The 223949-nt window shown below is 36.1% G+C and overlaps 10 protein-coding genes across 17 annotated transcripts; 6 read left to right on the forward strand and 4 right to left on the reverse strand.

Moving 5' to 3' along the window:
• The first annotated feature begins 2616 nt into the window (after positions 1-2616).
• Positions 2617-18701, forward strand: LOC137922914 (uncharacterized). Of its 2 annotated transcripts, XM_068766023.1 has the most exons (6): positions 2617-2682; positions 10740-10969; positions 11170-12249; positions 16683-16895; positions 17716-18015; positions 18128-18701. In XM_068766023.1, exons 1-6 carry the CDS (start codon positions 2676-2678, stop codon positions 18608-18610), a joined length of 2313 nt encoding a protein of 770 aa, XP_068622124.1. In that variant the 5' UTR covers positions 2617-2675; the 3' UTR covers positions 18611-18701. The 2 variants fall into 2 exon arrangements, with proteins under 2 accessions (XP_068622124.1, XP_068622125.1); XM_068766024.1 differs by lacking the exon at positions 17716-18015.
• A 2850-nt stretch (positions 18702-21551) lies between these two features.
• On the reverse strand, positions 21552-41239 carry LOC137922916 (cysteine dioxygenase type 1). Its single transcript, XM_068766027.1, has 7 exons — positions 41045-41239; positions 31470-31564; positions 29974-30123; positions 28135-28281; positions 26606-26862; positions 25132-25301; positions 21552-23130 (listed from the first exon to the last, which is right to left on the reverse strand). The coding sequence occupies exons 2-7, from the start codon at positions 31559-31561 to the stop codon at positions 23092-23094; spliced, it is 855 nt and encodes a 284-aa protein (XP_068622128.1). The 5' UTR covers positions 31562-31564; positions 41045-41239; the 3' UTR covers positions 21552-23091.
• Positions 41240-49479: 8240 nt separating this feature from the next.
• On the forward strand, positions 49480-55206 carry mdlc (RING finger protein mdlc). Its single transcript, XM_068766175.1, has 7 exons — positions 49480-49573; positions 50214-50365; positions 51218-51373; positions 52099-52226; positions 52839-52900; positions 54077-54272; positions 55035-55206. Exons 1-7 carry the CDS (start codon positions 49480-49482, stop codon positions 55204-55206), a joined length of 960 nt encoding a protein of 319 aa, XP_068622276.1.
• Positions 55207-57289: 2083 nt separating this feature from the next.
• On the forward strand, positions 57290-65464 carry LOC137923054 (mucin-2-like). Its single transcript, XM_068766176.1, has 4 exons — positions 57290-57351; positions 58398-58573; positions 60162-64268; positions 65414-65464. Exons 1-4 carry the CDS (start codon positions 57348-57350, stop codon positions 65462-65464), a joined length of 4338 nt encoding a protein of 1445 aa, XP_068622277.1. The 5' UTR covers positions 57290-57347.
• A 6496-nt stretch (positions 65465-71960) lies between these two features.
• Positions 71961-73616, forward strand: LOC137923055 (myb-like protein V). The gene is made up of 2 exons (XM_068766177.1): positions 71961-72053; positions 72123-73616. The coding sequence occupies exons 1-2, from the start codon at positions 72033-72035 to the stop codon at positions 73614-73616; spliced, it is 1515 nt and encodes a 504-aa protein (XP_068622278.1). The 5' UTR covers positions 71961-72032.
• Positions 73617-74394: 778 nt separating this feature from the next.
• On the reverse strand, positions 74395-118890 carry LOC137923056 (serine-rich adhesin for platelets-like). The gene is made up of 32 exons (XM_068766178.1): positions 118850-118890; positions 107468-107664; positions 106100-106417; positions 100931-105904; positions 99471-99647; positions 99325-99367; positions 98222-99231; positions 98097-98139; positions 96318-97327; positions 96193-96235; positions 94972-95981; positions 94847-94889; positions 92055-93064; positions 91930-91972; positions 90129-91366; positions 90004-90046; positions 87207-88222; positions 87066-87108; positions 85796-86853; positions 85671-85713; positions 84031-85004; positions 83906-83948; positions 82733-83694; positions 82613-82655; positions 81663-82405; positions 81075-81117; positions 80220-80917; positions 79754-79796; positions 79181-79677; positions 77872-77914; positions 76177-76403; positions 74395-74649 (listed from the first exon to the last, which is right to left on the reverse strand). The coding sequence occupies exons 2-32, from the start codon at positions 107660-107662 to the stop codon at positions 74602-74604; spliced, it is 17724 nt and encodes a 5907-aa protein (XP_068622279.1). The 5' UTR covers positions 107663-107664; positions 118850-118890; the 3' UTR covers positions 74395-74601.
• A 12873-nt stretch (positions 118891-131763) lies between these two features.
• Positions 131764-185511, reverse strand: LOC137922647 (adenosylhomocysteinase-like 1). 6 transcript variants are annotated; one of them, XM_068765655.1, is made up of 11 exons: positions 161097-161112; positions 152221-152365; positions 149980-150182; positions 148742-148880; positions 147950-148120; positions 147167-147299; positions 142278-142404; positions 141213-141290; positions 139908-140087; positions 132912-133079; positions 131764-132075 (listed from the first exon to the last, which is right to left on the reverse strand). In XM_068765655.1, exons 2-11 carry the CDS (start codon positions 152312-152314, stop codon positions 131917-131919), a joined length of 1452 nt encoding a protein of 483 aa, XP_068621756.1. In that variant the 5' UTR covers positions 152315-152365; positions 161097-161112; the 3' UTR covers positions 131764-131916. The 6 variants fall into 6 exon arrangements, with proteins under 6 accessions (XP_068621756.1, XP_068621757.1, XP_068621759.1 ...); XM_068765656.1 differs by having other exon boundaries at positions 152221-152374; positions 161097-161110; XM_068765658.1 differs by having other exon boundaries at positions 152221-152317; positions 161097-161108.
• Positions 185512-186655: 1144 nt separating this feature from the next.
• On the forward strand, positions 186656-197333 carry LOC137922721 (uncharacterized). Of its 2 annotated transcripts, none has more exons than XM_068765765.1 (8): positions 186656-186740; positions 189352-189502; positions 189684-189862; positions 190333-190436; positions 191507-191658; positions 192882-192956; positions 193722-193837; positions 194769-197333. In XM_068765765.1, the coding sequence occupies exons 2-8, from the start codon at positions 189361-189363 to the stop codon at positions 195885-195887; spliced, it is 1887 nt and encodes a 628-aa protein (XP_068621866.1). In that variant the 5' UTR covers positions 186656-186740; positions 189352-189360; the 3' UTR covers positions 195888-197333. The 2 variants fall into 2 exon arrangements, with proteins under 2 accessions (XP_068621866.1, XP_068621867.1); XM_068765766.1 differs by having other exon boundaries at positions 189352-189493.
• Positions 197334-202325: 4992 nt separating this feature from the next.
• LOC137923075 (uncharacterized) lies at positions 202326-211732 on the reverse strand. The gene is made up of 6 exons (XM_068766207.1): positions 211676-211732; positions 210428-210560; positions 210020-210146; positions 208475-208646; positions 202632-202757; positions 202326-202521 (listed from the first exon to the last, which is right to left on the reverse strand). Exons 1-6 carry the CDS (start codon positions 211730-211732, stop codon positions 202327-202329), a joined length of 810 nt encoding a protein of 269 aa, XP_068622308.1. The 3' UTR covers position 202326.
• On the forward strand, positions 203026-204866 carry LOC137922773 (differentially expressed in FDCP 8 homolog). Its single transcript, XM_068765835.1, has one exon. It carries the CDS (start codon positions 203247-203249, stop codon positions 204576-204578), a length of 1332 nt encoding a protein of 443 aa, XP_068621936.1. The 5' UTR covers positions 203026-203246; the 3' UTR covers positions 204579-204866.
• Positions 211733-223949: the final 12217 nt, after the last annotated feature.

Below are 223949 nucleotides of genomic sequence, written 5' to 3' on the forward strand. Positions count from 1 at the left end.
CTTATATTCAAGTGGCGAAACTATAATTGAACTAAACGCGTGAATCATATGATACAATAGATTATAACATATAGTACGACCTACCTTACATTTCTGTAGATGGTTAAATACTTGCGTAGTTTAACCCTTAAATGCATGACTTTTATTTAGACTTAAAAAAAATATTTATCTTGCAGATAAGTACACTAAAATGCAGGGAAAAATAGAAAAAAAATGTATATAAAATTTTTATAGATATTTTATAAAAAAAACCTTATGTTACAGATATACAACACTATGCATTTACTTTTAAGTGTACTACTCATTTTACGTTTAAATGGTACGTTGTAGTTTTACATCATTATGCATTTAAGGGTTAAATAGGTGAACATTTTTTCTTTTTAGTTGATAGATGCCCACAGCAAGGCTTTCCTCAAAGATTGCCACGAGCTTTTGCCCTGCCCGCATACAGAGACCTCCTACGATCTTATTTTGTTGCTCCACCTAGTGGGAAGTTTGCCCACGCCGCGTCTACCAACTTAAAATTAAATGTATTCAGAAATGCATAAGTTAAGTTTAATTTAATTTAATAAGTTTAATTTAGTTTAAAGTTAAATTAAATGTATTAAGAAAAGCATAAGAAATAATAAACAACGTAATTATAATGTAGTAAGAAAAATCGTTTTCAAAATTATTATTACTACATATTAAAATTAATTATTTTTAAACGGTTTTATTTATTTCGACTCGTACGGAATTTGTTTATTTGGGTCAAAATTAGATATTGAAATTTAAGCATCTTCCCGTTGTCAGATTGATCTGGAATTTGGTACACACATTTAATTTAAATGACAATACAATATAATAAAATCAATAACATTATAAATCTAAGATGGCCGCCGATACAAAATGGCGGATTACATATTAAACGGGTATCAAATGAAAAGGCCACACTAGTAAAACACGATGATTATGTCAAAATTTAAAATTCAAGATGGACGCCGTTCCAATATTGCGGACTAGGTACATATTTTTCCCACAACCACCACAATATGGGTATCAAAAAACCCTTTAACTTAAAAGTTTTTTAAATGTATTTATTTACTATCTTTCCCTGTAGATTTACTGTCAGAAAATATTGGTCTATCGCATTTTCTCTAACGGTATTATATCGGGCAATGTCACCGATATTAATTCTATATTTATCTTACAGAAAATAGTTGTACATGATATTTATAACTTTAAAACTAGAGGTTCACTGAAAGATGTTTTTAAAGAAATTTTTATTCTAACGAATGCTTCGCAATTCATTTTAAATAATGTATTATTAAATAGTTTACAACCTTATATGAAAAATAGTTACAGATTTAATAAATACAAGAAATAAAAATGCACTCGAAAAGTCTAAACTTCAAGTTTAAAAAGTTTACAAATACTACATACGTCTGAGTGTATACATATATAATAAAGTTCCACAAGATATCTCATACTTTCAAATCAATTTAAAATCTAAAATTAAAGGTATATTATTAAATAAATTTTATTATATCATTCAAGAGTTTATAGTTTGGTGACATATGTGAAACTTAGATGACTCATTTGAATGCATTGTTAAATTTCATTTCAAAAGAGCAACTGCTGAGTTTCTGGCTTGCTCTTCTCAACTCTGCTTATAAAGTTAAAATAATCGACAATTCAAAAGCACATGCAAATGCCTACTTTATTTTGAATTTCATTTTTATAAAAAAAAAGATTAATCCATGTAATATCTATAAAAGGTTAATGCTATACATTCAACCTTCTCTAGCTTTTTATCAGTCATGTGAATTCATTCATTTTCTGTTTTATTTTACTTTATAATTGTTTATTTATATATTAGCTATACATTCACACCTTTAAAGCTTTTATACAAATAACCAATCACCCTGTATACAAATGAAACAAAGAAAACCCACGTTAACATACGATTTAACACTATATGTAAATTACAAAAATATTAGTAATTTTATTAAACCTGTATATATTTGTATAGTTACATGATACAGACATGTAAAACCACGTAAGAAATATTTTTTCATGTACACTTGAATATGGCTCACTTAAAAAAAATAACACATAAAGGAAACATAAAATTTGTAAGTTTGTTGTAGATTCTTATCAGATAAAGATGTGAAACTCTTCTAGCATAAAATAGGATGCCATATATGGGGAGAGAAGAAAAATAAATAAAACGGCGGAAAAAGGCGGATTACATATTTTTCCTTAACCCCCTCAATATGGGTGTCAAATGAAAGGGCTACACTAGTGAAACACGATGATTATGTCAAAATTTAAAATTCAAGATGGACGCCGTTCCAATATGGCGGACTACGTACATATTTTTCCACAACCACCACAATATGGGTATCAAAAACCGTTTAACTTACAAGTTTTTTAAATGTATTTATTTAGCCTGAAACTGTGTTTGTCAAGTTGTAAGTAAGAAAACGTACTGAATCTGTAATTCTTCGCAATTAATGATACGTCATGTCCTTATCTAATTATCTACAAGCAATACGAACTTATCGTACCTATCAGTGGCGAGGGTGGATTGAATACGTATTTAAATACGGGACCAAATCTGCGCAGTGTCATTACGAAGTCTTGTAAAATAATAAGTGGTGGTATTTATAACGCTATTCGCATCGGGTGGTGCTATGTTTGGTATGTTGATTTTTTTTAATTTACTTCAAAAATTATATTTGTAAATAGGACGAATTTAGATTTTAAAAATGATATTATTAACTACGAATCCAATGCCAAATTTGTTTTTTTCTAAATATGAAATTATACAAAAATACAACTCACAATGCAGTTTTAGTATATCGATAACATAGCCAGGTAAAACGATGAAAAATAGAAAAAAAAAATTACATCACCGGAAAAATAAATGAACAGCGACCATGAGGTCGCAGGGTCATGCGCTTATCCTACCTAGCTTGATACCACATTAGCCGAAGCAATACACACCGCCGAAGACCGACACAGAGAGTAGCAACAAGACAAACTTTCTAAAAACTCTTACAATCAGTAGTGAGGAATACAACACAAAGAAGTAAGCAGATTAACAAGAAGAAAAACAAAATAAATCTGCACGTCAACATGCAAGATATTCAAATTTAATTCTCGATCCGTATTACAAGCCCAACCTTTTCGACTTTTTTTTCACCTATACACTTATTTGTAAACCTTCACAGGTTCCGTCATATATGACGTCATATATTGTAATATTAATATTATATAATTTAAATACAAATACTTCCAAGGAAAATTAAATGAATTTGTTCGAAATAAAAGGAAAAAGGAAAAAGAAATGAAAGGAAGCCATGTAACAATTAAATATAGATAGATAGGAGAAAATGTTTTAAAAAATGCATTGGAATATCGAGATTAAAAAACGAAGTCGATGCAACTGATTCGGGAACAAAGATATAAAACTTAGTAAAAATTAAGTTAATAAGGTTGAGTTTCCCATGAAGTTATATGAAAGATTCAACTTCCGACTTATAGAAGAAAGAATAATTGAGTATGCACAGTTAAGATACCGGCAGTTATCAAAACAAAACAATCAAATAAATACTGGAAAATAGAATGTTAGAATTCTTAATTCAAAAATGGTGAAATTTCCAAATTAAACGAACAAAGGAAAGTTTTGTTTTACAAATAATAAACGTGAAATGAAATTAGATTGATCATGTAACTAACATAGAAGATTGAACGAAATACGTTGGTGAAAATAGGTAAAAAAACCCGAAAGCACGAGATAAACGGATATTTAGAAAATAGTGGTGAAGATAAACGAAGAAGATATATGAGTAGAAGATGATGGAAGATTATCATTATATACTAAGACGTAAAAAGAACAGATAGAGATTGACTGTTCGATGATATAGAGCATTGTTTCCCATTGCGAGAACTACTCTCCACACACGACACGAGTTTAACTCTTTCGCTTTAATATAAAATTGTGTTAAATATGGGGACGTTACAATTTTATAAAGGTTTAGGTGGAAAATGGCATAAAAATGTTGGAAAATACTGATAAAATATTATCTTAAATACAACAGCGCAATAGAAATATTTAACACAGAACCTTGTACAAGAAGTGGAACTTTTTGTCATTCTTTAAACTAACGAAAAATTAAATATCAAAATGAAAGTGACATTGTGTATTCGAAAAATTAAAAATGTATTTATTGAATTCATTTGTTATATTACCAGAATGAACGAACTCTGTGTGTATTGTGTTTATTGCTTGGACGGGACTCAAGAAGAATACGGCAACTGTTGCACAGATACTGGCACACAACATGAGGATAGCAATATGGAGTAGAAACGAGGAAGTCGCATGAAACGTAATTTTAAAAACTGGACATTGTTAGGGTGTCGTTAGAATACATTAAGAGGCTTAGTAAACATTGTCATATGCATAACGTGATCAAAAATAAATACATTTAAAAAACTTTTAAGTTAAACGGTTTTTTGATACCCATATTGTGGTGGTTGTGGAAAAATATGTACCTAGTCCGCCATATTGGAACGGCGTCCATCTTGAATTTTTAAATTTTGACATAATCATCGTACGGGAACGGGGAGGTGCTTAAATTTCAATTTTTAATTTTGACCCAAATAAACAAATTCCGTACGGGTCGAACTAAATAAAACCGTTTAAAAATACAGAAATATTAAATGTAATTGTAAAAACAAAGGTACGGATGTTTTTTTGGACAGACGACTTTGTCAATGTCATTGGGAGACATTGTCTTATAACGTCCTATTTGAAATCTAGTGTATCTTATTTTCAACATTAAACTTTTAATAATAATTTGTAACTTAAAATATTATCAGTGAAAATAGTATGAATTGTAAGATTGGTATATTAAAACGCCATTCATATAAGCGTCATATGAAATAATTTAATAAAAACCTTCGAACCTCATATCTACAATTTCAAGACTCGCTTATACAATATCAACTAACTTATCTTAAATGTAATTATGTTTACATTTTTGGAAAATATAATTTAACCATTAAATAATATCTGTTTAAGAGCATTTGCAATTGAATTTATTATTTGGCTTGATAGAGAAATAGAAGATGACAGCGATAATATTCAAAATAAAAAAGATAAAATACATATCTTCAACATTGGAACTATTAACAGAACTCTAATTGATCGTCAATTTTTTATCTATTTAGTTTGGTAATCTATATTATTTTTAACTCTTACTCCCAAAGTATCATAGTTTTGTAGAAGAAGCTTTTAATAATGTTTAACACAGATTGATATATTTGAACATTATCAGATATAGCCTAAATGAAATCAAAATAATCAGGCGACATCATTACCAAGGATTCTTGACATTTAAATATTCGTTCATTAAATAATAAGCCTTTTCTATCAAATTACTTTTAATTTGCGTTTTTATTTTTGTTAATGGTAGTCCAATAATATTTTGCAGCATTTTATTTAAGAAAATCCGAGTTTGTTTATTACAAATAATTTAGAGACTTTTTGAAGGCGTAACTTTGAACAATATCGAGATAGAACTTTTCAATGACTAACCTTTTATATGTTATAGGGGCAATGAAAGCCTTTATTTTATTAAATTTAATTATTATTCACATAAATAACCTAATTAGATTGAGATGTTAAAGAATAAAATCGACCTCCTATATTACGCCTTGCGTTTAAAATAAACAGCTATAGTCCCTATCGTGCTTGATTTAAAAAGACCTCAAGTGTAGTCGAGTTTTATTTGGTTTTCGCTTCCAAAAATGTTAGAAGACTGATAAAAGAGAAAAATATAATTCAGACAAGAATAAAAAATTAAAATACGTAAACAATCAGGAAGTAAAAAAAAAGAAAAGGTCATCTGAAATAAAAACAAAGATTAGTTAAATAACAAATGTACCGTATCTGTGATAACAAAAGAATGGTGAAGAGAAATAAGAAGCGTTGTACGTAAGAAGTGTTAAGAATGAAAGAAATTGTACAGGAAGATGGAAGAAAAAGACTGGAATAGAATGTGAAGCATAAACGAAGTAAACTAGAAGACTTACTTGCCCACACTTACAGGAATTGAACGAGAGGCCACACAAATGGGACAAAAAGTTAGAGAAATTAATTCCTGAGTGTCACTATATATAACATAAGTCTTTTACATTGTAAAAAGACTTTTTAACAAGTTGTTTAAAGCATTTTTAAATTAATTACATATTACATGGGAGTATAGTGTAGAAACATATTAACTTGGAAATTAGAGGAATGTATTCAAATGCAAAATATATTTATTCAAGTAGATATTTACATACGCTTTTTAATCGACGATTATTTTAACATTAAAATTCACATCAAGCTGCCGACGGCTAGCTCTGGTCTGTTGGAAAGAGCCAGCTGCTCTTTTATACAAGTTTAAGTTTCATATAAGAAACTTATCTTTATTTTTCTAATATTTATAAAACAACTTCAAAACATATTGGAAAGGACATTAAAAATCTTTACTTCCAAAATTCTGCAATGTTAGAAGACGAAGGTGTTTGACCAATGTGTGTTGTCGGTGATGGGTGATAAGACGTGGTCGCTTACGCGTGTTATGAAAAGATTCAAAGTCACCTAGAGAGCAATGGAGAGGGTATGATCAGAATTTCCCTGCGAGATGGAATCAGAAATGTACCTCTAAGACCTCTAGCTCTGGGTGAGGTATATGTGGGTCCCCCACTGTGTCTATAAAGAAAATAAGAAAATTTGACAAATTCCCGCAATCACACCATATTCCGCCATTTTTTTTTTCAAAAACAATATATTCTAACGTCAAGCAATATTTTTCATAATGTAATTTATGATGTAATAAACTACATCGGAGATTAAATCGCTGTTTCCAAAGTATTAGAGGAACTGAAAAGTAATGTCGCTTTCTTAAACTAAATTCACACGATTGCGTTGTTAACAAGTTTTTATTTCTAATCAACAATATATTCACCTTCGTTATCAACAACCTTTTGCCATCTAGTATACAAATTTTCAATGCTTTTTCTGTAAAATATGTAGACAGAAACGACATTACTTTCCGGTCGCGTTAATACATATAAATTTTTAAATAACTTAATGTCTTCACATGTAAATAACTTGTTTGAATAATCTAAATATTATTTATGTATAAAATATATTATGCAACATCCAATAATTATATCGCAAACACTTGAAAATTATAGAGGACAAGTATACATATATATATATATATAAGTTAACATTATTACACAATTCTAAATTATTCTTCAATATAATCATAAGTACTCGAAAGTCAACTGACTGATTATTAAATCACTTCCGCATTCTTTTGTAATCAAGTATTAATAAATAATAATGCCATTAAACCTTTTTTATAATATTAAATCAACTGCATTTTGAAGACATACGAGAAATTGTATAAAATTCCTGAGGATGTGGCGGTGTTGTCTTCCAAACCATATTCATATATATAGACATATTCCGATTTTCAATATTAAAATGTATATACACAAAGACCACGCAAATATGGTGAACAAGTCGACTTTGGTGAAGAAGACTTTAAGAAAATTTATCTGTACATGAACAGACATAACTTTGGTAACTTCGTTAAAATATTCAAGATGATCACTCCCAATCGATTTTATTAAAAATCTCAATAAGAGGAATATCCTGTAGTAAAAGGACTATAGCTGAAATGATCAGGAAAAGTACTTTAAATATGATTATGCTGTATCAAAAGTAGCTTATCTTTCGTACAAAAAGGATCGTCTACCTGAAAAAAAGTTTATAAGTCAAATTCAAAGACAAAATTGCGTTATTACATAACAGGCGTGGCCAAACATGCATCTCGATCGATTATTTTTGGCTCCGATTGATTGTCGAATTATTTCAAAATCATTTATATTACCTATGTCAGGTCATGGGAAATTTAAACAAATTACTGGTGTGAATAATTATTATTATTATTCGACCATAGCGAAATCCAAACACCGATCATAATTAACCTGCATTTTAAGTATTATTAGGAGTGTTGTCATATGCGTGTTCCATTATATGTAACTTCAATACAAAAATTTAGTACTTTTCTTATATAATTTCAACAGATATAATTTTTGTAATATCCTTATTTGATGTTTGTTGATTTGACGTTTCCATGTTTGAATGCGCATAAAATCGCTTGGGAAAATTTTCAAATTTCGAACGTTGGCTCGAACTATCAAAGAGCTCGGCCAGCCCTGATATATAAGATCATTTTAGTCCATAGATACCCACTGCAAGGTATAGTCGTCCCCGAATGATATCTATAGATGGTTATGCCATAATCACCACGCTTCACCACATCACCACACAGTGTGGTATTATGGTGCGCAGAGGACGTTGCTGCTCATCCTCTGGAAACTTGTTTTTGAGCAGTTGCAATCCTATATAAGGAATTAACAAATTTTGAATTATATTTCGGGAATCGTACCCAAGACCTAGGATCTCAAGTCTCAGTCCTTATGTTTGGGCTACCACTGCTCAGTAAGATATTATAAGGTCATTAAAGTCAACGTTAAAATTAAATTTATATTAGTTCGTACAGCGCCATCTAGCGACAAAAAATAAAATCAAACTCTGAAAGGTTTGTAATTTTTTTTTTGCTTGAAATTAGGCCTTTGTTAGAACATGCCTTTTGTTAGAACAAAAGCTTAAAAAAACTTAATTTAGTATGATATAAATTTACCCGACGCTTTATAATTTGTTATACAATAAAATACGAATAAGACATTTTTTGGACCCGAAAAGAAGGTACAGCAAGTTTATTTTTATTTATTTACAGAAATCACTACGTCTTAAATTTACTAGTGTACCTATATACATGTATTATGCTATCATATCGAATGAATTTCAATACGTTACGGCTCTGATATGGTGGATAAATAATCTAAACAGTTATCAAGTTGTAATGGAGAGCTATTTTACGACTAGCTCTACTTCAGGCTTGGCATACTTAACGGGGATTTTTTAATTGTTACATTGTATTCTTACATCATATGCATCACATGGTATTTTTCATTTCCTCCCATCTCTAGTGTTGCTATAATAAAAAAATGTATATATTTTTTATTCAACCGCAAAACCTGGACAAAACAATGACTGTTTATTTATACAAGTCAATGTCCACTTTGGTTCATTTATAATGACCAATTATGTAATCGAACGATGATAGCCCAGTGGTTGAGGACTGCGACTTGCGATCCTGGGTCACTGGTTCGATTCCTGAGATACAATCTTACATAACTCACACCTCCGCTTACCACAATACCACACTGCCATCGCCAACCCATTCAAAGATATCCTTAGGGTAAAACTGCTTTTCAGTCTAGAACGAAATCTATGACGTCTTATGTAACTATACGAATGCCGGGGAATCCCAATTTGATAAGAACATGAGATCCCATATTACGACAACCTTCAATTTAAAACTACGGGGATTCCCAACGCGTCTCGTTGAGCGTATCTCTTTATCTTGTGACTTACAATGTTCTTTATATAGGAGCTTTACACCACTTAAAAATCTTACACTTTGTTATAGGATTTTTGTGTAAATTTTTATTGAATGAACTTCTTAAATATATTACAAGATAGTTTTTAGACATTACATAGAAGTGTATACAATACCGTTTACAGTTGTACACAGATATACTAATTTTACGAAACGTAGATAAAAACATAACAAAATTATCTTTATTTATGTTAATCCTTGTCGAAGTGAATTATTTTCTTGATAGAGCTCATTTTTGTTTACCGTCAAATATTCTAAAGGTATTTTCTCTTACCTTCTTTCACTTCCGCCAAGAGTACGTCAAACATTAAACACTAGTGCTGCCTCGCTTGCACACTACCACACACAGACTTTTGCGTGTTCAATCACCCACGAGTTGTACTACGCAAATTGTAAAGAAATAGCGGCAAAATAAAAAAACCAGGTAACAAGAGAAGCATAGAAGAAGAAGAATAGGATCATGCTAAAATATAATCAAGAAGCAAATCATTTAGCAACAATCAACTAGCAATAGGGAATACACTCTTTTCATACAATTATACAAAAGTTTTTTTTACACGATATAAAGGCATGAGATTGTACATACACTTTTCAATTTTATTAAACTTCAAATTTTGTACTATCGTATCGATCAGAGAGAAAACATTTTCATCTACAGAATTGCCAAAAAAAGAAAATATGTCAATTAAAATTATATTTAGCTCAACAACAAAACAGATTCAGAGATATGTTTTATAATTAATTTGTGTTTGTTTAATTTGAATTTTGTAATAACATTTTGGTAGTAATAAATAAATAGAATGGTTATAGAATGTAAGAGGAAGAAAGAAAGATCTTAAGAAGAGTGACATAGAAGAGTGTAAAAATAAAAAGAATGACAAAAAATCGATAAAAGATAACAAGCGCCCCAGTCCCAAAAATCAGACAGGTGTACCAAAGGTCGCCAATAACTGAGCCTTTTATGTAGTTCATAAAAACATATGTGTATTCATATATTCAATGAAATGAATATATGAATACATAATAATGAATAAATTAAAAAAAATATATTTACGAGTATAAACAGTAATATAAAATCACTTGGTCATAGATTACATATTATTCGTACCCATAATTTACCGTGAAAAAATAAGTTCTATAAGAAAATATCTTAATTTGTTCCAGGGAAATTTCTTTTCCTGGCCGCCCTGGTGCTAGTTCAGGGTAGGCCGCAGGGAGAGGAGCTGTATGGAAAAAATAATCTCGTACCTTACGAAGCCTGTCCAAGCGATCAGCGACATTTCCTGCTGCCCCATGAATACGACTGCGCGAAGTTCTACTACTGCGAGTATGGCATGAAATGGACGACTCCAAGGAACTGCGCGCCCGGCACTCAGTTCTCTTTTGAACTGCAGGTAAGGTTTTGTGAAAGCAATTCTATCACAAACCTAATTGTCTGTTTCTATCTATATTCATCCAGGCTAAAGCTACCGAATTTTGAAAAAATTATATTAATAATCAATTACTAAATAAATGAAAGTACTTTGACCAAATAATATAATAAATGTGTAAAAATGCTCACTCTCCCTATTATAGTAATGTGTTCTGTTCAAAGGTGTGCGTACATCCTGCCATGGCAAACTGCAACCTGCCTGGAAGTTCGACCACTACTACACCGGCACCTACAACGACTACAACTATTACTACACCTGTGCCTACAACGACCACACCGGCGCCTACAACGACCACGACTACTACAACACCAGCGCCCACAACAACCACAACTACTACTACACCGGCGCCTACTACGACCACAACTACTACAACACCAGCGCCCACAACAACCACAACCACTACAACTCAAGCACCGACAACCACGACGACAACTCCCGAGCCAACCACAACGACAACAACTACACCGGTGCCTACAACAACTACAACCACTACTACTCAAGCACCCACAACCACAACAACAACTCCCGAGCCAACCACAACGACAACAACTACACCGGTGCCTACAACAACTACAACCACTACTACTCAAGCACCCACAACCACAACAACAACTCCCGAGCCAACTACAACGACAACAACTACACCGGCGCCCACAACAACTACAACCACTACTACTCAAGCACCGACAACCACAACGACAACTCCCGAGCCAACCACAACGACAACAACTACACCGGCGCCCACAACAACTACAACCACTACTACTCAAGCACCGACAACCACAACGACAACTCCCGAGCCAACCACAACGACAACAACTACACCGGCGCCCACAACAACTACAACCACTACTACTCAAGCACCCACAACCACAACAACAACTCCCGAGCCAACAACGACGACAACAACTACACCGGCGCCCACAACAACTACAACCACTACTACTCAAGCACCCACAACCACAACAACAACTCCCGAGCCAACCACAACGACAACAACTACACCGGCGCCCACAACAACTACAACCACTACTACTCAAGCACCGACAACCACAACGACAACTCCCGCGCCAACAACTAAACCAGAAGACGGTTTGCTAGATAATGGATGTCCCGCAGACTTCAACATCCACAAGTTGCTGCCACACGAAACTGACTGCGCCAAGTTCTATTACTGCGTCCACGGGAAGAAAGTGGAGCGCTCCTGTGCTCCAGGGACTCACTTCAATCCTGTAATACAAGTAAGTTATTAACTTACTCTATATAACTAAAACCACAAGCAACAACGTAGTATGGCCCACGTGGTAGACAAACCACTTTATTAAGATCCTCGTAGAACTCTGGAAGCAGGCTCCTTCCAACCGATCCTGCAAGAACTTTATAGATCTACTAGCTGATCCCGTAAACGTTGTTTTGCAAAAAAAAAAAAAAGATTTTAATTAACAAATGTAAGATAAGGGTTGATCGTAGAGGGGTGAAAATTTAGGTTTGTATGTATTTTTGTATGCTGTATCATAATAAAATAAAAACCCAAAAAATTGTCTAAAAAATTAAAAATAAAATTTAGGGGTGGACCACCCTTATCACTTAGGGGTATGGGAAATAGATAGGAGCCGATTCTCAGACATACTGAATGCGTATGTAAAATTTGGTAAAAATCGGTCAAGCCATTTCGGAGGAGTTCAAGTTCGAACACCGTGACACGAGAAGTTTATATATTAGATATCCAGTAGTGCATGGTGATTATAATGAAGAAAATAGGAGTAGATTTTGACCCCAAACATTCCTCATGAGACACGCTTAATCACCGCCTTGATTTGTCGAAATTAACAATTTCATATGTTATTATTGGAAAAATGAAAGGAGTACTATTCAATTTTTTAAAAAAGAATAGATAAGTTTTGAGCGATGAAAGAGAGAGAAAACTACATTTCCTGGGTTTTTACACAAATCTGATTTAGCTGGTTTATAGTCCATATTGCCGTCGATAGTTAGTTTCAGTGATATGTTACTATCAGAGGGATTGGAGATATCTAAATGTTTTAACGGGAAATGGGGGCTTAAAATATTCATTGAATGAATTATAATCGTATCTTTTCTTAAAACACTAATCTAAAATAAAGATTTTAGTATATTGAATGAAAGAAATTATCATAATAACAATATAATTATCGCACACAATACGAATAACAGAAACGAAAAAAAATAAAACGTCAAAGTGAAAGACTATGCTATTTTTAATCTGTGATTTTGTTTTATCATCATTTCAATCGTATGACGTCATGCCCAACATTTACCATAGATTTCCAATGAGACATTGCAAGGTATAGGCCTCCCACCAAAGATATCTATGTGAAGTCCAGTGGAAAGATCCACACTCTTGACAGGGGGCTTACTGATCGTAGTGTCATGGTATGCAGAGGACGCTGCTGTCCATCCTCTGGAAACTTGTTTATGAGTAGTGGCAATCCTATAATTAGACTCACAAAGTATAAATTATACATCATACTTAAACTTGGGAATCGAAACCGCGACCTACGATCGCAAGTTTTAGTCCTCTATCGCTAGGTTACCATTGCTCAGAAATAAGGATAGGAGGACGTAATTCATTCATGTAAATTGTCATTGGTATTGGGAAAGATTTTGACTTCAAGAATGACTACATTATACCAGAGGATAGTCACAATGACTGGTCGTACACTGTTAGCGACTTCCTGCAGCCATACCGTCATTTCACCTTGTGAGGGGTGTACTCACGTCTCGTCTACCAACTCGAGGTCTTGTCTTTATCAAAGACACATAATTGAAATATTATAAAATACTTCTAATTTCCATCCATCGACTTCATCATCTTAACTATGTTGTCGATCCTCTTAATAGGGAACTTTTTTTTAGGTATCAGGTGGACATTTTCTTAATGTAAATACCGATGGATTGTCAAGGTCTAGGGTAAACACTAGAGAGGATAGCGTAAGACTTGTCAACGTGGTGAAATTTTCATGAGACTTTTTTATTGGGGAAAAATCTTCTGGGTGGACATAATGTACATTGCCCTTGTGGAAAGGGTATATGATATATACCCACTAAAATCCCCTCAACGGTAGTCTTCGGTACCTTTGAAGGGGTCGACGGATCTCCTATGGAACTCTCATTTGCTCTTCAGTACTATTCCAAAATATCCCCGGAGGAACTATACCTCCACCGATATCCTTGCTTTTGTTTTCTTTCTCGGGTTTGTATTGAACGAAACTCAATGCAGTTGCCTTTTACGACAGACAAGGGATACCTTAGTTCTTTTCTTAGCGGGGACCTAACCATTCCGTGTCAACCAGCTTTTTGTCGCCATTAACAACTATTTATACAAGAGACTCATAAAGTTGCTTTACATGATGAAATACTTTGAAATGTATATTTAAAATATGGTCAGATAGATATATTCTGGGAAATATTTTCAATAGTAAATCATCAGATTAACAATAGAGAGATAAGGATTATCTATAATCCGCGAATGTGTAAAATTAATTGATTCCGAGCGTTATGACTGATTAAGAAGGAAACGATAAAGCAATGGCTTCTGTTGGAACTGATAACCCTGAAATGAGATTGCCTTAAATTGTAACGATTTACGAGTTTTATTAGTTATTATTTATCATAATTTATCTAAAATCGTTTTCAGGTTTACCATAATCGAAATATGTAATGTTTTGGTTCCATAATTAAAATATCTTATATAATTTTTGGGTACAAATCCTTTTGTTGACATATTTAATATACATACTTTGAAGGAGGGTCATGATGACACGTCTTAATTTGAATTTTCGACTCTTATTAGTTAACCTAATAATTTTCCTATGAATATCAGCTTGTTCCTTTTCTACAAGTATTATTCCGGGATCTCAATACGAACTATCATACAGATATATCAGTATCATTGCTTTGAAATATCTCAACAAATCAACGTATTATTTTCCATGTTATTTTAATTGAAAAAACCTGTTTTTTAACACTAAATATAGTCCTAATGTATGACGTATTTATACTGTTTACAGTGTGTATAGATCTTTTAACAGTAAATCAGGGATACATTTGCACTATTAAAGCCTCTTCTTCCTATTTACAATCACTTTTTATAAAGTAATCACTCTCAAATATGATATATTGATTACATTTTAATACGACATGCCGATAATTTCTGGCAGTACAAAATAATATTTTTAATAACATATGTTGTAATTCGAATTTTAAAAACGCCTATTTACACTTATTTCTGAAACAATTGATTTTTGGATAGGGTGTACCATATATTGCTTGACAGCAAATGAACATTCACCTTTTTCAACCTTTTACTACTACTACTACTACTCCGCTGGCTCAGTGACCCAAAGTGGGTGTTGGCCTCCGAAGCGAGAGACTTCCACTTTCCTCTATCTTGCGCCATCGTCTGCCATTGGTTGACATTCAATTCGCGCAAGTCTGCCTCAACGCGATCGATCCAGCGATACCTGGGTCTACCCACTGGTCTTCGACCCTTCGGTTTTTCCAGGTACGCTACCTTCACGCTCCGATCCGATCCCATTCGCTCCAAGTGACCAAGCCAGCGGATTCGTTGAGCTTTATATTCGCCAATGATATTTGGCTGTGTGTGATCCGTCTTGATTTCTCGCTGGTCCCAAGATCTTCCGCATGATTTTGCGTTCCGTCACTAGCAACCAACCTTTTACACCTATTTTAAATCGATATGTGTACCTGTGTAATGTTCCTATATATCAATGTATCTGAATTTAATAAAGATTTAAGTATCTTTGACTAAAGCAATTTTTCAAAAATTGTAACTGAACACAAACATTTGATTGTTAAAAATAAAATTATTTGTTTGTTTACAGTAAGCATTTAGTTTGTGTTGTTAATTTGCAAAATGTTTTTAGCATCTCCTTCGTTTTGTTAAAATTACAGTATTTTAAAATAACCTATATATTCTGTATATGTGCATCCTTACGGTCATTTGGGCCAAAAGATACTAAGTGGCGTGCATGTGGTCAGGCCCACCGCTGGGTGTATCGACGACATAATTAATGGAATCCGCGGGAAGTCACTTGAAGCGGGCATCACAAGATTGATCATCACTACGATTTTTGGGAAAGTCCCAAGCCTTACCTGAAGTTAAATATAAACTAGCTGATCCCGCAAAACTTTTTTTTCCAAAAAATTAAAGTTTTTTATAAACAAATAAAAAGCAAGGGTTGATCGTTGAGTAGTGAAAAATATAAACAAAATTTTTTTCAAAAAAATTAGGTTTGGACCACCCTTAACATTTAGGGGGGTGAAAAATAGTTGTTGTCCGATTCTCCACCTTGGCCGTTATGCACGCTAAGATTCACGAAAATCGGTCAAGCCGTTTCGTTTCAATCACGCACACCGGGACACGAGAATTTTATATATTAGATGTACTTCTTTTTTTAGCCGATGAACGTCGGCAATTCTTCTAGTGTTGTCGATGGTCTAGTTTCTTCTATGGATTTAGATTCTCCTCATTTCTGAGACAATTTCGCAGCGAAACTCCTACACGAAGCTAGGATTTCCAGATTCATAAATACATAAATACATTAACAACATTTATTTAAGCAGTACAATGTGACAGTATTTTTTTTAAATTACGAATTTGCTAAATTTGCAGGTATGCGATTGGCCGGAAAATGTTCAATGCGCCGGCTCTGATGGCGGCAGCAACAGACCTCCCGATATACTAGACAACGGCTGCCCCTCAGACTTCGACATCCACAAGTTACTGCCGCATGAGAACAACTGCTCGAAGTTCTACTACTGCGTTTTCGGTGAAAAAGTTGAAAGAGATTGTCCTGAGAACACACATTTCAACCCTAATCTTCAGGTATGTATCTAATCACCTACTATCGTTAATTACGATAATCCGAAGATAAGTTAATTTCGGATTAGCCCAGCGTTTCACCAGGCAAATGGAATTTCTGGCGCATTACAATTGATTCATTAATTTATTTTAGTATCAATAATCATATAACGAAATTTTCTTCCAAACTATGATTACCACGAAACTGAATGTTTTGTTCTAGATCAGAGTTCCCTAAACTTTTTTGTGTCGTAGACCCCTTGCCATGTTTTTCCGTGTTGGGTAGACCCCCTACTTACCTGATATTGATTTCCTGTAAATTTCTAACTGTAGTGAAGTTTAGTGTATGTTCAAAATGTATTGCGACCACAAAGCGAATACCAACATCCTACAACTTACACAATTTTATAAACATATATAATAATGTAATATAATGTAAATGTTTTGATATTATAATATCAGTGTATGTGTTGAGATCCACTATCGTAGACCCCCATTTTCATTTTATGGACCCCCAAATTTTTTTTCGCTGACGTAGACCCCTTACAGTTTGTCTTAGACCCCTAGGGTCGATATAGACCACTTTGGGAAACACTGTTCTAGACGTAAAAGAAGAATTTACATGTAGTCATCTATTTTATATCATTTACTTATGTTTTATACGTATATTCATGTATTTCATTCGCTAACAATTTCGCCTGCTTCGAACAGCTGGACATAGCGACGAATATATCACTAAATAATATTCAAATATTATATTGTTTCAATTTTTTTATGATTTACTCGCACTTAAAATGTATTACTATTGATTACAGTTAAATAATCTAAACGTATTTAATTATAGGTTTGTGATTGGCCTGAGAATGCTGGTTGTGCAGCTAATGGAGGTGAAGGCGGAGACGGTGGATCTGGAGGTGGGGATGGAGACGGTGGATCTGGTGGAGAAGGAAGTGGAGATGGAGGATCTGGTGGTGGAGGAGGAGGCGACGGCAGTGGCTTACTGCCGAACGGTTGTCCCGCAAACTTCAGCATCCACCACCTGCTTCCTCACGAACAGAACTGCAGCAAGTTCTACTACTGTGTGAACGGTGACAAAGTAGAGCGTGACTGTCCGCGTGGAACACATTTTAACCCCAAACTACAGGTGAGTTTATATTTCTTGCGGTTGTTGGTTTCGAAAAATTTCTGATAAATTTCTTTAACCATCTAAACGAGATTAGTTTCTTTATTAGTTTTAACATTTAATTTCATTACAGGTTTGCGATTGGCCCGAGAATGCTGGTTGTGCAGCTGATGGAGGAGGAGGCGGAGACGGTGGATCTGGAGGCGAGGGTGGAGACGGTGGATCTGGTGGTGGAGGAGGAGGCGGTGGATGCGGTGGAGGAGGTGGATCTGGTGAAGGAGGTAACGGCGGTGAAGACGGAGGAACAATTTCTCCTAACCCACCGAATGTGAACGAATGCGAGACCAGTTGCAATGTGCTCCCCTGGCCACACGAAACCGAATGCGACAAGTTCTGGAGATGCGAAGGATCTAAGCTCACTCTCGTCGCTTGCTCCGATGGACTTCACTTCAACCCGCGCACGCGCACCTGTGACTTTATGTGCAACGTGTCCTGCCAGCGCCAGGTCCTTCAGTCCACGCTTCAGGCGGACGGATTGAAAATCTTCTTGCCTTGGAACAGGCTCAACCCTGAATTCGCGAAAAGTTATTTTAAAAAAAAATACGAATTGAAATAGAACGAAGCGACACTTGCATGTAATACGAATGCAATAAATTTTATACAATTTTTATATTTATTTCACTAACGCCGATCGTCGATATGCAGTATTAAATAGTTTGTACTTTTATTACATAAAATAAATTTTACTTACGATTTATACGAAATTGTACTACTTGTAACTGTCATTTACTGTTTTCATACCCTCAAAGTTTCTATTATATCCAGAATAATTAGTAAGTTCACGGTTCAACAGCGATCCATGGCTCTGCTCGATATTTCTCCTAATCCTAAATCCCTAGACGAGTCAAAGTAACATAATAGGTTGTCAAATATCTCCCTTCCGCCTTTTTGTCTTTTGAATTTCGCGGCTATGTACAAAGCGCTACAGAGCTCGTATCTGGCAATACTATACATAATTTGAAAGGTCTTGACATAACCTACAAAACGACGCTATGCATGATTAGTTTGGATATTGCGTTCAACAGTTATAGACGTGTAAACATGGAGTTCACTAACGCCGAAATTCGCGCTATTTTAAAGTTTTCCTTCGTTAAAGGTAAATCCGCTAGAGAAACGTTCCGTGAGATTAATGGTGTTTTGGGGGATGGTACTCTATCACTTCGAACCGCGGAGGAATGGTTTCGACGATTCAGAGCCGGCGAAAACGACACCATGGATAAGCCAGCCGGTGGAAGACCTGTGACGACAAATACCGATCAAATCATGGACTACATCGAGTTAGACCGGCATGTGGCATCTCGTTACATCGCCCAGGAGATGGGAGTTAGTCACCAAACCATTTTATTTGGGGCTTCTACGAGGGAGGTATTATGAAGTTGCCGTCTAGATGGAAACAGATTATCGAACAAAACGGCGCATATTTGAACTAAATCCGATCACTGTAACACTTTTTATAAAGCATTGAATAAAGAGCAAAAAAGCGGAAGGGAGATATTTGACAACCTGTTATATAGCCCTGCAAATATACATGTTGAAGTGATATCGGGCATGTCATATAACTCTCTGATTGAAAACCGGTTAGTTCTGAAGTTCTAGGAAGTTTTTAGAGTTTTTCAGAGTGCGGGTTCCGTAAAGTTTGCTTCGACGCCCCATGAAAGCAATCAGATAAAGGATGGGTTATGATCTACTATCTCACAGATGTGCAGTTCTTATAATAGAGTATTTGTTTGCCATCGATATCTTTCACGGCTCTTATGGAGTCTTCAGAAACCATTTTAATAATTCACTGTGTACATAATATAAGTAAGAAAAGGACCAATATTTCGCAACTTCCGCACAACCACACACACAGAGACTGTGTTTGGCACTAATCGGTGTAACATAACTCCTGAAGATGCCCCGTGGAGGGGTAAAACATGTGTTGAGTAATTTGGCGGTGGCGGTTGTGTGATTCGCATCGTTTGCCGCATACGCATTTATTGGCGGGCTGGCGGGCGGTGCACTTTGTTGCACCACTACCACTGCATTTGCGGAAGTGGCTAAATATTGGTCCTTTTCTTACTTAGGATGGACTTCCGCAAGGTAACGCTTAATTCAATTAAATATACATAATATACTATTAATTATATTTATGTATTTTAAGGCAGACAGCCTTGAAGGTAAATCGCGTGCCGAAGGAAACATTTTCAAATTAGGAGATCTTTCTGTATCTAAAGTTGCAAGTTGTTAGTTAGTTGCTTACACTTTTCTATTATTAATTTTATTTGATGTGATCTGATCTTTCTACAATGTTATATAAAGTAAAATAGTTTTTAATGACGTGTCATCTATAAAGGAACACATAACAGAGCCTTAAAATAACTTATTAATACTGTTGGTGTACCTAAGTAAATAAAATAAGACTGAACAGCCAAGCATAGATCAATAACTTACAAGATAGACATGGTATAGAAGGAAAAATCACAAGACTACTTCCGACTATTTAATGGAATCAGGCGTTACCTTGCGGAAGTCCATCCTATGTAAGAAAAGGACCAATATTTAGCCACTTCCGCACAATGCGTATGCAGCAAACAATGCGAATCACACAACCGCCACCGCCAAATTACTCAACACGTGTTTCACCCCTCCACGGGGCATCTTCAGGAGATATATTACACCGATTAGTGCCAAACACAGAGTCTGTGTCACAGAGTCGCATTTATCAGCGGGCTGGCGGTCGGTGCACTTTGTTGCACGAGTACCACTGCATGTGCGGAAGTGGCTAAATATTAGTCCTTTTCTTACTTCCGACTAGTAAAATTAGAAAAATCATTTAACATAAACATACATAAAGGTATTGCATTTAACTGGAACAATGGGCCAATTTATATATCTTATACTTACTGTAATGATGTAATAAATAAAATTAAACATTTATATATATTTTTAAAACAATTTATTATAAAAACTAATTTTAAAAATAATAAGATATTTAAGAATTAATACGCATTTTAAAATTAATAATCTATATTCATTATAAATATGTTTATGGTCACAATTGAAAGAACCAGCGCCCAGGACACATCTTACATCTGAAATAGCGTTGATATGATAATGAATACAGAAGTATATACAGTCTATAGGACACTATCTTTTGCTTTGTTGTAAAGAAAACCGTTTAGCTATTTTCTACTTGTATAAAGTTATACATATTACATAAATCAACAATAAAATTAAAAATTCGCCAAAGTCGATTGTAGTTAAACAAAAAGGTTTATAGCATCACATTTATTCCAAATAGTAATATATAAAGAAAGGTTATAAAAAGTGTATTGACAGAATGCATGATATTTTACGTAATACACCAATACCACACTTTGCGTCGTGGTTACGTTCCAAAAAAACACGACTAAAATGATAACGCCGCAAAGTGAATTAAGATTTTCTTTAACAAACCATGTAAAGATCGGATATAGATTCTTATTTATATTAGGAAAATACTATTTTTCAAAAAGAAAATTGAACGCAGTAAACATTTAAAAAACAAAAATAATATAACTCTGCCAATAGATAAATTGGAAAAATATTTACTTTTTTTGTAACCAGATACAACACGTAAAAATCTACATAATAATCTATATAATAATTCTGTTTAAAAAAAAAAGCGCAACACACTACGTAATTGAAATTGAACTCTTAAAATTAGCAAAACAAGTGAAAATGAAACCGTATTAAAATTGGTTTGATTTTTAGTTAGAAAAGGAATCCCCGAGTTTTGATGGTATGGCGCGATTAGAAACAAAAGTGCTGCCATCTTTTAGAAAAAAAAATAAAAACTACTCGTACCCAAAACAACGTAACCTCGAAAATCTAACGACGCACAGTGAAAATTAGTACTAATTAAGCAGCGACGCAACTACGAAAAAAACACAACACGAAAAGACGTAAAGCGAGGTATTGATGTATATACATAAAACAAATCAAAGAAATATTTATTATTTAAAGCTGGTTTCGCTTAGCAAGACACATTGATATTAAGCACAATTAAATATATATTTAAACATACGATTGGTCCCTATTTTCTTTTTACATTGCTGTCAGAATAGAAACATATATTCAATGAAGATGACAAAAAAGTAAATAGTAATCTCATTAAAACCATTTTATCGTAATATATCTTTCATTTCTGACGTGGACATTAGCAATTTGTAATATTTATATATTTTTCTGTTTTATAATCCATAAAAAAAATTAATATGTTTTAATGATCTTAATAACAGATGGCGCAAAAGTAATGTCATAACTTGAACCTAGGGTCATTTTGTTATAAATTAAAAAAAAGATTTTTTTTGTTGAAAAAAATTTAATTTAAAAGTTTAGATTTAAATATAATATTATTTTCAATAAATTATATCACACAGCTACCCATTTTCCAAGATGATACATAGTTACTAGAAAAACTTCTAGCGCCAAATTGGCGATATCTTTTACAATGTTAGCTTTCAAGACTTGTAAAGTACGTGGCTTGTTTTGGTATGAAGCCAGTTCGCACAAGGCGCTCGGGCAAAAGATTGATTTTACGAGCACATGGAACACGACGACAAAAATCACACTGCGTTAAAACAATAGACTAAATATTTTTCAAAAACAGTGTATATTACTCTTTTTCTTATTGACAACTAATTATTTATATATCTACATCATAATTGCACAAAGCACAATGACATTTGGTGCCATTTATAAAAATTAAGGCACTTTTACATTATAACATTACTTTTGCGCCATCTGTTATAACCTTAGAATTTTTTAGCGGATAAATTTGAAATTGCTTCAGGGAATTTATTATGCATCGAGATGATGCCACGGTTATAAAAACTTATCAATATAACCCAAAATTTGCGCATCTTTGTCGTCGTTTATTAAAATGAAATTGTCTTCATAAAATACACTAAATAAATGTATTATATTTTTACCGTATTATGTATGTTTACTAAAATCTCTACCGACCATAATCGTCCTTCATTTCACTCACAACACAGTGATATTCGGTTGATATTACTCTTGACTTTCGATGATGTCGTTTGCCTCTATCACCTGTAACAGATTTTTATTAATTTGTTATTATTAAAGATATCGTTACAAAACACGAGTTACAGAACATTCTAAACAATAAACACGGAACCCTAGGATCAAGAAGTGCCGTAAACACACGTGACCTTGAAGTTATTTAGAAATTTTTGTGTACGGTACTCGGAAATTCTAACCGAGTACCATCTCGAACTTACTAGTGTTGAAATTATATACAAACAATCATTAATTAATATACATATACCGCCATCTATTGGAACATAGATTGTATAGTGTTCCTACCGTCATTGTTATAAAGTGAAATGTAGGTATGTGTCTGAACGTAAATAAAAGTTAGTTCTGTTCGAATCTCACAACCGAGCGTTTTATTATAACTAGAACCTTCTCCGTAGTATAAATAGGTGTACTCCCCGTGTCGACAGTTCATTGTTGTTTTTCGAGTTATAAGATTGAGATCTCCGTGCAGTGATACAAAGTGACCATTTGGTAAGTTATTTGGATAGTGATTTCTTGAGCGATTTGAAGATCAGTTTGCTCTAAGCGAAAGTATACTTTGTGTTAAAGTAGGGTGACCATCTGATTTGTGAATAAAGGACTCCTTGTAAACCATTTGTGTTTTATTCCGAGTCAGAAACCGCATTACTTAACAATATTTAATATTAAAGTTACCAAGAGTACAATGTAGGTGGCTATGATGAGAATTTCTCTGAGAGATCGAATCAGAAATGAAATTCACAGAAAAATCAGTCACCCAATAATCATGAGCATGAGCTGAGCATGATGAGCATGATGCATGAGCAGCACCAGCCGGTAGACGCAGCGTGTGTGCCTCCCCCACTAGGTGGGCTGGCGACATAATCAAGGTCGCGAGCAGTGGGAAGAATTTCGGGGAAACATATATAGTTTACAGTTGCCATCTACAGTTGTGACAGTACTTTCTAATAGTTAAGTACAGGGTGTATATTCAGTCACAGGCTTTAATTCAGGCAAGCTAAACAATTTTCACCATATTATAAAACATCAACAATGCGTATAAGGGGTAAAAGATCATCAAAAAACTCGCGCCTTCTGCGGACATGCTAAACAGCGCCATCTATCGGCGTTCCCTGAAACTACTTCGTCACAATTGTCATTCTGTATCAAATGTCAGATATGTCAAATTTACAACGCATTTATATACATGCTGATAAGTTATAGGAAGTGAAAACCTCAAAGAGTTGAATGAATTGCATCATCAAAAATCATTAAGGTTTTATATCTATTTTCATGATTATTCTTAAATATGTTACATTAATATGTAATTCTATAGAAATGCGACAGATCTGTAATTTCTGGCAATACAAAGACTGATTAAATAGGTTGTAAATAATAATATTGAATCTTAATATGTAAAAATCCGAATTTTTACACTTTATATATATATATATATATATTAAAATATTTTAAAAAAGGCTTCACATCTTTTACTATTAAGACGCAATAAATCCGCCATTTTGGAAAAAATATGAATTCATTTTAATATCGAATATACATACTGATTGGATATATATATATATATATATATATATATATATATATATATATATATATATATATATAATCAACTAAGATGAATCTGTAATCGGGCTATGAGTACTCACTTCAACAGAGAATAAGTAAGTAACATACATCCAATCACTTTGTATATTCTATATTAAAAAGAAATCATATTTATTTTTCAAAATGGCGGATTTATTGCATCTAAATAGTAAAAGATGAATGCCCTTTTAAAAATATTCTTATACTAAATATATACATTCAAAGCTGATGTGAAATTTTTGAACAAATTGTCCTCAAATGAGGTATAAATTGACCCGTTTAAATCTTTTACAAATTTAAACAATCACGATCTTTAAAATTGTTAACATTTGCTAGTGTAAAGGTTGGCGTATTGTCTTGTTCAAATGTAGGTGGATGCTATACTATAAAGAATCTTAAATTTCAATTAAATACAAAATGATTACTAACTCGTTTTATCTTCTTGCCGTACATAGACCAGAAGGTGACTTTGATATCTGTTGGTTTACCGGTGCGCGCGTCGAAAGTGCGGCAGCTGTCGAACGGTGGACAGTAGAGATGCATTGACACTGCACCATCAACGTGAGAAGGGTTCTCCATCCGATGCAAGCCTAGAGCATCTGTACATAAAACAAAAAGAAATATTATATTTCTCCTCTGTTGTTATAAATCTTACATTTTATATGTATACAAATATATAAAATTTGAGTGACTGTTTGTAATATTAAAAGTAGATTTTTATTTTATGCATATATATATACGATATATATGATTAAATTTTGCCTGTCTGACTGTCTGCTGGTTACGACTAATGTTTGAAATGGCTGAATCAATTTTGACGGGACTACTGGAAGGTAGCTAATTTAATAACATATATACATACATATATGTATCCGTTTTTTGTATTTAAATTTAAAATGACATTTACTATATGTTACTTATATGAATATATACGGTACATGTAGCAAAATTATTATTTTTTTAGCCGGTCTGCTTGTTTCGGCTAATCTTTGAAATGGCTGGACCGATTTTGGCGGAACTTATTCTAAAAAGTTGCTAATTTAATAACATACATACATACATATACGTATCTGTTTTTAGTATTTAAATTTAAAACGATATTTGCTACATGCTACATATATGAATATATATACGGTACATGTAGCAAACAAATTATTATTTTTTTATTTTTTGTTAGTCGGTCTGCTTGTTTCGACTAATCTTTGAAATGGCTGGACCGATTTTGACGGGAATTATACTGGCAGGTAGAAGATTTAAAAAGGAGCAATTTAGGCTCCTTTCATTCTGGAAAAATTCTTAAACTAAACTAAAAAACGTAAAAAAAAAGGTAAATATATATTTTTTTGTTAAATTCCACGCGGACGAAGTCGCGGGCACAGCTAGTAATGCATAAAAATCTTATATAGACTTATTAAACTATGCTGAAATCTGTAATCAAATTTATTATGATAAAAGTTTTTAAGTGTAAGAAAAAAAAACAAAAACAACATGTATCAATGCCCTTCACGAAATTGTCTGATAATTCGGTCATTGTTCATACCCTTATTGTAAAAACAAACACCGTTCATTGACCCGCCCAAGATATGCTCTCTTATCTATTTATTTAATAGTTCTTCTAAAAATAATAGATAAAACGACACGGTAAGCGAGAATATATATAATACGTAATCTTAAAAAGCCTTCACAAATATTATCGAGGCAATAAGCTTGCTTATTTCGAACTTAAATACGTTGATTAACTTAGTGGTCGCTTACTTACGCCTCTACCGGTTCTTCTAAGTCTTCAATAGTATCATTAACCAACAAAATAAAAAGTAAATAAAATTAAACGTTGTTAACTACTGTTAAAAAAAAAACACTTTATTCAATAATATTTAAAGTTAATAACAGATTAAAATCATACCGTTAATATAACAGACGTCGTTTACTTCCAATGAGGTTCTTCCCGATTCTTCCATTTCACTAGCGTCGTATTCTTCACTTCCGTCATGGCGGCACAACTCCGGCGCGTCGGTTTTACCGCGAAAATTTTGACAGCTGTCATTTTGACATTGGCCGCTGTCAGATAGAGTAGACGTTGGGCTGCCGTTAGCGGAACAACACGATCTAGTGTTGAACTTCTTCATCACTTCCGGCTGAACGTTTTCTGGCCAGCGGTATCTGAATATTAAATAAAAATAATAAATAAGGCATTTCATTTTTTTTATTTTTTTAAGAGATGGCATGTGATACTGTTCATAGATGACAATCAGGTCCAAGTTATTGTTAGTACCGATTATTTTTTATGGGTAAATGCTTATGTAGATAAGAAAATGATGGCGCTTGTTTTCATCAAACTTGTAGCCTAATTAAGTTTTAATGCTTATTATTTATAATAAGTATATACTCTATATAAAACTTATTGAAGCTTTCTTAAAATTTAAATCAAATAAAATATTGATAAACTTCAAAAACGGGTAGGTTTATTAAGACAGATGAAGACTGCAACTCATCATCAGCATTATCACCATTTTAGCAGTAGTGTGTTGAACTATGACACCACCATAGCCAATGACGTTGACAAAATCGTTTGACGATTTAATCGGCAAGGCCGGTAGACAAAAATAATTCACAGCGTGTTTAAAGCGATCGGATTATAAGTTAATAGGCTATATTTAAAAAAAAACACCAGTCTACCTAGCTTCGTGATTAAAAAAGTCATTTCTGATCAGCCATATTTGATTCGTAACAATTTAAATGTTTAGGTTGGCAAAAATTATGATTTACTTCAATCTTAACGCAAACGAACTGTAAACTGGCAAGCTACGTTGAAAAAATTCCGGCTCGCTTTTTTATTTACAGGTTTACCTTTATTTGGTCTGATGTTAAACGATCAACAAGGTCTATAATGCTATATGCTTGCCTAGAAGAAACAACATTCATGTCTTGAATACTCCCAAGTTGTAGTTGGAAACAATGCCGCTTGTAGGGTTTTCCACATCTTGGCTGTTCGTATAAAAGTATTAGCAAAACGTCAAGTGCGGGTGGAACGAATTTCAACCGCGTACGGATGTCGTGGATCCGTGCTCTTTCAATTTGAATTGGCAAAATTAAGATTATTAAAATGTGAGCGTGTTCAGTAAGCTACCACCAGCTCGGAATGCTGATGAGCTAAGAAGAGCCGGCAAGAAACTTAACAGTTGCTCTTTGAAATAGAATTTAACAATGTCTGCTTTATACATTATAATATCAAATCTGCAAATGAGTCAACAAAACGGGTTCCACACATTTCGATCGACTAAAAACTCTTTAATTCTATAGGATTTATATAAGAGAAGAAATATATAAGATATATTGTGGAACTTTACTATACTATATACGTACACTTTGACCCATAAAGGCTTATTAAGAACCCAGAAGAAATTATAAGACCAGATTATGAACTGAACTCACCTGACCTCCTCCAGTCTACCGCTCAGGACTTTCATGAAGCAATGAGAATCAGCGTGATCGTGGATTGCGGACGCATGTCCTGGTCCCCAGCACAATATCATGATATTGAAGGCCCCGTTTCCAGCATCCACTAGATTCCTAGTATACCTGGAAAGAAATAAATTTAATTAATGAATTAACCTAGAAAGTTATGAAGATAGATATGCACGCCTATACTGCGTGATGTAATCAAAAATGAAGAAGACTGTAGAAGAGCCAAAGGCACTGATGTAGCTCGAAGAATTGCTTGTAAACAGGACACATCGCTCGTGCGAAGGTCATTGTGACATTATCATCCCACTAGCCACCTAACTGTTCAAGGTTGATGAGAAGTCGCTGAATATGATCAACCCAAGACCTTGCAGTAGACTTCCATCAGCTCTCATATTGATGGTGATGAATGAACATACATTCAAATAACATAAATGTGGAGCAACAAACTATATACACCATTTCCTTTCTTTATTCGGACAACAAGAGACACGGATTCGCGACATCCGTACACAGTTGAAATTCTTTTCAACAGCACTAGGCGTTTTGCTAACACTTTTATAATGCTCACAGCCAACGAGTAGAACAATCTACCGGAGTCATTCCAGATAAATATAACTTGGAAGTCTTAAAGACGAAAGTTAAAAGGTATCTAGGCAAGGCAAGCATGTTGTATTGACATCGTCATTGCTTAACATCAGGCGAGACAGAGGTCAAATGCTTCGACTGTAAGGATAAAAGAGTTCTTAATAGAAAGTGTAATAGAATGACATATAGATCATGAAATCCACTTAATTACTTTGATATTGACATAATGAAGTTATAATTTAATTTGAAATTAGGCGCTAAAGATGCATGATCCAGACCTGTATAAACTAAACTCAAGGGAATGCCCAAGTACTTTTTTACCTAATAGATGTCCAATGCAAGCTTCAGATCTCCTATAAAGATTGCAATGATGATCAGCCTTGCTCTGCTGGCTTCTAACTATATACAACCAATGGTCCACCTGTTTTAGGTTCCCCACGCTACCTCCACCAGCTTGTGGTGACCACGTGCCCGTCGCACGTGCCTTTTGTCCCGCCCGCAGCTAATTCAGACGAATTCTTCGAGCTACAATCAATGCTGTGACGTACGAATGCAATCAAAACCAGTAAAGGGGTTATATCTCGTTTGTTTATCAGAATGTTAAAATAGATAACATTACAAGAAAGATCGTATATACAAATATTCAGAGAGAATTGCATCATTTGTATCCAAGAGCGTCGTATATACGTACGCTTATCGTGTTTTCACAGATAGTTTTGTATAACTGTAAGTCACTATTCAAGCTAAATCTTGCAAACTTTATTATTTATCTCAACGTCTATCGGATGATTTATTAAACGATTTTATTTAGTTCGACCCGTACGGAATTTGTTTATTTATTTGGGTCAAAATTAGAAATTGAAATTTAAGCACCTTCCCGTTGTCAGATTGATCTGAAATTTGGTACACATTTAATTTAGACAATACAATATAATAAAATCAATAACATTATAAATCTAAGATGGCCGCCGATACAAAATGGCGAATTACATATTTTTCCTTAATCCCCTCGATATGGGTATCAAACGAAAGGGCTACACTAGTAAAACACGATGATTATGTCAAAATTAAAATTCAAGATGGACGCCGTTCCAATATGGCGGACTAGGTACATATTTTTCCACAACCACCACAATATTGGTATCAAAAAACCGTTTAACTTAAAAGTTTTTTAAATGTATTTATTTGTCTATATATCCAAGGAGAAAATGAGACACTCACCGGAATCTATCGAACTTCGCATATCTCCTCCAGTCTTTCGGCTGTGACTCGTAAGCCGTCATTAGTTTCTGCACGTCCTGTATGTTCACATGATCTCGCGAAAACACCCTGTGTAGCTCCAGTATCAATGACTCTAAGCCGTTTATCTCCCTGCAATATAGAGCAACATTAATAATAAATTAAATAAATCATAGACTTTTTACAATGACCATGTTGTAAAAAGTGCATGATTGTGTTGTAGGATATTCGCAGGGTATTTAGCTCAGGGAGGAGTCAATAGCCACCCTAATAAGCGAATAAGATACCAAAGACGATTTCCTCTCACACTGCAAAGATATAATTATAAAAGTAATTAACAAAAATAAAAGTTAAAGAAAATTAATACAAATGTAAATAGAAAATAAGAAATGTTAATGAGATATGTGATATAATGTGATATTAATGTGAAGCGAAAAAACAATGTAAATAAACAGAAATAAAATTACAAAATGTTAATGTGTAACGAGAGAGGAATGAAAGGTCACAGAACGAAAGAGAATGAAAGAAGAAATGTGGAAGAAAACCGAATGAAAGATCTTAAGATGTATAAATGAAGAGTAAGAAAATAAAAAAGATTGTGAAAAACGAAATAAATTAAAACAAAAAGTCCCTGTCCCATACCAGATAGGGGGTACGAGAGGCTCTCAATAGCGGGAGCCATAAAAAAAGGTATTTAGCTAGGGACGTTATATTATATATTCCATTAAATCAGGAATTTATCTAGGTCCGATGAGGTTGGACAGGCGCACTCAATTAGGCTATATATGATAAAGTGTATAAGTGTGTGTTGTTAGGCTATTAAAAGATTTGTTGTTGTGGAGTTTCTTTCTGCTTCTTCTCCACAACTGTAACACTCTGTGAAGCAGAGTAGAGTCAAATATAAAATTGATTAAAAAATAAATTGACAAGGTTTCCTTCCCTCGTAAAATGAAACTTCTATCATATCTAATAATCTCACATAGCTAATATTTATTATAAAAAATGTATAGTTTTCATTTTGTTTTTAATTCACATATACAAAGGACAATTGAAAATTATAACAATATTCAACACGTATTGAATGTTTGAAAACATGTTCCGTGTTATCTTTTTAATTATCGTATTTGTTTAACATGTCGTCGCCTCAACCTTATAAAATGACAATCGCCATTTTTGTCGTTAATTGTTTTTTTTTTTAATATTTACAATCTACGTGTTCCAATATGCCATGTCAATTTTTTTTTTCGTAAATTTCTGGCTAAAAATGGCGGAGATAGACAAAGTTATCCTTATTTTTACCTAAATAAACAAGATTTAAAAAATTATATGAGTTAAGAATAGAATTTCTTCTATTTGGCATTATAAGAATCAAAGGCGACTTTAGCTCGTGTAGCGCCCGTGTGCAATGAAATTATAAGCCTATTTCGAGCAGTAGACTTCTTGTAGCTGAAATGAAGTAGAAGGTACTATATACTCACAAATCGATCTTCAGCGGCCGCTCCACTGAAAGCAGTTCCAAGTCCTCGCACTGGGAGACTCGATACTTGCAGTTGGCGCTCTCTACCTCCATATTCTGTATAACAGATAAAATATTTATTTTTATTTACATAATAACTAACATGAACCGTTCTTCCAGTCACTAGATAAACAAGGCCAAAGACACCTAAGGTTTCAAATATAGACAAAATATTCTAAAAATACTAATAAATAACTTTAAAAATATACTAAGTTACAAATACTATTTCAAAAGTGTGTATTTAAGATTTGAAAATAATTCATAGCCTTTATGGCTATGCTATTGGGAGCCTCTCGTACCCTTTTTTTGTTTGGGACAGGGACTTTATTTACAAATAATTTTTTCAGGGTTTTATCTTTATTCTACACTCACTTTCATTCTTCTCAATTTCTTTTATTCTTTCCTTTTATCCTTCACAATATCTTGCAATTTTTTTTTGTTCTCTCATTTCTTCTTGCTTTCATCGCCAGCCTTTATACATTTATTCAATTTAGTTAAATTAAATTTTTTATAACACAAAATCACCAATAAAAAAAAACAATTAAATCTATATATAATTAATAAATATATACCCATTGATTGTTGCCGGAATCAAATAAAAAGTAAGACAATAAAATAAATTATTATATATATTAATTATACTCTCTCAAGCAATGGCAGTCTTTTAGTAGATAGTCATTTAGGTTAGTTAAATTGCAATAATCAACCTTGTTCCAGAAAGATCATGTCGACTCAATACTCGGTCGATATCTCGTGTATAGATATGTGTGAGTTTATATCTACATGTGTGAGTATCAGTGATACGAGGAAACATATATATATTTGGTATTTATTGACGCGACGTGGACAGTCCTTCCAATAGGTGGACGACAACATAATTAAGGTCACAGCGCAGGAAGTCACTGGACCCTGCACCGGTCATCGTGGCGAAGAATAAGAATGTCGTCGGAAGATTCCTGCTGCAGACCGCTTTCAACCGGTCGTATTGGAAATTTATTACGGTGGCGACCTTCGCTGAGCTTTTTGGTCATCGGTATCTCATCCAAAACATTAAAGTTCCAGTTGCCAACCCTTAAAAGCTCCTAAGTTACCATCGTTCATCTCCGAACATCCTCATTCCCGATATCACACACGGTGAAGTTATAAACAGAGCCTTTTCGTAACGAATTCGGAGCACAAATGTTTTTTTTATGACCCCCGCTATTGGGGGCCTCTCGTACCCCTATCTTGTGGTGGGACAGGGTCTTTTTTGGGCAATTTTTTTTTTCACTTAGTTTTTTTTATTTCCGTTCTCTGCTTCCATTCTTCACATGATCTTTCATTCCATTCTTTTATACCACACATTTCTTCTTTCTTACCCATTTGCTCTGTTCGTCTATCATTCTTCCTTTTTTCTTTTTACATTTTTTGATTTATATTTTTATTTTACATTTTTTTTTACACATTATTACTTATTCTATAATTATTTCTATTACAGTTTTGTTTCTATTTACGTTTTTAATCTATTTATCTTTTTATACTCTCTTTGTTTTATTTCTTTCTATCGCCCTTTTGGCGATCTCTTTACAAAGGGATATGAACGCCTGTTTGTCATCGCCGCCTATTAGGGAGGCTATTGTCCCGTCCCTGATTTCAACGCCAGAAGGAGCCCAAATGTTAGACTATATGATATCACGTGTGCATTGTCATTCGAATTTGATTTGACCAGTGTATCATATATCCAATGCGTACATTTAGATATATAAAACGTGAGATATGCGGCACAGTAACAGACCCTCCTTCCGCTATTATTCAATATCGTCTCATCTCCCCTCAGCAGAATCTTAGAGCTTCCTCGTACATGCATTTTAAATTATTTTGCATTGTTCCTACATTCTAATTCAACTAAAAGTCTACTAGACTGTTTAGTTATAGATATAAAAGCTTAAACAAGTCAATATGGCTCATTTGTTGTCAATTGATATATTGTACAACCTATCCACAGATCAATGGTTTCAGAAATAATAAAAGTAAGAAAAAGTGCTGTCAAAAATTCGGTTTAATGAGTGTTAAAATTAATTATTATTTACTACCTGTTCTTGTAGGCTTTATACTGCCAGAAGTTATTGGATTGTTCGCATTACAATAGAAAAAAATACTAATGTAACACACACATATATATATATATATATATATATATTTCTTCTTATGACTGGTCTCTACATCCTCATGTTTGTTAAAGAATAGACACATTTGATATAAGTGTTATTGTCATTAATGATGTGTATGTATATATATATATATATATATATATATATATATATATATATGTATATATATATATATTTAAATGTGTATATATATAAATAAAATTTTATACTTCTTTCTCCCCTAGCATGGTGAAAGAACTATTTATAAAATTATTTTTTTTAGTCAATATTATTTTAGTCACTCTCCACTTTTATCCTTCTTGAAATCTTCGATTCATTTCTCCCTTCTTATCTCTCCTTTCGTACATCGCCTCACTCCCTTCGTTTTCTCTGCAGGATCCTATATTTACATTTTCTTTTATTTTCATTTGTTTATTTGTGTTTTTTACATTTATTTGCTTTAATTTAATATTAATATATAAATATTAATATTAATATCACAGATTATTTCCAGTCTACTTTTAAAATTATCACAGCTTATTATCATTCTTTTCTTTCATTTTTAATATTTTTAAATTATTTCAATTATATTCTTTATTTATTATATTTCATCTTAGATCCTGTGACCTTCATACAGAAGTGTATGATGGTCGGCCATCTTTTTTTATTGCTCACTAGTGAAGCGATGGTTCGTCACTTGAACCTTACTTGCAACCGAAACAATATACAATATAACCTATTTCAAAGTGATCACTTTATACAGGTTGATTGTTAATAAGTGTGGACTAATAGGTGAACAGATAACTTTGTTAAAGTCGTCGAAATACGCAACATACAGGGTGCTTTCAAACTGTCCTATTGGTAATCTGCACTTCTTTCCGATAAATATATAGTGATTTATATATATTAAAAATCTCACACGAATTCTAACTTCACATATAAGATATATTATAAATAGAAATTGTAAACATAAAAGTATACGGCTCCATTACAAGGGCATGTATATTAATGCAACATCAAAACCAGTTTGCAAGAGGCATTGACCGCTTAATGCCTTATTTTCGCTGATTTCAAATAACTTTTTCATTTATTTCTAAAATAAGCGTTACATAAAAAAATTTACTTTTTCCGTTTATTTATTTAATAAACATTTACTGATTTAAATAAGTTCAATATAGTCGAAAAGCGTTCGGGAAACTTCTTCATTTCTCCCCCAAAAATCGCCAATATGACCGGCTGGCCATATTCAGCGACCTTAATTAAGAAAAGGACCAATATTTAGCCACTTCCGCACATGCAGTGGTAGTCGTGCAACAAAGTGCACCGCTCACCAGCCCGCTGATAAATGCGTATGCGGCAAGCAATGCGAATTACACAACTGCCACCGTTAAATCACTCAACACGTGTTTCACCCCTCCACGGGGTATCTTCAGGAGTTATGTTACACCGATTAGTGCCAAACACAGAATTAATTATATAGTCGGTCTACCTAGTGGGGGGGTTACCTTCTACCAGCTCGTGATTGCACCTTTTCGGCTACAACAGCTATAGGTAACACTAGCGATGTGCATCACTCACTGCAACTTCAGATGAACAATTGCTAGAGCTACGTCGGTGATCTTGGTTCTTACGGATCTCCTGATTTCTGATTTGATTTCGCAGCGAAAATCCGAACATAGCCCTTGTCCATTGTTCTTTAGGTGACTTTGAACTGTATGAGGTGTAGTATCCAACAGTGTCTTAAAACGAAAGTCTATGACCAATGTGTGATGCCAATAATAGCTTGCTTGGCAAGTTTGCAGTCAAAGAATTGAGATTGAACCACAAATGGATAAATCTGTGTAAGTGTGTGACTCTGTGTTTGGCACTAATCGGTGTAACATAACTCCCGAAGATGCCCCGTGGAGGGGTAAAACACGTGTTGAGTAATTTGGCGGTGGCGGTTGGGTGATTCGCATTGTTTGCGGCATACGCATTTATCAGCGGGCAGGCGGGCGGTGCACTTTGTTGTACGACTACCACTGCATGTGCGGAAGTGGCTAAATATTGGTCCTTTTCTTACTTAGAATGGACTTCCGCGAGGTAACGCCTGATTCCATTAAATGGATAGATCTGTGGACGGACGAATGTAACAGACATAGCATGCGGCGAGTGAAATGGCAGTTGGCAATATTTCGCATAGAAAATATGACTGTACTTCGGGTCCTGGAGTGAAGATCACGAGGTAGATAGATAATGCATGGATGCAGGTATGTTCCTTCTATTTCAAATCTATGTGGACAGCTTAGATCAGTGTACGTCTTACGTTCGTAATGTTGATGATTAAACAAAATGATGATGATATTCATGTAAATAACTTAAGAATATATTCTTGATAAATATCACACTTTTTATCAAATTATTATGAAGCAGTCGCATAAATAACTATTAAATAAAGTGATATAAAAGAAAAAGAACTTGTTACTCTATTTGTTTCTATATACCATGAACGAGTTTTTTGATTGCAATATGGTGTAGTAGATAAATTGACAGTTCTTGGTGAAGTCCTTGAAGTACACCTCGAGCTTTTACTATAAAGAAATCTAAACTAAACGCTTATAGAGATCTGTCATCTCAAACTCGGTGAAGCTGTTATCATCACAACGTCAGCTAAAAGACGCCACTGAAAGGCCCAGGCATCACCTAAAGGTAGCCAGGATTATCGATCTTGCTCTGCCTGTAACCAATGACTTTCCTCGACTCTTAACACGTTCACTGCGGGCCCAATTTTGAAGAACTTTCAGCTGGTGCGGCTGAGGTCGAATCAGCCTCAAGCTGAACTTCCTAGTAGTGCGGTTGAGGCCTTTTCTGCCTCATGTTTCGGTTGAGTGTAAACAGCCGCCGCAATAGAGAGAAAACACGAGTTTTACGCGCCGCACCAGTGCAAAGTCTACCATGAGGCTGAATCGGCCTCAAGCCGCAGTGAACTTGTTAAATATGTTGTCGGTTCACTTAGTGGTCAACCAGCACACTCTGCGTCTGCCATTTGATTGTCGCCACTCAAGAACCTTTCGGCCATTAGTTATAGTGATGTTACAACGCCATTTCAGACAAGCAATTTTGCAAGATGTTTCGGTTACATTGGTTCATATGCTCATACGTTTTGTAATTCGATTTTGCGGCGAAAATCCGACCATAGCCATCTCTATAACTCTCACAAGCTATAAATGTTTAAAAATAAAATGCTTTACAATAAAAAACAGCATTTTACCATCGATTCTTATTTGTCATTTAACAAAATGTCAACTTATTATCGTAAATGCATTTCAATATAAGAATAACATTACATATAGATCGTCTGATCTTTGTCAGATTGAATAAGGTGACCACGCTGGGATCAGCAACGGGACAGCTGTCTGAGCCTGTTTGTTCCAACGTCGGAGTTTGATACAGAACGTTTTATTCAAAGGCCAGAGGTTGAAAAACATTGATAAGTGGGGAACAACCGGTGTTGACGTCATACCAATGTTTTGTCAATAACCAAACGAAGATTAAGGAGAGTCAGTCTTCTCTGTTTTAAAGCTACTCTTATTTACTTTATTTATTAATTGATATTCTACCTTTTGGTGTGCTCTACACGAAAAGGTTGAGTTAGTTAGAAAAAATTGTACAATTCAGCGATATAACCTTTCAACATACAGATGCATCCGCTTATTAAAGATTTGTGCTGTAATCTAATAAAGTATATAATAAAAATGTCACTATAATATGTTACAACTTTACCGTTATAAGATTTAAATTAGCTTTAATTTACATCAGCTATAGTACAACACGTTTAGTATATATACACATATATAATTGTTGACCCGGCTTACATTGTTTTCTCACATAAATTGTTTCTAGGTTATATATAATAATGAGTAAGTTATTGTAAGCGTTTTAAGGTGTGGTATATGAGTCATAGAGGCATGGACTAATTATAGAAATAAGAAAAGACTAAATATTTTTTGTATGTAATCAACTATCAATCGACAAGAGAAATTATTGAAGTACTAATTTTATTTTTAAAAATAGGCGTTGATAGTAGAAGGGTGAAAATTTATGGTTGTATGTATTTTCTAATACCAAATATAATGAAAATAAAAAAATTATAGAAAAATATTTTTTTTTATGATGGTTGATCTATATTACAAAGGGGATTGAAATATAATTTACAATTGAATCGTATATCTACTAAATATAAGTATATACATGAAAAGTTTCAGAGGAATATTGCAAAAAACACTATATATATGTGTGTGTGTATACGTATCAAGAATCTCGTTTTTAAAACTTATTTGTAAAAGCGTAACATCCGTCTCTCTCTATATACGAGTATCTATCTAAAATATAAAATTCTCGTGTCACGGTGTTCGAACTTGAACTGCTCCGAAACGGCTTGACCGATTTTTACCAAATTTTACATGCGTATTTAGTATGTCTTAGAATCGGCTACTATCTATTTTCCATACCCCTAAGTGATAAGGGTGGTCCACCCCTAAATTTTATTTTTAATTTTTTAGACAAGTTTTTTGGTTTTTATTTTATTATGATACAGCATACAAAAATACATACAAACCTAAATTTTCACCCCTCTACGATCAACCCTTATCTTACATTTGTTAATTAAAAACTTTAATTTTTTTGCAAAACAACGTTTGCGGGATCAGCTAGAGTGTGTATCAGTGTGTGTGTAGTAAGCTAAAGATTTTAATGTCATTAGTAGATAATGATGTTTGACGATGATGAACATATCATTAATAAATACCAAGAACAACTCAGATCATTAATGCAAAATGACAAATATCATTAAATTACTTTGAATATATATTCTATTGCAATATCTTATCTGTCAATTACGGTACTATATAATTCTAAAGATATCGAAAAAAATCTGATGGCTTGTACATAATCCGTGAACATAGAAGATTCGTTTCTTAGACAAGCGTGCCAAAAAAATCATGTGAAAATACTTTTACAACTTTAAAAAATTTTGATAAATAAAATACCTTCAAAATTTCCTAAAAAATTTTGCGCTATGTAAGCCATATAACATAAGTATTTATAAAACGAAAACAGTTCATTTTTATGACAAACTAAACAATTCGAATCACCGTGAACTGTCGCAAAATTTTCATAACAACTTGGAAACCTTCGTCGACTCATGCGAAACAACTTTGCTAAAGATCATCACATGATCAAATTCATAGTTTATGATTCTATAAAGAACATACGGACAATCTTTCACTTGCAGGCGTCTAAGAGCTGACACAACATATCTTTTAGGTAGTGACATGATTTTTGGAGATCTTTCAAGAAAGAGAACGTCAAGACGCTAAACTGTCACTGCCTAAAGAATTCTGGAGAGAACGAAGGAGGTGGAGTTCTGAAGATGCAAATTCAGAACCATATAGCAGAAGTATTATCACCCCCTACTCAACCACTCATTATTTTTGCTGAACCTTGCTTGATTAGTCAATATAGTCCAGCTTTGGAGAATTATTGTTATAGTCCACATTTTACTAAAAAAATTATTGTCAACCTACTAAGTATACGCTTTAGGAAATGTAGTTTTTTATGTTTTAAAGTTATGATCTCACTTGCGGCTAAATGTTTGTGCCTTATAAAGGGCATTCTTGCATCTAGGAAGTGTGTTTACACTACATTTACTGTTTACGTTCTGCAATAACCCATATAGTTGTTAATGTTTTACAAGGTTTATTGATTGACGGAACTATATCTATTACGTTCTATATGTAACACTAAAGACTACCTAAGAGAACGGTGAAGAAAATATTGTGACCACTAAAATATCTGACACGAAGGAGACTGCAACAAAGGATGAATTTCACGAACGAGCTCGTCGGGGCTGACGGCGCGCACCAAAAATACGGGCTCTTTCATTGTAGCTGGCAGGCGTTAAGATGGAATAAATTACGGACTTCAATAAAGGCTTTTCCTTCAGTTAGCTTCATTGTTTTGTTACCTCACCTCCCAACCTGCCTGTGGTACACAAGGATCAGTCTCGAGGAAAACCGGGAGTTGATCTGACTTCTCATCCGGGTCATTGACCGTATCTGTAGTTAACTCAGCTCTGTGAATTTCCCCGATTTCATTTATATATATATATATATATATATATATATATATATATATATATATAGAGAGAGAGAGAGAGAGAGAGAGAGAGAGACGGATTTTGCGCTTTTACAAATAGGTTTTAAAATCGAGATTCTAGGCAACATAGTATTATAACTGAATACTTTAAAATGGATGTGAAATGGAAAGGTCTAATCTTGCTGCAGTGCCCTTTTTAAAAAATTATCTCCTTAATGGCCCGCACCTTTACATTATACTTTAAAAACGTAATAAATTGGAATATTAATGTTGACTGTAAAACGATTCGGTCTTGTTTGTCTTGTGTTCCAAAAAAAAAAAAACAATTCTTTATTTAAATTCAATAAAAACGACACGTAATTGACTCTGTGTTGCAACACATAAAAAAAACTTTAAAAATATATTCGCCTTGCATATTAAAATAATATTGAGATTTTTAAATAAATTTATTTTAGTGTTTATATAATCTGTGCAGTTTTAATGCCAGTGCCTTGTGTAAAAAAAATACTTAATGATTGCGTTTATTGGCATCTAATAGCAATGTATCTTATAATTATCAAGTAAACGCAATCTGCTATGACGTATCTCTGCAATTATTGTATAAAGTTAAATATAGTACGTTTTTACAATGTAGCCTTGTGGTAGGTCCAATTTTTTTGTTTTAAAGCAACTTTTTATTAATATTTTATTTTGTTTACCATTTAATCGACACAATTAAACTTTGTTCAAATTATGATTACCTGAGAGTCTGCTTCGTTGAGCTGCAATTATTTTTAAAGGCAATTTATACGCAATTGGATTCCAGATAATATATAGAAATCTTCCATTGTTTGATTTAACGAATATATTAAAAATCATTTGTGTGTTGATGCTCTTTCAATGTTTAATAAATATATGATTTTAAATTATTTATTAAATATAAAATACCTATGAATTTCTTTAACATGTTCTTCTCAGGTCTGTGGTATTTAATCTAAACAAATATGGCATATTCAAATCGATTGATAAAGAAGTTTTGACTTTGAAGTCAGGCAACCAGTTGTGAAAAGAAATATACGTAGCTTCTAAGCATTTTTATGATTTCTTATACAAATAGGTTCAGCTAGCATCCGGTTATGGATCCACGTACCAGATTAAGAAAGACCTTTTTGCATTAGCATTAGCTATCAAGCAATTTAGAATTTCATTTTAAAATATGTCGATAAAATTTGTTGTTACAAAAAAAAACCTATCTGCGTATATTACTGGAACGTAAACATGTATAAACACTTACCGATTCAAGTTATCTCAATTCTCGATAAATTTATACAAAACACTCGGTTAGCAACAACAAGCACTCGAAATGTTCAGATAAAATCCAGATTCTTTCACAGAGTAAACAAATGGCTGTACAATCGCATGCCTTTGATAAAACTTAATTAAAAAAAAAACGAACAAGCGTCCCTCTGCGGTGGCGTTACTCAAGTGACAGCCGTTTTCCCGCGCATTTACTTTTATTCGACAGCTTCTCGAAAGTATTTTATCTGGTCTTGCACATGTAGGCTCTCCATGATTTTAAATCATTTCCGGATTTCAATAAATTAATTTAATTTTAAAACCTATAGACAAGATCATTTGCCATGGTAAACCTTTAAAATCTTTACATCTGTTTCCAATGTATAAAATGATCATTCAGAAACTCTACAGGAAGTACAATCTACGGGAACAGATAGTAATAAATATTATTTTTTTGTATATCGTAAATCAAATTTTTAAAACGTTTTTTTCTTCCCATATTATAATTACGATATTTATTAATATCATACATTAAATACGGCAAATATACAATACAACAATACTTACACCCTTTTAAACTTTAGCAGCCAAGACCAATTACCCTGTACATAACGATAAATCAATGTTTCTATTGATCACCTTATATCTTGATAACGACTTTACCGATATAATTCATCTTATTAATAAGTTTCCTATTACTTTGAAGATTGTTTTTAAAAATGGAATATAAGGCAAAAATTTTAAAAAATATCCGTTGAAACTTTGCGTATGCTACAAATTTATATTATCATTTAACTAAAAGTAAAACTGATCATTATAAAATGAAAAAATGTTATGTTACAATACCCGGCGATTCAATATTACACATCGACCTTTGCAAAGAGACAATCGACTAATTTCGTTTCCTTAGACAAAATGTCATATAGGTAGCTAGAGATAACGCTCTACGAAGCCGAAATTAGCCGATTGTCTCTTTCTAAAGATCGATGTGCAATATTTATCGCCAGGTACTGTACATTGCTTTATCTTTTTTATTGGAACACGACAAGCTTTTTACTTCTGGAAGTACAAAATCTGTTGGTACAGCTGAAACGAAATAAAATTTTATAGACAGTTATAACTTAATTAAATATAGTGTATATTTAATTAAGTTATGGTAAACACTTCGTTCCTCGAACAGTCGCTTACTTAGATGCCCCCCCCCCTCTCCTATAATACCGACTTCACTTACCCCTTCGCAATACAACCTATTCTTCTCTGTAACGCGCTCCCCCTCGATATTAGGATGATCAGGAATGGTTGCGCATTCAAAGCGAAGGTTCCAAAACTCTCGCTTGACAAGCTGAATCATCACGACAATTGGATTTTAATATTTATTGTATTTATTTACATAAATAGTATATGTAGATATTTAAATATAAATAATATGATATACTTATATGTAATCAAAGTAAGTAGTAGCCGTTAATATATCTATATAAGGTGTTTTTATCTTAGTGAATATATTCAATGTCAATGATATTACTTTTTTATTTTTGTCTTTTATGATATTGACTTGTTTCACCTACTTTTATTATATTATCTCTATACTGCGCAAATGGTACACAGGCAGGAAACACCTTCGCCAGTAATTACGCCCTTATAGGTAAATTGTATTAAAAGTATATTGTATAAATAAATGTCTGGTAGCTTAAAGTTCTGAAAAAAATACTACCTTTTTGTACGTCAATATACGCTGGAGGTGGACAGCTGTCAAGCGATCCTTTTGGAAATCGGTGAAGTAGACCATAGTTCTAGTTCCAGCTGTGGACGTCTTACGGCAGAAATATGTCCTTCTAATTTTAAATCCCCAGTGGTCATCAGTTCTGCATGCTGCCACTTTATCTTACCAGTTCTATGAGCTTTGTTAGTCACTTTCATTCGTCCAAGAAACCCTTTATTTCTGTTTTGATCTCGTAGAAAAGATCCTAGGCCCTGTCTGTAAGCTTCAATGAGGTCTAGATTGACCACGGCATATCACCAATGATGATTTACGGCGCTGTATAAATTATTAGCTATAAATACTGTATGAATTAAAAATAATAAATATATAAATTTGATAATTAGGAACGTCCAACTTCGTCCGAAAACATGGTCACCGTACAATGCAAGCTTGTTTTGTATGAGCTAGGACGCGTCGTCGTACTTACTGGAATGTACTCTGCAAACGGTTTTACGGTCATGATTTGAGACCCAAGCTGGTTAAATTATCAGTTAATAACAAACTTTACTGTATATATATATCCTATATGTTTATTTCGATATACCAAGAGATATTTGAAAATTTTGAATAATATAAGTAAAAAAAAAATATCTTCTTTTTAATCGGTAGACGTTCACTGCAAAACATGGACCTCCAAAGACGGGGTTTACCCACGCCTCGTCTGCCGGCTCTTGGTCGCCGCTTGGACCCTAGAGTCTTTACAATCCAAAGGACATCAGTTGCTTGACTGACTAGAATCGCTTATTGTCACTTCTAACGAGCATTTCTTCGAGCTACTTCGGTGATTTTCGTTCTTCTACGGATCTCCTCATTTCTAAATCGATCTCGCAGCGAAGTTCTGCGTATAGCTTTCTCTGTTGCTCTTTTAAATGACCTTGAGGCGTTTTATAAGGCCCACCTTATAGCTCCATGCTATGTTTAAATTGTCAATCTTTTTTTAAATATTAATATCTATAATAGTGGAATATACCACAGACATTAGCGTCCGTGCTTTTATTTTTACAATTACGTTTAATGTTTTCCATTTTTTTTTCACGTTGTTGCATGTTACAATGTTTTGATATTGACAGTTTCCAGTTACATATTACAACTTTTAGATCTAAATAACAGGTTGGTAGGATATTTTATATGAAAATTCGAGATATTTTGTAAATGTTTATTTACAATAAACTATAGTATATATATGCCATTTTGTCCGTTGTATTTCTATCATCTTGTAACATTATTTTATTGTAGAAATTTCAGAACGTCTGATCAATAAAACGCGACAAAAACAAATGAAGAGGCTTCATCTGGAAACCTAAAGATGCATGTTCGAAGCTATATAGCGGATGCAGTAAATTAACCTTGCGATTTTTTTTTTAAGATGAATGCTACATAACAACTGTCACTGCTATTTATTTATCGCCATTATAAAGGTAAGAATTACTAAAAATTGTAATTTATTTATTTATAAAACCAACAGCATATATAATTAATAAAAAATGCTTAAAACAAATTTAACTCAAACATAGGCCAATTACCTTCCCCTAATTTAATACGTGCGACGCGTGTTCTATATACATTTTTGTTCAGTTTGGACAGAAGTTTGTATAATGTTTGTATAATAATAGTTCAGAAATTTGGATGTACTAAGTTTTGCCCGGGTACATACAATTATTATGGTATGTGTGTTTTGTTCGTACATATGTGTGTTTGTGTGTGTTATGTATTTTATAAAAGTAACAAAAATAAATACCTATTTTAGTTTCGATTTTCTAACGTAAATATCTCATAAGATTTTTTTATCTTTGTTCTTGTAGCTGATTTTACATAGCCAAAATAGGTCAACTTTCTATAAAAACAAAGTATTGGTATACTAATACAATAATTGTAAATTAAATCGTTTCAAACTTATAGCGTTATGAAAAGAAAATACGGTTTCATTTTTATTCACAAATATTGTTTGGAAAAAAAAATAGCACTCTAACGACAAAGTTTTTGTGATTCATTTACAAATGTTTTTTCGATATTATGCTATTGTGATTTTAAATAACATTTCTAACGGCTGAATCTTTATTATTTTACAAGTTATTGATCACTTATGTATCACACGAGAATAAATATGCATCGAAAATTTCTCTAAACTTTATTCCCGCCAAAATAAAATGGTAGCCATTTTGTTTTCTTTCAATACTTACTAGAAAGCTACAATGTTTTCCGAATTGAGATTATGATTGACGCATTCTTTCTTTGAATTGTATAATGTATACATTTTGATAATTATTTATTTATTTATCTTTTTTTTAATTTTGTAAAGGCGAACTTAATGCTTTTAGGCAATCTTTACCAGTCAACCCCCGGTTGTGCATATGTTACAAAAAAAATAATTTGTAAAACAAACAGTATTTATATAAATACAATACTTATAATAATTATATTAATATATACTTATGTATTTACTGTTCAATATATTGGTTATATAATCCAAAATTTTAAAACTAGAATTCTTCTCTGCTATTTATTAAAAATCTTGTTTTTATATTATCTATAAAAACAATTTGTAAAGTCTTAACTCTAATGTATACTGCGTGTCGCTAAAATTTCCAATTGGCCTTCTGATAAGAGATATAATATTAATCTGTAAATCTCTTTTGGCTGTCACTTTCCATAATAAATAAAAGAAATGTTAAATAATTCAATATTTTAATTTAAAAAAAAAAGTAAAATCTGAGGAAATATACGCAATCTGTTTAAAGTTTCATTAAGATGTATAATGAATGATGAATTGATCTTATTTTTAGGTTATGTTGTTGAACATTGACATGACAGCATATGCCTGTGACATATTGATATCCAACTTGTTTACCATCAACTAAATTGTCTATCTCTCTTATGGAAGTAAAAAGAGAAAGAGATAGTGTTTAGAAAATTAAGAAAAAAACTAGAGCTAATATTTGTAAGCTGATATTCGCAGGCGTGCCTTTCCTTATCGGATGACGTCACGTATCTCGTGCAAATATGTTTTCATAACGCCTGATGTAACCTCTCGAGCCGCCTTGTAAAGTTCACAACAACACCGAGACCGGAGAAAACAATTTATTTTTAATCAATTTTGAAAAACAGACATCTATAGGAGTTGGTAACAAAATCTTTAGTTTCCATACATTATTATGTCCCGCTCCGAGGAACTTTTACATTTAAAAAATAGTTTCATTGTTTTTGATGTAATAAAATGTTATTAGTAGAAACATCATGGGTAAGTCCTGGACTAGGTAGACCGACGGCATAGTTTAGATCACAAGGAGTAGGATACGGGCAGCGCAGGACTGGTCATCATGGTGAACTTTGGAGAGGTCTTTCTTTTGCAGTGGGCTTCTAGATATCTGTAGAACCAAGATATCTATGGTGTGATGTACCATAATCGCCACGCTTGGCAGGCGGGTTGGCGATCACGGTGTGGTATTGTGGTACGCAGACGACGCTGCTGCTCATCATCTAGAAACTTGTTTGTGAGCAGTGGATACCTTATATAATTAATGCACAAAGTGTGAATTATTTAAATTGTGTTTCTGGACCCGAACCCAGATATATGGGGATTTTTGATGCCCTTGGATGCGACAGTTCGAAACGAGCTGACCTATGATGCTGCCGTGGTTTCTGGTCTTGGCGCAGATGTTGACTGGGTTAGCTGGTCTCCAATGAAGCCAAAGGCTTTCCTGCTGAGAATGTGAAAATGGTACGAATGAATGAATTCGCGTCCAAGTTGGACACCAAAGCGGTGGCGTCTCATTGTGAATAAATTAAATGCTATACTTACGTCTCTTTATTTAAGATTTAAAATATTCCAAGACGAATCAACAAAGGCTATGAATCTAAACCCACAATGTTGATTGATACCACTTTAGAATTATTCTGTAGAATTTTTTCTTTTTTTTGTTTTGAATTGATTAAATATTTATACGAAATAAAAGCAACAAATAAAAGAAATCCGTTATAAAAACCTATAATGCAGTTTCTATGTCGAAAACAATTTTATAATTGAATCCTCGTAAATGAAAGTTTTTTTTTCCGTTACGCTTTCCTAAAATGATTCAATTTGAAAATGACTATTTATTCACAAAGTATTCTATGGATTTATTACGTTTTGAAATTAAAAGAGTCTTTCGTAAAAGTGGTATACCATTTTCGATCGAGAACAAATCCTTTCGCGGATTTAAAAGACGACTTCTTATCTAAATTTATTAAGACATACGACGTTATAGAATGAACGGAAAACGCAGAAAAAGTAGTATACCATTTTTGCCGCGATATTTCCAAAATGGCGTAACTTGGCGGCGACAGCGGCTTGTTAAGACGTTTTAGATTGCGTGCAAAATTAAACGATTCATTTTGCGTGTTGCTATATAGGTTAGCGCCGAAATAACCGCGTGAACGGAATTTTTTAATACTCGCTTCGTTAGGGTTGCCACTCTGCGATATTAAATATTATTTCACACTTATAAACTATTTAATTATTTTAATATATATTTTATGAGTTAATTAAATGTCATGATTAAGTTATTGGTCTTTTTAGACCCTTAGTTCCCAAAATCGTCCAGAACCAGCCCCAGAAGTCCACTTGGGACACTACATCGAACACTTTCATGGAACTTCATTGAAACTTAACAACAGTTTAAATTTCCATAGCAACACATAATGGCATTTTTTCCAAATTTTGAGAACATGTGTGAAATGATCCCGCGAGGGGTTCATTAGAACCAGCTAAATTGGAAGTCGCCGTCTCCCCCAAAGATATCTGTGGGGGGATGTAGCATAATTGCCACGCCAGGCAGACGGGTTGGCGATCGCAGTGTAGTATTATGGTACGCAAAGGACGCTGGTGCCCATCCTCTGAATATTTGTGAGCAATGGCGATCCTATATAATTAATAAAAAAGAGTGAATTGTATAAGATTGTATTCCGGCAATTGAACTCGGGATGTACGTTCGCAAGTCCAATCCTCTACCACTGGGCTACCACAAAATTAAAAGTAGTAGTGAGAAAAATAGTGCATGTGACAAGTTATATGTTATGCTGCCAGCCTTTTGGCTTTGAGCCAGCTTCATAGATATTGCGAAAAAATAGTCTGGGAACCTCTGGTTTAAATAAATGACGTCAAGTTTCCCATTTTTTGGATGCACTAACAGTAATTAATGATTTTTTTTAAATATAATTAATGTCTTTTTACAACCTAATGTTGATTATTGCAATTTCACTAGCTTAAATGACGCCATATATGAGCGAAGAAAGGTGAAACGAAAAAAGAATTAGAACGAAGACTTATTATTGAATTAGAAAAGTTTTATATAGTAAAATACCGGTCATTTTAATTTGATAATATTACCATTAACTAACTGGTTCTTTAAGTGTTTAATATTTTATAACTCTACTCTGCTACATACAGGACTATTTTTTTCCTAATCCAAAGGTAAGCTACAAGAGAAAATAAATTACATCTTTTGAATAAATATTTTTGTGGAAATAAAAAATGCTTATATAAGAAAACAATAATTGGCAGCCCTGATTCAGTGCTAATCAAAGTTGTTCGCAAATTCCACTAAATAGCAAACACGGGATATATATTAAAGAGTTAAAAATTCAAGGTTATTTATATTTACAGAAGTATGATAAAAATTATGTAAAAACCGTGAGACATACGTATTAATAACCTGTAAAAATTTAAATACAATATATCTTGTATCTTCATCATCAATTCAGCAGTAAAACGTCCATTGCAAGACATGGAGCTCTCCCAAAGACATCTATGGAGAATATCATAACCGCCACTTGGTGGGCGGATTAGAGATCGCAGTGCGGTATTATGGTACGCAGAGGAAGCTTCTGTCATCCTCTAGAACCTAATCTGTGAGCAATGGCAATCCCAAATAATTAATGCATAAAGCGTGAATTATATAATATTGTATCCCGAAAATCGAACTTCTTTCCGGACCTTTTCAAAAAACTCAAAAAGCCAATGCGAATACAAAGCGTTTTAACAAGATTGAGGAGATAAAAACCGAACCCAAATAGGTCTTGAAAATTATTCTGGAAAGAGAAAATAATTGGGACAAATTATTATAACATTTCTGTAGACATCCGTAAAATAAGTAAAATTATAATAGCTTTGCTAATAATCTATGTATAGTCAATATTGTTTATATAATGTTATAAAAAGAATAATGTTTACTCTACACATTGTTTTAAATTTTAAAAGAGCCACTTAAAATAAATAAAGACATGAAGTGATATTCAAACAATATCATATCAGTCAGATCGCGATCTTGAAGATTTTATCAATGAAAATCGATTACTGATAGCTTTAATAAAAAAAAATCAGAGGAATTGTGAACGTTTCAGATAAAAGAGTATTTATGTTCAAAGATCTATAAAGCTACAAATAAATATTTAATTTTAATTTTATGTCAATTGCAAAAGTTGTTTTTGATTGGTTTTTGAACGCTACACCGAACGTTAAAATTATAACCTAAAATTCCGGTGACATTTGATTATTGACATATTATATTATAAACAAGTTGTTTGAAAACTTTTAATATAAAACTGATATAAAGTCTGATATTTCTACTTGATCTTCCTTTAAATTAAACGTCCATAACTTATATCTTAACAATATAAGTGTTATATCGTAAAAGATGTCGGACGCAGAAGTTGAAATTCCAACGACGTTTAAAAAAAGAAATTTAAAGAACAGAGGTGGTAGAAAACGCAAAACATCAAGTTCCGAGGGTGAAATATTGTTTACTTTAGTTATATGATTGACTGTGAATAGCTTAAATGTTTCCTGACACACAGGCAGTTAAAACTAGCTAGAGATCTTTTATTCAAACTAATATGTTATATCAAACTAACCCCTACTCAATACAAAGTCAATTTACACCTAAAGCAACTGAACTTATACCTAGTTTCTTGAATGTTATTGTATCACTATTTATAAATAATGTAGTGGAAGAGTAAATTAGTTTCTGGCTTTCTAATAGTTTATGCAGGCCATTACATTGCATTATTGTTATTACAAGGTACATTACAACTATGTTATCAATATATTAAGTTATTTAACCATACATCTAATGTAGTCTTCTTAACCATTTAAGACTAATTAAAAGTTTATTAAGCTTAATGTTCTTTTGTGCTCTTTATCATTATGTCAGCCGATAGAAGCCTACTGAAATATATAGGCCTCCCCTCCAAATATCCCAACAATGACCAGTCTTACGCTGCCTTCATCCAGTGACTCCACAACCTTCATTACATGTGTACATATATTATTTTATTTTGTCTATATGCAAGCATTACTTTTATTTTTGTAAATATATCTCAGCAATTCTGTCTAGATAGTAAAATAAATAAGTTTTTATAACTATTCCAGAAAAAAACAGTTCAGATTCTGATGAACAGACAGTAGTGCTGCCCACAAAAAGGCCCCAGAAACCTAACCCAAATATCCAGTCCACTGGAGGACCGAAAAGGCTAAAACCGGAGATCAATGACAATGATGAAAGTAGTAGTGATGATGAAAAGGTTTGTATCAGTACATTCTATTGCTGGGATTCTAAGAGGAGTTGAGTTAGCTAAAAGTTAACCCTGGTGCCACTTAAAGTGGAGCTTAAATAAATAAAGAGGGTGGTCAGGACAAATCTGTGCCTACCCCAACCAATGAGTAGTCCTTGCTTCACAGCCCTCATAATACTTCATTTACTACACTAGACACCTATATGGGTATAGTTCCTCACCATGGGAGTATCATTTATGCAACTAAAATGTGATCATTCTGGCATTTCAAGTTTATTTGTAGAAGTCTATATTTATACATGTACCAAACCTTAAATCTATGTTAACAAATCTTAAAATTAACTATATTTATTCAACCAATCACAATCTCTACTTTACAACCAATCACATGTGTTGTGGGAGAGTGACAAAAGATGTGTGCGACTGACAAAGGTATATATATATAAATATGAATGCTCATAGTTTTGTTGGTATAATATATTTAAAGTCTCTGATATTATAAAATAAAATCTTATAGTAAACATAGGTTAAATGATATTTTGGTGCATGTATAATGATTTTAAATAAATATGTAAAAATTTAGATACCAAAATTGAATGAACTAACTCTGAAATAAGTAATACTAACTTTCCCATTTGATATTTATTTACCTTATAATATTAAAATTAACATTATTGATGAATACATTTATATTTATTTTTTATAATATAGATATTTCATAAAGCTACATGTCCTTGGATCTGCTACTGTCCCCAAAAAGCGTTCACTAAGGAGTTTCAGCCATTTAAGGAATCTAATCATAATAAGATTTTTAATACAGAAACTGGATTTGAGTGAACAACTGGGTATTTATGGTTTCAGGCTACAAAATCTCGTACAACACTCTCAGTGCAACAGCAAAGAGAGAATGCAACCGCTACATATGAACTGGACACAGAGCGAGATAAGGATGCACAGGCTATATTTGAAAAGGCAAAAAAAATCAATGAAGAGCTTCAAGGACAGGCCGACGATAAGGTATGTATTAGATTTAGAAAAGTACATGTATAGTCTTGCGATAAATATTGTTACAAAGAAAAATAACAATGTTTTATATATGTTTTATATAACACAGCCAGTTAATAATAGCAGCGCATACTCTTTCTATGAGAAAATTCTTCACTACGAAATATCATAGCATTTAGGACAAAGCTTTACTTTCTATAAATTTGCAATTTATTATCCAGTGGATTAAGATCAGGACTAGATGACTGCCAGTCTTCAACTCCAATGAAGTCCGGAATGTTCATTTCCAATCAAAATTTTGTGGATCCAGCTTCATGACCCAGCACCGAGTCTTGCCTAAAACACCATTCTTGATTATTGAACATTGTGTTGTTAAGAGGCAAAACTACCTTCCTAAGAATGGTATCTTGATACACTTGTGGCTATGTTCTGATATTTTTTTCATAATAATATGGCTCAGTTAGTCCTTCATAGCTAATTATTATACCATACCATACCTCTTAAGAAGTTATTTTGATTTCAACGCCCCATTCTTTTTTTTCCTTTTAAAAAATTATCAGTGCATCTCATCATACAGGCTATAAAAAATGACAGATTCCATATTCAAATGTAATATTTCGTTTATGTATATAAAACTTATATATAAAACTATATTTAGTTATATAGTCAGTACCATATAATATATAATTCTTTTATCTTCATATCTTTTAAAAAATTATATATTTTTTATATACAAGGTATATCGAGGCATCAACAACTATGCTCAGTATTACAAGAAACGAGATACGGCAGCTGGAAATGCCAGCTCGGGTCTGGTGAGGAAAGGACCCATCAGGGCTCCTGCAAACTTGAGAGCGACAGTAAGGTATACACAATTTATTTATAAATCTACACATTTATATAGCAAAGTTTCTTCATGACGGTGACTCCCTTTTGGCAAGGGCCTCCCCCATTCTTCCATTATCCTAGTCGATAACCTTCTAGCCATCTTTCGTTGCTTTATTTGACTGCTATACATTCAGAAATTTCTTGAACTTAAACAAGATTTTGTTTATATTTTTGTGAATCAGGAAGCCAGCTCCATATTGACCTGGATTTTATCCCTTGTGGTACAGAAGTCTAAATGTAGGTCATTCAATTAACCAAATTGACCGTTAACGATTATTACATACACCCCTTTCAGTGCTTGCATACCTCTAAAGCAGTATTTCCCAAAGTGTGCCTACGTCCCACAGTGGGGCAATTTAATTTTAAAGCGGGCCAATTCAAAAGTGGACTCGACACATATACATATAAAAATTAGGACATAGGGGGCATAGAAAGTCTGAGATGCGCATGGTTCAAAAAAGTTTGGAATATACAGCTCTAAAGCGTTTGCACCTTTAACCAATCACCCTGTATACACAATAAACATTTTTTTTATATGATAAAGACGATATATTATAATATAAGTACATGATATATTTTGTAATTACAGATGGGATTATCAACCAGATATTTGCAAGGACTACAAGGAAACAGGATTCTGTGGCTTTGGCGGTGAGTAGAGAAATGTTTTATTATAAATAATAAGTTACATTTATTTCCACTGCTGGGCAGTATTTACATATATTATTGTTATAAAGCACGAGTTACGGGACCCTCTAAATAATAAACACAGAACCCTAGTCTCAAGAAGTGAAGTTATTTAAAAATTTTTGTGCACAGTTCTCGGAAATTCTAACAGACTACTATCTCGAACTTACTAGAACCTTATCTGTAGTATAAATAGGTTTACTTGTGTGCATGTCGAAAGTTCAGTGTTGATTTTCGAGTTATAAGATTAAAATATACGATAACTATTTGGTAAATTATTTGAATAGTGATTTCTTGAACGATTTGGAAGCTGAGTTTGGACTAAGTGAAACTATACTTCGTGTTAAAGTAGGGTGACCATCTGATTTGTGAATAAAGAACTCCTTGTGAAGCAGTGGTATTTCTTTACGAGTCAGAACCCACAGTACATAACAATAATATGAAATCTGCAAATGAATCAACAAAACCAGTTTCACACATCATAAATCCCGGCAGAAAAGAGTTTAAAACGGGTTTTTAGTCAACCGAAATGATAAAAAATTATCATAATTAAATACACAGTTGCACGCAAACCATTTAAATGTGTGATGCATGTAAACGCATCTTTATATTTTTACAAATGTCAACGCCCACAACGATCATTTGTCACTTTCGTTTGCTTACAAAAGTGCTGTAGAAAGAGTGAGACATTCCACAAATAGGTTTTAGATATTTTAGTTGATGTAGTATTTCTTCAATGTTCTAATTAAATGTACAGGATGATCGTTTATAGGTGTAATTAAGTGTACAGAGTGATGTATAGCTCATTTACTTTTAATTTATGATACAACCCATTCAAAAATGTTAATATAATGAGAAAAATCGTTTTTTAAATTCTGATTACTGCGTATAGAAAATAGTTTTTGTTTACTATCTCTCCCTGCAGATTTACTGCCAGAAGTTATTGGCACATTACAATAGAAAAAATAAGTTTTTGTACCATATTCCAGAGTGATGATTTTATACAGGATGTTTGGAAATAGATGTAAATGCTTTTATATTTTTTGCTATATATACTCACCCCTTTAAATATTTTACAACTATGATCAATCATCCTGTATATCAATTACCCACATTCTTGCCAATAATGTTTTTTTACAGATTCATGCAAATTTCTCCACGACCGGTCCGACTATAAGCATGGGTGGCAGCTCGAGAGAGAGGAGCTGGAGGGCACTGGTGGCAGAGCTGGTGATGATGCTGGTAGCGGCTCTGACTACGAGATCCACAGCGACGACGAACTGCCCTTCAAGTGTTTCATTTGCAGAGAAAGTTTCACCGATCCTGTTGTCACCAAGTAAATAATATGTATAACCCACCTAGGATCATCGTGAACACTTGTACACGAATGAAAAGAATGTACGAAAAACCCAATTTGAATGAAACAAGAATGAGAAAAAAAATACAGCAATGTTTGAAGATGAAGACTTTGACCAGTGTGTGTTGCTGGTGATGACATAAGGATAAGAGGCATAGTCGCTATGCTTGGAGTTTCGCTGCGAGGTCGAATCAGAGATAAAGGAATCTGCAGAGGAACCGGTCACCGATGAAGACTGAAGAGAGAAGAAACAAAATGACTAATGAAATATTTATTGAAGCCATTACTACAGCAATAATGATAATATATATATCATCATTATCATCATCAATGCAATCTTAGGTCTTGCGCTGGATCCAGCTACTTCCAACAGCCTTAATTATGTGATCGCTCCACATGGGACCTACTCATGCGCCTTCTGGTCTGTGGTCCTCATTTGACAACCTTTCGGACCCAATCAGCTGCATAACCAGTGTGCCGGGCTCACTCTCACTTGAGATAAAAAGTTCTTCGAAGTACTTCGATAACTGGTTCTTCTGCGGATCTTATTTCTAATTGTATCGTAGCGAAGCAGCATGAGCGATGTGCTTCTCAACTGCAGACGAGCAATTCTTCGAGCTACATCCGTGATCTACGGAGCAAGCCTTAACCGTAGTTACAAATAACGCTACTAGATGGCAGCACTAGTAGTGTGTATTAATAATATAGTAATAGAAGAGAAATGTGTATATTTGTTTGTAGGTGCAAACACTACTTCTGCGAGAAATGCGCCCTGGGACACTACAAGAAGTCGACCCGCTGCTACATCTGCAACACGCAGACCAGCGGTGTCTTCAACCCGGCTAAGGAGCTGGAGGCGAAGATTAAGAAAAGAGAAGAAGAAGAGAATAGTGATGACGATGAAGACTCTTGAATTAAAATTTTTTTTAATAACTTGTTTTATTTATTTATTAAATACTCGGGGGAGAAGAGGGGGTAATTTTTTTTTCGTTCGAAAATCGTCATTGACAGGCACATGCCTAAGCAGCTTTCTAATCGTGGTTTACCATGTACCAGCATTTTATTATAACTAAATTTACATCAATACAATGAGAAGGTCGAATAAATAAATTCAATTTTAGAAATGCTACACGGGCCGCAAAAAACATGTTTAACAGGCAGCGTGTTTCACATTTCGGCTCTAGCTTATTGACAATTAGTTTATTCCATTTTTAAACTTATTTAACACGCTATTAAAATAATGAATGCTTTATTAAAGAAGTATTTATGAACAAATCTATTGTAAATAACTTTGTTCTTGTCCTATAATAATAACAAATGTAAAATGCTGGAAAAAAAATTCATAGCAAAATCATCACTATCGTATCAGCCGATAGGCGAACACTGAAAGGAATAATTCTTCTTCAAACATCACCACCATGACCGGATTTGCGCTCCCCGCGTCCTGCGACCTCATTGATTATGTAGTCTGTCAATGGGGGATTACCTACACCACGTCTACCGATGCGTGGTTGCCATTGAAATAAATAAATTTTAATCATGTTAACTCTTAAATATATATTGAAGTGAATTGTAAGCATCTAATTTCGGTATATTTAATTTAAAAAACATGTTGGAAATTGGCGAAAATTTATTGGAAATTGGCAAAAATAGATTGGAAATTGGCCAAAATAGATTGGAAATTGCAACATATCGATTGGAAATTGTCAAAAATATGTAGTAAATTAGCAAAAATATATATTAAGGGCTTAATAAGAGAGGGTAGCTCTCTTTATCTTATCCATAATTTTCTCATACGAACCACGGAGAGGAGCTAAAGATAGATATGAACGTAAGCGATATAGCCCAACGAATTAGTATGAAGTTGGGGTGAGCAGACCACAGCGCAGAACAGACAGCTGCTGACTCCTTAAGTTTTTAGAGAGATCACGGACCAATAAGCGCAATGTTGAGGTCCACCCTCAAGGCAAATAGATGACCTAGTAAGCAAGTCGGATTTTTTTTATGGCACCCGCTTTTGGGGGCCTCTCGTACCCCTATCTTTGGTGGGACAGGGACTATACGGGCAATTTATTTTACACATAGTTATTTATTATTTCCATTCTCTCCTTTCGTTTTTCACATATTCTTTCAATCTATTCTTTCATGCCACATTTCTGCTTTCCCTTTTACTCTGTGACCTTTCATTCCTCCCTCATTACATGTTACTTTTTATCTTTATTTCTTTTCGTTTACATTTTTATCACATTTTGAGTTTCATTTTATCACATTTTTTCTTATTGTCTATTAAAGCACGTCGGATTACACCAGATGCAGGTTGCTTCAAACCGGTTATATTGAAAAGCTATAAAGGAGACTTATATCTAGCAGAGAACATCTTGCGGCTAAAATGACGAAGATGATTTTTTATGTGGCTTATCCATTATTACTTAAAAGATGTGAAGTTTAATCTGTTCCACAGGGAACGTGGTTATAGAATGCTTGTTATTATCAAAGTTATATGGCTATTTATCCAATTTCGAAGATAAAATAGTAAAAGTTTTCCACAGTCACGTGGCGCATACGTTCACTTATTACAGTTCAGCCGTTCCTCTAATTTCGTCAGTCTTTTAACATGGCGATTTTGTCGCATTGGTTAAGCCGATAAAATATGAAAATTGAACTGGCAAATAGCTCGTTGTGGCGACGTTTTTAAAAACGGTATCCTATTGCCCTTTAGAGGTTACTCTAGGTACAACGTAAGTTAACAAGACAATTCTCTTTTTGTTAGAAATTTGTTGTAATTAGGCTATTGTATGGAGTCTTTAAGTGCGACCAAAGTACATGCGTTCGAAAGCCAATTACCTAACTTCACTACCACGTGTAAGCTATACGTTGTTTATTACTCATAAGTTCTCACAAAAGAGTATCGTAGCAAATTAATTATGTATTGTAATAGCGTTTCACGGCAATTAGGTTATTAAATAGGTTAGTTAGTTGTTAGCTTAAATCGGAACTCTATTCCGTCGTGACCGTTTCATAGTTGGGGCGGATTTGCAAGACCCATGCGGAGGGATGGGTGAGTTTAACATTTTTTTTTATTTTAAATTTCGAAGTACTGACTTTAAACAGGCTACCAATTTTAGACGATTAAGATTCTGGCAACACTCTTTGTGAACTAGTGGGTAATTTATGACACAAGCATTGTTTTTTTTTTAACTTTTGATGCAAGAAATATGCCGATTGAGCTTTAAAAGTCAATGTGATACGATAAAAAAATAACGCAACTAGAAACTTTTTGGGTAACATTTATAAAAAAATATTACGATTTGATTTGAAATCGTTCTAAATTTGAAAGTAAGTGACTGATTGTCCAATTGAAGATGCAATTGCTGTGCGCGTACAATTGAGTCCTTCGATTTGATTATTTAGCGTGCATGGCTGGGCCTGTAACATATTATAACACAACGCAGCTATAAACGTTTCATTTGTTAGGTTTAAAAGTAACTTACATTTATTAATGCCATATTGAACTTAAATTCTTTAGTGCGGTATAGCTACTAAAATATATTTTAACCAATACAAAGGTGATCAAGTTTTTCTACAAGAAACTACAATAATTCTTGAAACTATATCCCTTTTGAGACAGAAGAGCATATGACAAAGCAGTTAAGTCTAAGAGAACAAGTAACTTCAAAGTTTATGAATAATTAAATTTAAATTATCTAAAATTTTGGTTTTTTTCTTTAATAATGGATATGGTTATCTTATTCTCCAATCTGCGTAATGGTAGCCCTAGCGGTAGAGGACAGATATGCGTTTGTAGGTCGCGGGTAAAATTACCAGCATGCAATTTTTACAATTCACACTTTTTTCATTAAATATAAAAAATTGCCATTGGTAACAAATAAATTTCCCAATGATAGACAGTAGCGCCCTCAACTATAACACTCTGCTTTCGTTAACCTGTCTGCCAAGCGTAGCGGTTATGATATTGGGGAAGCCTCTTTAATACGATTATTCTAATGTTAATGGTTATTAATCTGAATATAAACTCTGTATCTAATAAATAATGAAATCTAATGTCACGATACAAGTCGCAAAAAATTTGGTTTTTATTTTCAGCGTTAACATTTCTCCTATTGACACTTATCCCCCAAGTCCTGGGGAACCTGTGCACGGGTCTGCAATCTGCGGTGCTCTCGCATCCGGAATCCTGTAAAAAGTTTGTAGTATGCGAGGGGGAAACACCCACTACCTTCACTTGCCCCGGCGATCTGTACTTCGATGTCATTATTCGGGTAAGTTTTCACTTCTTAACATGTTATAATATATACCAGAAAAACCTTATTAAATACAAAACTAGTATTAAATTAAACTCTTCTATTACTTCTGTTATTTATCATATTGTTTATCTTATTAACGGTTTTAAAATGACGGATATACTAAAAGAAAATATGAAAAAATACGAAATGTGTTTGCACGAAACTTAAATAAATATTTAGATGATAATAGGCGACATAAATGACAAATTAACATCGCAAGTTGCCATCCTAAGCAAGATTCGAATGGCGTGGACTTATAAAATCACCAAAATTCTGTATAAAACTTAAAAAAAGGTAATACTACAAGTTTTACAACTTAGAAAGGATACGTAACAAAGTCTCATAAACAAAATTTCTTATCTTAAATTCAACAGCCAAAGAAATCGTCTAAAAATGTTATTTTCAATTTATTCGACCAGTTACTTAAAATTTGCGGAGCACGCAACTAAAATGTCTTTTTCAAAAATTACGATTATGCGTAGGATTCTTCTGTCGTAAAAATGGAATACGTATAATTAAAAAATAAATAAAAAAAACAAACAAGCTAGGGACGTAGACAGAGCCATATATAATCTTAGCTAAATATATGGCATCTGCCAAATCTCCGCACATTGCAAGGGCAGTAGATGGTGACGCCTACATCGATTTTGATCATCACTGTCATGTATGCCACATTTATTTTGAAGACTAGCTGTGCCCGCGACTTTGTGCGAAATTTGACAATTTTTTTCCGTTTTTATGTCAATACATTTTCTAATTTTTTTTTCTTAAAAGTTGCTCCTTATGATATCAGATACCTGTCAGAATGAGTCCTCTCAAAATCGATCCAGCAATTGCAGAGATTAGCCGGAACAGACAAACAGAATGAAAAAAATGTTCTTTGTATAATGTATATGCACGGAGTATAAAAGAGTTACTTTTATATTACAAACAGACACTCCAAATTTATTTTTAGTATGATTAGATAAGCTAGTTGTGCCCGCGACTACGACCGCGTGGAGTTTAACAAAAAAAAATAATAATGAAAGTAGCGAAGTTCTTCTTATTAAATTAGCTATCTGCCAATATAAGTTCCTTCAAAATTGGCCCATCCATTTCAGAAATTTACCGGAATTAACAGACAGAATTTTTTTTATAAATAAAAGAGCTGTGTGCTCGAAGAATTTCTCGTCTTAAGTGGCAGTAAAAAGTAACACTTGTCAAATTTGAGTCGGATTTTCATCAAGACCATTTCGTTAATGCGTCATGAATCTTATTCACTCATGTGATTTGCCTTTTAAATACGTTAGCATTAAATTGGCTAAAATCTATGACATCACCGTAATCGCGATTACCTGGTTCATTTAAATAAACTGCATGAAAATTGACAATAGCATGACGTAGGCTTAATTACAAATGGTTTCTCATAACCACACCGTTTGAATATTATTTATTCCGATTTGTTATAATTACATTTATTTTTATAATCCAGACAATATTTCTTAGTATAATTATTGTAATAAGGAATTATAAGTAGCATTGTAGTCTTTCAAATAATAATACTACATCGACCGTTTTATTACAGAGTTGTATTCTACATTCTTTGGCGCATTGTGGTCCATTGCGGCTTCCGACCACTTCGACAGAGCCTTTTATCTATCGTTCCACCAAATTCAAAAAAATAACTACAGTGGAAACGTTACCACCAATATTTACGACAACGTACCCATCGATTGCTACAGAGGAATCTTTGCCACCGCTGCCTAATTCAGAAATCCCGAATACCACAGAAGATGTTTCATCTCCACAACCAACTGTTTCTTCATCCATACAAACATCTACAGCAAGTGATACTCAAGATTGGATAACATCTGTTAAACCTACATCGCAAAGTGTTTCAACAGTAACGGACTATGTAACTGGGACATCGTCACCTAGTTCCAAAGAATCATCTGCAACAATGAATAGTAAAACTGCTTCAGTTACATATACTACTGCTTCGAGTTCTCAAGAGACAATTGTTACACGCAAAGATACTATTGAACACACGTCAACTTCTACTTCCAATACGGGTACTGAGCATACAAGCAATGACAAGCAGACGGTCACAAGTTCATCAAGTTACATTACAGAGAAGCCAACTGCCGTAACGCAAACCACCCAAGAAGTTTCAATAAGTTCGGACGCTAGATCTCCCACGATTCCTTTTATTAGTACAACTAGTTCAGTTAATACTTCGCCAAGTTCTTTGGAAACAGCAACAGCAAGTACTTCATGCAGTAATATTACTGTCTCTTCAGAAACTCTGGGTCCAATTTCATCAAGCGAAACAACTTCGTTTACAAACCCAGATACTAATCCACCGAGTTCAATTACTCAATATACTTCCACCGAATTCGAGTCAGCATCTACAGCTAATGATATTACTTCATTTACATATACAAGTACTTCATATCAATCAAGCTCTCAAGAAACAACCTCTCATAGTGATACTTCTACAAAACCTGCATCCTCCACGCAATATATCACTTCACCTTCCAGCGAAAATATAAACACACTTAGCACCGATTCTGATACAATTTCAACTAATTCTAAATTCATTACGTTGCCGCCATTAACCCCAACACAAACATCCAATGAAAATTCAGACACATCTCCTACATTGATTAGTTCTACATGGACTACCATTAGCACTGGAGAATCGGATTCCAGTACTTTAATTAGCGAAAGTACTCCGTCGACTTTAACTTTACCTCCTTTCACTACAAGCGAAACTTTACCCAGCTCCGTTTCTTGGACAACACCAAGTGCAGAGACAAGAACGAAAATCTCATCTACTACTACATGGTCCTTAAGTACAAATACAGATTCAACATCGAACGATTCTACTGGTCAAACAAACCATGCCATTTCATCCGAGTCCACATCTGAGATTCCAGAAAAAACTACGTTACATTATTCAACTGATTTAAGTAGTCAGAAAACGTCCGCGACAATGAGTGACGAGACCAGCAGTGAATTGGAATCTACAACACAGTCAATCACTTATCCTAGTACCGAAACTACTTTTTTTACAAGTTGGCCAACGTCTTCTATACGGCCATTAACAGTCTTTACCGAAACTTCAACCGTTGAGACAATCTCTTCAACTAGCAGTTTGGAAACTTTGCCACCTAGTGAATATCCGACAAGTGTTAGCAGTGAAACTGTAATTTCTGAATCCACCTCTACATCCACGGAAGCAAGCAGCGAAATGACCTCGCCAAAATCTAGTACACATCCGCCAACTTTAAATCCTACCAGATCTCCGTCAACAAGTACTTTGCAAACTCCATCGCCGACTCAATACACAGAAATAAATGTTACTGGCGACGAAACTACGAAAGATTCATTTAACTTTAGAAGCAGTTCTAGTAAACCGCATCGATTTACAACAATACGGACATCGACAATACTGCCCTCGACGGGGTCGACTGAAGCATCTCCATCCTCTGAAACGAGTTCTATATCTACAAATAATGTAGAAACCTCAACAGTAAATACATCAACGGTAACCACAATTACTCCTACAAGGGAAGAAACTGATAACATAGAAATCACTACTAAATATAATACTCTCTCGAGTAGCTCTAGCGGATCTAGTTCTTCTACTACTCAATCAATATCAACATCTTCATCTTCAACAATCTTCACTGACACATCTCCATCCGTCGAAACGAGTTCACTTTCCACAAACAGTCAGAATACCTCATCTGTGAAACCATCACCCATTACCACAAATATCCCTACAAGGAAAGAAACTAGTACCACAGAATTCACAACTGAATTTACGACCCTCTCAAGTAGTTCTAGTGAATCTAGCTCTTCTACTAGTAAATCAATATCAACGTCTTCGTCTTCAATAATCTTCACTGACAGATCTCCATCTGCTGAAACGAGTTCTCAACATACAAGCAGTCCGGAAACCTCATCAGTTAATCCAGCATCTATTACGACAAACACTCCTACGAGGAAAGAAACTAGTAGCACAGAATTCACATCTGAATTTACAACCCTCTCAAGTAGCTCTAGTGAATCTAGCTCTTCTACTAGTCAATCAATATCACCGTCTTCGGCTTCAACAATCTTCACTGACAGATCTCCTTCTGCTGAAACGAGTTCTCAACATTCAAGCAGTCCGAAAACCTCATCAGTTAATCCAGCATCTATTACGACAAACACTTCTACGAGGGAAGAAACTAGTAGCACAGAATTAACAACTGAATTTACAACCCTTTCAAGTAACTCTAGTGAATCTAGTTCTTCTACTGAATCTAGTACTTCTACTCAATCAACACCAACGTCACTGTCTCCCACAATCTCAACAAACTTCACCGAGAATCCTCCATCCGTTGAAACGAGTTCTCTTTCTACAAATAGTCCAAAAACCTCATCAGTAAAACCATCACCTACATCCACAAACACTACTACCACAGCAGAAACTAGTACTACAGAATTAACAACTAAATATATGACCATCCCGATTAGCTCCAGTAGACCTAGTTCCGCTACTGCGCAAACCACACCAACGTCACTGTCTTCCGCAAAACTGTCTTCTCCATCTACAAACAGTCTGGAAACCTCTTCATCAAATCCACTATCGGGTACTTCGGAATTTACTACCATTTATACTACCCATCCAAGTAATTGGAGTGAATCTAGTCTTACTACTGGACAATCAATATCGACAATATTTTCTCCGACAACCTTCACAGACACATCTCCATTTATTGAAACAAGTTCAATCTCTACTAACTCATGGGAGTCATCAACATTGACTCCAGTTACTGTTACAGCAAGTACTACTACGAATGGTGAAACTATTAAAACAGGTCCTACAACAGTATCAGTCACTTATCCAAGTAGCTCAAGTAAATCCGGTATTTCTGAATCATCATCGACATTAACGATAGTTCCTTCGACAATTTCAACCGAAACATCGTCTTTAGGATCGAGTTCACTTTCCACGATAAATTCCGAAACACATTCATCAACTGAATCTATTTTATTACCAAGTTCAGGGGTGCCAACTCGTCTTACAGAAACTACTCCTAGTTCCTCTAAAACAACACATTTCATTTCTTCATCTGTCACTGAAATGACGGAATCAAGCACGTTAACAACATTAAATTCATCCATGTCCACTATTCAACCAAATAGAACTACATTGTTATCAACCTCGTTAACTGATACGTCACAAACTGTGACCAATTCTCGTGAGCCAAGTTCTTCGCTACCCACCTCTACCTTAATGCCATCTTCCTTAATTCCTGTCACAACAAGTCAAACTGAAACCACTTCGCAATCCACGAACTCTTCAGAAAATTCTTCAGCCAGTACTATATATGCACCAACAGAAATGTCAGACCTATGGATAGTCACTGACTTACAAGATGGCTCCCCTCTGCCACCGATAACAACATCAGAACGGCTACTGTCACCTTTACCACCGCTCTCTACCATCGGGATATCTACTCTTCCGCCTGAAACTACAACAGATTTACTTCCATCGATAGCTCCAGAAGCATGTAATCCTTATAGATATTACACATTAGCTAACCCGGAAAATACCAGAACATTCTACTACTGTGTTTACGGGACGAAATACCTCTTCTGGTGTCCACACAACTACGAGTTCGATCCAAGTAGACACGTGAGTAAATTTATTTATTTCATTTAGTTATAGACCATCGGTTTCGTAACAGTTGTGTTTTTACGTGGGAGGGTAGTTAACCCTCCGCACAACCCCCAATGTGCTGGAGGACCATATCCTTTTGGCGAATATCAATCTTATCTTATTGGCGAATATAAAGCTCAACGAATCCGCTGGCTTGGTCACTTGGAGCGAACGGGATCGGATCGGAGCGTGAAGGTAGCGTACCTGGAAAAACCGAGGGGTCGAAGACCAGTGGGTAGACCCAGGTATCGCTGGATCGATCGCGTTGAGGCAGACTTGCGCGAATTGAATGTCAACCAATGGCAGACGATGGCGTAAGGTAGAGGAAAGTGGAAGTCTCTCGCTTCGGAGGCCAAGACCCACTTTGGTTCACTGAGCCAGCGAAGTAAATAAGAGTAGTAAGTTATAGACTATCTTAATTGGAATAAATATTTGTCAAACTTCTTCTAGTTAGTCCAAATGGTAGTTCAAACGATTGCTAGCTAAAATTGGTAGTGGGTGGAGCACGTCGCTCATGCAACTGACGGACTTTAAGGTCGGATGATTCTCGCATCCCATCAGAAGTACTTAACCCAGAGTTAAGCTCATAGGAAGTCTTGATGCGCATGACCGGTTACTGTAGCGATCTTTCTGGCCTACGCCATGCAGGGGACGCTTATAATCACAATTAATTAAAGTTCATTTAAGTTTCTACTATTCAATTTAAATAATATATTATAAGTTCGTTGGCAACAATGACAGGTATCAAAAATACCATCATCGCCACGCCTGGTAGACAGGCTAGCGAACTCAGTGGTATTATGGTACGAAGAGAACGCTGCTACGCATCCTTCAGAGGATGTGAACAAATGCGGAGAGTGTGAATTATATAAAATTGTATTCCGGAAATTGAACTTGCGACTTATGATCACAAGATTCAGTCTTCAACCGCTGGACCACCACTGCTCGATTATCAATTATATTTTCATATAAATGTTTCATAAAAACTGTAAAATATATGTTAAAATTTAGTATTTAGTAACTGCTTCTATAGTTAGTCATAAATGTTTCTCGTTTTAATTATTACAAATAGTTGTAAGTATTAGTGATTTAAATTCTTTAATCTTATTTAAATTTTATAGATTTGCACACATCCCGAGGATTGCGACTGCGGGCACCAAGGCGTGAGCTGATTAAGAAGATCTCTAAATTGTATATTATAAGAATGAATGGTATTTTTAAAACATAAACCGAAAACACTTGTAAAACACGACTAAAATTTTTGTAAATAAAAATTGAATGTTTTTTTTGCGTATTTTAATTTTCAATTACGATTACGAACGATATTAAATGAAATTAAGTAAATAAAAATGAAAACAAATGAACATAATTTAATGATAATATTTTCAAAAGTGGCGAAGGCAGTGAAATGATGGGCGAAGAAGTGAAAAACAACCCCTGGTCTCTTCTGAAGATTTCTTCATCACTTCGCCCAGTGCCAACACTTTCCAAAAGGCAATAATGTTAGCCAGACAATGGCAACCAACCAAGTCGAGTTACTAAATTATTTTTTTAAAAAAATTATAAAAATAATAATATCTATTATTATTATTTTATGATAAAATATTATATTATGATAAAAACTGGTAAAGCAGACACTATTACAATTAGTTATTATTTACTGAATATATGATCATTATGTATTTATTATTAAGTAAGAAAAGGACCAATATTTAGCCACTTCCGCACATGCAGTGGTAGTCGTGCAATGAAATGCACCGCCCGCTAGCCCGCTGATAAATGCGTATGCGGCAAACAATGCGAATCACACAACTGCCACTGTTAAATCACTCAACACGGGTTTCACCCCTCCACTGACCCCTCCAATGACTCTATATTTGTCATTGTTTACTGAATATTATTACTGTCATGCTCCTCATATATGTATATAGCTCCATATATATATATATATATATATATATACATAAACATAAACGTATATTTCGTTTATTTAACGTATGAACTTTCAATAGAACTCTTAATAGTCAACTTATTATCTATTTCGTTAAACCTATTTTATTTTGTACTCTGCTTCGCAAGGTGTTACAGTTGTGGAGAAGAAGCAGAAAGAAACTCCACAGCAACACATCTTCTAATTAAGTCTAAGACAGATTTATTCATATACACTTTATCAGGCATAGCCTAAATGAAAACAAAATAATCAGGCGACATTGCTGCCAAGGATTGTTGTCATTTAAATATTCGTTTATTGAATAATAAGCTTTTTCTTTTAATATATGTTTAATGTGTGTGTTGAATTTTGTTCATGGTAGGTGGATAATGTTTTGTACCATTTTATTAAAAAATCTTATTCCGTTTGCTATAAATGAATTAGAAACTTTTTGCAGTCAAATCTTAGGTACAGTCATTTTTTTACACTATGAACGTCTCCTATTTATTTGTGTTTATTGTAAACGTACGCAATACTATCATAAATATATTATGAGGACACTGTAAGAATATTTATCTCTTTAGACTGCTTTCTCGAGAAAATTCGCAGTCCTAACTGTAAATATATATAATGGATATAATAACTTGTTTTTAAACGGTTTTATTTAGTCCGACCCGTACGGACTTTGTTTATTTAGGTCAAAATTAGAAATTGAAATTTAAGCACCTTCCCGTTGTCATATTGATCTGAAATTTGGTACATACATTTAATTTAGATGACAATACAATATAATAAAATCAATAACATTATAAATCTAAGATGGCCGCCGATACAAAATGGCGGATTACGTATTTTTCCTTAACCCTCTTAATATAGGTATCACATGAAAAGGCTACACTAGTAAAACACGACGATTATGTCAAAATTTAAAATTCAAGATGGACGCCGTTCCAATATGGCGGACTAGTTACATATTTTTCCACAACCACCACAATATGGGTATCATAAAACCGTTTAACTTAAAAGTTTTTTAAATGTATTTTTTAATATATTTTTTTAAAAAAAATTGTTAAAAAAAAACAAAATTACATCATTAAAAAAACAAGAAAACAATTTTTGTACGTGGGATATTTAAAAAAATGTTTTTAATTTTGTTTCCGATGAATTTATTAGTTTTTTTTTGTAATAGGATCTTAAATTATGTTTGAATGTACATGAGTATTTACAAATTTAATAATGAATCTGTTTGTTAATTATGAAGAAAAATATTGTTATTAATTTATTACATTTATTTAACATGGATGTATTTGGTAATGGGATATTAAACTATGTATATATGTAAAACGATTTATATAATGCTGAAAAGACATGTTGTATAACCAATATGATAATATGGATTGACGGTTAACAAGATTTTAATTCTAATGCGTCAAAACCAAAAGACATCAGATTGGTCTGATGTTTTCAGATTTAATGAGACATATACATATTCTTATTTTGAGCAGAAAGTTCTTTAAATAGAATGGTCAGTGCTGCACCATGTTATGTCCAGCTTTGGACATCTTCCAGAACTTAAAAATGGGACTGGTCGAAAGCAATGTACATCCAACGAACTTATCAAGGTCCTCTGTTCACCTTGGTGATGATAGCCGGTCTATGGTCTTCACTTCGGAACTTTAGGTTCCCGGAGATCACTTCTTTTGTGTATGACATACAGTCCAACTGTCAATCTGATATACCAATCTTATTTATGATTCTATCTTATAGCTGATGATGGTAATGACCATATAGTTTATCACTATCACACGATAGTTTTATTAAACTCGTTCCATACGGATTTCAACCCGAACATAGAAATTCCTACGGATAAGACATATATTGACCTCACTTTTATACAAAATGATTGTTTATAGGTGGTAGTTGCTTAACAAGCTGGCGGAACTATCGCAATTTTTATTATATATATGTATATATATATATCTTTGAATATAAATTTTCGGTATATTTATACATAATTATAGTAAGTAGTAGCCATTAGTATATTTACATAAGGTGTGATGATTGATTATTTTCCCTTTCAACTTGATTTTCCTTTTTCTTTATTTTATTATATTATCATGTTTCCTCTACCTTCATTAATTTATCTGTACATCACCTAACTGTTAACTGGTAGAGAATGACTTCGGCTTTAATTTCGCCGTTATGTATAAATTGTGTAAAAAGTATTATAAATAAATGTATCTTTAAAGTGTTGAATGCCGTCAAATAACATATTAGATACTTCGTAGAAAAAAAATCGTCTTTAAAATTCAAATTGCTACGTATTAAAGTTAATTATTGTTTACTACCTATCCTTGTAGATACTCCACAATCAAAAATCTAAGGAAAAAATACGTAATGTGGCACGGGGGGGGGGGTGTTGATGTTGCGGGAGGGGGAGCGGTAATGTCAACCGCCATTAACATTCACCAACTATATTTCGAACCCACTGAATAAACGGTTGCAGTTGTACACGTTTTGTAATTGATTATTCTTGTTACTTCATAATATTGAGCTATAAAAAGGAAGAATAAAATATGCATTCAACCACCTGCCCGAGAAGTAGAAGATTTAACCCCATCAACCTGGTTTCCTAATGCCCAGGAGTTTTACAACCAATTGACAAGCAGACAATTTCAACTTACTTTTTTAACCGCAGTATATATACAAATACATATTGTAATATTTGTTATTGTAATATTTGTTATTGTAATATTGTCTTTACTTTTCGAAGGTGATTCGCAAAACATATTCTAAAGAATAAATGTTTGTTTCATTTTTGTTCCTTTCATTTAAATATGATCTGTGGCTCAACCATTCTCTAAACAAGAAATCACACCAAGCTTTCTCTTCGTCTTCTTTTCAGTTGATGGATACCCACTGCAAGGTCTAGGCCATCCTTAAAGATCGATTACAGATCATGCGCCCCCCGTTTTCAGCGACATCTGAAGAACTTTACCATGTCGTCGGTCGGAACTTACCCACGCCGCGTCTACCAGCGCTTTTTCACCTCGAAAACCTCTCGGCTCTAACAGCCATCAGTTGCATGAGCTATATGTCCCAACCAGTTGCCACAAACAATTCTTTGAGCTACATCGGTGATCTGGTTTATTTTGCAGATCTCCTCATTACCGATTCCATCTCGCAGCCAAATTCCAAACACAGCCCTCTCCATTGCTCTCTGGGTGATCTTGAGTCTTATGAGGCCTGTCGTAAGTGACCACGTATCGGATCCGTATATCATCACTGGCAACACACATTGGACAAAGACCTCCGTCTTCAAACGCAGCTTTCTCTATTCTTGATAACTTTCAAAATAAAATTAATCGTCGTCATCTTTTCAGCTGTATGAAGTCCACTGTTGGATATGGGTCTCAACGCGGATTTTCCAATAAGATCGCTTGCAAGCGGCCTGTATCCAGAATTTTCTGGTGACCTTAACAAGATTGTTTGTCCATCTTGTGGGAGGACGCCCTACGCTGGTCTTACTGGTTAATAGTCTCTATTCCAGAACCCTAAAGTGAATTTATTAGAAAAAAGAATCGATCAGCCCATTACCAATTATATTATTCTTAATTTGTTACAATCATAAAGTTCATTGTGGTTAAGGAAATTACAATTTCAAAATAATTCGTAAATGATGAAAGAATGGTGTCGGGGATAAATAGAGTTAGTGGTGTTAAAACTTCTGGTGGTCGCGGAGTTATAGTTGAGTGATCGCGTAGTTACGAATTTGTGCGCGAACATTCCGTATACATCGATGACATTGTTACTTCAGCGTCTATTGAGGTGGTTGTGGAAAAATGTGTACCTAGTCCGCCATATTGGAACGGCGTCCATCTTGAATTTTTAATTTTGACATAACCATCGTGTTTTACTAGTGTAACCCTTTCATTTGATACCCATATTGAGAGGGTTAAGGAGAAATATGTATTCCGCCATTTTGTATCGGCGGCCATCTTAGATTTATAATGTTTTTGATTTTATTATATTGTATTGTCATCTAAATTAAATGTGTCTACCAAATTTCAGATCAATCTGACAACGGGAGGGGCTTAAATTTTAATTTCTAATTTTGATCCAAATAAATAAACAAATTCCGTACGGGTCGAACTAAATAAAACCGTTTAAAAACTCATTTTTTGACTACAATTACGAATTTAATCGGAGCCCTATAGAAACTAGAAACTAATTTTGATATACATATATGAACATAATGTAAATCGAGAAGTTTTCCACCGTTACGTTTCAATGCGAATTTAGACTGTGTTCGGTAACAATGGCCGTGAAATTAAACACAAACGATGATTACATTGTTATAAATGTGCATTATTAATGGACATTACTTACGGAGAGTTGATTTGCAACTGCACTAATAGCAGCAGCAGCCGAGTTGACAGCGTTATTGGAGTGCGTCGTCGAGAGAGATGCAGTGTCGAACGGGTACAGTAATTTTACAAAATCATTTAAATACTCTAGCAATATTATCATTATCATTTCAGCTGATGCCAACTGCATAGCACAGGTCTTACCAAAAGATCGCTTCAATCACTGGTTTTGCACTACCCACATCCGACGACTTTTCTCGATGCCGACTGTCGTCCGTCCATCTAGTGCAGGGCCCACACACGCTATTATCAACTTCAACTAAACTACATTTTGTTATTGATTCTAAAAAAATTCTATGTGATAATATCAATTATACCATTTTGTTATATTTTTGCATGTACCAAAATTATGTGTTCATAGATTTCTTTGCATTCATGATCGTACCTGAAAGCCGGAACATTGTCATCATCTGAGAAGAACCCCTGATAAATGCAAACGTGTTGTTATATGGTCATTTACTTAAAACACCAATATACCAATTCAATTCCAAGCTTTATTCATCACCATTATCATTTGTTATCGTCCATCATCGATTCCAAAATCGGTTGAAAGCAGCCTTCATTCAGCGTCTTCCAACAACCGTTCCAAGCTTTTACATCACATAAAAAATGTTCACTCTACAAAAAAAATTACAATTTTTGGTTTAATAAATTTCTTACATTTTATAGATGATAATTCAGTGACATTATATGGAAATCTTGGAATTATATGGAAGTGCTGACATAATATAACAGGTGGCGCAAAAGTAATGTCATAATATAAATGCACCTTGATTTTTACAAATGTCACTATGCTTTGACATTTATGATATAGATATATAAAGAATTAGTTGTTAATAAGCAAGCAAGCGATAAAAATCTCAAAAACGAACAATTATTGTTTTTGTTTATTTAACAAATTTTTGTCCGTTGTTAGCGTGAATTTTGTCATCGCCTTCTTTCGAAGTCGTGCTCGTTTCGGCTTTTTAAAATCTTCCATTTACCATAACAAGCCTCGCACTTTGCAATCCTTGAGAGTTAACATTAAAAAAGATATCGCTAATTTGGAGCCAAATATTTTTCGAGCAACAATTCTGAATGCTTTAAAACAAGCGCAATTAAACATCTGCACGGCCACTTATGTGATGCCTTTTTTCCTAATTTCATCAATTTTATATTTCAAAATTGGCTTTTTTTCCGACAAATTAGTTCTTTTTTAAAATTTGTAATAATATAGCTGCCAGTTCGAATTATTACATTTCTTTTGCACCACCTCTTATACATTGCTATTTTTAAAAATGCTTTTCACTATTTTATGAATGATGTATCTCCTAAATCAATGTCATTGTTACAGTTATCATTTTGTTGGTATTTATCTACGTTTCTGCAGACGATGTTCAAGATATGCCAAGGAATAATGACAAAGTAAGTCTATATGATGTAAATACTTGACATTTCACGTACCTAGTAGTAATCATACATTAATTGTTTCAGGACAAGGCTGTTCAGCCGTCAAAAATGGTTTCCGATATAAATAGAAAAGGCAGAAGAAGCAACATCGATAGCTCTAATTCAGAACTCGATCAAGAAGATGATTATGAAAATATAAAAGATGACATCATAAATAATGACAAAGGGCAGACAGTTTCAGAAGCTACTAGAAACACTCGCTCCGTACAAGATTACGAAGAGATACTGGAAAATTTTAAACGTAAAAGTGACAAATCCAATAAGAAAAATGATTCTAAGAATTTATTAAATAGACTAAGATCAACTACTTATCCGCCAATATTTTATAATGAAGACGAACAAAGAAGGCAATTCTTTTCAAAAATATTTGCCTTATTCGACGAAGACGGAGTATCAAATGCAAGAAGATTAGACGCACATAACGAAAATTCCAAAGAAAGACGACCGGCTTCAATAGATCAAGTTCTAATTGGAAAAATTTCTTTAGATAAAAGAGAACCAACTCACGATTACCCATTGGAATCGGACATTAAACATTTTTTATCTGATAAAAAGGATTCAAAAAGTCCAGCGCTACCTGAAAATTCAAATGTAGATGAAAGTATATTACAATCAGACCCCAATACTCTTGAATCTAAACATAACAAGAAGATTAAACGCAAACGCTTAGCAAAAGAAAACAGAACGCGCCCTGAACGTGAACTTAGCGGCTTGGAAACCATAGATGACTTTGAAAATGAAGACGAGAAATCCGAAGACATTAGTGATCTCACATTTAAAACAAGACGAAAAAATAAAACCATTCTCACATCAGTTGATGAAGAGTCAATACACGGCGGTGATGAAAACTTTAAAAGCTCAACAGTGAACAGTGTATCTCGCTCGGTGACATCAAATTCAGAACAAAGTAGCACAGAACTTGCTTATATAGCTCGAAAACCCTCTTTTAATGCTTTTGAACCCGACATCGCAACTACGCCGGATAGAAACGAATTTATAACAGATGTTGCTTCACTTGTTTCTCATTCAATTATAAAAGACAGTACATTGGATATTTCCTCAACGAATGAACCTTTAAACCCAGAACAAGACAAGAGCAACGTAGAAGATACTTCAACTACAGAAATCGTTACTAACCCTCAAATAGATGAAAGCGACTTGATAAGTATATCTTGGAGAAAAAATGACGAACCCAATGTAGAAGCGGATGTCGTTGATAATAAATCAGAGTTACTTAGCAAGAATGATGATTCAACAGACAGACCTCTTGAAAGTCGTGATGATTTAGATATATCAGAACAAGGAACAACTGATTTGATAAATGATAATATAGTAGTAAACAAAATAGAAGACAATATGAAAGTACTAGCAACAAATCAATTAGAACAGAAAAGTCCCGCTGTTATTGGTAAAGCAGAACTTGTGAATCCGTTGTCAGCGCGAATAAAGTTGGATCTATTTATACAGATACCGTCACGAAGTAATGACAATAACAGTCCTGTTTCATTGAACATGTAATATTATGTATAAGAAACACAAACAATTTTAATAAAGAATTTAATATGATATTCTAAAGTATTTCTTATTGTTAGTTTAGGCATTTAATAAGCTTTTCCATAACAAGAATGCGTCAATCTTTCTCAAGATTGTATCATTATTCGGAAAGCATTCTTAAAATTTTATAATAATCATTTAGTACAGGGGTGAGCAACCTTTTTGTTTTAATGGGTCAATTTAGATTTCAATTTTTCAGACAAGATGTATATAATATAACAGTAATTAAAAATTCACGATACTTTTTTATTAAACATTAAAATAAGAAATTATAATTATATATACGTGAATACATTTATATATAGCAATATATATGTATGTGTAAGTGATTCTTGTATGTATCTATGTATATTTGTATATATGAATGTATTTGTATGTACCTAAACAGTCCTTTCATTCATATCTCTGCTCTCCATCCAAAGTTTGTCTGGAAGAGATAGTCTCGAGCGACATGACCGCCTCTTGGACCATATGAATTGTTTCTTCTTTTTCCTCTATTTATTGTCTATGATGTAAAAAAATAGTTAATAAATAAAAAAAGGATAAATAAATTTTGATAAAAAATAAAAATTAACAAAATTGGAATGGCAAAACGAATATTCCTGAAATTTTTAATGAGAAATTTGGCAACGTTGGTACAAGCATAATAAGTTTTGATCGACACGACCGATCACGACATATATACACATATACATATATGGACGTGTACACATTCGTCGAACGGGATCACGTGGATAAATTAAAACAAAACATTATAAACATAATCTTTATTTCGTAGCATCTTCAACTGACGAACACATCGGCGCATACTGAACCATCGCTCGGCTTCATCTGGCTTTCGTATAAATGTTAATAAAGGGTGTAAAAGCAGACGGATAATATAAACAAATATAAATAAAACACAGCCATTGTTTCAATACTATCGTTTTCTTATCTCACATCATTTTATTTATTCTCTCTTTGCGGTACAGCCGTCGTCTGATATTATAACGCATTGCTGAAACAAATAAACATATAGTCATTGAAAGTAATCAAATATTAATGCTTTTTAGCTTTGCTACGTGATCTAATAAAATAGCTCGAATTTGCTCGTGCGAATTTTCTTTGAGCGAGGCACATCGATGGTGCAATCGATGCCGTCGGGGCTGATGGTTATGGATTAGGGACCACGTGCAGGTAGACGCGACGTGAGTTTGCCCCATACTAAGTAAACCAAAGACGTAGTCAAGATCTCGGGAAGTCGTTGGATTCAGTCAGCGCAAGACCGGACATCGTGGTGATCTTTGGGAGAGACCTTTACCTTGCGTAGAGCATATATCGAAGATGATGATAATAAATAAAATAAACATAACCATATTTAAAAAACTGGTCACCTACAAAAATTGTGGGAATAAAAAACATAAAAAAATATATAAATCAACAACAACATGGATGACGTAATGAAGCATGTCGCTCTTGCAATTGCGCCGTAATGGCGTACGTCTTTTGTATTCGATTTGTCAAAGAAATTATAATAGCTTTACTGTAAATGTATTTGCTGTAATTAATTACATACGCTATACTTTCCTGCCACGTGCAATTAGTTATTTTAATGAATTTGACTCTAATTTACACGTATAAGTCAAATAGCACGTTACATAGCATGCTATATTATTAAAAAGCATGTTATGCATCTATGTAGCTGTTCTTGATGTTCGGATGTAGGTAAAATGTATGAAAGAATTTTGAATTACCTAAATATTCGTACTTACATTATAATATTTAATTAGTATATAGTAATTTATTTTTATCTGTATTTTCTCAGTGTATATTTCCATAAAATAAATAAATAAAATATTTTGACATAAATACCGTTATCATTGTGTTAGTTTTTTATAATGATATAAAGAAAAAAAAACTATCTAAATCAAGTATGACCCAATTTAAAAAATAACAATATATGCATTACAAAATATTTATAAATGCACTTTTATTCATTTTCTATGGCTAATTTTTCTACACGGATAAAATCATTACTTTTGTTGGATGTACAAACATATTGAATGATTTCACAATCGGAAAGATGTAATGGCAGATTGCAAGAAGGGCCGTTCGACGAGTCTACCCGGAACGTATAATATTTTTTAATTCATATTAGATTATTTAAATTGGAAACATGTGGACGTCATGAGAATACCAAAAGGGACAAATTTGATTGAAATTAGAATCAAATTGAATTTAGAAATAAAGAATCCTTCAATTTAAAATTGCGACGATACAAACTTTGATACTCATGTAACGTTCACGCTCCGTATTGCTGTCCACTAAGACCACAATACTTTTATGTCAAATCATACTCGGGCGTTCGAAATTTGAATTAAAATTTGTTCGTCGATTTTTAATTCTGACGTCATCAGTGATGCGGCCGCTGTCGTTGCGTTAGGTCGTGTTTGTAAATACTCTTTGTACATATGTGTCTATCGTCTCTCATCTCCATCTGCTAATAGTGTAAACTCGTGTAAAGGTATTAAAAAATACTACTCACAGTCGAAACAGGATCAAATTCAAATCCATTGCTGCAATAGAGTTGTATGGCAGTGCCGGCCGTGCACATGTAGAAGGAATTGCATAGTGTTGGGTGTGCAACGTTTCCGACAAATCCAGACGGACATAATGTCGCTTCAGTGGTTGCATTTATTTCCGTTGTTCCTTCTTGTTTTGGTACAGTTGGATTCGTATATATAGATGGATTTTGCACAGTGCTTGTTCTTTCTGTAAGTTTAAAGTTTTAATGAGGTTAATAACTTAATTCCTAATATAACATAATGGTAATATAGATAGTAAACTTATTTTTAAAATTCAGATAACTATTTATAAAAATTAATTATTGTTTTCTATTTGTCCCTGTAGATTTACTGTCAGAAGTTATTGGTCTGTCGCATTCTCTCTAACGGTATTATATCGGGCAATATCACCGATATTAATTATATATTTATTTTACAAAAAAGAGCTTTACAAGATATTTTTAACTATAGCTTCCTGCAGACTCTGTACTACTAGAGGACTTAATCGCCTGACATATTTCAATAGAAAAAATTAATTAATTAATTATTCCGAACTTTCTTTTTTTGTTGACTAAAGAACTACATTTCTTTTCTGTAGTGTTTGACAAGACTGCCATATGTCATTGTATTGATATGTCATAAAATTTTCCTCTTAGATGGTTATAAAACTATAAAATAATAAAAAGGAACATTACTATAAACTTTAAATATCGTATCTTTGTTTTCAGGTGAGATTATTGTATAATTTTGTTTGAAAAAATATAAAACATGCCCATATAACCTAAGTACATGCCAAAATAAAAATCTTTGTTTTCAAATGCAACGCTTTGTTTTATTACAAGATCGTAAAAGGTGTATTATATGCATAATATGTACGAGTATAATTACTAATTAGTTACATAACTCGTGCCAATTTCTCAAACCGAGTCGGTACCTTTAAAAAGTAAATTTCGCTCGTTTCTATTTCAGAACGAAAACGAAGATTATTTTTGAACGAATAATGTCAATTATAGTATAATCGTATCTGTCAAAGTGACGGCATTTTATGTTATGCAGTATTTTTGTGCACTTTTTGTATAAGCAAGAAAAGGACCAATATTTAGCCACTTCCGCACATGCAGTGGTAGTTATGCAACAAAGTACACCCGCCAGCCCGCTGATAAATGAGTATGCGGCAAACAATGCGAATCACACAACTGCCACCGTCAAACCACTCATCACGTGTTTCGCCCCTCCACGGGGCATCTTCAGGAGTTATGTTACACCGATTAGTGCCAAACACAGAGTTGACTCGGGATGGAATTTCGCAAGGTAACGCCTGATTCCATAAAAAAAACTTTTTCTTACTTGTACTTTTTTTTACTTTCAAAATGTTTACGTTTGCTTCCAAATGTGAATGCACAGACATATTATATTTGTATATGTTAACTTATATATTTAAACTATATTTGTATATGGTAACTTATAGAAAATAGAAAAGAATTGTAACAATACATTAACTGAATTAGAAATTAAAATATTCGAAAAAAAAAGCACAATATATTCGTTACTTCTTCTAACTTGAATGTGCTTAATGCATGCATATTCAAGCTAACTATAATTGCATGTATAGTGAACGTTGAATGCTTTTTCTGAATGAAAGCATTAATAAATCGAGTATAAAAAAACATCTTTACCTCTGGAGGCTGTGCAGCCAGTAGCGGAAATAATCACACATTTCTGAAATAAAAATTTGATTTATAAACATATTTTTAAACAATAACAAAACATTGCAGTAAAATATAGAATTAAACTGGATAAGACATTGTAAATTCATTTCTTTTATAAAAATAAAACAAAAAAACTTTTTGTTTTTTGTTAGGGAATAATGTTGTTATAATAATATGGCGTTTGCCTTTTAGCCTTCAGCTTCATTGAGTGTAAATAGAACCACCCAAGGTATCCTCAGGAACATTGGGCCGGGTCATTACTTTGCTCTCAAGCAGTTTCATCTAAAATTTCATTACGTAGGTAATGGTATTAGTGCGGTGACAATGAACGGTCATGTATTACAAGGAGACATTCTTAAACCTGTTACGCGGGTCGTCAGCCCCGAGAACCGTATTTAAACCCTTTCCCTACACGCTGGAACCGGCACTCGTGCGATAAATGCATGGAATGCTGAGAAGTTACGTGTTTCACGAGATTTGGAAGCTGACAAGCTATAACTTTATTGGAAATTATTAAAGACCAATAATATCTGACATAAGTTTTCCCTTTTCTTTTTGGCAGTTTATCTCCTTTACTGAAGGTCGTACCATTCCTAGAAAATCTTTGTCGAGGATTCGACGTGTGGTCACCACAGCTCTTAATGACTTACTTTTTTGAGTGTTTCAGTTTTGGTTATGCCTGTCACCTCTCGCACAAGTCCTCGATCGGATATAAATTAAAGATTTTTAGTATTAATCATTAACATTCAAGATCGTTTACAGCGGTCATTTGTGAACAGCACGAGAATTATGCCAGAAAAACCATATTTGATACAAAAAACTGGTATCAAAATGAACTCCCTTGTAGGAGTGGTCGTAGTACTGTAGCTTCTTGTTCTTCTGTAGCTTCTTGTTAATGTTGACCGCACCTCCGCTAGCACTTATAATGAGCACGGAGACTTTCAACAGCGCGATGCAAACTTTAGTTGCGTCTACTGTAACTGTCAAAACTGTAAATCTGTCATTTATACGTTTCATTGCCGCCGCCGCCGCGATGCGATCGACGGACACGTGGGTAAGAGCTCGTTGCTGAAAACGCGTGTTTGAGATGCGCGCGATATGCACACCACACCCTCATGAAATCATCCTTCAACTTATAACTATGAGGGTACTTATCAAATCCATGGAATGCTGAGATGTAAAATCTCTACTTTCTTTACTCTCTTATTAATGCAAACAAAAATTCAACAGCTATATTATGTTTCAACGACATAAACACACTAAGCATAAAACTTACCTCAGATTCAGGGTCGAACTCAAATCCTTTACTACAAATCAGTGGTATTGGGACCCCGCCGGTGCACAAGTAAAACGCATCACATAAAGTTGGATGAGGAACATTCCCGTAGACACCCGGAGGGCAAATCGCAACTTCTGTTGTGGTTTCTACGTCTTTCATTGTTGATTCTTCGTCGCCTCTTGTCGTTTCTTCTGTTATTTTAACATTATTTACTGTTGTATAGATTTCTGGTGCATGGATATCAGTAGCAGCAGTCGCCTCGTCATTGATTCCGTCATTGGACGTTTTTGTTGTGACATCTGATTGTGAAGCAGTAGATGCTGATGTAGTCTGTGATTCGGTGTCAGAATCATCTGAAGTTCCGTTGTTGTCATTTGGAGTAGTTTCAATCATAACTGTAGTTTTTTCAGTTTGGTCCGAATACCCGTCAGTAGTCCTGTCTGTAGATTTAATGCCAAGTGTTGTAGCTTCATAGTTTCCAGTGGTAGATGTACCTAAACAATACCAAATTGAAAATTATTAATAAAATTAACTTATATATTATATATATTTATATGCTTGACTACTTACTCTTTAAAGCCGTGCATCCATTATCGCTTATCTGGACACAATCCTAAAAAAAATACCAGTTTAAGTAGAAATACACATAAAAGATTTAAAAAAATATATTTTTGGAACAGAATAGGAAAAGAGTGAATCCGTCGATGAACAAAAGTGACCGACTGCTTAGCGGACTAACAAGTTGAAGATGCAGTGAGTAGGTCATGTAGCGCGTAGAATAAATAGCCGCTGGAGCTTTAAGGGTGTGAAGTGGAGATCATCAACAGGCTAGCGTAGCGAATGACTTCTACCAGAAAAGACTACCATATTAAGGTACAAAAACGATAAATTTAAGCTTCCAACGGGTCTTAGTGGAAATCTGTTGAGAAGCCAATGTCAAAGTGTGGATATCCAATAGCTGAAATGATAATGTCGATGATGAGGCATACTCTCTTATTTTTTGAAAAGGCATAAGGAATAGAATAGCTCTACTTACACCTGACTTAGGATCGAACTCAAATCCGTTGCTACAGGGAAATTCTAAAGCAATGCCGCCGATGCACATGATGTACCAATCACATCGGCCAGGGTATGGTATGTTTCCATAAACATCATCTGGACATAAAGGTACAAATGGTGTTGTAGGCGACGGCGTGCTTGTGGTCGAAACATCATCGTTACTGGTCTGCGTAACTTCCGGTTTAGCAGAAGATTGTGATTCTCCGACGACTGTTGGTGGAATCCTAGACGTAGTTTCTTTAGTCTCAGTGATTGTAGTTTTCACCTCACTTGCAGTAGTTTTTGTTACAGTTTCTTCAGTAGAGTGTGTTATGTCATGTGTTGTACTTTGCTGATTGGAGGTTTGTTCTTCAGTTGACACCGTCCACAGTTTAGTAGTCTTATGATCTAATGTAGTTTCATTATCTTGTATTTCTTCTGTTGTCGTTTCGTTTTCTACTTCATCTGTTATAGACTTGAATGTAGTAGAAACCGGAAGTTTTGTGGACTCCTCGTTATTAATTGTTGTCTGCAAACCTTCGGTAGCTGTTGGAGGTTCTTTATCTGTTGTTGTTGAATCTTCTGCTGTAATACTTGATGCGTAAACAGTACTCGTTGGGTCACTAGCGCTGTCGGTACTTCCTTTAAGAGTTGTTGAGGAGTAATCTTCACTTGCACTCACCGTTGTAGATGACCCTGTGAAATTATTTTTATTATTGTTATTAATTTGGTGGAAAAATAATATTATTAATTCATTTTGTTCCAATTAAATTTGTTATTAACATGCATAAGTGAATCATATCAATCATTTTATGAATTCACATTCTATAATAGATTAATAACTTATTTTTACCATTCATAGCCGTACACCCATTGCCGCTTATTAGAACACAGTCCTGAAACAATTCATATTCAATAATACAATATAAAAATACAATAAATACAAAAAACAGGACAATACAAAATAGAATTAGATATCTGGTTCAATTTAGATTCGTGTCGCTGATATTACCGTTTACTTTAGTATTTTATAGATAAAAATTTGTTTGCCATAAAATGCACAGATTACATTATAAAAATCATATATATTGTGTGTGTTGTGATATATGATTTAATAACCTAATAGTTGTGTTAACTAATGTAGAAAACTTAGGTCAACGAATAATAAATTGTATATGGAAGCATTTATTTTTATTGTCAGCGAAAATGAAAATTGAATCAAGGTAAAAAATATCGTCAACGTCTCTATTCTTCAACTACATTTTTTTGATAATTTTTAAATCAAATTTGGCTGGTGTTTAAAATTGTAATTAAAATGAATCTTGTATAGCTATGAATTCGTTAAGCTCCTTTTAGAGCATATGATAACTCGGCTTCTGAAAAATTTCATAAGATCTACTTCACACTAATAAACTTTAACAAAAATTTTAATTGTACTTACCCCAACATGGGGGTCGAACTCGAACCCGTTGCTGCAAGTCAGTTCTATTGCGATCCCTCCGATGCACATGACGTACCAGTCGCAGCGTTCCGGATGAGGGATGTTCCCGCTCATACCACCGGGACACAAAGGCACATCCGGAATTGTGGGCATCAGCTTACTCGTGGTCGAAACAAAGCTCTCTGTGGTAATAGCATCGACAGTTGTTTGAGAGACTTCTGGTTTAGCGGTAGATTGTACTTCTCCAATCGTTGTAGGCTGCTTCACCGAAGTGGTTTCTCCGATCTCGGTGACTGTATTCTCAACTTGGCTAATAGTAGTTTTAGTTACAATTTCTGCAGTAGAAGGTTTAATTCCATCACTGGTGCTTTGCTGAAAATCAGTAGAAGTTGATTCTTCTGTTGTCATAGTCCAATAACCAGTAGTTTTATAATCTGGAGTAGTTTTTGAGGATTGCATTACTTCAGTTGAGGTGGTTTCTTTTATCGATCCATCAGTTGTAGATTTAGATGTTTGTGTAGTTGCAACCGGAACGGTGGTTAACTCCTTGTCGTCAATCGTGGTCTGCACATCGTCGGATGTAGTTGTAATTTCTTCAGTTGTTGTTGTTACTGTTGTTGTATCTTTTGCGGTTGTAGTCTTTACATCAACTTCAGTTCTCGGTGGATCGCTAGCACTGCTGGTACTTCCTGTTACGGCGGTTGATGTGTACTCTTCGCGTGTAGTAGCCGTGGGTGATGATCCTGAAAAGTATTAACAAAATTAACGTACATTCATAATTGAAGTTTATGCCAAAAGTTTATAAGTAATTATATATTTCATATCAGTGTTGCTAACAACATAATTTCACACACATTCAACAACCATTCATTTTAATCTTTATCTTTATTAACCTTACTAATCCATTAACAGACAAGTGTAAACTCTAGTTAACATAATCAATCTCTTACCCTGCATAGCCGTGCACCCACTGTCGCTTATCAGAACACAATCCTGAAAAGGAAAATTTTCAATGAATATTATCATAGTTACTTATCGGTGATAAAGTACCATAACAAATTATTACTCACTCCAACGTCAGGATCGAACTCGAACCCGTTGCTGCAAGTCAGTTCTATTGCGATCCCTCCAATGCACATGATGTACCAGTCACAGCGTTCGGGATGAGGGATGTTCCCGCTCATACCACCCGGACACAAAGGCACATCCGGAGTTGGGGGCATCGGCTTACTCGTGGTCGAGGCAAAGCTATCTGTGGTTATAGCATTGACAGTTGTTTGAGAAACGTCTGGTTTAGCGGTAGATTGTACTTCTCCAATCGTTGTAGGCAGCCTCTCCGACGTGGTTTCTCCGATCTCTGTTGAGGGTTTTACACCATCGGTGGTACTTGGCTGAAAATCATTAGAAGTTAATTCTTGCGTTGTCATTGTCCAATGGCCAGTAGTTTCACGATCTAAAGTAGTTTCTGATGGTTGCACTACTTCAGTTGTAGCGGTTTCTTTTATCGATGCATCAGTTGTAGTATTAGATGTCTGTGTGGTTGGAGCTGGTACTGTGGTAAACTCGTTGTTATCATTCGTTGTCTGCACATCTTGAGCAGTAGTGGTAATTTGTTCAGTTGTTATTATTGTTGTCGTTGTATCTCTTGCGGTTGTACTCGGTACATCAACTTCTGTACTAGATTGACTGCTAGAACTAGTTTCTGCCGTAGATGGTTTTATAACATCAGTTGTACTTTTCTCAGAGTCGGTTGAAGCTAATTCTTGTGTTGTCATAGTCCAATGACCTGTAGTTTCGTAACCAAGAGTAGTTTCTGAGGGAACAGTAGTAGACTCCTTGTCATCAATCGTGGTCTGCACATCTTCAGGAGTAGTTGTAATTTGCTCAGTTGTTGTTGTGGTTGTCGTTATATCTTTTGCACTTGTACTCGGTACATCAATTTCAGTGACCGGTGAGTTGCTAGCACTGCTGGTACTTCCTGGAAGAACTGTTGATGTGTAATCTTCGCGTGTACTATCCGTGGTTGAAGATCCTGTAAAATAATGACAAAATTAATTAACATTTTCAGTTAGATATTGTGGCAAAAGTTTATACCGAATCTTGCATATTCCTTTAAGTTTTGCTTACAATTAAATTTCACGAATCGTTAACAACCTTTCACCTAAATTATTATCTAAATCAATCTTTCTTATCTAATAACAGGAAGTGGAAAGTCTAATTAATATATATAATCAATCTCTTACCTTTCATAGCCGTGCATCCACTGTCGCTTATCAGAACACAATCCTGAAAAGGAATAAATTACCATGAATAGAACATTAGTTACTTATCGTGCATAAAGTATTTATTTAAATACAATTCCACTCACACCAACGTCAGGATCGAACTCAAACCCGTTGCTGCAAGTCAGTTCTATCGCGATCCCTCCGATGCACATGACGTACCAGTCGCAGCGTTCGGGATGAGGGATGTTCCCGCTCATACCACCCGGACACAAAGGCACATCCGGAGTTGGGGGCATCGGCTTACTCGTGGTCGAGGCAAAGCTATCTGTGGTTATAGCATCGACAGTTGTTTGAGAGACGTCTGGTCTAGCGGTAGATTGAACTTCTTCAATCGTTGCAGGCAGCCTCTCCGAAGTGGTTTCTCGGATCTCTGTGACTGTTTCTGCAGTAGAGGGTTTTACACCATCGGTGGTACTTTGCTGAAACTCAGTCGAAGTTGATTCTTGTGTTGTCATAGTCCAATGACCAGTTGTTTCATATCCTAGAGTAGTTTCTGTTGATTGGACTGCTTCAGTTGTGGTGGTTTCTTTTATCGATCCATCAGTTGTAGATTTAGATGTTTGTGTAGTTGCAACCGGAACTGTGGTAAATTCATTGTTATCATTCGTTGTCTGCACATCTTTAGCAGAAGTGGTAATTTGTTCAGTTGTTGTTGTTGTCGTTGTATCTCTTGCGGTTGTACTCGGTACATCAACTTCTGTACTAGATTGACTGCTAGAACTAGTTTCTGCCGTAGATGGTTTTATAACATCAGTTGTACTTTTCTCAGAGTCGGTTGAAGCTGATTCTTGTGTTGTCATAATCCAATGACCTGTAGTTTCGTAACCAAGAGTAGTTTCTGAGGGAACAGTAGTAGACTCCTTGTCATCAATCGTGGTCTGTACATCTTCAGGAGTTGTTGTAATTTGTTCAGTTTGTGTTGTTGTTGTCATTGTATCTCTTGCGGTTGTACTCGGTACATCAACTTCAATAGTCGGTGGGTAGGTAGTACTGCTGGTACTTCCTATAAGGGTTGTTGTTGTGTACTCGTCACTTGTACTGGCGGTAGTTGTTGATCCTGAAAGATAATGACTGAGTAAGTTTACACTTACAATTGGTGTTCCCGGTAAATTAATGTTAGAAATATTACATTTTCATTTATTAACAAAATTACCTACTAAGCATCGTTTCTAGAATCACTTTTATACTTTATAAGAAAAATACTAGAAGAGCCCTATTCCAAAGAAACTAAAAGCTAATTGAGCTCTTTTGTAATGACCTTCACCAACTTAATATAAAGCCACGATGGTTTTTAGCACACTATAGTCAGAGAAGAGGTCACAACAAACTTAGCCGGGTTCTTATTCGTCATCACTCACATAAATTTCCGAAACATAAACATTTGTAGATTTATTAATAATTATCTTCATTTTGATTTAAGTGAACACTTATGTACGACAAGAGGTAAATACCAATTTATGGGACGACAAAAATGGTCACGATTTTTTGTGATCACTTTTACAAAGTTATTTGTTCAGTAGTTTAAGCAATATGTTTCCAACACTTATTACCACAAAAAACATAAAAGTAACAAAAATTTTTATGACTTTTCTTTACTAAATTCTTTTTTATTACATTATAGCTAATTACTATTTCAACTAAATCTTTGTTTTTAATCAAACTTTCCTATTCATTAGTAAAAAAAATATAAAATTCTAATAAACATTTATAACTAGTCTCTTACCTTTCATAGCCGTGCACCCACTGTCGCTTATCAGAACACAATCCTGAAAAGTAATAAATTACCATGAATAGAATATTAGTTACTTATCCTTGATAAAGTATTTATTCAAATACAATTCTACTCACACCAACGACAGGATCGAACTCGAACCCGTTGCTGCAAGTCAGTTCTATCGCGATCCCTCCGATGCACATGACGTACCAGTCGCAGCGCTCCGGGTGAGGGATGTTCCCGCTCATACCACCCGGACACAAAGGCACATCCGGAGTTGTGGGCATCGGCTTACTCGTGGTCGAGACAAAGCTCTCTGTGGTTATAGCATCGACAGTTGTTTTAGAGACGTCTGGTTTAGCGGTAGATTGTACTTCTCCAATCGTTGTAGGCAGCCTCTCCGAAGTGGTTTCTCGGATCTCTGTGACTGTTTCTGCAGTAGAGGGTTTTACACCATCAGTGGTACTTTGATGAAACTCAGTCGAAGTTGATTCTTGTGTTGTCGTAGTCCAATGACCAGTAGTTTCATATCCTAGAGTAGTTTCTGATGGTTGCACTACTTCAGTTGTAGCGGTTTCTTTTATCGATCCATCAATTGTAGAACTAGATGTTTGTGTAGTTGCAGCCGGAACCGTAGTAAATTCATTGTTATCATTCGTTGTCTGCACATCTTTAGCAGTGGTGGTAACTTGTTCAGTTGTTGTTGTTGTTGTCGTTGTATCTCTTGCGGTTGTACTCGGTACATAAACTTCAGAACTAGGTTGACTGCTAGTACTGGTTTCCGCAATGGGTGGTTTTATTTCGTCAGTTGTGCTCGGCTTAGAGTCAGTTGAAGCGGATTCTTCTGTTGACATTGACCACTGCTCTGTAGTTTTTTGATAATCTGTAGTAGTTTCTGAAGGTTGAATTGCTTCAGCTGTTGTAGTTTCCTTTGTGGAAATATCTGTTGTAGACTTGGAAGTTTGTGTAGTTGTAACTTGAACTGTGGTAGATTCCTCGTAATCAATCGTGGTCTGCACATCTTCAGGAGTAGTTATAATTTGCTCAGTTGTTGTTGTGGTTGTCGTTGTATCTTTTGCACTTGTACTCGGTACATCAATTTCAGTGACCGGTGAGTTGCTAGCACTGCTGGTACTTCCTGGAAGAGCTGTTGATGTGTACTCTTCGCGAGTACTATCCGTGGTTGAGGATCCTGCAAAATAATGACGAAATTAATTAACATTCTCAGTTGGATATTGTGGCAAAAGTTTATACCAAATCTTGCATATTCCTTTAAGTTTTGCTTACAATTAAATTCCACAAATCGTTAACAACCATCCACCTTAATTATTATCTAAAACAATCTTTCTTATCTATTAACAGGAAAATGGAAAGTATAATTAATATATATAATCAATCTCTTACCTTTCATAGCTGTGCACCCACTGTCGCTTATCAGAACACAATCCTGAAAAGGAATAAATTACCATAAATGGAACATAAGTACATAGTAAATATTAGTACTTATCGTTGAAAAAGTATTTATTTAAATACAATTCTACTCACACCAACGTCAGGATCGAACTCAAACCCGTTGCTGCAAGTCAGTTCTATCGCGATCCCTCCGATACACATGATGTACCAGTCGCAGCGCTCCGGGTGGGGGATGTTCCCGCTCATACCACCCGGACACAAAGGCACATCCGGAGTTGTGGGCATCGGCTTACTCGTGGTCGAGACAAAGCTCTCTGTGGTTATAGCATTGACAGTTGTTTGAGAGACGTCTGGTCTAGCGGTAGATTGAACTTCTCCAGTCGTTGTAGGCAGCCTCTCCGAAGTGGTTTCTCCGATCTCTGTGACCGTACTTTCCACCTGACTTGTTGTAGTTTTTGTTGCAGTTTCTGCAGTAGAGGGTGTTATTCCATCACTGGTACTTTGTTGAAAATCAGTAGAAGTTGATTCTTGCGTTGTCATAGTCCAATGGCCAGTAGTTTCATATCCTAGAGTAGTTTCTGATGGTTGCACTACTTCAGTTGTGGTGGTTTCTTTTATCAATCCATCAGTTGTAGCATTAGATGTTTGTGTAGTTGTAACCGGAACTGTGGTAAAGTCGTTGTTATCATTCGTTGTCTGCACATCTTTAGAAGTGGTGGTAATTTGTTCAGTTGTTGTTGTTGTTGTTGTCGTTGTATCTCTTGCGGTTGTAGTCGTTACATCAACTTCTGTACTAGATTGACTACTGGAACTAGTTTCTGCCGTAGATGGTTTTATAACATCAGTTGTACTTTTCTCAGAGTCGGTTGAAGCTGATTCTTGCGTTGTCATAGTCCAATGACCTGTAGTTTCGTAACCAAGAGTAGTTTCTGAGGGAACAGTAGTAGACTCCTTGTCATCAATCGTGGTCTGCACATCTTCAGGAGTAGTTGTAATTTGCTCAGTTGTTGTTGTGGTTGTCGTTGTATCTTTTGCACTTGTACTCGGTACATCAATTTCAGTGACCGGTGAGTTGCTAGCACTGCTGGTACTTCCTGGAAGAGCTGTTGATGTGTACTCTTCGCGTGTACTATCCGTGGTTGAGGATCCTGTAAAATAATGACAAAATAATTACACTTAATAACAACCCAAAAATATCTTGTTTGATGATTACACTTTCTAAAGCAGTTTTTCTGTTGATTACAAATCTGAAAACGGTTTTTCTCTATCACGTCAGGTTTTTAAGATATTAACATAAACATACGTTTTTTAATCCCTTATTGGTCAAGCTGAACTGCTAGGTTCAAGTCTGAAAGAGTTTAATTTGCTATCACCAGGTACAAGAACTTCACAATTTCGACACAGACACATAGAACTCGTGCAGTTCTTTGCAATGAGTGACAATATGTACTACCGGACTGACATCCAAGGTCTTATGTCAAGCCTCGGTGTAGAACATAAGACTGAAGCATGGCGTCTATTTATTGATTCCTCCAAGGCAAGTTTGAAGGCTGTATTATTACACTATGGAAACATGTATGCATCAGTACCAGTTGGTTATCCTACTCATCTAAAAGAGACGTACGAAACCATGTCGCTACTTCTTGAAAAAATTTACTATCGCGATTACAATTGGAGTATGTATGGTGATTTAAAAGTGATCACTATTCTCATGGGAATGCAGACAGGGTACACCAAGTACTGCTGCTTTATCTGCAAGTAGGACAGCAAAAATAGGAAGCACCACTATATAAATAAGAATTGGCCCATTAGAGATAAAATGGAGCCAGGTAGTAAAAACGTCCTGCGTGTGCCATTGATTGAGCGTGAAAACAGTTATTATGCCTCCACTTCATATAAAGCTGGGGCTCATGAAAAACTTCGTGAAGGCACTAGACAAAAACTCAGATGCTTTTCGGTACCTATGCAACAAGTTTCCAGAGTTGAGTTATGCGAAAGTGAAAGAAGGTGTATTCATAGGTCAACAAATAAGGAAGATCATAGCAGACAGTCGCTTCGAAGATTTACTCAGCAGAAATGAAAAAAAGCATGGTTGGCATTTAAGTCTGTTGTAGCTAATTTCCTTGGAAATAATAAATCTCCTGACTATGTAAATATTGTGCAGAAGTGCATTAGCGCGTTCAAGTTAATGGGTTGTAACATGTCCCTCAAGATTCATCTCCTCGACTCACATCTCGACTTCTTTCCGGAAAACCTAGGTTCTGTTAGTGATGAACATGGTGAACGTTTTCATCAGGACATCTCGGTGATGGAGTCACGCTATCAAGGCCGATGGAGTGCAGCAATGTTAGCCAACTATTGCTGGATGCTTCAGCGCAACATGCCAAATTGTCAGAACAAACGCAAGTCTACAGCCAAGAAATTCAAACCAAACTAACTTTTAATTTAAGGAACTTTACGTAATACCTATGTATTTTCCAAGTGCATTATATCTTAAACTATGTGTATTTATGTTAAGTATTACTCTATTCAGCGATATGTGCTCTACTATAACTAGCCTGCGAGTTGTTTGCTTTGATACAATATTAAGCATATATAAATGGTCAATGCCAAATATCTCAACAACGGTGGGTGATAGAGACAAACGGTTTCTATATTTGTAATCAGCATGTCTTACTTGTCTTAAAACAAGTGTAGGTTTCCAAGACATTTTTCGAAAGTTTTTTTGTTGATCAGCGTTACCATTCTCAGTAAGATATTGTTGGAAAAGTTTATACCAAATCTTGCATATTCCTTTGAGTTTTGCTTACAATTAAATTCCATAAATCGTCAACAACCACTCACCTAAATTATTATCGAAAACAATCTTTTTTATTTATTAACAAGAAAATGGAAAGTCTAATTATTATATATATAATCAATCTCTTACCTTTCATAGCCGTGCACCCACTGTCGCTTATCAGAACACAATCCTGAAAAGGAATAAATTACAGTGAATAGAACATTAGTTACTTATCGTTGATAAAGTATTTATTTAAATACAATTCCACTCACACCAACGTCAGGATCGAACTCGAACCCGTTGCTGCAAGTCAGTTCTATCGCGATCCCTCCGATGCACATGATGTACCAGTCGCAGCGTTCGGGATGAGGGATGTTCCCGCTCATACCACCGGGACACAAAGGCACATCCGGAGTGGGCATCGGCTTACTCGTGGTCGAGACAAAGCTCTCTGTGGTTATAACATCGACAGTTGTTTGAGAGACGTCTGGTTTAGCGGTAGATTGAACTTCTCCAGTCGTTGTAGGCAGCCTCTCCGAAGTGGTTTCTCCGATCTCTGTGACCGTACTTTCCACCTGACTTGTTGTAGTTTTTGTTGCAGTTTCTGCAGTAGAGGGTGTTATTCCATCACTGGTACTTTGCTGAAAATCAGTAGAAGTTGATTCTTGTGTTGTCATTGTCCAATGGCCAGTAGTTTCATATCCTAGAGTAGTTTCCGATGGGTGCACTACTTCAGTTGTGGCGGTTTCTTTTATCGATCCATCAGTTGTAGATTTAGATGTTTGTGTAGTTGCAACCGGAATTGTGGTAAACTCGTTGTTATCATTCGTTGTCTGCACATCTTTAGCAGTAGTGGTAATTTGTTCAGTTGTTGTTGTATCTCTTGCGGTTGTAGTCATTACATCAGTTTCTGCAGTGGATGGTTTTATAACATCAGTAGTACTTTTCTCAGAGTCAGTTGAAGCTGATTCTTGTGTTGTCATAGTCCAATGACCTGTAGTTTCGTAACCAAGAGTAGTTTCTGAGGGAACAGTAGTAGACTCCTTGTCATCAATCGTGGTCTGCACATCTTCAGGAGTAGTTGTAATTTGCTCAGTTGTTGTTGTGGTTGTCGTTGTATCTATTGCGGTTGTAGTCATTACATCAACTTCTGTACTAGATTGACTGCTGGAACTAGTTTCTGCAGTGGATGGTTTTATAACATCAGTTGTACTTTTCTCAGAGTCGGTTGAAGCTGATTCTTGTGTTGTCATAGTCCAATGACCTGTAGTTTCGTAATCAAGAGTAGTTTCTGAGGGAACAGTAGTAGACTCCTTGTCATCAATCGTGGTCTGCACATCTTCAGGAGTAGTTGTAATTTGCTCAGTTGTTGTTGTGGTTGTCGTTGTATCTTTTGCACTTGTACTCGGTACATCAATTTCAGTGACCGGTGAGTTGCTAGCACTGCTGGTACTTCCTGGAAGAGCTGTTGATGTGTACTCTTCGCGTGTACTATCCGTGGTTGAGGATCCTGTAAAATAATGACAAAATTAATTAACGTCAGTTAGATATTGTGGCAAAAGTTTATACCAAATCATGCATATTCCTTTGAATTTTGCGTACAATTTAATTTGTGGGAGTCGTATATATACTGATGTGATGTCTGAATGAATAATAGGTGTAAGATTTTGTGGGCGAGCGTAGCCGACGGGCGAACTTAGTGTGCCGAATTAGTGCAGCGGGCACATGCACGCACCGGTGACGCGGGCGCAGACCTTTTGTTACTTTTGTTTCTTTTGTTTCTTTTGCGCCTTTGTTCTATTGCCCGCTTTCACTCGGTCGCAAAGCACATTGCGCCCCAGAGTCCTACGACGAATGCACGTCCTTTTTCCTCGCACTCAAGCGCTTATAAAAATTTGTTCGTGTGTTAAATAAATTGATAAAGTGTTACAAACGTCTTTTAATAAGACGCTAACCCTTTAAATTCCACAAATCGTCAACAACCACCCACCTAAATTATTATCGAAAACTATCTTTCTTATCTATTAACAGGAAAATGGAAAGTCTAATTAATATATATAATCAATTTCTTACCTTTCATAGCCGTGCATCCACTGTCGCTTATCAGAACACAATCCTGAAAAGGAGTAAATTACCATTAATAGCATATTAGTTACTTGTCGTTGATAAAGTATTTATTTAAATACAATTCTACTCACACCAACGTCAGGATCGAACTCGAACCCGTTGCTGCAAGTCAGTTCTATCGCGATCCCTCCGATGCACATGATGTACCAATCGCATCGTTCGGGATGAGGGATGTTCCCGCTCATACCACCCGGACACAAAGGCACATCCGGAGTTGTGGGCATCGGCTTACTCGTGGTCGAGACAAAGCTCTCTGTGGTTATAGCATCGACAGTTGTTTGAGAGACGTCTGGTTTAGCGGTAGATTGTACTTCTCCAATCGTTGTAGGCAGCCTCTCCGAAGTGGTTTCTCCGATCTCTGTGACTGTACTTTCCACCTGACTTGTTGTAGTTTTTGTTGCAGTTTCTGCAGTAGAAGGTGTTATTCCATCACTGGTACTTGGCTGAAAATCAGTAGAAGTTGATTCTTGCGTTGTCATAGTCCAATGGCCAGTAGTTTCATATCCTAGAGTAGTTTCTGATGGTTGCACTACTTCAGTTGTGGTGGTTTCTTTTATCGATCCATCAGTTGTGGATTTAGATGTTTGTGTGGTTGGAGCCGGTACTGTGGTAAACTCGTTGTTATCATTCGTTGTCTGCACATCTTCAGCAGTAGTGGTAATTTGTTCAGTTGTTGTTGTTGTCGTTGTATCTCTTGCGGTTGCAGTCGTTACATCTGCTTCTGTACTAGATTGACTACTGGAACTAGTTTCTGCAGTGGATGGTGGTATAGCATCAGTTGTACTTTTCTCAGAGTCAGTTGAAGCTGATTCTTGTGTTGTCATAGTCCAATGACCTGTAGTTTCGTAATCAACAGTAGTTTCTGAGGGAACAGTAGTAGACTCCTTGTCATCAATCGTGGTCTGCACATCTTCAGGAGTAGTTGTAATTTGCTCAGTTGTTGTTATGGTTGTCGTTATATCCTTTGCACTTGTACTCGGTACATCAATTTCAGTGACCGGTGAGTTGCTAGCACTGCTGGTACTTCCTGGAAGAGCTGTTGATGTGTACTCTTCGCGTGTACTATCCGTGGTTGAGGATCCTGTAAAATAATGACAAAATAATTACACTTAATAACAACCCAAAAATATCTTGTTTGATGATTACACTTTCTAAAGCAGTTTTTCTGTTGATTACAAATCTGAAAACGGTTTTTCTCTATCACGTCAGGTTTTTAAGATATTAACATAAACATACGTTTTTTAATCCCTTATTGGTCAAGCTGAACTGCTAGGTTCACGTCTGAAAGAGTTTAATTTGCTATCACCAGGTACAAGAACTTCACAATTTCGACACAGACACATAGAACTCGTGCAGTTCTTTGCAATGAGTGACAATATGTACTACCGGACTGACATCCAAGGTCTTATGTCAAGCCTCGGTGTAGAACATAAGACTGAAGCATGGCGTCTATTTATTGATTCCTCCAAGGCAAGTTTGAAGGCTGTATTATTACACTATGGAAACATGTATGCATCAGTACCAGTTGGTTATCCTACTCATCTAAAAGAGACGTACGAAACCATGTCGCTACTTATTGAAAAAATTTACTATCGCGATTACAATTGGAGTATGTATGGTGATTTAAAAGTGATCACTATTCTCATGGGAATGCAGACAGGGTACACCAAGTACTGCTGCTTTATCTGCAAGTAGGACAGCAAAAATAGGAAGCACCACTATATAAATAAGAATTGGCCCATTAGAGATAAAATGGAGCCAGGTAGTAAAAACGTCCTGCGTGTGCCATTGGTTGAGCGTGAAAACAGTTATTATGCCTCCACTTCATATAAAGCTGGGGCTCATGAAAAACTTCGTGAAGGCACTAGACAAAAACTCAGATGCTTTTCGGTACCTATGCAACAAGTTTCCAGAGTTGAGTTATGCGAAAGTGAAAGAAGGTGTATTCATAGGTCAACAAATAAGGAAGATCATAGCAGACAGTCACTTCGAAGATTTACTCAGCAGAACTGAAAAAAGCATGGTTGGCATTTAAGTCTGTTGTAGCTAATTTCCTTGGAAATAATAAATCTCCTGACTATGTAAATATTGTGCAGAAGTGCATTAGTGCGTACAAGTTAATGGGTTGTAACATGTCCCTCAAGATTCATCTCCTCGACTCACATCTCGACTTCTTTCCGGAAAACCTAGGTTCTGTTAGTGATGAACATGGTGAACGTTTCCATCAGGACATCTCGATGATGGAGTCACGCTATCAAGGCCGATGGAGTGCAGCAATGTTAGCCAACTATTGCTGGATGCTTCAGCGCAATATGCCAAATTGTCAGCACAAACGCAAGTCTACAGCCAAGAAATTCAAACTAAACTAACTTTTAATTTAAGGAACTTCACGTAATACCTATGTATTTTACAAGTGCATTATATCTTAAACTATGTGTATTTATGTTAAGTAGTACTTTATTCAGCGATATGTGCTCTACTGTAACTTGCCTGCGAGTTGTTTGCTTTGATACAATATTAAACATATATAAATGGTCAATGCCAAATATCTCAACAACGGTGGGTGATAGAGACAAACGGTTTCTATATTTATAATTAGCATGTCTTACTTGTCTTAAAACAAGTGTTGGTTTCCAAGATATTTTCCGAAAGTTTTTTTGTTGATCAGTGTTACCATTCTCAGTAAGATATTGTTGGAAAAGTTTATACCAAAACTTGCATATTCCTTTGAATTTTGCTTACAATTAAATTCCACAAATCGTCAACAACCACTCACCTAAATTATTATCGAAAACAATCTTTTTTATTTATTAACAAGAAAATGGAAAGTCTAATTAATATATATATATAATCAATCTCTTACCTTTCATAGCCGTGCACCCACTGTCGCTTATCAGAACACAATCCTGAAAAGGAGTAAATTACCATGAATAGAACATTAGTTACTTATCGTGCATAAAGTATTTATTTAAATACAATTCTACTCACACCAACGTCAGGATCGAATTCGAACCCGTTGCTGCAAGTCAGTTCTATCGCGATCCCTCCGATGCACATGACGTACCAGTCGCAGCGCTCCGGGTGAGGGATGTTCCCGCTCATACCACCCGGACACAAAGGCACATCCGGAGTTGTGGGCATCGGCTTACTCGTGGTCGAGACAAAGCTCTCTGTGGTTATAGCATCGACAGTTGTTTGAGAGACGTCTGGTTTAGCGGTAGATTGTACTTCTCCAGTCGTTGTAGGCAGCCTCTCCGAAGTGGTTTCTCCGATCTCTGTGACTGTACTTTCCACCTGACTTGTTGTAGTTTTTGTTGCAGTTTCTGCAGTAGAAGGTGTTATCCCATCACTGGTACTTGGCTGAAAATCAGTAGAAGTTGATTCTTGTGTTGTCATTGTCCAATGGCCAGTAGTTTCATATCCTAGAGTAGTTTCTGATGGTTGCACTACTTCAGTTGTGGCGGTTTCTTTTATCGATCCATCAGTTGTAGATTTAGATGTTTGTGTAGTTGCAACCGGAACTGTGGTAAACTCGATGTTATCATCCGTTGTCTGCACATCTTTAGCAGTAGTGGTGATTTGTTCAGTTGTTGTTGTTGTTGTTGTATCTCTTGCGGTTGCAGTCGTTACATCAACTTCTGTACTAGTTTGACTGCTAGAACTAGTTTCTGCAGTGGATAGTTTTATATCATCAGTTGTACTTTTCTCAGAGTCAGTTGAAGCTGATTCTTGTGTTGTCATAGTCCAATGACCTGTAGTTTCGTAACCAAGAGTAGTTTCTGAGGGAACAGTAGTAGACTCCTTGTCATCAATCGTGGTCTGCACATCTTCAGGAGTAGTTGTAATTTGCTCAGTTGTCGTTATGGTTGTCGTTGTATCTTTTGCACTTGTACTCGGTACATCAATATCAGTGACCGGTGAGTTGCTACCACTGCTGGTACTTCCTGGAAGAGCTGTTGATGTGTACTCTTCGCGTGTACTATCCGTGGTTGAGGATCCTGTAAAATAATGACATAATTAATTAACATTGTCAGTTAAATATTGTGGCAAAAGTTTATACCAAATCTTGCATATTCCTTTAAGTTTTGTTTGCAATTAAATTCCACAAATCGTTAACAACCTTTCACCTAAATTATTATCTAAATCAATCTTTCTTATCTAATAACAGGAAGTGGAAAGTCTAATTAATATATATAATCAATCTCTTACCTTTCATTGCCGTGCACCCACTGTCGCTTATTAGAACACAATCCTGGAAAGTAATAAATTACCGTGAATAGAACATTAGTTACTTGTCGTTGATAAAGTATTTATTGAAATACAATTCTACTCACACCAACGTCAGGATCGAACTCGAACCCGTTGCTGCAAGTCAGTTCTATCCCGATCCCTCCGATGCACATTATGTACCAGTCGCAGCGCTCCGGGTGAGGGATGTTCCCGCTCATACCACCCGGACACAAAGGCACATCCGGAGTTGTGGGCATCGGCTTACTCGTGGTCGAGACAAAGCTCTCTGTGGTTATAGCATCGACAGTTATTTGAGAGACGTCTGGTTTAGCGGTAGATTGTACTTCTCCAGTCGTTGTAGGCAGCCTCTCCGAAGTGGTTTCTCCGATCTCTGTGACTGTACTTTCCACCTGACTTGTTGTAGTTTTTGTTGCAGTTTCTGCAGTAGAAGGTGTTATCCCATCACTGGTACTTGGCTGAAAATCAGTAGAAGTTGATTCTTGTGTTGTCATTGTCCAATGGCCAGTAGTTTCATATCCTAGAGTAGTTTCTGATGGTTGCACTACTTCAGTTGTGGCGGTTTCTTTTATCGATCCATCAGTTGTAGATTTAGATGTTTGTGTAGTTGCAGCCGGAACTGTGGTAAACTCGATGTTATCATCCGTTGTCTGCACATCTTTAGCAGTAGTGGTGATTTGTTCAGTTGTTGTTGTTGTTGTTGTATCTCTTGCGGTTGCAGTCGTTACATCAACTTCTGTACTAGTTTGACTGCTAGAACTAGTTTCTGCAGTGGATAGTTTTATATCATCAGTTGTACTTTTCTCAGAGTCAGTTGAAGCTGATTCTTGTGTTGTCATAGTCCAATGACCTGTAGTTTCGTAATCAAGAGTAGTTTCTGAGGGAACAGTAGTAGACTCCTTGTCTTTAATCGTGGTCTGCACATCTTCAGGAGTAGTTGTAATTTGCTCAGTTGTTGTTGTGGTTGTCGTTGTATCTTTTGCACTTGTACTCGGTACATCAATTTCAGTAACCGGTGAGTGGCTACCACTGCTGGTACTTCCTGGAAGAGCTGTTGATGTGTACTCTTCCCGTGTACTATCCGTGGTTGAGGTACCTGTAAAATAATGACATAATTAATTAACATTTTCAGGTAGATACTTGGCAAAAGTTTATACCAAATCTTGCATATGTAGTGATCTCACTATCACTAGTCACTTTATTTAAATTGTTTTTTATCAAAATTGTTGTTTGCCAAAATTTATATTTACATTTATTTACAATATCTTGTGTAACCTAGTCATTTGTACAACTTAAACTAATAAATAGATAAATATTATAAAATATGAAAAACATTGTAAACTTACTTAAATTCATTTCAACTATATTTACTTGTAATTGTTTATGTGTATTTAATAAATAAATATTCGAGGTTCAAACTGACAAATCGACTTTGTACGCAACATTTATTTTAGTAGTCTAGCTGCGACATTTGCTTGCCGGCCGGCTATGTAGGTCACGGCCCGCCGTCGCCCGCGCAGCCCCTGCTCACTCTGTGCGGCGGCTGCGCCGGCGCGGGAGCCAGTCTCGGTACTACCATGACGCGGAGCGCATGTCAGTTTGCCCCTCAACTTTCTCGCATAAAAACGTTGTTTTGTTGGTTTTAGTATAAGTTTTCCCATTCTGCCCTCGCACCTTCTATTCTTCTAAAAAGCTTTGCTACGTACCCACGCAGCCATGCTTTACATATTTCTTTGAGTTTTGCTTACAATTAAATTTCACAAATTGTCAACAACCACCCACCTAAATTATTATCGAAAACAATATTTCTTATCTATTAACAGGAAAATGGAAAGTCTAATTAATATATATAATCAATCTCTTACCTTTCATAGCCGTGCACCCACTGTCGCTTATCAGAACACAATCCTGAAAAGGAATAAATTACCATGAATAGCATATTAGTTACTTATCGTTGATAAAGTATTTATTAAAATACAATTCTACTCACTCCAACGTCAGGATCGAACTCGAACCCGTTGCTGCAAGTCAGTTCTATCGCGATCCCTCCGATGCACATGATGTACCAGTCGCAGCGTTCGGGATGAGGGATGTTCCCGCTCATACCACCCGGACACAATGACACGTCTGGAGTTGTGGGCATCGGCTTACTCGTGGTCGAGACAAAGCTCTCTGTGGTTATAGCATCGACAGTTGTTTGAGAGACGTCTGGTTTAGCGGTAGATTGTACTTCTCCAGTCGTTGTAGGCAGCCTCTCCGAAGTGGTTTCTCCGATCTCTGTGACTGTACTTTCCACCTGACTTGTTGTAGTTTTTGTTGCAGTTTCTGCAGTAGAAGGTGTTATCCCATCACTGGTACTTGGCTGATAATCAGTAGAAGTTGATTCTTGTGTTGTCATAGTCCAATGGCCAGTAGTTTCATATCCTAGAGTAGTTTCTGATGGTTGCACTACTTCAGTTGTGGTGGTTTCTTTTATCGATCCATCAGTTGTGGATTTAGATGTTTGTGTGGTTGGAGCCGGTACTGTGGTAAACTCGTTGTTATCATTCGTTGTCTGCACATCTTCAGCAGTAGTGGTAATTTGTTCAGTTGTTGTTGTTGTCGTTGTATCTCTTGCGGTTGCAGTCGTTACATCTGCTTCTGTACTAGATTGACTACTGGAACTAGTTTCTGCAGTGGATGGTGGTATAGCATCAGTTGTACTTTTCTCAGAGTCGGTTGAAGCTGATTCTTGTGTTGTCATAGTCCAATGACCTGTAGTTTGGTAATCAAGAGTAGTTTCTGAGGGAACAGTAGTAGACTCCTTGTCATCAATCGTGGTCTGCACATCTTCAGCAGTAGTGGTAACTTGTTCAGTTGTTGTTGTTGTTGTCGTTGTATCTCTTGCGGTTGTACTCGGTACATCAACTTCGACACTCGGTGGGTCGCTTGCACTGCTGGTACTATCTCTAAGAGTTGTTGGTGTATACTCTTCGCTTGTACTCGATGTAGTTGTTGACCCTATAAAAGATTAGAAATTTACATTAACCAATTTGTTTTAGTTTTATTTCAGTTCTTTCATTTGAAACCTTTAACTAGTTATGGCATATTTACCTTTAGAAGCGGTGCAGCCATGGTCTGATATCAAAACACAGTACTGCGGAGTAAAATAAATTTATTGGTATTGTGTAAACAAACAATTTTTGTGCGTATAAATCTACTTTTTTATTAATTAGGTAAAGGGTTAGTTTTAGACTCACTTGAGTTTCTGGATCATACTCGTATCCTTCACTGCAGAACAGTTGGACAGGCACGCCGCCAACGCACATGTAAAACGAATTACAAAGTTCCGGATGAGGAAAGTTTTCAAAACTTCCCGGGGGACATTGCACGTCTAAAGGCCGGTTTGTGGTCGTATGCACTTGTTCAGTTGTCACCTAAAATGTAAAAGCTCGGGGTGGTACTTGCCACGTATAATTCTAACAAAAGTTTTAAGCGTGGTCTAACTTTTGGCAAAAATTAATTCAAAAGAATAAGCGATATGTTCACTTGCATCTTGGAAGAAATTGGTTTGCGTATTTATTTTAACATTTTATTGATAAGCCTGCTGATTGTTATGGAAAAGACAAGAACATCTGCATTAATGCTATGCTCAATATCTTTATTATACTTGTAAACGCCGTTTTACGACACAGGTAATATACAATAATTGCAATGATTCAAATTCAGCATCAAAGGATTGTAACTAGATGGATAATTTTCTAATGAAGCAATATGAGTTGAAATTTGCAGTCGTTAAAAATACGACGCGCTGTTGTATTAAAATGTAGATCACGCCTGCTGTAAGGCTACATATATTTTAAGCTTTACTCCAACAATATTAATTGTAGTTAAATCGCAGAATAAGAAATGATGCATTGTCAAAGATGGTTACAAATGTTTAGCTGTGTTGTACCGTAATATTCGTTTTCAGAAAAAGGGTTTTCAATTTTCAACCTCGCTGATGTGATTTTGAATTCATGTGACAATAAGAATTGTATTTGTCTATCTTACTTACGTCTGTCATTGTGTAATGGTCTGTTGCAGAAGTTTCGAAATCAGATTCATTGCCGGGATAAATCATGTCTTTCTCGGTCGTGGTGTAGTATTCTGTTGTTGATTGCTCATAGTCACTGCTAGTACTGCTCGTGTTTGGCGTAGACACCACCTGTGCGGGTTCTACTGTATAGCCTGTGGTGTAGATTTCCTCGGAATCAGACGTGTTATCTGTTTCGTCAATGTGTTGAGTTGTTAGATTTTCACCGACAGCAGTCGTGTATATTACAGTATAGTTTGCAGTTGTATTTATATCCATTGTGTTGCTTACAGTAGAAGCGGTGTGTACGTTAGTGGTCTGTATTTCAACCGCCTCTGTTTCTTTCGTTGTAAAATAATTTGTTTCGTCAGAACTGGTATCCGATGTTAAATTATCTGTCGTTGGTTCTGAATTCAGTGCTTCACCTGTAGTACTGCTAGTAGAAATGTTTTCAGGATCATTGGTAAACATTGTGTTTGTTATCACAGAAGAATATGTTGTGTGTTCCTCAGAAGGCGAAACCGATGGTGTAGTAAAGAAATCTGAGCTAGTGCTAGACGGTAATGTCTCTGTCGAATGTTGTTTGAAGGTAGTGTCGGTATCTGCTGTTATAATATTGCTAGTTGTAAAAGTGGCAGTACTTACATCAAACGACACTGTAGTATAACTTTCTGTTGTTGTTGTTTGCTCTGTAATTGTTTCATCTTCCGTAGTACCAACCGAGGTCGTTATTGTAGAATTTGTTGTTGATGTTTCTCCAACATCATTTTCGGTTGTGATTTCAGGCTCTAATGTAGGAGTTAAGGGTGTCAACGTAACTTGATCTTCAGTGGTTGATTTTGTAGTGGTTGTAGTAATTGAGGGCATCGCGTCTGTGGTAGTTTCCCCTTGTGAAGACTCAGTTGACAAGGTTGTTTCATAGCCTTTAGTTGTAACCACAGAAGAATCGGTAGTGAGACCTGGAGTGGTCACTGTTGGCTCGTTAGTAGTTAACTTTTCGGTGGTGGTTGTAGTTGGTTGCGGGGTAGTGGACCGCGTTGTAGTCGATGTTTCTCCAGCGTCATTTTGAGTTGTTGTTTCAAAGTCGACTGTAGTTGGTATGGGTGTTGACGTAAATTGCTCTTCGGTGGTGGATTTTGGAGTGGTTGTAGTAATTGGGGGCATCGCGTCTGTGGTAGTTTCCCCTTGTGAAGACTCAGTTGACAAGGTTGATTCATAGCCTTTAGTTGTAACCACAGAAGAATCGGTAGTGAGACCTGGAGTGGTCACTGTTGGCTCGTTAGTAGTTAACTTTTCGGTGGTGGTTGTAGTTGGTTGCGGGGTAGTGGACCGCGTTGTAGTCGATGTTTCTCCAGCGTCATTTTGAGTTGTTGTCTCAAAGTCGACTGTAGTTGGTATGGGTGTTGACGTAAATTGCTCTTCGGTGGTGGATTTTTGAGTGGTTGTAGTAATTGGGGGCAACGCGTCTGTAGTAGTTTCCCCTTGTGAAGACTCAGTTGACAAGGTTGTTTCATAGCCTTTAGTTGTAACCACAGAAGAATCGGTAGTGAGACCTGGAGTGGTCACTGTTGGCTCGTTAGTAGTTAACTTTTCGGTGGTGGTTGTAGTTGGTTGCGGGGTAGTGGACCGCGTTGTAGTCGATGTTTCTCCAGCGTCATTTTGAGTTGTTGTTTCAAAGTCGACTGTAGTTGGTATGGGTGTTGACGTAAATTGCTCTTCGGTGGTGGATTTTGGAGTGGTTGTAGTAATTGGGGGCATCGCGTCTGTCGTAGTTTCCCCTTGTGAAGACTCAGTTGACAAGGTTGATTCATAGCCTTTAGTTGTAACCACAGAAGAATCGGTAGTGAGACCTGGAGTGGTCACTGTTGGCTCGTTAGTAGTTAACTTTTCGGTGGTGGTTATAGTTGGTTGCGGGGTAGTGGACCGCGTTGTAGTCGATGTTTCTCCAGCGTCATTTTGAGTTGTTGTCTCAAAGTCGACTGTAGTTGGTATGGGTGTTGACGTAAATTGCTCTTCGGTGGTGGATTTTTGAGTGGTTGTAGTAATTGGGGGCAACGCGTCTGTAGTAGTTTCCCCTTGTGAAGACTCAGTTGACAAGGTTGTTTCATAGCCTTTAGTTGTAACCACAGAAGAATCGGTAGTGAGACCTGGAGTGGTCACTGTTGGCTCGTTAGTAGTTAACTTTTCGGTGGCGGTTGTAGTTGGTTGCGGGGTAGTGGACCGCGTTGTAGTCGAAGTTTCTCCAGCGTCATTTTGAGTTGTTGTCTCAAAGTCGACTGTAGTTGGTATGGGTGTTGACGTAAATTGCTCTTCGGTGGTGGATTTTGGAGTGGTTGTAGTAATTGGGGGCATCGCGTCTGTGGTAGTTTCCCCTTGTGAAGACTCAGTTGACAAGGTTGATTCATAGCCTTTAGTTGTAACCACAGAAGAATCGGTAGTGAGACCTGGAGTGGTCACTGTTGGCTCGTTAGTAGTTAACTTTTCGGTGGTGGTTGTAGTTGGTTGCGGGGTAGTGGACCGCGTTGTAGTCGATGTTTCTCCAGCGTCATTTTGAGTTGTTGTCTCAAAGTCGACTGTAGTTGGTATGGGTGTTGACGTAAATTGCTCTTCGGTGGTGGATTTTTGAGTGGTTGTAGTAATTGGGGGCAACGCGTCTGTAGTAGTTTCCCCTTGTGAAGACTCAGTTGACAAGGTTGTTTCATAGCCTTTAGTTGTAACCACAGAAGAATCGGTAGTGAGACCTGGAGTGGTCACTGTTGGTTCGTTAGTAGTTAACTTTTCAGTGGTGGTTGTAGTTGGTTGCGGGGTAGTGGACCGCGTTGTAGTCGATGTTTCTCCAGCGTCATTTTGAGTTGTTGACTCAAAGTCGACTGTAGTTGGTATGGATGTTGACGTAAATTGCTCTTCGGTGGTGGATTTTGGAGTGGTTGTAGTAATTGGGGGCATCGCGTCTGTGGTAGTTTCCCCTTGTGAAGACTCAGTTGACAAGGTTGTTTCATAGCCTTTAGTTGTAACCACAGAAGAATCGGTACTGAGACCAGGAGTAGTCACTGTTGGTTCTTGAGTAGTTAACTTTTCGGTGGTGGTTGTAGTTGGTTGCGGGGTCGTGGACCGCGTTGTACTCGATGTTTCTCCAGCGTCATTTTGAGTTGTTGTCTCAAAGTCGACTGTAGTTGGTATGGCTGTTGACGTAAATTGCTCTTCGGTGGTGGATTTTGGAGTGGTTGTAGTAATTGGGGGCAATGCGTCTGTGGTAGTTTCACCTTGTGAAGACTCAGTAGACAAGGTTGTTTCATAGCCTTTAGTTGTAACCACAGAAGAATCGGTAGTGAGACCTGGAGTGGTCACTGTTGGTTCGTTAGTAGTTAACTTTTCGGTGGCGGTTGTAGTTGGTTGCGGGGTAGTGGACCGCGTTGTAGTCGAAGTTTCTCCAGCGTCATTTTGAGTTGTTGTCTCAAAGTCGACTGTAGTTGGTATGGCTGTTGACGTAAATTGCTCTTCGGTGGTGGATTTTGGAGTGGTTGTAGTAATTGGGGGCAATGCGTCTGTGGTAGTTTCACCTTGTGAAGACTCAGTAGACAAGGTTGTTTCATAGCCTTTAGTTGTAACCACAGAAGAATCGGTAGTGAGACCTGGAGTGGTCACTGTTGGTTCGTTAGTAGTTAACTTTTCAGTGGTGGTTGTAGTTGGTTGCGGGGTAGTGGACCGCGTTGTAGTCGATGTTTCTCCAGCGTCATTTTGAGTTGTTGTCTCAAAGTCGACTGTAGTTGGTATGGGTGTTGACGTAAATTGCTCTTCGGTGCTGGACTTTGGAGTGGTTGTAGTAATTGGGGGCAACGCGTCTGTGGTAGTTTCCCCTTGTGAAGACTCAGTTGTCAAGGTTGTTTCATAGCCTTTAGTTGTAACCACAGAAGAATCGGTACTGAGACCTGGAGTAGTCACTGTTGGCTCGTTAGTAGTTAACTTTTCAGTGGTGGTTGTAGTTGGTTGCGGGGTAGTGGACCGCGTTGTAGTCGAAGTTTCTCCAGCGTCATTTTGAGTTGTTGTTTCAAAGTCGACTGTAGTTGGTATGGGTGTTGACGTAAATTGCTCTTCGGTGGTGGATTTTTGAGTGGTTGTAGTAATTGGGGGCAACGCGTCTGTAGTAGTTTCCCCTTGTGAAGACTCAGTTGACAAGGTTGTTTCATAGCCTTTAGTTGTAACCACAGAAGAATCGGTACTGAGACCTGGAGTAGTCACTGTTGGCTCGTTAGTAGTTAACTTTTCAGTGGTGGTTGTAGTTGGTTGCGGGGTAGTGGACCGCGTTGTAGTCGAAGTTTCTCCAGCGTCATTTTGAGTTGTTGTCTCAAAGTCGACTGTAGTTGGTATGGGTGTTGACGTAAATTGCTCTTCGGTGGTGGATTTTGGAGTGGTTGTAGTAATTGGGGGCATCGCGTCTGTGGTAGTTTCCCCTTGTGAAGACTCAGTTGACAAGGTTGATTCATAGCCTTTAGTTGTAACCACAGAAGAATCGGTAGTGAGACCTGGAGTGGTCACTGTTGGCTCGTTAGTAGTTAACTTTTCGGTGGTGGTTGTAGTTGGTTGCGGGGTAGTGGACCGCGTTGTAGTCGATGTTTCTCCAGCGTCATTTTGAGTTGTTGTCTCAAAGTCGACTGTAGTTGGTATGGGTGTTGACGTAAATTGCTCTTCGGTGGTGGATTTTTGAGTGGTTGTAGTAATTGGGGGCAACGCGTCTGTAGTAGTTTCCCCTTGTGAAGACTCAGTTGACAAGGTTGTTTCATAGCCTTTAGTTGTAACCACAGAAGAATCGGTAGTGAGACCTGGAGTGGTCACTGTTGGTTCGTTAGTAGTTAACTTTTCAGTGGTGGTTGTAGTTGGTTGCGGGGTAGTGGACCGCGTAGTAGTCGATGTTTCTCCAGCGTCATTTTGAGTTGTTGTCTCAAAGTCGACTGTAGTTGGTATGGGTGTTGACGTAAATTGCTCTTCGGTGGTGGATTTAGTAGTGGTTGTAGTAACTGAGGGCAATGCGTCCGTGGTAGTTTCTCTTTCTGGAGACTCAGTTGACACAGTCGTTTCGTATTCTGTTGTTAGAGGTACTGAAGAAGTTGGTGTGTTTTCAACGGTTGTAACTGTTGTTTTACTGGTAGTTATTTGTTCAGGGGTAGATGTAATCGGCGTCGAAGTTGTTCCGTTAGACGTTGAAACGTTTTCTGTAGCATCTGGTGTGATAGATGAGACTGTTGTATATTTAATTGTTGTTTCTATTTCATTATTTGTAGTTTTTGAGGTTGTAGTTGGGTCCGTTGTTTGTCTCTCAGTTGTTGGAGCAATAGTTGTGGAGGTTACCTCAGTCGTTGAAAATACTTCGGAAGTTGTGCTCTCTGCACCCGCTGGATATTCTTCTGTTGTCATTGGTGTATTTGTGGTACTTGTTCCGTTGGGTAAAGTACTTTCTTCTGTGCTAGTTGTATATGATTCGCTGGTAAATTCTTCTCTTGTCGTACCAGATGTAGTTTGGGTATCAACAGGAGTTGATGATTGCGTCGTACTTCTCTCTGTTGTGGGTTCAGATGTACTGGTTTTCGATACACATTCCACTAGATCAGCCGTATTGCAAATCTGAAAATATTAAGAAACGTATATACAAATTTTTCAATTAATATATTTTAAAAACACATACGCTCCACTAAGTAAATATTAATAGAATGCTTTTGTAATATTGCTCGGAAATTTGAATATAAGAAATATCCTATGTTATTATAATATTTCTCTATACACTCGTATGGGGATTGTGAAACTAATATATTTAATTACCTGTAAATTAAAATCAAAAAGCGTACCCGAAGGGCAATTCATCGCAATCTTTTTTCCGTTAGAGCACATGTAGAACTTGGAGCAGTCCGTTTCGTGCGGCAACAGGAGGGACTGCTCCGGGTCTGTTGGACATTCGTCAGTCTCTGGTCTCGCAGTTGAAGTCGGTGGTTCGCCAGTGTCTTGGGTAACAGGCGTTGGTACAGCGCCATCAGTGGTTGGCTTCGATGTTGTATCAATGATGGGATCTGTCGGTGGAACGTCCGGCACCGTTGTTTGGGTACCTCTGTCGCAATTCACCGCATGCGGCCAGTTACACACCTAAAATATCAAGATGGTTTTATTTATTTATATTATTCTTCACTTTTGGATAATTTACAGAGTCCAATTTGAACTTAGAATCGAATCGAGCCCCTTTTAATGATGTTCAACATAAAATGAAGCTACGAAGAATCATGACGTGTTCTGATCTCTGAAGATCCCGCTTTGAGCAATGATTCTCCAGCTACATTTTTACTTTAAGAATCCTTTACAGTATCTTATACATTTCGGTATTCGTTTTTAATTTCCTACTTTTTCACTCTTTTTTTCTTTCACAAGGCTAAAATTTATTCCACAATTAACCAGTTTTTTCTAGGTCATCATCAATTCAGCAGTAGGTGATCTATTATTTAACTAGGGCCTCCTTCATGGATTTCCAATAGGACCGGTTAGAAGCAACCTGCATCCAGTGTCTATTGGCGACTTTAACAAGTCACACCAGAACCTATGCTGCGCTTGCCGAGGCCAATTTAACTTGCCATTCATTTGAAGGTATTTCAACAAAATGTCATTATTAGTAAACATACCATGAACAGATTAAACAAATGGTGATATACATTTGCAAAGCTAAATATTATATTAGTAAGTAAAGGATCAATATTTAGCCACTTCCGCACATGCAGTGGTAGTCGTGCAACAAAGTGCACCGCTCGCCAGCCCGCTGATGAATGCGTATGCGACAAACAACGCTAATCACACAACCGCCACCATCAAATCACTCAACACGTGTTTCACCCCTCCACGGGGCATCTTCAGGAGTTATGTTACACCGATTAGTGCCATACAAAGAGTCACTCAGAGGGACTCTGTGTTTGGCACTAATCGGCTACCACTACATGTGCGGAAGTGGCTAAATATTGGTCCTTTACTTACTTAGGATGGACTTCCGCAAGGTAACGCCTGATTCCATTAAATAAAGAATTATATTAGCACTATACTCAAATACCTATATAAAGAGGACGCAGTATAGATTTAATCTTAATGTAATTAGATAAGTATTTGTGTTGAATGGAATTTTTAAAATTGTAATATATCCATCTCAATACAGACCTGGATTTCATTATCAAACAAGGTCCCGGGCGCGCACTGCATGAGTATTTTCTGTCCATTGCTGCATTGGTAGAACTTGGAGCAGTCAGTCTCGTGTGGTAGCAACAGATGTATATTGAAGTCCGACGGGCAACCGTTCGGGAGCAATTGCGCTGAACACGTCACGATAAATAGTGGTAGAAGCACTCTTAACATATCTGCGTATTGGAAATTATTTCAAGATATTTATATATGCACGACAAAAGAATATTACAAATAGCTGCATCAACAACGTTGAAAGAAAAGGGTGGATAGTCCTATATTTTTTAAATTTCATTTTACATTAATGCCCATGATCCGTTTTCGCCGTAGGAAGTAGGTCATAAACCTTCCTCATATATTTTAGGTTGACAGATAGCGACTTGCGTTGAGCATCAAACGATCATAAACAAGGTCATCTATCTACCTCGCAGGTAGACGAAAACATTAGGTAACCCAGCACGATAAGCGGGAGCCTAGATATGTTAACTAGTCAATATCACGCTATCTAAAGTTGCGAAGTCAGTAGCGTGGCAATTTCCTGGAAACTATATATATATAATTAGTCCGTTAATACCTTTGCGATAAATAAATTTTCGGGAATTCTAAGAGAACACTAGATTATGAGCGATCATCGGCTTAACGGCCGTTGACGTACGAATTTAAAGATAAATGTCACACACTAGCAACAGACACACACACAAGCATACACTTTACCTTATGACTGGTATTTCATTTCATATTCTTTACTAAGGAGCCATAACTATGAGTTTAATGTCCGGGATTAAGGATGGGCCTCCCTCTTGGTAGACCAACGACATTGTTAACCCTTTCCTTACGGCAGTACGTTCCGCCGAATTGACGCTACTGAACCGGGCATGTGCGCCGCGAAGTGTGCACATTGCATGGCGGTAAGCTGATGTTCGAATTTTCTCATTTGTGTTACATATTTAAAGACTTTATTGGTATATTAATTAAAAATATAAGCTAGGATAATTGTTAATAATTTATTTGGCTGTGATAAATCTTAAAACACGGATCTAAACATAAGCCCACATTACAAGGTGGATGCCGTCTAACTCCGGCGCAGGTAACGAAAGGGTTAATAATGTGGTCTGGATACGGGTAGCGCAAGAGCGGTCATCGAAGAGATCTTTGAAGGAGGCGTATGCTTCGCAGTGTGCATCTATTGACTGATACGAATGAATGAAAGATCCGGAACCGAAGAAATGTTATGATTTCGTTTATCTTTATCGACTTATTTTGATAATAGCCCAGGATGCTGCTGAACTGCGCTGGTTCACACTGAATCATTGACTCTGACTCGAAGAGTACATTGACGCGAGCCTCTTGCGTTCGTCTATTCGCAGCAGTGAGTCACTTCACTGTGTCACTGCTTCTTCTTTCCTCTGGCATCATCATTTTAGCCATAAGTTTCCCACTACCGGAGACTTCACCTATATATTTCCAATAGGACCACAACATCTTCCAATAACCTTAACAAGGTCGACTGTCCACGTTGAGGGTGGACGTTCAACGTTGCGCCTGCTTATCCGTGTTCACCACTCAAAAATCTTACGGCTTCAGTGGCTATTAGTTCTACGAACAATGTGTCTGTCCACTGCCGCTACAATTTGCTAATCTTCTGAGCTATTCCGGTTACTTTCGCTTGTGAACTGATCTCCACGTACCTGATCCGATCTTGTTAACAAATTCCGAACATAAAGCTCTCCATGACGGATTGGCAATTGTTACACTACCAATTAGGTCTACTATTAAAGATACTACAAAAGATAATCTTATCTTGACAATCAAATGATAGCGATGTTTAAAAGAAAAAATGAAAAGCATCCTGGTTGCATCTTGCTCCTGTCACAGAGATTGCAGTAGTTTCTGAAGCCGCCCAGTAGAAAAAAAAGGGTATAAAATGAGGGTTTCATCTCAAAGTCTCCCTTAGGAACAAAACACGAACTGATACGGTAATTATTTCACTGATTCGTGAAGCTTTCAAAATCTTATGTCATCATGAATTGTAAACTCATTCGTCATACGTCTCGGGGAATCCCTGCACGCGGCCTTAAATAAAGGTAATTCCCCGATCACTGTGAAGGACACTAGGAATGTTCCATGTGATATAGTGACCTGACATGCAGCTCCTGATGAGCTAACTTACGTAAGCTTTTGACTACGCGACTTTCTGCTAGGGAGTAGAGTGCAGTGTGTAGTAGAGGGTTGAAATATAAAGATACGCTACAATCATTTAATTCAAATAAATGTTACTTGAATAAAAACAACGGCAATCCGTTGTCAATTAATGGAAACGATTCCAATCAAATCCTATGGAATGCGTGAATAAAAATCTCAGGTACCCTCCAAGGTATCAGGCGCAAAATGAGCGTGTTTTTTTTTTGGTTGTAGAATGGAGCCCTTTGAGACAAAATCCAATTTGGCTAAGTTCCTATGTTCCCCTGTTGAGGCAGAGTGTATCCACAACTCGTCGCCATCCCGGTCAAATGTCAGCGTCGCGTTTTAACTTCGACCACGTCTTACGTATTTGTTCTTGTGAAATTACATTCAAGGAATTGCAAAAGATCTTCCAATGCTCAACTAAAATAATTCCATAGTTTCAGCTCGGTAATAAGTCGAGTTATATATAAAGAGGTCGTCGGATTTAATGGTGAGCGACCGCTGCCACCTCCGTGGAAAGCAATAAACATATTAAATGATAAATGCCGTAATCGGCTTTGACTTACTGCGTCACGACACGCCTCGCTATCGTCTACTCATCGCGCTAAAAGCAATGGACAGACAAAATATACCATTTACAGTCGTTTCGGTTTACTCTGGAAACCTTAACCGCTGCAAAAGCCAGAAGAAATGGGCTTAGCTCTGCTACTTCAAGCTACCCCTATGCCTTAAGCCGGTCCTGCATGTTCCACTTAGCTTAACCATTGCTAACCAGGCCGTTCCAGGACTCGTTACAGGACTTTTTCACCTACTAAGTGAAAAAGTGTTCTATTCTATGTAATCAGAACAATCATCCTGTCATTAGAATGAAACAAAATGTCAAATAAAAAAGAAATAAATTGGTAAATTGTAAAGAAGCAGTCCAGGGAAAATGGTGAAAGGAGGCGTGGTGTAAAAGGTAAAGAAATGAATAGAAATGAAAGAAATTGTGACGGATAAAATAAGAATAGGATATATGAAGAAGAGTGAGCGAACATGATTCAAGACGGGCAAAGAACGAGAAGACCCAAAAAGAGAAACCAAAAACAAAATCACCATGTCAACCGATAGTCGCCCGCTGCAATGTCTGCATCCGACAACGAGGTTTAGTTTCTTGGAAGATATGCCATGATAGAGTAATTAGGCAAGTAAGAGATCATGGTGGACGACTCCTTCTTCTTCTTTTCAGCCGATGGACGCCCACTGCAGAGCATAGACCTCCTCCAAAGATTGCAACAATGGCAGGTCCTCTGCTGCCAACATCCAGCGCCTTCCTGCGACCATAACTATGTCGTTGGTCCACCATTAGGTGGGGGGGGGTGCCTACCCATGCTGGGTCTACCGGCTCCACCATTGAATGCCATTTCAATCGGGCAATTCTTAAGGCTATCTCACAATACATTTGCCAATATAGCATCCTTGTGACACTTATTTCGTAACAATTCTCTTTCTCTACACAATATTCGATTTTTATCTTTTGTTTTAATTGAATTGATTTTATAATCCACTGTCTCACTGAAAATTAAGTGATTGATCATTTGATAAGCGCACGTATGAACGTTGCCAATATTCATTAAACGCCAAAACATGTTATTAGACGATGCCAACGTGACATTGGAAAAAATTCTTCCCGTAAACCTTCGGACATCTTGCTTTGAATACATGATTACATAGAATGTACTTTGACTTCATATAATTATACATTTACTTACAAATGTTCAATAATCATGCTCATTATTAGTGAAATTTGTTTTACTAGAGAGGGAGATAAATTTTACAATGATTTTTTATTTGCGTTATCTTCTCTTGTTCTTCACAATTTCTGTTACTACATTTTCTTTCATTCATCACATTCTTCTTTCGCCACATTCTTCGTTATCACAGTTAGTAACAATTTCAAATTCCTATTCATACCACTATTTCATGTTTTATTTCTCTTTTTATAATTCTCTTTCATTGCGGCCAATACCAAATAATACTCTATTTACTTTATTTGTTTAATTAGGTCTTAAGAGAAACATGCTACATCACTTAAATATGTATTCAAAGCTAAAAAATCAGTTGACAATAGATAGTCTTGAAAAACAAAACAGATTTTAGAGAAATAGTATCCTGGAACTAGATAACTGACAGTCGCCAACATACAACTTATTACACGCTTACAATTCATAACAGATTCAAATACGATAAAAAAGAAAGTTTTCGTTCGATGAACTTTTAAATTTACAACATTCTGAAGGTGATCAATCGGTTCTGTTTTTTCGTCTGCATATACATAGTTGCTTTATTAGTATTTGCAAATTTGATCTTTGATTTCACTTAGACTCGTTTACATAACTTAACCAGGGTCTTGCTTGGGCATCTCAGCTCTGGTTGTAACATCACATGTCTTATTACCAGATTCTTCATAATTTCTGTAATGGAATACCAGTACTGGACATAGACCTTCCTTGCCAGTCCGTGACGTGTTTTCCAGAACCTTACACGTTTCCAATCATAGAGTTATTTGTCTAGGTAATCTGTAGTCATAGCCAAGATCCGCGATCTAATCACGTAACAAATGTAGATTTCAACGATACGATCTTATCGAGTCTTGTAACAGAGAAAATAATTGTAAGTACACACGTTATCTTTTATCGCTCGCGTCACCGCTCAAAGGAATCTGAGGTTACGATAACAAAAAGCTGGCAAACAAACCAACTTTCACATAAAGCGTGACCAAAAAAATACCAGAATATTCTATATATATACGTATGTGTGTATGTCGGAACTCTATATGTTCTAACAGCGCCGATAGATGGCGCTCATTTTACATTAGTAAATCAATAGTAGAACACTATAAAACGTAACCTGAGGTTGAATAAGTTTATAAACAAAGAATAATCGACAATTGACGAAGAGATATATATATTAGAGACAGCAACTAATTCAACGAAATGATGACATGGATTTAGAAATTTATTGCAAAACTTAAAAGATTTTGATCGGCGCACTCTTTAATTTGAATAGTGTATATTCATTCATTCATTTCAGTAATGAGGAGATCCGGGGACACACAGCATAGACCAGGTGACTGCTAGGGTCTTAAAATTCAATATCGGAGACCAAAGACCGATACGTAAAGCAGAACGTTCACCCATAAGGTTAACAGACAATCTTGTTAAGTGTTTGAAAGACACTGAAATCTATAGGGAAGAGCTAAGTCAGTGAAATTCTTGACAGCTGAGATGATAATGAAGAAATAGTTAAATTAATATGTTGCTATGGTTCAAAAGTGTCTCTAACCCGAAGTTCAAGACTCTATTGAGCTAGTTCCGAAAATATATCGCCCTGTACATAATAGAGATACAATCATAGGCGAAATAAATCAAAATTATCCAATGTATATCGTAGTAAAGTAATCAATGTTAGGCGCAGCGCTAATCGAACGATAAGACGGTTTACACACTTGTTACATTACTCGATTCAAGTACGCGTGATTAGAGGTTGATACGGCGCAGTATCGCAACATGGCGTCTTGCGCTTCGCCAACAGGACAACGCTTCGGTACAAACAAAATGTTCTAGTGCAGGAACCCGTGAGCATGGCCTCATCATAGATTTGCATCTCTATTTATCTTGTATTTGTTTATTAAATCACAGGACGACGATGTAAAGGACAAGTGTGTATTAATGTTTTACAAAAATAAACTATACTGATCTTCTTCTTCGTCGTATTTCATTCATTGATCAGTTAAAAGTAAAAGTTCACGGTACGCACGCCGAGGTCGTACTACCAAACAAGAAGCTGCCTTTCTTAACGACCATTAAACAAACATTGTTCCAAAATCAAATTCAAAATATTTTTTATTCCAATAGGGTATTGCAGAGACTTTCGAATCGTCATTCAACATAAATTCTCGGCAGTGTTGTCCCTACAGGAAGCTACCGCCGGCTCAGAAAGCAATTCTGCTATGAATAACCGGCTAAGAACACCACAATTTTTAACTTAAAAACTGACATTCCTCTTATGAATATTATGTCAGAAGAAAACTTTGATGATTTAAATAACATTCAAAATGTTACATTTAAAAAAGGAAACCGAAATTCTGTTCTATTCATATGTTTATCTTTATGTAAATGTAATGACGTAATGTGAAACAAAAGGAAAAACGCAATGCAAGCCGGGGCACAAATGTGCAACTTTTGTAGACTTTAAGCGGTATCAGAAAGAATAACTTAAAGTGGATTTCGCAGTGTTTTCAGCCATTAGACGCACACTGCAAGGCATACGTTCCCGATATATTTTTGGGGATATATATCATAATTGCCGCGCCAGGTAGGATAAGCGATCACAGTGTGGTATTATGGAACGCAGAGTACGGAGCTGCCCATCATTTGGAAACCTGTTTGTGAGCAGTGGCAATCCTGTATAATTAATGCTCAAGTCTGAATTGAAAAAGACTAGGTCCAGGGAATGCGGGACCTACTATTGACCACAGTCCTTACCATTGGCCACCACTGCTAAAGACATGGGCCTCTCGTATCATAATCGCCACATTTGGCAGGCATGACATATGACAACGATCGCAGTGTGGTATAATGGTACGCAGAGGGCGCTACTGTTCATTCTCAAAGTTGGTTAAGGCGTTTGCAATTCCGGATTTTTGATTTCAAAAATACACCTCGTTCTGGTCACGCAGTTACAGAAAAATGAACGCAATTCTTTTTTTAAAAAAAAAGGAGACCATGTCAGTAGTTATGACGTAATTAAATTTGAACAAAGCTCATAAGTAATTCTTTATTTAAATTTAATGAATCGAAACCATTTTTATGAGATCGATGATGCTCGTACCTAAAGCATGGCTAGGTTTCACAATCCATGGCAAAGACGGGGTATGGTAATAACGTGTTGTATATGGTGGGATTGTCGATTCGGATCCCTGCTGCCAACAAATAGGAATTGTGAATAATAGTACCCCAGCGGCAAGGACAGATGCGACCTGTTACATCTAGCCACCACTCTTGTGTTTCCTAGCGTCCCGTAACCCCCACCCCGCTGAGTCAGTCTTCATCCATCCTCCGCATCAAGCGGTTGCCTATTTATTTAAAATTCTTATATTTATTCAAAGTAAGAAAAGGACTAATATTTAGCTACTACCGCATATGCAGTGGTAGTCGTGAAACAAAGTTATTCAAAGTCTTTTTCTAAATTTCACATCTTATTATTATTAAATCTTTATATATATCCATAAATATCGTTAAATTTAATTTTACTTTACGTTACTTTGCGGAAATCTATACTAAGTAAGAAAACTAACCAAACTAATCATTCGGTGTTTGGCACTAATCGGTGTAACGTTACTCCTGAGGATGCCCCGTGGAGGGGGTGAAACACGTGTTGAGTGATTTAAGGGTGGTAGTCGTGTAATTCGCATTGTTAACCGCATGCGCATTTTTCAGCGAGCTGGCGGGTGGTGCACTTTATTGCACGACTACTGCTGCATGGCGGAAGTAGCTGTTATTATTAGTCCTTTTCTTGCTTATTACTTATTTGACAGCTGTCAAAAGTGACAGTTTCACCAATGTCGTTTTTTAACATCTCTGTGAACTAGTCTTAAGTGTAAAGAGATTCCGTATTTAACAAACTACGGAGTTTATTTTGTTTGACGATAGCAACTACACTCCTAGCGCATCTCTCATGAATAAATGATTTTATATTAAAAATAAAATTCTTGATTCATTCACAAAACGTTTACGTAATCTTCTTCTTCTTCTTCCTTCCCTTTTCCCTTTATTTGAGGTATCTTTATCAATTTGCGCCAGGCCACTCTATCCTGGGTTGTCTCTGCATCAAGTTAAAGGGTTTCCAGTTCCTTTCCGATATTAGACCACCAAAAACGTTTACGTAATAATTATTTAAATATTTGCGAGTTATATATCTCTATCAAAATTGAAATACTCTTAATTCCAACAGGCACTTTCGAATCATCAATCTACATAAAATATCGGCATTGTTGTCCCGACAGGAAGCTAGCACCGGATCGGAAGGCAGTTCTGTTGATGAGCCAGCAACAAATTCAACAGTTGCTCTTCACAAACATTGTTTTACAAAGAGTCCGCGAAAATAATTAGCTTCTAGAGTTACCAACAACATTTAACTCCACGCATTAACATCAGCATAGTTTTCTTGGATACAATATTATACTTTTTTCAATAATAATTTTGGACCACTACGATTATTAACTATTTATCTAATTATGTTTATTCTACATCTTATGAATCAAAGGTAATTATTGTAATAGATTAATCAATTGATTAAAAGATGAAACAGCCTAAGTACGACATTATTCTACTATTGTTTCAAGAACGTTCGTGAAATTTATGAAAGAAAAATCTGTCAGATTTGTTAAAAGCTCTTCTCTTAACGCAGTCGTTCGAAAACCAACCGGCCTCATTGCAATGCATTGGCCCGTGTAAAAAGGAGTCGCCAACCTCCAATCATTCGTTGCGTTGCAGGAGTTCTTCTCCTGGTGCTAACATTGCCGAAGTGGTTGTAAAGTTAGCCAGGTATTAGCACCCGTCGCAATCGCAATGATGAACAGGTATTATCGACTAGTGACAGCTCAAGCCAAGGTACCCTCGAAGCATCAAGTCCTGTGCTTCTAACCTGGTGAAACTGTCTTCGTAGTGGCCAAAGTCCGGGCTTCCCAAAGAACCGAAAACCTTCACTAGCTAAATAAATGTTTTAAGTTTAACGCCCTCTGCACCGGTAGAGGACTGCGTCTTGCGATCATAGATCACGGGTTCCATTCCCGGGATACAATCTTATTCAATATTTAATGGAATCAGGCGTTACCTTGCGGAAGTCCATCCTAAGTAAGAAAAGGACCAATATTTAGCTACTTCCGCACATGCAGTGGTAGTCGTGCAACAAAGTGCACCGCCCGCCAGCCCGCTGATAAATGCGTATGCGACAAACAATACGAATCACACAACCGCCACCGCCAAACTACTCAACACGTGTTTCACCCCTCCACGGGACATCTTCAGGAGTTATGTTAGTGAGGAATGCTGCATGTGCGGAAGTGGCTAAATATTGGTCCTTTTCTTAATCTTATTCAATTCACACTTTTTGCATTACTTATGAGGTATTGCAATTGCTTGCAAAAAAATTTACAGAGGCTGGCCAGGAGTATCCTCTGCGTACCAAAATACCAAACTGCAATCACCAACTCGCATCACAGGCGTAGCCATTATGATATATCCCCTCATAAATATCTTTGGGGGAAAACCCAGCTTTGCAGTGGGCGTTTATAAATGACCAGAACACTTGCATAGTAACATTCAACAAGCTGAATAGAAATTTGTCGTTTAAAATATAATCCATATTCACGTGTGTACTGACGTCATAAAGTTAGCGGTAAATCGCTGGTTGCGGTCATCGTGGCGATCTTGAAGGGAAGTCCAGGCCTGTGCCTCAGCGCGCATGCGCCGCCCGCGTTCAGCTATTTTCCGTGACGTCAACTATGTTGTTTGTCCACAAAGTGGAGGGCCTGCAATACGCCGAGTCAACCGACTCGTAAACGCCACTTGAAAACGTTTCGGATCCCATGCCCAACAATTGCACAAGCGAACTGCCATTGCCACTCCATACAAGCAAATCTTCAAGCCACATCGGTGACTTTCTTCTACAAATCTCTCTATTTTTATTCGACAACGTGATTATCCGCATGTAATTATAGAATTTTGACTCACAAAATATTGTGCAACACCCTGTACACATAAACCATACGTGACTTTTTAAGTCCTGAATAACCCGCAGAAGACATGCCGCTGAAGCCTTAAGGTTTTGAAGTAGAAAGCATGGTCCGACAAAACGCAGCGCGATATGTCCTGTCACAAGGTGGGCAGACGACCTCGTTAAGGTTGTTGAACGTACACCGCTTCTAACCGGTCCTATTGCTAATCTATGGAAGCCTATGTCTAGCAGTAAAATTCCTACGGCAGAAATGATACATGATGAACACGTAAGCATCAAAGATATTTAGACTAAAATTCTTAACCGTAAATAAATCTGTAGGTTCAAATTCCACACTTTACTGTAAACCTAAAAAATAATTAAGAAAGCGCCACATTATGGTCTGAACTTAAGTTATTTCACTAGAACCGCCCTATATAGATAGTTTAGAATCACCCTATTACACCACAAGCGCCATTGCAAGGGTCAAAGTTCACTCTTTACTGACAATTAAGAAAAGCGCCAATTTACGGCTCCAGGTCTGCACAGTATAGAAAGTTTTGATAAGCGCTGTCAAATCGACAAATACGTTGCTACACAGTTCTAAAAGTTTAGAACCGTTTATTTACGGTTTTATTACCGTTTATATACGTTTATTTATGTGTTACCTATACATAGGTTTAGTGAAAAATAAAATATAAAAGATGTTAATGTTACTTCTTGAAATTTGTTCGCGGCAAATCATTGTTGTCGATAGAAATTTCCCGAATATTCTCAACGAATCTCCTTAAAAATATTGATTTGATGGCTTTTTCTTTTAACGTAATAGCATTTAATATTTATCATAAGCGCTGTTCTCACGTGATTGATGCAACGGAAAAATACAAGAATCTTTTATAGATATTATATGTATTGTTATATCATTTAAATTGTACTTTTTCTATTATTTTTTAAAATACATATATAAATAAGGGCAGACTTAATAATTCGAAATTGTCTACATGCTTGTACCGTGCAGCAATGTTAAATAAGTATTTATTAATAAATCAATCACGATATATTTATTATCTGTAGGTTAATTTAGAGGCTTAAAAAATAAAGATAACGCTAACAATGAATCTTTGATCAGATGCACTCACATGCTGTGCTTGTGTTATGCAAAAATTTTCCAGCCTTATTTGTTTATAATAATTTAAAATTTATTATAAATTTAAAGTAAGCCACACTAAAAAACAGGATATTTTTATAATTAAATCAATAATAGCAGCATAAAAAAACTAGTTCTTGCGCAATACGTTTAACAAGGTGTTAAATTAAAAGAAAATAACGAACAAAAAACACAAAAAGGCGCGAAATGATGTAATCAAATGTCAAAATGAAATAAATACAGATAAATTATTATAAAAAACCACAACTCACCTAATCACATAATTCTCTTTCGCAAAAAAAACAGTAGCGTCTATCGCTCAGTTGTTTCAGGAATGAAATGTAATTATCTAGACTTTATATTAATATATGATAGTAATTGATTAGTGCGCCGAAAATACTGAATCTGTGGTAAATTGATATCTCATTTATACGCAATAAAAGCTAAGTTCCGTTGATTATTTCAATTGTTATCAAATATAATTGCTAATTACATGTGTTAAAAGACTTACATCTGTTTTCAAATTCTTCTTATCGCTTTATTAAACGCCTGGCGACACCTACATTCATTTCCGATGAAATATGTCTGCCATATCAAATACCATAGCGACTTTAAGTCTCATAAAAATTAGTTAGCAAATTTTTGGACTATACATAAATATACAACACATTAATAATCAGTTAAAGTTAAATTTAGATATGAACATCATGATGTAATACAAACATACATATTTGAATGCGTTTTACGTACGTACGGTATATCTAAGCATTCGTCATCGCTTTGTAATTGAAAAATGACTTCAGAATGGTTCCTGTCAATTTGGACGGACACTTAAATATTTATGATAGGTGATAAATGTGTTTGTCATAAAGGCTTGCGTTTTTAAACGGTTTTATTTAGTTCGACCCGTACGGAATTTGATTATATATTTGGGTGAACATTATAAATAGAAATTTAAGCACCTTCCCGTTGTCAGATTGATCTGAAATTTGGTACACACATTTAATTTAGATGACAATACAATATAATAAAATTATAAATAACATTATTAATCTAAGATGGCCGCCGATACAAAATGGCGGATTACATATTTTTCCTTAACCCCCTCAACATGGGTATCAAATGAAAGGGCTACACTAGTAAAACACGATGATTATGTCCAAATTTAAAATTCAAGATGGACGCCGTTCCAATATGGCGGACTAGGTACATATTTTTCCGCAACCACCACAATATGGGTATCAAAAAACCTTTTAACTTAAAAGTTTTTTAAATGTATTTATTATAAGTGCAATTTTTGCTTGCAATGAATTTAGTTTACCGGCATCCTATCAGGTATTGATGCATCTATTAATAGAAATCTCCTATAGATGGATTTTTTTGGTATAATAAAAGCTTTTTATAGCTCTACCAGTATAATTAACACAGGTAATTGATTTTTTATCAACCTGTATAAACTGATCTCTCTTAAATATGTAATATTACATTAATTTATTTTTACTGTTAAAATGATACAGGCCAATTGATTTTGGTAGTACAAAGTTTAAAAAAGAAACTTTAAAAAAATTATTTGAACATAATGATTGTTTTTATCTATGTTTATAACAATTCTATTTTGTATACAATAATTGGTATCAGGTTTAAAAGCTTAAAATATCAATCTTTTTTTCTATTGAAATAAAACAAGCGCATAACTTCCGGCAGAATAAAATCTGCAGCGACAGATAATAAATAATAATTCATTTTAATATGTACGTAATAACACGAATTTTGAAACGGATTTTCTTACTTTAATATCATTATATTATTTATTGTATCAAAAATAATTGATTTTTTTTCAGAAAGTATATATTAATAAACAATAAATGAGCTACATATTGACCACTTAAAAGGTTTTACATCTACAACTAATATTTGTATATACAAAAATTAACTGATATATCCCTCCTACATTAAGATAAAGTTTGCTAGATTTCATTCATCTTTCTTATAATTTTCCTATGCTTTGTAGAAAGTATTTATCAGGAAAAAATACAATTTTCTGTGATGCTTTATTTGCAATGTTCATAAATAAATCGCAGAGGCAGTTGAGTAGTATCATATAGCCAATTGTGTCTGTGAGTTGGAAGAAATGAACGATATTTATTTATAAAATAGAACAAATAAACATTTAGTGAGTAGTAACAAAACAGTAAAAGCGGTTGGTTTTGCCGCGAGATCGAATCATAAATCAGGAGATCAACAGACCAATGTCAGGCTCGAGGAATTGCTCATTTAAAGTGGCAGTAGGAGGAACACATCACTCTTGCATCCGATGGTTTTTGAGTGGTGACACTACGAGCTGGTATACGTGGTCGGTAAACCCCACTAGGTAGACCGAAGTCGTAGTAAATGTCGCTCTAAATCTTTGGATGCGGTCAGGATTGATTATTGCAATCTTTGGGAAACTCTTATGCCTTCCAATGGACGTATATCGACTGAAAACAAGAAGGGGTTAAATACGATGCAAATAAATATTAAAAATCAGTGTACTTATACATATATATTACAAATACTACATACTTATATACATAAACTACACAGTTTGAATACAATATACGCATATATCCAACACTAGGTGGACCAACGACATAGTTGTTGTCACGGAAAGTCGCTGAACGTGGGCGGCGCTAGACTGGTCATCGTTGCAATCCTTGGTGGAAGGGATGCAAGCAGTGAGCGTCCAAAAGCTGAAAAAGTCTTAAGTAAACTTTCTGGCCTAAATACACCACGTATACAAGTGAAATGCTGCACGGAATGCTCTATCAATAAAATATCTATCATACATTCAAGTGAATTTCTAATGTCATATTAAAACAAAATCCAAATTCATCTGAAATTTCATTTCTCTAATCGAATACTAATCATATCAAAATTTATTTTCATACTTATCTTATATATTAATGTTTGATTACTTGAACAATACTTTGAGGATATTTGAAAATGATCAAAACCCGACAGAGTGTGTTGCTGACTTCTCCCAGACTTTTGGAACCGTTGTAGCTATATATTCAGTCGAATGATTTTTTATTTTCATTGTCGAAGTTTCAGCCCGTAGACTAGGCTTGGCTTAGGCTTTCCCCAAAGATAACTAAGTAGAGAGGGGGATTCCCTAACCGCAATGCTGCTGCCTATCCTCTGTATAACTTATTTGTGAGCAGTGCCAATGCTTCATAATTCATTTACAAAGTGTGAATTATAAGATTTTTATTCCAGGAATGAAACCCGTGACCTATTGTCGTAAGTTTCAGTCCTCTACCGCTAAGCTACCTATGTTCTATTTTATTTTTAAGTAATTAGTGAGAAAACTACAGCTAAAATACTCTTATAAAGCAGAAGGAGAGAGCTAGGTTCGAAATTTATCTACGATATTGAATCAGGAATAATTCAAAACGAGCGAAATTACTCCACATAGCCCAGAAGATTGGCTAGGTCAAGTGGCGAGGCCAGATTACTACTATACTATACTATTGAAAATTATGGGAAAGGCAGTCCAGCAGAGGACGTGATGATAGATGATGATGCCATCAGACTCGAGACAACCAGTTTCAACATTGCAGGAAGCATCTTTACATAGTTATTTATATGACGTAATAAAAAACACATTAAAATCCTGAATTATCAGTAATCATAGATATATATATTAGTTTAATCTTTCAGCGGTTTATCGTAAAAAACATAATTTCGGTTTATTGCTTCGATAAGTGCTGTCGTTTTAGGTGATACGCCGTGATTCATAGAAACTAATTATCACTCGTTTTGTCACGTGACTGTACGTATTTGTTCACTTTTTTAAATTACATTCAGGATTTTTAACAAGGACTATTAGTGTACAATAAAACTGATCTTCATTATAATGGCTATGTAATGCTCTCTTGTCTGCGTTTGACCAATAACTTGTCTAATAGTAAGCGACGATGTGATCAAATATGATACAAGCACTTAGTAGATACCTTCACCCTGGCCATGAAGAGATCTGGGCTATAGTTCTCGGGCAATAAGGAATCTGGCAGATCATTGCATGATCGATATACTGATGGATGTACGGATTATGAGCTTTGAGACTAAACGTAATAACTAAACTAGTACAGTAATACCTCGCTTTACGCAACCCCGTTATACGCGGTTTCACTATAACGCGAATTGCTAATTTCGCGCTCAAATGCCTCGAATTACGCGAAAGAGTGCGTATAAATATAATGTAGTCATCAACTTCTCTATGGTGTCTTGACCATCTGTCAAACAATTAAAAACAGTGTTGGGTGTTATGAACGTATTTTACAAGAACGTAAATAAAACGTTACCCAAAAGACAATAGATGTATTTTTCAGTAAAAAATAAGAGTATGTTTTACATAGTGTTCCTATAATTAAAATGATTGATTAAAATGATTGGTATTTTTTTGTAATAATTTTTGACTATGTTTAATCATAAACCTCGTTATTCGCGAATTTCAGTTAACGCGATTTTTTTTTGGAACGTATCCCTCGCGTAAAGCGGGGTATTATTGTAGTCTTATAGAGAAAAGTACATGGATGTCGTGATGTTCCGCAGCGAATTACCCAAAATGAATACTATAAAAAATACAGATTCGCTACTCGCCGGTGATGTTTAATGCTGAGAGGTTTCTTAGAAACTAAATAAAACTAAGAGTATTCTAAACACGCCTTCATCTGAGAGGAATTCATTGCAAACTCGGTCTTATTTTCATCATTTATTTCTATATCCTCAAGATGCAGCAGAGGGCGTCCACAGTGTCGCCATCCCGAGCGGTCTTGAGCCTCGCGCTTTACTTCGCTCCACGTCATTCCAACTGCCTTCACTTCTGCAGTGATCGTCGCCAGGTTTGCTTTGGGCGGCCACGTCTTCGCTTTCCTTGAGGATTCTTCAGTCTTATTCTATTATCATAAATATTATTAACACAGCAGATAAATTCATTGCCAAGTTTTATTACAATTTAAAGGGTTCTTAGGATTTTTACGTGATTTCTTCAATAAATTTTATAAATTTATAACATGACAATTCAGGAATATATTGTCAATTTATTAATTTTATGCAACCTAGAGAATTATATAAAAAACCTCAACTATACTTTTATATGTTCCTTGGTATATAACAAACTATGAAGTCCAAAAACACTTAAATATGGCGACAGTCAAACAAGATATCAGAGCTTTAGTTCAGTCTTACCAACGACAGCTTGTTAACTATCAATACCAGTTACCTTCTCAAATTCTTACATAGGCAAATTATGCCAAACGCCTGAAGAGACAGGATATCCTGAAGCTGCATGAACGGCTTTGGTGGAAGCTACCCATATCCTGACATAAGTCTCACAAAACATTCGCTTAAATTTACCACACTGTCGTTTAGCACTTAATAGATAAAAACACTTTACATCAAGTGTTTGTTATATAAATATTTATTAATATCAGTATGCACGTAGACAAGATTATCATATAATAGTCATACGTAACTTATTAAAATAGATTACATAAGATTTTTCAGACGTTAATATATATTTGATAGACGTGAGAAAAATCTTTTTTGATATTTTGTCTTGCCTTTTGATTTCATGTTTAATATAATATACAATAACCGACTGAGTCAAATTTCCGCCTTTTCGGGCACATTTAAATTTGAAAGAGTGAACATTTAAATTATTATCCTAACAGGACTAATGTACAAGGCGGTCGTGAATATTGAACAGTCCATCACCGCTTAGTACAAGATCGATGTTTTTAAAATGTTTTAGAGGCGCAATATACTTAATACGCCATCAGAGAAAAGCTCGCTTTAAAAATACTAAAAATATAAAAATAAAATTCATTTATTCTACATTTGAACTTTTAACAGAACCTCTCGAAAGAATTAAGGACAACAATCGAAGAGGTCTTAGTGGGGAAGAATCTCCTAATATATTCTTCACCCCTCAGAGGAGAATATAATGTAGCTGCCACTTAAACCTGCATATTTTATCATTTGCTCGCTAACCCGTGACCTCTTATAGATGCCAGAATAATCGTTTTGTTGACAGATGACAGACTTCTTCAGCTACTTTATACAACAGTACTTTATTTCAGTTAGTACAAGAAACCTTTGTCGATTAAGGTTCTATATTTAGGACTAAGATGAAACATCTTAATAAGCCAAGTGCCGGGGAGGTCTTTCCATGGTACTGTGGGAATCCTTCTAGGTTCGTTAGATTTTGTGGTAGTAACAACACGAAGTCCGAAGTAAAAGTGTGCATATTCATCCAAGCTTCGCCCGTGTTTATACCGACGTAAATAAACAAATATATTTCTGTGGTATTCCACTTTTAGATGCATAATGATGACGTAATGTTGCTCCTATAGTATAGTAAGTAGACACGGAGAGATCCTGGTGGACGACGTCTTCTTCTTATCAGCCGATGCACGCCCACTCTGCATAGGTCTACTCTAAAGATCGCCACTGTGACTGCTCCTGCGCATCCTGTATCCACCGACTTCCCGTCACCTGCACTATGTCGTCGGTCCCCCTAGTGGGGGACCTGCCCACCTACCACTACCCAAAGGGTTTTTTGTGTAGTAATCCTACATTACCTTGTCTACCTTTTAGGGAACAAGTTATCTTTTTCAGTTCCAAAAACATCTCCTTCCGTCTAAACAAAAAATACATGTCATAATACATCAACGATTGCAAACTTTTCCATTAAAATCGAAGGCTATGTTTAATGTTGTAACAAAATTATGATTTTAACTCTACATCCGGCAAACGGACAAGATTATTCAGTTTACGTAAAAGTGGAAACATGTTCATGTAAGACCTTTTGTTTTATCTGACATTGATCGATCGATACATAAGTAAATATACATTTAATTGGTGAAATAAAACCAATTATAACTATTTCGTCATGTGCTAGATAATCATTCTTTATACTTTATTAACTTTTTTTCATTTTAAGTCCACGTAATTACTTCAATTGATATATCACATTGTGATTTGTGTATTTACGTATCCAAAGAGATACACACACTCGCATACATAAACATATACTATAGTTATAGTAATGAGGTTTAACTCTATACAAAACCCGGCTCAGGGGCTATTTCGGGAGCTTAGGCTTGATTTAGTATATTGGTCCTTTTCTTACATGTATATATAAAATTAGACATATAGTGTTTTATATGTTTGTTATATATCATTATATTAGTAATAAGAAATTATGAATAGGCTGTGGTAGCGCAGCGGCAGAGGACTGGGAATTGCGATAGTAGGTCGCGGGTTCGATTATGGTACAATTCTATGTAAATAAATTTTTTTGTATTAGTTATATAGAATTACTACTGCTAACAAATAAGTTTCCAGGTGGGCAGCAGTACCATACCACACTGCGATTGTCAAAGCGCATACCAGGCGTGGTAATATGTTATATCGCATAACACTTAACTATATGTAATAAATACACTCTCGTTAACATATTTTAGTCACTTTTTTATATATATCTTTCTTACCTTTTCTGTATTTTATCCTATTTACCTTTTTCACTTATATTCATCAATTTATTACAGCACCGTACCAATAATTAAGTGAAATATAAATGCATCTGCATTAAGTTCAGAGGCGGCTCAACCTATAGTGCAGGGTGTGCAATGCACACGGGCGCCGCGGCGCTCCTTGAGACAGCTGAGAGCATCGTCTTGGACCATCATGATCGCTTAGTTTCGTAACAGAGATGTGCTACACGCATAAAAACAACGAGTGTTATTCTGCCGTCATAAGAATAAAGGCCGTAACTGATACCATACTGTAAGCTATACCTGCTTATAAAACAGCTTGTTGGAATATGAAAAAACTTTCTTGTTACGACGGCAAAATTAATAGTTACAGCCGCAGGGGGGGGGGGCGGTCAGGCTTAGGGGGCGCCAGGGTTTCATTGCACACGGGCGCTGCACGAGCTACAGCCGCCCCTGGTTAAATTCACCGTTGTAATTCACGTTACGATTTGTATTGAACGTAATACGGGCCATTATACGAAGTGGTGCCTTATTAGATCTATGTTGAGCGACATTGGCTTCTAGTAGATGCTGGTGCCCCACAAAACTACCGAAAACGACCACTGCTGGAGTTCCAGTGGGCAGAAATCTTATATGAGATAAAAAAATTAAGTTCATTAATTCAACATTGGAACCTATTAATTTTTATGATTAACTCTATTTTATTTTTGGCACTACTTTGCTTCACAGGGTGTTATAGTTGTGGAGAAGAATTAAGGAGAAACTCCATAACAACACGTCTTTTATTAAAGCTTAACAAAGATTTATGCATATACACTTTTTACTAAATGAATTTGAGACTTTGGGGTCCAAACTTTGGTGCAGCCAGTTTTTCACGGTGCCTTGTACACTATGGACGTCCCCTATTTTTTGGAATTTATTATGATAATTGTAAACATACAAGATATCATAATAAATATATTATAAGGCCTTTTAGTAAGGTTCAGCAAAACACATTTATGAATATAACCTTATTTATCTCAGAAAGTATAGTACATACTGTTTAGGGTTCGATAAAATAAAACAACATTTTCTCAATTTATTTATTAAAACATGGCAACAATATTCTTAATTAATCAACCGCTACAATAGTTAGGCGCGGGAATAAACCCCAGTTCAAATTGACTGTTCGGGCGATGACGTCAATTTGGCGGGAAAATGATCGACCTCCATATTTACATTAACATTCACACTATTCTAACATACCACCTCCTGTATCTACTATCTGTTTCAAAATCTATATTACGTTATACGAATTCAAAGCTTAATCGAAGCATCCAGTTAAATGCATTTAAAATTGTATTTGCATGATTGAAAAGATAATTTTATTTATAGCAATCTGATAATAATATTAAAACATTGCAATTACTTTTAAAACGCATTTAAAATGTGACGACGTTTCGACACAGACGCTATATAAATATATTTAATGTAATACAATAAATGTATAAACACATAAGATATGACGGCTAATAATGTTTAATGTCAAAAGCGCTACAGATTATAAAAAACACATTTTTTATATTACCTTCTATGTATCTGTAATTCGTAACCTAAACTCAAAAACATACGAACACAATAAAGCTAAACAATTTGTACAATATCCGGTACCTTATAACAAAGTACCATCGGAATGAAGAGATTGCACGCTATTTCAACCACATGACTCATGATTATTCACTAAAAAAAACAATCAAAACGTTCCTTTAAAATATACGCGTTTGTAAATAAATTATAATCTTAAATTTCTAAAATAATAATATAACAAAATAAAACAATTGTAAAATATTAAAAATGGTTAATTATTAAAATAATGGTAACCTCAAAATTAAACTGTCAAGAGCACGTAAGATTTTCCCGCGCTTTTGATTTTTTTTTTACGCGAGTTATCTCACGGGATAATCGATCTATAATTTTTGGTCAATTATTTATGGCGTAAATAAATAACATTTAACTTATAACATGGTACAGAATATTTGTATTTCTTTAATTAAAAGCAATAGGTTAATATGACAATTCTACTAAATGTTTAAACACGCATTTCTTTTGCTTAGCTTATATCTGAACCAGTTCTAAAAATATTTTCGCTTAGTCACTTCATTCAGTGCTTATTACACAATTCCATTAAAGTTAAAACACATGAATTCTATCGAAAGCATCCATTCGATTTAAAAAAAAAAACGTTGATTTAAAATCAATTTTTGTTATTTTTTTTCATCTGCTTTCATTTTAATATTTAATAATCTACTAATTAACTAAATAACTTTGGTGATCGGTAACCAAAATTGCATTAAACTAATTGTAATACCATAAATATTATTGTAAAAAAACAATCGAAAAATATAAAACCTCATTACCACTTATAAGTAAAAAATAACAAAGGGCGTAACAGAAATAAAGAGAGATGACGAAACATGAGAAAAAGAATTTTAGGGAAGGCCTTGAATAAAAACTTAAGTAAATAATATTAAAATTAACAACATTTTACTACACAGTACTACACGGTACTCTTAGAAAGCGTTCATTTTAAACAAATACATTTACTGCGTACAATAAACATTTCCCCCACTTGACATGTAATACTCTGGTGAATTATACAGTTTGTAACCAGTTTCGTGTACGTGTGTACATTTCGCTTATTTAAAATTAAATTATTTATATTATAATATAATAAATTAACTTAATTATAAATCATATTATTTATTTAAAAAATTCTTAGTTTGATTTTAATAAAACAAACATATTCCGGTCATAAAGTAGCCTCGTAACGTAACCTCAATATTCGATTGAAACCTTCTTTAACAAGAGAATTAAAATATAAATCATTTGTACACAACGCCTTATAAAGGATCATATACAAGTGCGTAATACGAGAAATGTCAAAGGGAATCAGACGTTCAAACTATTTTATGAAAATAATAATAAAAATTTAATTACAATACAGGTGGATAATTAGTTTTAATTGTCTATATTTAACCAATAAAATAATCATTTAATTTATTGGTTAATGCTCTAGAAGGGTGAATGTATAACTTATTTGCTGTCTAAACTATAGTACACGCAATTTAAAAATCAATGGTTTATGAATTCATTTATAAAAGTAATGTAATGACGGAATTACACGAGTACATAAAAAAATAATTATTCAAATATCTGCCTCTGCAGATATAGTACTGCTAAAAGTTTTTGACCAGTCGCTATCAATTCGCTATTTAATATTTATTTTTATAATTTATAATTAATATTGGATTTATTGTTGACAATCCTACAAAAATAAAATTAAAAAAATGACGTTCTGAAATTATTTTTATTATCTGTACATATATATTTAATGTACAGTCAAGTTGTGATACCTTCAGTGAGGATGCTGTTTCTTTATAGGCTTCCACTTGGAATCACTAATTATATTAATTTATTGCGTAGTAATAAATTGAGCTTTGCATTGAGAGCTTATAGTGCGAAACTTGAATATATTGAGCTTTGGTACAAAAAATACGAAAATCATGTTTCTGATACAACACCTGTGAGTTCACACACGCAAAAAAAATTAAATATTCAAAATTGAAAATTAATTTAATCTTTAAATATAATTTATTTAATTGTATTTATTGAAACTTACATCAGTTCATAATAAACTTTCAAATATAGGAATAAAAAAACATTTGGCGCCAAGTCGAAAAAGCAACATGGCGGCGGCGACAACTAAACAGCTGTCACACATAAAACTAGACATTTCTTTTTTTAAATTTTCGATGTTACGTTTCCTATAAATCAACATCAAGACTGATTTATAAAAAAACTTGATTCCGTATTTTACTGGCGTTTAAATCGTATGCAAATTATGTAACATGTGAAGCGTATGTATTACGTTTACTAGTCCTTACTTTCATTGGTTTTACAGATAAAAAATTATACTTCAATGTCTTGATTTCATAGATTCAACAAATCATGTCATTTTATAATACACCATGCGCTTAATTTGCTGTTTTTTTTTTTCATTTCTACATTGATGTATGGGACACCCATATAAAACTAGATTATAGTTTATATTGTGAAATCGATGCCAAACGGGTATAAATAATAAATGGTAACAAAAATTATAATATCGATGTTTAAAATCGATAATGTTATGTATTTCATTGGTTAACTTTATTAATATTCCGTTAGATGTCATAATTATTTACATTCGATAGTGTGTAATGTGAAAAATAAATCTTAAATTAGTTTTTAATTGTTTAACTTTTACGCATTTAGTCCATGAATATATATAAAAATGAATGTTTGTCTGTATGTATTTTATAGAATCGTAATAGTTGTTGTGCGAGAGTCTACGAAGGTTTCTGAGTTGATATGACTATTTTTTGACAGATGGAATCACTGTAATTGCAGTGAATTTGATTATATTGCCGTGAGACAGTTCATGCCGATTTAGCCTTAAAAGTAAACCAATGAACAAATGATGACGTTTCGTGTTGTGGGTGATGTAAGAATTTATGTAAATATTAAAATTCATGTCCGGTTTACCTACTTAAAAAAATAGAAAAAGAAAAACTCAATAAAAAAATTATTCGTTAAATCCCACGCGGATGAAGTCGCGGAGCACTGCTAGTTTTAAATAAATATTTTAGTAGTTTTTTTTATTATAACATCAATATTTTTGGCTAAACGACATAAAGCATAACCTATTTTTACAATCTATACTTATGTGAACAAGATTTTAATCTTTCCGTGTGTAGTGTGAAATTTTCGACAGCCATGTTTATTATTTTAATTTCAACCGTCATTACATATTTTATTTACGAAACAATAGACTCTGTTGTAACCAAAATTCAGTGTTACTATCTCGGAATATAACAAAAAAAATTACGCGTGAATGACGAGCCAGTGTTGCCAGTCAAAAATATATAAAAAAAATTAAAAATATGTAATGTGCTTACATATATATAAATCAGATATCTTCTATAAAACAGTCTGTCTCTACCTTTGAAAATTATTTCTACACAGATAGATATTTACTTATTTCTAAACCTTCATAAATACGCCATTACTGTGGTACAACTGTCCAGCACATATAACCACTTATTTCAATTCTAACAGCCCCTAGACGATGAGGCAGTATTTAAACTGCACCAATTATATTGTTTTAAGAAGTAAGACATCATAAATATCATAATTTGTATACATTCAAAGCATGGGGTTCCTACTAAATAGCAAGCTACGACAATAGTTGTAAAGCAAGCCACAGGGCATGGATACTGCGTCTCAATAATAGTTTCTCAAGAAGCTATGACGTGGACATATGGGACTTATTTGTGGAATGCAGGTTTATTAGCTGTAATACATGAAGGTAGGAGGCAAACATTATTAGCGAACGAAAATACTACATGTTAACAAACAGACAATTATACGTTTGTAAATATCTGCTTACTATAATAAGACGTTTAGCTGTAGTATATAGACATTAGACAGCACAGGTTACAGTTTGTCTATGCTAAAGCTTGTATTTGTGCATCTAGTGTAGAGGACATGTACTTGGAGGTGTGCAGGGAGGTGTGCTTGGAGGTGTGCATGGAAGTGTGCATGGAGGTGTGCGTGGGGATGTGCGTGGGGGTGTGCGAGGGAGTGTGCGAGGGGGGTGCGTGGAGGTGCGCGTGAGGGTGCGCGTGTGGCTGCGCCGGCGCACCTTGCCCGCTGCCCGCCGCTCAACCGCTGTTCTCGCGGCGCGGCGAGGCGCGGGGCCTGCGGTGGCGCTGCCGTCGCTGCTAATAGCGGTAGTAGTTCGGCTTGAAGGGGCCCACCTTGTTGAGGCCGAGGTACTTGGCCTGCTCATCAGTCAGCTCCGTGAGGTGCGCGTCGAAGGTGGGCAGATGGAGGCTGGCCACGTACTCGTCCATCTTCTTGGGCAGCAGGTACACGTCCGCCTGGAAGCGCTGGCTTTTTACTACTCCTGATTTTGGTATCATAGATCTCTCCCAAAGATCGCCACGATTAAAGGTCCTGCGCTGCATCATCCTATCATCGATTTACCTAGTCTGAAGTCTGCCCACTACTCAGGAACCTATGGTTCCTAATGGCTATCAGTTACACGGGCGACACGAAAGTGACAAACCAACAGTAGTTCTCTGTGCAAACTTACTAAATAAAAAGTCTCATATGTTTAAATGAATACATCCTAAATTCTTGATGATAGAGGCGACGATATTATATGTCGTATATATGCTATTTACGAGCGTAACATATAGTAACCAGATGAATGCAACTGCCCTGTTCCAATCCAAAATCAAAATATGTTTATTGAAGTAGGCATTTACGCGCCCTGAATCATCGATTATTTTAATATTATAAGCAGCAAGAAGCCGCCGGCTGGTGCTGATCTGTTGAGAAGAGCCGGCTGGAAACTGAACAACTGCTCTTTTTCAACACCATGTTCCACATATTTTGTTCAACTGAACACTTGAATGCTATAAGATTCGTTTAAATAAACAATTTTAATTTAAAATTTAAAACTAAACGGATAAGATATCTTGCGGAACTTAATATATATGCGTACACTCATACAGGATTTATAACCATAATATATTTTATTGCACACAATAAATACCATTAAAGTAATTAAACTTATCAAAGTCGATATAAAATATACAGTAAAAATCAAAGACAACTATTTTCGTAATGAAATTCGTGTAAACATTACTTCTTCTTTCTCTTCTTTCATATCTTCCATCTCTCTCGTTAAAACTTCGCAGCGTGACCTTACCTTGTACCTATGCTGCGGTGCGTTGTAGAGTTCTATGAGGGCCAGGGCCTGTGTGGCAGCGGTGACGGACACCACGAAGGAGGGCAGGGAGGAGCAGCAGAGGTTCGCGAGCCGGCCCTCCGCCAACAACACTATGCGCTTGCCATTTGGCCAGATGATATGGTCCACCTGGAACAAGCATTCGGCTGTAGAATATACAAACTTTATTACGAAGATTGTTTACTTATAATATGAGTTTCTCAAAGAATTGATTGTCTGAATTGGCAGCGGGCGGGTACATTCCTCGTGCAGCTGACGGCCAGAATATGCGTGGATATAGTGGCTCAACTTGGGTAGAAATAAATTGTGGAGTCTATGTAGATACCTGGTTGTTGTTCGTCACATCGAATGCGAGCGCGGATCAATAGTCTTTTTCTTTCGCACGTAAAGCTCGCTCGCTCGCACACTAGATCGTACTTAGGGACTTGGTGGGTTCGTCATCTCGCGGTATACACAGCAAGCAAGGGGCTTGCGTCCATTGATCCAGTTCCACTGATTGGACCGTCGACGTAGTCAAGTTCGCGGTATGGTACTGGTCATCGTGGTGTTCCCGGGGTTTTTTATTCGTGATCTTGTTTTTGGACCTCCTCCCTGTCATTTTTTGTCAAAGGCTTACATATTCTTCGTCTTTCAATCGTCGCATGATCTTTAACTCACTCTTCTTTAGTATTTCACATTCTCTTTCATTCTCATACATACTTCATTTTCATTCTTACCTTATATCCTTTGCCTCGTTTCTGAAATCTCACAGGGTATTATAACAGAAATATTTTTAACCCAACCACAATTTTCTTGTTTGGTTATGTACATTTATCACATTTGTTGATTCTATCAAATTTTATCACATTTTTTTCACTATTTTATAACTTTTATCTTATATTTATCTTACACATTAATCGGTATGGGATTATTTAGCCGTAAGGTGTTTAATCTTATTCCTTCTAATTTTCTCTATTATCTTTCCTGCTATATTTGTGGAAAGCAGTTCGGCTTATCTCCTCACTTAATAAAGAGGCAATTTTCCGGTTCACTAAAGCACACGGAGTACTCCTTGAGCTTAAACTAGTGAAAGTACTCAGAAAAACCCTGTGCCCCGTGAACATGTGGACCAGACTCATGTCCAGCTCGATACTGCGGAGCACGTATCACATTCTAAACTGTCGCTTGACGAATGAGATGGGGCAACCCTCACACTCTGTTTGTCTTTTACTCTTCAGGACCGCATTCTTGGCCCAGCTGGTCCGCCCTCTCATTACCCTCTGCCCCCGCGTGCACTTTTAACCAATACAGCTTTATTCTCATTCTTTTCGCTCCCTCTTCTACACATTCTATTTTACTCTTAACGTTAAGGGATGGAGGATGTCAGGTCTTGCGACGGTTTCTTCAAGGCGGACCGAGAGTCACTCAATATGTAACTGTTGCTTCCACTAATTCCAGCAGCTCTGCCTGATATACTGTACAGAAGTTGTCCAGTTTGAGCTTCTTTGGGTTCAGCTGTCTAGCGTCCTGCATGACGAAAAACGCCACACCCACATTATGCTCAATGCGGCTGCTGTCAGTGAAAATCGACGCATCGGCAGCCGCAGTGGCAAAGTAGACCGCGGTCTTGAGAGTTAGTTCTATACCTTGCAATGGGGATCTGTAGGCTGGTATGAATGAATGAATGAATGACGCATTGCCGGTAGACAGGGCCCCCTCTAGGTGGACCCACAACATAGTCAAGATAGCAAGGAGTCGCTGGATGTGGTCAACGCAAGATCGATCATTGTGGCGATCTTTGGGGTAAACCTATATCTCGTAAGGCGGTAATTATTCTTCAGCAGGAAAAAAATCACCACCACCATCATCACACTAGTTAATTGACAACCACTGCAAGGCATACGACCCCCTTAAAGATCGATCAGTCTTGCGCTGCCCGCATTCAGCCACTTCTCGCAACCCTGACTACCGTCGGTCTACCTGGTGAGGAGCCTACCCACGCTGCGTCTCACCGACTAGTGGTCGCCATTTGAGAACCTTTCGGCCCAACTGCCGTCGGTTGCTTCAACCTACGTGGAAGCTATGCCTGTAAACATGCTTCTTCTGCGAATCTTCTAATTCCTGAATCAATTCTTTCATAGAACCTCGAATCAAAATCACTAACCAATTACAAGCAGTCAGAAGAAATCTCATCTATATCCAACATGAATGAACTAAACGACTAAGATTTTTGTTGGGATTGTTCCACACCCACGAATTAGTTTCCGTCTTCATGACAAGGGGGCATAGTAGCCGTGTTCTGGTCATCCATGATGAATGTAAGAGAAACCTTGCGGTGGCCGTTTTGAATGGGTACGATGAACTCATATCAGTGTCGCTGGTATGCCGTACAGAGAGGGGGCGTGTCTCTGCTTCCGCAAACGGAATCTCGGGAGGAGTGTATCGCTTTACAATGCGCCTACCCTCTATGTCTAACCTTACTTTATGTGCCTACACCTGTATTGCCGTAATTTCACCGGATTTCAGTAAATTTAATTAATGTCCCAGTACACTAGATGGCGTTAGTACCAGATTAAATGGCTGTTACAAAACTTTTCTGTTTTATAGCATATAGCACGGTTGCACAGATTTATTAAGACTGGGAGCCACTCGGGCAAATCATGAACTCATGGCGGGCCGGCCGCCAGAAGCATAGGTAAATAAAGACAATAAAGAATTGATAATAATTAGAATTCAATGTTTTTCGAATGTACGAGAGTATTATTTTTACTGTCGGCGGGCCACCAGTATTCGACCCGCGGGCCGCGGTCTGTGTATCTATGTCATATAGGGTAAGGGATTTTCTACGAAAATAAATTTTCAAACTAGACAGCTGGTTTTCATTATATATCCGCATAGATATACTATGACGTCACACTCCATGTGCAGCGGCGTTGGTATATGCTGGTGGGGACAATTATTCTTCAGACTAGAGAAGAATCAGTAAGGGTAAATACTTTCTTTTGGTCCCCTGGGCGGGTCATGGACTCTAGAAAGTTCGACGCCCACGTTAAATTGAAAGACACCTCCATGGTCTCGCGAGGTTCCAGCGCATCTTAGCTCACGACAAACCCATTAATTTTGTTTTTTGTGATCACTTTCTCAGATGTCATTAATACAGTAGTTAACATAGCAATTTATTTCCAAGCTATGTTATCACATTAAATTACATTGAAGTAGCGTGTGTTATCAGAATGGACCAGCTAATTGGTAAGTTAAAATTCCACTGGGCAAGCCTTGGCCAGGTTTTAGAGTGGAAACAATAATATTTTGGTATGGAGTTCGCGCACCACCAAACACAGACTAGGACATCCACTCACAAGATAAGGACGTCGGAGGACGCTAAATGCAGCCTGCTTCCAACAGGTCTTAAATTTCGGAAGAAGGTCAATGTCCAGCACTGTCGTACGACAGAAATGATGATGGTGATGGTGATAATCAGACTTTGTGAGTGTTTATTGTAAAAGGGAAAGGTATAACAAACTTATCTTTATTTTTAGTGCAAACCATGTGTGAATTGTCTATTTATTTACAAAAAATGCACGCATGTGACCACACTGTGTCATATAAATTTGAGTTACGTGACTTTTTAAACTTAGATAAAGAATTTTAATGTAAAATAGATTTCATCGCATGTATAGCAGAATACGACATATAATTTTATAGACAAATAAAACAAAATCCTAATCATGCTACATGCACCACATTCGAGCTCTATGTCCATCATCAAGTGATGATTAAATGGTCTAGCAGTTAATCAAACCAAATTCGTGTAACCCACAAGCTATAGAAGTCGAGGGTAGCGGGGCTCCATCGGACCATCAGCTCCGAAAATAAACAAACATGGACACGTAAGGACATCACAGAACATTGAAAGCTTTGGCAATATTCTACTCGGCTAACAGCAAGCCACGCCCAGCCGTGGACTACGGTCTACCCACCTTCTGGTGGTGGCCCGTGTTCGGCACTGAACTAACGACGGGCTGCAAACAAGAAGAGCAATCTTTCAAACATATCTCAAGTTTAATACCAGAGTTACAACTAATGATCTACAGTGTTTCCCAACATTGGGCCCACGCTACAGGGGTGCAATTCGGATATAAACTCGACTCGAGTCCTTAATATAAAAATTATGTACATAGGGGGCGTACGATTTCTAGAACGGCTTATATATGGGGGCATGCAACAAAAAGGTTGAGAAACACTGATTTAACATGGGCTTGTTAAACCTTTCAACGGATTCTATAAATTTAGTAACTTTTTGTAGATAACTACATACATATTTTACAATTACTTTCAAAGCGTCTGAATTAACATGTGATAAAATTAAAAACACAAACAAAATCTAATTACAAGTCTAACTACAGTGTAGATTTTATAAGAATAAATTACTTTAATTAATGTACTGTGAAAATTTGTAAAAGTGATCACAAAAAATCAGAGATCATTGTGAAGTCTTCTCGAATGTGGGCGCATTTGGTTCGTAGCGTATTCTAGCTCATGTGTGCAATTATACGAGTAAACAAGTCTATTAAAATGATGTCATGTGAAATATAAAAGTAAAATAATAAAGTGATTTAGGGAGAGTAACAAATTTTAGTAAGTTTCCTTGCCATAGCCGCCTTCCTTCCTCATGACAAATTCTTCGCACATATGATATGAATTCGCTTTAGACTGCCAAGGTGAGCTGAAGGCTCAAGAGCTGGTCGGCCTCCCAACACCTTGAAATATAGACAATAAACCTAAAAATTGTAGAATTCTGGAGAGAATTCGAAGGAAGTGAGGCGACATATGGAAGGACCCTTTGGAGAGGAATGAAAGACATTGAAAAGAACGAAAAGTGAACAAGACCCTGTCCATCTATGGCAGGGCTTGAACAAGAGACCTTATAAACGAGACAATTTTGGGACCCACGGAATTTCGAAATGCCTCATAGCAGTGTAAGAATAAAAAGATAGCTGTGGTGCTTGTGTTTATTAGTTTGCGTTTGACTTTTGTTCAAGGCCCCCGTTATTGGAGAAGTCTCATACCCCCCCCCCCCCCTTTTGTGTACACGGGGACATTACTTTTCTTTATAAGTTTTTCACTTAATAATTTCATTTTATTCTCCATCTTTTGTCCTTCTCCATATCTTCAGTTTCTTTCTTTATTCGTCACATAATCTGTTATTCCTTACAATATTTTATTTTCCTTTTTTACTTCGTTCCTTCCTTCACCTTCTTTTATTTTATTTGTGTACCTTTCTTCACATTGTTATTCCAGTTTTTTACTTTACATTTTCTCTAATTTATTTTGTTTAGTTCTATATTCCATAGTCACACAATTTGCATTTAACTGCGACCAGTGACGAACTTTTCTTTTTATAGTTTTAAAAAAACCTTTTTGGATCCCCATAAGATAGCATTACTTTTGAGGGGTCGAGTGTTGGTAAGGATTCCCACTCTACAAAGTCTTGATGGACTCCAGAGAAAAATATTCAAATATTCCCCTCATCCTATGACAGTGCTACCCGTGGTAACTTCGTTGTATATGATGATGATTCGAAACCATGAAGATTGTTTCTCAATCACCTCATCCGTTGAAGTTAAGGAGTTTAGGACCCCAAAGTGATAAGGGAACACCTTTTGACGGCGACATGTGCGTGTAGAACCTATCCTCGGATGGAGACCTCCAAATCGATATCGTCCAGAGAAAAACCAGCGCAGTTAAAACTACGGTTAATACCGTAGCTTTAACTTACGTTTACGATATGATATACAGAGGTAGTGACCTGGCAAATGGGCCAACGCTTTTCTCCTTATTCCTCTATCACGACAATACACCATGCCACACATCGCTACTCGTTCGCGAAGTTTTGGCAATAAAGATTTCATCTGGCCACACGCCTTTCTCTTCATTTCTAGCAGAATGTGGTTTTTAGCTCTGTCCCAAAAACAAAACCGTGCTGATAAGAAACCATTTTAAAAATTCCCGACAATGAAAGAGCTACTAGAGAGAGCTACAGAGCAACTATAGAGGCTTCCGAAAGCATTTCAGAAATGCTTCCAACCGTGGAACCACCGTTGGGATAACTGCATCGCTACCCAACGAATGTACTACAAGGAGGATTAATTTAAATTTGACGTAAACTTAATACTTTGTTCGCAATCAAAATTAGTCACTTGTATAATATTAAAGTCATACCACCTCAGTGGTGTACAGTTTGAGGCGCAACAGTACACAAGAGCTTACCGGATCAGAAATACCGCCATCACCAATTTTACACCAACCTTTCCCACCTCTCTCTCTCTGAATTATTACCTATCCTTCTCTGATCTACAATGAAATATTTTATACATATAAAAATATGGGGTCAGCAGCCACGATGGAAGCCAATCTGGCCAAGCTGGTCTAAATTGGCCACGCGATCTCAGAGAGTAAAGACTGAAGCTTCGAGAAATACACCGGCGAAGCTAACTAAAAATATTCATACCATATAACGTATCGTTTACAAATACACATTTTGAATGGACACTCCCTCACCCCACCCTGAGAATGGAATTTTGTAAAATACCTTCTTAGCGGACATCTACTTAGCATAAAGAATATTCCTATCAAATTATTAACCTTTCAACCTTATGGTTCCAGCGATATCGTGATGAGTCAGCCCGATATATATATATATATAAGATGTTGCGGTCGAAGGTCGAATTTGGGTATAATATAAGATTGCCACAAACAAGTTTCCAGAGCATGGGCAACAGCATCCTCTGCGTACCATGATACCACACTGTGATCACCCGTCTGCAAAGCATGAGCATTATAATATATCCCCCATAGATATCTTTTCTCTATGGGCTGAAACGACGACACATGTACATAGTTCTGTCAGCTCTTTACATCATCTACTGGAAACCTGGTCATCTAGTTACTGTATATATGAAATATGCCGTCTCTCACCTGACTTCGTACCCTCTCCCACAGCAGGTCCGGGGTGCGCAGCGCGTGGACGTCCACCTCGGTGTTGCTGTGCCCCATGTTGCAGACCACGCAGCCATTCTTCATCCGCTCCATGTGCTCCCGCGTCACCACTCCCTTATTTCCAGTCGCCGTTATCACGATATCCACTTGCCTTATCACCTGTCCATTGCAAGCGAGTTACGCAAACATCTTACTATTGTTACAACACTAAAAAATAAATTATTATTCAAGAATATTAATGTTTTTTTTTTAATAATTTTGCTGATTCCTTTCAACCCTCGCAGATGCGTTTCTACCATATCCTCAAAACTACAAAAGATAACGCAGATAATAATTAGGAGGTGAAATCAAGCCAACATTTTAGAAGCTTCTCTATCTCTCCAAGGTCGCCACGTTGACCAGTCTTGAGCTGCCCGCAACCAGCGACTACCACCGATTTTAACCATGTCGCTGGTCCACCTGAAGCGGTCGCCACTCGAGAACCTCTCTGCCCCAACGGCCATCGGTTGCCACTACAGACAGGCAATTCTTCGAGCTACGTCATTAATTCTGGTTCTTTTTCGGATCTCCTCATATCTAATTCGATCTCATATTATAAAACCCCCTTTATGTGTCACGAAAACGTAGACATAGTCGTCTCTCGAACCTTAACAGTTCAATTGGACAACTTTTGTAAATAATTATTTAGAGCTGTGTTTCCCAACGAGCCCAATATAATTTTTAAAAGAAAAAATTCAAAAATAAATTCGACAACAGTTTAACCCTTTTTATGCCATTTAAACACAATGCTAGGTTTTCGTGTCAAATTTAGTGTAAAAACAAATTCTTAAATAATTTTGACATGAAAAAAGGTTGGGAAACGATGATTTAGAGAAACCTAATAAAAATAAAGATAAATGAAAATCGAAATGTTCTTTATACAAATATACTATTTCAAGCAGTTTTGAATCGTCAATAAACATAAAATGTCGGCATTATTGTCTCTACAGGAAGCTACCGCCGGCTTGACTTTTTTTTTGGCATTTATCTATCTAGATTCGCATAGGAGTCTAGGAATTACAGGACAATGTTAGTACTACCATACATTATAAAAGGTTAAACACTTTTTTCTGCTTTTTTTTTAAACATAGCAAATGTTTAAAATCTTAAGATCGCGAGTAGTCTCTAGATGCAGTCAGACCGGTCATCTTTGCGATCTAACTTCTAACGAAGATACCTATGTCTAGCAGTTGAGGTCTAAAAGCTGAAATGATGAATTATTAACAAATTTGATGCGTGACTTACCTCTGTAAGTTTCACGACCCTGAAGCCGTCCATGGCGGCCTGCAGCGCACAGATGGGGTCTATCTCTGTCACGTAAACCTGCAATTTAAAACACACACCAACACCCTACAGTAGTTTATAATAAAAACCATTTTATTGCTGCAAACAATGTATAACTTGCATCGGATTGTACGATTTGTTTATAACGAAACTGATGATAAACATCTACAGGGTGATTTGTTATAGGTGTAAAAACTAATGATTTTTGCTGACAAATGAGCAATATATTCACCCCTATACAATTGTACAGTAAAAGTAATATACTTTTATAAATGCGACAGACCATTTACTTCAGGTAGTGAAGTCTGCAGGGAAAGATAGTAAACAATAATATAAAATTAATTTTAATGTGAGTTATGTGAATTTTAAAAACTCTTTTTATTTATATTACGTTAAACTATTTCTGAAATAATTGATTTTTGAATAGGGTGTACCATAAAATTGATAGCAAATAATATATTTTTTGAATTGATACAGATGTGTACTTCGCAATTGGCGTGATTTATCATTTATCTATATTTTGTTATGTACTAACTTGTTAGTTATATCTTGGAAAAAGTTTTAAACATTTAAAGAAACTAGATTCTTTAATAATTATATTTTGTATCGTGCCACGCTTATATAATGTCGGTAAAGCAGTGCTTGTTTAACCTTGACACTTCATAGATGGCGCTGTTAGTAATGGTGTTATGACGGCATCCATTGCGGCGGCGCTGGTCGGTAAAGCAGTTGGTATTTGATATGTTAAAGTGATCATTTAGAACATTGCAGGATAAACTTTCAAAAGGAATCGAAAATTTAAATAATAAACTTAAGTGTCGTTTCTCTGTTTTTAGAACAAGCATTATTGTTTATTTGAAGCATATACCTACATAGTCAAAATAACAAATCACCTTGTACATCGTGGAGTAATGACGGCGGAGTGACGTAACGGAGCGGCCTGTACTCCCCCCGCCACACTTGTACCCAAGGCGTGGTACTGTAGCTTCGGTGACATTACAATGAAACACAGTGTCGTTCACTCACCACACAACCCAGCGCTTTTAAGGCCTGACAACAGCCTTTTCCGACCTCCCCGTAGCCGCAGACCACGGACTGCTTTCCGCCGAACATCAGGTCGGTGCTGCGTTTGAGTGCGTCGATTATGCTCTCACTGCGACAGAGAACAAATGTTACGTTGACTCTTTTTTGGTGGTTCGTTTTAGTTTTCGTCTTTACAGGGGGACTATGCTTGGTCTTCCCAACAAACATCTGTTCACTAAACTATTCCAAATTTATTATAGGTACAGTGCACCCGCTTTAAGACATCTATTTACGGAAGGTCATGTCTCCACCGTCACCAACAGCAGTACTTTTCCAAGACATGTCTGGAAGAGGAGAATGCTGCTCCAGAGTCCAGGTGTGGCATCGTACTGGGTCACGCACCAGGGTCGATTCCCGAGATTGCCGGCGACATTAAGAGTCCGTTGGAATTTATTGAAATACTAGAAATAAATCTTGTTACGTCTTAATGTCCCGCATTCGGGGGACTCCGGCTCGAATTCGAGTCAGGGAGGAGTCAATAGCCCCCGTGATAGGCGGAAAGGATACTAGGGAAGAATTCCTCTCATACTGCAAGGAAATAATTAAAAGGTGATACAAAAAAATAAAAATTAAAGAAAATAAGAAAAATTTCAAATAGACAATAAGAAAAAATGTGATAAAATGAAACTCAAAATGTGATAGAAATGTAAACGAAAAGAAATAAAGATAAAATGTAACATGTAATGAGGGAGGAATAAAAGGTCACAGAGTAAAAGGGAAAGATAGCAGAAATGTGGCATGAAAGAATAGACTGAAAGAATATGTGAAGAACGAAAGGAGAGAATGGAAATAATAAATAACTATGTGAAAAAATAAATTGCCCATAATCGTCCCTGTCCCACCAAAGATAGGGGTACGAGAGGCCCCCAATAGTCATAAAAAAAAACCTCTTAATTTCGTATTTAACGTAACAAAATCCTACATTGATAATGAACGCATATACATAACATAAGCATTATTGATACGGCAATTTTTAATGTACTTTATAACTGTGTACTGATGGTGTACTTAAATAAATAATAAACGAACATAACCCTCTCCCTATAGATTTTAAAAAGGACCTTCTGAAAGCAGCCTGCATCTGGCGTTTATCTACGACCTTAAAACAAGGTTGTGGCAATTGCCTTCCCGTGTTTCCACTATGGAACCTTAAGGCTATAACTGACATCTTTTCAACGTGACATCAAATATATACATGTTTTTATTGTACTTTTTAACCTTTTAAGTGCCATGAGGACCGCCGGCTACCTCACGATACCCAACAATAGGTGCCGTGAGGGCCGCCGGCTACCTCACAATTTTTCATCTGTACATCTAAGGAATATTATTTTTTCCCGACCCTCCGGTAATTATTAGCTTCATTAGGCACCTAGCAACTGGATCACGGGATGGTATACGATTAGCATGTTTTAGAAGCGGTTACCATGGATGCCAATGAGACCGCGGGCGGCCTCACTTTTTATATAAAATTTACATTAGAATATGTATATAGAAACCTTTCTTTGTATTGAATTCACAATTTATTCATATTTCAAAGCTGGCTTTGAAAACCTATCGTGTTTTCTGTGTTACAAAAACGTGACCCGCCGGCGACCTCATGGCACACCGAGTACTCTGTTGCCTTTAAGTGCCATGAAGGTCGCCGGCGGTCTCAGTACGTAATGATATACATAATGTGTTATATTCATTCATAGAATGTAAAGATCCCAAATCTTCACATAAGGAAAGCCTACACTTGATATTTCCATTTGGCACCTGGGGAAGTCATGGCCCAAACAGCTTGGCAGTTAGAAGGTTAAAGATATAAAAAAAATACCAAAAAATTCGACACGATACAAAACAAAATCGGACAATCAACTCACGCGAGTACGTAAACAAATATTTTTTTAAATTATCAAAGGCATTAATTAACTTTCCGTGTATCGTCTACATCAGTATGCAAAACATAAATGTTTTATACACTGATAGGCAAGGTACAGATTGCGTGCGCTGCATGATCTGGGCCAAGATAAACGAAGCCAATCGCTTTGTGACGCGCCGACTTTTTTAATTTTACTAAATTAACATGCAGCCGGAAGGTTTTTTTTAAATGGTCCCCGTTGTTGGGGACCTCTCGTTCCCCTATCTCGTGTGGGACAGGGACTTTTTATTTCTAGTAATTTATTCATATTTTTTATTATTATCATTCTTCTCTTTCATGTATCATATTATCTGTCATACTGTTTCTTTCATTCAACAATTTTCCCAGTCTTTTTCTTTCATTCAGCCGGAAGGCTCAAGGCTCAAGTAGCCGGAAGGTTCGCGAATGGCAACCACGCGCCCGTAGCCGCAGCGTGGGTATATCCCCACTAGGGGGACTAACGTTATAAATTCACAAGAAGGTGATCTTTGTAACGGGTAGTGGGCCACACCTTACAATGGGCGTCCGCAATCGCTGAAACTAACTGTGATGCGTTGGTGAAGCTCCGAAACATCTCGTCCAAAATACCGCAATATATGAAGACAGAAGTCTTTGACCAGCGTTTCTGGTGATGACATTAGAATCAGACATGGTAAGTAAAAAAAGGACTAATATTTAGCCACTTCCGCACATGCAGTGGTGCAGCTCGCAGATAAATGCGCATGCCGCAAGCAATGCGAATTACACAACTACCACCGTTATATCACTCAACACGTGTTTCACCCTTCCACGGGGCATCTTCAGGAGTTATATTACACCGATAAGTGCCCAACATAGAGTCTAGCATGCATTATATTTATTATCAGCGGGCTGGCGGGCGGTGCACTTTGTTGCACGACTACCACTGCATGTGCGGAAGTGGCTCAATATTGGTCCTTTTCTTACTTAGGATGGACTTCCGCAAGGTAACGCCTGATTCCATTAAATATTCAGACATGGTCGTTTAAGGCCTTATGAAAAGGCTCAAGGTCATTTAGAGAGTAATGAATTAGTAGAACCATTGTCACTGACATACATCGAAAATTTCACATCTGAAGTACGCACACTGGCATGGGCCTCCCCCGAAGACATCTATAGAGAAATATACCCTAATCGCATACTAGCCGTTCGCCGTAGCCGGTTTGCACATAACAAACTTATTTGTGAGTAGTGGCAATCCTACATGATTAATGCACAAAATGTGAAATATGTAAGATTGTATCCCGGGAATAGAACTCGCGGCTTAAGATCCCAAGTCAGTTCTCTACCGCTGGTCTACCAATGATAATAAAGTGTATTAATAAATAAATTTTAGACTTTGTTCGCGAGGAATATAGCAAAAAAATCACTTTATTTAGTTTTTTTTATTTTTATTTCAATTATACGAGCCAGGCATAAATTTAACTATTCACATAAATTCTTACATCACCCACAATTCGAAACGTCATCACTCATTCGCTAGTTTCGTTTTAATTCAAATCGACATGAACTGTCATATGAAATTTATTGGAATGACAGTGGCGCCATCTGTTGAAAATTGGATATACTAACTTAGAAACCTTCATGGGCTCATGTACGACAACTTCGCTAAAGATCATCAAATGATCAAATGCATAGTTGACGTATAAAGTACATACAGACAAACATTCATTTTTATATATAAATAGATTCTAGGGTGAGACGCCAAAAAATGTTGGTATAGCGCCTGTCAAAAATAATTAGCTTAAATACGTATCGTCTTCCCCTCACTACCGAGATAATCTTTTTTGAGAGTTTGCCGCGCAAATTTCACGCCATATATGACGATGTGTATTACTTCGGCTACTGTACGGCATATTAGCCAAGCAAAAGCGACCGGCCTAGCCAAGGTTCAGCTCTTTTGGATTAGCCAAGCAATAGCGACCGGCCAAACCGAGGTTCAGCCCTTTTGGACGCCTTTGTATTCGAATGCTAAGAGGGTATTATCCGACAACCCAAGCCGAGGTCCTCTCGTGAGGGCCCTTGATATTTGTCACTCCATGGAACGTTCACCAAAGCGATCCAGAAGGCCGGTCTAATCCGGTAAAATGGTAACATTTAGCGGCCCGAACCTAAGCTTCCACGGGAGTCCTCGAGCTTTGCAACTTTAAAAGAGGATTTAAGCTAAACGCACTCTTCGCCCTACCACTTCACACCCGCTGAATCAGCAAATGCCATTTGGACAGCAGTGAGGGTCCAATAAAAAAGATATTGTATGGACCGTAGTTCGACATAGATCGGACCAGCGCATGGAGTTGCAGCCACGTGGTCGCCGATCATCCAATTTTTTATTGATTTAATTTTTCTCAGCTATCACCGTCTTTCCAGCCAATTTGTAACTAGAAAACTGTAATTCAAAATCTAATTCAAAATCAATATCTTGTTATATATATGAGGCGTCAAGTGTCTTCGGATGCGTGGGTTCATATCTCACTGCTTGTACAGTTGTATGCTTTAATTTATTTTATTATATATATGAAATCCATTTTAATACACTCATTGCCAGCTAGATGGCGCTATACCAGGCGTTAATATTGTTGATGTTGGTGTTTCATTATATACATACAGATTCCTACGAAATCCACGGAACACATAAATTTATATTGTATACTGCTGTTATCAGAAAATATTACGCTTTGTTAAAAAAAAAACTCTTTTAATCAAGTATTTGATGGATGGAAGATTCCTTGCAACAATTTGAATTCAAAATTATGTAATTACCATGTCAGTCGCTAGAAGCCCACTGCAAAGATCGACATGGTTTAATACAGGTGTGACGAATTCAGAGTGGGGCACTGGTGGTCAATCTTGAAATTTCATATCTCAAGTGATACCTTTCCCTGGGGTGTGAGGATATGTTTGGTACAGCACTCACCGGCATGAGTACAGGTTGTCGAACTTTGTCTTGGTGACTGAGTCGTTGACGTTCATAGCGGGCACGCACAGCTTGCCGGCCTTGCTGAGCTGGTACAGCCGATGTACACCAGTCACACTCTCCTCCACGATACCTGGTGAAACACTTACTGTTAGGCTGGTGACACACTGAGTTATGATTTACTAAGATATCTATAGTGGTATATACTATAATCGTTGGCGATTGCAATGTGGTACCATGGTACACAGGGGAAGCTGCTTCTCATCACCTAGAAACTTGCCTGTGAGCAGTGGTAATCACATATAATTAATGCACAAAGCGTGAATTATATAAAATTGTATTCCAAGAATCGAAACCGCGACCTACAATCACAAGTATCAGTTCTCGAGTTATTACAATTTACAGGTACTTTACAATATAGGTATAATGATGTAGACAAGTTGTGTGATCTTATATCTTAAGTACAGTCGAGAACAAACAGTTTCATTTTCTCATTTATTCACATCAGTCGATACACGCTCACTTTAAGGCATAAGCACCCCCCAAATAGCACCACGACGAGATCTTGACCTTAGCTATGTTAGAGGTCCATCTAGTGACAAGGCTACCTACGGCATATGGTCGCCAACCATTCAAACCAAAACGCCGTCCGCTACACAAGCGTATTGCCTCGACCACTGCCACTTCAGATAAACAATTCTTCAAGATACCTCAGTGACATTGGTTCTGTGGACTTCCCCTATATCTGATGGTAGAACGAAGTTTGAGATAGAACATTCACACCTTTGATTTGCTTAAAAGCAGCCGCGTGCTTCTTCAGCATGAGATGCGTGGCGTCTCCGCCGTCGTCCAGGATCATGTTGGGCTGCCAGGAGGCAGCTGGCGTGCAGCACTGGTCGATGCACCACCAGAACGCCTCCTCGCTCTCGCCGCGCCACGCGAAGATTGCGAACCCTTTAAAAACAAGCCACACTCCATAACATTCAATAACCTTCAAATAACAAGAACTTCCTCAAAATATATATTTACATAAAATCCTAGCTATACCATTTTTATTATCTTTATGACTCTTGTTTTAGGGACCACGTGTAAGCCGGAACATTATTTATAATAAATGTTTCACAATATTTTGTTATATCCACGCTCTTTTGTCTTTCTTTAGATCTTTCATTCATTCCTCTGTTATCATTCTCATTCTCTTCCATTCCTTTCCATACCTTGCTCCCTATCGTACATTTCCCTTCTTCCAGAACACTGTAACAATCCTAGATAATTACTTTTATTTTGTGTCCACTATTTTATTATCTTTTACTACTTTTAAATTTGTTCGCAACATTTATCTCTCTTCTTTTAACTAGCATCTTATTCCTTTTTATTACTGTTCCGATTAATCTCCTACAGTAGTCCAGAAAGACCTGGCCTCCTCCCTTTTAGCTAACTAGCGTGGCGATATTACTTTCCTCTATCCTTTTCTGCAACAGATATCTATGCCTTTAATACAGTTGTGGAGGTGCTAAGGGTCAAAGTAGTAACATTGGGTCAACAGTCATCGAAGTGCACGTGACCGTGTCGTACCTGCGTGAGCCAACGCCGCCGCCACCTCGTTCTGAGTGCTGTAGATGTTGCAGGCTGCCCAGCGCACGGTGGCGCCCAGCGCGGCCAGGGTTTCGATCAGCACGGCCGTCTGCGCGTTGATGTGCGTGCAGCCCACGATCTGCCGACAAACACATATCGACTTAAATTGTAAGGTCCAATATAAAAGCTTACACCAATAACATTCAACCAGGCAAGATATGCTTTGAGGACTCCGCCTTAATTTTAAGGTCAAAATGGAAAAAGGCATCATTCCTGGAGTGGACTCCAGGAAAGAAGTGTTTTAGATTATTATAAAAGCATAAGACTCAGGAGTAGAAAATGGTAAGACTTGCCAAAAGTCAAGAGATTAAATTAAGTAAGGCATACAGGGAAAGTAATGTAAAATTAAGAGTAAGGCGTTTACAGCCAAATTGTAAATAAATATAAAAAACAAAATGAGTAAAACAATCTAAGATAAACAATGTAAAATACTGTGATCTGGGAATGTAGATGAGGGAACGAATGAAATGCAAGAAAGAGGAGTTGCAATTGAGGAAAGGCAGATTATATTAACCATAAAAAGAAGATATAAAAGACAATGTGAAGTATGAAAGAGAATGCTGAATAAAAATAAAAATTGTAAAACTTATTTCACCCGGTTTTGTTACATCCCTGCCTCACACAAAGGACGAAAGACCTTCTAAAACGGGAGCCATTTACAAAAAAAATCAAGGACCATTGGAGCCTTAAAGACCAATCCCTGAGGGATAGTTAAACATAGTCCTGAGACCGAAGATGTACTCCAAGAGCCGTACGACAAAGTGTAGACCACAATAAAAATAACACTGTAATTCTCAAGCTATTTAAAATATCTTTTACACCGTAGTAGTGATTAGTTTGATGAGCTTTTTAAATATAATTGGTGATAATTCTGAAGCATTCGTCATCATCCAATAGACGTCCACTGCAAAACCTAGGCCTCCCTTAAAGATCACCAATACCAGTCTCACGCTGCTCGCTTTTGGCAATTTCCCGCGACCAAACCATGTCCACCTGGTGGCGCAACTACCCAGGCCGCGTCTCCCAGGTCATGGTCGCCATTTGTCAACCTTCCGGCCCCAACGTCCATTGATTACATTACCAGGACCTTCATTGTAGTAATTTTACGGATCCTAAGGATATAACGTATTTATTGCATGAACTGTCATCGATTAAAACAATGGTAAACGTTTTCATACCTTCGCATCCTTCAACGGCTTGTCGTCCTTGGCCCTCGCACGGAGAGCCATGATGCCAGGCATCTCCTGCTCCGCGATCTCAATCTCCCTTCGACCGAAGGCGTGCTGTTCCACATTGCGTACGCAGTATGGAGGGTTGGGCTGCCCGCTGGCAATCGCCTTCTCGTGAGGCTGGACACCTTCTTCTTCGTCAGACGAAGACCCTGGGAAGATGAACAAAGGGGTATTGCTATGAACTAATCGAGGAAGGTCTTCATGGAATTGCTTGTGACACTTCGTTGTTGGTTTGTGAAAAATTGACCGATGAAAGAGGTATTCATAAATCGATTTTAGCTTTCTTCAGTATAAACACTTCACCTCAGGGGGTGTCAAACTCAAAAGCTAACTTTGGCCAAATAAATAATGATTAACTTTATTTGGAACAGAAAATAATATCAATGTTTATGGAAACAAATATTTTTATTTTACTTGTAGATGTAATAAACACATATTTTTTTATTTATGACCTGGTATTGATATTTCTGTGATTCATTATTCATAATTTGAAAATTAACCGAACAGTTACATTAACTGTGCCGCAAAACTGTTTATGTCGTGCCGCGTGTTTAGCACCCCTGCATTTTTATGGCCTACGTTTTTGGAGACTTCCGTTCATCTCTACACGTGGAATTGGGACTTTTACACAGATTAATTAATTTTTTCAGGTTATAATTTTTATTTAATTTTCTTCATCCATTCTAACAATTTCTCCTTCTATTCATCTTTCTTGCTTCACAAATGCAAGTATTCTTTTAATTTTTTACATTATTTTCAGACAACTTCAGTCATCCCTGACCATCATTCCTAAGGTTACTCACAGGCTTTTATTTTTAAAATCAGTCTCAGTTACTTTTCACTAGTATCTTTCGTGTACTTCTTAATAACACCTTATCTATTTATTTAATCTAACCTCTAACACCCTTGCATTAGCTCAAAGGCGAAATCTTTATGAATGATTGTTTCTTCATAAATTTGTAAATGGCATTATTATCTATATTTTATTACTGACACATTGCACGTGCAACCGATAGCCATTGTGTCCGAAAGTTTCTCTAATGGCGACAACGAGCCATTAGACACGGCGTGGGCAGGTCCCCCACTTGCTGGACTGACGACATAGTGAAGATGGAGGGAAGTCGCTAGATGCGGGGAACACAGATCTGGTCATCGTGGCGATCTACGAAGGAACCTATGTCTTGTGGACTTCCATCAATGACATGAAACCATGTAGATGACAGAACAGAGCTGGTCGAGACAACTGTCAAGTGACATTCAGTTTCTGCGTTCATATAACTTGGGGGCGTGGTATCCGTACGGGCTCACACGTACTTTTTCATAACACTTTTGAACACACTCTCGCCTAGTACCATCTTACGGGCTTATGGAATACGGAAGACACCACGCCGGAGCAGAAACAGGCAGACTACATTTACCCCACGAAACTCAGCTGCCTTGTACTCTACTCTCAATTAAATAACATATATGATTACTTAACCTCTAGTTTGGACGTCCAATGTCAAAGTACTTTACCTGCGTTCATAACGACTCCTACCGTCTCTTACATTTAACATTTACAAGCGCAATGCCCACGTATAAGTTGATGCGGTTACGCTTGCGGTAAATAGAGGCCGTGTATCGAATTACATGTTAACTGAAGGCGAGATTAAACTGGCTATCAACATTTTGCATCGAACGTAACACGTAAACCAATCAAAATTAGAATAAAAGTATTTATTGTTACAAATAGTTTTATAAAGAGCAAGCACTCTTTGTAAAGCAACAAAGCATTTGTAAAGAGCAATTGTTAAGTATCTCGACGGCTCCCAGCAGAACTGCCTTGCGAGATGGTAGCTTCCTGTAGGGACAATAATGCCAATTTTGTTGATTGACGATTCCAAAGTGTTGTAATAAACAGCCATCTTAATAAAGAATATTTTGATTTATTTTTTTAAAACTCTGCAACGACAAATAGTAAACAAAAATTATTTATAATTTGTAGTAATACGAATTTTGAACACTGAGATTTTTTGGAAGTGTCTTATACATTAAACAAACCATTTAAAGATTCTACATCTATTTCCAATCAACCTGTATATCACTCCTCCAGACGCAAGATACATCACAAATATTGCACCTAGTTCTACAAACCTAACCTTAAACAATAGGAAATAAAAAAAGATAAAATCGTTTTAATAAACTTACAGAAGTCACTTCTCCCGGATATGATGGAGTGTCGCTTCTGCAGCGGCACCCCATCCTCAACGCCAGAGTTCTTCAAAATTCCAGTGGTCGCCATGTTCTTTTTTAATTTATCACTTATTGCAACTAATTATTTATATTCTGTGCGCTATCAAAACTATAAAACCAAAAGAACGATCACCCGGTGGCGATCCTTAGTTTTAAATTGGATGAAATTAACAAAACGCACATGAGGTATTTAAGAACAGATGATTTCTGCCACTCTAAAGATTACTATAGTATAACCTGAAGTATTGATCACTACCTAAAATTTGCGAATGATGAAACGAGGGAGGATGTCATTGACACGACGCACATGAGATATTTCAGAAAAAACTACAGACGCACGCAGTGTTTCCCAACGCAGACCCACGCCTCCCAGTGGGACAATGTGATTGTAAAGAGGAGAATTCCAAAATGGAGTCGACACGAGTTTAACCCTTTCGCGTTCATATAAAAATTACATATGTTAAATAAAAATTTTAAGATGGGGCATTGCACAAAAAATATTTGGAAAAAGTGGACTAGAGTATAAAGGTCACATCATCCAAGAAATAAGAGATGAGAAGCATAAAATCATTGACAAGAACCAGAAACAGCGAAAAAAGACATTGTTCCGGACAAATGCCCACATGTCTAAATGATATCAAATTAAATGAACTAATATAGGTAGTTAAAACTGTAACCGAATGCAAATAATAGAAGTTACCAACCACTCTACATAGGGTCACTTATGTAGAGCATGAGAAAAATAGAAGATTCCAGTAAAGAGAAACTTGAATCAAATAGCGAGAGGAAACCCCTGTAATGATTGCTGGAGAAAAATGCATCCACTGGACAGCGTGTCGAATCAACACCTCGATACTTAGAGAACTATGTAACTCAAAAAATGCTAGAGTAGTAATATTACATAATCCAAGAGATAAGAGATGAGAAGTTTGTCCTCATAGACAAGAACCAGAGAGAGGTGAGGAAATAGACATAGCTCCGGACAAATGCTTAAATGACAACAAATTCAATGAAGTAATACAGACAGCTAAAATCATAACGGAATGCAAAATCATTAACAACAGGTGGCCTAAGGAGTTACGAGCCATTACACATAGAATCACTTGTGTAAGAGAAGATTCCAGAAGAGCCCAGATTGATAGAGACTAAAATCAGATTGAACTTGCCTATGATAGCATCGTTCAACTTAAAGCTACGAGAATTCCAAACGCACTCTGACCTAATAAGAGCCCACAACAAACTATCAGATTTGATTGTTGTCATCATCAAATTCGATAGATGTTCACTGCAATGCAGCCTCCCACGAAGATCTTGAGCTGCCTTGTCATCGTGATCTTTACCGATTGTATTTATTAGAGCAATACGTCACGTGTACTGACGCAGTATTCGAACCTGGGAACATTAGGTTGGAAACCGCACGCGCTGAAGCGCAGTATTGTATCGTATAAATAGATGCACCGCGGCATAAACATCGGCACGCCGCCAAACAGCCGCGCGGACTTCCTGCACGCTACTCCACGTGGATACTTCCAAATTCATACCAAATTATATCACTGCCTACCCCAAATTGGATAACGGTTCAAATATAATAACTCCTTCACAAACACTTTCTACTTGTCTTGGAAGGCACAATGATTTATCCCCGTCTTCCTCGATCTACAACTCAAGAGTGGTCTCATGATTTTACTTTCCATATTTCATCACACCAGTACATCCACAGCTGGACATAGGTCTTCCCGAGAAATTTTTAAAAGGACCGGTTCGAAGATGCCTCCAGCGTTTTACAAGCTTATCTGTTTTTCCTAATAGAAAATTATTCCAACTGTTTCGTATTCATAGTATGTAGGTTTCGTATTATAAATTATACATACGTAATATAAAACTCAGTCCCAAAGTCCAGCGGTGGACTTCCTAAAGCTGAAATGATAATGATCACACACTTAGATTCATTTTAAGTTATCGCTTTAGAAGAATACTGGAATAGCCCAAATTAAGACACTAGATGCAAGTTCAGATCTACTACGGGTTCCAGGCGAGTTTTTTCCAAAAGAAAACGTAGCGAAGAACCAATACAGTATGACATCGACCCAACGAGACTTGACGCGCTTGAAACACAAAGCATCCTTTAAAACGGTTTGGACTGAGCCAAATGATATGGCAACTTATGACAAACAGACGCTTGGCTAATTTTGTAAACAGTCCAACCAACATAGGAAAAAAATTTACCTACCTTCCTAATGCCCGAAAGTTTTAAATGACAATATCACGTTACAATAACAAAATTATTTCATTACAGAGATTTTTCTCGAAGCTTTAGATCTAATATTAAGAAAAAGAAACAATTACATTATAATAAGTGTTTAAAGATTTTGTTTCGGAAACATTTGAAATTCATTAATATTTCAAATTTAATTTTACATTTCATTTATGAAAAATATTTAAATTTCCATCATTAAGCCAACTAGTAAAATTCAAATTATGTTTATTCGAGCAGGCATTTACATGTGCCTTTGGATCGTCGAATATTTTAACATCATAAGCAACTAGCTGCCGCTGGCTGGCGCTGGTCTGTTGATAAGAGTGGCCTAAAACTCAACAGCTGCTCTTTTCATGTGTACATTATAATAACAAGCATGTACATGAAGTCAACAAACCAAGTTCATCACATTTCGATTAACTAAAAACTCTTTAATACTATAATAAGGTTTATTTAGAAAGATACTTTTAATTTTAGAATTGAAACTAAGAAACGGAAGGTATGAGATCTCTCGTGGAACTTTATTATAGATGCGTACACTATCAATAAAGGATTTTTAACTTTTTGAAGACGAAATTTATTCGTTTATCTTTATCTCTTACATTTATTGTCTGCCACTATTTTTCATATAAGATTTTAAATTTTGGCACATAAATAGTATGTTATTAAAAATGTATTGCAAAGCAACCGTGAAATACCAATTTCTTTTAAAACATCTTTTATTATCTTTAGATATCTAATATATAAAATTCTCGTGTCACGGTGTTCGAACTTGAACTCCTCTGAAACGGCTTGACTGATTTTTACCAAATTTAATATGCGTATTCAGTAGGTATGAGAATCGGCTACTATCTATTTTCTATACCCCTAAGTGATAAATGTTGTTCACACTTTAAAAAAAAATATTTTTTTAACGAAATTTTTTGTTTTTATTTTTTTATGATACAGCATACAAGAATACATACAACCATAAATTTTCACCCCTCTACGATCAACCCTTATTTTTTATTTGTAAATTAAAATATCAATTTTTTTTGCAAAACAACGTTTGCGGGATCAGCTAGTTAAATTATAAATATCTCGTGTACCTCTTTTCAGTAAAAATAAATAGAATTGCTATCGACAACACTGCTCCGTAATACAACGTAAATATTAATGTCTCGTGTGTATACATGTGATGAAAGATGTTCCACAGAACCTTCACCATTTTTCCAGATATTATTTTTGTCTACCTTGTCATCTCCGTTTCTTACATCATATTAACGTGTGCACATGACCGTAATGTTAAGTACAGAAATAATAATGATTTCTACGAATGCAATTCCGATGACAGCGCACCTAAATCTGTGAACCCGCTGGAACGCGAACAAACTCATGCTCTATATTCGCCACGAATACCTTGCTTGTTTACACACCAAGAGATCAAAACACCCCGCATATCCAGAGAGAAATGGAAACTAAACTATACTAATATAACTTCAGTATCAATCTATTTATTAGTTCATATTACTTTTCGATTTATATCATTTATATCGGGCATTGCGAGAGTCGTCAATAATCCTCCTTGACCCCTAAGGATCGCTATCGGTGTCCCAGGGGTCGATATTGAAACTAATTTTGGGGGTTGACCAAATAAAGAGATTTTAAATGACTCTAATTATACATGTTCTTCCCAGAGAGCAATTGAGATTACTATGCTTGGATATTCACAGCGAGATTGAAAAAGAAATAACGAAATACACAGAACTAATATCACCGACCTAGCTCGAAGAATTTCACGTCTCAAGTGGCAGTAAGGGGATCACTAGATTTGAAATATTCTAGACATTATACAGGGTGAATGGAAATAGGTGTAAAAACTTTAAAGAAGAAAATGTGGAGTCGATTTTTCAGTAAAAAGCTTTAAGGTCATGTAATAATCCCATTCGATGAAACTATAGATTCTTGTGTAGAATGTCATCATCAGCCCATAGATATGTAGTAGGCACAGGTCTTTCCCAAAGATGTACCATATGGGAGGGAATACTATAATCGCCACGCTTGGCAGACGAGTTGGCGATCGCAATGTGGTATTATACGCAGAGGACGCTGCTGTTCATCCTCTGGAAACTTGTTCCATAACAGTGACAATCCTATATATAATGGCCTGTGTGTGAATTATATATGAGAATACATCCCGAGAATTGAACCCGCGACCTATGATATCCATCTGCCACTGACCTGGATAAGGTGTACCATACATTAATTCACATCAAATGAGCTATACATTCACTTTTGAAATTTCGATATATTCCAATTAAAGTGACCAATGTCTAGATAGACGCTTAACAGATGATAATGATTGATGGAATAAGGCGTTACCTTACGGAAGTCCATCCTAAGTAAGAAAAGGACCAATACTTAGCCACTTCCGCACATGCAGTGGTAGTCGTGCAACAAAGTGCACCGCCCGCCAGCCCGCTGATAAATGCGTATGCGGCAAACAATGCGAATCACACAACCGCCACCGCCAAATTACTCAACACGTGTTTCACCCCACCACGGGGTATCTTCAGGAGTTATATTACACCGATTAGTGCCAAACACAGAGACTCTGTGTTTTGCACTAATACACGTGTTGAGTAATTAAATTTTGGTCCTTTTCTTACTTGTCATCTTAAAATAATCAACAATTCAAAAGCTTATGTAAATGATCTACTTAAATAAATATATTTTGAATTTGAATTCTATCTCGTAAAGAATCCTGAACATTGCCCTTCCCATGGCTCGTTGAGCAAATGTGATCATGCCAATGAGACCAGACGTGAGTGACCACTGGTGACCATTGGTAACACACATTATTTGTCGACTTGCGTCATATTAGACTAGATATTTATAAATTTAGACATCGAAGTCTAGACGTATTGTCTGTATTCAAATAAAAACATATATTCCTGGAATAAAATATTCAATAGATATTTTCCACGAACGTCGTAGGAGGGGAATTGAAAAGAGTAAATCTGTCTGAAGGATGTCTGGGGTATTTTTAAAATTGTCAATACGCTTCTAAATATTTTAACCTTAGAAACGAAACCTCTTATACATGTTTGAACCGGTGAGCATGGTAAGCCACCAGTGGACTGAAGATATATTGAAGGTCGCGGAAGTCGCTGGCTGAAGGGAGGGCATGAGCGGTCAGTGAGGTGATGTTTGCGGGAGGCCCGTGCCTTGCAGTGAACGTCTATCGACCGACAAGGTGATTGAAATCCCAAAAGGCAGTCACGTGAACATATATTATTACATGTACATACCATAGTAAACATTTAAATTTTTTTTAATTTCATTTCTAAACAAACGTGAATTTAAATATTTTTATTCGAACTTAAATGTTGCATGAAATTAGTAAATTATTTGTGTATTGTAAAAAAAATTTAAAAAAATATAAAAATCCAATTACATTGTAAAAAATATTTTGATTTAAAAGATAAAAAAGATAAGATAAAATTTATTTATTAGACATCTTTTAACAGAACTCTTATTCAGCGTCAACTTATTATTAATTTTATTTTCGACTACTTTTGACTCTACTCTCCCTCGCAAGGTGTTATAGTTGTGGAGAAAAAGCAGGAATAAACTCCACAACAACACATCTAATAAAGTTCAACAGTACAGACTTAATCATATACATTTTATTAAAAAAATAATTCCGTTCATTACAAATAAATTTGAGATGTTTTACAGTCGAAACTTTGGTACAGCCAGTTTTTCACTGATCCTTGTAAATACACTATGGATGTCACCTAATTTTTTAAACATACAAGATAAATATATATATATATATGTGTGTGTGTGTGTTGTGAGTCCACTTTTAAACGGTTTTCTCAATAAAATTCACCGCCCTAAGGCATAAATAGTTCGGAAGGTTCTATTTCGCACAAAAATATTTTCAATATCATCCTAAAGCTACCTTAAAACATCAATCCATACGATATAATTCTGTGTAAAGAACTACAATACCGTACCCTAGCAGTGTCAATATCTAAGCAGCGTTTTATCTTCCTGACGGCATAAGCAGCACCAAGCCTGACCGCAAGACTCTTTGGGAGGCTTCCATAGAAATTCAGAATCGATCGTGACACCAGGGACACTGAGTCTTCATAGTTTAAAACATCACCATCTATTGTTAAATTATTGGGGGTGTTTGATTTATTTTATTGGGGGGGTTTTTGTTTTTTTCGGAGTAGTCTGTCTATATATATATATATATATATATATATATATATATATATATATATATATATATATATATATCTAATATATAAAATTCTCGTGTCACGGTGTTCGAACTTGAACTCCTTTAAAACGGCTTGACCGATTTTTACCGAATTTTATATGCGTATTTAGTAGGTCTGAGAATCGGCTACTATCTATTTTTCATACCCCTAAGTGATAAGGGTTGTTCACCCTTAAAAATTTTTATTTTTTTTTTTTTTAAGAAATTTTATTTTTTTATTTTTTTATGATACAACATACGAAAATACATACAACCCTAAATTTTCACTCCTCTACGATCAACCCTTATTTTTAAATTGAAAATTAAAAATATTTTTTTTTCAAAACAACGTTTGCGGGATCAGCTAGTATATATATATATATATATATATATATATATATATATATATATATATATATATATATATATATATATATATATATATATATATATATATATCATATCTTCGTATGTTCATGATAAACTTTTACTAATTAACTATTATTTAAACCGATTTTCGAAAAAGATTCGCGTAAATAACTCGGAGGGCTCTCTTTTGCAAAACAAATATATTTTCAATGACTGCACCTCTACCCTGAAGCATCAGTCCATAGGATATAATGGTGCGGCAATAACTACAATACAGTATCCTAGCAGTGTCAATATCTAAGCAGCGTTTTATCTTCCTAACGGCATAAGCTGCACTAAGCCTCAATGTGATGATAGAAGTTTGGATTCATCATACCAGCCAAGAGACTTCCTCTACAAGATACAAGCTTCCCTTCCCGCGACGGTAACTATTTTGTTCACAGATAAATACAACTTAGGAATGATATGTTTCAACCACTACATTGGCGTTGAAATCAGGGAGGAGTCAATAGCCTCCCTGATAAGCGGAAAGGATTCCAGGGAAGAATTCCTCTCTTATTGCAAAAGAATCACACAATATGCAATAGAAAGAAATAAAAGTTAGGCATAGACAACAAATGAAAACTAACAAGATAAGTTAAAAAAATAAAATAATTTAAAACTGTGATATAGAATAGATAAAAATGTGATACAATAAAAATAGAAAATAAAAAAAATGTAAAATGAAAAGAGGATGAAAGAAAGGTAAACAGAGCAAAAGGGAAAGAAAGCAGAATTGTGGCATAAAAGAATAGAATGAAAGATTATGTGAAGTATGAAAGTAGAGAATGAAAATAAAAAATAATTATGCGAATAAATAAAATTGCCCATAAAGTCCCAGTCCCACCAAAGATAGGGGTACGAGTTGCCCCCAATAGCGGGAGCCATAAAAAAAAACCACTACATTAAGGGCGGTGTGATGTGATCACAAAAACTCAACCCGAATGAGTTTGATATGGGCGCTTCTCGGATCATGGTACGATAAGTACAGTAACTTAAAATTTACTTAAAATAACATGATTTGAATATCCCGACCTATTTAAACCAGTGCAATATATTTTATGACACTGACCCATATAACACAATACTACAATTTCACATTTGAAATTAAAGTATCATTTAGCCGGTGTCGTCCACGGCTGGACATAGCCCACTCTCCCATCAGTATCGGTTGGAAACGCCCTGCATCCAACGTCTTCTAACGACCTCAAAGTCAAAGTGAAAAATAACATGGATAAACAAAAAACACATACAAGTTACTAAACAGAATAAAAACGTAGTCAATAAAGAAATTCAAATCGGTTAAGTAAGGCTGGTTATCGTCCTTCTCGCTCCGCCAATTCAACGGCACGACAACTTTCATCTCTCTTATACAGGATGATTTTTATATGTGTAAAGGCTTTTAATGTTCTCTAAATTCGTATTACTGCATATTAAAATTAACTGTTGTTTACTATCTGTCATTGAAGACTTTATATTTTATATTCCAAAAAAAAAAATAACATGTAAACATATTTTAGAGTAATAACTTTATATCGAGTGATTGGATATCGGTGTAATAGCTTGGAAGCTGATGAATGTGCTATACATTCATCCTTCTTAAACTTTAACATCTATAACAAAGCACCCTGTATATACATAGTGCATCTAAAAACCGTAAACGTGTATATACACTCAAATGCAACGAAGAAAGCCCTTCATTCCAAGAACCGGCGACAAATCAATATAACATCCGCATCGACACATGCCACATCACTAGCGCACAGATTATAAATACACCGGACGCGCCGCTGTCACTTTATATGCACATTAAAAAAAAACTGCAGCCGAACATGCAGATAAGAAATATTCACACGAAATTGTTGTTGTCCTTGACTGAGTTTTGAACGGCTTTAAAAAAAAAAAACTACACACGTGTAGCGCCGTCGTATCGCGAGCCGAAAGTGTGGCAAGTTCTTGGCTGCAGTGATATCACACTTGCGGCTAACAAAGTATGGAGTCGACTTCAATATTTTCTAACGTTTGTTATAGTAGCTACCACGAGCGGGTAGGCCTTCCACTTGACGAAATGACCACATACTCAAAGTCACCGGATCCGCTGGCAGATAGCACAAGACTGGCAATGGTGCGGATCTTTTGATGAGGCCTTTGGTTATTTTTTTATGGCCCCCGATATTGGGAGCCTCTCATACCCCCTATCTGGTGTGGGACAGGTACTTTGGTTTACATTAATTTAATTTTTCACAGTCTTTTCTATTTTCTTACTCTTCATTTATGCATCTTATGATCTTTTATTCGGCGTTCGTTCCACATTTCTAGGCCTTTGGTTTGCATTGGACGGCTTTTAGCTCATATGATGATGATAAAAAAACCCCCTAAGATCGCAATAACAGGTCTTGCGGTTTTATTCACGTTTAAAGTAAAAACAATAATCCGCGAACACAGCGGACTAGGAAATCTGCACACGCGTGAGCTTCGACTGACCGGAAAAAAGTACAAGAGGCATCCAATAGACTACAACTAGGCCACGGTCTGTCGCAAAACAGCATTTCGTCGCACGTTCAGACGCAGCGTTAGAAAACTAAAGTAAAAACTAAATTAAAAAGCCCGCAAGTACATTATAGCAATTCTTAATTACACACACTACTTAATCCATAAATACAAAACCAAGCGATCGTGTTAATTAGACTTTAAGTTCTAATTACTGAGTTCTCTGGCGCTGACTTTTATCTTTAGTGGTAATTTTATTACACACACGTGTATGTACATATATATATATATATATATATATATATATATATATATATATATATATATATATATGTGTGTGTGTGTGTGTGTGTGTGTGTATGGGGGGGTGTATGTGTGTGTATATATATATATATACACACATAGCGTTGCATCTTGCCAACAGCATAAACCATACAAGACATTATCATGAATATTCTCAAAGAGATTCGCGACCCTAAGCCGCAAGTAGATCAGATCGTACTTTTTTGCAAAGCAAATAAATTTATAATATCCGCATCTCAAAGCTACCCCGAAACATCAGTCCATAGGACACGATGCTGTGTAAATAACTACAATACACCATCCTAGCAGCATCACAATTAGAAAAGCGTTGTATCTTCCTAACGGCATAAGCAGCACTAAGCCTGACTAAAAGACTCTTTGTGAGGCTTCAATTGGAGTTTAGATTTATCAAAGTAGCTGGTGGACGGCCTCTGAAAGGCACAGGCCTCGCCAAAGGTCGTCGCGATGACCGGTGCACTGTCTGCAACCAGCTACTCCCCGCGACCTTCACCATGTCATTAAGAAAAGGGCCAATATTTAGCCACTTCCGCACATGCAGTGGTAGTCGTGCAACGTCGTGTATATCCTAACAAGGTTTTTAAGTGATAATAAATACATTTAAAAAACTTTTAAGTTAAACGGTTTTTTGATACCCATATTGTGGTGGTTGTGGAAAAATATGTACCTAGTCCGCCATATTGGAACGGCGTCCATCTTGAATTTTAAATTTTGACATAATCATCGTGTTTTACTATTGTAGCCTTTTCATTTGATACCCACATTGAGGGGGTTAAGGAAAAATATCTAATCCGCCATTTTGTATCGGCGGCCATTTTAGATTTATAATGTTATTTATAATTTTATTATATTGTATTGTCATCTAAATTAAATGTGTGTACCAAATTTCAGATCAATCTGACACCGGGAAGGTGCTTAAATTTCAATTTCTAATTTTGACCCAAATAAATAAACAAATCAATTCCGTACGGGTCGAACTAAATAAAACCGTTTAATAAATATATTTCAGAATTTAACACAAAATCAACTTGACCACATCTATTCAATTAAACAGCTTGCATTTAAGTACACCACATTCAAAGTGCAATCAACCCTTGGTTAAAAACTTGGTGAGATATCTTTTCGATCGCCATGTCTAGACAGTTTATTCATTTTACTATTAAATATATTTCAAATCCCACGCGGGTCTGGGAAACATGAGTTCAAAAACCTGATCTTTATCTCCTGACAACTTATTATGTACACAAGTGCATGTAATAAATCTTTGATTAAATCGCCAAATGACTATATATTATTATCAATATGCATTATCCAATATTACAAACACTTGACTAGTACACATTGTGAGGAACATCTAATCGAGAAGTTTCGTGATTTATTTATATATCTACACACATTTACAGATATTGTTAAAGTGACAAAAAAAAACAATTTTGGAACTTTTCAAATCTGGGTGCATGCAAAAGTCAAGAAAATAAAATAATACTATATTTTAGACATAAGAAAAAAAAAATTAAGGGTAGGTTTTTTAGGTTAAAAAAGTAATAATATAGCTCCAAATAATAAAATAACAAAAAATGTAAATAGAAAAAAATATGTGATAGTTAATATAGACAACAAATAAAAACTAACAAGATGATGTGATGACACTGTGATGAGAAAAAAAGGTCTGCAAGCGAACAATGACAGATCATGTGAAGCGTAAAAGGAATAAATAGAAGATAACGTGAAGGATGAAAGATTGTAGAAGAAAAATGGAAAACTCATTTTACACGAATTTGTAACGTCCCTGCCACACACAAGGCGGAGGAACGGAAGGACTCCAAAAACAGAGGCACCTGTGGCTCAACAGGAGTCTCCAACTCTCCTCACCTTCTTCTACTTACGTACACAAATACTTTGATAATAAAATGCCGTAAAAAGTAGTGATACGTCCTTATCACACATCTTAGCCACGCCCTTTGACCAATTAGATCATAGTAAATTAGAAAGCAGCACTCACATCAACCAATTGAAGTAATCCCATCAGACATCACGCACGTTTTGTCAATTTGAATAATAAATACCTAACCTATTGATTAATGTTACAATGAGACAGTTATATATACACTATATCGTTCCAGTAACTTAATCACTCTCCTTACGACTTGACTTGACCACTGGCACCGAAATATACTAAACACAATACAAGTTATTAATGACGCGGCGATCGCAAAGTATTTGAAAAACCAAAGCAGAGGAATGAAAGATATGGCTCAGTGAAATGAGATAATATGATTTCACGTCATAGCGTATATTACACGAGAAACAATTTTAATAATGATTTTAAAGATAAAAGGTTAAAAGATAAAAATTCATTTATTCAACATAGGAACTCTTAAACTTACTCTGCTTCGCATGGTATTATAGTTGTAGAGAAGAAGCTTTTAATAAAATATAACGCAGATTTATGAAATCAAAATAATCAGACGACATCACTGCCTAGGACTCTCGGTTTAAATATTCCTATATTGGCTAAAATGATTTTTCCGTCAATTTACTTTTAAAATGCTTTGATTGTTTTAAAGATAATATATGGCTAATATGTTACTTGTAAATTTAGTACGTCCTCTACTGGATATATACCTCTAATAAACATTCGTCCTGAATAGGGAAACACTTACACCTCTAATCTAAGTAGACGTGTAAAGAGAAACTGGGTATGAGAAACTTGATTGTAATTCATGACAGGAAAATTTCTTTTCTCTTCACTTCCGGCTATTGAACAAAAAAAATTAGAAGAACCCGTTTTAGATGCTAACACGTGACAAGATCAAATGTCTTTCTCCAAACATTTACTGAGCATCGCGGCTACAAGTGTCTGCGACTGAGCCCGACTTCGCTGATAAGTGATAAGGAATGTGACAAGCCGTCACGCCACGGAGGCGGCGTCTAAATACCACTGCTAATTACGTACAAGATTAAACATTACAATCATATTTTAAACAAACTAAAAAATGAGGGTAGGTGAAAAATTTAACTAGGGATCTCAAACTCAAAATACAACTTTGGACTGCTAAACAATGCTTAACAATGTTTGGTCATTGATGATGCATTTGACTCCTATTTCGGCTGATATTAAGCGACAATGTGGTCTATGATACCACGTGCTTGCTTAAAAGAAACTTATCTACTCTTGTCTTAACACTCCTAAGTTATGGTTGGATTGAAACGACGCTGTTTGGTTGTTCCACACCTTGACTGTTCGCACTACAAAAATATTAGATAACCACTTAGTTCGAGTGTAAGGAGTTTCAACAGAGCACGGATGTCGTGAATCCGCGCGTCTTCTTGACAGATGGAAGAAAGGTGATGGGGAATTATTTGGTGCAATTCAACTACACTCTCCAAAACACAGTTTGTAAAATACCGATAAAACGCTCCGATGTTTATAGAAACACGTATTTTATATTAAGTACATTGTAATACACATTTATTAAGTTAAATTATTGTTAAAGTCCTGATACTTGACATATCTTTTCTGAGTAAGAAAAGGAACAATATTTAGCCACTCCCGCACATGCAGTGGTAGTCGTGCAACAAAGTCACCGCCCGCCAGCCCGCTGATAAATGCGTGTGCGGCAAACAATGCGAATCACACAACCGCCACCGCCAAATTACACAACACCTGTTTCACCCCTCCACGGGGCATCTTCAGGAGTTATGTTACACCGATTAGTGCCAAACACAGAGTCTGACTGGACCACCACTGCAAGTGCGGAAGTGGCTAAATATTGGTCCTTTTCTTACTTAAGATGGACTTCCCCGAGGTAACGCCTGATTCCATTAAATATATCTTTTCTGATACTATATTTCGTATTTAAGAAAAAATGTAATGTTTCAGTGTACATTACGTTTAGCTATGTGGTTCCGGCGCGGACCGGTAGATGGCGCTACAGCAAACATAATTAAAATCCTGACTCGCGGTGTCAAGTATCGTCGCACGTATCATAAGACTCGACTGAGGTTTTCGTTCAAGTACCATTCTAGTTCACGGACCCTTCCGCCCCGTGAACTCAGTACCATCGAAGTTGTAAAAGCCTTAGGGTTAACGGCATTAAGTTCCTCCGAGAAAAAGCAAAGCGTTCAATTATCCCCTTCCCCTGCCGAGGAACTCAAAGCCCTCGCGCTCTACTTAGCCAATGTATACTTCGACGAGGTCTGCATTCTCGCCGCAAAGCCTCCGGTCCTTCGGAACGCTTCCTCCGTATCGCAGAGCACTCGCCGCTCTTGAAGCGGAATTTAAATAATCTCCGCCCCCGTTTCGACATTAGGACATGCACCTCACATCACCGATCATCATCGTCGTTCTCAATGCACAAATTCACCACTCACATACACATAACTCGGCGGCCGCGCCTGCCTAGCCCGCATACAAGCGAGGGCGGTCCGTGAGAGACCGAGAGAGGCCCGTGTCTCTCCCGATCGCCGAGTAGTCCTCGCTTCGTTCTACGTACCGTACACCTCACTCACTACACTATACTCTTACACGGGTATAGTCCTCCACTATAGAATATATAACTTGTTCAGTAGGGGACTCCGGCTCGAATTCGAGTGCCGGTCTGGCGTTAAAATCAGGGAGGAGTCAATAGCCTCCCTGATAGGCGGAAAGGATACTAGGGAAGAACTCAAAATGTGATATAAAATGTAAACGAAAAGAAATAAAGATAAAATGTAACATGTAATGAGGGAGAAATGAAATGTCACAGAGTAAAAGGGAAAAATAGCAGAAATGTGGCATGAAAGAATAGATTGAAAGAATATGTGAAGAACGAAAGGAGAGAATGGAAATAATAACTATGTGAAAAAAAAACTGCCCGTAAAGTCCCTGTCCCACCAAAGATAGGGGTACGAGAGGCCCCCAATAGCGGGGGCCATAAAAAAAACTTGATCAGTAACTTAGGATAAATTGTATAATCAATCATAATAAAACAGTACAAACAGAAATGGTGAACAAGCTGTTGTTACCTAGCGGTAGAAGACTAAGACTTGCAATCATATGACACAGGTTCGATATAGAAATACTAGCTGATCCCGCAAACGTTGTTTTGCAAAAAAAAAATAAAGTTTTTAATTAACAAATGTAAGATAAGGGTTGATCGTAGAGGGGTGAAAATTTAGGTTTGTATGTATTTTTGTATGCTGTATCATAATAAAATTAAAACCAATAAAATTGTCTAAAAAAATAAATTTAGGGGTGGACCACCATTATCACTTAGGGGTATGAAAAATAGATAGTAGCCGATTCTCAGACCTACTAATAACAACTTGACAATATATTCATTGCTATGCATTACTTCACATTACAGCGGTTGGTAGTAGCTGTGGTAGGGGAGTGAAAATCGCGATCATAGGTCGCAATATGTACAGACTGTGCATTAATTATAGAAGATTGCCTCTGCACAAAAAGAAGTTTCCAGAGTATGTGCGATCGCCAACCAGCCTGGCGAGCAAGGCGCTTATGGTATATCCCCCCATATATATCTTTGGACGTGTCTATGGCCTGAAACAGCAGGGATAAATATCGCTTGAAATAAGAACTGCTGTACAAGGCTTTTTTGATTTACCATTTAAATCATTTTTAAACTCCTTTTAATTTTGATTGGTATCTAAAGTTTTACTTAAGACAGGTGTTGTACAATATACTAAGCATTGCTCATGCATAGAACCTCCTTACATGAAAGGATGATCTTGTTGAAGTCATCTTAAAATGTTGGATGCCGCCTTCAATCGGTATTATTAAAAACGTTTGGTTTGTCTTGTCCATCAGTGGACGGACGTCTTGCAGTTTAAATATGCTAATTGTTTAAAAAATTCTTTTCACAGTTGTATTATTTTTAGCTTTTCCGCGAAAATATATAGCGTATTAACAAAAATGCTAAAGCCATACCGCAGTATCGTTCATTATAATGGAATATTCTGTAACACAATAGCAATATGAATTGGAAATATTTGCAGAATTTCGCTGATGTAACTGATAATATTTAATACACGAGCCAATGGCTGCCGCAGTGCGGCGGACCCCTACCACCGGACCTCCCACAACCACACCTGGCTGGATAAACCTCAAAATGTACGTAACATACATGATATATATATACGTGTAACGTCACGTGAAAATTATTTGTATAGCAGGCCACTACGGCTGCAATACTTTTTGTTCCATTGCACACATTCAGCGCGTGACCTAAGAAATAAATTATTATGTTAGGTAGTATGGCAGCACAAGACCGGTCATCGTAGCGATCTCAGGGAAGGCTCATGCCTTCAGAGAGAGTCCATCGGCTAAAATAGAAGAAGAAGAAGCTCCTGACCTTAAAAAGAAATATTTAATGGAATCAGGCGTTACCTTGCGGAAGTCCACCCTAAGTAAGAAAAGGACCAGTATTTAGCCACTTCCGCACATGCAGTGGTAGTCGTGCAACAAAGTGCACCGCCCTTCAACCCGCTGATAAATGCGCATGCGGCAAACAATGTCACAAACTCTGTGTTTGGCACTAATCGGTGTAACATAACTCCTGAAGATGCGCCGTGGAGGGGTGAAACACGTGTTGAGTAATTTAACGGTGGCAGTTGTGTAATTCGCATTGTTTACCGCATACGCATTTATCAGCGGGCTGGCGGGCGATACACTTTATTGCACGACTACCACAGCTTGTGCGGAAGTTGCTAAATATTGGTCCTTTTCTTACTTAAAAAGGAATTACTAGTACACGTATTAGAGAGAAAATCCACCAGTGAATGTATTTATTCTTCAAAGTCCACTCAAACGCAATGACAGCGATCACATCTGATTCAAAATTCGAATGCCGATTTGAAATCCGGTTTCATTCCAACAGTTCAATGCGAATCGACATTCGAATTTGAATTTGGAACAAAAAAAATATTTAAAACAAAAAGTATTGTGGCCGTAGTCGCCATCGATACTTAGGTATATATATGTATATATTTACATTTATATCTATATATGTCGGTACTTCAAAAATTCTATATGACGAATAACACGCAATCCTAGGGCCAGTAGGGTCATTAGGCGCTTCGTGTCGCTTCATTTTCATTTTTATTATATTAACTATATTTATGTTATTGTACCACAATACATAAAAAAGGTCTTTGATCAGAGTGTGTTACCGGTGATGACGTAGGCATCTGAAACGTTGTCTTGTACGATGGACCTTATGAGAAGACTCAAAGTCACTCATAGCGCTATGGTGCGAGGTCGAATCATAAATGAGAAGATGAGAATCAAGGTCACCAATGCAGCTCACTGATTGGTCATCGGAAGTGGCAATAGGCGGGACAAAACACTCTTCTGACGTGGGTATGTTCGATCATCGTTGTGATCTTCGCGGGAGGCCTATGCTTTGCAGTGGGTGTCTATTGATTTATATAATGATGCTATGGTAACTAGGCGATTTCTACCATCCATCAATAAAATTAAAAAAAAATAATTTAGATATCTAATATATAAAATTCTCGTGTCACGGTGTGCGTGATTGAACTTCTCCGAAACGGCTCGACCGATTTTCGTGAATCTTAGCGTGCATATCGGCCTGGGTTGAGAATCGGACAACATCTGTTTTTCATGGGTGGTCATCCCCTAATTTTTCTTAACTAAAATTTATGTTTGTATTTTTTTATGATACAGCAAACAAGAATACATACAATCCTAAATTTTCACCTGTCTACGATCAACTCTTATTTTTTAATTGTTAATAAAAAACTTTAATTTTTTTTTTGCAAAACAACGTTTGCGGGATCAGCTAGTAATCATATATATATTTTTATACAATTATAAATACAAAACAATAGTGATGTTCTGTAACTAAATCATAAGTATAGTTAAAACAAAGAAGCATTCTCCACAGTTAGCGAGCGGTGCAGAAAATTGATTGGCCCGGCCGCGGACCGGCTCGCTGATCGATTAGTTACGCGTATTATTTGCAATTAACGTTCACACGAAACTAACCGTCACACGAGACGCAGTTGCAGTGTTCATCACCCGTCTTATCTATATTATGTCAGTTGATAAATGCCAACAAGGCATAGACCTCCTCCAACTATCACCAAGATGATCGGTCTTGCGGAGCCCGCGTACGACGACTTCCGTCGAAGGTATATCCATGCCGCATCATTTGCTGGTGGTTACCACTCCAGAACTTTTCAACCTAAACGGTTGACTGTACTTTGTACCCCGCCCACTGTCACTTTAAACAAGCAAAGCTCGAAAGTAAATAATAATGCAGATATATATATATATATATATATATATATATATATATACTAGCTGATCCCGCAAACGTTGTTTTGCAAAAAAAAATGATATTTTAATATACAAATAAAAAATAAGGGTTGATCGTAGAAGGGTGAAAATTTATAGTTGTATGTATTCTTGTATGCTGTATCATAAAAAAATAAAAACAAAAAATTTCGTTAAAAAAATAAAAAAATTTTTTTAAGTGCGAACAACCTTTATCACTTAGGGGTATAGAAAATAGATAGTAGCCGATTCGCAGACCTACTGAATACGCATGTAAAATTTGGTAAAAATCGGTCGAGCCGTTTCAGAGGAGTTCAAGTTCGAACACCGTGACACGAGAATTTTTTATATTAGATATATAACAAGTAAATAATTGAAATAAATTTAAATTGAAAGAAAAGTGATAATAAGCTGTGATAATTTTAAAAGTACACTGAAAATAATCTGTGATATATATTAATATTAAATTAAGGCAAATAAATGTAAAAAGCAAAAATAAACAAACAAAAATGAAACAAAATGTATATGTAGGATCATGCAGACAAGGCGAAGGGAGTGAGGCGATGTATGAAAGGAGAGATAAGAAGGAATAAATGAATCGAAGATTTCAAGAAGGATGAAAGTGGAGAGTCACTATAATAATATTCAGTAAAAAAAATTATTTAATAGATAGTTCTTTTACCATAGTAGGGGAGAAAGAATACATATACAGCAGATAGCGAAGGTTTATAACCTAATATATCTCTATCCTGATTTTCTCTTACTTCATTAGTGTACAGGGTGATTGATTAGAGGTGTAATAGTTTGAAAGGTATGTATGTATACCCTATTTCCAACCAATTAACATATGGTACACCCTGTACAAAAAATATTTTAGAAATAATAGATAACGTAATGATAATATAGTAAAGAAAAGCGATTTTATTCGTATAACTGCATATTAAAATTTATTATTGTTTACAATCTGTCATTGCAGGCTCGCTGCCAGATGCTATTAATCTGTTACACATTCACCCCTTCAAAGTTTTACACGTATCACGTAACATCCCTGTATTGTTATAAAATATACTACACTACTCACCCTGTATGTTTTCTAATATACAAATATCGAATTCGAGTGCCGGTCTGGCGTTAAAATCAGGGAGGAGTCAATAGCCTCCCTGATAGGCGGAAAAGTTAAACAGTCATTCGTATCCCTCTGCAAAAAAATCGCAAAAAGTGCGATAGAAAGAAACAAAAAGCAAACACAGTAAATAAATAGATAAATAGATAACAAAAGACATTAGTAGAACCAAAATGATACATAAAATTGTGATAGAAAATAATTATAGGGTATAAGTAATAAAAATGTAAATTGAAAAATTGCAAAAAGAAAAGAGGAAAAAATGAAAGATCGAACAGAGCAAAGGGGAAAGATAGCAGAAATGTAGCATGAAAGATAGATAATAGACCGAAAGAGAAAGTAAATTATGAAAGAAGAGAGAGAAAATAAAAAATTATGTGAAAAAATTAAATTGCCAATAAAGTCCCTGTCCCGCCATAAATAGGAGTACGAGAGGCCCCCAATAGCGGGGGCCATAAAGATAAAAAAAAATGTACAAATAAGATTTTATTATTCAAAAATATTAGAGAAAATAATTTTGAGATAGAGCAATTAATTTTGCGCGGGAAAAGAGCTGTCAAACTTTTTTTTTTTTGACAGCTGAAGACGGAACAAAGGCGGCACGTGCCGCACGCTCCGCTAATTCGCGACGTCATCGGCAGCGGTCTCGATCGAAGGGTCACCCAGTTTTTTTCGCGGCCTCCTTCACATAACCTTACGCACGGCCGACGAGTTAGCAGCTAACTCGGTTAACTTGATATATTACCAACCATCTAATGTCACCTGTCAAGAGATGTATATGTACAGGATGATTGGAAACAGAGTATTTATACAGTAATTATTTATAAGACGACTTACTACGTAACAAAACAACGCTAAAGTAAAAATTTATTATATATTTTACTCTGGTTCAGGACCTCCTTAAGAGACAGGATCCATCATTAGAGTCAAGGTCAATTATAAGTCAGGAACAATCACAAGAGTCAGAATCCATGACAAGTACCAGACTCCATCATTACAGTTGGGATCCATCATTAGAGTCAAGGTCAATTAAAAGAGTCCGGAACAGTCATAAGAGTCAGATTCCATCATTAGGGCCAGATTTCATCATTACAATTGGGATCCATCATTAGAGTCAAGGTCCATTACAAAAGTCAGGAACAATCATAAGAGCCAGGATCCATCATTAAAGTCAGATTCCGTCATTACAATTGGGATCCATCATTAGAGTCAAGGTCCATCACAAGAGTCATGTGCAATTATAAGAGTCAGAGAATCATTAAAGTCAGATCCCGTGATTAAAAGTCAGAATCCATCATTAGGGCCAGATTTCATCATTACAATTGGGATCCATCATTAGAGTCAAGGTCCATTATAAGAGTCAGAAACAATCATAAGAGTCAGTATCGATCAATAAAGTCAGATTCCGTCATTAAAATTAGGATCCATCATTAGAGTCAAGGTCCATTACAAGAGTCTGGTGCTATTATAAGAGTCAGGATCCATCATTTGGGTCAGGATTCCTTGTTAGGGTCAAGATCCACCATTATATTCAAATTATCTTTATTCAAGTAGACATTCACAAGCGCTTTTGAACCGTCGATTATTTTAACATTATACCTATTTTTTGGCCCCAGATTTTAGGGACCTCTCCTTCTCTTTTAACATGGTAAGAACACTATAGTTCACATCCATTGTAATAATACAGATGCATCAAAAAGGCAGTAATCGATCCAAGATTTAGGATTCATCATTAGAGTCAGAGTCCATCGTTAGAGTCGAGATATCAATCATCAAAGGCTCTTTTAATTTAGAAACCACAGCAGTTGACTTGCGCAACACGTAAAATAGAGATATTAGGGTAGATAAGCTGCTGTCCTTGCCTTTACGAGCATCATAAAGATTCAGAGGCGACATTGCGTAAGCGCTCATTGGGTATACATTAGCTGTCTGAAAACAGACGTTTCAAGGATACTCCGGAGGCGATGGAAGGACAACTAAACTATTTATCTTCGAACATGAAACATAAACGTGTAAAATCTTTATAAAAATATACATTGCTACTGTAGTCTAATTCCGAGGCTTCAATTTTTATGAACGACCTAAAACGTGGTGACCGTGGACGCGGCTTTCGTAGATCCCCCCCTCAGTAGACAGTCTAAATATTTAAGGTTGAACATTTAATCGCGACTAGATATAGATTGTTTTTGGTTTTATACATGCATAACCGCATATATATATATATATATATATATATATATATATTGACACACACACACACAGAGTCCAGACTCTGTGTTTGGCACTAATCGTTGTAACATAACTCCTGAAGATGCCCCGTAGTGGGGTGAAACACGTGTTGAGTGATTTGACGATGGCAGATGTGTAATTCGCATTGTTTGCCGCATACGCATTTATCGGCGGGCTGGCGGACGGTGCAGTTTGTTGCACAACTACCACTGCGTGTGCGGAAGTGGCTAAATATTGGTCCTTTTCTTACTGAAAAATTGGTAAATTTCATTTAAAAGAGCAACTGTTGAGTTTTCGGCCAGTTCTTCTCAACAGATCAGCGCTAGCCGGCGGCATCTTGCTGCTTATTATGTTGGAATAATCGACGACTCAAAAGTGCATGTAAATGCCTACTTCAATAAAGATACTTTGAATTTAAAAACGTGTACTTAAATACAACCTTAAAAAGTTAAAGTTCAACGCCCACAGCGCCTCGCCAATGACAATTTGTTATAATGTAGAAAAGAAAACTGGAGAAACGTCTGCTCATTACTTGGGGATTACCTTACTCCATTATTAGATACTGGAGCGCGTGGGAGGGTGGCTCACGATATTTTTACATTGAAACTCTTTCAACAAAAAGAATTACGTCTGAGAAATTATATTTATAAAATTTCTATATACAGAGGTGGCACTGAAAGTTTTAGGAACATCAAAAGTTAACTTAAACTATTAACGTATTGACTCTGTCCACTGTTGAACATAGCTCGAAGACTGTAACACTGGCGTAAAAATCAGGCAGGAAACCATAGCCTCCCTGATAAGCGAAAAAGAGACCAAAGACGATAAAAGTAATTAACAAAAATAAAAGTTAAAGACAATTAATACAAATGTAAATAGAAAATAAGAAATTTTAATGAGATATGTGATATAATGTGATATATATAATGTGAAATATGTAAATAAACAGAAATGCTAATGTGTAACGAGAGAGGAATGAAAGGTCACAGAGCGAAAGAGAACGAAAGAAGAAATGTGGAAGAAAAACCGAATGAAAGATCTTAAGATGTATAAATGAAGAGTAAGAAAATAAAAAAGATTGTGAAAAACTAAATAAATTAAAACAAAAAGTCCCTGTCCCACACCGGATAGGGGGTACGAGAGGCTCCCAATAGCGGGGGCCATTAAAAAAAAAAGACTGTAACAAGTCTAATTTCTACAGAACTTTAAGGTCCGAGGTCATAAGGAATAGACTCTTTGACAATATACGCATCGATGCATATTATAAAACCGTTATTATAAGCGATCCACTTCTCTTCTAGAGTCATTACCACGTTTTAGACTGCAGTCATCGCTACTTCGGATCTTAAATACGGTTTCGAAGTAGAGAGAAGGGAGACAAACGATGATCAATCTATTCGACACCTGCCTATAGGACATTGCAGCGTGGATATTGTTCCCGAACTCTACCAGTATGACCACGTTTTTTTATTAGAATTTATATTCCACAGACATTAGTATCTAGGAGTCCATTTCATTGTTTTTACATTTATTTTTAATATTTCCGAAATTTCTTTTTCTAAATCTCTATTGTTATCGTTTGTTTTTAACGACGCCCTAACAATGACAAGTTTTTAAAATTATGTTCTGTTTGACCACTTCCTCATCCCTACTCCATATTGGCATCCTCAGGTTGTGCGCCAGCAACTGTGCGGTTACTGTATTCTCCACATCGTTGTACCTTGCGATCGCATCTTGAGTCCCATTTGTAACACACGCGCGAGTTCGTGTGACGTGATATCGCTACCACCGCACGGACGCTGTTATACAGCCCGGGCCCCCTGAGCCGTTTACCCCCTGAGCCTCATGTATGGTCAGCGTTCTTCTACCTGCCTCTGTATAGCCAGCTATATATGTGGAAGAGTGAACACAACAACATCGTATCACGATCGAAACATAAAAAGAATCCAATGATACACCGGCGTATTCTCCGAGCTAGATTCATCAGAGTCTACAAGCCAGAACCATGAGGTGTTGATATTGCCTGCACACTATGTGAACGGAGGCTTCTGTCCCGTCGAAACATCGAGAACAATACAATAATACGCACAAAACAGCCACCGTGACGTAATATAAACTCACATGAATGAATCTGCTTCCTACGCACATTGAGGTTAAATGCGCCGAAAATAGTTGCCCTGAAAACGCATCGACCCAATACATCCACAGCGAAATACATTAACCCGTAAACAACACAGGAGAAGACCATAAAAATATATTAATATTCATGTTTTTAAAAGAGGTCCAATACCACCAGAGGTATACCCGAGGATCACAAATTGTAAGACACAATAACATTTGCTTTAAAAGTGGCTGTCGCTTGTACAACTGTTGACCATTGGAGTCAAAAAGTTCTCTTAATGTTGACCACGAGCGAGCAAACACGGCATGGATTAGTCTCTCACTAGGTGAGACATAATGGTCGCGGAAAGTCGATGGTTGAGTCCTATGTCCTGCATTTAATAGCTGATATGATGATTAAATAGTGAAGAACTAAAATATTGACTCAATTTCAATTACCAACATAAATAATATTTTAAAAAGTCAGACACCTGTCAAGTAATATTTTTTGACACTTCATTTTAAAATTATACAAGAATCAATTTTAACTGTTTAACTTGTTAAGAGTCGATTTGGGAACTCTATGAGTCTGAGCTAGTACTCCGGTGAGCAGCGATGCCCCAAGATTCTACTTCAATTGTTTAACTTGTTAAGAGTCGATTTGGGGACTCTATGAGTCTGAGCTAGTGCTCCGGTGAGCAGCGATTCCCCAAGATTCCATTTCAATTGTTTAACTTGTTAACAGTCGATTTGGGGACTCTATGAGTCTGAGCTTGTACTCCGGTGAGCAGTGATTCCCCAAGATTCTACTTCAATTGTTTAACTTGTTAAGAGTCGATTTGGGGACTCTATGAGTCTGAGCTTGTACTCCGGTGAGCAGTGATTCCCCAAGATTCCATTTCAATTGTTTAACTTGTTAACAGTCGATTTAAGGACTCTATGAGTCTGAGCTTGTACTCCGGTGAGCAGTGATTCCCCAAGATTCCATTTCAATTGTTTAACTTGTTAAGAGTCGATTTGGGGACTCTATGAGTCTGAGCTAGTGCTCCGGTGAGCAGCGATTCCCCAAGATTCCATTTCAATTGTTTAACTTGTTAACAGTCGATTTGGGGACTCTATGAGTCTGAGCTTGTACTCCGGTGAGCAGTGATTCCCCAAGATTCTACTTCAATTGTTTAACTTGTTAAGAGTCGATTTGGGGACTCTATGAGTCTGAGCTAGTGCTCCGGTGAGCAGCGATTCCCCAAGATTCCATTTCAATTGTTTAACTTGTTAACAGTCGATTTGGGGACTCTATGAGTCTGAGCTAGTGCTCAGGTGAGCAGCGATTCCCCAAGATTCCATTTCAATTGTTTAACTTGTTAACAGTCGATTTGGGGACTCTATGAGTCTGAGCTTGTACTCCGGTGAGCAGTGATTCCCCAAGATTCTACTTCAATTGTTTAACTTGTTAAGAGTCGATTTGGGGACTCTGTGAGTCTAAGCTAGTACTCCGGTGAGCAGCGATTTCCCAAGATTCTATTTCAATTGTTTAATTTGTTAAGAGTCGATTTGGGGACTCTGTGAGTCTAAGCTAGTACACCGGTGAGCAGCGATTTCCCAAGATTCTATTTCAATTGTTTAAATTGTTAAGAGTCGATTTGGGGACTCTGTGAGTCTAAGCTAGTACTCCGGTGAGCAGTGATTCCCCAAGATTCTACTTCAATTGTTTAACTTGTTAAGAGTCGATTTGGGGACTCTATGAGTCTGAGCTAGTGCTCCGGTGAGCAGCGATTCCCCAAGATTCCATTTCAATTGTTTAACTTGTTAACAGTCGATTTGGGGACTCTATGAGTCTGAGCTTGTACTCCGGTGAGCAGTGATTCCCCAAGATTCTACTTCAATTGTTTAACTTGTTAAGAGTCGATTTGGGGACTCTATGAGTCTGAGCTTGTACTCCGGTGAGCAGTGATTCCCCAAGATTCTACTTCAATTGTTTAACTTGTTAAGAGTCGATTTGGGGACTCTATGAGTCTGAGCTTGTACTCCGGTGAGCAGTGATTCCCCAAGATTCCATTTCAATTGTTTAACTTGTTAAGAGTCGATTTGGGGACTCTATGAGTCTGAGCTAGTGCTCCGGTGAGCAGCGATTCCCCAAGATTCCATTTCAATTGTTTAACTTGTTAACAGTCGATTTGGGGACTCTATGAGTCTGAGCTTGTACTCCGGTGAGCAGTGATTCCCCAAGATTCTACTTCAATTGTTTAACTTGTTAAGAGTCGATTTGGGGACTCTGTGAGTCTAAGCTAGTACTCCGGTGAGCAGCGATTTCCCAAGATTCTATTTCAATTGTTTAATTTGTTAAGAGTCGATTTGGGGACTCTGTGAGTCTAAGCTAGTACACCGGTGAGCAGCGATTTCCCAAGATTCTATTTCAATTGTTTAAATTGTTAAGAGTCGATTTGGGGACTCTGTGAGTCTAAGCTAGTACTCCGGTGAGCAGTGATTCCCCAAGATTCTACTTCAATTGTTTAACTTGTTAAGAGTCGATTTGGGGACTCTATGAGTCTGAGCTAGTGCTCCGGTGAGCAGCGATTCCCCAAGATTCCATTTCAATTGTTTAACTTGTTAAGAGTCGATTTGGGGACTCTATGAGTCTGAGCTAGTGCTCCGGTGAGCAGCGATTCCCCAAGATTCCATTTCAATTGTTTAACTTGTTAACAGTCGATTTGGGGACTCTCTGAGTCTGAGCTTGTACTCCGGTGAGCAGTGATTCCCCAAGATTCTACTTCAATTGTTTAACTTGTTAAGAGTCGATTTGGGGACTCTATGAGTCTGAGCTAGTGCTCCGGTGAGCAGCGATTCCCCAAGATTCCATTTCAATTGTTTAACTTGTTAACAGTCGATTTGGGGACTCTATGAGTCTGAGCTAGTGCTCCGGTGAGCAGCGATTCCCCAAGATTCCATTTCAATTGTTTAACTTGTTAACAGTCGATTTGGGGACTCTATGAGTCTGAGCTTGTACTCCGGTGAGCAGTGATTCCCCAAGATTCTACTTCAATTGTTTAACTTGTTAAGAGTCGATTTGGGGACTCTATGAGTCTGAGCTAGTGCTCCGGTGAGCAGCGATTCCCCAAGATTCCATTTCAATTGTTTAACTTGTTAACAGTCGATTTGGGGACTCTATGAGTCTGAGCTAGTGCTCAGGTGAGCAGCGATTCCCCAAGATTCCATTTCAATTGTTTAACTTGTTAACAGTCGATTTGGGGACTCTATGAGTCTGAGCTTGTACTCCGGTGAGCAGTGATTCCCCAAGATTCTACTTCAATTGTTTAACTTGTTAAGAGTCGATTTGGGGACTCTGTGAGTCTAAGCTAGTACTCCGGTGAGCAGCGATTTCCCAAGATTCTATTTCAATTGTTTAATTTGTTAAGAGTCGATTTGGGGACTCTGTGAGTCTAAGCTAGTACACCGGTGAGCAGCGATTTCCCAAGATTCTATTTCAATTGTTTAAATTGTTAAGAGTCGATTTGGGGACTCTGTGAGTCTAAGCTAGTACTCCGGTGAGCAGTGATTCCCCAAGATTCTACTTCAATTGTTTAACTTGTTAAGAGTCGATTTGGGGACTCTATGAGTCTGAGCTAGTGCTCCGGTGAGCAGCGATTCCCCAAGATTCCATTTCAATTGTTTAACTTGTTAACAGTCGATTTGGGGACTCTATGAGTCTGAGCTTGTACTCCGGTGAGCAGTGATTCCCCAAGATTCTACTTCAATTGTTTAACTTGTTAAGAGTCGATTTGGGGACTCTATGAGTCTGAGCTTGTACTCCGGTGAGCAGTGATTCCCCAAGATTCTACTTCAATTGTTTAACTTGTTAAGAGTCGATTTGGGGACTCTATGAGTCTGAGCTTGTACTCCGGTGAGCAGTGATTCCCCAAGATTCCATTTCAATTGTTTAACTTGTTAACAGTCGATTTGGGGACTCTATGAGTCTGAGCTTGTACTCCGGTGAGCAGTGATTCCCCAAGATTCTACTTCAATTGTTTAACTTGTTAAGAGTCGATTTGGGGACTCTGTGAGTCTAAGCTAGTACTCCGGTGAGCAGCGATTTCCCAAGATTCTATTTCAATTGTTTAATTTGTTAAGAGTCGATTTGGGGACTCTGTGAGTCTAAGCTAGTACACCGGTGAGCAGCGATTTCCCAAGATTCTATTTCAATTGTTTAAATTGTTAAGAGTCGATTTGGGGACTCTGTGAGTCTAAGCTAGTACTCCGGTGAGCAGTGATTCCCCAAGATTCTACTTCAATTGTTTAACTTGTTAAGAGTCGATTTGGGGACTCTATGAGTCTGAGCTAGTGCTCCGGTGAGCAGCGATTCCCCAAGATTCCATTTCAATTGTTTAACTTGTTAATAGTCGATTTGGGGACTCTATGAGTCTGAGCTTGTACTCCGGTGAGCAGTGATTCCCCAAGACTCTACTTCAATTGTTTAACTTGTTAAGAGTCGATTTGGGGACTCTATGAGTCTGAGCTTGTACTCCGGTGAGCAGTGATTCCCCAAGATTCTACTTCAATTGTTTAACTTGTTAAGAGTCGATTTGGGGACTCTATGAGTCTGAGCTTGTACTCCGGTGAGCAGTGATTCCCCAAGATTCCATTTCAATTGTTTAACTTGTTAAGAGTCGATTTGGGGACTCTATGAGTCTGAGCTAGTGCTCCGGTGAGCAGCGATTCCCCAAGATTCCATTTCAATTGTTTAACTTGTTAACAGTCGATTTGGGGACTCTATGAGTCTGAGCTTGTACTCCGGTGAGCAGTGATTCCCCAAGATTCTACTTCAATTGTTTAACTTGTTAAGAGTCGATTTGGGGACTCTATGAGTCTGAGCTAGTGCTCCGGTGAGCAGCGATTCCCCAAGATTCCATTTCAATTGTTTAACTTGTTAACAGTCGATTTGGGGACTCTATGAGTCTGAGCTAGTGCTCCGGTGAGCAGCGATTCCCCAAGATTCCATTTCAATTGTTTAACTTGTTAACAGTCGATTTGGGGACTCTATGAGTCTGAGCTTGTACTCCGGTGAGCAGTGATTCCCCAAGATTCTACTTCAATTGTTTAACTTGTTAAGAGTCGATTTGGGGACTCTGTGAGTCTAAGCTAGTACTCCGGTGAGCAGCGATTTCCCAAGATTCTATTTCAATTGTTTAATTTGTTAAGAGTCGATTTGGGGACTCTGTGAGTCTAAGCTAGTACACCGGTGAGCAGCGATTTCCCAAGATTCTATTTCAATTGTTTAAATTGTTAAGAGTCGATTTGGGGACTCTGTGAGTCTAAGCTAGTACTCCGGTGAGCAGTGATTCCCCAAGATTCTACTTCAATTGTTTAACTTGTTAAGAGTCGATTTGGGGACTCTGTGAGTCTAAGCTAGTACTCCGGTGAGCAGCGATTTCCCAAGATTCTATTTCAATTGTTTAATTTGTTAAGAGTCGATTTGGGGACTCTGTGAGTCTGAGCTAATGCTCCGGTGAGCAGCGATTCCCCAAGATTCTATTTTAATTGTTTAACTTGTTAAGAGTCGATTTGGGGACTCTCTGAGTCTAAGCTAGTACACCGGTGAGCAGCGATTTCCCAAGATTCTATTTCAATTGTTTAAATTGCTAAGAGTCCATTTGGGGACTCTGAGTCTAAGCTAGTACACCGGTGAGCAGCGATTTCCCAATATTCTATTTCAATTGTTTAAATTGCTAAGAGTCCATTTGGGGACTCTGAGTCTAAGCTAGTACACCGGTGAGCAGCGATTTCCCAAGATTCTATTTCAATTGTTTAAATTGCTAAGAGTCCATTTGGGGACTCTGAGTCTAAGCTAGTACACCGGTGAGCAGCGATTTCCCAATATTCTATTTCAATTGTTTAAATTGCTAAGAGTCCATTTGGGGACTCTGAGTCTAAGCTAGTACACCGGTGAGCAGCGATTTCCCAAGATTCTATTTCAATTGTTTAAATTGCTAAGAGTCCATTTGGGGACTCTGAGTCTAAGCTAGTACACCGGTGAGCAGCGATTTCCCAAGATTCTATTTCAATTGTTTAACTTGTTAAGAGTCGATTTGGGGACTCTGTGAGTCTAAGCTAGTACTCCGGTGAGCAGCGATTTCCCAAGATTCTATTTCAATTGTTTAATTTGTTAAGAGTCGATTTGGGGACTCTGTGAGTCTAAGCTAGTACACCGGTGAGCAGCGATTTCCCAAGATTCTATTTCAATTGTTTAAATTGTTAAGAGTCGATTTGGGGACTCTGTGAGTCTAAGCTAGTACTCCGGTGAGCAGCGATTTCCCAAGATTCTATTTCAATTGTTTAAATTGCTAAGAGTCCATTTGGGGACTCTGAGTCTAAGCTAGTACACCGGTGAGCAGCGATTTCCCAATATTCTATTTCAATTGTTTAAATTGCTAAGAGTCCATTTGGGGACTCTGAGTCTAAGCTAGTACACCGGTGAGCAGCGATTTCCCAAGATTCTATTTCAATTGTTTAAATTGCTAAGAGTCCATTTGGGGACTCTGAGTCTAAGCTAGTACACCGGTGAGCAGCGATTTCCCAAGATTCTATTTCAATTGTTTAAATTGCTAAGAGTCCATTTGGGGACTCTGAGTCTAAGCTAGTACTCCGGTGAGCAGAGATTCCCCAAGATTCTATTTCAATCATTTAACTTGTTAAGAGTCCATTTGGGGACTCTGAGTCTGAGCTAGTACTCCGGTGAGCAGCGATTCCCCAAGATTCTATTTCAATTGTTTAAATTGTTAACAGTCGATTTGGGGACTCTATGTGTCTGAGCTAGTACTCCGGTGAGCAGCGATTCCCCAAGATTCTATTTCAATTGTTTAAATTGTTAAGAGTCGATTTGGGGACTCTGCGAGTCTAAGCTAGTACACCGGTGAGCAGCGATTTCCCAAGATTCTATTTCAATTGTTTAACTTGTTAAGAGACGATTTGGGGACTCTGTGAGTCTAAGCTAGTACACCGGTGAGCAGCGATTCCCTCGCAGCCTGACTCAGAACTGCGTCTATCACCATCCGATGTTCCTTGCATCGTTCAGTTGTTTTTTTAAGAAGGGACGTCGAATGTTTACAGTCTTGAAAACAGCTTACTCGTCAAAGAGAAATCCAGGAAATAGATATCATCTCTTGCTTAGCTTGCAAAATAATCTGCAATAAGTCGTCTGCTATTTTTACAATTTGTAAACACTGTATATTCATGAAAACGTGTACAACTTGCAAAAGACGCCGCTGTCCTCAACTCTTGTCTATACTTACAAACGTACCTTATACTTTACTGGAAAACTAATAAATAGGAACTTCGTCGCAACGTAAATTTTCATAATTAAATCAAATTTTTTAAAAATTTTTTCGAGTTTTAGGAACATGGTAGAATTGTGTTTACAGTGGTCTATTGGAACTAGGTAAATTTTAAAAGTGTTTTTTTCACTAGACCCTCGTTGCTACTCAAACGGCATTTCCAGATTCCGTGGTTTCGGTGAAAGAGTACAGAAGGCATCTAGCCTAAAACCCTCCACCTAAAGGTAACACACAAAGGCTTTTGGAGGAGCTACTATTTCATCAGATTGGAAATCCGGCAAGAAGTCAGTGAAGTCTTATTTCAATCAAATTATATTATCATTTAATGGCAATATAATCTATTCGGTGATGAGTTATAAATTGTGATGATAATGGACCTCATAAGAAAGCTTAAGGTCACCAAAGTGCAATGGAGATGATACTATACTCCGAGCTTAGGTGCGTACGTAGCTCGAAGAATTTCTCATCTGAACGGGACACATCGCTGATGCAGCCGAAGGCAGTTGGAGCCAACAGGTAGACCGACGAGGCAATCAAGGTTGATGGAAGTCGCTGAAGCCAGACTGGTCATCGAGGTGATCTTTGGGAGGCCTATAACCCGCAGGCTGATGTTTGAATGTATAATTGTAATCTATTCACTTAAAATACGTGACTACGAGGGTCCGAAATGCACCTCTGTGAAAATCCAATTACAAACTCAGATTTCTCTTTAGGGCATTTCATACTCTACATTGTAAAAGGATTTTAAATAGATTTTGATAAACTCTCTTAATTTATTTAACGATTTTTTTTTCATCAAAAAATACTTAGTGTTTCGATATTTAAGTATTATTATTAACAAAAGTTTAAATGTTAGCCAAACATTTCACAAAGGATTGTGAGACAATTATACTTGCATATATACATATATATATACACATATACATATATATATATATATGTGTGTGTGTGTATATATATATATATATACATATATATATTAAAAATAAAAGAAAAGTGCTAATAAGCTGTGATATATATTAATACATATATATATATATATATATATATATATATATATATATATATGTATATATATGTATGTATATATATATATGCATAACAAAGCCATCTCCACAATTTTGTATCCTTAATTTATTTAAGGCAAACATTCATGTGATTATTTTAACCTGTGCACAACAAACCACTGCATATACAGATATATACAGATTGATTCATTAAAGAAATAAAAGCTTTTGAATGCATATCTCATTTGCCATCTTATATGGTATACTCTATCCAAAAATTAAAGGTTTCAGAAATAGTAAATAACATAATTATAATATAGTTAAAAAATTCATATTACTACATATTAGTTACACATTCACCCTTTTAAAACTTTTACACCTATGAAAAATCCTCCTGTATATAAGGAGCAAATATGAAATTAATTTGATAAAATGTATGAGATACTCAAATGTGCCTTATCTATTCTCTTATCAAAAACTACTCAAGATTATACCTAAGATGTTATAGAATACATTAAACATTAATGAAGTTTAAATGTTACCTTAATTAATAAAATGTTACTAATCGTATATACATTAATTGGTATACCAGTTAACTAATTAGATATGGAGATAACAAAGTAATAGTAAATCTTAATTACTTGTTGCAATAAGTAACAAAAGAAAACTGAATCAAAGCATTTAAAATTTAATATACCATTAGGAAAACGAAATAATTATTTAATAAAATATATTTTTTTACATACTGTACATAGCATTGAATGAAATAAATTTTTTTAAGGATTTTTTAATTAAAAAAAAGCTTTGAATTTAAATTGAAGAATGCTCTTATAGGTGACTTGAATAAAATTCTAATATCTAATAAAATGGATTCTTCAGACATTCTCATCATTATTCTTATCATAACAAACACTGATCACTAAAAATCCTAAATGAATTATAAAATAAATAAAAAAAATGTATTTTCTGGAGCCTTGTCAAATTGTAACCCATTCCTTTATTTTCACTTCTTACCTGAAAATTGTTATACCAGGATGTCATTTTTCAAATCAGCGTATGTTTTACTTCACGACCAATGCTAGCATCTAAATAAAAACAAACAAAATAACATCACTCACCCGTGTAAGAAGTGGAGCTGTACGAGTCCGCCGAAGACGCCGACAGCGAGCGGCTTCGATAACGAGCGCTCTTTTTCAGAGCTCCAGACTTCCCTCGCGGACCCTCGAACTTGCCGGCAGTGCCTTCCGTGTTCCCACTCCTCATATGACCAGGGTCGGTCACCGGGCTATCGCTCGGCACGTTCGCAGTAGCTACACTCTCTTTCCTCTGCGGATTCGGTTCCCCTTGTCCGTCAGACATCTTGCTATTTTTATTATAATTCGCAATTAAACTATATTTCTTTTAATTTGCGCAAACTTTAGCGCAAAATAAATATTTCCCTTACAAGTACACTTGTAATTACTAATAATTGCAACGCGAAATCATTTCGATTTTTAAGAATAGAAAATAAACAAATATTTAAACAATTCAAACACCAAAGGTGAACGTATAAGGGGGATTTAATTAAATAATGTCATAATAAATTAAATATAAAACTGTAAGTTTAATTAAAAATATTTAACAACATTTCGCTGCGGATAACGGCGCAGATATTGTTAATTTTATTTTATATTATATTTCTATTATTATTTTGTAGTAGCGCACATCCGCCTGAAGCCGAAACACCCCTCTCTCGCACTACTCTTCACCCCTGTTTCAGAAATGTCAATTTCGATCCACTAGGTGTTGCCTGAATCGGTACAGATAAACCGTAAAAGTTTCGATGGGTTATTGATTTTCAAAGATAACAATTTATTACACTTTTCGTTATTTTCAGCGTTAACGGCTTATAGCGCCTAATATATGAGGTAAATAAAACTTTAGGATAGCAAACGTAAAAATCGATATATTTTATTTGTTTCTCAATAAAATTAATAAAATACGGTATATTGTAATTTTCGGTTGTTAATTTATTAATAACCGAATTTGATTGAATCTGCTTTAGAAAGTGAATAAAATTTTTGGATACTATGATAATGACTATAATAACTACGTACGTTCTTAATTACTATTACTAATTAGTATATGCATCATTTTTGACTGGTGAGAAATAATTTGAATTGCTAGTGCACCATGTATTAAGAATTTGTATTTGTAAAATCTATAGTACCTATTTATTAAAATGATGAAATACAAACTGAACGATGTCTTTGCTTTATTCATTAATTAAAAAATGTTCATTAATCATACACGATTTATATCTTTTATTTAGTGTAAGTAGTTCGTAATCATTATTGCACGCCGAAATACTTTTGGTAACAAAGAAAAAATAATTAAATAAAAGGTTTCACTCATTTACTGATCACTCTGTAAATAACGAGGCATCCACACAAATTCGACATGAATTCAATTGAAACATTTAGTTAATTATATCCGTATCAATCTAATTAAGTACATGTAATAAAAAAAGTAAATTCGAACAGAACCGGTAAAATCGTTCTTTGTCTATGATTTTATTTTGAGTCACTAGCATCGCCAATATGGTAGTGAAATACATGTACATGACAACCACACGGAACGGCTAGGAAATAAATAACGGAATTTGTTTTTTTACAAAATATTTTGGTGAGTGGATTTGTTTTTCTTTATATTATATATTTAAATTACGATATTTTTCAAACTTTGATTGTGTTATTATACTTTGAGCAAGTTTAAGAAAATTAAGAAAAGCGATTTTAAAATTGGTCATCCAATCGTGTACCGGTAGTCAATGGCATTTAATAAGATTTAAATTTTGTGTGCATGTCGACAACGAAATGAGATGCAATAAATTAAACATGAAGTTAAATAGTGAACGGTTTCATTTATTTTTCTGCGTCGCTCCTTGTATTTGCGTGGTCGGTGATATATGAAAAAATATACATTATTTTTGTCACTTGAATTGATGTCAAATCGTTGTGATTCAAGGTTTTCATTTGGTTTAATATTGGTTTGATATTATTGTTTATCTTTTTATTAAATCCGATTAAAATCACTCTGACGAAGATAGAGGTGTTGGCACAGAGATACGATAACGCGAGCTCCGTGACTTGTGAAGGATGTTTATTTGTGTTTGGAATATATTCGACAAATATATGACGACACGTGGCCTTTACACTGGTTCATTGACGTCACGCTGACGACGTCACGTAACAAAGCCTTTTTCGCGCCACATATATTTTTTACCTAATGTTCACTGAAATGTTCTAAAAAAAAACTCCAGTCGTAAAATAACGGAAACCGTATACAAAAAGATGTATGAGCATACTAAAACGTATATAATTACTATATGTTAAATTTTCATGTGGAAAGTTAATTAATTTGGACAAATTTTCATAAATACCATCTATTAAGTAAATTTTTTCATAGAAGAATTTTGTTTAAATGATAAATTGCCAAAGCTTGATTTTTGTATTGGATGGCAATAAAAAATATCTTTATCACTAATATTATTCTGAATACTGTAATATCTAAATGGTACTCTACGCGCTGGAATTATTGTCACTGACTGCAAATACTCCTAACTGTATAAGTTGGTGTGTAAATTACCACTTATCACCACATTATTTGTTTATCTCCTTGACTTATCCTAGGCCAGGTTATCCATGATAAATTTAACAATATTAGGTCTGAACACTTATAGATATTTAAAGTGTATTCAAAATAAATAGATATCAAAATCTAATTAATATACCTTTAGTTAGAGTAAATGATGATACAGGTTGGGTCTGGGGTGCATTTATTTATTCATTTTTATTACAATTTGTGTAATGACTGTCTTATATCTTTAGGCATTATATTCCTGTCAAACCAACAAACATGAATCACAAAAATGCATATTAAATTTACTACCTGTGATCTTGTCAAAAGAGTAATCCATTAATTTTTTTGTATAATGAAGAGAGTTAAAAGAAGAAAAGTAGAATTTTTCAGCATTCCATGAATTCACCACATTTGTGCCTAATCCATTGTATTGTGTGGAGATGAGCCAGGTAGCAGGTTTTAGTGTGCCTTGCAATGCATTGGTATTTACCTTCACCAATCAGGCTTCTCGTCATATCAATTCACCTAATGTTATATGTAACATTTCTGCCACAAATGAACCAAAAAAATACCGACTTTATATACTGCACCTTTTTTTCTACTAACTATATTAAAATATACCTAGCTATAACTACAGCATGCGGGATACACCAAGTGTCTTTCCCTTTTTATTTATATTATTTAGTATTACCACTAAAGTCTGGCCAGAACGCAATCATGACAAATTGAAGTTTAATCAATTCAAATGACTTTTGAATCAGGAGACATTTAATTCCAAATCTTAAAAATTTTGTTTGGTTGTTTGTAGTGTAAAAGTTTCCTTTGTAGTTCAAAATTCGAAATATATTTATTCAAGTAGGCATTTGTATGCACTTTTAAATTGTCGATTATTTTAACATTATAAGCAGCGAGCTACATTGGCTAATGCTGATCTGTGAAGAATAGCCGGCCGGAGACTCAGCTGTTGCTGTTTTATGTTTACATTTTAATATCAATCGTGTAAATGTGTCAACATTTAATGTAAATGTGTTAACAGTAGCTCCACACATTTTGATCAAACTCTTGAATGCTATAGAAAAATTTATTCAGTAATATACTTTTAATTTTAACTAATTTATATATCCATAGACTCGACACATTTATTTCTAGTAATTATTGTCTGTCAATATTTTTCATTTAAGTGTTTAAATTATGGCGCCCATATATGCTTACTGCAAAGCACCCCCAGATATCTACAGGGGATATACCATCATCGCCAAGTTTGGCAGGCGAGTTAGCAATCCCAGTATGGTATTATGGTATGCAGAGGATGCTGCTGCCCATCTCAATCTGTGAGCAGTGGCAGCCATATATAATTAAAACATATAGTTTTAATTATCCAAGATTGTAACCCTGGAATCGAACTTGTGACCTAAGATCACAAGTCTCAGCCCTCTACCACTGGGCTACCACTACTCGATGCTAAATGTTTCATTAATGTTGGTTATTTGTATTATTATTATTCTTTCATGATTTAGTATCTTGGCCTCTCCTGGCGTAGGCCTCCTGTAACTATTCTATACATCCCTATTATATTCTTTGGTGTTACCACTCATCCTGATTTCGTAAAGACCAAATGTATCTAAATAAATATTGAGGTGTGTGTGGTTTGCAGGTAAAAAAGATGTCCACACTGGGCCGCGGTCGTGGCTACACGGGGCGGCACCACCTGCGTGAGCCGCGACCCGGAGACCCCGAGCTGGCGGAGGAGCTGGACGCGGCGCGGACTCTCGCCGAGCTCAGCCCGAGGGCGACAGGTAAACAAGGTCATCTCACCACTCATTCTTCATCACCTAGTTTTAAGTAACCTCAGATACTAATTGATTAATTAGGGAAACTGAAATAAACTAGAGTTAAGTTTCATAATTTTTGATTGTGTCAGTTTTTTACTTTTCTTATTATTAATTATTTACAAAAAACTCACAGCTTTATCACTCTCTCTTTCAGACCAATCCAAAATAGAATTGAACAAACCAGATGTAAAGACTCCTGTGGAAACCCACCCAGAGACCACGGAGGATTTGGATGTGGGTGTGGAGAAGACAGGCAGTGGCGATGGTGAAGAAGATCCTACTCTGCAAGAATTGTTGCATATTGATGAACAGTTTCTGCCATTACTAGCATTGGTGAGTGCATGTACTGAACTACAACCAACATGCATGTTTTGTGTCAGGGTTTAGGAAATCCCAGCAGACCCTTGAACTATCAATATTGTAGCTAGCTTTATTTGTTATTGGAACACAAACTTTCTCATCATGCTGGTGCCGGGTCCTTTGCATTTCAGAGATTTGTATGGTGCTCTGAGCTGACAACCCACATAGATGCTTTAAGGTTGACTCCTTGCATTAACCTAAAATGATCCTACCAATGCTGCTTTAAAAGCCCGTTCCAAAAATGAGCTGGTGTTGGCTCTTGATATGCCTAAATCCTTCAGCAGATTACAGAGAAATTCTGATGTTAAATATAATGATTGCTTTCTCCATATTTACTATTAATTAATTTCTAGTTTTTACATTAACTATGAATGTAAACAATGTGTTTAAACAAATAAATAAATTCCCAGGAATTCATTGTTTCATTGTTTGTCTGTTTACAGCTAGAACAGTTCTCTCCTGGAGAAGATGGGATCCAGTTTAACAGGAAGCTGCGCCATTTCGAGACAACAGTATCCAACATGTGCCAGGACGAGACGAGATTACAGTAAGTTACTCTTTACCAAACACAGAAGCCTTTCAATTATTAACCCGTGTATACATTGAAGTAATAATAATTAATAAAAATAATATTAATTTTGAAATGCGACCACTGTTGAAGTACACACTTCCTCATAGCTAGCTCACTTTATCCTTTAGTTTTGAGAATGCAAAAGAATGTTTTAAAAGCAAGAGATAAAATACACATGGGGTTAGTGAAAAAGTTACACTGGGGGCTTTGCTCCATATGCTGGTAGATGAAATAGCTGCAGTGACAGATCTTTGGGAGTGGCCTATGCCTTGCAGTGGTCTATTGTTTAACATGATGATGGTGAAAAGATAGCTTTAGAACATTTCATATATAAGCCTTCAGTACATAGTGTCTATATTACTTGAATTTAACTTAATGTTTCCATAAATACTGTTACAAATAATAACATTAATATTTTTCAAATTAGAACTTGACATTCTTATAGTGTTTCCTCAGTTGTGCCAACAGGTGTTAATTTTTTTTATATTAAAGTAGCTGCTGCAACAAATAAAATGGGTTTCTGATAATAGATATTTTGTATTAAAATATCTATTATCTGTGTTAAATAGATATTTTCTTTTGTATTAAAATAAAATATATATATATATATATATATATATATATATATAACCCTGACAAAAATCTAAGCTTACAATGCAAGTAAGTAGTAATTGATTGTAATACTCATATGTGTGTTCCAAGTGTGATACATTGGCTCTTGAATGAAGTAAGGTCAAAGAGTTTCAAACTCATAAGCTAATAGAAACACATATGTATTTTTGTTTTGACAAGTACATTTTAATAAACATATATAAATTTAATTATTGTTCATACACTTGACATGTCCTCTCTGTTACTATTTTTTCTATTTCTGAAGAAACTTTATAGGTCAAGTCTATCAAAATTGGTCCAATGAATATTTTGAATAGGTCACAAAAATATTCATTTCGGGTTACAAGTTTAATACCCTTGTACTAGAGTATATAGAGCTCAAATGGTTAGGCATGCTGAAATATATAGTTAAATGCTGATTGTCATGTTTACAGCATGGCATTCGCGTCGTTCCGAGCAGCGGCGTTACAGAGCTCGGTGACGTCACGCAAGCTGGCCGCCGTGGGCGCTTCCTTCACGCGTCAGCAGCGACAACAGCTTCTCCGAGGAGCGCTACTCAATGTTGTGATGCAAGGCACCTTCACAAGTGAGTTCACAGACCTTTGCACCTCTGTCCTTAGACAACTCTTAGATCTCAACTCTAGTGGGTTATATTTAAAATTAAAAAATGTTTATTTAATGTATGACGGATGAAATGCCTCAGACTTGAGAAGAACAGGCGTAGGGAACTCAGAGGCTATGTATTTTTTTAAATAATTTATATACATTGAAAGCCTGGCAATGAACACTTTCTTTGACTATTCTGAAATCTAGTAATGGAAGGTTACTGTATATAAGATCAGCTAATTCACTGAACTCAAATCCTAGATATAGATAATTTGATTTTGGTATTTATATCACATTGAAGTCATTAATATACATACATATGTGTTTATATGTATAAGATTTAATTTGTAATCTTTTTGATTGCAATATGTATGTATCTTTAAAATTACGTATTGCTAGTATAAAAATTAAATCATGTTATAAAAGTTGTTACACAAGTGCCACTGTAGTTGCTATATTTCACTTTAAATTGATTAGACATAAGTATGTTAATAATTAAAATGTTTAATTTATTAGCAAAAAGGTTCTCATCCAATTACTAGTTTCAAAGTTACCCTCCATAAACGCCCACAGGCATAAGCCCCCCCAAAGATATCTATGGTGGGATATATGCAGTGTTACCACACTAAACGAAATATAATGGTACACAGAGGAAGCTATTGCTCATCCTCATTTGTGAGCAGTGGCAATTATATATAATTAATGCACAAAATGTAAACTATATATGACACTGTATTCTGAGAATTGAAATTGTGACCCATGATTCCAAGTCTGTGTTTATCCCTGGGCTACTGCTTCCCCAATCACCTGTATAAACTGATGGTTACATTTTTTTAATTATGTGATTATAAAAACTATATTATCATATTCATATCAGCCAATAGAAGCCTCCTATATAGCATAGGCTACCATCAAAGATCCGCAATGACTTGTCTAGACCTGCTCCAATCCAGTGACTCTGTCTACCTAGTAGAGGACATACCCACGCCACTACCACTGGCTCGAGGTAGCCACTTGAAAACTTTTCGACCCTGACATCAATAGCAAGAGTTGTTTGTCAGCCTCCCATTGCCAACTCATACAAGCAATTCCTTTGACTGGTATAAAATATTCAGTGGACCTCTTAATTTATTTTCTACAGCAGAATAGTGAAAAACGTTTTGTTTACGATTATATAATTTTTTATAATTTTTTGGTTTACAGAACTGGAGTTGTTGGAGCGCTCTAACCCGCTTTACTTAATCAACGCAGCCAACCTCATGGGAGATTACTTTGCAGGTAAACCTTTCTTCATAGGCTCTCTTGTTAACTCTACACCTACTCCTTAATATATATCTTGTTTTTCTTAAGATCTACAAGTTAATAAGGTATCCTAGATATATTGCAATGCCATTTTTTACTACACACAATTGAGACTGATACCGTTCAATTATTGGAAATGTCGATGGTACATGAAGCCTTAAAAACACCCAACTGTTATTTAAATACTAGTATCCCTACATTATTTCACATATTATACCCATAGCAATTGTTACTTTTAGATCTTTGTGATAGTAACCATATATAAATGCATCTTTAATATCTATACAAAAGTTGATGTCTACATTCTTGTGTTCCCCAATTACCTAGAAATGAGTTATTGATACAGCCTACAAAAAATAGAAGCATAACCAAAGTGAATGTAGTTAGAAATATCAAAGAATTAAAACGACAACTGTGTGGACACATGTCCAAAAGAGATTAGTGGACAATTGAGATCACAGAGTGTCACCCCAAGAGTTGAAAAAGGAGCAAGGGGATACAATTAAAAAGATGTGAGTTTAACCCACCTTGATGTTGGAGAAGTATTTGTGAAGATCAAGAAGAGTGGAAAGATCTGAGGTGACGGTCTCACCTCTGATTTTTCCACTCTTCTCGTACTGCGTACTGCGCTGGCCGCTTCCAGCGACGTAACAATGAAATAGAACTTGATGTCAAAATAGTTGTTAGTAAATAATAGAAATACTTGTACTTTTTTAATGATTTGTTTGTGTACATTTCCAGAGGCTCGGCTATGCAACGGCAACAAGGTGCATATCCTGGCCAGTCCGCTGCTGCAGTACATGCGCGCCCTGCTCGCCAGCGACGACGTGCGCGCGCACCGCAGCCTTGCCACGCAGGTATCACACCATTATTACAGTCTTCTACTCTTACTTTTGCTTCCCTTTTTTGTATCTTTGGAATTTGAACCTTAAACAGGACCTTTATTGATCGACAACTTTTTTTTTAATTTTAACTTTACTACAAGGTGTGTTATAGTTGTGGAGAGGAAATAGAAGGAAACTCTACAACATCACATCTTTTAACGCTTTGTAGTTGGATCGCATGTTAAGTCGTTATTGGTCGACTAGTACTAGAGAGTGGATCACATATAAATATGTTTTTCATAGACTAGTGGTAGAATGCGGGTCGCTTGTAAATATGTATCTGTACATACTAGCGCACCGTTTAACGATTTGATTATTGGATCCACTATATAATTACTCTCTAGGCATCCGAAACGAGTGGGTCAAGTACCAATGGACCGAACAACCTCAATTACAATTGATTACCCTTTGCTGAATGTTATTATGAAATAGATAGTGACAACAAAAATATCTAAAAAATCGCAAGTAATTGTAATGGCAGGCAGACCCCTCATGGGGGCCCTCAAGCCTAGTCACTCCATGAAGTGTTCACCAAATCGATCCAGGAGCTCTGTGGCCTCCCAATCAGGTAGAACAGTTCCATGATAATCTACTCAACTTTTCACAAATGATCGAAACCGGCAACTACTTTGACTGCTTTTTAAAATGCAAAACTGCCTGCAAAAATATCATTCTGATGGAGATATAACACTTAACATTCCACATGTTAATTTAAAAATGCCCATTTACTATATATTGCTGGTGGCATTAGACCGAAGATTGGTTAAATATATGCATGGTTGATTTATACAAGATATAGCTGTTGGGAAAATACTAAACCAAGTGGTTTCTTACAGGACACCTAGTACCAGTTGCAGGCAAAGCAATGGATGAAATATCATGCAACTTATATTTATTTCCACAGCTGATGCAGAACGGACGCGAGTTGCTGTCGGTAATGACGCACGAGCTGGACGAACTGTCCATTTCCATTAAACTGCGACTCCTGTCGCCGCCGCCGGTCAACATCATCTGGTTGCTTTTATCGGCCGACCTGTGTCTGAACAAGTTCCTGCCGCTGCCCAACACCCTGCAGCAGTTCTACGCCGCGCACCTGGATTTGAGCAGCGACGAGAGTTTCAGTGAAGTCAGCTACGGCTCGTGGAAGAAGAGTCCCGAGAAGGAAGAGTACCGCTCAGACGCGAGCTCTGACGCCGGCGCCGCAGACAAAATTGGTCAGAACCTCTCGCAGATCAGCCTGAACCACGACGACGACCCGAAGCCAAAACTGAGACCCATTTTAGGAGCAGGAGCCGGCCTCCTGCGACAAGAACAAGCCATGTCACTCGAGAGCTTTGATGCCAGAGTGACCAAATCAAACCTCAACAAAAGATATGACTTAAACTCCTGGAGACAGGCCGAAGAGGAGAAGAAAGAAGAAATAGTCGAGCCAGTGTTCAATCCTACTGTACTCCCACCAAACATGCAGCCATCCTACCAAGTCACAGTACCTGATTACCCACCTCCCTCTAGATTTAGTTACCAAGATAACTACGTGAACTACCTGCAGCAGGGCGACGGCGCCTACATACAGAGCCAGTACCCAAACAACCAAAGCTTCACTCCTCAGGGGGACTTTGTACCGCAGTACACGGCAGAGCTACCCAAGACTACTCCTGAGAGAGTTAATAACGAGATGCAGAAGACGAGCAACACGCGGAAACCAGTAGAGAACTGGCGCAAAGAAAAGAGCGACCTGAAAGAAGACTCAAATAAGAATAGACAGCGGAACTGGTCCAGACAGCGGTCCAAGGACAATGTGGATGATGAAGAAGAGAAGGGCGAGAAATTCCGGTCCACGTCACGGAGCTCACGCGAGTCCCGTCAGAGTACTACCGGCTCCAGAGCAAACAGGCGGAACAGCGGAGACAACCAGGACTCCAGCTCAGGGAAAACACCTCCACGGAGACATGTGACTGAGGTGCCTCGGAACCACAAGTACTGGGACCATGATGACCGCTGCGACAAGGACTACAACAGTTAGTGCCATAGTGATGCCAGTGACATGTAAAATAGTTATCGGTGCTGCACTTGTGTACTGTGAACTCACACAAACACTGCATGTACAGTACCATGGTCTTATTGTGTTTACCTTTTTTGGAGTACTTACATATAGAACGCTGAGATAATTCTCCCGAGTTTCGGTATGGTGTTGTGGCCGCACAAATTATTGAAAATTATTTGTATGCTAGCAATCAGACGGTCTGAGGTAAGAGGTGCTTACGGATTTATACATTTAGCTAAACATACGGCCATATCTCTGATCGAGGTATAATATAGAAATAATTGTAAATTACATTTTATGGATATAGCGGTTTATTTGAATTATTATTTACATAATGAATTAGATTTCAACACACTCTGTATATAAATTTTTGGTGAAGTGTTTGTGAGAATCAAAACTATTCATAAAATTTCATATAGATTTTAAAGTTACATATTTGTGCTCGACTCTGCAGGTAATGTGGTGCCAATAGACATAATTTGAACAAAGCTTTTGGCATATTTCACTAATTTTTTTAAATGTTCAAGAAACCCTACTATTTTTTTATTTATTTCTGACATTGTCACATAACTAATTCTCCATGGTTATAAATATAATTAACAATTAAATCAGAGAAAAATTTTAATTGACTTGACTTAAATTGAAAATATTTATCAGTGCATGTTTTTTTATAATTTTAACTGCAATATTTTTTTTAAAATTACCATCTGGTATAACAGTATTTATTTTTTTAACAATAAAATGTTGCTGCACTAGCGTAATATGTTGACTCACGATATTTTTTAAATAGTTACAACTTTTGTTGCTACATGAAATATATGGAGAGTGATAAAATTATTTTTTTTAATTGACCCAAAATCTTTAAATCTATTTATAAACAGATAACACATGAAAATAAATATTATGTTTAATTATATTGCAACATTATGCTAAAGATAATTATGGGCAATATTTGTGACTATAGAAGTTTGGTTTATAAAATGCTTAGTTTTGTTTAATCAAAATTATGAATATGAATTGTCAATGTACTATCTTTTATTGTAGTAAAATTGAAAGTGCCTTTTCCAATTATAAATGCGTATTATTTATGTGCGTGAACAGTTGTATTATAATTTACAATTACTTAATTTCAAAGTACCCACTTAACAGATAAAAAATGACATCTAATTTAAAAAAAAATGTCTGCTAAAGAGCGTTTTGGCGCGAAATATTCAAGCTTCAGTGCAAATAGCATCAGTGCCTTATTGTTGCCGTGTTCGAAACGGTGCCTTATGTTTGCCCACACCTTTGATTTCTTATAGTTCAGTAAATATTGTATATCACTACTTAAATTTAGTTCTTTGTTTAATCTGATCACACGGATGTTCCCAGTTATTACTAGTAACAACCTGTGATGACATTTAGTGGGATGTGCAGTGTTGCCCACAATTTGCTGTCTATGATTTATTTGCCAAAATTATATGTGAAGCACTTCATATAAGATTATTATTATGAGATTATTATGCTTGCACATGAGCAAATAGGTTTTATACAGAATACATCAACTACACTATATTCACTGGACAGAATAAGTATAATATAAAATTTCATTTTTGTAAAGCAAGCAAAATGAAAGGGACAGATGATGGTAATATTATAAAGACGCGTTTACACATGGCTACTTTTTTAAATACGTAAAGTGAACCATAAAGTTTATTTAAATATTCCATTTGCTTACAATTTCTGAGTTTCTTTTATTAGTGATTATCAAAATTGATTTTTAATAGTTTTTACATCAAGTACAGTGTTATGAGTACACAGCTGTTACTTGTAATTTTGCAGTGTAAACAAAAATAAACATACCTGCGTATTCTTTTAGTATCTTCAATAAAATAATGATTACAAAGCAAAATTACAAGTTAATAGAACTATATGCATTATTATTGGGTCAGTGTTTGTTGTTGGTACAACCTCCATGTTTCAATCACGGGTACATAGATCAATGTAAGTTGCTTTTATTTTGCTATTAATTCTGTCCAGTGAATAGTGTAGTATCAAAGTACAATTTTTTTCTCTTATAGATTTCGGTACAAGGCATTTTAAATTTTAAGGAAAGTGACTTATTACTTGTGCAATATACAATATGCATTATGTTTTGGTGTTTACATGTAAATTCATTGTTGTAATGCTATATTTTTATATATAACCGACTAGATTGATATGGGGTGTTTTAATTAGTTACTTAAAGCTGTCAACGCAAGTCCGCCTAAATTCTGACATCAATTACACTTATAAAATCTTGATTTTTTTTAAAAATTTTGGTAAGAATTTGCTCAATTTGTTTAGAAATACCTCTTTCACATGACATTTTCACTATTTACCCTCATTTATCTGGTAGATTTGTGTTTAGTTTGTTTACTTTTATCCAATTGCAATATATTTTGATGTTTATATACCTTTATTATGTAAATTTCGATGTACATGTATATATTGAATTTTAAATACAAAGAAAGCAAATTGATATGCATGGCATATGCGCTGACATGGAGATAATTCTATTGTTTATATTTGGATGTGAAATCCTCCAAATTGCCCAAGTATCATAGATAATGAGTGGTGTTCGGAAAGGTTGACAAATTGACACAATTGTAACACGGATATGCCTTTTTTATCTGGTAAATATTAATGAGGGTATTCTGATATTTTACTATCGGGCACGGATGCTTTTTAACATTTATGTGTTAATTTAAATGTTTTTTTATTTATTTACCATTGGAAAAACAAATTAACCTATAAATACTTCCAGTATGACTGTCCATTTGTAAAATATCTGTACACCAATGTGCATATGAATGGTTTGAGTTTTTTATCATTGTAACAAAAGACAGGCAAACTATGCAAGTTTTAAGCCAACAATAATATATATTTTAACATTGTAATCAACATGTTGTTATACCAATTCCGAACACCACTAACCAGGCATAATATTACTATGTGTAAACATTACATAAATAAGTTTGAAACTGTAAAATAATTAAATGGATACAATCTCCCTTCCAGAGCCATTGATGGAGAAAAAGTTTAATGTTCACATAGATTAAAGTAAATAATAATTTTTTTTTATACATAGATTAAAAATATTGTCTGTACGTTTATATTAAAATTACTTATATTTTTATGTATTTGGTCAGTCTTATTTATAAATTCCGTATTAGGCCATTCATAAAGTCTGCCATTTTGCCTTCGGAATTAGAGAATTTTTAGTGGAATTTGCCCGCAGTGACACTTGTACCTGGATAGGAAGTATGCACAATGGTTTAGTTGTACTGTAATTTTAATTGTACAAGTTTATGTAAACTTGTATCTTAGTGTTAAGGTCTTGAGAATGAAATTTTGGTGAGCGAGTGAGCGAGGGCAATTGATTTGCTCGTTTGTCGGTATAGATTAACTTAATGTAATATAGCAACGCAGTAGATTTTGTAACGGTGGCCATGGAGGTCGATCTGTTTACCAGGAGAACCTGACCCGTGAACACGTCTGTACTGTTTCACTGAAAATTATGTAATCTCGAATAAATTGAAATATAATTTTTAATTTCGTTTTTTATTTGTGATGTTACACTTTGGAGGGGGCATGCTAGTAAGGATATCAGTTGTTTACATGATTGTTCCATCATCGTGTTGAAAAGTAATTTAGAAGCAAAGGCATATAGAATGCTTGTACTGCCAAAATTTCTTGACTAGTTATGGACCAGCAGGTTCAGTCCACTCAAAGTATGTTCCCTGTCAACAAGACAATTACCCTCGAGGTAATTGGGCGATAAAAATGTAGCTCCAAGTGTAGCAGCTACATAAGTACTGTACAACGTAAGCTTTTGTGTGAAAACGGTTTCCGTAAGGATTGTGCTGAAAGGAAAATTCCTCCCAATTGACCGATCGTCACACCGGCTCGGCTCGTATACAGAAAACGTCAAGTACAGAATTTACCATAAATCATAGATCAATCTCGTCTGTATCGAAGGTTCCCAGACTTTTTTTAGCATATAATTAGGCGATTTGGTTTTGACATGTATTGAATATGGAATGTGCAAGTTTTTACAAGTAACAGCCTCTGAGCTTCTTATATTGATGGGCGAAGTCCAGATGACGTTCTAGTTTTTCACTATCTAAAGCAGATATATTTCTTTCGACCCCCGCTTACTAAATAAAAACCCCATATCAAGGGTCCTATGGACCCCTTGGAAACTTTATATTGCGAAGTTTTATTTGCTAATATCAACAAAGGAACGTTCTCACGCTATATTTACAATAAGAACCCGATTTTAGACTAGAATTGTTAGGCGGGTACACCATTACACTCCATAAATAAGATCAATCCAAAACGAGTTGCATTTTAAACGAAAAAAAAATTCTATAATTTATGTTAAGTTAATTAATATATTTTGTGAAAGAAGAGAGTCGACTAAGTTCTACCAACGACGGCTCGCTGACCATCCAAACTAACTTGCTGCCTATAATCAAACATCGGCAAATTATGCCAAAGGCCTGGAGTCATTATATCCTGAAGCTGCATAGGCAGATGTAGCTCTATGTAAAAAGGGGATGGCTTCTCTGGAATCCCTTGACATATTCTACTAATCATGAAGTAATGCAAAAGGAAAAGAAAATTAAAAAAAAATTATAATAGTCTATGCCCGCGTGTTTATTCTTATTCTTCGTATTATCACCGAAGAGTAAATTTTTAATTTGTGAAAAAATATAAAGCGACACCGTGTGAAAGAATGACGTACATTTAAATTTTATTTTCTCTGCATGTATCCAGAGTTGCTAATGGTTTTAAATTCGAATAAATTTATGATATAAGACAGCTATCCATTAAATATCGCCGAGTAAAATAAAGAAAAAACCTTAAATCTGTTGTGAATTTATTCTTTAGATGACAGAATTATAATTGTATGTAGTGCGAGTTGGCGCCCAAATAGCTTTGAATGTCATAAATACAGATTATAACGTGAAGGTTCAAAAGTAAAAAAAAACAAACCATTTTCTTCAAAAAGGCAAGGGACACGTAAAAAAAACTCAAATCGCATGATTGGAATATATTAAATATGAATTTATTTTCGACTTAAAAATTATCTCTTACAAGCGAGTTTGCAATTAACGGTTTATATTTCATCGTCTCTTAAATTATAGATATCACTAAAATATAAGAGCAGCGTGTAATTAATATACAAAATAAACTTTTATAAAATTATATTTGACAATTAGACCCGTTATCTGACAATAATAAAATATAAACGTTTAATATGTACTTGAATCAATATAAAATAAGTTTTTCCGTTGCATTAGCATCACAACCGATATAAAGGCGAATGTATTTCTCAGAATCAAAATATTAACCTCAGCTATTAACTGTCCTGTCGTATATTGACAGGGTACTCTTCTTACATTGTAAAATTAATTTCAGCGTGTAATTTCGATACATTGATGATAGACCAAGTGGCCAGGCAAAACTACATAGTTGGAGCTAATGAAAGAATGTTATTGGGAAACGTCTTAATAATTATAATTGAGTTTCTTAAAACTTGGAATTGAACTAAAGTTAAAATAATAAACAATCGTTTAAAGAAATGTTTCTGTAAATACATCAAGGACCTCAAACAATTACAAATTTTAATTGAGTCTAAAAGATTTAGTATTTGTCTACATACGTCTAAATACTCGAGTGCGCATGTAATTCATGTACACAATCACTATAAATTTTAAAATTTTAAATAATCTTTTTAATTCACACTATATGTATTTGAGAACACTTCTTAAAAGGCCATATTTCTTTAAGCAATTTTATTGGAAATCTTTAGACAAAGTCTATGTCAGCAATGGACGTTCTGCAGTTGAAATAATGATGATGATATTATCTCGAAAAAACTTTACTTAATTTTTTTGACTAATTCAATAGGGTAGTTGCAAAATTTATTGTAAAGGCGATCTTTCTATATTACAGATAATTAATAAATCAGACAACATGATGTACCTAACAACTTAATTGCAGAGAACTAGGCCATTTTTATTCAATGCCGCACTAGACATTATTATGCATCGTTACTACAATCCGTTTATTAAAATTTTTCTAAATGTAATAACTAAATTTGTAAATTTTCTGTGTCCAACTTCGTTAAAAATTAAATATCTAAAGCGAAGTAATCTTTTATGAAACGAGGTACATACATTGTTGCGGCATTGTGCTCTTTTGTATGTAATAAAACACCGGACCCTGAATGTGCGTCAATATTCATCTCCAGATTCCACTGACTATTCCCTTACATCTTAGGAACAGCCAATACCACCCAAACCTTTTCTGAATATATATTCATTTACACCATCCAATATTTCTGATCTCTCTCGTATTTATAAGGTTTCCTTCTGTAGTGATGTAGTTCCTACTGAATGGCACAGGTGATAGGATGAGTTAGCAAGTAATTAAGAAGAACTGGAGTCCCCGCGGCCACCTCTAGCTCAAGTTGTGCCTCCTCATCTTGTTCATCCAAAGCGTCGGACGAAATCGACATCTTCTCTTTACCCTCGAGGAGGAGATCTGTCGACATGTTGTCGCCTGGTACGGAATTTACAAATACCTGCAAAATATTTTATTCTGATTATATATTAGGAGTGTTGCTTTATTTCAATTGTTCACTTTCTAAGAATATTCAACGATAGCTTATCGCATTTCTTGTTGAATATCCACCTCATCATCGGAGTCTTCGTGGATCTGTTCCGGAATAGGCTCGGGCTGCACGGTGTAGCGCGGGATGTACTCGCTTTCATCGGAACTATATTCCTCGCTGCTGTCATCACATTCAAAGTAGCGGCTCTGCAATAAAAGAAAGACGAGTTTTTATGATACGGATTGATCAACTGGACAAAAATAAAATTATTTAAAGTTATAACAGATACAAATAAACTAACATGTAACAATTGAGATAAAAGCATATTTTTCAACTTAATAAAAAAAAACAATTTTGATAAGAACAAATATAATGTTGAAAAGCTTTTAAGAAAAAAATACTTAAAACGGAACGTTGAACACCAAATGCCAACCTAAAACTTGTTTGTGTCATCTGCCACAGTCCTGTGTCAATATTTCAAAATGACAGACGCAGCTACACAACCCTGAATAATCGGATTCGTTTAAAACAAAGGAAAACGGGGCCATGAGACGTAACAAGTGTGTTGTGATATATTTTAGTATAGTATTTTAAACAATCCGAGAGTTGCTCCGTGAACGTGTCTACGAGCTTTGTGTTGTTATGCTAGATGTTATTGCGTCGGAGAAAATCGTAATAAGTGATTTGCATTTGCCATGGCCGCGGCTTTAGCGAACGACTCGCCCAAGTATCGCAATAGCCTGATCTGCTGCAGCCCGCGCAGCGCGGAAGTCGCGTCGAGGACTGCATCGTCGTCGTCCACGTCGGGCTGCGTCTCCGCTGACGAGAGCTACGACTCGAGTTGCGTACCGAAATCCATTACGAACAAAAAACTCAAGATCCACAGTTCCGCGACGCGAGAAGAGATCGAGAAAGCCATAAAACAGTGCAAGGAGCTCGTTTTGAACAGTCCGCAGTGCTCCGACGAACGCAAGTGGCTGGTGAGATACTTGGTGGAACTGAGGTTGCGTCTAGAGGATTTGAAAGACAACGACGGGCAGCCACGGGGCAAAGTTGCGATAAAAGGCCATCATTTTGAGCAGCAAGTCAGTCCAAGCAATAGGAAACAATATTGTGACCACTGCAGTGGAGTGATATGGAGCATAGTGCAATGTTCATACATCTGCACGGACTGTGGCTACATCTGCCATTTCAAATGCGTAGATGACATTTGCAGGGTGTGTGCTCATGTTGTGATGACAGAAAAGGGCCAGTTTGAAATGAGCATCTGCCCTGAAAAAGGCCTGTCAGCTCAGGATTACAAATGTGCAGAATGCAACACAGCATTGACTTTTAAAGATTCTTGGAATGAGCCTCGGTTGTGTGACTATACTGGCTTATATTTTTGTGCCACATGCCATTGGAATGACCTGTCTCCGATACCTGCAAGGGTTGTCCACAACTGGGATTGGGAAAAGCGATACATATCTCGAATTGCTTACCAAATGTTGACATTGTCATGGTCTAGGCCATACATTGACGTTGAAAACATAAATTTTAGGTTGTTTAGTTTTATAGCTGAGTTGGAGTGGGTCCACAAAATGCGTAAAGACTTGGAGTGGATGAGGCGGTACCTATGTGCTTGTGCAGAAGGGAACAGCCTTCTATCTCCGCTGTTTATTCAACTTGGAGATGTAAATAAGAAGTACAGTATGTCACACCTGCAAGCAATTAATGATGGTACACTAGAATCACAATTGACAGAGCTCACAGAGATTTGCAGGTCACACATAACAAGTTGCGAGTTATGTTCTGGCAAGGGCTACTTGTGTGAGGTCTGCAGTAATAATGAGATATTGTACCCATTTGACAGTGGTGCTATAATGTGTGAAAAATGCAACTCAATGTACCACAGGGGCTGTTGGCTGAGGAAGGGCCAAACATGTCTGAAGTGCCTGCGGATAGAAGAACGGAAAAAAGCTGGCAATCTACAATCAGATGGTATTGATTCTCATTTAGAATATGACATAGACAAATTTGTGCAATAACATTTTCTACAATGTAATATATGGTTACCTCAATGCTTTATTCCACCGTAAAAGCAATTTATTTGCATAATAATGTACACAACTAAATATTAAGATCGGAGTCATAATATAATTTATAATATTTATGCTTGAGCGTGGAACAAATGGCTTGAGTGTGTTGGAACAAATAATATTGGCATGGTGCTACATACATTTTAGGTAGAAGAAGCTTTAATATCAAGTCTTCGAAATTTGACAACTCTGTGATTGTGAAAAAAAAATGCGGCTTAAATAAATTCTTTTTAACTATACAGTGTTTTATTTGCTTTGGAAATCATCGTCACCAAAAGAGGCTCATTGCAAGGCATTGGGGTTGCTTTCAAAGATGTGTCAATGACCTGTGACTTCCATTGATCTTGACGATGTTCATCAGAGGGCCTACCCAAGTGTCTAAACTAAGAGATGTACGCCACCAACTCCCACTTCAGATGAGCAATTCTTCGCAACAACTTTGGTGTGTCTGCAGATCTCATGTCTGATTCGATCTCACAATTAAATTCCAAGCACACTCCTCTCAATTGAACAGTTACAAATAACTATTTCATAATGATTCAGACACTAAGGTCATTTCTAAATATAGAGGACCCAACAACTCTGACCTTGTTATGTAATGGTACAGTAATAGGAAGTCAATGTTATCAACTATGTGCAATGACTAATTGGAATGGTTGCACACATAACAATATAAATTGAATACTTTATCATGATCAATTTATTTGTACAAAAATAAAATTTATTTATGAAAGCACACCAGAGGCAGATGCACTAAACTCATACAATAAAGTGTTATTACAATTAAAAACTGTGATACACCTGTTTATTAAAGGTGCATACAGCATTCACAATATTTATGATTTACAACTGAAAAGAAGTGACAAAAGCAATTTACGATATAATAATTATACAAACAAGTCACACATACACCATGTATAACAAAACAAGAATCATAAGTTAACTTTATCAAAATCAAAATATTTTTTATTTGAATAGGCGGTTTCAAGCACTATTGATTCGTCAATCATCATAAAATGTCAGTCCTTTTGAAAACTTCCACTGGCTAGTAAGGCAGTTCTGCTGTGAAAAGATGGCAAGAAACTCAACAGTTATTCTTTACAAGTATAGTTTTATAAAGAGTCCGCAACAATAATTAGCTTCCTGAGTGAGCATCAACAAAATAAAATTCCACGCAATAACATCATCATAGTATTCTTGGTCAGAATAATATAATTTTTGGAATAACAGTTTTTTAATATTGTTTTTAAATCTCTCCTGGGGCAGATCGGAAATTGTATTTAGAATTTTATTGTTCATATGTATACCTTGTGCCATAAATGATTCATTTAATTTTTAAAAATTATCAGTATACAGTATATTTTTATTCCTAGTGTTAATACTGTATCTATGACTTATTTTAGATTTTTTTTGTTTTTGCGGACAAAGAACATAATTATCTTATGCAACTGTAAGAATACCGGATTTATAAGAACTTTTCGCAAAAAATTCCGAGCTCTCATGCAATAAATGGTCCGCATTGCTCTTTTTTGTCAAATATTTAATGTCTGCCGCGTCGTCCCAGAGCAATATGTCACAGGACAGTACGCTATGAAAGTGTCAAGATAAGTCTGGCTGTATCGGCGTCCGTATGTCTCACTTTTGGGAGGGCGTGGGCAGCGGAGCTCGGTCCATTGGCAAGTGGAGACAGATGGGAGCCCCACAGAAGTCTGCAATGCACTTTATTTTTTAATTGTGTCAATGATTCTTTTCAGAATTTTCACAGCAATGCACTAAAAATGTCGGAATCAGGTGGCATAATTATTTAATGGATTCAGGCGTTACATTGCGGAAGTCCATCCTAAATAAGAAAGGACCAATATCTAGCCACCTCCGCACATGCAGTGGTTGTCGTGCATGAAAGTGCACCGCCCGCCAGCCCGCTCGTAAATGCGCATGCGACAGACAATGCCAACTACACAACCGCCACCGTAAATTCACTCAACACGTGTTTCACCCCTCCACGGGGCATCTTCAGGAGTTGTTACACAGATTAGTGCTAAACACCGAGTCCGGTGACATAATGTTATGATTATAGTATAATCTGTGGGAGAATTTAAATCTGTGTCAAAAAGAACTGTTTTTTTTTAATATTAATTTTGGCAGGATTTTTAAATAACATACTAACACCATAGAAATATAAATGCTGCTGGAAGACCATGATCATGTTATAGACCAGCCTAGCGGTCTGTGTCAGGTTTTAATAACATGGCTGTACCAAGATTTAGATTGCAAAAAGTCTCTATCATTTGTAATAAACAGGATCAATTTTTTTTAATAAAACGCCGAAAAACATTATTGTACCACCATTTGCAAAATACAAAATGCGTATTAAAAATAAATTAACGGAAAAAAGATAATTATTCAACAAACGAATATTTAAATGATAAGAAGCGGCAGTGATGTCGCCTGATTATTTTGTTTTTGTTCAGGCTGTCTGATAAAGTGTATATGTGTAAATCCGTGTTAAACTATTAAAAAATGTGTTGTTGTGGAATTTCTTCCTGCTTCTTCTTCACAACTGTAACACCTTGCGAAGCATAGTATAAAATTAAACAGATTAAACAAAATAAATAATATGTTGATAATCAATAAGTGTTTTGTTAAAAGTAATGATGAATAAACGTATTTTATCTTTATCTTTTTATGGTTTGAAACCAACACGCAACACTCTTTAGATATGATTCTGTTCACACTGCACTAGCAAATATTGCATATTTTCAACCCCACAAACCACGCAATTGGGAGGTCTGCTCTTTGATGGGAATTTTGTATATTTCGCTGATAGCAGCATAAATTACTGCGCATTAAAAATTAGTACTAATGTGTTTGTAGGTATTGATGCTGTTAGCCCGAGGGCTTTTATAGCCTCATCGATGCCGAGTCCACGAAGCGGAAGGGTTCGTGAACTTTGCAACATAAAAATTAATGGCCGCTGGCATTCCAGTAGCACGATGACGCTCGCACGTAAGAAACTGCTCTACCCGTGTAGAGCTGTGTAACGTGATTGTCATGTTTGCGGCTTGGGACGGCAGCGTGGCCCACTCGGTGAATCAAGGAAGGATCTGGATCCTCTCACGCTGTTCGCGGTAAGTAGGCGGGAGGCCGCCCCCGAATACGGATCGTCCGTTGTGATGAGTAATGTTTTGTTCTATTGTGTAGAATGCGGTGTTCTGTGCTGAGTGTCACAGGTGCAATGGCTGTTGGTGCTGCGTAATTAGCGCTTGCAGTGTTGTTAGTGTCTGTAGCACATGTGTTGCGGTGCTTGGATTGCGGGAATCCTAAGATTGGATCCATGAGGACGTGATTGTGACGCCTCGTTCTGGTTTCGGTCTATGAAGAGGAGCGAGGGAAGTAACGAGATGCACTCGCTATGAACTATAAAACTGGAAGCTATCTCTGTCGCAGACATCTTCTATCGCTCTCACACAAACGACACCTGTGATTGGTTGTATAAATAAAGCTAGCTTTATGATTGGCTAACGTCTCGGCTCAATCTGTTCTCTGTACACGAGATTTACTTTAAACTCCTAGAGAAAATCTCATAAACGTTCAAGAGTATTAGGTTCATCCGAATATGTAGATCTTGGATTGTCGTGTTATTTACATGTTTGACATTACAATTTACACATTGAACATTGTCAAATTTCATTTTAAAATAGAAACTGTTGAGTTTCTTGCCAGCTCTTCTCTGCAGATCAGCATTCCGAACCGCTCATAGCTCGTAAAATTGCGAATAAATGCCCACTTGTATAAAGATATTTTGAATTCTTGATAATTTTCCTGCTAAGTGTAGGTGGTGTTACCTGGCAATCGAGGCAGCGGCAGGACTCCCTGTATGTGCAGGCGGTGAGGGCGCTCTCCAGGTGGCGAAGGTACTGCACCTGCTCGGACTCCAGGCGACGGCGGCGGCGTGCCAGCGACGCCAGGAAACTGAACAGCGAGATGCGCCGCGGCGGCTTGCTCTTCGGCGGCTCGCTGTCACAAAATAAATGCTTCAGTTGCTATAAGCAAATTCAAATTACCTTTACTCGAGTGACCATTTACACACAATACTATATTATTGATTATTTCAACATTATGAGCAGTAAGCTACCAACGTCTCGGACCACTGATCTGCTAAGAAGAGCCGGGCGGAAACTTAACAGTTGCTCTTCTAAATGAAATTTAACAATGTTTGATATGTACATTATAATATCAACCGTATAATTGTGTCAACAAACCAAGTTCCAACAATATGAGGATGAAAATAAGAAAAATTGATGTAAAAATATTAATGTTTAATAAAGACTGTCCGCCCATGATAAGACTTGAACAAGAGGCTCCAAAAACATGGCTTTTAATTTTTTTTTTAAAAAGCAACAAGGTTTAGGAGCAGAAAACCTTAGGCCTCCCCTAAGGTCATGGTCATTTGAGCTATTTATAAACCTGCAGGAAATATGTCGTGGAAAGTTTCCACAGAGACGCCACGCGTAACGTCCTATTGCACTACATTCGTCTAACAACAGGATACATGAGTATATACCTGCCAGCGATAAGAACTAGAACACATGCGGACCGCGACCTAGAAATATATTCGTACACATATACATTTAACTTTGTCAATACAATAATTCGCGAACTTGAACATCCTGAAAGGCTACCAGCGTTGATTTCAACAGAAAGAGAGAAAGATACTATACAAGCGTTCTTCTTCACTCGACAGTCTTTTATTTTACTCCGGACAAGGCCTCTCTCTACTCAATAGGTTTTTTACTCCTAAACAATATTCGAGCAAATACTTTGCTTTCCCTATTTTTAGTTTTGCTTCTAAAACAATTGTTTAAGGCGTGATTATAATTCAGTCTGATCAGCCATTGCCCTGAGCACCGTTCTCTGATCATGTCCCTGCTCCCAGCACTACGGTCACGTAATCCAATAATTCCTCATGAGTAGGTTACTGCTTATCACAGGGCCGTATTTATGCAACGCGTTTATTTAATTTCAACATTCGTGCATTATCAATATGAAGCCAAACGTACACGAAGTTCATACACATTAGAACATATTTAACTGCGCCAGTTTCGATATACAGTTGAGTATTCTTATTAACAAGTACCAGCAGACTAAAGTCGTGGTTGAGCTGAATAGAAGATAAGGGCATGGTATGACGGAGAATGGGAACAAAGCAGACAGAGGAAGAGATCGTGGGGTGACGGAGAATGAGCCGAAGCGGGGAGGAAGATGAGGTCGCAATGGGGTGGATGTTTTGGAACTGAGTAAAGGATGAAGCCACAAATGAACGGAGGAATGAAGATGAAAGGTAAGGGTCCAGGCCAGGCGGAATTTGCTTAGGTGTGGTGACCACTCACGTATCGGCTGTGCTGTTGAGAGCCGCCGGGCGCAGGTCGTCGTCGCAGAGCGCCGCCTGGCTGGGGCGCCGCCGCGCGCGCCGCTTCACGCCCACGCCAAGCTCCTGCTTCTCATTCTCGTACGCTACTGCACAAACGTACCAGGCTTCACCGGATTTGAGGTAGTCACGCGCTGGGAGCGCATAGCTTACACTGTTTTACTGTGGACATGGCTGTCATCGGAATCTCGGTTTAAGCGGAAACATTAGTTCTATCCTCTGAATAAGGAAGCCGATGAGAACTAAGGTTGATTTCTCCATGGAGTGAGTCCATTCCCCTCACTGCCAAGACGAATCTACGGCATGGGCTATCAGTTGAAAAAATAGTGGGTCTGGAAAGTGTTAGCTCTTAGTATATGTCAAAGGTTACCGGAGATATGGTCCGGCTCGCAATTCCAATTGGTGCGGTCAGCAGCGAGGGTGGCGCTGGTGCCCTGGTAGATCGTCTCCGTTGACGTGTTCCCGTTCTCGGAGTCGAACCTCGACTCTGGTTGGTCCAGTACCTGGCGTAAACATATTGTGCTATCAATCAATTGTCGCAGCGTCTGCAAACGCTGGTATTTTTTAAGATAAATCGATACAACTTATATGAAAGACTGGGTCATGCGATAGTAGGTCGCGGGTTCGATTCCCGGGATACATTCTTATATAAATCACACTTTGTTTTTTAATTATATAGGATTGCCACAGCTAAGAAACAAGTTTCCAGAGGATAGGCAGCAGCGTTCTCTGTATACCACAAGACCACACTGCGATCGCCAACCCCTCTGCCAAGAGTGACAACTATGATATATGCTCCCACAGATATTTCTGGGGAGGACTAGGCCTTACAGTCGGCGTCTGTGGGCTGAAGCAACGACGACGATTCATAGGTCATCATCATCACTATATCAGCCGTGAGCCGGTCATTGCAAGGCATAGGTTTGTCGATAGGTGACCTTGGTTATTATGCGGAATTTCTCATTTCTGTTTCGATCCCACAGCGATCTCCGAACATAGCTCTTTGTTGACTCATTCTAAGCGACCACGACCCAAATCCTTAGGTCACCACTGGAAACGCACACTGGTCAAACACTTGTCTTTGTGAATATATTACGGAATTTCCCGTATTATTGTATTAGACATATTTTTCAATCATCTACACGGTTTATATAAAATAAGACATAATTCTAAGATCTAGAATCGTTTGTACAACGTTTATGCAATTTTAATTAATGCATACAGTGATACGTAATGTAATACATTACGATTTGCCGCCAGAACCAGTGCAACGAAGACTCAAACTGGTTGAATTACAGGTCAACAAAATGATTACGAATGGAAGTCAATTTAATACTCGATATCATATTAGGTTAAGCGGTAACAATTAGTAATAAATTCAGTTTTAAATTTTTTGTCCTCCGAATGAGATAGTGGACCGCATACAACCAAAAAAATTATTACAATGCAATCTACAAAATATATATTCATCACGTTTAAAAAGGCATTTACAAAATAATAAAGTAATATTATTTCTTATTTAAAATATTAGCTGACATACTTTTGTAAATATTATGAAAAAAGTATATTTTTAAAGTAGTAATGTTTAGTAATATGTTTATAAATTTTATACACACACCTGGTAGTGAGCCCGTGTTCCTAAAAAAAACACCGCGCCGGAATTGCTCGAGCTCATTTTTTATCTGTGAACAAAAGTCAATTTGTCATAACAATGTTTCGTTGCATATTATTTTGAAACTTTCAGCTCATTTAAGCACAAAAACACACACGCGATAGTTATAATGCATCAGTCATTTTATCTACACTATTTACAATGTACGAAATAACTTTATTTTTGCAATGTTTTCAATTATAGTTAGGTAACGCCATTTAACCGAAAGTTGTTATTTTTATAGCAACTGAATATGCACACACCTTTTAATTTTCCTTTCGTTTTACGTATTAAATTAATGTATTGTAAATTATACCTGTAAATGTACTTTTATTGTTCTACATTTATTACAAATGAACTGAAATGCGGAACAGTTTCGCTGTCTCCAGCGTGTTTACTTTGACATACGTGGGGCATGCGCATTGAGTGCCTTTGCCTGTGAACCCATCTCAGACTTTGAGTGACCCCTTTTGACATTTGTCATTTAGAAAAAAAGGCACGATTTTTACTATTTACAATTATTACATTCAATTGAACAAAAATAAATAAAGAGAACGAATTTAGAGATTATTGAAATATAAAGAGGAAACGATTATTTACATAAATAAGTTTTTTATTTCGAATATTGCTTTAATAATAATGATTAATTTTTTTCACTATAATGTTCTATATATTTTATAACAACAATGTTTTTTGTTTGCTTACCAAAGACGATTTTTTTTGGTTTAAATTTTTTTTTATCGGTTTTAGTTTGACAATCGTGGGACTGTTTTTACAATTTACTCTGTGCTTGGTGTGAACAAAAAATTGTAGACTAAAGTAGAAAGTGTTTTAACGATTTTTTTTGTGATTTTTACAATTTTCTTCTCCAGAGTGACTTTAATAGTCAAATATTTTTTAATTATTTGGATTGATAGATTTCTTTTACTTACAAAATATCAATATTATATTAAATATCTTTGAGGCGAAATATCTACTTTGACTTACAAATAAATCGACTCATTCAAAGCGCACATTCAGAGTCGATACATTTATATTTTTGTCCCTTTTTACTCAGGAAAAAGGAAAAGAGGCAGACAAACGAAAAGGTTATATAATATACGATGACGTAAGGCAAGGTGCAGTAGTAACATGGAGCAGAATGGCCAGAGATAGAATGGAAAGGAGTAGGTTGGAGGCCTTTGCCAATTGACAAACGACTTACAAAAAATAACAAAACACAAAATATATGGAAAATATGTAATTTAGTTAATATATACAAGTGTAATATTTAATAAACATTATTGTACTTTTTAAATCTGAATAAAAGGCTTTATTTGCACGAGTATTTATTTTATTTTACTGGCTTATTATTATTATGTATTTTTGTAACAAAATTGTTTTCTTTAAAGTATTATTTATTATGGAAATATGCACGGTAATTATTTTTTTAAAAGCAATCTTAACCAAACCGCAGCATAAAACTTACGAAATTTTATTTGTCATCGAATGGAACAAATTTTAGTTGTTGGTTGGGGAATGGCCCTACTCTCCTTGACTTTTAAAGGAGCCGGATTTACTTCCATCCGGCCTATTATATTTTATTATTTTTCCGTGCTTATCGAATCTCCTGTTGTTCATCAATACCGGTGAAGTGGCAATTTCGTAGATATGTCGTTATAATAAATCAATCACCAACGACGGATACGTAACGGTAAGGGCTATGGCCAAGCACGCGGCCCTGAAGAATAAATGTAAACCTGCATACGAGGGATGCCCCATCTCATTCGTCAATCGGCAGTTTAACTGGAAACGCTTGACGAATGGAATAGGAGGAACGTGGAAGGAGAGACGGCTTCAGTAACGAGGATATTTTTCCCGAACGCCACGCAGGCCTATCGCGTGCTCCGCAAAGTCGAGGTGGACGCGGTCTCGGTCCAGCTCTTCACGGGGCACGGGGGGTTCTCTGAGTACCTTCACAGGTTCAAGCTCAAAGAGGACCCCTCGTGCTTCTGTGAACCGGGCGTGGACCAGACCGTGGCCCACCTTATGGCCTACTGTCCCCCACATGCAAGGATGCGCAGTGCACTGGAAACGGAAATAAAATTAAAAATAGATCTGGAGAGCATCGCCTTAATGATGGGCGACGACATCCTTCGCCCACGACTACCACTGCATGTGCGGAAGTGGCTAAATATTGGTCCTTCTCTTACTTAGGATGGACTTCCGCGAGGTAACGCCTGATTCCATTAAACACATTCTAGTCATACTGCTGACGTTCCCACGAAGAGGGACTATACCCGTGTAGATGTATAGTGTTGTGACTGTAGTATGGTGTGGGACGGTAGCTCGATGTGGAATATCTCGTAGCGCAGAATCGAGGAGGTGAATTTATTTAAATTCCGCTTTAAGAGCGACGAGAAGCTCTGAAAGCGCTTTTACGGACCGGAGGCTTTGCGGAATTTAGCGGTTAGTCTAAACACCTCGTCTAGGTCTATATTTGCTAGAGCTGTGAGCTCCTCGGCGGGAGAGGGAGACCCAGCTTGGACCTTAAAGATTTCGGTTGCACAGACGGAGCCACCGAAGATACGGGAACAAGCGTTTGGAGTTGGGCTTGCCTATTGGGTAGAGAAGCCCAGACTGGTGTAGCCGGAGGCGGGTGATAAGTTTATGATGAAACAATACTGTTTTATAAGGAAATACAACCCACAATTGGTGGGCATCACAAAAAGTGAAATTCACGATACTTTAATGGTAATAATGTCATTTTAAAGTTAAAAAAAAACATAATTTTGTAACAAAAACATATAAGCGTTTTCAAATACAGCGGCTCTGAATGCGTGTTTGAAGAACGAGTCGATTTGTTTGCACGCGAGTGTATATTACTAGATTACCAGCATATTAATAGAATAGTTGCCTTATAATTTTAAAATATGGTACAAAAATCAATCGTTTTGATCATGAACCAATGTTCATGTATATCTAAATTAACTGTGCGTTCAATTCATTTTTATTAGAACGTACGAACGCTGTTCAACCTTCCGTATCCAAAGCAAACTTTCTTTTTTACATCGTCAAGAAAATAAATACGGAATGCTTCATCACTAATATTTTTCTAAGTTATTTTTCCGCCATTAACCGCATATTAATTGTACTGTCATCTATAAGTCTCCACTTTATAGTATTGGCCTTCACCTTAACGAATTGTAAAAATTTATTTAATAATTAAATAATTGTAATAATTATAATATTCACTTTATAGATATTTACACATTTTCTTATAAAAATATTGTTAAGTGACTATATGCATTTTAATGTATGTGGTGTGAAATTACAAAATGCAACATTTTTAAAATTGTTTAATCAATCTTTTTATTTAGTTTAAGGTCAGTACTTTTTGCACTGAGTTGCCATTTTTGGAACACGAAAATATATGGGTAATGTTTGGTAATAAAAAATATAGGATCTTCGCATCTTATATGCATAGATTATTTATAATGCGTCTAAGCTATATGTTTTTGTAATTAACTGTTGTCCGAGTAATATTATAAATAAATATATGTGCCGGGCACTACGAGTCCGCTTGTTTTCCTGTCAAAAAGAAAAGTACAGATACACATTTAGAAATACTGTTTTTTTTTTAGGAACCAATGATTTATTGCCAGGAATAACGTGAGATTGTACTCTTAGGTTATGGTAAGAATAACATGTTTGAATAATTTCTGGCCACGTCAAACTTTTGAATTATTTTGTTAATTATTAAAAATGAAATTATTAAAAATGATATCAAAAGTTAACACGTCAAGTATGCGATACTCGGAAATTTCGATAATAATTCTCACAGTGGAACATATTAAATTGAATTTTGACAAAAATAAAATATTGTCCTCTATCCGAGAAACGTTAAAAATATATTTAAAACTGCTTTACACATATATAATTACATTATGAATCATATTCGCGACCCTGTGTAAAGGTTAGGATTGTATCGTATTTTTTTTAATTTAAAACCGGCTATGGTTTCTTAAAGAACAGATAAAAAATATTGTATGTATTTTTTTGTAAAGGAATGTGTTTGTACTTTTTACGGTTTAAAAGGGCAAAAGGAGTCGAATTTACCACACAGTACTGTTAGCAGTTTACATGTCCAAGCATTCGTCATTCTACGGCGTCGCGGGTTACGGGTTCACCGAGTACAGAGTCTAGCAATTTCTTCTAGTCGACAGAATGGCAAACGTTGAAGTTTGGATCTTAAGAGTCTCGGGATAAGGTCTAAACTGAATGTGCGGCGCATGTTGGTCGTGGCGGCTGCGCTGGACCGCCTTACCGCGTGGTACCGGACCCCCGGCCGTTCAACCAGCCTCACCGTATATATGCTACGAAACGCAGAAACTTTGATAGCGCGATTCAGAACCGTCCAGTGCACTGCAATTACCAGAGATTTTATTTAACTTAATTTCATTACTCTAGCCATAATTTAAAAAAAATATTGTTTTATATTAACAATAAATTTTTCCCGCCAAAAATTAAGTATAGGCCATAGATTATACTTAAACATTTTTACGAAAAATTAAGGCGTACATCTGTGAGGTATATATCACGAGTCGAAGGTCAGTTAGTACTCTCCACTTGTACAAATGATTCTGAATACATCATCATCATCACCCCGCAGCTGGACATGGGACTCCCCCATAGACTGATTAGAAACGTCCTGCTTTGTATATACCAGTGGCAAAAAATGTGATATCTGACTTCGGACTTGATTAACAAGCTCTCAGCAGCTCGACGAGCCGTGGAGAGCACAATGCTTAGGATTGACGCAAGTAACTAATATAACCCAGCGGACTGGAAAGTGGAAATCGAAGCGGGCAAGTCACTGAGCTCACGGGACAGATGGCCGCTGATACCTTAAGGTTCTGGAGTAGAGAACATAAATCGACAAACTCTACGTAGGATGTCCAGTTACAAGGTGGACAGATGGTTAAAGTCATCATTGACGCTAAAACTATTGATTATAAAAAAAATAGTTTTCTATTAAAAAAAATATTTCCCGCGTATAATCTAAGTATAGTTCATAATAAAAAAAAATAATTTGTTTCCATGTCAAATTTTGGCGCGAAATTTTTTTATACGAAATGACTTTAATCGATTATATGGATAAAAATTAAATGGTTTTAATACGCTAACTTTTATTTATTTATAGAGCGGTATCAGCTGTTACAAAATACGTGTAAGTATAACAAACATGGACGAAATATATTTATTAATTAATTTTGCAGACTCTGTATGAAAGCGCTCTATGGCAGGCGCTCGGGAGGGGTGGAATGGCGTCGGTTTTCAGTGTACACCGGCTAGCACCCAGAGGCTACACGTTTAGGACCCGGCTTGCAGTGAAAACTAAATCTCTTTGTTACCTTATAGGTCTTCTACGTGTATTTTTATGACTTGTTTTAAACATCTAATTGTGTTTTGATACAAATATGTGATTGTTCCGCCTCTACGACCTCTGCGTAAACAACTTCTAATAAAAAATGTAATAAAAATGCTTTTTACTTAATTTTTGTTTTTATTATATTTTATTACGACCATCTTGGATTAGTTTTGTTAAATACAATGCAACATAAAACAACAAGCAAACGATATGTATTTCACTTGTTTATAAATTATTAAAAAGGTATGTCTTAGCGACTGACTGGGCCGCTTAAATCCGTTTCGTGTTTTTATATGTTTTTTTTTTGTTTACTTCTTATGTTGAATTCGTGTCGCTTGGCGCTGTACATGTTCGTTTGTTCTTTTAGTTTATTGTTACGTATTATTTTACTTTTACCTTGTTTTGTAAAGGTATAAATAAGTTACCGCCATCATATGAATTTTTTTAATATGTTTATACAGTCCACACGTTCGCCAGTATGCTGATAGTATGCTTTATTCTTAATGTAAGTTTATTGCATACATTTACATTTATTGTAGAAAAAATAGGTTATCAATATTTTGTAAATAAAAACAACACGATTTATTTTGTTAAAAATTATTTAAATAATAGTTAATTTGTGAAATTGTTTACATTATTTTTTCGAAAACAATTTTATCATGAACTATAGACAGACTACTCCGAATGTTAAATCAAACACCCCCAAATAAAATAACAATAGATGGTGATGTTTTAAACTATGAAGACTCTACAGTGTCCCTGGTGTCACGATCGATTCTGAATTTCTATGGAAGCCTCTCAAAGAGTTGCGGTCAGGCTTGGTGCTGTTTATGCCGTCAGGAAGATAAAACGCTGCTCAGACATTGACACTGCTAGGATACTGTATTGCAGTTATTGCTGCAGCATTATATCCTATGGACTGATGTTTCGGGGTAGAGGTGCAGTCATTGAAAATATATTTGTTTTGCAAAAGAGAGTCATCCGAGTTATTTAGCGAATCTCTTTGAAAAATCGGTTTAAAGATGTTAATATTCTTACAGTGTAATAATATTTTTGTACCTTTATAATAATTATAATATATGTAAAAAAAATTGGGAATGTACATAGTGTATCTACAAGCACCCGTGAAAAAATGGCTGTGCCAAAGTTTCAACTGCCAACAGTCTTTAATTCATTTGTAATAAAAAGGAATCAGTTGAACTGCCATTTATAAAATTCAAAACGCACATTAAAATAAATTGACAGAAAAGGCTTATTTCATTTAGGATGTGTCTGGTAAAGTGTTCATTTATAAATCTGTATTAAAATTTATTAAAACATCTGTTGTGGTGCTTCCTTCTGCTCCTTCTCTACAACTATAATACCTTGCGAAGTAGAGTAGAGTCAAGAATGAAATAAATTAAAAATATAAATTAATGATCAATAAGCGTCCTGTTAAAAATTTCAATGTTGAATAAACGAATTGAATCTTTTTACCTTTTAAAGTTACAAGAGAAAGGTCATATTGCGCATTTATGTGGGGCATTTTGTTCATTTTATAGGAGACACTTGAACATTTAAAAACATTTTATTACGTGAACTACAAACAAAACAATGATTACAAGGGTTTCAGATACTGAGTGAGAGTGAGTCTTGAAATATTAACCTATGTAAATTCGTGACGAGTGATGGACTAGACATGAGGAGTGCGGACAAGCGAAAGAGGCAGTGCCTGCGATAATCTGCCGGCTCTTCCAGAACCTGCTCCAGCTGTCGCGACCCCGACTGCGTTTGGTGGCAGGGACCTCAACCGGTCATAGTTTTTTAACAGACATCTATTTACATTACGCGTTACGAACAGTCCTTTGTGCAGAGTGTGCCTGGAAGAGGACGAAACTGCTGCTCACGTACTACTTCAGTGTCGTCGGATCGCCGAGGTGCCTTTACGAGATCGCTGGCAATATCAAGGGTCTGCTGGGATATCTCGAGGAATTGGGTTGGCTTGACCAACCACGACGCAAAATAAGCGCATTGCCTTTTGGTTGCGAAAACCATCCCGCTGAGACAACTCGTAACAGCTGAATTTCGTCTTCTTTTTTATTTATTTTTATATACATACACACATATATATATATATAAACATACATACATATATAATTGTATAATTGAAAACTTATGTACCGTCGCGAACTCTACTTTATTTTGCACGTGCTCTTGAATTGTCAATTAAAACATTAAAAGTAATAAGCTACCATTTACTATTACAGTGTGTTAGTTTAATACATTCATATAAAAAATATATAATTAACATGTAAAGCCCTTTTAACGTTGAGGCCAGTTATCAATAACAGCACCATGTCTCCCTATGAGAAAATTCTTCAACGCCAAAATGTATGGAATGTTTTTAGAACTCCAAATTATCATAGCGTTTTTAGCAAGTCTTACTCTTTAAAAGTGACCTTAAAACCTCTCTTAAAGTCAATCTTAATGCTAAAAAATTATGCTTTGATGAAGAGTACGTTGATTTCTAACCAAGATTGTGTGGATCGAGCATTATAATCCTACGCAGAACCTTTCAGTGCCATGGCCGTCGCATACACGAGCGGTGTGCTCCGGTCACTGCCTCCACAGATAAATTAGTACAGATATTGTGGTATTCATGTAGATACAACTTTAAAATATTTTTATTATACCATATTTACGTGAATTTAAAATTAACAAAACAATTTAATTGTCGGTCATTATTTCTATTTCTTTTTTATTAATTTGTGTCCAAAAAAGACGTATTTCACCTTTTTCCCTTCTGAAAAGATCGTCCACCGAAATGGAAAAAATTAAAAAAATAACAGCGTCTTGTGCGAGACGTGATAATCTTGTTTTCCTAATATATACATTAAGACAACAACGCAATACGATTTAAAAACATGGACAACTGTCTTATTAATTTTAGCGACATCTATGTTGTAGTATTCTAACTAGAGTAACTCGGTAAACCTAACAGAGAAAATAAAAAAGAAAAGGCTGTATTTCATTTTTCAAAACATACTTGTTAAACAAATTCTGATGAAAGTTCGATTTACATAAAATAATTAAAAATTATTAATTCAACAAAACGCAACGTAAAATAACTTGACAATATAATAGTTTTAAAGACTAAAATAAGGAGATAAATTTAACTCATTCAGTTTTAAAATATGACATTTTTATACACAATAAAAGGACAATTAAACAAACCAAATATATAATATTGTTTATGTTCCTAATGGAATTAAATTTTAATATTTATTTATTATTCCACAATACAAATGACGTCTTTGTATTGTTTTCATTAACCTGTAATAACATACAACGTAACTCCCGGAGCAATCCTTATTCACTTTAATCTGAAAATTGTATAATTTTCCATATCGTTACAATACTTAAAAAAGTATTTGTATAATTCAAAATAATCTATTACAAAACTAAAATAATATCATGGAATAGCTGTTTAATTTTATAGTATTTATAGTTAGGCATTTCAATCTAATTATATTAGTATATTACTTACTGTTATTAGGCTAAATACAATATGGAATAAGTAAATTTAAAAACAATACGTTATCGTGACCATACAAAAAATTTGTAAAAAAACGTATTTTAATTCGCCCGACATGACAGTCGACCCACATTCAAGGTCATGGAATATAGCCACATGAACCGACCGATGCCTCGTGACGTCAACCGACGTAGTCACTTGTAAAAATACTTTTATTTACTAATTACGTAGATGCTAAGTTAGTATTAATTACAGATATATCATATAAATTATAAAATAAATATAACTTTTTGATATATAATTTAAATCGAAATTAAAAGAAGTATATAAAATGGAAAGTAAATGATTAGTTCGGATTTCATAATTTTTCACCAGGGCGCGGCGCATGCGCGATGAGAATTTGCGTAATCAATGCTAACCAATCAGAAAGCTCGGTCTAAATCACGATATTAAAGTTTTTGCAAGTGGTTAGTATATATACAACGCAATTCTAGAGCACTTCGGGGAGTCCTATGCTACACAGTAAACCGGTAGTGGCGGGGGGCCGGTCTAAACCTCCACCATCAGAATATGTCGTCTTCAAGTCGTCATGTATATGGGTCATAATGAAACGGAATATAAAATAAACAATTCTTTAAAACTAAAATGAGAGTCCTTCTCACAGACACTGCTGTAGCGGCTTTGACTTCCTTTTTGCACAATTCAAACTTCATTAATTCTATTATAAGTGTTTCAATTAGAATTGCAAAATATTTTTTAAACTTGGTATAATAAAAACAATTAATTTCTGTTTTTAATTTGTATTTTTATTGCGTTGAAAACAACATGGAATAGTCTGCCCGTTATAAAAAATTTCATACGGACAGAAGTCGATTATCAAAATATTCAATTACATTTTCGTAAAACTGCAGATCAGGTCTTCTTCGTGAGCCTGTCTTTTAGTTTAAAATCTTTTAATGCGAGACAGCCCATTAACAATTAATTCTACATTGATTCCGTCGACATTACGTCCATATTTATTTCGTTAGGATTTTCAATATAGAAGATAAAAGAAATATTCAAAACCAGTAATTCATTAATAAATACGTTCGTGTGTGTATTGTTATTATTATAAATTGCTAAAGAAGATTCCATTTGCAACTTGTATTTTGCAGTCTCGCAATCTTACGTCATCTTTTCCATAATTTAGCAGTATTAATTATGAATAACATTACTTCGCAAATAATGTTTTCAATACAGTAATAAATATAGTTATTATATTTTGTTGGTATTTTAAAGAAGTTTTGATATCCCTTGATGGCCTTTAAAAAGATATCTTGTTTTAAATTTTTATGAGATTGATTGTTATTAAACTCTTTTACTGAACCTTGTTGGTAAAGATTTGAATGTATTCTTACACGCATGTTTATGTAAATAATTATACTTCATACAGTAACCAATCTCCCATTTTGACATATCGTATTCCATTATTTAAATAGAATGTTACACCTAAAAAGTATATATCATTTTTTTTAATTGAACTAACTTTTCTGTTAATATAGACTTTTATATTAATTTTATTATTTTTGCTCTATACACCTATCCCACGATTTACACAGTACTTGTTTTACACGTTTTCGCTTTTACACAGTTTTCCAAATAAGTTTTTTTTTGTTTTTATCGCTCTCTACTAAATGCTACTGTGATTGAACACGTGTGCTGTGTACACATTTCACGGGGAAACTCGAGGTTATATGCTGACTTGCTGCACACGCACACTGTCTGTATTTCTTCCCTTAAAATTAAAGTTTTATCTACGGAAAATAGTATTTGATTGAAAGTTTCACAGTTTCAGAAATATTTAATTTGCCATATTCGTAAATTACAAGTGAGTGCATAATTTAGATTATTATAAATTAACAGCTGTGATGAATTTACACAAAAATTGTAGAGCAATTACCATTTTCTTCAACTGAAAAGAAGCCAATTTTTTTGGCAAGTTATGGCTGGTTTGAAAGATTTAAAATAAGACATTCTTTACACAGCTTAACATTAAAAGGTGAACTGGCTTCTGGCGATGACGCAGCACAAGAATATTCAGCAAATATCGCAGAAATGATTAACAACAATTCATAAAACCCCTGATCAGGTTTTGAATGCTGATGCAGGGTTATTCCGGAAAAAAATGCCTGAAAGGACTGCGGGCGGTGCACTTTGTTGCACGACCACCACTGCATGTGCGGAAGTGGCTAAATATTAGTCCTTTTCTTACTTAGGATGGACTTACACAAAATGACGCCTGATTCCATTAAATATAAGGATGATTTAGTTAACTTAGTTTGCGAAAGTGAATTTGACAAATCTGATGAAGAGGAATTAGTACCAGTAACATTCACTGTTAAAGTCATCCGCGAAGAACTCGTATTGGGAACAAAACTGGGTAATCATTTTATACAAAATGACACAAACGTTGAAAGAGCTTTACGATTCCAACGTGACATAAATCGCTACTAGACTCAATATGAAGAAGTTTACAAAGATCTTACAAAAAATTCGAAGCAATTGTTAATAACCGATTTTATCACCATCTCTCATAATGTAAATATTCCTGCTTCAAACATCGAATCAGCACAAATAACTTCGAGTGATGAAAGTGAATTCGAACCTTCGATAGCGAAAAAAAGAACGAGAGTAATTTCTGACAGTGATAGAGGATAATAAAACACCTTTGCTTTTATTTTTTGTTCTTCTGTTTAATGTATTGTAATAATAAAAAAAAAACAATGTTTCCGTAATATATTAAATATTTTAACTTGTAAATTCATTTGATTTTTATTTCTGTGTACACCTAAAAATATTGAAAAAAATCACAACTGTTAAATAGCAAAATCATGCATTTTCTGCAAGCTTTTCCATTTACTCGGTTTTGATTTGAAAATTTTAAATTTTCGATATACGTTTTTCTCAGGTCCATATCTAACGTGTAAATCGAAAGATAGGTGTATAATATAAAATGGATATCTTGTATGTATACTATCTTTTTACATAAAATGGTCGTAAAAACGGACAATATTATCTAAAAAAAATATAATTAGTAATGAAAATAATTAATGTTTACCACTTTGGATATTACATGCAGGTTAACGTATTCCTTTGTTTAAAGATGGTTTTCTTAAATTGTAAGCAGTAATATACAAACTGTTATTACAAAGGTATCTTATTAATAATATCTATGTTAATTAGGTCTTTTAAAATTTACATTGAACTGAATAAAATGTAGACCAATAATAATCAATAGATTTTTTTTAAATATAGAAATAAATTTTAAATAAAGAAGA

Source organism: Battus philenor, unplaced genomic scaffold (genome assembly GCF_028537555.1).
Source record: "Battus philenor isolate CCGP_79_NKW_IND1 unplaced genomic scaffold, ilBatPhil1.0.hap1 SCAF_20, whole genome shotgun sequence".
Taxonomy (NCBI): domain Eukaryota; kingdom Metazoa; phylum Arthropoda; class Insecta; order Lepidoptera; family Papilionidae; genus Battus; species Battus philenor.

Bases quoted from the DNA above. Each gene is read 5' to 3' on its own strand.
- LOC137922721 (XM_068765765.1), top strand. From the start codon at position 189,361: ATGTCCACACTGGGCCGCGGTCGTGGCTACACGGGGCGGCACCACCTG. The intron at 189,503-189,683 runs GTCATCTCACCA...TCTCTCTTTCAG, and splicing joins GAGGGCGACAGGTAAACAAG to ACCAATCCAAAATAGAATTG. The intron at 193,838-194,768 runs GTATCACACCAT...TTATTTCCACAG, and splicing joins ACCGCAGCCTTGCCACGCAG to CTGATGCAGAACGGACGCGA.
- LOC137922914 (XM_068766023.1), top strand. The intron at 12,250-16,682 runs GTAAGTTATTAA...CTAAATTTGCAG, and splicing joins ACTTCAATCCTGTAATACAA to GTATGCGATTGGCCGGAAAA. The intron at 16,896-17,715 runs GTATGTATCTAA...ATTTAATTATAG, and splicing joins ATTTCAACCCTAATCTTCAG to GTTTGTGATTGGCCTGAGAA.
- LOC137922916 (XM_068766027.1), bottom strand. From the start codon at position 31,561: ATGGAGGTAGAGAGCGCCAACTGCAAGTATCGAGTCTCCCAGTGCGAG. The intron at 26,863-28,134 runs GTGAGTTCAGTT...TTTAATATTCAG, and splicing joins GGTAGACTGGAGGAGGTCAG to ATACCGCTGGCCAGAAAACG. The intron at 23,131-25,131 runs GTTAGTAATCAT...AATCTGTTACAG, and splicing joins ACGGCAAGAAGATAAAACGA to GTGATAGAGGCAAACGACAT.
- LOC137923055 (XM_068766177.1), top strand. From the start codon at position 72,033: ATGCCAAGGAATAATGACAAA. The intron at 72,054-72,122 runs GTAAGTCTATAT...TAATTGTTTCAG, and splicing joins TGCCAAGGAATAATGACAAA to GACAAGGCTGTTCAGCCGTC.
- LOC137922647 (XM_068765652.1), bottom strand. From the start codon at position 185,435: ATGTCTGACGGACAAGGGGAACCGAATCCGCAGAGGAAAGAGAGTGTA. The intron at 148,121-148,741 runs GTACGACACGGT...TTGTTTTTAAAG, and splicing joins GGCGGCGTTGGCTCACGCAG to GGTTCGCAATCTTCGCGTGG. The intron at 140,088-141,212 runs GTAAGTCACGCA...TGCAATGGACAG, and splicing joins GGGTCGTGAAACTTACAGAG to GTGATAAGGCAAGTGGATAT.
- LOC137923056 (XM_068766178.1), bottom strand. From the start codon at position 107,662: ATGTTAAGAGTGCTTCTACCACTATTTATCGTGACGTGTTCAGCGCAA. The intron at 96,236-96,317 runs GTGAGTAGAATT...ATTACTTTCCAG, and splicing joins AGTTCGATCCTGACGTTGGT to GATTGTGTTCTAATAAGCGA. The intron at 82,656-82,732 runs GTGAGTAATAAT...TTTCCTTTTCAG, and splicing joins AGTTCGATCCTGACGTTGGA to GATTGTGTTCTGATAAGCGA.
- LOC137923054 (XM_068766176.1), top strand. The intron at 58,574-60,161 runs GTAAGTTTTCAC...GTTTTATTACAG, and splicing joins ACTTCGATGTCATTATTCGG to AGTTGTATTCTACATTCTTT. The intron at 64,269-65,413 runs GTGAGTAAATTT...TAAATTTTATAG, and splicing joins AGTTCGATCCAAGTAGACAC to ATTTGCACACATCCCGAGGA.
- mdlc (XM_068766175.1), top strand. From the start codon at position 49,480: ATGTCGGACGCAGAAGTTGAAATTCCAACGACGTTTAAAAAAAGAAAT. The intron at 49,574-50,213 runs GTGAAATATTGT...TAACTATTCCAG, and splicing joins CAAAACATCAAGTTCCGAGG to AAAAAAACAGTTCAGATTCT. The intron at 50,366-51,217 runs GTTTGTATCAGT...TTATGGTTTCAG, and splicing joins GTAGTAGTGATGATGAAAAG to GCTACAAAATCTCGTACAAC.
- LOC137922773 (XM_068765835.1), top strand. From the start codon at position 203,247: ATGGCCGCGGCTTTAGCGAACGACTCGCCCAAGTATCGCAATAGCCTG.
- LOC137923075 (XM_068766207.1), bottom strand. From the start codon at position 211,732: ATGAGCTCGAGCAATTCCGGCGCGGTGTTTTTTTTAGGAACACGGGCT. The intron at 210,561-211,675 runs GTGTGTGTATAA...TGTTTACGCCAG, and splicing joins GAACACGGGCTCACTACCAG to GTACTGGACCAACCAGAGTC. The intron at 208,647-210,019 runs GTGAGTGGTCAC...ATTTTGTGACAG, and splicing joins CTCAACAGCACAGCCGATAC to CGAGCCGCCGAAGAGCAAGC.